This window comes from Neofelis nebulosa, chromosome 8, assembly GCF_028018385.1.
Source record: "Neofelis nebulosa isolate mNeoNeb1 chromosome 8, mNeoNeb1.pri, whole genome shotgun sequence".
Classification (NCBI taxonomy): Eukaryota; Metazoa; Chordata; class Mammalia; order Carnivora; family Felidae; genus Neofelis; species Neofelis nebulosa.
The window spans coordinates 123,449,838-123,738,195 of record NC_080789.1 but is presented as its reverse complement, the minus strand read 5'-3'; the positions used below and the strand labels follow the sequence as shown (position 1 = coordinate 123,738,195).

The 288,358-nt window shown below is 41.2% G+C and overlaps 1 protein-coding gene across 1 annotated transcript; it reads right to left on the bottom strand.

Moving 5' to 3' along the window:
- Nucleotides 1–101,408: 101,408 nt before the first annotated feature.
- On the bottom strand, nt 101,409–212,411 carry NEBL (nebulette). Its single transcript, XM_058681753.1, is given in 29 exon segments — nt 101,409–106,780; nt 108,650–108,756; nt 130,871–131,020; nt 132,238–132,330; nt 135,119–135,290; nt 136,268–136,372; nt 137,654–137,746; nt 139,262–139,354; nt 140,915–141,007; nt 143,361–143,398; nt 143,401–143,452; nt 146,562–146,654; nt 149,028–149,132; nt 152,309–152,419; nt 152,588–152,698; nt 157,488–157,598; nt 159,570–159,680; nt 162,543–162,653; nt 167,427–167,534; nt 169,247–169,351; nt 173,716–173,817; nt 175,403–175,516; nt 186,386–186,487; nt 187,456–187,557; nt 196,758–196,868; nt 203,460–203,570; nt 205,208–205,312; nt 212,029–212,100; nt 212,192–212,411. Coding segments are annotated over 29 exon segments (3,036 nt in total). The 5' UTR covers nt 212,270–212,411; the 3' UTR covers nt 101,409–106,603.
- Between the last annotated feature and the right edge of the window lie 75,947 nt (nt 212,412–288,358).

Here is a 288,358-nt window from a genome sequence, read left to right as displayed (position 1 = left end):
TTCCAATTAGTCCCTGGAACACACTTTGAGAACTACTGCTGTAGAGGCAATGGCTAAGACTTTGGGGGTTCTATGACATCTGCCATCTTGAACGTTCCCTCCAGAGTGGTCATGGTAGTACACCCATACTTGGTAGTAGGAATGAGATTCAAGGAGAGGCGAGTGACCTGTTTACTTTGTATATGCTACCAAAATGGCTAAGATAACTTTGAACTAGTAGACAGATGTTTCTCCAGATTTGAACTCTTCAAGGGGCTTTGCTTGTTTTTCCCCTGTCTGAGCCATTCAAATAGATATTTAACAATTTAGCAGTTTGGAAACACAGTTACAAATGACGTCCTCATGCCCTCAACTCGGTGATAGAAACAAGTAAATTGATTCCCTGGGGGCTGGAAGCCGGGTCTTGGCCACCAGAAGGACATTTAGGTTGCTCCTTCTTCTGCACAGGTGCCCCTGAGCCCACACTAACTCCCAGGTGTAACCGGAACCAGACTTACTATTCCTTTGCTCATGCCCTCTCTGCGAAGCAAATTCCAGTTCATTCTAAAAGCCAACCGAAATTGGTTTTGGCACTCTTTTAGCACTTCTCATCTAATAACTCAGAAATTCTAAGCACTGTTTTTGAGAAAGAACAAACTGAACCATGGGGAGGAACTATCTCTCCCAGGATTCTATGCAATTAATTGGCCCCGACAAGAACAATATGAAGGCCATCTTTGATCATCATCACCCACAAACCGGTTGTCTCCTGTGCCTCTGTATGCAAAGTAGACTACATTCCTGACTCTAATTAGTCGAATGTACTGTCTTGCCTGTTAAAACTAGAAGAGCATTTGTGTATGTTATATGTTTTGTACTTCACTAAAAACAATTCAGAGTTCTATAATGATGAACGTAATTTGTGTTTAACTCTGAAGTGTTCAAGGGCAAATAAGGGCTGTGTCCTGTATTTATTTCTTTGGCGTTTCCTCTGTGGATGTCCATAGCATACTCTATCATTAGTGACTCCGTAGGAGTTAAAGAATTACTCTATGTTTTTTCTCCTCTTCAGAATTAACTATTTAATTTCAGCACGAATTTTTCCATTCATTATCTTAGCCAACAAATATTTATTAGACATCATTCACAGGTAGTAGATGGTGGGGATACCTGGACTCTGTGTATCTTTCTTGCAGTGTTACACCCATGGAGAGATCTAGAAACCTGTGTGATCCTGGTAACACTGATATCTCTCCCAAACTCAAATCTTCAAAGCCTTGTCACCACCATCTCCTAAAAGACCGTCAGGAAGAGCCCTACCTAGTTTAACACACTCACGCTAGCGTCCACTTCTCTCTGTCCAACTCTATCCCCTGCCAGCTGCCACCCCTCTCCATCTCCTGAAACTTTCCCTGGGCCCTCTGTAACTCACAGCAAAATCAGCTAAATCCCCAGCTCTTCTTGGAGCATTCCTTTCAACCTTTGGTCTAAACCCTGGTGCAGTGAAAACCATTGAACAGTGCTCCCTGGAATCCTCTTAAGTGGCTTCTATTTAAGGGACTTCTTTCTATGTCTTCCACACGTACTGAATGTCTCAGCCTGGAGTTGAGGTGCGTGTCCTTCTTGCTCATCGCTGCTGCTTCCAGACATTTGTCCTGTATCCTCTCTACAGCCCCCAAACTCTGGAGCTCATGTCATCAGAGCATCAACAAATATTTCTTGAGCAGGTACCATGCATCAGACACTGTCCTGGGTATTAGGGATTTCGCAGTAAATCAGAGTAAAATAGTTCTGCTATGTGGAGTCTAGTAAAGGGGAAACATACAAAATAAAGTAAGTGAGGGGCACCTGGGTGGCTCAGTCGATCAAGCGTCCGACTTCAGCTCCGGTCATGATCTTGCGGTTCGTGAGTTCGAGCCCCACATCAGGCTCTGTGCTGACAACTCAGAGCCTGGAGCCTGCTTCAGATTCTGGGTCTTCCTCTCTCTCTGCCCTTCCCCCACTCACTCTCTGTCTCTCTCTCTCTCTCTCTCTCTGTCTCAAAAATAAATAAAGTAAGTGAAATATATTTAGATGCTAGATGGTGACAATTCTTACTAAGAGAAATAAAACAGGAAGTAGGAAAATAATTTGTTAGGATGGGTAGGGACGTTGATCTTTATAGGATGATCAGAAATGATCTTACTGAGCAAATGAAATATGAGCAAAGACCTAAATGAGGTGAAGAAAGAAATAATGCTAATATCAGAAAGAAAAAGAAAATCCCAGACATAGGGGATGGAAAGAACAAAGACCTTAAGGGAAGAGTGTGCCCAGCATGTTCTGTGCCCGGCATGTTCAAGAAGCATCAAAGACACCTAGGTAGTTTACCTGCTCGCCCTCTTGTTAGTCATCTGTCACCTCTTGCTCACACCCTTTGTTCCTTAAAAGTTTAGCTCCTTGCTCATTGTTACTGTCTTCAATGCCATTATAACTCTTGGTGATTTCAGTACCCACATGCTCTTTCAATACCCTGGCTCTCAACTCCCCGAACCCCTGTTTTCTTATCCTCAAACCACACTCTCATGGTCATTCCCATGGTCATACCCTAGCTTCTGTCATTCCCAGTAACCCAAGCCTTCCAATACTTCAACTGGAAGCATTGCACTTTCTGATCCCACTTTTGTTCTCGTTTCTTCCCTCTAATTACCCGACGTCAACGATTTTTCGACCCCAACAGGTTATACAATCCAGGGACACTTCCACCTTTTCAATGCATCTCAGTCTCCCCATGTCCTCCTCTTCCTCCTTATCCAGCCTTACCTCCATGCTCCCTTACTATCATCCTTGCATACAGCTCAGCGACTTTGAGCCTCTTTCCCTGCATTTTACTTCCTCAGCCAAACTCCAATCCTGGTTTAAATCTAGTTCTCTTCCCAGTGCATGCGTGCTGTGCCCACCATTGAAGAAACACACTAAATCATGCTGCCTGGTCTCAAGTCAACGTCACAACCACTGGTTTCAAGTTGGTTACAGTGCTGCTAAAAATTCACACGTTCACCTGATCAGTTCTCTGCCATTCTCTTAGCCGTCCATGACACGGCCTCTCATCTCTCCTCAAACCTCCAAATCTCCTCTCCTCCTTAATGTCAGCTGATAACTTGACACCTATCTTGCAGAGCAATAGAATTAATTGGGAGAGAACTTCCGGACTTCCACCACTCCATCCACTAACGCACGACACCTATAACTAGACCAGAATTCTTCCCTCCTGTTATTAACGTTGCTAATGGCCTGAAGTCACTGCCCCAATCCAAGTTAACCTCTTCATTTGAAAGACTGGGTCCCGGGCACAATTGTAGCTGCTGTCCCCCATCTCTTCTGCATCTGTCATTTTTTTCCTCCCTGCGGTATCATCCCCTGCATCGCATGTGCATACTATCACACCTGTATTTTTTAGGAAACAAACCATTCCTTGAACCCCCGTTCACCCTTCAATGATTGCCTCATTTCTGAGCTATACTTTACAGAGAATATCATCTTGGCATTTTCCGTTTTGTACCCTCCTGTTCTCTTTTGATCTTACTGCATCTGATAAGACTTTTGTCCCCATCTCTCCAGTGAAATAATTGTTGGCAAGGTCACCGATAATGACCTCCATACTGCAAAATCCAATGGCCAATCCCTGCCCTTATCTGTCTTGACCCATAGTTACCATTGGATCTATTTTATCATTCTCCCATTCTTGAAATACTTTCTCTGCTCAGCTACTGAAACACCGTTCTCTCTTGCTCTTCCTCCTGTCTCACAGGATGTTTCTAGTCACCTCTTCTGTGTCCCTTTTAACTTCCCAACTGCCAAACACTGGAGTGCTCAGAGCTCATCCCACAAGCACTTCTCTATCCACGCTACTCTCCTTCTAGTGCCACAGCTTCAAATATCATCCAAATCCTGACAGCTTCCCCATGTGTGTCCAACCTTGACCTTCCCCCTACTCAAGGGTCATCTTCTCAGAGAGGCCTTTTGTGACTCTCTGATGTCAACAGCCCCTCCCTCCACTCTGCCACCCACAGCACTTCCCTTACCCAGGGTCTTAGGAAACCTTAAACAACCATAAACGGGGTTTCAGCAAACTTCTTAGAAGCAAACCTTGAGCGAAATACCTGGATGCAAATAGCTTATTTCAGAGGTGATCTCAGAAGCCTAGTAAGGGAGTGAGGAAAAGAGAGAGAGAAGAAAAGAAGGACCACTAGAGAATAGAAGGATCAGGTACCTCTGTGAGCACCTAGAGATCAGTGCCCCTGGGAAATTACGTGGAATACACAGGAGGGGAGTAAGGAAACTGAGAGACATACATCCACACATACACAGACGACCTACTCCTGTCCCGATTGACCGTTGCTCTTTAGCCTTTAACTTTCTGGCATTTGGAGTCAGGCGGCAGGTCCTGGCATCTCAGAAACCTATTATTTATTCTTTTGTTGTCTGTCATCATCCTCTAGCACATAAGTTTCATGAAGGTAGAGTCCTCGTTAGCGTTGTTCATCAATATATCCTTAACCTTTCTGGAACACAGTAGGTATTCAATAAATAAACAAACAATTGGGTATGTCTTCAATATTCTGGACGCGGTATTTCTTTCTTATCAACTTCATTAAGGTGCCATTTATGTATAATCCAGTGCGCAGATTTTAAGCATACACTTTGATATATTTTGACCCTCATCAGCATACAGAACTTTTCCATCTCCCCAAAGTTCCTTCATCTCCCTTTCCAGCCAATATTCCCAAACTGAGGTGACCAAGGATCTGATTTTCCATCAACATAGCTGATGTGTGAGTTCTCTAGAACTTCATATAAACAAAGAACTTAGTATGTACTCTTTTGTATTTGACTTTTTCCCCACTCAGCCTAGTTCTGTTGAGATCCATGCATGTTATTACGTGTATCAATAGTTTATTCCTTTTTACTGCTGAGTAGTATTCATCTGTTACTGGGCACTTGGGTTGTTTCTAGTTAGGGGCTATTAAGAATAAAACCCAGATTTCACCTTTGCTTACATCAATCCTCCTACCATAGAATTTGCCTGATCTTTCTTCTCTCTCTCATGCAGGAATCCAATTACGTGAGTATCGGCCAAAGCTCAGAAAGCCAAAAGCTCTTGTCTTCCTGTTTGTAAAATAGTTTCAAACTATCCACACATTTCAATAAAAATTTTATGCTCACTACCAGAATTAGAGCATGGCTGCATATTCTCTTAGAAGTCTGGGCTACCCCCACACCTCTTAGTGATAGGTGAGTGATGTAATACATGGACAAGGGAAAATGGGTATTCGGTAAGATAAGGAACAGCTCACTAAATATTTTAAATCACCTTCTGGGGTGTCATGTACAGGACAGCCCCAGCTATATCATAATAAAAAATGAGGGGCAAATGTCCATATGCCCTTTGGGGTAGCACAATTCTAAGCATAGTATGTCTTGCCTGGCACCCAAGCTCTGAAGCTCTTCTCTCCCCCTAGCTCTCCACTTGACCTCCATCCGAGGTCCAGCACCCTGGTTCTCATACTGCCACAAATGATAAATTTAATCCCCTAATACAACCCACAGCCAGTCAGCACTAAACCCCCTTGACCTAACATTTTTTTAAGAAAAAAATAAAAAAAGAATAAAGCAGAGATGAATATTCTTGTAAAAATCCTTTCTACGTATGTATTTTCACGTCTCTTTGGAAATCACCTAGGAGGAGAATTGATAGGTCGTGGGGTAGATGTTTATTTAACTTTATAAGAAACAGTCAAGCTGTTTCCAAAGTGGTTGTACCATTTTAGAATCCCCCAGCAATGCATGAGAATTCCAGTTGATTAACATGTTCTCCTACAATTTAACCAGAAGTGGAAACCGATATTTCTTAATGACAGATTAAAATTCAATGTAAGGAAGATGATGTACAATTTATTCCTTGTAGCCTCATGAAACGACTAAGTGTGCTCCAGTAACAACAACCATTTCCTCAAAGAGAAAAATGACATATGGTACTCTTTCAAGAAAAATAAAAGGGAATAAATGCTGCCTTGCATCCTAGTAATTGAAAAATAGCTTCATCGCTGCTGCTGCCACTGGAAATTCCGTATCATCTGTCTAAAGTGGACATGTCTATTGTTATGTATTAAAATAGCATTTACTATAAATGGAGTTGGTTATAGGCAGTAACTGTTTGTAATCAAACTTTCATAAAGATTTTTGGTCAGTGAACTGAAAATAACCACGGATGTACAATGAATGGGCTAGGCTCTAAAGCTTTATGATCCGTCTTGGTCAAAGTTCCCCTTCCTTAGCTTACATTAACATCATGGATTTTAATATAAATGCGGTACTGTTATCAGTCTATCGATAGGCTTTACAAATAGTTCCAAATCCCTTATGGTTGAGAAATAATCTTCCCAGAGAATGTCATCTATAGTAATTTACCTCTTCTACAGCAAAGTATTCCCTCCCCCGAGATGAATAGAGCTACAAAGAACTGGTTTTCTCTGTGTATCAGAACACTAGATTGGAACATAAAGAAATTTTAAAGCGTGGTGAGTCTGAGAGTCTGTTCCTTGCCCTGGAGTGTCCGGGGGCAGTCAATCATGTAGTTCCATTCAGTGAGGAAAAACAGAATGTTTTTATCATTGCTGTAGATAAAGACTTCTTCCTGTGACACCTATGTGTACTTTGTGAGTTATTTTCATAATTACTTTTGTGCATTTGTTTGAAGAAATTTTAGTTTTATTGGGAAATAAATTTTGTGAACTCTAGGAGTATTGATCTTCTAAAACCTGATGGAAGACAAAAGGACCATTCCCAAGATGTCATTAGTTAACATGAAAATCCTGGGCCTGTGGTCAAAAGCAGAGAAAACAAACGGGAAAAAAATAAAATCATTCATCTCAGCTTTTGTTGCTTATATGTTTGTCATCCTTTGTCCTAATTGCCCATCATCCACTTTGCCACTCCAACACAAACACACACACACTCTTTCTCAGCACTCTGACGGGGCAGGTACTAGTTAGTCAGTACTGACACCAGTACTTAGGTGAGGAATCCCTGAATATGGAAAGTTAGACCATTCCCCTTGGTTTCCTTGACCATATGCTTCACTCCCTCCTAAAAGTGATTAGTAACAGAGAGGTGATATGAATATCGATAAGACTTTGGGGCCACAGTCTTTTTAGGAGCAGCAATGGTGGAGCACAACTTTCCATGAGCAATGGGTTTGATTTTTGAGAACATATATATCAAAGAAAAATTTCATTTGTTTGGAAAAATACCTTGATAGAACAACTTCCGGGTGGACAGAAGATTCTACTACGTGGCCTGCAACAGTGGAGTTAAACATGTTTCGCAACATGATGGAACCTGTAGCAAAATCCCACTCTACCATGGGCAATGCACTTGGATATTTTCTCTTTGATTCTATTTCATTTTCTTAAAATGCTTGTTTCGACTTACGGAGTGAATTTCTCAACCCACTACCTGGTCACAACTTGCAGCTTGAAGAGCATCAGTGTGGAAGGAATCAGTAAAACACAGAGTCAGCTCATCTCTGAATTAAAAAATTAGCAGGAATTGAGAGATGAAAGGGAGAAGTGGCGGGGGTGAGGTAAAAGAGAAGGGGCTGAGGAACACAGTGAGATGTTGGAAGTTGGAGAAACTGACCAGAGAGATATTCTTGGTGACAAAATGAATGAAGACTTCTAAGATGGGGCCTAATAATCTATCCTAAAGTGTCGAGAGATAGCAAGATTAAATAAATATAACCACCCTCATTGCTACAAAAAGTCATTCAGATTGTGCTGCATATTATAGTTTTTGATATGTTGTATTTTGGAGAGATGTTGTATTTTGGAGAGAGGTATGGGCATAAGGCTGAACAAAGAGAGTATGCAAAATATGGCAACACCATTCAGAGGCTGAAATAGTTCAAAGAAGTAGACCTCAGACCCAGTAGACACCATGTAAAACAACTTCCTACTTCCTATAACCCTCGTCTGCCAGACAAACATAGAAAAAGCAAAAGATTCAGAGATAGTTCAAGGACACTGGGTGTCTTAGGACTTGTGGGGTGGAGACAAATCGATTTTATTTGAGTCTCAAAGGCTAGAACGAAGGCAGATAGTATCTAGGTTGAACGCCCACAATTTTGTTCAGAGCCAACTCAAGTGATTGACCATAAGTTATCAAGCTGGGTATTTCTGTTTGTAGAAAAACGTTTCATAGGAGGCACACTGTTGAGTTCTGTCACAATGAAAGCATCAAATATGGGGACTTAGGTCATTCTCTTTGTTTCGCATAAACCTGAATACTTGAGAACTTGATGCCTAGTCTGCCCTTATGAAAGCAAATTCTGCAAAGCAGTCTTCGAGATCAAAAAAACAAAACAAAACAAATCAACCTTGTCTTGACTTGTTTTAACATATGTACTTTCTTAGGTGTCAGATGTTGGGCTTTGATATTTGGTTTCTTGATCAAAGAAGAAAGAGTCTGTTATATTCGGTGTTCATTCTTGCCTACTCTGGCCCCTGTGCTAGTTTAACCCATCCAGTCATCAAATTTCTAAATCGGTCTTGACCAAAGTGGGCTGGAAATCATTAGGCTTTGGTCTACCAGCTGGTGTCGTCTGAAACCACTCTCATTGCTACTGAATGAGCTGGGGGGCTGGGGTGAGCACGGGTCACCTGCCTGCCCATTGCACTTTGACCTCCAGGTAACTTCTCTCTTTGTCCAACTCCATCTGACAAGGGTTCTGCCTAAACTATTAGAGCAGCCTATCCCAAACTCCAGTCAGCGTGACTTTGACCCTGGGTTCCTGTAGAGTCATTGAATCGTCTCAAATGTACTCCTTGTGCTATAGGCAAGAATCCTAATAAATTGTATGGATCCCTCCTACGCGGATACACACACACCCAACTGACTGACACTCCTCCCCAGCCCCCCGAGCACCAGCTGCCATATCCCATGTCAGGATCATATCTTTTTAGAGACCAGCATTGGTCCAGATGAAACCTGGACATGTTTCTTTTAACCACTCCCTCTGCCCATTCTAAACAGTCCCTGGGCTGGCCCTGGTGACCTCTCTCAGTTTACCTCACTTCATGTCACCTTCTTCCTCTCACTCACTTTCCAGAATGGGGTTTCACTTAAACTGTCCTGTGCCTGTACTCACCCAGGAGAGACAGTCAACATTAGGCCCCTGAAACCTACCTTTTGAGAAGAAATAACAAATATTAGACCTTTTCTGTTTCTCTCTCAAGATTTAGTAGTATCTTCCTAAAAATATTTTTTAATGTTCATACTTTTCTTTCAGAGCAAGTCAGTTTGCTTACCTGTATCTTCAACAACTTGAAGACTGTCTGTTGGAGAAATCCACATTTCTGACCTCTGGAAAGCCACTTCATGCCTCCCCAAGGACGCCTACCCTTTGTCCATGAAACTCCGCACTCATCAGAAGCTCTTGCTTTTTCCACTTGGCTTTGTGAATGCTCATTCCTCCTGGCCATGGGTGCTCCTCAAAGATATCTTAAGCACTTTGATGTAGATTCTTTGCTCTGAGGAGTGGTTATTTATGTTTATATTCATTCTTATGCTTACATGAAATAACACATACAAACAAGCATAGAATAAGATGGCGAATCCTATCTATGATAGGATTGGTACTCCCCTGGTGGCAGGAGTCACTCACACCTTTCTTTCTTCGTACTCTCTGTATCTTCTTAAAATCCAAGTGGATTTAAATTAGTTTTGGTCTAAAAGAAATTGAGTCTCTCGTTCTCAGAGATTACTAGAATAACACCCTGCAACAGCATATGACAATCATTTCTCAACCATATTGCCAACGCACAGAGGTACAGGCCAACATACTGATAGAGTAAATGCTTCAGAATCACTGATCTTTCTGTATGACTGACATCTGAAGTACCCTCTTTCTTCACAGAAGCTTCTCATCAATTATGTAATGAGACAATAATTCTGTTTTGGTTTAATGTGGGGTTTAGAATTCCAGCTTTTTTTTTTTAAAGTAGGCTTCATGCCCAATGTGGAGCCCAACATGGGGCTTGAACTCACTACTCTGGTGTCAAGACTTAAATTGAGATCGAGAGATGCTCAACCGATGAAGCCACCCAGGCACCCCGAATTCTAGCTTTTTGTAAGTTCAGTAAAGAAAAGGAATAACACTAATATGGCAAAATCTGTTCTCTAAGTCGAAAAGAAAGTTAAACAGCATATGTGATGGTAAACTTACTATTAGTCTCACTTTAATTGTCATCCAGTACAGCATAACGGTTCTCAAATATATACTTTTTGGATCTCCTGCTGTTTGAATTTGCTGAGTCTACTCACTGCACTGGATTTGGATCGGTGGCAGCAATAGAAGTAAGAGCAAAGAGGGGCGCCTGGGCGGTTAAGAGTCCAACTTCAGCTCAGGTCATGATCTCACAGTCTGTGAGTTCGAGTCCCACGTCAGGTTCTGTGCTGACAGCTCAGAGCCTGGAATCTGCTTTGGATTTTGGATTCTGTGTCTCCCTCTCTCTGCCCCTACCCCGCTCATGCTCCATCTCTCTCTCTCTCTATCTCTCTCTCTCTCTCTCTCAAAAATAAATAAATATTTTAAAAAAGAAGAAGTAAGAGCAAAGAATCGTTCAAGAAATGAGAGCTGCAGAATCTTTTTGCTAATGTTGACTGCAATTCATCTATCACAGCTACTTTATGCTCCTAATATGTGCGCAATTAACTTTGCCCCAGGAAAATTAGTCTAAGTAATTTAAAATTTTTTTTTAATTTTTTTTGAGAAACAGGGAGACAGAGCATGAGCAGAGGAAGAGCAGAGAGAGAGGGAGACACAGAATCCAAAGCAGGCTCCAGGCTCTGCTGTCAGCACAGAGCCCAACGTGGGGCTAGAACTCATGAACCGTGACATCGTGACCTGAGCTGAAGTCGGACACTTAGCCGACTGAGCCATTCAGACACCCCCAGTCTAAGTAATTTTAAAAATTATTTCTGAATTTCAAGAATAGGTGACAGATTCTTGTATGAATTTGACTTGACTTTTGGAAATCTTACAGAAGTCTAAATTCATCATGGGTTGAGGATTTGTTTGTTCTCCCCACTTTCTTCTTTAAGGAAATTTTGCAGCTCAGGAAAGCTGGCCCAAAAGAAAAAGAGCAGAAGACATAGCACAAGTAGGAGAACTTGTGCACACATTCACACACACCCACCCACACCCCCCCCCCACACACACACACATACACAGTCCTGTCTCCCCTGTAAAGAAGTCTAGATTGGGATTTCTTCTTTGCTGCTGTTCAAAGGAATGAATGCTCCTTCCTCTATTCAAAGAAAATATTACAAGATGCCGGGGAAAATTACTATACGGAGACATTTTTTTCACATTTCAAATGTTATGGCCAGCTGCTCAGAAAGTTCCCACAAGGTTACATTTACCCTGATGAATTCACGCACCCCAGGGTCCGGTATCTGGCTTGAAGGTTAAAAAACCTGATTTTACTGAACACATTGGAATTAGTTCTGTCACCCCTTAGAGGCAAACTTGCCTTAATCAAGTTCACAGAGACAAAATGCCTATTTATTGTTATATAATGAGAAGCAAGCATATGGGAAGCCAAGTTATTAGGGGGTTTCAAGCAGAACACAGGAGCGAGGTGGTCTTCAAAGGCATCTCCTGGTGAAAGGTGCTTCAACACCCTCTCACCAACTACAGGAACAGCTCTGCCAGTGAAGCCACGATGTCAGTCTATTATCACTGAAATCTCCTCTCTCCTGGATGGTGTTTGGATATCACAGCACTGACGTGAGGTGGAACTCTCTTCTGCCTCAGCTTTCATGATTGACCAACCCTTTTGGTTCATACATTTATGGATAACATCTTGGCTTCCTCCCACTCACAACCACAGCAAAGAAGCCTCTGCTTTTCATGTTCTCACAGCAGCAATTCTGTCAATTAACAAACCCTCTGATAATTAATGAGCACCTATCATGTGCTTGCCGAGGCAGAATGATGTATGCGTGAGAGGGAGTAGATACACTCCAGTCCCCAAATGCTCTTGTCTATGGAGGGCCAACTACCTCGGGTAAATAATTTTTTTAATCCATAAATGGTATAAAACCATAAATGCAATAGGAGTTTCAGATATGGAGGAACCACTCTTGAGTTAAATAAGATGGCTTTGTGAAGGAAGTGTGACAGAGCTAAATTCTGAAGGCTGAGTAGAAAACTTAACAGGAACTGGTTTTCCAGTCTGGAAAGGTAACATAAACAAAGGAAATATTATGGAGGGAAATTGGTCCAACGTCTAGCTAATGAGTCTAGGCACTCAAAATTCCATAAATAAATGTAGTGAAGGGTGCGTGGTCGGACCACCATGAGAAATACGAATTGTTGAGTAGTAAGTACAGCAAAGCATAAACTGTCTTGAAAGTCACAAAGGGTAATAACAGAGACTTGATACCTTATTCGATGAGACAAAAAATACTGGAGATTTACCTAGCATGATCATTTTTTAGGTTCCTTTCTTTTCTTTCACAATCCAAAAGAAAGTGTTTTTATCGTGCCATAATTCATCTGTGAAAGCTCCACTCAAAACACACAGTGCCTAATATAAAATTTCTAGACAATTGCATGAAGTGGCCCAAGTAGATAGTTATATATGGTAACTATTTCCTTACTGGATTCTAACTACAGTTCTTTGGGAATTTGAGAGTTTCCACCAACTTTAAAATCACGATGAGGGAAACCCATTTATTCTCATTTTTTCCCTTTCCTTCTCCCGCCCTTTCTACATCCCTCATTCATCCATCCATTCCACCACGTTGAGCGTTTATTATTTGTCGGGCATCCTCAGCCTGTCTGAAGACCCCAAAAGGAGAGCAGTTTGCCTGGGGCGTGTTGGGTGAGAGGCCAGGGCCGTGGGAACAGATGAGTTGGTGCGGTACTCGATGCCCAGCTCAGGAAGCACTCCACGGGCCAAGTCTGGAGTTTTGTCAAGGAGAAAACAAGAATGTCTGCTTATGTCTCTCCCCACCTCCTTCCACGTGTGTATTCCGCAGTCTGTTAATGAATTTTTTTATGGTGTATAATTCATGGTGCCATCTTCCCGCCTTAGGTGAAAGGAAGGTTTAATAGCAATAAACCCCAAACAAATAAGCATTCTGATTTTAGACAGTGTTACAAATAAGAAGTAGAAATATATCTACAATACAATTCTCAAATGACACTTGTAATCGTGTAAGAAAGAAAAGCAGGATGGGGCGCCTGGGTGGCGCAGTCGGTTAAGCGTCCGACTTCAGCCAGGTCACGATCTCGCGGTCCGTGAGTTTGAGCCCCGCGTCAGGCTCTGGGCTGATGGCTCGGAGCCTGGAGCCTGTTTCCGATTCTGTGTCTCCCTCTCTCTCTGCCCCTCCCCCATTCATGCTCTGTCTCTCTCTATCCAAAAATAAATAAAAAACGTTGAAAAAAAAAATTAAAAAAAAAAAAAGAAAGAAAAGCAGGAGATAATAGCATGCCACACATTTGTCATCAGACCCGAAACCATTATCTTTCATAATGAATCTGCCAGAGAGACCACAATTAAAGTCACAACCTCCATCCACTGGTGATTTAATTAACATAAGAGGGATTTAATCATATGAACCAACGTCGTGTTGAGGAAAGTCTCCCCATACACCTCCTCTAAGATCGAAGTTTCACCACTGTATCCCGTGAGGCACTTGTCTCTGAGCACAGCACCCAAGTCCTGGCCCAGACTCTTTTCCAGACCACAGTCGGGCCCCAAGGAAAGGTCTTCTCCTTCTCCAAACAGCAGGAGATAGTACAATGTGATTATAAGAAAGCCCCACCTTTGCAGCCACTCTGGAAAACGGTACAGAGTTTCCTCAAAAAATTAAAAATCGAACTACCCTACGACCCAGCAATTGCACTACTAGGTATTTATCCAAGGGATACAGGTGTGCTGTTTCGAAGGGACACGTGCACCCCCATATTTATAGCAGCACCATCAACAATAGCCAAAGGATGGAAAGAGCCCAAATGTCCATCGATGGATGAATGGATAAAGAAGATGTGATATATAAATACAATTGAGTATTACTCGGCAATCAAAAGAATGAAATCTTGCCATTTGCAACTACGTGGATGGAACTGGAGGGTATTATGCTAAGTGAAATTATTCAGTCAGAGAAAGACAAATATCATATAACTCTACTCATATGTGGAATTGAAGATACAAAACAGATGAACATAAAGGAAGGGATGTAAAACTAATGTAAAAACAGGGAGGGGGGACAAAACATACGAGACCCTTAAATACGGAGAACAAGCTGGAGGGGTTTGGGGTGGGGGCATTGGCTAAATGAGTGAGGGGCATTGAGGAAGGCACTTGTTAGAATGAGCACTGGGTGTTGTTCTGTGTAGGGGACGAACCACTGGATTCTACTCCTGAAATCATTACTGCACTATATGCTAACTAACTGGATGCAAATTAAAATGAGTGAATGAATGGATGGATGGATGGATGAATAATTGATTGATTAATTTAAAAAAAGAGGGGCGCCTGGGTGGCGCAGTCGGTTGAGCGTCCGACTTCGGCCAGGTCACGATCTCGCGGTCCGTGAGTTCGAGCCCCGCGTCGGGCTCTGGGCCGATGGCTCGGAGCCCGGAGCCTGTTTCCGATTCTGCGTCTCCCTCTCTCTCTGCCCCTCCCCCGTTCATGCTCTGTCTCTCTCTGTCCCAAAAACTAAATAAAAAACGTTGAAAAAAAAAATTAAAAAAAAAAAATTAAAAAAAAAATAAAAAAAGAAAGCTCCACCTTTGAATACACAGACTCATTTACGTGTAGAAGTAGAGAAGGATTATAAAAATCTTCTCTCAAACCCACTCGTAGAAACGGGATTTTCCCCCTTGTCAGTTATGGCAAGTTGAAAAATTCAGCCTGTGGATTCCTTTATCTCCTGAGTCCTTTCCTTAACATGGTCAGTACCACAAGCCTTGTTCATTTTCGAGTCTGATCATCAAGATAGAAGTGACTTAAAAGAAGTAATTGTGCACAGGAGATTTGTTCTTTTCAAGCACTAGAACACACAGCTCCGTTAACATCCTGTATCCCAAATCATAATTATGGCCAAAATAGACACTGATCCAAGCGCAAAATCCTGCTCGCGTGTTGCAATCCTGAATTAGAAGCGTCTGCCCTAATACAATTTTGTTCCCAAATGTTAGCACATAACACAAGTAACACTCCTTTTAAAATTGTTTTGGTGTTGTGCTTCTCTCATTTTTAGCTACCACTCCGAGGTTGGATACCTTTAGACAGTCCCTTAGTTGTACAATGGATGTATCTTAAAGGTCTGTCTTTTGTTCAGAAGCCATGTCTGCCTGGGAGAATGTCAGAAATGCAGAATGTCTAAATAGCACATCTAGGTCACGTCTACATAAAGCAAACAGAGCAAATGATACTTCTGTCCCAGCAATGGCAGGAGCTACATCTTGGTCTGACCTCTGTCTTAAACTGGCTCTCCATCCAGGCATAGAGCAGGAAAAGGACTATTAGGGATTGAATTCTGTCCCCCCAAAATTCTTATGCTCAAGTCCTAACATCCAGTACCTCAGCTGTGACCTTATTTGAAAGTTCATTACATCATTGTGGATGTAATTAGTTAAGATAAACCTATAATGAAGTAGGAAGGACCCCTCTTCCTATAACTGATGCCATTATAAAAGACATGTGCACCATGTGAAGATCAAAATTACGCTACCGCAAGCCAAGAAACTACCAGAAGTGAGGAGGGAAGCCTGGTGACAGACCCTTCCCTTGGGTCTTGAGAGGAAACATGTGATGCTTTGTCACACAGCTCTGGGAAACAAATTCAAGGACCTCACAAGTGCCCCACAGCACTCGCCTTCCTTATGAACAGGCTATATTCATTAAAACGTGACTTTCTTGGAGCCCCTGGGGGACTCAGTCCATTAAGCATCCGACTTTGGGTCAGGTCATGATCTCACAGTTCCTGAGTTTGAGCCCCGCATCGGGCTCTGTGCTGACAGCTCGGAGCCTGGAGCCTGCTTTGGATTCTGTGTTTCCCTCCCTCTCTGCTCCACCCCTGCTCATGCTGTGTCTCTCTGTGTCTCTCAAAAATAAATAAAAGTTAAAAAAATATTTATAAAATATGGCTTTCTTTCAAAACCACACTTTTTTCTTACCCAGCTCAGCAGACCCTTTCTGCCTAGCCCAGGATTTCTCCGTCCTGGGTGAATGTTAGAAACTCCCAGGTGACTCCCAGATTCCACCTCGGCAGAAATCACTGTACATCTTTCCACAGGCCAGAATATTCAGCTACATTCCCGTGAGGGCAGGTTTCAGCTAAGAGCCCACCCAAGCCAAACATTGACACAGACATGCCAGATTTCCCTGTTAAAAAGCACAGTGAAACTAAGGCAACAACTTGGATGAAGCTTCTTCATCTAGAGTAGAATTACCAAATTAATCTAAGTTATATCCACCTTTGGATTCAGGAATGAGCAGAGAATTGGCAGGATGGGACATTTAGAAGATGGTTTACAAGATGAACCAAGATATTTCCTGAAGTTAGCAAGGTGAAGAAAATTTCACATTGGGTGAGAGTTATGGAAAGAAAGAACCATTCTGAGCAGTAGAAGTCCTGGGGTACAGACAGCCTTTGAACCCCCTCCCTCCATAGATTCATGGGCAAAAGTATAAATTATAGGAATAAAATTTAGGGGCGCCTGGGTGGCGCAGTCGGTTAAGCGTCCGACTTCAGCCAGGTCACAATCTCGCGGTCCGTGAGTTCGAGCCCCGCGTCAGGCTCTGGGCTGATGGCTCGGAGCCTGGAGCCTGTTTCCGATTCTGTGTCTCCCTCTCTCTCTGCCCCTCCCCCGTTCATGCTCTGTCTCTCTCTGTCCCAAAAATAAATTTAAAAATGTTGAAAAAAAAAATTAAAAAAAAAAAATTTAAACGTTTGTTCCGTGGAGAGTTTAAGACTCAGCAGTCAAGAATGATAACCCTCACTCCTCCAGAGAAGACCGCCCTCCTGACAACGGATATGGTGAGCATCACTGAACTCATGGGGAACATCACTGAACGCATGGGGAGCATCACTGAATGCATGGGAAGCATCACTGAATGCAGGGGGAGCATCACTGAATGCAGGGGGAGCTGTTTCCTGCACCAGGAATGACCAGCAAATCCTGCAATGAGGGGGCAAATCATTCTGCCACCGGGCAAGAAGAATTGTACTCAGAACATGTAGAAACATTTCCCATGAATTAACTCCTCTGGAGGAATTTAAGGAGGTGCCGTGGGCAGGGTGGATGGAGGGGGACCTAAAGACACGTATTTGTGATTCTTGTCATCCTGATTTCATTCCCAGAGAAAAGTGACCTGAGAAGAAGGGATACAAGTTTCTTCTTCACTGTGGCTGAAATTAAGGTGACGCTTATATGTGAGCACTGTGTCGGTCACAATAAACTCAAGTCAAATTGGGAGTACTCATGAGAGCTCTGATTATCTTGGACACTTTAACTAGTGGGTTCACACCATTATTATTTTAAAAATCAATTTCATGAATGAGTGCCTATTTGCTAACACTCTCACCTTATCAAGGGAAGGAACGATATGAATATACAATTGATATACTTGAAGAGTCCTTAAACCTCGATACACATCACTGCAGAAAAGATTGGCACAGAGGAGGAGAGGTGTTAAATGGAAAGGGAGGGGCAGCTCTGAGAGAAAAGATGATGCAATGCCATGAAGACCAATAGATCCAACACAGCAGGGCCAACGCGGAGCAAAACCAGTAAAAAACAAACAAAACAAAACAAAACAAAACAAAACAAAACAAAACAAAACCCCAGCCATTTAAAACACATCTAAAAGCCATATGATGTATTTCCAACTTCTTTAACAGAGAAAGCAATCTGTCTTTCAAATAAGTGTCCCAGTTACAATTCTGGGGAAATTGAATCTCACAGGAAGTTGCTCAAGATCAAATAAGTTATTGAAAAAAATTATGAAAACACACTAAAACTCTTGAATTCCATCTGGCCCCTCGCTCTCGCCAAAACACTTAGCTTGTGATTTTGACTGCAGCCCATCGAGAACCCAAAAACACTTCGAAAGCATGACAAGAACGTAGAAAAGCCCCCCCCCTCCTTGTGTGTGAAGAAACCTCCTCTCCCTGGCACCAAAGTTGTCGACTTTTTCCTCGTATTTCCCATCATAAATTCTGTCACCGTGTTTTACAGATGCCCTACTTATGAGGCTAAAGGTTGAACTGTTCACTTAAGGTCTTCTGACTGAAAAAATGGGTGTGAATGTCTCCCTTCTGAGCCGCTGGGTTTGGACATAGCTCCCCTGTGAGGTAACATTGGACACCATGTCTGCTGGGCTTCTACAGCTGCCTAAGGGCGTGGGGCCCAGTAAAGGCCCATGGGGGGTTAGGGGAAGGAGGAGACTGCCACTCAAAGCACATTGGGATGCTCGCAGCTGTGTGTGTGGTGTGAGTGGAAAGTGGAAACATTGGACAGGAAAGCATAGACATAACATAGACTTGAAAGATGACTCCACAGAAAAATAGCAGGAACCCGAGGGTTACGTTAGGGTCAAAACTCCACACCAACCAGTCAGAATATCAATCCGTGAGGACTATCGAGAAAGAACATGTTGATAAAATCATCATCATGTTCCGTGTTTCTGAAACTTACAGAAAGAAAGAAAAGCCCTTACGATGGCTTCTTCTCTCTGCCCTCCCGGAAGTTGTTTTTTTTTTTTTTTTTAATTCTTTAAGTTTTTACTTTTTAATGTTTATTTATTTATTTATCTTCCTTTTTTTTTAATATATGAAATTTCTTGTCAAATTGGTTTCCATACAACACCCAGTGCTCATCCCAAAAGATGCCCTCTTCAGTACCCATCACCCACCCTCCCCACTCTCCCCCCCCCCCCATCAACCCTCAGTTTGTTCTCAGTTTTTAAGAGCCTCTTATGCTTTGCCAGCCCGGAAGTTTTGTGTAACATTTTACTTTCTGTAGTTGGTATTCTGAGTATCTTCATAGGCATCGGGGGGGGGGGGGGAATCCAGCTACAAATGCCACCTCCCCATGCCAGCGTATTCTTCTCTGCTGGGATTCTGTCTCATACATTTGGAAGAGAAAACAGCGGCCATTTCTAAGAATGTGGTGTTGCCCACTCGGCGGAAGTGTGGAATGAGGGCAAGTAGGAAGTGTAAAGGATGGTGTAGTGTTACAGGGAAGCATCACACAATGACTGCCTGCACTACACAGAATGTTTTCATCTTGGTCTCCAGGTTCAAGTTACTCTTCCCAACGAAAGAAGAAAAATTAAGAACATGGTCCCCATCACTACCAAGTAAGTTAAGTTCACGATGCCTTTGAGTAAGAGACACAGATAAGCAGAGAGGAGCTGCGATACGATCAATACCATCACATCAGGGACGACACCATCTCTGGGGTGATAAATAACAGCAGTGAATGTTTTTGCAGAATGGTGGATGGAGAGCAAACTACTTGGAAAGCAATGGTAAAATTCTGTATTTACGGTGAACTTCGGCTTCGTGGGGGGGGGGGGGTTGGTTTTGGCAAAAGTATAGACCGCAGCTTCTGAATATCTTTCAAAATCTTCAAAGTACTTATTTTTATATCTATATATGTACAACAGTCAGTTGTGATACAGAATGACCTAAGCAGAGTCTGAAGCAGGACCCTTCAGACCAGAATCAGGAGTATATGGATCACGTAAGACGCAGTACAAGAATTCACCAGCCCTGCTTGGCTGAGGATGCCATCAATTTCTATTGAGGAAGAATGAAAAGTTTAGAAGTTCCTATCAGAACGTTATAGGTATTATGTCGGGTTCACAGCATAATTGTTCTGTAGTTAACTGTGTGGTGAACTATTCTCATTCCATAAATTAATTCTGTTTCAAATAAATTTACTGGAAAAATTCTATGGACCAGAAAGCATGTTAGATGGGCCCTCGGAGATACAAAAAGTGGAGTTCAATCATTCTCAAAAAAATCCTTTTATCTTTTTTTGCAATTCCTAGTTAAACCTCCCTCCAAATATTGCCATGACAAGCCAGGTGGAGTCAAAGGATCAGTCACAATTCCAGTGGCTACAGAGAGTGTGCAAAATGGGTCAGCATCTTCCTGAACAGCTCCGCCTTGAAACTTCCATCCAACTGGGGGCCTGCATGTCCAAAATGCATTCACTTGTTTTTCCTAATTGGATAGCTCCATGAACTACTTTTCTGGTTGTTTTTAGAAATGACTTGGTAACCACACAATCCCCTAAAATGGAATTTTAAAAGTTCAAAGGAAATTTTGAAACCAGGCACCCAAAGTACATTCTGGACCCTTTAAAATTTTAAGGTGGATATTTTTGAACTGTCCTCCTTCATGCATACCCCTCTACTAAAAATGGAGCAGCCAGGGTTGAACTAATGCTTAGGTGACCTAACAACCCGGAAATGTGGGAATTTCTAACACCTTGCTTTCATCTCTGGGCAAAACTATGAGGTTGCATTAGAATGAAAATCAATCTTAAGTAGCTTGGACACTTCCAAGCTGTGAGCATCAACCATATGTGCAAACCTGGGCAAGATTTGTCTCTGTGGGATTTTGTGAGTGGGAAGAGAAAGTAGATGATCAGATGACTGGACAGATGTTCGAAGAGATCCTGGCATGGCAAGACAACGGGCATCCGTTTCAGCTTCCTCAGAGGCAAACTGAGAGAACAAACAAACTCCTGGAGGTAAAGCTAAGAAAGCAAATTACAGGCCAGTTGACAAAGCAACTTGAAGACGCAAGGTTCAATTAATAGCAAACACATTTTCTTAGGAGCAAAAACACTCACCAAGAAAGGAAATAAACCTATTGTGTTGGTACCTAGTAAGCAAGTAATCACCACATAGGGTTTGAACTCAGGACAGTGGCTCCAATCTACGCTTTGTAGCTGATAGGAAAAACAAAAGGTTCAGACTTGCTCTACAATAATTCGAAGTAATCTCTCCTCTGCCTTTGGTCTCAAAGAAAGGCTATGAGTAATGTGTTCCTCGGCTTTCAGTGAATCACAAGTGACTATGTAGGCATTGACATATGAAAAGAAACTAAAGAAGACTGCCTGGAAACCCAAGAAAATAAAGAGAAAAGAGTGAAAGCACATCTTAAAGAACTGTTATATGTAGGGATCTTGTTCACTGAGGTTTCTTACTCTGGGCATTGGAATCATGACTACTAGTCCGAGACCAGTGGAGTTGACAATGGGGTCCAGTTGGATGAAAACATGGCTGCCATGACAACTTACTGTAATATCATCAAACAAATCATCCTAGTACCAACTGGCTAGAATCATTTTACACCCATCTTCTTGGGGTCCACGCTTACAGCTCTTTCAAGCCAATCAGCTTCGAACTTGTCTGAGTTACATAGCGACAGATATTGAGAGATGGGCAGGGTTGCTTAAGTTGACCTCATATCCCCTCATCAGGCAGTGATGAGGATTTGTTAAATAAAATGTATTTTGCCAAACCATGGGGTTGCCTTCTTTACACAAGACGTTTTGCTCTAGGGCCTCCCTTCGCCTGGCCAAACACTTCCCTTTGCTTTGACTTAAAGTATACTTCCAAAATTCTGTTTTACCAAAATAAATACGTGCAGGCCCAGTTGTCAACTAAGAAATACAGGCTGAATTGATTATATTCTCTCGTCTCCCTGCTCCCCAAGGTGGTCACTTATCTGCTTCTCATTTTCCCAGCTAAGCTGTTACAGATTCTTCAATAAGTCAGAGTCTCTGCTGTTTTTAATAGACTTAAGTGTATTTAATATTAACAATTAATAAATAACATGAATATGTATGTTCACTCAAAAAAACTGCACAAGAGTATTTGTAGAAGTTTTATTTATGATTGCCAAAAGCCAACTGTCCTCCACCTGCCGAGCGGGTAAACAAACCGTGGACATACACACTGACACACTATTCAGCCGTACTCTTTTTCTCACTCTTGAACCCTGTCAAAACATGCATAAGCCCAAAATGCAATAGGCTAAGTGAAAGCAAAGCCAGATTCAAAAGGCTGTACTGTGCGATTCAATTTACGCGACTGGAAAACGCAAAATTTGAGGCACAGAAGGCAAAGCAGTGATCGCCAGAGGCTGGGGAAGGATTGACTACAAAGGAACAAAGAAACTCGCAACTATTAGAGATTTCTCGAGAAACGCTTCTTTGATTGCGCTGATTTGCTGGAAAGGTGAGATTAAACTGTATGCAAATTGTGCCCCACTAAAACAATGAAAAAAATTAATTAATCACTGAGCTCCATTTGAAATTAGAAATGTAACATAACGGTTAGAGCATGTGAGAGATGAAGACAAATCTGATTCATTCCAAGTCAGAACTTACCTGTGGTTGATGGCACCTAAGCTTCCAGATTCAAGGGCATAACTAATGATATCAAGAGGCTGTAAGAAAAATTAAGAAAAAAATCAGAAGAATCAAGTGCATACAATTTCTGCCTCCCTGAATGTGTGTGTCCCATCGGTGCCTGCTCATAGCTTGTCATCATAATTTAGGACTCCTTTCCTTGTTGCTGGGCCAGCCTTAGATGATTACTTGAGTCTTGGGCCTGCCACCCTTTTGACAACTGTCTTCCCAATCTCCTTGCACCTTGTCCTACGTGACTCTCGTCAAGAGACTTCAGTCTTTAACAAAGGGGACATTCTCACGTCCCACCCTTGCCACCAGGCTCAGCAGCTGAGTTTAGGAGAGAAATGACTTCATATTATAGTTGCTTCACATCGCAGTATAAAGCACAAAAGGAATGTTTTGATTCTTCCAGGAAACTTAGAATTACAAAGAAATCTATCACTGAGTCAGAAGGAAAACTGGTCATTTATCTAGGTTAACATAACTTATTTTACATCATGTTTCACCTAACATGAAGTTTCTTGCCCAAGACAAGGTTGTGTTAGCCCAAGACCAAATCACAAATTTATAACAAAGTTAAAAAAAGAAAAGGGAAGAAAAGCCAGGTTTTTATGTTGAGTGTATAAGTTCTCAAAAGTTGAAGATGAATTTGTATGATAAAAATCCAGTTTTTCTTTTTATTTCAAAACAGGAGTGGGGCGCCTGGGTGGCTCAGTCGGTTAAGCGCCCTACTCTGGGTTTCAGATCAGGTCGTGATCTCCGGACCCATGAGTTCGAGCGAGCATCCGGCTCTGTGCTGACAGCACAGAGCTTGCTCGGGATGCTGGGTCTCACTCCCTTTCTTCCCCTTGCTGGCTCACACTCTCTCTCTGTCTCTCTGTCTCAAAAATAAATAAATGAACATTACAACAAATTTCAAAGCAGTAGAAACCTGTAGGCAATCCTGCCACATAATTGTTCTCAAGCTTCAGTCATTGGGGCACTACCTTCACAATTTTTGCCACACCTGAGACCACTGTGCGAATGGGTCTTCCAGATTTCTCTTTAGCTGAAATTACATTAAAAGGAAACTGTATATTACCATTTGCGGCGATTTGAATTTAGACTCATTCTGTAACTCATGTAGAGAAATGTTTAAGAACACTTGGAATATAGATGTTTTTAAGAACATGACTTAAAAGATTCATTGAGAACAGGAAAAATAAATGAGTAATTCATTAAAATGAATATACCACTTTTAAGATAAAACCTGAAAAAGTGAAAATCAGCCCTGTTGGGGCTCCTATAGGACTGGAATTTTCCTAGTAGAATATCATCAATATTTCTGACAAAACCTATGCAAAACCACAAAACAGCTGCAAGATGGCCAACAATTCTTTCTTCTAAATGATCAGTGCTTTACAAAAATAAATTCCAAATGGATTAAAGACCTACATGCGAGACCTAAAAATCCTAGAAGGGAACACAGGCAGTAACCTCTTTGACATCAGCCATAGCCACTATTTTCTACATAGGTCTCCTGAGGCAAGGGAGGCAAAAGCAAAAATAAACTATTGGGACTGCATCAAAAGAAAAAGCTTCTGCACAATGAAGGAAATAGTCAACAAAACTAAAAGGCAGCTTATGGGATGGGAGAAGATATTTGCAAATGATAAGAGTTAGCATCCAAATAACCTGATAAAGTGTTAGTCTCCAAAATATATAAAGAACTTAAAAAACTGAACACCCAAGAAACAAATACTCCAATGAAAAATGGGCAGAAGACACGAACAGACATCTCTCCAAAGAAGGCATCCAGACGGCCAGGAGACACATGAAAAGATATTCATCATCACTTACCATCAGGGAAATGCAAATCAAAACTACAATGAGATATCACCTCACACCTGTCTGAATGGCTACAATCAACGTCACAAGAAAAAAAAAACAGGTGTTGGCAAGGATACAGAGAAAAAGAAACATTCATGCACCATTGGTTGGAATGAAAACTGGTGCAGCCACTGTGGAAAACAGTATGGAGTTTCCTCAAAAAGTTAAAAATAGAATTACTCCACGATCCAACAATTGCACTGCTGGGATTTACCCGAAGAATACAAAAGCACTAATTCGAAGAGTTACATGCACCTGATGGTTATAGCAGCATTATCGACAGCAGCCAAATTATGGAAACAGCCCAAGTGTCCATCAACTGCTGAATGGATAAAGAAGATGTGGTTTATATACACAAGGCAATATTACTCAACCATAAAAAAGGATGAAATCTTGCCATATGCAACGTGGATAGAGCCAGAAAGTATCATGCTAAGTGAAATAAGTCAGAGAAAGGCAAATACCATATGATTTTACGCACATATGGGATTTAAGAAACAAAACAAATGAGCAAAGAGGAAAAGAGAGAGAGAGAGAAACCAAGAAAGAGACTCTTAATTATAGAGAACAAACTGATGGTTACCAGAGGGGAGGTGGATGGGGGATGGGTTAAATATGTGACGGGGATTAAGGAATGCACTTGTCGTGATGGGCACGCAGTGATGTATGGGATTGTTGAATCACTTTGCTGTACCCCTGGAACTGATATAACACTCTATGCTAATTAGAATTGAAATAAAAACTTAACAAAAAAAACTTTAAAAAATTTTCAAGAATTGTTTTAAATGACCAGTACTTTCTCACGATTAACACTCCCAGCCCCGCCTTCTTGCTCCCATCCTCTGAGCAAAATTCACTTTGCTAGCAAAGTTGCTCAGTAACAACAATCCCAAACTGAGCTCAGCTACTTCAACCCCTGCGCTAGTCTCCGAGAGCTGCTGTAACAAAGTCCCACAGATTCAGGGCTGAAAGCAACAGACATTTAGAGGCGCCTGGGTGGCTCAGTCAGTTAAGCGTCTGACTCTCGGTTTCGGCTCAGGTCATGATCTCGCAGGTTGTGAGTTCGAGCTTCACCTCAGGCTCCGTGTGCTGACATCTCGGAGTCTGCTTGGCGTTCTCCCTCTGTCTCTGCCCCTCCCCTGCTGGCTCTCTCTCTCTCTCTCTCTGTGTCTCTCTCAAAATAAATAAATAAGCTTAAAATTTTTAAGAAAAAAAAGCACCAGATGTTTATTCTCTTACAGGTCTGGAGGCTACTGGATTTCACCAGAGCTGTGCTCTTGCCTCTTCTAGCTTCTGGTGTTTGCCAGCAACCCTTGGCAATTCCTTGGTCTGTAGATGCTTCACTCTGGTCACATGGCTGTCTTCTGTGTGTCTTCACCTCGTCTCCCATCCACGCATGTCCAAATTTCCCCTTGTTATATGGACACCAGCCATGTTGGATTCGGCTTCACCCTAATGACTTAATTTTAATTTGATTTTCCCCTGCAAAAAAAAAAAAAAAAAAAAAAAAATCGATTTCCAAATATGGTAACATTCTGAAGTCCTGGGGGTTAACATATCAACATATCTTTTGGTGGGACACAGTTCAACCCATAACAGCTCCTTCTTAGAAGCAGTTGGCACAAGCCCAAACTCCATAGTAGTTGACTCCCCACTCCCCCTTACCGGGACGCTTCACAGATCCTCCGTGAATCTCCCTTCTGCAGCAAGCTGACCGATCTCAACTTGGACCTCAGATGTGTTTCAGGAGGCCTTTGACATCCGGACCTCAAAAGTTCTGTCATTGCAGATCCTTTCCCCACCCTGGTAGATGCGACACACTTTACAAGACTCTGCTTTTAACAAGCCCTGTCTAAAACCCAGTACTAAGCAAATGCTTAAAGCTGGGTGGTAGGGGCACATGGGTGGGTAGTCAGTTGAATGGCTGACTTCAGCTAGTCAGTTTGTGGGTTTGAGCCCCACGTCGGGTTCTGAGCTGACAGCTCAGAGCCTGAAGCCTGCTTCAGATTCTGTGTCTCCCTCTCTCTCTGCCCCTCCCCCACTCATTCTCTCTCTCTCTCTCTCTCTCTCTCTCTCTCTGCGCCTCCCCCACTCATTCTCTCTCTCTCTCTCTCTCTCACTCAAAATAAATAAATACTAAAAATTTTTTCTAAAAAAAGCTGGGTGGTAATACACAATGGTTAGAGCTTATAACCAAACTACAAAACCACAGGACCAGCATTCAGTTGGAAGCATCTCAATTTACCAGCTGTAAGTTAGTGATTCTCTAAACCCCTGTCATCTGATCTGCAAAAGTATCATAGCACCTACCTCATTTTGCGATCAGCGTCATATGAAGTAATGCATATAAAGTGCTCACTCAGCACAGCCAGGGCATGTGTTAATTCTTCAATTAGTGTTGGCAATAATGATTGATAGTGATGTCAGATCCATAAAATTTGACAATGACGGAACTAGACTTGTGTCCTTAAAGATCCCGGTCCAGCCTCCACAGCTGCTGGGGGAAAAAGCTTAGCGCTGGATGGGTTAGGTGTCACGCGAGACCACTTTGAAGGGTCTGTGGTGCCCATTGTCAATGGCACTCAAAATCAAAGACCTTTGCCGAGCTCTTCAATCAGACGCAACCTTATAGAGGGGCTCTTTCCTGAAAACAAAGCACAGGCTAAGGAATTGTTTCGCATCGGATCTAGTTTTCTATCAATTCCCTTCAAATGTCAATGTTAAATCCTCAGTGGGAGGATTTAATCATACTGAGGGTGGAAACGGAAAATGTGGCGACAATCCTGCTTGTATTAAGCATAATAAAGTTGTTTTTAGAAATGAATTATACTGAATTACATTAAATACCACTTATTTTTATTCCCCCACCTGGCCAAGTAAATAACCGAAATTAAGTGTTATGACTAACTTTAAAAATCCTAGAACACAGAGTTTTTCTAGCTCTCTAAATTTAAACACCATCCAAAAATCCAAAAGGAAATGGTAGATAAGGAGGAAATTTAAAATTATAAAATATATGTATCTCTTTAAATTTTATTAAGTCTTGATAGTTAAATTAATCTCTTGTAGCGTATAATGTAATTCTTAGTGTTTTCCTTTATTCCTCTGGCCTCAGGAAGTCAGAATTGAGCCCAGCACTAAATTCAATGTGAAGATTCAGCAACATCATTACCTTGGGTTTCTGGTATTATTTCTTATGTATACCTTTCTTGTCTTCTCCCTATTTCCTCCTTCCTCCTGATCACTTTCTTCCCCATGATCTTTACTCTTATACCCTTTCATTTATTCTCATATTTACCATGACTCTACTTAAGGACTAGGGTGTTGGCAAAGGAAAAATGGAAGGCTGCTATGGGCTGAATTGTATCTCCCCGAAATTCATATATTGAAGACTTACTTGTTCCTAGTGCCTCAGCACGTGACTCTATTTGGAGATAGGGCCTTTAAAGATATAATTACAGTAAAACAGGGCCATTCAGCTGGCCCTAATCCAATGTGACTGGTGTTCTTGTGAGAAGAGATCAGGACACAGACCACACAGACCAGGATGGCCATGTGGGAACACAGTGGGAATGACGCCTATCTACAAGCCAAGGAGAGGCCTCAGAAGAAACCAACCCACCCAACCTTGATCTTGGATTTCTAGCCTCCAGGATTGTCATAAAATAAATTCCTATGTTTAAGCCACCCACTCTGTGGTATTTCGTTATGGTAGACCTGGCGGCTCACGGGGAGAAGAGCTCCCGTGCGGCCTGAGGGCGGTGGACATGAGAGAAAACTTCCTAAAAAAAGGGAAACTACCGAACATCCCAGATCAAAGAAACAGCATATGCTAAGACCAAGATGGAGGTAAAAGATGCAGGACATTTGAGAAAGCGCACAAGGTGTGTCATAGCGAAAATGTGGGTCAAAGGTTGGGTGGGGGCGGAAGTGAGGGAACAGATCGGAGAAGTAGAAAGGGCCAGATCGGAAGAGGCCTGGTCTGCCATGCTGAGGTGGTTAGCCTAGTGCTAGAGGGCCGAGGGCAACCACTGAGGAATTTAAGCGAGGGACCGTTGGAAGTTCACTGCAGAAGGGTTATAGGTCATGGATGGAGGTGGTGATCCCGACAACAAAATATCTGGCTATGGGGCCAATAAATCAGTCGAGGGAGGAGTAGGGGGAATCTGAAGTCAGGCACTGACACTATCAATGAATGAGGCTCGTTAATCGGTTGGATATTGTCAGTGAGGAAAAAAAGATTCCTGTGACGGTCTCCAGGGCTATGTTTTGGGTGCCTGGGCACCAGTGACTGAGAACAGGACTAGTTTGAGGGGCAAGTGAGGTGTGCAGTTATATCCAAGCAGGGTAAAGCTTAGGCAGGTCAGAGAAACAAATGCTTGGAGAAATAGGTCTTGAGCTCAGAATGCACCTTGAAAATACAGTGCTGAGTGAAAGAAACCAGACACAAAAGGTCACTCGCTTAGTCTGCTCAGGCTGCTGTCACAAAGTATCATAAAGTAGGTAGTTTATAAACAACAACTATTTATTTCGTGTGGTTCTAAAACCTGGGAAGTCCAAGATCAAGTCACTGGCAGACTCAGTGGCTGGTGAAAGCCCACTTCCTAGATGGCTGTGTTCTAGCTGCGTCCTCGCATGGTAGAAGGGACAGGGGAGCTCCCTGGGGTCCCTCTGGAATGGGACCCCATTCACAAGGGCCCCACCCTTGTGACCTGTTCACCTCCCAAAGGTCCCACCTTCAAATACCATCAGCCTGGGGTTAGGTTTCTACACGTGATTTTTAAAAGGCCACAAACATTCAGACCATAGCAGCCACATATAGTTAGATTCTATTTAGAGGAAGTGTCCAGAACAGACAAATCTACAGAGACAGAAAGTAGAATGTTGGTTGCCAGGAGCTTAGGCAGAAGGGATTGAGGAAAGGCTGCTAATGGGCACCGGTTTCTTTTGGGGGTGATGAAACCATTCTGAAATTAGATAGCGGCGATCACTGCACAGTCTTGTAAATATGCTAACGCCCACTGAATTATACGCTTTGAAAGTGTATCATTTATGTTTGGGAATTTACGTGCGATTTATGATGTGTGGATTATATCTCAATAAAAAAAGAATTTTGGATACAGAAGAAAAATCAGTCGTAATGTAGAAGTGATTGTTGAAGTCACAGACGTGGATGAGTTTCCCTAGGGAGAGTAGGAAAAGTCAAAAAATTATACATTTATAAATTATCCTTTTATTATAAAAAAAACAAACAAACAAACCTTACGTCCTCTTAGGAAGTGGCCAAGAGAGAAACAAACAAATAAGCATGAGAATTTCCTTATCTTTTGGAGGCTCTGACCCTCAAAATATCTGTGACCCGTTCATAATTTATTATACAATCTTGGATGAGCTGTGTGACAGCCACACACAGAAACAAACCTTCAGTGTCCCGCATCTGTTCGGCTGTGACCTTTGTTCCAGGACTTGCTGATATGTGCTATTCAGCTCACAGCACACGCCCATCTGTGAATGGAACCTACTCTATATTCAAATTTCAATGTAATGGTTTATTATTCACTTGACTTTGGTCAGTATCCCCCTTAGGGGCTGTTACCGCTTCAAAAAAGTGATCACTGAGTATTCTTTGTTGTTTTGTACTGACTTCTACCTAAATGTTGGCCGTGGCAGGGAAGACAGTGAATGGTGGCTAATTATACAGATCTTTACACTGCAGAGGTAGATTTTGTAACTTCTCTAAGGCTCTCATTCTATTTAGCAAAGGCTTCTTAAGTGCCATATACCTCAAAGCAGTGGGTTTTGCCCACCAGCCACCTCCTGGACATTTGACAATGTGTGGAGACATTTTTGATTGTCAACACTTCACAGGGAGTAGAAGAGAGATTTCTACTCTATCCAGTGGTAGATGCCAGGGATGACGCTAAACATCCCATAATGCACAGGACAGCACCCTCCCCCCCACACGCACACAACAAAAATTATCCAGCCCAGTAAGTCTCCCTAGTGTTAAGGTTGAGAAACTCTGCTTCAGAGTAATGCTGACATGTAACGACCATAAGATTAACGGGAGACCATCCATCCATCCAGGCTCATTACATGTCAGGATCATAAACGAGTCAATCTGGCATAATGATTTGTTGTAATGAGATCAGGTTGGGGCAGGACTTACGCAAACTCTTAACCAATTGTTTCTAAACTTCTGCAATGGAAAGTCATGACCTTCATTTTAAATAGCCTACATGTCATTACATAACACATGTCTTACACCCTTTGCTGTGTCCTCGCTTTGCTCTGGCTCACACATTATCTCCATCTATATAGCACAGAGTGCAAACCAGTGGGGAAGGTATAACAAACAAGGAAGTATCGCCTTCACCACCGATCTGTGGAGATCTGGAGCTCGGGCAGACCAAATTGCCAGGATCAAACAGAAAGAATGTTGGTTTTCTTTCTATTCATTGAAGTTAGCGAACGAAGAAGCTGGTAAACAGGTTTATGGCCTGGTCAAAGTTTGGCACTTCTTTGAAAGCTTCACCTCATTATGTGGGTTTCATATAAACATGAAATCAGCTTAATTAAGCTTGACCATCAAAGCTATAAAATTTTTTTCCAGCAAGATTTCCCATAAGCCCTAGGGCATGTCTAAGGCTAATTCCACCACTTAATTCCCTTCCCCTTGAACCAGAACCCTGTGACTTTCTACACTTCCCCCTTCCTAATAAAGAAGAGGAAAATGAGCACTGTAGACATTGAGTGAGTGTAGATAGACAGATGACAGAAATGTGCCCTGTTTTATGTTCTACAAAGATAATTCATCACTCAAACCTTCAGCTCCTTTGCCACGGAGTAGTCTACCTGCTGTCCAGTCTCAGGGCCCAAGAGAATTTGAAACTATTTCTCCTCCAATTTTCTGTCAACTGTGATAAGCCCGGTCGTAAATGTTGACCGCTTAAGGAATAATGACAAAGGTTGTTGTTTTTGTTTTTGTTTTTGTTTTTGTTTTTTTCCATGAAGGAGCTGCATTTCTGGGCCTCCCTGCCTCTCTTGAAGCTATTTGAGTCTGCTAGCCTTCAGGTCAAAGTGACAGAACTCCCCGCGATCCAGATTTTTTCCAAAGAAAGAAGAGGTAGGTTTATGGACTTTAGGTTCTAATTTTTTTTTAATATGAAATTTATTGTCAAATTGGTTTCCATACAACACCCAGTGCTCATCCCAACAGGTGCCCTCCTCAACGCCCATCACCCACCCTCCCCTCCCTCCCACCCCCCATCAACCCTCAGTTTGTTCTCAGTTTTTAAGAATCTCTTATGTTTTGGCTCCCTCTAATTTTTAATCAGTCTGTTTTACCTGTTTTCATAGCCCAGGTGACCACTGGCTATTCAACACATTGTGTCCTGAATATGAAAGTGAATAATAGAACAAAGAATAGATGATTCTACTCATGACTGTCCATCAATGCCAAAGTAACTGGAAGCCGACGGCTTACACGCAAAAAAGTGACTTGCTAAATAAGCTTAAAGGTAAATCCCAAATCCCCATCAGTCTATTAAAATGAAACAAATGAATCAGCATTCTTTAGGTAAAGAAAAAATCTAAAATGCTCATCATTTCATTCCTTCATTAATACAAAACAGAAAATATAGGCTCTGTCCATGCGGCGAATAAAGTCTAGTTTGAAAAAAATGCGCATATAAATATGTAATTATAATATAAGGTGGAGAAAGATATGCCCTTTAACCTTCACGGCAGCAACTAGTAAATATGATGTCTAAAGCATAGGACCACCCAGTGGAATAATAAGTGGAAACGGTAAACTGAGGCCATAATCTGAAAGGGTCGTTCTGTCTAAGGACATTACCGACTCCAGGGAAGCATTTGAAAACACATGGTTGTCGGAGTGACAGGAAGACCATGAGTGCTAAACACCCTGCTATGTACAGAGAAACCCTTAACAATGAAGGACCTTCTTGAAATGTCTTTGTGGACCAACTCGGAACATCCTCAGAGGTCTTCAAGTCAGGCCAAGGCACTGGTACATTATTTGGTAGCTAATGGGAGGTGAACGAAGGCTTTATAGCATGCACACGACACTTAAAGAATACGGCTTTTACCTCTCAGACCTTCCCTGAGGTTCTGCTCACGTCCCAGAGGTAATCCAACCACGAATGGCCGTGAGAACAGAATCATTCACTTGTCCTGCTCAAGTGTACATGGAAATCAAAGCATCTCGGCCAACAACGCACTTGGAAAGTTCCACCATTGTACTCACCCTGCCCCCCAGAGTCCTAGTTGAACAAACTGAAACTCCACAGGAACTATTTCCGGACCTCCACAGGCTCTTTGGAAAGATTAGACTTGGTTTTGAAAGGGGGAAAAAAAATTGCTTCACTCTGAGCGGAGAGTGAAATTGAAAGAGATTTTTATTGCTTTTGGAAAAGACTTCAAATGAGCAACTTTTCAAAAAGAATGCATCATTAAACAGATGTTAGAAGTTGAACCCAGTTCCAGAGGTATTACAACACGACGGTTTAATTTTACCATGGGTCCCAAGCAGCTCTGCCAGGGGATTTAGTCATTAGCCTTCAAGTTCAAAACACAATAACATCCCAGGCCTCTGATGGAAGACGAGCAGGGCCTGAGTGGTATCTCTGAAGTAATTATGGACTGCATTTTGGTAGGAGGTACAGTCCTGAGTACCTCCGGTCTGGACACTTAACAGTGGAAACTTCAAAAGTAGTGGCTGTGATCTTCTAACTTATGACTCAGAAAATGAGGCTGAACGTGGGAATCAGGAGGATAATTTAGTAATTTGACCATTTTGGTGGACACGTTGATACCTCTGAGTGGCCCGGATGGCCCATTTGCAAAGATACCGTATGGTAATATAAACCTCACATATCTGCATTCTAAAGATATAAAATATCCTGCCTGGGGAAAAGCAAATGGTAGGCACTATATTCTTGAATTTTACAGCACAGACTAGATTGTGCATTTTACATGTGCTTAAATGATGAGATTCTGTCTGTTTTCAACTCTTTCCTTGGTTCTTTGCATCACCTGCTGCTACATATTTACTTATCTGGGTTTGCAAAAGTACTGATATAAAAATTGTAAATGTCCTTCTATCCCCACCTGAATCCTGATAACAACAGCTGGCCCATCCAGCTGCAAAATATCGTGTGCTAACGACTTGAGTTAGGGTGAACTGGGCGAGGGTTGTAGATATGAATTGCTGTAGTTAAAAGTCAGATTTCCTTTTTTATATCTCTCTTTTTTAAAAGACCTCTACCGCTATTTGCAGATGCTAATAATACCGAATTTGTGGGATTCTCGGCATGATGCTCTAAGTAATCCTTTGTTCATTCAAAATTTCAGAATCGGAGGGTGACAAGGAGAAGAGGGAGTGGAGACTGGTTTTGATTGGATTACTTGATTACATGAAGATTAGAGTGGCCAGAAAATTACATTCACACTTGAGTTTTCAGATACACAAGAATACTTTAGTATAAAGTATGCCCCATGCAATATTTGTGAACATATTACATGAAATATACTTAAACTCAAAAACTATCCATTCTATATCTGAAATTCAAATTGAACTGGGTGCCCTGTATAGTTGTTTGCTAAATCTGACCACCCTTATTAAGATGAGAAATTGATGAGTAGAGACATTAATTCAATTCCCAAATTTCAATGTGTTAAAGGGGGCAGTGATGCTGTTATTCACAGTAACAAAGGCATAACAATTTTAAATTTATATTTAGCTTTGAGGTGAATTGGAGTAGTGATATTTGAACATAGGTATGCTCTGGTTTTCTAGGAATTCCCATCACTCAAAACTGCGAGGGGCCACTGAAGGAGCTGAATGTCATCAATGCCTCCTCCAGCCACGACCCCCTCCCTCATTCCATTATCCCCGTACAGGCTCCTTCTCAAATTAATGGAAAACAGAAACCGAAGCAGGGAGGTGCATCTTTACGAACCTTTCAGAATTTACAACTGAATTAATTTTTTACATTTCTTAGATGTTTATTTATTTATTTTGAGAAGAGTGGGGGGCAGAGAAAGAGGGAGAAAGAATCCCAAGCAGCCTGGGCACTGTCAGCACAGAGCCCAATGCGGGGATCGAACTCACGGAGCTCTGAGAACATGACCTGCGCCGAAATCAAGAGCCGGACACTTAACTGACTGAGCCACCCAGGTGTCCCAAATTTGTACATTTTAGGAGTTTTTCCTTATTGTCTCCACTCAAAATCTTATTATTGTTCCTCTTCAACCAGGACGAGAGCTGTCAGTATGGATTTGGAAAATAAATAGATAGTAGATGATGGCAGATAGATAGATAGATAGATAGATGATATGCTATGGGTCCATTAAAATGTCAATATCTTGTGAAACGAGGTGTAGCCTTGGTCTCCAGTGATATACCAAGTAGCTGTGTGCTGCTAAATAAGAGCATAAAAAGAGTCAAAATTCCTTGACCTACCCAACGTGTCTCCTATCTTATAATGTGCTACAAAGAGAAGCACAAGACAGCATGGGTGAAATTCAGCAAGCCCTGTTTTTAAACTTCCCGCCAGATTCCTGAAGATGAACCTAAATATTGAGACAACACTATCTTCATGAAACAAAGGTCGGTGCCCCTAAAGGAAAACCGCACTGCTGCAAATATTGCCTCTCTGGGCTGGGAAACCTTAACCATGTGAAATGCAAAATGACATAAATTGTTTAGATTCCTATTAGACACCCCAGTCAAATACACACAACAACATCGACCAGACAGTGTAAACAGTGTTAATCAGTCACGTCTCCTCAAGATGATGTGGAGACAAGCTACGACTGCGGCCTTTGAGGAACTCGTATTGCAGCCTGGAGGTGTGCAAATAACTTTCTTCTGGACTCCAAGAGCTTTTGTGGAGTGGGGGAAGGTGCCGGAGAAGCCCCACTTCTGGAAATAATTAAAGTCCAGATATGAGCCTATCGAGTAAATGACATTTACTTGATGAGACTAATATACTGAGAAGATTTGGGAACAAAAACATGACCCCAAAACCTTGATTGCTATATTATTTGGCAGAGATGTGGCCAGGAAAACACTCTGATTTCAAAAATCACACAGAGTAGCTGGGAAAGTGAAATCCTGATTACTCAAATATAGACCTGAGTTCAGTGTAGTTCAAATCCAATGAGCGTTTAATAAGGCCTCCATGAGTGAGTGAGTGTAGCAATTACCACAGAATCTTAGCTAAGCTGTCGCACAAAACATAAGACATTCCTCCTTTCCATTATTCTTTCCTTTCGAAAAACAATAATATTGCCATCTTTGGCCTTTAAGCATAAGTTTAAAATGGATTGGAAAAGACTCCAGTCAGAAAGTGTCAACCCATGAATTCGATTTAGAAGAGCATGCTGATCTTAGCTTTGATCTGGGAAAGAAGGATAAATCAGTCCTCAAAATTAAACCTTGGGATTTATCAGCAGGACAATGTTGCTTATCTTCAATGTCCTCCTCCTAGCATATAGGGCAAAATGGGAAATCTAAGATAAAGGTATTTAAAACTGTGACTCTTGAAATTAAAAAAAAAATTAAGTAGAATCCATGAATATAGAAGAAATTACTGCAATTTACAAATGTTGGTATGTTGGGACTTTGATAAGGTCCCTGCTACCCAGAACAGCTCCCAAGGAGCCTAACAAAGCATATAAAACATATAGATGCCTTTGTACCGAAACAGTAAGAGATCTTATAAACAATTAAGTGTTGGTTATATCCCGTAACACCTCAGCGCCTGATTGACAAGTAATGAAATAAGGTTTTCCGAGGGAACCGTGGAAGGTGCAGGGTGTGTGGACCAGATGAGGCTCTGAGGCACTGGAGAAAGCAAAGGAGGGAACCTCTAAGCGCCAAAAAGAGCCCAGACGTAAGAGGAATGACTTTCAATTGCAATAGAAAGGCCCCAAATAACCGACTTTCTGTTAAATGAATCCTAGGCACCCTGGAGATCTGAGGCATCCTTTGCAAAGCTCAACCCCTGTATAACGTAGCCCCCCACCTGCGGGTCTAAGGAAGGGAAACTGCAGGGGTTGGGGGGGGGGGGGTTGCTCCACAGACAGAGAAAGTGAGTAGCAGTGACCAGATGAGAATGGAGTGGGTAGTAAAATATAATGGTGATTTGGGGGAGAATAGCTACGATTCAGTATGACTGTGCCATTTGTGAGGAATCTGTTTCTCTGACACGTGGGGCAATAACTTCACAATTTCCAACATTATTTTCCTTCTCCAGGGATATTGCTGCGTTGAGAAGTAGGGAGCCATCTAGCCATCCTTATTTACCACTTTAATAAATATTCATGAAGCACTTTACTGTAATCCTTTCAGACTCCCACACTGTGGGAGTGATACAATTAAACTATCCTGCAAGTTCCCTTCCATAGAAAATGCCGTAACGTACATCTGTTTATACCTCATATGGTTTGTAGTTGAATTTCCTTACCCGGGGTATTTATAGCTCGGCTCTAAAAGGAAATGCCACCTCCCACTTGAGATCAGGAGTCAGTACTGAGTGATGATAGAAACTTAACTTCATGCAGAAAACTTACCAATAAGCCACTGCTGTTTACTTTCCCCTTCCTAAGCCTGCTGTCTAGAAGGGAGGATAGCCTAATTGCCTTCTCTCCCGGTGGCTACAGATATGAACTTTTAATCAAATACAAGCCTTTTGAGTCATTTCGCTTCGATCTACCAAGCCATGGAATGACATTAGACTTGCATCTATAAAGGGAACGTGTTTGCAAGACCTTGATATCAAGGAATTTTGTTTCCATCAACAAGACTTTCATCAGCAAGGACTGTGTAACAGCCAAGTGCTCTCACCTACGACTCAGCTGCTTGCTTTTCTGTTTTTTCTCCTGCTGCCTGAATCGCCCTTCCCAGCACTTAGTACTGTTTCTCACATCTACTTTTTCATTCACGTTAGCGCGGGTTTGTTTAGTTGATTCGTTTGGGGGCGGGGAGTCTCTCTCTCTCTCATTCTCCTTTGTAGAATTGCTTTCAGGCACCACATTGACTGCTTTCTGAGTTTATTGATTTGGGGTGTGAATTCATGATTGCCCATTGTAGCTGGCACCTCCTTTTTTGTAGCACAAAAATAGGATTTTCCCTCCATGGCACTCGATATTTTGCCTGCCCCAGCTTCAGCTAATACCATGTCAGTTTCAGTACCGCAGAGAAGGAAATACGAGTAAATGATTTCCACTCTGAACTGGGTGACTTTAAATCGGGACCCTTTACATGTATTTTTATCCTATTGTGATTCTTCAGTAATCAAAGCTTTTCAGGTAGTTGAGCAAAGAAACATCAGTTGCCATTGTTACTTAACTTAATTCTCACCCTGTGAAGCTTCCTTCCCCAAAAAGCCAAAAAATAGATAAGTAAGTAGAAATAAAATTCTTACTTCTAAGCAAAGAGATGAGTGAAATTAAAAAAAAAAAAATGTGGCTTCCTTTCTAGTGTCTTCAATTCTTTTCTAGCACCTTTGCACTTTTCATTATATAGTGACTTCTTATTTTTCCTGTTCTGTCTTCCCTCTCATCCTCCCCAACCTCCAGCTGTCCACTTGGAAAAGTTCAGATAAACGAATTTGCTTTTCTGTAACCCAAGATTAAGGTGTCTTCTTTTTCTTCTGAGGATTTTCTCTTAAGAGGAGATACCTCTTAATGCAAAGGAACGAATCTCTAATGGAAGATTTCAAGTATTCCTGACAGCTGGATAGGAGAGCTGTTGGAGAGCAGATTGAGCTTTTCTAGTGTCTTTCAAATCATGCCAGATTTAATGCCTCGATCTGTACTCTACCTCCATTTGAAAAATATACAATGTAACAATAATTTAATGATAAAATGATGGTAAAATTAGAGATGAGAGTATAAATAAATAAAAATAGAAGGTAAGATAAGTCAAGGCACGCAAAATATTCACACAATGTCAGCTTGAACGATTGCTACACCTAGCCTCCAAGATTACCTCCCAGCATTCTAGAGACAAAAGCAACGTGAAAAATATAACTAGCTACAAATTCACAGGGCTCATAAGATGGAAAACATAGTTCAGAAGAAACTACACTCAGCAGTAACCAACCAGCTTCTGTGTGGGCTTAGTCCTTTATAGAATTTATAAGATGAAATTGTTAAGTCGGCCCAGAGTTGTAGGACAATATCCTTGGTAGCTATTTACGATAGCGTGAAACTGGAAATAACACAAACATCCGTTCAATGAACACACAAATCATGGAATTACATTCAGTGGAATACTAGTCAGCAATAAGATGGAATAGAATACTGGAAAATACAGTTATAAAGGCGAATTTTTAAATCATAACACTAAATAGAAGATAAGCACAAAAGCATACATGCTCCGTGATTCCATTTATATCAAATCCTTGAGCATGCAAACTCATGTATAGTGACAGATGACAGATGAGTGATTGCCCACTGCAGGCAGTCATGAGGACACCTTTGAGGGTGCTAGAAACGTTCTGTATCTTGACCGTGGCAGTGTATACAGACAGGTGTACACATCTAAGACGCATTAAGTTGTACGCTTCAAATGTTTTATTTTTAAAAATTTGTAGCAACTTGGGGCGCCTGGGTGGCTCAGTCAGTTGAGTGTCCGACTTCAGCTCAGGTCACGAGTTCACGGTGTGTGAGTTCAAGCCCCGCATCGGGCTCTGTGCTGACAGCTCAGAGCCTGGAGCCTGCTTCAGATTCTGTGTTCCCCTCTCTCTCTGCCCCTCCCGTGCTCATGCTCTGTCTTTCTCTCTCTGTCTCAAAATAAATAAACTTTTTAAAAAATTTTTTTAAAAATTTGTAGCAACTTTATCTGTAATAGTCAAAAACTTCCATCAGCAAGTAGATGAATAAATGAGATGTGACAGATCCCTACGATGCAATACTTCCACTCCCCGGTAAAAAGGAATGAACTCGTGGCACACCACACACAGCAATGTACATGAATCTCAAGATAATGATGCTGAGTAAAATTCTGAAAAATGACTAGTCTACAGGGACAAGAAGCATAACCATGGATACCAGAGAAGACGGATAGGAGTGGGGAGAGGGAGGGAGTTTGAAAGGGCATGAGAAAACTTTGGGGGATTATGGGTATGTTCCTTGTCTGGAGGGTAGTGATGGTTTCATGGGCACAGACATATACCCAGATGTACCAAATTGTGCCCTTCAAACGTCCACAGTTTATTGTATGTCGACTATACCTCAATAATGCTGTTTAAAAATAAATGCCGAATAAAAGCTCTCAAGCGACTCTCGTCCATGCGTGATTGTCTCCACCATGGGCAGGAAGCTCTAGCAGGGAAGAAGCCCGTGTGGGGGTATGTAGGTGTGCCTCCCAGGGCATGTCCTGGCTCACTGATCGTGCTCAGGACCTGTCAGATTGTACTGTGATAGCTGAGAGTGATGGCTACCGGCTACACGTCTGGTCTGTTATCTGCCGGGCACTCTTGCAGGGGCTTTTCATCCATTGATTCTCATCTCCCAACAGCTCTCTAAGTTGAATCTTATTATCATTCCACTTTGCAGCTGAAGAAACCCGGCCACCCAGCTCCAGAGCCCTAGCTCTCTTCACGATGCCCCCGATCTGCCCCCGATCGTGCCTTTATGTTAATGCTCAAAATAAATGAGAGTTTTCAAGGATCTAAAGGCCAGACTTCAGAGTCTCTGGCTGGGGGGAGGGAGGGTGGAGGGTGCCAGAGAGTTCAGAACCTAAGACAATGAGCCCAAAAGACTAAATGAACGGGGCTGAACTTGGAGTTAGAAAATTCAGTGGAAAGCCCTGACACTGGCATCTCAGAGTTACTGGAAAGACCAAATGAGAAAATGGCTAGAATCGCCATGCCAGCCGGGTGGCATTGTGACTTTACTCCAGGAGAAATCCATCTGGGTTACAAGAAAGTAATTAGGAGAGGAGGTTGGCCTCACATCCACGTGTCACTGCAGCACATTTCCTCCCAAGTGCAAGGGCGAATTTAGATTTCGCACGGCAAGCCGCTGGCACAGTAAACCAAGCGTCACCTCTTGTCACCCTGACACTTGTATTGTTGCCACATGTAGCATCTGGTTCTTTTTTCCAGGAGGCTCGTGGTTTGCTCATTGTGTAGTCGTGAGAATCTCATGCAATGGGTGCCTTGCTTTCATTGATTTCTTTGGCCTCTACTGTTCTGTTTGGTTCTCTTTCAATTTTTTTTTAATGTTTATTTTTGAGAGAGAGAGAGAGAGAGAGAGAGAGACAGTGCGAGCAGGGGAGAGGCAGAAAGAAAGGAAGACCCAGAATCCAAAGCAGGCTCCAGGCTCTGAGCTGTCAGCACAGAGCCCGGCGCGGGGCTCGAACCCACAAACCGTGACATTATGACCTGAGCCGAGGTCCAACGCTTAACCGACTGAGCCACCCAGGCGCCCCATGTCTGGTTCTTTTTTTAATTAAATCTATAGTTGTAAGGACATAGCGTATCATATATTTGCAATTTTTCTAAGCTTTGTCCGAGCATCTCACATGCTGCATACCATTTATTAGATAAGCCAACTGCACAAGAGCTGGATGAGCAAGCCTAGAAGATATTATTATATATATTATATTATATTATATTATATTAATATATTTATTATATTATAGAATCATCACAAAGTCCACTGCCTGCGATGCCACAATCGTTAATGCTAACTGTTCATACAATCAGGTCCATTTAATACATTTCAGGGTGAGTTACTATAAAAGGATACTAATTTGGGGGCCCAAGGATGCTTTAAAAGTTTTTCCATTTAAATTAATGACGATTATAAATTTGACTTGAGCATTTACTTTAGAGGGGTTTTTCAGGAACAAACTAACCCTTGAAAAGTAAGAGAAAGGGTACAAATAAATATAAGCAATTAATATTGCAGCCATTATTCTTTAAACCCACAAGAACCCAAACTGAGTTCTAAGAAACAATAGTGGGCCGTTGTTTGGATGCAAAACACTGGCTGAAAGTAAGTCATATAGTCCTGTATTGTAGGATTTCTCATAAGATGTCATACCCAAGAAGAGAATATAGCATACAGCACGTCCCAAAAATATTCATCTTACACCAACGTTTCCTGGTTAGGAATGGCCAAGTATTTTGAAATTTATTTGATTGATACTGAGAGACATTTAAGAATAAATCAGTACGCAGTAGTGAAAAAAATTCTTTCAAATCTGAAGACCTGAGTTCAAACACCAACTCAGAAATTTATTAAGCAGGTGACTTAACCTCTCTAATCCTTAGTATCTTCATCTATAAATCAGAACAGTAAAAATTTCGATTCCACTGGTGTGTGTATGCAAACACAGAAGGCTATATAAATTAGAGCGAGTTAGCTCGGGAAGTGTTCAGATTTTCCTAGCTCTCCTGCCCCTGCCTTTAACAATCAATTCAGAGTCAGTAATTGCTTCACTAAACTCTGCAATCTATTTTAGATTTCTAAGTCCTTGGACTAATTTAAAAGGTATTTACCATGGCTAAAGTAAATACTAAGAAGGAAAAAATGCCCTCCCCTTGGGAGGTTTCTGCTCAAAGTTGAGTTCACTTAGGCACAAGCCTCAAGAACCCAGAGCCTCAAGAACCCAAAAGCCCCAAGAACTCATGGGAAAGGCCAAGAATCAGATGCAGGTATTCTCTACCTCCCATCTCTCCATAAATCACCCTTCCCTTTAACTCCCGTTCTCTTAGAAATCTTCCCCTTCTTCAAGGAATTTTTTGCCTCCTTTTATGCTTCCATACTAAAGTGTTAGTGGAAAATACAGGCATGTTTGATTTTTAAGTTTGCTTAAGGAGAGATTTATGGAGAAAGCTGGAAATATTTTTTATCCCAATATTTCTTCTTTTTAAAGACTGAGTAGTATTTCATTATATATGTATATATCACATTTTAGTGTGAATCCATCTGGCAAACATTTAGGTTCTTCCACATTTTAGCCATTGTGAATAATCAGATCCTGATTTTAGTGCTTTTGGATATATATACCCAGAAGTGGAATGATACGGGAGTTCTATTGATTTTTTTCTGTTGTTTTTTTTATTTTCTATTTAATGTATTCCTGATCTAATCTTTGTTATTTTCTTACTTCTGCTAACTTTGGTGTTGGTTCATTTTCCTTGTTTTAGCTCCTTCCTTTACTTGAGGTCTTTTTTTTCTTTTTTAGTTTATGTGTTTATTGCTATGAATTTCCCTCTTAGAACCACTTCTGCTGCATCCCATAGTTTTGGTGTGTTGTATTTGGGGGAGAGGGGGGTTTGTCTCCTGGCATTTTCTAATTTCCTCTTTTATTTCTTCTCTGACCTAGTGATGACTCAAGAATGTGTTAATCTCACATTTTTGTAAAGTTTCCGATTTTCTTTCTGCTATTAATTTCCAGTTTCATTCCACTGTGGTCAGAAAAGATGGTTGGTCTAATTTCAGTCTGCTGAAATTTATTGAGTCTTGTTTTGTGATGCAACATGCAATCCATCCTTGAGAAACATTCACATGTTCTTGAGAAGAATATGCATTTTGCTGTTGTTGGGTGGAATCCACTATATGTCTGTTAGTTCCAAGTGGTCTGTAGTTTTGTTCAAGTCCTGTGTTTTCTTACTAGCCTTCTGTCTGAACGTTCTATCCATTGTTAAAAGTGAAGAGTTGAACTCTACTATTATTGTGTTGTTTCCTGCTTCTCCCTTTACTTCTCTTTAATGAATATGCTTTACATATTATATATTTAGCTACTCTGATGTTGGGTGCATATGGATTTATGTTGGTTACATCTTCCTGGTAAATTGACCCTTTTGTCATTATGGAATTTTTTTGTCTCTCTGATAGTTTCTGGAAAGTCTACTTTATTTGATGTAAGCATACCCACCCTTTCGGTTAGCGTTTGCATGGCATATCTGTTTCTATCCCTTCACTTTTATCCTATGTATGTCCTTAAATCTAAAGTGAGTGTCTTGTAGAGGGCATATAGATGGGTGATGTTTTAATCCACTCAGCCATTTTATTTCTTTCGAGTGGATAATTTAATCCATTTATATTTAAAGTATTTATTTATAGAGAGGATTTACTGTTGCTTACTTGTTAGGTGTTTTCTGTTAGTCTTGTAGTTATTTTGTCTGTCCTTTCTTTTCTTGCTATCTTCCTTTATGTTTTGTTTATTTTTGTATTGATATGCTTTGATTTCTTTGTGTGTGTGTGTGTGTGTGTGTGTGTGTGTGTGTACACTCTGTAGGTACTTTGATTTATCTATTGTTGGACCCCTCTAGCGAATTTTTCAGTTCAGTTCTTGCATTATTCAGCTTCTTAATTTCTCTTTGAATTTTTTGTTTTATACTTTCTATCTCTGTTGGAAGGTAGACTCTCCATCCATGCTTTTAACACGATGTGGGATGAGATTGTAGCAGAAGATAGAAGGATAAAACAAAGGTCTCTCAGCTTCTAGCCTAATTTTAAATGTAACTACTAATAGTAAAATTAATAATAATAATTAAGAACCATATCAATGCAGCTATTAATAAGAAAAAACTATGTTTCAAAGAATTTGGACAAAATCTGGGTGGACCCAGGGCAACTGCTATAATCCAGGATTGATTGTGTCAGGCAAGTTAGGACGTATGGCCAACCTGCTAGATAAGCTATTTAATGAACAGTGACATTGTTAAAAATGGACGAGGAGGAGGAAGAGGAGAAGGGGGAAGGGAAGAGGAGTAGGAGATAAAAATGAGTCTATGAGAAAGAAATGCAATATCCCAGGCAACTTGGAAAAGTTGTTGGACATTAAAGATGCTGTTTCTGTTCTGATTTGGCCCATAAGTGTGTCTTTACTTCTTCCTTTCTCTTTCAAAAATGATTTGTGCTTCCTCAGTGCCAAAAGGGATGAACTAGATATTATATAAAATCTCTTCTAGTTCCAGGAAACTGTGATCTCTTTCCTGCTTTTTTTAAGCCTAAACATAAAAAATCAGAAATGTTTCTGCGCTTTACAACAGGTTCAAAACTAATTGGACACTTTTCAACATCATTCTATTTGATGTTAATAGTTCATCACACACAATGCGTGGAAATCTTGCCCAACTCAACAATCTTCATAAGTGACCTAGGTTTTATTTTCAACTGTGAGTTTTAAACATAATCACTCTACGTGTGAAAAGAACTGATATTCCTTTTTTCTTTACCTAACATTTGTCATTCCCAAAGCTATTTCTCATGAAAGCAACTTTCCTGTTTCTAAAAAACAAAAAAAAACCCATAGTAGTCGCCTTCTTTACCCTTTTACTTTCAGCTTACTCAGCATTTACAGTTTGCACTAATTAATTTGTGTGCCTTCCATTAAATGTGCACTGATTGGAGCCACAGTTAAGCGCGGAGAAGCTCTTGAAGCAATTTCACCTGTTTTAGTGTAATGAATCCACCAGGAGTATCAGCCACTTCCTGATCCGTGGACTTCTGGGATGACAACTACCACCCTTGGCTCCATATTTTGAAGACCAGGCACTGAACTTGACCTTGTGGGTAACTCTGACCCCCCAGTGGGACTCTTATCCCAAAAGCATTTGTTCTATCCTTGAGGTTGGACATGTGGTAATGATGCCCCCAAGGAAGGGGGAGTATTAGTTCTTAAACTGTGGGCTCTGAGACTGTAATTACCACTTCAGAGCACAAGTTCAAAAGCATGAGCTGCTATTTCAAGCTCTCACTCTGTTTCTGGGCATCATCTGCTTGACCCAGTCCTACTCCAGAAAGTCATATGCTTTCATTCAGACCCATAGTCGCAAAGGCCTGGGAGATATCAATAAAAGATAAACCAATTCATCTCCCTTGGGCAAGGTTAAGTGCACACTGAAGACGGGTGATGGATTTTGCTTTCAAAGTCAGTCTTAGGCTTCAGTCATGTCCTGGCTGTGGGAATAAAGCAAGAACGTGGAGAACAGTGCCTCCCTAAACAAGTGTTGTGAGTCGTAAGTGGGTTGTGAACAATCTAATGGGTCTTATTTTTTAATGAAATGGAAAAAAATTGAAAATATCAGGGACACCCGGGTGGCTCAGTCAGTTGAGTGTCTCACTCTTGATTTCAGCTCCAGTCACAGTCCCGGAGGATTGAGCCCCGCGTCGGATTCTACGCTGAACATGTAGCCTGCTTAAGACTCTCTCTCTTTCTCTCTCTCTCTCTCTCTCTCTCTCTCTGCCCTTCTGTGCCTCTCCCCACTCATTCTCTCTCTCTCTCTGTCTCTAATTTAAAAATTATATTCTTTTTAAAAAGAAAAAGAAAATATCAGATAAATATGTTTATATTAAGTGTATTATTTCCTGAAATATGTATTTAGGCTATGGGGGTGTGTTGTGGGTTGTAATGTAAAATATATATACTTTTCCTCTGAGTCTGAATCAAAGCAAATTGGAAGGCCACTGCCTTGGGTGACTCAGGATGTCGACTGGGGACAAAGGAAACTTATTAGAAGGCCTGGGTAGGAAACAGGAAGACTTCTGCTGAAACAAGAAATACAACTAAGGGCAGAAAATGTAAATTGTACATGGCAAATTTGGGCTCAACTAGTTAAAGAACAATTCCTTCCCAGCAGTGAAACATCCAGCCTCGTGAGGAAATGGGTTTCTATTTGAGGAGTACCTGTGGAAGCCGCTGATGCCTGCCTTTAGAGAGCCATAGCTCTGGATGATTCTCATCTGATTTTTGAAAGTTCTTTTTCTACAATGATCACAGCCCCCCAAGTCACTGATTTCTGCTATTGAACTCCACGTTTTTAAGCTACTAAGCATGTTTTTAAAAGATTTTTTTTTATAACCTGGCCCTTTTTCTGCACTTTCATATAATGTCCTTATTTTAAAATAGCCCTCTTAGAGTTTGGAAATGAGAAATTTCAAAATGGTAAGCAACTGCTCTAGCTGAAACCTCGTCCAGGTTATGTTCCATTTTATTTCCCTTTCCTTTATGCTCAAAAAAAATAATAATAAAAAAAAACCCACATCATGTATTACAAAATAGGCAAAAACAAATAAAATAATACCAGTTTCAATAACACTTTGAATCAGTAGTTATAAAAATAGCCATATTTTCCACTGAAGGGCACTGCATGTTTTAAAATGTGAAACTCGATAAAAAGTGGTCAGTGTTAGTATACTTGTGTTTCTCAGTCAGGAAGGCATATAAATTCATGACAGGATGTTACGTTGAATAAAGATGCCATAAAATAAAATCATATGAGTCTTTGCTTGGGTTTTGATTTCTAATCTCAAAATTCAACATGCTGACTTTACAGATTCTCAGTATAGGTAGGCCTGGGTCTTACTATCTTGCTCTGAAGGTATGAGCATTTCAGATAGAGAAAATCTTCAATAAATAGGATGAAACACTACCCTGGGTTTTACAAAGATCACTTGGTAAAGACAATTTATGAGCAGAGTTTACCTGAACTTCACCACACGGTTCCACCGTTGAGGACGGTTGTGGAACAGGGTATGGTTTGCCAGAGAGAACAGACTTGGGACACCAGTCTTCTGTCTTCCATCCTCTTTGTTCCATTCTATTTTACTTATGCTAATGGCTCCTAATTGCTAAGAGGCACCAAATAATTAATAATGCACAGAAAACTATACACTACGTCGGCCCTCTCTTTTTCTCTGATGTCTGTCTCTTTGCATCATTCCTCTGATGGCACTCCTCATTTTTGCAGCTTCGTTTTCATATTCTCTAACCTTCCTAGTATCATTTCATAAAAATTCTTTTTTATTTCCTTTAAAGCCGCACACTCTGCTCCTCAGTTCCTGGGTACCTTTTACCCCAGCTGCTCCCTAACTAATGAACCTTCTCAATCCGACTGTTCCCTAATCGCTCAGGCCTCGAAAGGATTTTCGAAAGTTCAGACTGAAGCAATATAGGCCATTCCACTTAACGTTCCTGTCTAAAGAAAGGAAGTCGGCTGTGTTTAACGATGCTGTCTATTGGGACGTTCCCAAGCTTGTGCTGCCCTCATGAATTTCAGCTCTCCTTTCTGGTGCACCAAGCTTCGGTTTCTAAATTCACTTCCAAAAGACTCAGTTTCTAAATTCACTTCCAAAAGAACTTGTACTAAGTATAACGGCCTTATTCTGCCATCACCTGTAAAGAGATGTCTATGGAACAGCTTATGAGCCCTTGAGTTTTTAGGGTTTTTTTTTCCTTCTATTTCTCATAGTCTTAATTAGGTTTTTAAAAATTTGATATCTTAAATCTATTCTTCTTGACCTGAGATGACAAGCTGCCATTCTGTGACTGACCTAAATAACCCTAAGGGGTTCCCTTCCTCTTAGAACAGCTTTCTGTGCCAACAGGAGGGGACCAGAAGTGGAGACAAAATCCCAGTACAGCTGTGCCTCCAACCTGCTGCTGGAAAGAACCAACCACACCCAGAGGCCGCCTCATGCCTGATGAGATTTCTGAGGATGGACCCTGACTCCAGGGTTTTCCAGACAGTTCATGAGGCAGGTTGAACACAGGTTCTGGATTGAGTGCTCATGGATTCGCACCCCAGCTCTACCCTTACTAACTGCACAGTCTTAGGCAAACTATTTAAGCTTTCAGATCCTAGACTGCCTCTCAGGGCTGCAGTGAGGGAGCACAGACACTATGCATGTAACACAGAAAGTATTCGCTATTAGGAGCTTTATCAATAGGACTTCAGCAAAGTGTTCATTGCTTCTCGTTCATTTATTTATTTTTATTTTTTTTTTTTTAATTTTTTTTATTTTTGGGACAGAGAGAGACAGAGCATGAACGGGGGAGGGGCAGAGAGAGAGGGAGACACAGAGTCGGAAACAGGCTCCAGGCTCTGAGCCACCAGCCCAGAGCCCGACGCGGGGCTCGAACTCACGGACCGCGAGATCGTGACCTGGCTGAAGTCGGACGCTTAACCGACTGCGCCACCCAGGCGCCCCTCGTTCATTTATTTAAAGATCTTGGTGTTTTACAGCATGTTGGGGTTAGAATGACTTCCTCTGTGTTTGAGTCACTTCTGTTTGGGACCTTTATGTTCAGATAGTTATCGTGAAACAGACCATGTGGAAGCAAGGAAAACAACCCAAGACTCACAGGTGAAAAAATCATCACGTGTTACCCAGACAGGATGTTTCTCCAGAATGGAGATTTCCTTTCATTTTCCCTTTATTCAATCAGTAGCTTTTGCATACAGAGGCATGCTACACTCTTTGGAAAGTCAAGAGAAGAGATGATCAGGTCTCTGACTCACAGAAGTCGCGAAACAAGACTGGCGCATAGGAGCGGTGTCAGTGTGGCATCTAGACGCCAGCAAATGTGAGTTGGAAATTGGGAGGGCCCACTTTGGTGATCTGACCACAGCACTAACGAATACCAGTAATAATGTATAACGAATAACATCAGGAAGTATGGTATTCAGGGCACCCCATCAGGCACCCCAAGAGAATAATTTTCAGAATGTAAAAATTGTGCCAGCCACCAACACCAATAAGGTCTATAAGAGTCGGCTTCTTGTTTCAATTCTAATTATCAAGTACAACAACATAAAGGAAACAAACACTTTTTAAAAAATACTCTGAATCGTAGGAGAGTTGCACAGAGAGCTCGAGCAAGATGAATGGAATGAGGGTCGCTTCCCCTCTGGGTGTTAGCAATTGCAGTAATTCACACATATTTGAGATCCTGTGATACTGACTTTACATTCCCGTGAAACAATCTTATCAGCAAGCTTCCCTGGCAGCCTTTCTCTCATGCCACCTCTACAAAGGCACTTTCTTCCCCTCGATTCCTGTCATTGTCCCTGTCAACCTCTGATGAGAGACAAGAGCCCAAGCGCAACCTGCAGCCTATCTACCTAGAGCAGAGGACCAACTGGAAGGCTAAGAAAACACCATTTTTTTTCTTCTCAGATAAGTACCGCTCCTTTGTTACTTTATCCTCGTGTCTAAGAACTCCTATGGCTTGGAAGGAAGAAAAAAAAAACCTCTCTTAAGAACGTTTGTATGAAAAGAGGCCAAGAAAATATTACCATTCGCCAACCTGAAGCTATATTTAGTTATTACAGTGCAAAGACAGAGGAAATCTGTGTTGCGTAGAAATTTCATTATCCTACCGGATATTAAAATCTTAATATCAAGGTTGTCAACACTGTGATAACAGATACACCCCTAAAAGTGATTGCTTCTTGGAATGTATCTTAAAGATCATTTATAATTTAGTAATATCTCTACTCCCCTGGCTGTTTATACTGATTAGCGGTCAACTACATTAATCAACTACATACAAAGAAAAACTCAGAGGGAGGGAAACAAAAAATGAAGAGAAACCAGAAGGAACATTTGCAGGACAGTTTGTACCAAGGCAAAAATCGCTTCGCTTTTCTTCAACTTCTGGATTCTCTGTAAAATAATAACGAAAAGGAAGGCACGATTTGAATAGAGGAGAAAAGTAGAGAACATATAGAGAACACGCTGGGAACTTACTGTAACACTGAACTTGACCTCTATGGTCAAAATAGAGGCCATTTTGTTTAAAATGTTTAAAAATAAAATAAATTCAAAGGTTATGATGAGATCTCTGGCCTCTTAATTTTTTTTTTTTTTTTTAATATTTGTTTATTTGGGGGAGAACGCAAGCCAGTGAGGGGTAGAGAGAGGGCGACAGAGGATCCAAAGCAGGCTCTACGCTGATAGGCTGACAGCAGCAAGCCCGATGTGGGGCTTGAACTCACGAACTGTGAGATCATGACCTGAGCTGAAGTTGGACGCTCAACCGACTGAGCCACCCAGGTGCCCCTCTGGCACCTTTGCAGTAAGAAGCTTTTTAGGATAAGACTCAAACTGTAAGGTGAAGCTTTGTTGGAAGATTCCCATATGCATTTCCCATGCTATAAGCAATGAGGCCAATGTTATCGGAGCCCGTGGTTCAGGATTTATCATGGGACGTGATACTCCCAAACTTCCCAGGTTTGGGACATGAACTTGTGAATGTTAACACTCAAGCAAATGACCAAAAAGAAAAACCTAAAAACACTCAGTTTTATTTATGTAAAAAGACCAGGCGTGTCACCTGGAATGTCTGTTTCTGGAATGGCTTCTACCCTGCCCTGTTATGGACACAATGGCTGCCAGATAGTAGCATAGCAAACCCCAGGATACGGCCATATGGATAATTTGGGACATTATAATAGTTAGGTCGCACAGTTGGCAACAGGCCCAGTTTTGATTCCACCTCAGGCCCAGAATGGACCTTTTGAAATCACCAAATCAATGACAAGTGACTGAACTCAAGGACGGTTAGTGTGTGAGCACCACTCGTGTAAGTCTTCCTAACACCAGGTCACAGTTCGTGTTTCTGTCTAGAAACAACTCCTAGAATTTCTAGAGGACCATTTGTGCCCACTTGGGTCATGGGAATATTACTTAAAAAAGCAGCAAGGCACATTTTCCATTCGAAAAATGGACAGTAGTAGGGTCTAGATGGGAAGGACTCATGCAACACTGCAAGAAAGCATACAATTAACTTTTAGTCTAGGGACAGCTCTACGTGCACGTGTTATCAATCCAGCCTGCATGGTGCAGAAGGCAGGGGGTAGAACATTTGCTATTCCTCCTCTTGCTTGGAATCTGCTCATCCTTTAGTGCAATTACCTTTCAAGACCCTGCGCTCAGCAATTTGGACCGGCTGTTTCTCTTTCCTCTGTGTTTGGAAAGTGATGTTGGTAACTTCCCTGAACGAAGGTTAAAAAGAAAGGCTGTTCCCTTAGCAACAACAGCTTCCTTGTTTACATTCTTGTCCTTTTTTAAGATAACACTTCTATGCCGCCCCCCCCCACCCAACAGATACACAATGATGATGCAAGGAAAAATGAACATTCGTAAAATAAAAAGATAAAGACACCAGCAAGGTGTTAAGTAAGAAGCTCTGTCTTTGCCAACACAGAATTTTGACTGAAGCCTTGATGCTGAGAACACAAAGTTAGGAGTTCACATATTATTAAAAAAAGGGGGGGGGGGGTATGATCAATACCAAGCATGCTAAGAGGGTTTGTTTGTTTGTTTTTAAGTCTAGTGATCTTAGCTCTCCTGTCCCCACCTCAAGCCAAGTGAGGAAGGCTTCCAGAAAACCATTTATAGACCATGGGGATGCTTTCTAGGACGAGAACGTCTTTTAACTAGATGCTTGCCAAGCCTCACAAATACAAGGGTCGTTTTCTATTAAGGGGCCTGGAACAGCAGGAAGACAGATATCTTGAAAGAACCTGATATGTGTTTCCTTGAGTTTAGAAACAAAGAGACTGCTGCCTGATGCTTACTTTGAGAAATTCTGCAGATAAGAAACTTGCTGGAGTTTCCTGCTAGCACAGTAAATAGAGAGGATATAGTGAAAGCAAAAAAGTGATAAATTCACTTGTGGAAAAGAGGAGACCCCGCAGAAGTCAGCCTGATTTATCTTGAAAGGGACACTGTCCGAGAGATCTGCCAAGGAATGAGGTGATCCCAATAGAAAGAGGCTGAGAGGGGTGAGTCTCAGGAGAGTAAGTAACAAGATATTAGTCAGCGTATGTCAGGAAATTTCAGGTCACAAGTCCCCAGTGGGAGGATTTCTGAAAAAAAAAAAAATCTGTATTAGTTATTAGCCATCTACTGCTGTGAAAACTAGGATCACAAACTTTTTTTTTTTTTTAATTTTTTTTTTCAACGTTTTTTTAATTTATTTTTTTTGGGACAGAGAGAGACAGAGCATGAACGGAGGAGGGGCAGAGAGAGAGGGAGACACAGAATCGGAAACAGGCTCCAGGCTCCGAGCCATCAGCCCAGAGCCTGACGCGGGGCTCGAACTCACCGACCGCGAGATCGTGACCTGAGCTGAAGTCGGACGCTTAACCGACTGCGCCACCCAGGTGCCCCAAGGATCACAAACTTTTAAAACAACACAGTTACTGTCAGTCAGGAGTCCGGGTATAACTTAGCCGGGTCCTCTGCAAGGCTGCAATTGAGGTGCTCGATGGGATTGTTGTCTCATCCAGGGCTCGACTGGGGAAGGACCATTTCCAATCTCACGTGGTTGTGAGCAGCATCTGGTTTTCTTTGAGCGTCATATTGAGGGCTTTGGTTTCTTTCTGACTGTTAGCTGTAGGAGGGGGTGGGCCTCAGCTCTTTGCCACGTGGTCTTCTCCATAGGCAGCTCATAACGTAGCAACTTGTTTTGAAGCCAGCAGGGGAGACAGCGTCCTCTCACAAGAAAAGGAAAAGCTTGCCATGAGAGGAAGAGCCAGACCTAGGATGTTTGCTAGGACTGAGAGCATTGGAGAACCAACAGAAAGATGCAGACACCAGCCATCCAAGACTTCAGCATCTTTATCTCTCCCATCTTTCAGCCCTTTTATCCAATTCTGGAGGACCCGGGGCCAGCAGAGTAGAGATCAAGAAATGAATGACCCAGGAGTAATAGTTGAAATGTGTAACCACAGACCTTTCCTTACTGTAGGCTTCTAATCCTACAGCCGAATGGAAGCTGAGAAGGAAGGGAAAAGATTCAAGATACACGGGAGGTCCATTTTTTTTCCTAGTATAGCTGAGTAAACTAAAAACTCTGGACATAAGACTTTCATGAGTACATGAAAGTTACTGCAAAAGCGACAAGACCATCAAAGATATCACATCAAAGACTATCATTAAAAAAATTAATTTATTCTATAGCTTTACCTTTATTAAGTCCAGTTTGTTCATTAAAGTATTTTTCACGGACTTATTCAGGAGGTTTCAAGAGTCAAAGAGAAACACGGATGCGCACAGCAGTCATTTAACAAAGAAAAAGAAAAAGGAGGGAGAGAGGTAGCAGAAAGAGAATGAGGAGGGAAAGAAGAGGAAGAGGCTGAGAAGGAGCAAAGGAAGGAAGGAAGGCAAGAGAGTGGGGAAGGAACGGAAGAGGAAAAATGGAAAGGAAAGAGATTTACTCAGAGAAGACTGGTTTTTATGACACATCTAACCCAGATATCAGAGGGATAAATGAAAGACCAGTGAAAAATAGGTTGTTTATCAACTTGTACCAAACAAGTCTAGTCTCTTCATAAAATAGATTACAACTGCCTTCAGGGTTGATATTTCACTAGAAAGTGAAATTAATTACTGGTAGTTCATTGAATTACTCCTTGCTCTCTCTTCTGGATTACATTTGCTCCTAATTTAATATGCTAGTCAGCCAATCAGGTCATGACTGTGAGTAGCACTGTTGGTCTGAAAGATACACTATCATTCTTTTTCAATTTACATGATAAAAAGTATTCAAAATTTTTATTTACATGATTTAGTCTCATGAACCAAGGAGAAAAAGAACCAAAAGTTCTGAAGTCTTACAATGACTTCTGTCCGTCTCTCATCACCCCTATGCCTAGTTCTCAAATGTGATTTTATTTTTACTTCCTAAACTATTTCTTCTGTGGTAAGCTCTGTTTTTCTACATATCATGCTTTATTTTTGCCTCTTAATTTTTAAAATGCCAGGCATTATTAATTTGCCACTGTGATAAAGCTTTCTGTTTTTTCCTCTACTAATATACCATCCCTGACCCATGTTTCTATTGTAATTATATCACTATTTTAATTTAAATAAATCATTATTTGCTATTCATCTATGTTAATACATATGTATGTCATATTTTTCCTACAACACTAATAATTACATTTTCCTTATTGTTTTTAATTTTTCCTAGAGTTTATAGCAGCTTTTCATTTAAAAAAAAATCTTAGTCTAGTTACTCTTCATTTTTTTTTCCAAATAATTTGTCAGGTGCTCTTATAAGCAACACACCCCTTTCTCAACCTTGGCCTTTGTTTTGGAGGAGCTGTCCACTCTCCTGCTCCAAATTGGACTGGTTCTTTCCCAGGCTTGCTGCACCCTGCCATTTTGGGACTTCTCTTTGCTAATCCTCTAGGTTGGATTTATTATTTCCAGAAGCCCTATGCTTCCTCTATTTTGGTCTCCTCTCTTGTATCTTGAAGCACATCTTTAGCTTCCTTTAAAAGATGCATGGCAGGAAGCAATTTCTAACTTTCTGCTCCATCATTTGCAGATGAAAATTTATGGAACAGGGCAAGGAAGGATTTAATTATGCTTAGAGTACCCAAAGAGCTCCATAAAGTTTCTTGATGATGACTGACCTATTAAACCTTGGAAGCACCTTGCCTATGGATTTATTTTTAATATGATAATAAAGGTCCTCATTCATTGAGCCAGGTTTTTTTCCTTATAACCACAAAGCATCCTAACTTCTACATATCTCAGAAAGTGTCAGATGATTCAGGTAAACAAGACTAGAGAGGAACAAATCTGCATGCCAGTGGTTATTAATTTTGCCCTAAATAATAATTTGTACCATAGGGACTACATTGTTGTAAAATAAAATTAATTTAGAAATAAAAGCAAAATAGATATCAACACAGAAAGTAGGCATTTAAAAGTACATTTATAAATAAGTCATTCTTAAAGAGGAAACTTAAAGTGGAAACTGCCATTAATTTAGGAGTAAATGACAATTATATACTATGTGGCCAAAATGGTGGGATTCAGCTAACATGTTCATGTTGAAAAATTCTTAGTACTAAGGTCAGCTAATAAAAAGGAGAAAGAAAGAAGAAAGAAAGAAAGAAAGAAAGAAAAAAGAAAGAAAGAAAGAAAGAAAGAAAGAAAGAAAGAAAGTGTTGACTACAAGAAGCTAGAAAAATAACAAACATGTTTAAGCAAAGAAAGTAGAAGGGGGGCCTGGGTGGCTTATTTGGTTGAGCGTCTGACTTTAGCTCTGGTCATGATCTTGCAGTTCACGAGTTCGAGCCCCATATCGGACTCTGTGCCCAGAGCCTGGAGCCTGGAGCCTGCTTCGAGTTCTGTGTCTCCCTCTCTCTCTCTCCCTCCCCTGCTCGCGCCCTGCCTGTCCATCTGTCTGTCTCTCTCTCTCTCTCTCTCTCTCTCCCAGAAATAAATAAACATTAAAAAAAAATTTTTAAGTAGAAGAAAACAAATATTAAAGACAAGAACAGATTTTAATGAAATAAAAAAAACATAAAACATCAAAATAATTAAAATCTGATTCTTAAAAAAACTAATTAAAAACACACCTCCTGCAAGACTGGTGGGGAAGAAAAAGGGGACAGAAGTAAACATTATTCACAACCAAAATGGGTATCAAGTTGATCAAATAAGAGCTAAAAGTCAAAAGAGGGCACTTTGAAAATTTTACACAAATTAATTATAAAATTTTAATGAGAATAACTTCTTAGAATCTATATATCTTCCAATTCTCAAGAAGAAACAAACAAACAAAAAAAACCCTATAAATACAACAATAACCACTAAAGAAATTTAAGGTTAAATTTAAAGTTAAAAAACGTGACAAAAAAAATCATAAACCAGTCTTACAGTTAAACTCCACTGTGTATAAGGAATAAATAATTCCTATTTTACACAAGCTGTGTCAGAAAAGAAAGCCCTTACCTGGCATCAGTCTTTACTAATAATTTGAAAGAAAGAAGCAATTAAGAAGAGAAGTGTCTTAGACCTCCTGAGAGGTCCTGAGACCCACTTCTCTGGCCCAGAGCAATAACGAGGCGTCTCTAAGGTAAAACCTACACTATTACATGACTCAGCAGGGAGCATTTAGGTCATGAAACATCTCCATTTACACCCCAGAACTATCGAGTTCCACAGTTTATGTACCTTCCTTATGTCTCACAAATCCATAGATGACAGGTTTCTTTACCCATCAACCAGGGACATTTTGTTAAGAGCGCTTTAAAAATAAGGACGCCCCACCTGGCAAATATCATCAGTCCGTCTCCCAGGATATTCAGTTATTAGCATGTTTACAAAGATTTTAAAGGATCCAGCCACCTCCCATCTTCTTTCCCTGGGAGAAAGAGTAACAGTGTGGCTGCACTAACTCCTTTCTCCTCACTGGCCACGCGGACTTTATGAGGCTGATACACCCTGATGATCTAAACAGACAAAGACCAGACACGAAAAGGAAAAATTGAGATCAAACGCATTGGTACAAAAATCCTAAAGAAAATGCTAGGAATACGTCTTCTAAAAAGTAGCTAAATGAATGTGGATTCATCCCAGGAATTCAAGAAAATTCGCTGTTAACCAATCCCACTTTAAAATTAAAGAGAAAAATGTTATCTCAGATTCAGAAAAGGCCGTTAATAAAAGTCAACGCATGTTAAGCATGTGTCCAATAAAATAGTGACAAAATATTTTTTTCCTAACACCTTGTGTTATAAATATTTTAATTCAACATTAATTAAAGTAACTTTTCCGGGTCACGTGGGTGTCACAGTCGCTTAAGCATCCAACTCTTGATCTCGGCTCAGGTCGTGATCTCCGGGTCATGAGGTGGAGATCTGCATCAGGCCTCTGCTCTGACAGTGTGGAGCCTGCTTGGGCTTCTCTCTCTCTTCCTCTCTCTCTGCCCCTTTTCCACTCACGTGCACATCCCTTCTCTCTCCCTCTCTCCCTCTCCCTCTCTCAAAATAAATAAACATGTTTTAAATAAGTTTTTCAATTCCTAAAACCTTTAAGAAAAGAAAACCAAACTGATGACTCTGCAAAAGACATGAACAGTCGATTTATGGAAGAAATTTGAATGACAAAGAAAGTCGAAAGATGCTCAATCTCACTAATAACAAAGGAAATTCAAATTAAAGCTTAAGATTGTTAACTGTAAAAGAGCAATCTGGTCATATTGGCCATTTTTGGAAGAAATGAATATGTGCACACCTTTGCACCAGCAGTGGTCCCTTCTAGAAGCTACTCTGAGCAAATGCTTTTACACCTGCACAGAATATTCATTGCAGCATTGGTGGTAATATTTAAAATTTGGAAAGAGTAGCAGAAAATGAATACTTTGTGGCATATCCAGAATGAACCAATTACATCTACTTTGTCCAAATAGATTTTTTAAATGCAAAGTGAAAAAGGTGAGTAGCAAAAGGTTAGTGGCTGAATAGCACCGTTTATGTAAAAAAATGTGAAAACATGCAGAACACTATTTTCATTGTTTATCAATAGATGCATATTTATTACTGATATAAAAAGATGCATAGTAATGAGCAACACGAAACTCAGGAGAGTTACCTCCAGGACAGAGATGGGGGGAAAAAATGAGATCAGAAGGATCTCTGTATCTCTGTATTCCTAATACGTATTTCTTGAAAATATCTTTAACAAATATACCAGAAGAGTCATAAGTGATAAAGCCGTTTTGTGGTTATACCGGTGGTCCTTTGATGATTCACTATTCTTTCTACTAGTAAAAGACTCACTGGCAGATCTGTGTCTGAACCCAGAGTGTGCTGATTGCTGGGATTTATCGAGGGGCAGGGGGACCGGGAGCCAGGAACCTGTGGTGCTTCCAGATACCAAAATGTGGAGGTCAGGACACTCCTCCAGTCTAAGACTAGATGCCTGGTTGCCAAGAAGCTGCAGACAAACAGGAAAGGAGAACTGGGAATCGAGAACTGGGGATCTGTACTCCCTTGCATCATATCTGGTGTCTCTGAACCTGATGCCTCCGGGATGCTCTGGAACAACACATGGGGGTCTGGCGGTCTCCTTACTGCCCCCACTGCCTGCCGTGAGGGCTCTGACTTTGCTCTGCTGGTTTCTCTCCCCCTTCAGCTTTCCGTCTAAACTGCTCTGACTCAGACCCTCTCCAGTCAGTTCACTCTGTCCCTGTAGGTTTATCCCCCTTTGTCTCTTTAGTATCATTTAAATGGGGTCTTTGGAGAGAGTGAAAAGATAATGTACGTGACTTATCTGACCTCCTTAACCTGAATAGATAATGAAGTGTGTGTGTGTGTGTGTGTGTGTGTGTGAAGAGAAAAAGCTAAAGAGAGAAAGGTTCCTATGGACTGAATGCAACCTTCCCAAAATTTGTATGTCAACACTCCAATCCCCAGTGTGATGATATTTGGAGATGAGGCCTTTGGGAGGCAACTAGGCCATGAGGGGGCCCTTGTTAGAGGAGACACAAAAGAGTTTGCTGCCTCTCTCCGCTCTCTGCCATGTGAGGCTATGAGGGGTCGACAGCCAGGTACAAACCAGAAATCGGGACCTCACCAGACACCAGATCTGCCAGCACCTTGGTCTTGGGCCTCCTGCTTCCAGAACTCTGAGAAATGAATGCCTGGTATGTAAGCTACCCAGCAAATGATATATGGTTATGGCAGCGCAGGCAAACTAAGACGGGCATGATAGAACAATCCATGTACATCTGCTGGGTGACTTGGACATGTTTTCATGATTTAGCATGCAAAAATTTGCATACGAGATCCAATGCTATAAATCAACATGGAAAAATGGAATAAGAAATTGTCTTTGGAAATGTGTGCAGGCAGTTTTCTGCACAATGCCAGTGTTTTTGCTCTTGTGTTTCATAGACCTATATCCCTGCTTAAGGAGCAAAGTGTCCCATGTTGCAATCACCCCAGTTAGTTAAATTTCCAGTCGACCGACCGACCGGCTCTTCGTACATTACCATGTACCACAGACGGAAACCTAATGATTGGTGTAGATTTCATACCGAAATTTCTGTAATGCCAAAAAAATATTTTGGCAGCAAAAAATATATGAAACTCAGAGTTTCTCATTATAAAGATCGCTACAGAAGTGTTTTAATAAATTCAAAAGTAGGGGCGCCTGGGTGGCTCAGTCGGTTGAGTGGCCGACTTCGGCTCAGGTCACGATCTCGCGGCCCGTGAGTTCGAGCCCCGCGTCGGGCTCTGTGCTGACAGCTCAGAGCCTGGAGCCTGTTTCAGATTCTGTGTCTCCCTCTCTCTGACCCTCCCCCATTCATGCTCTGTCTCTGTCTCAAAAATAAATAAACGTTAAAAAAAAATTTAAATAAATTCAAAAGTAGTCCAACAGGACTTTTGAAAATGAACTCATTTACCCTTGAGTTTCTGTCTGACATATAAATATACCTGCCTGGGAAAGAAATATTCAAGAGAAAATATATGAAAGGAAAAAAGGATCATAAGAAGTAAAAATCAGCCTCGGCAGTAGCATAGGCATGATAAATATTTTTTTTTTAATTTTGTGAAATATTGATAGCTGGAGAAAGCATTTTCCATGGACTGCTCTAAACGTAGAAAGCCAAGTCCTCTCGGCCCCATATGAACTTCAGAGAGCTTCTTCACACTATTTGGATGGCTGACCCCTGGTCTGGAAAACTGGCTTCATCTAGTATCAACTGTCACATCGCTCACTGAGAAAACATTTCGGTTTTTAACAGGTTTGGCATCCAAAGTATGAAATGGTTGGTTTTCAGTTATGTCCTTCTCCCCACCGACCTCTCCCATACACACAAATAAGCTGTAAATTATCATAGAAAGAGTTTGTGTGTGTGTGTGTGTGTGTGTGTGCGCGTGTTCAGTGCACCAGGCAGAATGAGCCAAATCTTTCATATGCTGCAATTGTTCAATCATCTGGAAAACAAAAAACAAAAAAAAGTCATTTACATTTCCAGTTTAAATAATGCAAACCCTCTCATCAGAAGATGGCAAATGGTTTATGAACATCGTCTCTGACAAACTCGACCAAATCACTCCCTGCTCGAGAATAAAAATCTATGCTGCACACAGGTCAATAGCTTTTGCAGCATTAGCAAAGAGCAGGCTGAGCTAATTTGCACGCCACACTTTATGTCTCTCCCAGTAGTAACTGGGTAACAGCCACGTGCTGATTATGTGGATTTTGCTGCTTCTTCTCCCCCGCAAATTGCAAAGCAGCACATTGCCAGAGACAGATCTGATTTCACTTACTTAGGCTCAGCATGGTTTCCCCTTCATTCTTTGCTTAGATACCTTCATTTTAATCTCAAGGATTCTTTATGATCTTTCAGCATACATCTATCCATCACTACAGCCGCTCAGATATCACAGGACCTCTGCCCAAGGGTATGCTTTTGAAGAATTAACTTGCTTAATCTTTCAACATTTTCCAAGCCAGTTCTCTCGCATCCTAATGCCAATGAGCACATGCCACATGCAGACTGACGTGAGGTATCCCTTTATTATCAGGTGTGTTCATGGCCCCCAAATACCTCCTGCACCAGGATTTCTGTCATTCATCATAACAGTGACAGAGGTTGAGCCGCCACTGTCTCATTGTCTGTGATCCCCACCTTTACCATCCCACATTCTTCCATACCATTCTTCCCATTCAGGATCAACGCTGAGAACTCAGAAGACTATGAGAATAACACCTCATTATTCTGGAAGGTCTGAAATCTACCCTAAAGGCACATCAGTGTTGGATCTGGCGGGACGCTAGATGCTAAATCCTGTGTGTTACAGTTCTTCACAGAGACAGAACCAAATATATATATATATATATATATATATATATATATAATCTACATTCCATATTATGTAATAAATAAGATGTGTGTGTGTGTGTGTGTGTGTGTGAGAGAGAGAGAGAGAGAGAGAGAGAGAGAGAGAGAGGATTTATTATCAGAAATTGGATCACATGATTATGGAGACTGAGATGTTCCAAGATCCGCAGTCAGCAAGCTGGAGACGTAGGAGAACCAATGGTGTAAATTCTAGTCCAAAAGCCAGCAGGCTCAAGACCCAAGAAGACTTGATGTTTCAGTTCAAGTCTGAAGGCAGACAAAATGCCGATGTCCCAGTGAATACATTCAGACAGGAGGTACTCTCTCTGGCTGGAGGGAGGGTCAGGTCTTTTGTTCTATTCAGGCCTTCAGCTGAATGGTTGAGGGCCACTCACATTAAGGAAGGCAATGTGCTTTACTCAGTCTACCAACTCAAATGTTACTGTAATCCAAAACCACTCACAGACAAGCCCAGAACAACATTTGACCAAACATCGGCACACCCCATGGCACGGTGAACTTGACACATAAACTTAACCATCACAGCTTAGTTTACAGTCTCAGCGGTGAACCAGAATCAGTTGACAGCTTTTAAAGATCTTGATGTCAAATCTGTACCCTAAACCAATTAGATCGGAATCTCTGGAACATGCACCAGACCTAAGAATTTTTAATGAACATCCAGGCAATTACAATGTAAGCCCAAAGTTGAGAAGTACTTCCCAACAGATCACTCTAAATAGAATCTTTTTCACTGTGTAAATATATCATTTGCACCTAAGCAATTCATTTGTGAATTGCTTGTGTAATATATCATTTGCACGCAATTCAGGTGTGAGCCATGTGGGGAATCAGGCTATGTGGCGCTTCTGAGTTTGCTTATAAATTGCAGGTGACAGCAGAGATACCCCTCTTGCAGAGGCACGAGTTCTTGATAGATGGAGTTTCCAAAGACAAGCAAGCATTCCTGGCTCCCGTGGCGGTTGTAGTAGATTTGCATTAATGGCATTTGTGTCTTGCGGTGATGTTGGCATTTATGTCTTGTGGTGATGTTGCGTGGTTGAAAGTTACCTCAATAGACCAAAATTCTTGACTGTTGTTGCTTGGGAAACTTCACCTTCATGTGCTTCTCCAGCCCTCCTAACGATTAGGGGAGCTAATATCTTGAAATAAAGCCCCTTTCTGCAGCCCAGTGCCCTCACCAATCCACCTCTGTGAATTCCAAGCTGGGATAAGCGTCCCTCCTTTGTGTCACTAATAATGCTTCATTTTCCATGTCCCTAATATATCAATCATCAAATGCATCACATTAATAGGATATATCTACATATCTGTTCTTCTCGCTAAGCCAGAAGCTGATCTGTCCACAGAGGGGCCCGTGTCATATTCCTTTTGGTGTCTCCAGTGCCTAGCCAGGTGACTGGTATTCATAATGACCCCTTATGAACTATTTTTCTGAATAGACTGAATATTTTTTCTCTTACGGTGCTTACCACAGTCATCTCCTACAGGGGTCTCTTTTGGCCCACTGCGAGCTCCCAGAGGATTCGTGTGCTTCAGTTCGGCACAGACTAAATTCTTTCACATTTTTCCAAATAACTAAATATATCAGTAAATCAGCAAGCTGCTGTGATAAGTGCAAAGCTCACTAACTTGGAGAGAGAGAAGGTGAATTTGACTCCTACTTATGGACACAATTTAGTCCACAGCCCATGCTCATGGAGTATTAAAATGGCAATATTCCCCAAATGAATCTGCGGATTTAACATAATCCCTATAAAACTACCACGTTTTTCTCCAGAAATCAGACCCACTGATCCTAAAATGCCTATGGAAGTTCAAGAAAACCAGAAGAGTCGAAACAATCTTGAAAAAGAAGCACAAGGTTGGAGGACTCATATTTTTCCTATTTCAAAACTGAGTAAAATCTCCAGCACTCACAACTGTGTGGTATTGGCATAAAGACAGACTATAGACCAAAGGAATAGAACCAAAAGTCCAGAAATAAACCCTTACACATATGGCCAATTGGTTTTGGAGAAGGGTGACAAGACAATGCAACTGGAAAGAGGGGAGTGTTTTCAGCAAATGTCTGAGACAACTGAATATCCATCTGCAAAAGAATGACCTTGGACCCTTACCTTACACCACCTCTATGGATCAGAGACCTAAAATGTTAAATATAAAACCACAAAACCATTAGAAGGAAACAGGTGCAAATCTCTGACCGACACAATCTTTGGATGTGTAAGTCTATGACTTCTTAGACACAACACCAAAAGCACAAATGACATAAGAAAAATCTAGACGAATTGGGCTTCGTCAAAATTAAAACATTGTGTGCTTCAAAGCACGTGATCAAGAAAGTGAAAAAGCAATGCACGATATGCAAGAAAATATGGGAAAATCATATATCTGATAAAGAACTTGTATCCTGAATACATAAACAACTCTTAAAATTCAAAAATTAAAAAGACAAAGAGTTTTTTAATTGGCAAGAGATTTGAATAGATCTTTCTCCAAAGAAGATCTACAAAACCACCAGTAAGGAGGAAGGGAAGATGTGTAAAAATTTGCGGGGAGGTGATAAATATTTTCGTTACCTTGATGAAGGTAATGGTTTCATGTGTGTATATGTTTGTTAGAAAAAAGAACAAACCGTATACTTCCAATATGCGCGGTTCACTGTATTTCAGATACTCTTTAGTAAAACCGCAAAAATATTTAGACCCTGGCATGTTTTGTTTACTAATCTTAGGTCTGTAAGATCTGTATTTTCTACCTTTTTTGTCCCAGAAATACATCTTTAATAACATCTTTATTTCCTTATTTTCTTTTCAAGGCAAAGTAGACTCTGCAAGGCATAAAAATTTCTCGTGCAATCCTCAGGAAAGGGATTAGGAAAAAGGAAAATCAGGGTTTCCTTTCAATAAGTGAGGTGTGGGGCGCTTCGCGAATCACACACTCTGTAAAATGTGAAGACGCAGCCAGACCAGGCCACGAGGCCATGGGGAAAGCATGGAACACAGAGACACGGTTCAGCATACCTCCTTCCTCCTAAAGGAAGATGAAAATGGCACCTTCCCAAGATGGCCTCTTTCATTGTGACTTTGACGCTCTTCACATTGAGAGGCGGGGTCTATATGGTCACCCCTTGAATTTGGGCAGGCTTATTATGAAGGCTGAAGTAACAATGTGACCTCGGAGGCCAGATTTAAATGATACAGCTTCTGCCTGGTTCCCTTGGGGCACTCGCTGCTGGAAACAGGCACTGCGCTGTGAGGAAGTTCAAACAGCCACGTGGAGAATCAATGTTCCATCCAAGAGTCCCAGTGGAGATCCTGGCTGACAGCAACATTAATTGTCAGTCATGTGAGTAAATGAGCCTTCAGATAATTCCAGCTCCCCAGCCATTGAATCTTCCCAACTGAAGTCCCAGATATTATGGAGCAGAGACAACCTGTTCCCATAGGCTCCTTCCAGCTACCAAACCAACAGAATATATTAACATAATAAAATGATTGCTTTCTGTCTCTAAGCTTCCAGGTAATTTGTTACCCAACATAGTAACTGCAATGGGAGGCCAGACAATCATTTTCTTCATTAATTTCTATCCATAGGAATTGATCATTATTGGTGTTATTCTCAAACTGTTAGGATACTTTCACTGGGAGGAAAAATCAAAATGACATCCTCTATAGCATGTTTCTGAAAAGGCTGTGATCGTGAAATTCATTGACAAGATGGTGACTTCAATATATCGATGCTACAGTAATGAATACACATAGAAACCAAGCTGGATGCTTTCAATTACCAGTTCAAGACCACACACTCTTTTAGTGAGGAATCCCTAAAATTAATTAATGAGTAAAGTCATGTCTGTTGACCTGCAGGATATTTTTTATCAGTGTCACTATTTTATTAATTACCATAGAAGTGGAAATAGACCCTCCCCCCAAAATAATAATAAAATTAACATCCTTAGTTTCTGGGAAGTAAACACTGTAAAGCAAACTTAACTTTATTTGCTCTAAAATGTTTTCTCTTTTCGGTCTCATTCCGGCCTCAAAATAAATCCAACTTTACCAGTCTAGGCAGAGCTTGGCTGAGAGTTTGTCGATATCACTTGGGTTTTCCAGGTCAGCACAAAATCACACATTCAGAAAGTGAAGCCACCATTCCCCATCTTGGTTCAAAGTACATTTATTGAGCATCTGCTAAGTAAGAAGACAGCAGCCAGATGGTTCCATTTCCTCTGGCTACGTCCACTTCTCCACACATCTTAATACAGTCAATTATCTGATGGGGATGGGAGCTAAAAGAGAAGTCCACTGAACCGAATGGAATGAAGCAGTTCCTGGCAAATCCTAAGGCACATTCTCCTAGCTGGACACAATCCACCCAGGATAAATGATGCAGCTTTTTAGAATAAACTGGCTCACTCAGTTAAATGAACCTTTGAGCTAATGGCTTCCCTAAGGCTCCCAATTGCTTCCCTGAACTAATGGAACCGATTGGCTATTTTGGTATTCTACAAATCCATTACTCTCCATACCTGTCAACCCATAAGATAAATGGTTTCACTTTAATACATCCAGCTTTCCCCAGCTGACAGAAAGAAGGGCATCACAGCTCTTAAAACCATCTGTGCCAAGAATTGTAAGTGCATTTTTCAATATCATTCTTCCCTGGCAAAAAATAAATAAATAAATAAATAAATAACAATGGGCTAAAAACAGCACTAGATAAGAGAATGGAGATGTGGTTCAAGTCATGTCATTGCCACCAACTAGCTCTCTGACCAGACAGAAGACCTCCTCTTTCTCATTGCTGTGGTGGATCTATGATTCTAAGACACTTAACTGTGCCATTTTGGCTAAATAAATGTGCTATTGCCTAAGCTTTATCAAATATTAGAAATATCAAGTTACATTTGAAATTTTTTGTTGTGAGAGCATGAATCACAGGATTTTAGTTCCAGAGCCAAGTAACAGAATGTCTAGGCTCAACAGATGTGCTTTTAGACTTTCCAGCTCTCAGAGAAGCTTCTTACCTTCGATAAATCACAGGAAGCCACATTGGACAGCCAATTAAAAACCCAGAACTGGTTTTCGCTTTACTGCTATGACTACTGATCCCTAAGGCTCCATAGCTGCTGTGTGTTCTTCATTGCTTGGGTTACATTTCTTGGCCTTTGTGATTTATTTGGTCTAAAAAATAGACTAATAGGTCTGAAAATAAACTAATATTTACCAAGTTAATAATATTGATGGAGCTCCTAATCTGCTTCTGGAGAGGGGAAAAAATGATAGTGCAAGTTTTCAAAATAATCCCGTGGGAAAGAGATCATTTCCCAAGGTCATCAGGTCACAAGTAGCAGAACTGGGACCTGAACCCAGGTCTCTCTGGTCACAGAGTTCATCTTCCACTTTGTGAAGCAAATGACATTGACAAAATACTGGAACAAATGCTGACCTCAATATGGTTTCCTTTCTTCAAAATGTCTCACCAACAGGCTTATGTCTGCATGGATATGTTATACTGATCCCCAGTAAAATGTTATACTGATCCCCAGTAAAATGTTATACTGATCCCCAGTAAAATGTTATACTGATCCCCAGTAAAATGTTATACTGATCCCCAGTAAAATGTTATACTGATCCCCAGTAAAATGCTATACTGATCCCCAGTAAAATGTTATACTGATCCCCAGTAAAATGTTATACTGATCCCCAGTAAAATGTTATACTGATCCCCAGTAAAATGCTATACTGATCCCCAGTAAAATGTTATACTGATCCCCAGTAAAATAATTGCTGTAGAAAAATATAGTCAGCAACTCATGATTCCCATTTTGCTTTTTCATCTTCATGTGCATTTTATCAAATGTATGTTGGGAAATGTTAGAAAAGGTTGGATAAGTATGTTGGATATTAGAAAAAGTCCATATATTAGAAAGGCTTTTTACCGAGTGATGAGGGCACACAGATATTTCTGGACGGGAAAAACTCATGGTCTATGGGGTGCTAATAGAAATATAGATCTTGGCTCTGCAACTGTTCACAATCAAAAGTCTGTAATATAAGATTATTGAAAGTGACACAGGGATACAAAAAGAAGTTCAAGAAGGTTTTGACTAAATGACAACGTAAGTCACTGGAGGATTGGAATGATGTTGTTAGTTTCTTCACGAGGAGATGTTAAAAAGAAAATGTAGTTGAATCCCAGTAGAAAGAAAAGATAGCCCTCTCAAATTAGGTATTTTGAGGAGAGCATAACCAAGGGCTGACTTACAAGGTAAGGGCAGAGGCAGGAACCCACAAGGGACAATGCCCTGAGCCAGGACTAGTTATAGCAGTGTATCACCATCCCTAGACTTGAAAGGGTAGAAGGAAAGAGCAGTGTTTAACAGGCAGACATAAAGGGCCACGGGATAGCAGCTGTGCCCTCCGTCTGCGGACGTGATGTGGCCCACTGTTGGTGACCGCTCTTGGAGGCAGGCATGAGAATAAATACCTCAGCCTCACTCTCCTTCTCCCTCCAATCTCCTGCTGGTGCTCCCCACTGTGCAGACCCCATGAGAAGCCAGGGATCGAAGGGACCAGTCTATATAGTTTGAACAATCTAGCCTTCTAGGACAGAAAGGGAGTAGAAAATGAATCTGGATGGGCCACCAGAAACTATTCAGCATAGTGAGGAAGTAAGACAGCGCCTTAGGGAGCCAAGCTTGGCCCTGAACCCTAGCTTTACAACTGGTTAGAGCCACAAGTTGATTTCTGAAACAATGGGAAAGAATACAGCATGCTGATTGCACTTGAAGCGAATCGTCCTATCTGCATAGCTCATGGAAAAGACTTCATCTTTTTGAGGGAACAATGTAGGGGAAATAATGACCCACTTCTATTTGGAGAAAGAATGATAATATATTTTAAAGCCCTTTATCAAATGGAGAAGAGAATAATTCATCAGAAAGCTATGTTCCCACCATCTACATAAACACAGATAGAAAGTCTGCCAACCAAATTACCAGGGGTGAAAAGAATTTGTGCAATCATTGCATTTTTTTGAAAGCTAAAAATACACTTTCTCCACAACTAAAAATAATAGAGTAAAAACTTAAAGCAGAGAATCAGACTTTAGAGATTGTACCAGCGTCAGATGATGTCAGCTTTAAAGGTTTTATTGTTTCATGGAATTAACTAGAATCAACCAGTTTTTTACGCAGTCTTAGAGCTCTAACATAATGTTTCACTTCATGAAGGGTCTTCTTGTTTGTCATATCTTCTTTACCACATAAGCATACTTGTAGAAATTTTGATGACTTAAGAAACTACTAGAATCCTAGGTTGACACAAATTGAGAAGTGCGATTCCAACAGATAGGCGCACCCCTTCCCACTTGGAAACCACACCTCCTAATCAATGACCAAGACTTTTCCACAAGCGTAATTGCCTAACAAACTGAACTCAACATACTCCAGAAGACCGAGTCAGGAATTCATTTTCTTTCATAGTGGCCTCATTGGTCACACTGCAATGAGGGTAGCCCTATGTGGTCTCCAAGAAGGTAGGTGAAACCATCTCCCTGTAACCTCTAAACAACCCCCAAATTAGGAAACCACCCCCAGTCAAGTGTGAATCAGCTGAGTTTTGTATAAACACTTCAAGAGTGTGTAAACACCCAGAAGAGTTTAACCAATGTCACGGACCAGCTGGGTTCAGTTATGCACAAGCAGGAAGCAACTTTTTCTCCTTTATCCTCTTTAAGCTGCTCGGGTGGCTCTCCCTTTCCCACGCTGAGGTTGGAAACACCCATAACTTTTTTTCTAGGTCTTCTGGGTATTAAGAAATAAATCAATAAATGACCCATAATCAGGTATTAAAATTTTTCATTTTCCATCTCGTCGGTAGCTTCCCCCTTCCCCACAGCTTATACCTCGTCCACATTCAAAACCCTGGAGTAGAATTTTTTTTTTCTCCTCCCTCAATGTCCTCCCCCACTCAGGAGCTACTTGTGGTTGCTCTAGGGCTGGGGTCAGAGAAGTTTAAAAAAAAAAAGGAAAGGGACAAAAGAGTTTAGGGGCTGTGGTGGCCAGGTGTCGTTATACCCTGTATGGAAGGTACTCAAATGACGGTTCTTCTCCCACGTGGCTGGAGGTGGCTGTGGGGCCACCTAAGAGCCACACCACTAAGAGGTGTCTGACCACCTCTTAGTCACCTTATTAGCAAGTTCTGCAGATCAAAGTGCCAACACTGGTCTTCAGTGTGTGTTATTCTCACCTAAAAATCCAAGACCGGAAAAGTCCCATTTAACGTTCTTTTATATCATTAAAGCTGCCTGTGTGCTGGAAGAGAAAACGGAGGCTGTCAGGGGACAGGGTATAATGGCAGTAGCCTTGCCCATGGCATCAGGACACTGGACTCCTTCCGTGGAATTATTACCCCGGCTGCGTTAGCCTGATCAAGTCAATGAACTTGTCTAAGCTTTAGTTACTTTGTCTATATTCTGTACTTGGCTTGGTAACGAGATCTGAAAGTTCTTTCCCATATCTAAAATATTATTTTCCTATGAAATTGCAACTGCAAATATTATATAGCCCCAATGTATCAGAAGTGCTATAATCCACACAGAAGGAGAATTCCATAAGATATCTCTCTGACATGTCGGAACCCACATCTGGGCAGCTGTAGGGCATGAACCCATCAAGCCCAAGAATCTGGAATTTTTGCTGCTTTCTAAAACCCATCGAACCCCATCCTGCCTACCTTCACAAACATTTGTTGTCATCAGTATTTTCCTATGCTTGGTCATATTTACACGGGTTTATACCTCATACTTCTTTTAAAGTATTTTCAAAAGCTATCCAAACCAGATTCGGGAAATAAAAACCTCCTATCTCATGGACGCAAGCTGTCAGAAAATATAAAAATTGGCAATGTGCAGACACCAGGGTGTTCTGACCTGAAACTGTCAGTCAGTTCTTTTCCATCCTGCCTCAATACTCAATTCTACCTTAATCCAATTATGATTCATTAACTATCAAAATAAGAGAAACTGAGAGTTTGTTGAAGGGGATTCTTTTTAATTGCTAATTTAAGGAGCATCGTGAAAAAAGAAAATCACTCAAAAAAGAAAATGAGAAAAGATACGTACTAGCAGCATTAAGATAGTGCCGGGGAAAGACAACCCTTGAGAGACAAGATCCCACTGTTAGGACTTTTGATTAAATCAGACTATAGCCCATGTGGCCAGCTAGATGTGTACCATTCTGGGAGCACACCTATTGTTAAATTTCAATACTCCCTTGTAATGAGATAGATACCAGAAACATACTGGAAAAATTACCTAGCCACATAAGTTCAGGCTACATTATATACAAACTAAAGACAAATGTACCACCATACTGTCAAAAGCAGCATTGTGGGCATAGAAACCACTCCAAACTGGGACGCCTGGGTGGCTCAGTCAGTTAATTGACTCTCGATTTCGGCTCAGGTCACGATCTCATGGTTCATGGGTTCAAGCCCCAAGTCAGGCTCTGTGCTGACAGCAAGGAGCTTGTGGGAGTTTCTCTCTCCTTCTCTCTGCCCCTCCCCTGCTCGTACTCTCTCTCTCTCTAAATAAGTTAATTAATTAACATTAGAAAGAAAAGAAAAGAAAAGAAAAGAAAAGAAAAGAAAAGAAAAGAAAGAAAAAAAGAACCCCAAACCACCAGATTAGGAGTCATGGCTCATCTGTGTGCCTTTGAGTAATTTAACTTGTCTGGGTCACAGACGCCACCTTTTAAAATTCGTCCATCAATTTACCCAGTTTATCCAGTTGTTCAGCACACTTCCCCTTTGAAGTGCATTGGCACCTTTGTCCAAACCCGCTGGCCACATGAGAGTAGGACAATTTCTAGACTCTATTCTGATGCCATTGGCATAATGTCTTTGTTGCCATAATTTTAAAGCCTTGAAATCAAGACTTTAAATCGAGCCCCCCAACTTTGTTAGTTTGCAAAATTGTTTTGATTATCCTAGGTCCTTTGCATTTCCATGTAAATTTTTAGATCAGCTTGTAAGTTTTGACCCCAAAATGCTATATTTTGAAGGGGTTGCATTTATTGATGAAATCAGGGCAAAGGGATGCATTCACAAATATTGTTGCCCAACTGACAAACAGCAATATTTCATGGTTTTCAGTAAGGCAATTTTGCACAGTTTTGTTAAATTTATCTCCAAGAACTTTAAGATTTATGCTCTTGCAAATGATTTTTAAAATCCAATTTTCCAAGGGCTTGTTACCACTTAAAGAAATATATTTGATTTTTGCATATTGACCTTGTATGCTGAGAATTTGTTCATTCTAGTTGTTATTTTACATCTTCCCAAGGGTTTGCTTTTTTGAAGTTTCCCTTTCAAATGTTTTGTGAGTTCCCTTTTCCAGATTGAGAACATTTCCTTCTATTTCTAGTTTGCTGAAAGTTTGTAATTATAAATAGACGTCGAATTTTTCACATGCCTTTTTTAAGTCTATTTAATAATCATATAATTTTTTTTCTTTCTTCCGTTAATTCTCAGTTATAGTGCATATTGGTTTTTTTAGGGCTGCAGGCTAGGTGGCTTAAGCAACTAATGTTTATTTCCTCACAGTTTTGGAGACCCACATCTGGCCCAGATCAAGGTGTCAGCGGGTGTGATTTCCTCTGTGGACCATGAGGGAAGGATCTGTTCCTGGCCTCTCTTCTTGGATTGCACACAGCCGTCTTCTTCCTGAGTCATCACGTTGTCATCTCTCTGTGGATGTCTGTGTCCAAATCTCATCTTATCAGGACAAAGGTAACACTGCATTAGGGTTCCCTTAATGACCTTACTGCAACCTAATTATTTCTTTAAAGACCCTATCTCCAGATACAGTCACCTTCTAAGGTACTGGGTGTTATGACTTCAACATGTGAATTTGGTAAAGGGACACAACTCCGCCCATAAACGTGATGCGTTATCTTTTTATATGTTGCCGAATTCTATTTGCTAACATTTGGTTAAAGGTTTTCTCGTTTACATTCATGAGGAATATCAGTCTGTAATTGTAATTTCTTGATTTCCTCATTAGGTGATCAGTCTTCTTTCAACTCTAACATTCAATAACAACACAATCCTGAGAACGGTGCTCTGAAATGTTCACTTTGCCTGAACTATCGGGAGAGAAGTTCAATAAGCAAAATGGTGGCGCTACGGTTACATAGAGAACTATCGTGTTTCGCTCAGCGAACAGCCATTAATAACCACCGTGTGCTAGGATCTGAGACTCAACAGCAAATAAGATGAATCCTTTGTCCTCAAAGTGCTCACAACCTAAGAGAGAAAACTACAGACTTCAGATGGCATCCAAGCAAAATACTGACGTGGAAGACAGAACTGAGAACCAGTTCAGACTCCAGAAAGAGGAGGATAAAGGTATTCATGGGATTATGGATAAGACAATAGAAATCAAGGAGAAACCTTGAGGCTCCAAAAGTAAGACCCAAAGGAGTGCAACGGACATAATGATGAAAGAAGCGTAGGAACTTCGCAGCCTTGCTCCTTGAGATTGCGCACCTCCGTGTCCAAATGTCACCCATCCAATGTCCCCCACCGCCTACCCTTTATTATGTGCCTGTGGTCTCACTGCTACTAGAAATAAATTCTTTGAGGAAAAAAAATGTTCATCTAATTTATCTGTATGTGTCTCTCAGAATCTAGGCCATAGTGGAATCATAATGTGTTTAGTAAAAGCAAAACTTTTACCTCCTTACCTGCAATCTCTGTACACATTTGTCCTACATTTTGGCATGATCCATCCACTCCTACATTGTGTCAAGTCAATGGTTCTCATTTGCCCCAAGCCCCCTCGTCTCAGTATGGGACAACCTAACCCTGACAGCAAAAATGTAACTGCTCTCACTAGACTGTATGAATCCCTTCTCTTCAGATTTCTAAATCTCCTTTTGACTAGATTGTAAAGCTACATCAAAGACATTTCGCTAAATTGTGAATTGTAGCAACAACGCATTTGCAAAACTGTGTTTTCCATTATTTTTAATACAGCCAATGCTTCCTTGTGACATCTATATGTCGGTAAGTCCACATTTTATAACGGTTGGAAACACATACTCTTTGTTTACCACCTTAACGTACTATATAATCGAATTGGCTGGAGTTAACAGTGTTTCAAAGTACGGTACAGTCCTGACATTTAGTGAGGGAGCAAGATGTCTGGGTAATGCAAACCATGCTCCAGGAAATAGCTACTTAATGCACAGCATCTGTCTGCCAAGTGTCAGATGGCAGGAATGGGTTATAGGGAAAGGAAATCGATTTTCAGATCTCAATGTACCATCCTATGAGATGGGTGTCTGGTTCCTTGTGTCTTCTTTTAAATGCGATGACTTTGAGAACACAGCTGAGGAAAACTCAAAGTAATTCTATTTCGCCACAGAGTCTTAGCCAGGGAACTTAATTTGATATCAAGAATCATTATCCAGAGACTGGATCCCAGGTGATCTTTCTCTGTTCACCGGACTTTTATGTTTTAAGTGACTGGCTTCATCTGCCACAGTGTCTGTCTTGCCTGACCTAGACTCCTGGGCTCTGGAAGAGTGACTGTATCTTCTAAATGTCTATAGACTACAGCCTGGAAGATTCAGGCCTAGGGTGGCCTAATCTGTATCAATGGCTGCAGTGATAGCCACAAAACACATGATTCTCTCTCAGCTTCCTCACTAACCAGCTGTCTCATCTTGAGACACACACTTAAAATCTTTAAGTGTCATAAACCCCACCTAGAGAAGTGTAGAGGTATTTACAGGGTAGCATCTTGCCAGATACATTTGACCAGAGATGTTCTTTTCATGAAATAATGCTTGAGATGATAACAATTCTTTAGGACACTGGTTTGGGAAACACTAACCTATCCATGACACTAACCTATCCATAAACAGTGGGCCCGACTCATTGGTTACCTATATGTCATAATATATAGATTCGTATAACAGGATTGGATCGGAAAGGGCTCAGGAATCCCAACGGGAAGGGCCTGGCTACTGAGTCTTTGGCCTGAAGAGTTTATAGGGAAATCTGTGAATGCCGCCCTTTCCAGATATGTTAGATATGGGGGTTACCATGAGTAAGAGCAAGCAGATGAAAGAACAGAAGGCTTCCGTTAAATTGTATTTGAACGGAAGATCGTACGACCATTGACCTAGAAGATAATAAACTGAGAAAAAGGCCCTGCCACGATTAGGCCATCAAAATTGCTTCCATCCTCCTTGGGCAAGCTCCACAGAGGGCAAAGACAAAGGCTGTACTTCTTTTGGGTGGGGGAATGACATAGTGGATGAAACAACGACTTTAGGCTCAGACACACGTGGGTGAAAACTTGGCCCTGCCACTGGGCTGCCTGGCTGTATGTTGGAGGAGATATGTTTGGGTGCAAGGGCACACCTCAAGGCAGGGATATTACCTAACGCAAGGCCTAGTGGATTTGTACAAGTTAGCCAAGAGAAGAAAGAGGGGACGTTCAAGACAAAAAGAACACTCCGGTTGGAGGCCTGTGGAGAGAGTATGGCATGTCTGAGACCCTGGAAGCAGTTTAGTGCAGCAGGAGGACGGAGCTGAGGGAGGGGAGTGGGGACACACGAGGCTGGAGACGTGAGTAGATGGTGACAGGCCTTAAGATGACTGGGCTTCGTCCCCAGGGCAATAGTCATGGGAGGGAAATGGCATAAGTAAGATGTGGTCAGGGAAAGAAACAACTAGGTTCTCTACGTGGATCGTTAGACACCAGAAAAAGAGAGGGCCAAGTCAAGAAGGGTGCCCAGTTTTCTGGGTTAGGCAGTTGGGTGAATGGAAGCAAAAGCTGGAAGGTAGACCACCAGGCGAAGGAGCAAAGTTGAAATCAAAGTCTAGTATCGCTTATCCAATTCCAAAGCGACAGCTGCTCGTGGCAATGGAAGCAGGAGGAATTGCAAAGAAACAACCCAGCCTTTTCAGCTGCATGAAAACATCAGCAGATCATCAATAGCTAAATAAGAAGACAAATGATCGCCCCAGTGCTGTATTGAGTGTCACTCAAATTAAACAATTTAGATAATGGAGTGAGGATGGAATCCTTCTACAGGATTCCAACCCAGGCCAGCCATCTAGAAAATACTTGTGGCATGATGGAATATTTTAGAAGCCAACTGTCTGCTTTGCTTTCCCAGCACAAGAAATTTGACGAGCCTGGAAAAGTTCAGCTTCACCAGCCAGAGTGTTGCAATAACCACCGGGTGGAAGTCACTGAAGGCAAAAGAAAACTTTCAGGCACTGATTGCTAGGTTGGTAATAAACAGTCCAAGGAAGGACTCTGAGACCTTCAGAATAGAACTGGTAGTGACACGGTTTCTACAGGGTGTTGGTTTTAATAAGAAATCAAGTTTCTTAAAGCCTTTGTTTATTTTTTTTAAAGTAGCTGTTTAAACAGCTTTGAGGTTGAGAGTTTAGAAGGCCCTCCGCCTTCCTGCGCAGAAATCCTGGCTTGTGTGTTTCAGGGAGGCACCATGGGAAGTTAGAAAGAACATAAAGCTGGCACACTTACCCACCTACTCCGCATGACTGTTTTGTGACAAGATAGAATCGGGCTGGATCGATGCGTTGCGGCCTCATTCGGATTCCCTACACAGTTGCTAAAAGGCATGGTTTCTCTCTTTTCCTTCGCCCATAATTCTACCATATGCTTTGGGTTTTGATGTCCTTGAGGTTCAGTTGCATTTCTTGTTTCTCTCACTTAGAGATCTAAGATGCCACCAGGATTTTTAAAATGTGGGCTCCTAGTGCCACATTTGGGTATCAGCCTCGCGCTGGCTCTGGGCGCCTCTCCTTCTCCCAGTGCAGCCAACGACACTGCCTCCAGCGACAGTCACATCAAAGCCGAAGAGAAAGAAGAGGAGTTTTTCCAGAGTCAGAACATCTTCAGGGACGATCCGAGCTGTATTTAGTAAGCATTTATTAGGCATCGAGCCATACTGAAGGAAACATTCCTTATGAATCACATTTAGCAAGTTACTAAAAAACGTACTTACATATTATATTGCTTTTTTTGGAGAAATTAAACGTGACAGCCTAATTGAAATGCAATATTCAATAACAATAATATTTAGAGCTCCATACAGTAACTCTTATCCAGGGATTTTAGAGATTTCTTTCCCTCACCAACCACTCCCCCATGAGACATCTCTGCTACATCTAATAATCAGACTCGCATAAGAGATTCTAACCGTAGGATATGAGGATGTGACGTTATTTCTAATGCCTCAGCAGTAAAGCTCGATGAAGCCATCAACCCTTCAGTAATTCTTGCTCCCTGAAAAACGTGAAGCTGGCAATAAATCTATAGGCAAAGTCCAGATCTGCATTAACAAACGGAAGCAGAGAATTAGAGCGATTATCTAAATAATTTATCATGAGCCCGGGGTGGGTGGCTGAATTGCTTAAATGAATGTTTCAGGGGGAAAATGCATTTTTGGTAAAAGGCCTTTGAAGATGCTCTTGGCCCGTTGCACATAGAATAGGACAATCATTATAATGATGAAGTCTGGGGGTCTACGGAAGGTACCCCCTTCCGGAGCTTTGCTTTGAAACTGCAGAACTATTCAAATATGTGATTTAGAATTTTTGGCATTTGGCTCAACAAGCCAAACCAAAGCCCCAAAACCAAAACTCAGGAGGACCAAGCAATGATTTGGTTGCTTGGGTTTCAGTCCCATCCATCATTCTTCCCTGGGTTCCACAATGCGATGGCTCACAGAAACTTCTGGTGGGAATTTCCTTCCCTGCACTTATCTCTAGGTGAGCCCAAGGTCAACACTGCACAAGAGAGGGAGGGAATTTTGAAGGTTTCCCAAGACGAGATGTTCCTCCATTTTCTTTGGTGCTAACACATCTCAGAAGGAAGGTTTTCATTGATCTGGTTTTGTCTAACGCTGTTCCTATATTCCTGTCACAGAAGAGCCTCGGTGTCATGCCCTGTGGACTGGCCAGGAGGGTACAGGGCAGGGAAACAAGTTCTCCTCCTCAGCAGGGGGCGCTGCAGAGCTTTGCAACAAAAAAATATGGCTCAAGGACCCGCAGCATCAGCACCACCGGGGACCTTGCTAGAAATACTGAGCTTTAGGCCCCATGCAGACCTGCTGATTCAGACTCTGAACCAGTTCCCCCGAGGATTAACGTTTGAAAGCACTGATCTTGGGTTCAGGGGGGCACGGGGAACCATTTGAGCAAACTGGCAAAGGTAGAAGAAAAGGGAGAGGATGAGGACAGAGGACCGCAGGCTGCAGAGCCCAGAGGCCCGAGAAAAAGCAAGAGCGATGCAAACGAATGAGGTTATTGAATTATGGACCAGGGGCCTTTGACTTGCTGAGTTTCCAGCTGAGCGTCAGGTCACAGGTGTTCGTTGTGGCCACAAGTGCTCTGAGGTCCCCGGGAATCATCACCTTAAGAGAAAGCCCTGCAGCCTTGTCGATGGCCTCCTTCCCCAAAGGCAGGGGCTGTACAGCCAGGACGCCAGGCCCTGGAATTCGCCAGGATCTGGGGGAACAAGTCACGGGGTAGATGAAAACGCCCCCAGTTTAAAAATGTCCTCACCTGAGTTGCCCGTGACGGAAACATACATATCGTGTCAGCTCTTGCTCGAACGTGTTACGGCTGCCATTAATTAAATTATTTTATTGAGGCTCCCTGTTTTATTTATTTATTTATTTTCCTTTTAAAGAAGACACTCACTTCAGAATGAATGCACAGATCCCGCATGTAGCTGAAACCAATTTCCTCTCGGTTTGTCCTCAGAAAAGAGAGAAAGCAGCTGGCCGGCTTCTTCCACATGTCCTTAAAGAGCATGACTTAGTCACAGGAATGCCCTCATTTCCAGGCAGAAGAATTCCAGGTCCACCCCCCTTTCTCATCAACATCAACAACGGCCATTTATTGAGCGCCTGCTCCATAGGAAACACCGCGCTGAGGTCTCTGAGTCCCATAGTAGACCCAAGCTCCCACTGGCTTCTAGTCTCACCTCCAAATAATCCTTCATTCAGCTTCTCTTTTCCTCAGTTTGCCCCCTCCCCCCTTAAAAAGGTGACAAGACGACCTGCCCTGGTTGCATGAAATAGTTGTTTTAACGATCAAATGAGAGCACCTGCATGGGCGAGGGACAAGGGAGCATTGTTCCTGGGGAGCTGGTGTTTCTGTCTGGAACTTCTCAGGCCCTCACACGCATTCCTGCGCAGGCACCAGAGGCAGGGCCGGCACCTGGGTCGAAAAGCAGGGGGTCTGACTCGGGAGCCCTTCTGGTGCCTGCTCTTGGCCGCAGGAGCTACTGCAGTCCCCACTGAGGTGACCGTAGTCACCTCAAACACTCCTTCCGGCTGGTCTCCGGGGAGCCAGCCCCCCCCCCCAACGTGGGGCCTTCCCTCCCTAAATGAATTACACCCTTTTGCTCATTATTAAACTTGTCAAACTTTATAGTTAATTCCGATCCCGTCCTTCACACTGTTAGCCACACACACCCCAACTGGAGCTGTCGGCAAGTGGTCCCCAGAGCCGACCCGGGTCACATTGCTCAAACTCTTGTCGGTAACTTCCGTTCGCCACCAAGAACAAGAGTTTAATTCATTTGAACATCAAAAGTCTTGGTGGAGTCTGACTCCACTTTAATATTCCTAACCAATAACTCAAATGCTCTGGGTTAAACTTCTCGATTCCAGACAGCCAAGCTGGTGACACAGACTCAGATTCAATATAATGTTTAGTAAATAGCACCTTCCTCTCCATTGGGCTCTTGGCCAATTATCTCCTCTGTAATATTATTTAGTCCCGACAAGAGCTTTGTAAATAACATTAATATCCCAATTCTGTATTTAAGGAAACAGAGGCTCACAAGCCAAATGGCTTGTCCAGAGTCGTGGAGTTACTTGGAAAAACTGAAGTTCAAATCCACGCCTCCCACTTCCAAGTGCACACATCTGCCCACAGTGCCACGGTTACCGTCAGTAGCAATGTGGAAGAAACATTTGCAGCCCTGTCCATGGAAAGCCTTGCCTTCATTACCTCCAGGAGCTTTGTAAAAGCGTCTTAAGATGCTTCGAGAGGAATGTCGCTTGCTTGATTTAGCTGCGTATCTATTTTCCTGTCACTACTTCCTTCATAAGGGTGCAAAACACAGGAGGTACTGACTGCAAAGCTTTATAGTGTTCGCTTAAAATGACTAAGTGTTATTTCATGTTTGGCAGGGACCAGTACATTTTGTCAGCCTGCAAGAATTTTTGGCCAACAGGTTTCGTCCGGATCCACAGTTGTTAACTATTAGGGATGTCTGAAAAAAACATGCAGGTTGGGCTGGTTGAAATGTGTAACTGATGGCTGGGGTCAACTGAGACTCAGCAAGTCCAGTTCTACAATGCCACTGGTGGCCAAAAGTAAAGGAGCATTTAATTTTCTCTGACCTCTCTGGACACAGATTTCTGGATGTGAATTAAACCCTTCTCTTCTAAAGACGAGCTCTGTGGACCATACCATTCTGTTTAGACTCTCCATCCTGTTGAAGGATTTATCCTTTACGAGAGAAAGCCAAATAGAAACTCCATTCAACTACTGGCGACAAAGACCAGAAATAGCAGTGACCTTCATGTCTATTTTGCATAAAGAAATCTGGAGCCAGACAGTTTAGCGTTTATGTGGCAGTTCTCCCATGTCACTGACGACCCAGGATGCTTCTTTCTTTCTTTTCTTTTCTAATATTTTTTTAACGTGTATTGATTTATTTAGAGAGAGAGAGAGAGACAGCGCAAGTGGGGGAGGGACATAGATAGTGTGTGACAGAGAAGCCCAAGCGGGCTCTGTGCTGCCAGGGCAGAGCCCAACTCGAGGCTCAAACTCGTGAAACCATTGGGTTATGACCTGAGCAGAAACCAAGAGTCAGACGCTTAACGGACTGAGCCATCCAGGCGCCCCTTTCTACCTTTCTGCCAACCTTTGTGTATGGCTTCCATCGTTAATGTGGTTTCTTGCTCCTTCTTGGCTGCTGAGGCTCCAGCTACTTCTTCCACATTCCGAGGAAGCAGGAGGAAGGACGAAGGGCAAAAGACGACCTAATAGCTGTCTGTAGCCTCCTTAAGAAGCCTTCTCAGATGTTCTATACAAAGCTTCCTAGCTTTAAGAGAAGCCAATGTTGTATCTTCTTGATCCCAGCCTGTAAAGGTGGGACTTTCTTATTAAAGAAGAAAGAATGGGGGCGCCTGGGTGGCTCAGTCGGTTGGGCGTCCGACTTCGGCTCAGGTCACGATCTCGCGGTCCGTGAGTTCGAGCCCCGCGTCGGGCTCTGGGCTGACGGCTCGGAGCCTGGAGCCTGTTTCCGATCTGTGTCTCCCTCTCTCTCTGCCCCTCCCCTGTTCATGCTCTGTCTCTCTCTGTCTCAAAAATAAATAAACGTTAAAAAAAATTTTTTTTAAATAAATAAATAAAATAAAGAAGAAAGAATGAATGGATACTGAATAGTGAACTAAGAGTCTCTGCCACTTACCAAGAGATAAAGGGCTCCCTGTCCATCTGGAAGCTTCTTTGTGTAGATGACAATCAAGGAATCATAAGCTTCGAGAAAGATCAACTAGTCCAACATCTTGCATTTAACTGTTGAAGAAATCTAGGGCCAGAAAAGCCACTGGACTTGGCCAAGACAGCAGAGGCAGTGAGGTTTAGAGCCTAGACTAGAAATTCTGGAAACCCTGGCTCAGGAATTCGAACCCAAGGGAGTTTGAACACACCACACTTGCTTACAAAGCTGGGCCTAACAACTCCCTGTCTTGTTTAGGGTGTCTGTGCATAGTATTCTTTTCTTCCTTTCTTATTGAGAAACAAGGCACAGAAGTCCAGCAGATTGAGATCAAGTATTGGCTTTATTACTGATAAGGGTGGTCGGGCATAGAGTTATAGGGCTGTAACTAAAAAAGCTTCCTTTTGCCCTTCTATCTGCCACACTCACCCACCATTTTCATCAGCTTAGGGGGCTCTCACACAACACCGCACAATTTCTCACTGCTCTGCAGGCTGGTAGTCCGAGATCAGGGTGCCAGCACGGTCGGGTTCTTGGTGAGGACTCTCTTCCTGGTTACATCTTTTAGGGCCTTTCTTTGGTGTGATCACGCAGACCGAAATCTCTCATGTTTCTTCCTCTTTTTATAAGGGCATTAATCCCATCATGGAGGCTACCCCCCATGACCTAATTTAACACTAATCATCTCCTAATGGCCACACCTCCAAATTCCATCACAATAGGGACTAAAGCTTCAACATATGAATTTGGGGGGAACACAAACTTTCAGTCCATAGCACCCACCTAGTCATGAGCAGCAGTGACTGTCCCAGGTTTCCGCTGCAAGGCAGCGTCTTGGATGAGGACAGGGTGAGAGTATGGAGGGCATGCCAGAATTCATGCCCCCTGAAAGAAGACTGACTCCAAAAGAAAGGCCGAAGCCAAGCATGTTGTTTCTTCTCCCAGTGAGAGAAATCACTCCTCTTCCCCTGTAGGGGATAAGAGGGGGCAAGGAAAAACTGGAAGTCATCCTCCAGTGGATTCCTCCAAATGGGGTTCCTCCACATGAGGCCAGAGAAAAAGGATGTCACCCTCAACACCTGCACTATCCTGTAAGAATCTACACAGCTACCTGAGTGTGGCCTTGCTGACTTCTTAGGACACTGACTATGAGAGTCCCACTGACAAAGAGCCTAGAAAGAAAGGCACGGGGGCACTTGGGTGGCTCAGTAGGTTAGACTCAAAGTAGACTTTGGCTCAGGTTATGATCTCACAGCTCATGAGTTCGAGCCCCATATTGGGCTCTGTGCTGACAGCTCAGAGCCTAGAACCTGCTTCAGATTCTGTGTCTCCCCTTCTCACTCCCCTCCCCCACTTGTTTTCTCTCTCTCTCTCTCTCTCTCTCTCTCTTTCTCTCTCTCTCAAAAATAAACATTAAAAAATATTTTTAGAAAAAAGGCACAAAAAGGTTAAAGGACTTGTTCCAAGTCACACAGCAATTTGGGGACAAAGCTCTAGCCTGGGCCCACATATCCAGCCCCATTTTCTGGGAACTTTCTCTTTACTTGGCTACCTGTGCATAGAACCTCCTGGTCTGTGAAAACAACTGTAAGCTCACCAGACCATCTGAACAGCTAGTGAGGCTTTTTCTGCACGTAGATCAGTTCCCCCAGCAGTGAGCCAAAGTCTCTGAGGGTGAAGGATATTCAAGCTTTATGAAACTAGCCCATGGGCTAGAGAATTAACTCAACCATTCAAGAAACATTTCCAATCATCTTGCCAGGCTATTGCCGGAATTAAGTGATAGAAGCCACAGTAGCTAAAAGTCTAGCAGGGAAGGCAGACAAGAAGACAGACAAAAGTCTCTAGTGTGACAAGTGTGATGACAGATGTGTGCAAGGGGAAGGGGCAGGCTTTCAGAGCAGAAAGCATGCGGGGCTGGAAGGTCATGACTCCTGATAACTGCGAGTCACTCAGAATGAATCACAAGACATAAGTGAGTGTGTTGAGAGGGATGGAAGGAAAAGAACTTTCCTAGGGACGCAGTGCAGATGGATGTCGTACCTATTTACGCAAACCTTGAAGGGCTCCTCAAGGTGATAAGGTCATCACAGGTGTCCCTGGGGTCATTGGTCACTTGCACACGAATAAACCTAGAAGCCATCCATTTGAAAATAATCCTTGTGAATCTCATTTCAGCAGTTCCAATTCCTGTGGTAAAGCATTACTGCCAACATCAACATACACCCACTGATATGACTGATTCCCCACCAAACAGTTTCCTTTTCTGTGGACATAGATACGCACTTAGGAATGTAGCCTACGTGCTTCCTTCAGATGGATGCCTGTTTGCACGTTCAATGTCTCCACTTAGGCTTTGTCGCTCAAACTCCTTTCTGAAGTGCACCAGGTTTAAGTTGGAAGTGAGTTCAAACACACGTGGCACTCTCAGGAGGAGGCGACGGAGCAGATTGAATCGGAAGCAGTGTTGTTTCATTCTTCGTCTCTGCTTCGGGGTTAAAGACCTCAAAATGACTTTCTAACATTTCAAAAACTCGAAGCCATGAGTCCTTTTGCTTCCAAAACTGTATTTCCCAGGATCCTCATGGAAATCCACATAGCGGTCCTGGTGGGGCACCTTGTCCTCCCTCCACCTCTCCTGAGACACCTTCACAGACTCCAAGACTCCCTGGAAGCCAGAGGAAACCACCATCTATGCATTGGGTGGCCAGCCCTTGGTGTTCCCAGGAGAGAGCAGGGCCCTGTATGCAAGGTGCCTCCTGCACCTTGCTCCCCGCAAGGTCTGTGAGCATGTGGACCAGTGTCCAGCCTCCAAATCCACCTCCAACCAAGCCCTTTGAGTTCCTGGTTGAGTGCACCAGCTCTGGCCCCCAGCAGTGTCTTGGGTAATCTGGTTGTAACCCCAGCAGAATAGATGGAACCACAGGATCCCGCTGGCCAGAGATTCCCAAACCCTAGTCATAAGCACACTTTGTTCAAAAATAGCAAATGCACACCATTAACCATTCCCCCTGTGATGTGGTTTCCAGACCCTCTCGCTTCCTTGAGCATTTTCTCCTGGATGTTTTCCAGTTTGCCAGAGTCTAAGCAAAGCTAAAATTTAAGAATACAATTTAATTCTCTATTAATGAAGGACAGAATTAAAAGGGTTTTTCTTTTCTTCTCTTTTCTTTTTGTTTTGTTTTGTTTTTATTTTTGTTGTTGCTGTTGTTTCTGCGTGGTTTTTTTTGGTTGGTTTTTTTGTTTTGTTTTGTTTTTTTTGGTAGGAGAGGCATGGAAGATGAAACATTTAGGGATGGTGGGGCACCTGGGTGGCTTAGTCGGGTAAGCATCCGACTTGAGCTCAGGTCATGATCTCATTGTTTCTGAATTTAAGCCCCACCTGGGGCTCTGTGCTTACAGTTCAGGGCCTAGAGCCTGTTTCGGATTCTGTGTCTCCCTCTCTTTCTGCCTCTCCCCACTCACACTTTGTCTCTCTCTCTCTCTCTCTCTCTCTCAAAAGTAAATAAACATTTAAAAAAATACATAAAAACACAATGTAGGGATGGCTTACAATGTCCTGGGCATCCCATATATATAACATCTTCTAACCTTTATGTAGCAAGTAAGACAGGGTAGAAGGTCAGTAAGAGGAAAGTCTTTCTCTGTTGATTTCTCTCTCTTGCAGAAAAACCAACAAACAACAAAGGAGACAAGCAATATTCAGACTTGGGGGTCTTGTTGGGCTCCTAGGGATCAAGCACCTTCCAGCTCAGAATTCTGTCATCCCTAGCGGGTTGCCCTTGCTCTGTGGTCAGAGGAAACATTCCTTCCAGATGGAAATATTGAGGAAGAGAAGAAAAAGGAGAAAGGGAAAAGAGAAGGTGCCAGATCTCTCTTAAGGAAGCTTCTTAGACACTGTCACACAATTCTTCTCTTATATCCCATTGGTCAGAATGTTGTCACATGACCACATCTAACTGCAAAGCACCTAGGAGGTTTATTCTTGTGTTTGATGGCCAACATTTATTTTACTCTTTAAGGAAAGGATAATAGATATTTACGGGCAACCAGCAATATCTATCACACCCTACAACAACGCCACGAAGTAGGTATGACTAAACACATTGAATAAATGGGGAAACAGGCTCAAAGGGTTTAAGTAACTTATGTGAGGTTACACATCTAGAATGTGCTGTTGCCACTACTGAAGGTGGAAAGTTTTATAGCAAAGACTGTTTTATTTCCTCTATATGTTCTCATAATAAGAGCAGAATGACCTTTATATCAAAAGTTGTCCAATTTTCGAATAGTTGCATCGTATCTTTGGTTTTCAGTAGGCTGGTGAACAAAAGTATGTCACCTTTCACTCGTATTTCCCTTGCCACTGACACCAGCCGAGTATAAACCACATCACCTGGTTATGACCATTGCCTGCTAATTAGATTCTCGAGTCTTGTGCCTTTCCAATTTGTTCCCCACACAGCAGGAGGAGTAGGCTTTTAAAAACCCAAGTCTAATAATCTTATTTCATGGCTGAAAAATTTTTTAAACTTTTCGCTGCTCTTTGGTATAAAGACCAACACCATCACTGAGGCCCCCAGGCCTCGCATGGTCTGGCCCCATCAACCTTCCCAGCTTCCTAATGAGTCTCTCTCCTTCTCTGTACTTCTTGGACTTCGGTGGACACTCTGGTTCTTCCTACCTTGAGGCCTTAACCATGCTCTTTCCTCTATCCCGAGTCTCCTCCCCTATGCCTTCGTCTCCTTAACATTTTAGATCTCAACTCAACTCAGGAAAGCCCTTCTTGACACCCCAGGCTAGATCTGCTCCTTCTAGTGTGTGCTCTCAAAGCATCTGTGCTTATCTTTCTGGACTCTGAAACAGTTTGTCACTACATGTATTTTTTATGTAATTTATGTATGGTTGTGTATACATATAGTTTATGTTATTTTTTATGATTCTTCTGCTAGTCTGCAAGATCTCTGAAGAAAAGGTTTGTTTTCCTCACCATGGCATCTCTAGCATCTAGGGAAAAATGTTTATGGAAGGAAAAAATGGTTCAATTTATAATTTCCAATTTTAGTAGCTAGTTAATTTTAACTGAAATGGAAATATTACATTACCCATTCATTTGTTCGAAATATTTACTGAGCACCTACTATGCTCTAAGCATTGTTCTAAGCTTTAGAAATAACTTACTGAACAAGACAAAGTATGCTCCCACCTTCACAAAGACTACATTTGTATGGAAAGATAAAAAATGGTTGGATGGATGGATGGATGGATGGATAGATGGATAGATGGGTGAATGGATGGATGGATGGGTGAATTGATGAACAGATAGGAGGAGCGATGGATGAATGGATGGGTGGATAGGAGAGACAGATAAAGGGAAGTAAAAGAAGGAGAAAAGGAGAGAAAAAACACAGGACTTTGTTAACCACTATAAAGAAAAATAAAGCAGAATAAGACAGGGGTGTGGGGGTGCGGGGATAGGATCACATAGAAAGGATGGCCAAGGAAGGCTTCCCCAGGTTGCTATTTGAACAGAACTGAATGATACTAAAAGGAAACCATGTAAATATCTGGTCTCCAGGGAGACCGCAGAGCAAGGAGAAAGGCTCTGAGATGGGAACAGCAAGACCACCGTGGCTGGAACATACAGAATTCAATGCTGAGGTACAGCATTTCAATTCAGTGAGATAAACATGAAATATTCACTTTCCCAACAGCAGAATTCTTTTTCAGGTCTAAGTCCTCTATAAATTTGGTAAATACAGCAAGTACAATATAGAGTGTGGTCACCCATCATTTTAATCTACCTCCATGGTCACTCTTGATTAAAATTTGTGTTCAAATCAGTCAATTTTTCCTAATAATTATTTAGCAAAGAATTAACATCAATTTTATATTGTATCTTCAACAACAAAAAAGATGTAACACTTCCCAATTCATTTTATGAAGCTAGAATTATCCCATTACCACAACCAGAAAAAGACAGCATGACAAAGGAAAACTGTAGAACACTCATGCATGAATAAAAATGCAAAATTTAAAAATATATATATTAGCTAATAAAATTCAGCAATATGTAAGAAAATTTATATTTGACAACTAATTGGGGTTTATGCAAATCTGGCTCAATATGCAAGAATCAATATAAGCCATAATATTAACAGCCTAAAAAAGAAAAATCATATAATCATATCAATAGGTGCAGAAAAAGTATGACAAAATTCAACACGCTTTCATAATGTAAAACACTCAGAAAAATAGGAATAAAGGGGAATGTGTTCAACTTGACAAAAAGTATCTGCAAAAACCCTAAAGCTAACATTATACTTAATGGAGAAAGACCAAATTCTTCCCTATAAGATCAGATTCTTATTCAACATAATAATGGAAGTTCTAGCCAATGCAAGAAGACACGAAAAGGAAACAGGCCAAATGATTTTGAAAAAAATGATATAAAACTATCTCTATTTACAGATGGCATTTAGAAAAAACAAATAGGAGAAAATCTTCAAGATCTAAGAAGTAACTAACTTAAACCTGACATCCAAAGCATGACCCCTCAAATAAAAAATTGATAAATTGAACTTCATCAAAGTTAAAAACTTCTTGTTCTATAAAAGTCCTTACAAGAAAATGTAAAGATAAGCTACTGACTTGTACAAAATATATAAAACTCCCCCAAAAATCAAAACAAAACAAAACAAAACAGAGCTTGGGTTTTCTTTTTAACTCTCAAGACACAACAGTAAAACAACAATCTAGAAAATGGGCAGAATCCTACACAGAAGAATTTCACAGAAGAAAACGAACAATGACAAATAATCGCATGAAACCATGTTCAACATCATTAGTCCTTAGGAAAATGCAAATTTAAACTACAATGGAATAGGGGCTCAGTCGGTTGAGCGACCTACCCTTGATTTCAGCTCAGGTCTGATCCCAGGGTCATGGAATCGAGCCCCACATTGGGCTCTGCACAGAGCATGGAGCCTGCTTCAGATTCTCTCTCTCTCCCTGTCTCTCTCTCTCTGCCCCTCTCTGTCACTAAGTCTCTCTCTAAAATAAAGCTTAAAAAAAAATTAACTACAATAAGATATCATTACACATCTATCGGAATGTCTAAGTTAAAAAAAAATATATATATATATATATATATATATATATTGACAACACCAAATGGTGGTAGGGATGCAAAGAAACAAGATACTGGTGGGAATGTAAAATGGTACCGCTCTTCTGGAAAACAGTTTTGGCAGTCTCGTAAAACCAAGCCCTGCAACTATCCTATCTATGACTCAGCAGTTGCATTCTTGGACATTTATCCCAAAGAAATGAAACCTTACATTTGCACAAAAACCTATATATAATTTTCATAGTAGCTTTATTGATGACAGCCACAGCCTGAAAACAACCCACAGGACTTCAGTGTGTGAATGGTCAAACTGTTGTAAGCCCGTGCCACCGAGTGGTTGTTGGGGGTTACAGATGGAGACAAGAAGGTGTGACTATGAAAGGGCAGCATGAGGAATCCTTGTGGTGCCAGAAATGTTCCATGTCCTGACTTTATCAATGTCAATATCGTAGCTGGGATCTTTTACTATAGTTTTGCAAGATATGCCTGTGGGGGAAAACTGAGTAAGGTGAACATAGAAAATCTCTCTGTGCTATTTCTTGCAAATAAATGTATCTCTCCAATAATCTCAGGTGGCTCAGTCAGTTAAGCGTCTCTTGATCTCAGCTTAGGTCATGATCTCACAGTTCTTGGGTTCCAGCCCTGTGTCAGTTTCTGTGCTAATAGTGCAGAACCTGCTTGGGGTTCTGTCTCTCCCTGCCCCTCCCCTACTTGTTCTCTCTCTCTCTCTCTCTCAAAATAAATAGACATTTAAAAAAGTTTACATCCAAGTCAATAGCTTTTTTCTGTGTTTCATGTTTCCATGTGCATTTCTCCATTCTAATATGCTTAGCAATCCTTCCTTATTCCAACATTATCAAATATGCATCTATATTTTCTTCCTTTTAGTAGTTAAAACTTTTAAACTTTATTCTGATGTTTACTTGGTATATAAATACTTAAAAATAAAAACCTCAAGGGATGGCTGGGTGTCTTAGTCGGTTAAACATCCGACTTTGGCTCAGGTCATGATCTCAAGGTTCATGAGTTCGAGCCCCGCGTCGGGCTCTGTGCTGACAGCTCAGAGCCTGGAGTCTGCTTCAGATTCTGTGTCTCCCTCTCTCTCTCTGCCCTTCCCCACTTGCACTCTGTCTATCTCTCAAAAATAAATAAACATTAAAAAAAAAAAAGCTCGATCTTTATTTTTTCAAAGGAATTTTGTTAATTAACCCCTCGATTTTCCACAGGTTGTAACGTTTCCTTGATCATGCACAAACTTCCAGAATACACTAGGAACAGTTTTCTTCACCATTCTTACTGTTTATTTTTCTTGGATGCACACAGAATCTTTTTGTTGAGTCCCAAAATAGAAATTCTTCATGATTTTGCTAGGATCTATTAAACTTATAATTAATTATGAAGGAATTAACATATTTGCAATGTTCAATTTTCCCAGTCAGGAATGGGGTTCACCATTTATTCATACTCTTTTCTATCGCTCAGCCAAGTTCTATAATTTCCTTCTTATAAGTCCATTTATTTGTTGCTAGAATTATTCCTAGGTTTTGTTGCTCATGACTAGAATCTGTTCCCATACAGAGGAGGTACATGTTTGCTTTCCTAGCTTTATAGAATCTATGTTTCTACAGCAGAGACTAAACAGAGGAGAAAAAAAATGGGTCTTTCTACCTACCTTTAGGCAATTAGTTATAGATTACTAATTGTCATTTTCATCGGTCTTGAATTTAGTACAAATCCTTCCTGATATTATCACTAATGCGGAAGGCAGTCCTCATTTCTGTTTTCTTCTTTCTTATGTCTACATGGATACTCTAAACACGGAATTTCGAAACAGGTCCCAGCCATCCAAAGTACTTTCCTACTAGGTGTATTTTGCCATATTATTTGCGGTGATATCTTAATAGATTTTGCCAAATGTTGTCCCAAAACCACAGAACCCGAGAGCTATGTTATTCCCTGATCTCATAGCTCAGTAAAATGCTTTCACTAAAGGAGATGAGATTCGTTTGGCATGATTTGTCCCTGGTGACTCCCTGTCTTCTAGCCATCAACACATTCCTTTCAAAGTGCTCATAAGAAGACAGCTGCTTATTAGACCAAACGTTGACCAAAGTTATTAGTCTGTAGTTTCTGGAGTCCACCCCTTTTCAAAACTTGTGACATTTACTTGTCATCAGTTTCCTGACTCCTCTCTTGTTGTCCATGATTTTTCTAAAGATTACCAGAGGTGACTCCCTGATTACGTATTTGAATTCCTCCAGCACCCTGGGAGGAGGCTTGGCTGTACCTGAAGACATGAGCTCATGGCATGAATTACGGCTTGCTCTCCATGTCTAGTCATTTTGAGCTGCACTTCCTTTATATATAGATTGTTCTACTCTGTTAGAATTCTGTGACTCAACAGAACCAGCAGCTGTGGGGATGTCCCCGTCCTTACCAGGAACACAGCTTCAACCAGCACAGAAAGCAAAGGGCCTCCTGACTTGCGATCAGCAACAACATCCAGATTCACGGTGGCATGGTTTACTCTCTGATCCGGGTGTTTTCCTGGTTTCTCAATTTCAGGGCCACGTCACCTGCCTGTTTTCTCTCATGCACCTACTCATTCTGAATACCCAGCTCGAACTTCTGGAATTCAGTCTTGTCCCTAATGCTTGAATCAGAACGGGCATTGAGACTTTAGGACGTACACCTGCCGTGTTGTTTCTGGTTGTACAGCCCTACAGCCAGGTCTCGAGCCTTTACGCCAGGCCACCTTCTGGCCTGCCCTGCTCTTGCTGCTCGTATTGGTTCCACTGTGCTTTGTCATCATGAAGTCACACACGCTGGGTGCCTGTGTCTCAGGCAGCCTCTCCCAGACTCCGCTGATATCACCATGAACTTGTCAAACCAGCATGCACTGCAGCACAAACCACTGACCCCATGGCCACAGCTCCTGCTCTCTGAGGACAGACTGTGTCCCAAGACCGACATGCTTAAACCGCATCCCATCCCACCCCACACCCTCCCTGAGCAATTCAGTTCTTGTCAGAGGACCCTCTGTGGCTTCTTTGCACCCACCGTGAACTGGATCTTGCCATATGCCGACAACTGATGAACGTTTATTGAAATGATTTAAATAATAATGATATATCTACACTCACTTTAGTGACGGCTCTGCAAGCTTTGTAGCTACCCATTTTCACAAAGCAGATGTGCCCTCCCAAAACCAAAGTCATCTTTGCCAAAGCCCAGACAATCCATTACAGCTCCAGTCCACACCTGACGTGAGACAGAGCTCTCTCTGTCCCCATGCAACTGCCCAAGACCCTTAAGCTACATGTGATTCAGACCCGGAACATTAGGCATCCCTCGGACCCCCTCGGCTCTGGGTTCCTTATTCTAGCGCCCAGCTTGACTCCCAGGATGGAACCCACTCATAGAACTCACACCACTTCTCTGGCAGGAGACCCGAGGTATCGCGCAGAATATTTACTGCTAGGGGTCCAAAGGATGGCAACCAAAGGTGCCAGAAGTAAACCGTCTTCCAGGATCTGTGTGAAAACATAGCAGCTGAGACATTTCTGTCCCACTCCACAGGATTGATAAGCTCTGGTGCATGGGACACAGGTTTCATTCCAACACATGTGCTTCCGTGGGGACCAGAATATCCCTAATTAATGAGCAACTCCACCCAGTCTTTTACGTCACTGTAGGATCACCAGAAAGTTCTGTGTAAACGTGGGAACTATGGTTAATCAGTAGGATGTTAATTAAATGACCACTTGTCAACTTTTATTTTCCAATAAGGACTTAAGTGGTATAAAAAATCAACTTGTTTCTAAATAAAATAATTTTATTATATCTTGATAATAAGGAGTTTAATGAGAGACAATTGCCTATCACACTGATTATTCGTATATTCAATTTTAGCCTAATCCATTGTAGCAAAAGCTATTCAGAAACAGTGCACAGCTGCCCTCTTGTGGCGCTTTCATGTAATTAAATCTATTAGTGTTTAACTACCAGCGATTCAATCAGTTATGCATTTTTAAAGGTCACCATATATCACTACTCTTCTTCTGAAATTACTATTGGGAATGGTCATTTACAAAACACCGTATGTCAAAACATGTCAGCTCTATCGGTTTAATTAGAACATATTTGTGTAAATATCTAAATATTTTAAAAGTAATGTGATTTACTCTAAGTCCTCTATTAACCTACATACCCAGAAAGTCTTTTTTTTTTTTTCAAGTTTATATAGTTATTTTGAGACAAAGAAGAGAGAGGGTGAGTGGGGGAGGGACAGAGAGAGAGAGAGGGAGAGAGAATCCCACAACATGAGGCTTGAACTCACAAACTGTGAGATCGTGACCTGAGCCGAAACCAAGAGATGCTTAACCACCCGGGTGGTTAAGCCACCCAGGTATCCCATACCCAGAAGTCTTAACATCATCCCCTTATACTCAATTAGCGCTCAATTAATATTTAATCTGTTCTTACCGAGCATGTGGATTTGCACTAATCCTTCACTACCAGCTGCTCAATGGCCCCATAGTGAGTTCTCTTTTATAACAATTGATAAGGGTGCCCTTCACAGGAGGCCATTTGAGGTCTCTCTTGCCATTTAGTAAGCACCTACCATGAGAACATGCTTAAAAGGGAAAACTTATCTCCCATGAACAAAGAAACTCAGGAAGGCTTAGGAAATGCGAGGAAGGCTCCAGGAAGCCAAAGGTGGGCCCATTCTGCACCCTATAAGTCTGCCCACCAAGACGGCTACTCTTCTTTGGTATCCCTCCACCAGAATAAGCCATCTCCACAAGTTCATGGTCAGCCAGCAGTTTGGCATCCTGGAAACAATCTGATTAAGGTGAGAGGAAAGCTTAGACAAGGAAAACAAGTTTATCATCAGTGTTGACACAAACGAATGCTCTGTGTCCTTATTACGTTGTTGTATTTTCTTATGTGCTATATGGTTCTAGCTCTGTAGAAAATTTTCCTGTCTCAGGAAAGGGTGGATTAAAAAAAAAAATTGAAAGCAAGACATATTGTTTGGGGGCAATTAGGGACTGTATTTCTGCACTGCTCAACACTGACTTGGTGACTAACACAATAATCAGGTAGAGAGAGGATCCAATAATGAATGATGCGAGGGGACCATCCCGTTGTGCAATCTCAGTCCCCCGCCTCCTGGTAGATAGGGCTTCTAGAATAACTTACAACAACGCGATGGGAATAAAAATATGTGGGGGAGAAAAGATAAGCTTCAGTGCAACATCCTGTGACCATAACCAGGTATGCATGGAGGTGACAAGGGTGGGTCTTAGAAGACTGTCAAGGTGGGGAAAAGGTGAGGGATGTAGGGCAGGGAGATTGTACCTCTATATTGCTTTAATATAGTAATCAGACTCCTCCAGTACAGCGGGTGGTGGGTTCCAGAGTGGCTGTAAAAGGAAACTGATCCAGCTACATTGAGGCGAACCTGATAGAGGAGAGAGGTCTGCAGGTGGGCGGTCTAGAAAACCATCCCTCTGTAGAGTGTAATTAAATAGCAGTGATTCAGGGTGTGTAGCAGTAGATTGTCTCAAGATCACTGCCAAGGGTTGGATCAGAAGAGAGACCCAGGGCACAGCCTCACTGCCGAACCTAGCTTCCTGAGGCAGTGCGGCACAACAGAACCGCAAGAGCAGGAATGATAACTCTTAGGCTCCTGTCCTCGCTCTGCAACTGACTCGCTGTGTGACTTTTGGCCAATCACCTCACCTTCGTGGTTCCTGGTTTCTTCATCTTTCAGATGCCTTCTGTGGGCACTCAGACAGTCCCTCCTTTATTAAAGCTATCTAAACTCAACTCCTGGGGCACCTGGGTGCCTCCGTCAGTTAAGCTATCCAACTCTTAATATCAGCTCAAATCACGATCTCACAGTGCGTGAGTTCAAGCCCCGTGTCGAGCTCCTCAAACAGCGTGGAGCCTGCTTAAGATTCCTTCTCTCTCTGTCTCTCTCAAAATAAATACATTTTTAAAAATAAAGATAAAAAAATAAACTCAACTCTTTCCAAATACAAATAAAAAAGTAAACTCAGCTCCTTCCAAGCTACACCTCATTGTGTCTGGCTTCCCACAAGTAAATATTTTTTCATTCATGCCGGGCTACCCGGGGTCCCCCCCATATTCATACGTCATAGTCCTAATTCCCGGTACCTCAGAATGTGACTGTATTTGGAGATAGGAAAGAAGTAGTTAGGTTAAGTGAGGTGATAAGGACGGGCCTTAATCCAGTAAGGCTGGTATCCTTACAAGAAGAGGAAATTTGGACACAGATCGGGCACAGAGAGGAGACCATGTGAAGGCACAAGGGGAAGAGGGTCATCCGTAAGCTAAGAAGAGAAGATTCCGAAGAAACCGGTCCTGCTCACATCTGGATCTTGGACTTCTAGGCTCCAGAACTATAAGAAAATTAATGCCTATCATGTAAGCCACCAGGGGCCACCTAGCAAAGTGAGATAGTTCCGCAGTCTGTTTCCTTTCTATTTGTACTTCCCTTGACTTAGCCAGTCTTAAAAACTTATGGACACAGTCTCCACTTCACCCTTCTCCCGTTCTCGCCTGGAAAACTCCCTCTCCCCCCACCCCTTCTCTTCTCTCTGCCTCTCTCTCTGGTCTGTGTACTGTCTGTGAGGTTTTAACACACACAATTGTATATGTAAAAATGATGGCATTAACATGCACCAGACGTAAAGCAGTTTCTGCAAAAGGGGTGCTCGCAAAAATGAAAACAAACAATGGCGTCCTGGGTCAGAAAGGGTTCAATGAAACAGACAAACTGTTGCTAGGAATGTAAATTACTAGCAACTTTCTGGAGAGTAACATCAAAAGTTAAAGAAAAAGACCCAAAAACAAAACATAACCAAAAGCTGAATATCCCCGGCAATGAAATAGAAGACCAGGAAGTTAGGGGAGAAATGAACTGCAAATGGCTGGTGAGCATGTGAAGAAAAATGTTCAACCTCACTCACAATTACAGAAGTGAAAAGGTATAAAAGACACAATCCACGCACGGTAGGTATCTAAATTGGTAAACCTTGCTGAGTGACCAATAAACAACATTTATTAAAAGCCTTAAAACTATAGGTCCCTTTTGTCCCCGCCATTCCGTTTTGAGCAATTTAACTGAAGAAAGTAATAATGGAAATCACAACATGAAAATGGGGAAACAACCTAAATGTCCAGTAAGGTTAAACAAATAACAATTCATCGATATGATAGTTTCAAAAACGTACTTAAGGATAAAAAATTTTCATTATACAATATTGCATAAAATCATCTGTAAGACATTGTCAAAAATAGATGCATACGTATAAAAAAGTCTTCTGCAAAGATGCATGTGAACACCAATAATTTTGGATAGTGAGTTTGTAAGTCACTTTTTCTTCTCTGTACTCTTCTGAATGGTTTCCAGTTGACATGGGTCACTTTTTTAAGTAGAGAACAAATACATTCTTTTAGAAACAGGAGACAGAGGGATGGGGTAGAAAAGGGAAAGAAAAGAAAGGGGAAAACAGGAACACACACAACTGGGAAGGGGGTGCTTTGTCACAGTGAGCCCCAAGCCCATCTTACTGGTGCAGGTCTGAACCCCGCGGCCATTGCAAGGTGGGGGGCAGGGGGCGCGCATTAGGTATTAAAAAAATGTTTGTTGGGGCACCTGCGCGGCTCAGTGGGTTAAGTGTCAGACTTCGGTTCGGGTCATGATCTCGTGGTTCGCGAGTTCAAGCCCCACATCGGATTCTCAACACTTGAGTTGAAGCCCCACATCGGGCTTTCAGCTCTCAGCAAATATCTCCTGCCTCCCTCCCTCTCTCTCAGTCCCTCCCCTGCTTGCTCACACATGCTCTCTTTCTCCCTCCCTCCCAAAAATAAACATTAAAAAAAAACAAAAAACCTTTTTAAATGTTTGTTGAAATGGCATTTAAAAACCAACTGAGTGGGAATCCTCAGATGGTCTAACCACCCCACAGTACAAGAGGCTCGCGTGTGGACCCAATGGCAGCTGAATGGACCCTCCTTCTCGGGAGAAGGAAAGGCGGGCCTTGGAACAGGAGCACGTATCAGTCAGAAGACCCTGGTCCCCTTTGATCTTCCTTCACAGCTGCAGAGTCTTTAAGGATATGACCGTCCACACACCATCGTCACTTCCGCTACTCCAAGCGTCCTTGCCTGGTCGGGGTGATCAGAGTCGGCCACTGCCAGGGATCACGCTCCTCGGGGCTCGCAGCCGGGCCACAGAGCCCTTCCTGGGACATTAAAGGACCAAGAGGGGGCAAGCGAAGATATGTGCTAATTCTCTTGCTCCCCGTTTTAAGCAGATGGGAGAGTACCTCAAGAAAAGCAGTGTGACAGGAGGGACCCAGGGACAGACGACAGAGGAGCTGTGTATTTATCCACCCTTCAAACCACGTGCCATTTGGTTTCAACAGTCACCAATTTTCTCAGGCCCTGCTCTTCTGGTCTTTCAAAGGAGACAACCATGCCATGCCTTTCTGAAGGTGGGGCGGGGTGGGGAGGGGGTCAGACTAAACACCTCTGCTCCCCTGAAAGTCCCCGAGTCTCAGGGGAACACGCGTGGAAGGTCAGGACCCGTCCAGTTCAGGAACGCGACAGTACCCGAACTCAACAGGACGCAGAACCTATTTGCTCCCCTCAGGTGAACACAACTTTCTCAGATTAAAAAAAAAAAAAAAAAAAAAAAAATCCATAAAAAAGCTGGGCCATCACACCATCCTACGTTCCAAGAACACACCCCAACCGGTACTCACATGAGGCCAATTTTCAGCATTTTCCAGATGCGTTCTGAATCTCGCTTTCCAAAATAAAGGGAAAGCCACACAACTGCACGCAGCATTATTTTGTGGACTTCACATGCCGAGGCGAGAAAGGATAAACAGGGACATTTTACTTCCTGTCACTGACATAATTTTGAAAGATGAGAACTCCATCCACCCAGTCCATCATAATCTAGATCTGTACATAAATATAATTAAATTGAATCTGTCAACTCCCCAAGGGTTATATATCACGAAACTACCATTTTCGGGCCTCAGTCATGATCACGTAATGTATATCAAGACCAGAAGTCCATTTCCAAGTTCTGAAAATGTTTCAGTGTGTTTCAAACATGAAACCTTTCCATGAAACTAAGAGGCTGGCACGTGATTATTGTTCTCCTACCATAAACATATTTTTTTTTTTATTTGCCTGCTTTGAAAATAAAATCATTATTGGAGCCCATCGTCTTCCCCCACGTTCCAAGACATCAATCACAGAAAACGAAAACATCTCCCTGGGCCTGTCCCTTGTTCTTCCAGGGGGAGGGTGGCCGCAGGCAGACAGGAGCCACATTGCCTGGCCCACTGGGGGCTGGTGCTCAGACACAGCTGAGAGCAGACTTCGCGGCTGGGTCACACAAAATAAGTTAATCCCATTGGGTTTTCAGGCACCTCTTCTCCCAACCCCACTAAAATGAACGTAAACCAGTGGGAATATGGTTTTAGACAAAAGAAACCATGTGTCATCACAATACAAATATAACGCTGTAGTTGGCTCATATCAGAATTTCCTTCTTGGAAAAAAAAAAAAAAAAGTAACGTAGCAAAAAGATACAGAGGTCCAGAAATCACTTGGTGGCACTGATTTGAAAGTCAAAACATTTCTTAAGGTGCCCTGGGTGGCTCAGTCGCTCAAGCGTCCAACTCTTGATTTCTGAACAGGTCATGATTTCACGGTTCGTGAGATCGAGCCCCAGGTCTGACCCTGTGGTAACAGTGCAGAGTCCCCCTGGGACTCTGTTCCTCTCCCTCTCTCTCTGCTCCCCCGCTCCTCACGCTGTCTCACGCTCTCTCAAAATAAATAAACTTAAAAAAAAACTCAAAAAATTTCCTTCAAAAAGAAAGATGTATATGAAGCCAGGAGATACTTGTGTATATCAAGGAATGCTCCCACAACAAGCTTTTTTATTAGGCATGGATTAAGGGAACCAAATACACCCAAACTATCATCATTCGTTAATTTAAATGGGGCAAAGATACCCAAGATAAAGTGCACACATACCGTCTGACTTTTAAAGGACGCAAAGGTTCAATATTCTTGCTAGAATTCCATATGCACAGCTATGATTTACCTCAGAGCAAGGACTTATTATAAAAAATTACCAACAACTTCCTTGCATTGCGAATAATTTTTCCCTATGTTGCCTGGTTAATGTAGCAAATCTAACTCATATCACATATTAGATGGAAATGACAACTCCCAAATCTGTGAAATCTAAAACAGGAGAGAATAAATGGCATTTTAATCAATGGTTCTGCTGCAGACTGTATGAAAATAAACTCCAGTAAACACATGCTTTTCAAAAAACATTCAGAGAGGAAGACACAGGAAAGCCTATGTAATAACCAGTTGTCCAAAAAGGAAGTGAAGTATTCCACATCTGTACAACTTTGCGTATATAATTAACTCTTTGCAACCTGCTCAATTTGTTTTTAATGTAAAAAAAAAAAAAATCTTAATTTTTTTTTTTTTAAGTTTATTTATTTTGAGACAGAGACAGCATGAGTGGGGACGGGGCAAAGAGAGAGAGAGGGAGAGAGAGAGAATCCCAAGCAGGCTCTGCACTGTCAGCACAGAGCCTGATGTGGGGCTCAAACCCACGAAACCGTGAGATCGTGACCTGAGCCAAAACCAAGAGTTGGCTGCTTAACCGACTGAGCCACTCAGGCGCCCCTAAAAAAATCTTAATCAGAATAATAGAAGGGCAGTACCTTGTATTCATGCATGGTGCATGCCCTGATTTTTGTCCACAAAGAATTTCACTTTATTAAAATTACAAAGCTGCCATTGCTACTTAAATTAAAAATTGGCCGGAGACTGGAGCATTTCTCTTGCAAGCTGCCCGCGATAAAATATCCCCCCACGTCTAATGCTTGGATGGACAGAGACCATTGCCAGCATAGCTTCTAGCACTCAGTTCCCACAGCAGCTGCTCAGGAAAGCCCCCCACCCCCTCCCCATGGGTCCACAGCTCACCCCTGCCCAGCTGCCAGAACTCGGGGCACACTAGGCTTCCCTTTCACAGCATCTCTTACAGTGCAATCAGGCAATCATCTATGTATACGCAAGTATATACAAGTGTATAAATGTGTATCCTTGGTCGTTTAATGCCAGCCTCCCCTACCAGTTCATAAGCTATAGGAGGAAAGTTCTGTGTTCTGTTCCTTAGAGCACATAAACACTAAATCGATAGAGGCTAAATGTATAAATCACAGTTACTGCTTCGTCCACCTTAAACAGCTGTCACTGAGGAAAACCAGAAGTAGGTACTTCTATTAGGTGAACGTGATAAACTCTACACTCCCAAAACCCACCTCGAATTGGGTATTTATGAAAGCTCTGCAGAAAATAACTACGCTCTCATCCCTGGAGCACCAGTGCCAATGTCTCTCTCTAAGGTGGCCCCATTTACTCCCTTCTTCTTTGCCAAACACAGAAATCAGTGAGAACATTCCTCTTAAACCTCCAAGCCCTTCTTTGCACATATACACTGGCTGCAGTTAAATGCATTTGATATCAACTATGGACACCCTTCCTAGGGCCCCGGGAAACAACTTCTAACTAAAGTGATTTTCAATAGGAAAAATAGAGTATAACATATCACAAAAGAAAACAAAAGAAAATTACTTAAGACAACCTGGGAACGTTCGAACTGCAATAACGTAATTGGCATTCCAGTCACTTCTATCATTCAGTGTTTCGTGGTGGGGGACATCGTGCATATCTTTCCATCGTTCATGAAATTTGTTCCTTGTCCAGGTAAGAGGAGGTGGCCTCACGGTGGCAGCAGGACCGAGCCTCGGGCATGTGACACGAAGTGTCACCCTCTGCAGCAAGGTTTGGGGCTCCTGAATGGTGGGCACCACCTATTAACAAGAATCAAGTTTCTTCCCGTCTCCTTATGGCTCTATCATATGCCATATGTCACTACTGACCTTTACTTTTTCCTCTGTCTACTCTCAATACATTTCCCCCACTTCGTGACTTTACTTACTCATGACTCCTGCTTACTCAAAGCGTAGGCTTACTCCTGACTTCCTTCTTTGCGCCTTTTAACTTTTCGTAATACAACCAGTTAACCAACTTGCTCTATGTCGTGAACTCACTCGGTCTTGTCAGAGAGATGTGGACAGGATCAGTCACCACCATCCCTGTTGGACCAAGTTCTTGTGCAGTCCCCATTCAGGGCTCCCAGGCAGTCTATGAGTTGGTCACCTAGACCCAATCAGCTGTGATCAGGGTGGTGAGATGACACGGGATAACAAAAATTAATTTGGGCCACCGTGGTCTTGGATAGCGGCCCTCTGGAAAACCTGGGCTAAGAACCAGAAACTAATTCATTTAAAGAACAATCTAATAACTAGATTTGGGCCGCAGGAAAATTCCTTACTCTCTCAAGTGCATTTCTCTGTTTCAGTCTACTATTCTCTTTCATGTTTGTTACTTATTAAAAAAAAAAAAAAATAGAAAAGTGTTAAAGATCAAATGCCATGGTATAAATACAAAATCAGTAACGAGGTCCTTTGTTCTCATATTGACTTTGTACCTTTTAACTGTGTTTTCTCATTCTGTTTTTCATAATTCTGCTGCTCCCAAATACCAATATAATAGACAAAGCCCTGAGAATTTTGCTTAGAACTGCAGAAAATAGCTCACACTTGGCCCATATCCAGTTTTCTGCCACCACAAAACTCCCCCCTGTGTAGGACAGGAAGATTACAATAAAGAAAAGAACAAAACTTTCCTTCTATCTACTTTTTAATTTATTATGTCCGAGTATTTTTGTAAAAAAAATTATTTTGGTCGCCTTCTCGTGGTCACGTAGACCTCAATTACCTAGAAAACTGATGTCACGATGTTTAAGTTAATAAAATGATAAGCATGATATATCCTAAATCCAAATTAGTTTAGTTCGGGGAAAAAAAAAAAATCCTGCTAAGTTATTCATTACTCTGTGGCTTGGGTTATAAGGAGTAAATTTATTATCACAGAGGGAAAAAAAATCTTAGAGGGAGAAAAAGTAAATTCGTCAAATGAATAAATAATCTGTTCTGTAATTTGAAATATCATCAGCACATTGGATGATTAATATCGTCCAAATATTCGTCTGATACTTTTGGAATATGAAAAACAAAAGCTCAAGGTCAGGAAGACCTGTTTATTCTGTGAGTCAGTGTTCTAAATGTGTCATCCATACTGTTTATCAGTTTACAATTAGGAGGGTTTATGCACCATGAAAGAGGAACTTTTACAAAACAATATAGTAAAGCTAAGATCCTAGTCCCGGTAGATTCCTAGGAGGGTACAAACAGGGACTAACTCACTTTTTCCAACTAAGGGAAGTTTAGGGGAAAAAAAGCAATTATGTGCTATGATAAATGAGCCGTTCTTAGCTGAAAAATCAGAGCAACTCCCTGTTTCATGTACTCGATTTGTGCATTTTCTGTGCTTTGCTCCGAGCTGTTCCTTTCATCTTGCTAACACAAGAAAATTAAAATTCTACCATTGAGAACATATGAGGAATTTAATCTTGAGAGAAGTGAACTACAATGCTGTCCTATTGTAGTGCTTTGATACAAACTCAGATACTGAGCTGGAAAAAGCGTAAGATTATTAGCATTTAAAAGTGTGTTTATTTGGGGGAGGAAGGCACGTTTTGAATGACTCTCTAATGGAAGTGCTCTGAAGCCAGCAGATAACTACGGTGTGATTTAATGTAAGTTGTCACGGTAAACCTAATTCCCCGGGTAGCAGCAACGACCCAAGCACCAAGAGACCAAGGTGAGAACCAAGAAGCGGAACCATTTTGTTATATCCTGCATTTATTTAAGCAAACCGGATGTGTAGAGATAGGAAATGAAAGCGTTGTCACGTCTTACAAATACAGGAAGAAGACACAGAATAATAATACCCTGAAGAGAGTGCATCCGAACACAGTTGTATCACAGAACATCTGCAGTGACCACATTGAAGCCATGGCCGACACATCCACCTGTCATTCTTGTTCTGACATCGTTCAAGGAGATCTAAGAGATCAATCGGCGATTTGCTTTTTCAACAAATACCACTACTCATGATTATAGTAGCCTTGAAGGGTTTGTGAGTGACTATACTAAACACACATGATGCTCGGCTTAAGGTGTTATTTCAGTGCCGTTGCACATTATCCCGGGGGAAATAATGTCTTAGTACACAATTACTGTGACATCCACTAAAATGTGAACTAGTTTGCATAGGTTAGTCCTTTGGGCAGCACGATGTTGCTCTAGTCCACCAAGGCTTAAAGATTCACAGTGTAGAGGAAAAAAACATGAATTAAAGCATTTCTACTAAAATATATTTTAATAGCTGGTGTTAATTTGCATAACAAAAGCCAAATTATGCTCATAACATCGTATCATTCTATAAGCCCCTTCATTTCAAAAAAACATCGTTTCCACCCAAACCGTCTGCTCTCAAAGTTAGCATAACCTTGCAAATGAGTCATCAACCACAACTGCACATTTTTGGAGCAAACAGAATCCACACTGCACACTGGTTTAGTTCTCTATTCCCATCACAGGTCAAAGGCCAACATGTCCACACCACGCCTGCCACAGGTCTGGTGCTGCCTCTAAAGGCTCCACCATTCATTGTATGGACACTGAAGAAATGGGACTGTGATGCGGTTTTCTCTTTACCTTCAAAGCAAATCATTCTTTACAGCAACTGGATTACAAAGAAGCGTGTACTATGCGAACCGGACACCGTGTAGCAAACACAAAAAGCATCTGAATTCCATGGCTGTACTGAAGTGATATGGACAGCTGGGGAGAAGTCTGCCCTGGGGATCCTTCCAGGCTTGTGGACTCCAGCGGTCTAGACATCGTGAAATGACGGCCACACAAGCATCATACAGTGTCCTGATTTTTTTTTTTTTTTTTTTTTTTTTTTTTTTTTAATGAACAGTTGACAGTCAGCTGCCTGGAAAGGATCCGAAGGGCCATGGAATACTTCAGAAAGAGACTTCCGTTTTAGCATTCTTAACTGAGTTCGCGTTGTTCCTCGCTTAACTGAAGCTTTCTCGCCTCGGAGTCACGTTACCCAGAACATGCACGCTCTAGCCACTTTTAGATTATCAGAAGCAAATAGCTAAGGTATAATGACATTTATGAAGTGAATCTCATCTTCTGCAATGAATTCAGCCTCATAACATAATGCTTCTATCTTACAATAGGTATTTTAAGTCTCAGGCCTGAAGTTAATGTTTATGCATCCTGACTATGTATAGAAATCCACAAAGAACCTTTCAGAAATAGATGGGGAAAGTCAGTGTTTTCTAAAGTTCTAAACCTTTACAGGTAAAATACAATCGGTTACCACCTTCCGGATCTGTCAGGAGCGTCTCACTCCCCCACCACAAAAATACCAGTCGTGTATAATAAAATATTACTATAGAATAGATAAAAGTTTGCTTGCTTGCTTGGTTTTCTTTCCAAGACCATCATGGATTAACAAGGGCAATCAAAAAGGCACCTTTTTAAAATATATCTATATTATAATTTTGGTATAAACTCCATCCACTTTATATAGGGGATGTGTTATTAAAGGATCACACACGTTTTCTTTATCTTTTCATTAAAAACATGTCGCTGCACGTGGACGCACCTGAAAAAGAGATGTATGTACCTCCTGAACTTCACTGTTCGAGAAAAGCCTGTTTCCCGCCCTCCCGCAGCGTCGTCAAGCCCGACGGGGAGATGACGGGGGAGAAAGACCGCGGGCGGCCTGCCAACACCACATCTCCATCATCTTCGAGCAAAGAACCAAGCTCTTTGGCAAGAGAGGGGCCAGTCCAACCTCCTCCACGTTCACAACAAGGTGCCCGGAGAAATTGTGCTGGCAAATTCCTGTGTGGTCTCTGGAGGTGGGGGAAGCCTGAGGAACAGGCAGGGACCACGCGGGGATCTGACAACCAGATACAAATTTTAAACTGGGCTACGCTGCGGATGTGTAAACGAGGACAAGAGGGTGTGAAGAAATTTGTTTTGCCACAGGTGAGAAATAGAAATCCTCCCTAGAGAACGAGAATTAGTAAAAACGCTTGCTACAAAAACTCACAACACAGGTCCTCTATCCTGTTGGCTCTGCTTTTCTCAAGAGAGACAGGATCCGCATGGAGTTGTGTTTTGGGAACCTTATACGCACGTGTCAACCTGCTTCTTTGTGCTTTTTATCAGGCTTGAGAATGCATCAGATTCAGAAAATCAAGTGCATGCTCCCTGTGCTTGAACATTTCCCAGTCTCCTTTAACTTGATTTGTAAAAGACGGATTTTTTTTCCAACCCTTCTTTCGCCGCCAGCGTTATGTATGAGATACGGGTCGCCAAATTGAAGGGGGGAGGCGCGTGCAAAGTGGAACACCTGTTCGAGAATGTAGTTTTGAAAAATGATCCTGTAAAAATAGCACTTTGGTATTATACATGTATGTTTCCTGTATTTCTGCCGAGATGCTCAATATCCTGACAAGTTTTAGTAACAGTGACATTATCAAGTTCTGGTGTCGGGAGCACGTGACATCTCGGTCTCCCTCAGTCTTTATGGTAGAGTAACTGCTCTCTAGTTAAATTCTGAGCAGGCCTTGACTCCCAGAGGCTGGGAGCAGAAACATCCCGCTGTGCAAACATTATGGGAAGCTTCCAATCTTAGGAGAATTATTCCCCTAATAATTATTGACTTCTACATTCCATGAATCTGATTTTGAAATTAGTGGATGAGAATGACCGTGGAGCATCAAACTGCTGCCTTACGGTATTTTCTCAAAATTATAAGCATCATGTCAAGTCTGCTGCTGTTCAAATGTGCTATTTCTCAAAAACTGTACCCGTCCCACACTTAGTCTGCAGATGTCATCAACGACTTCACAAAAAGTGGACTGTCTGGGGGAAATATAAGTAAATCGAGCAAGTTCATTGCCCTAGGTTTTAATGCACAGAAATTTTTGTAAGAATGTTTCAATTTCAGCTTGTGTTTGTCGGTTTGCCTACGAGACTATCAAAACACGAATGGGGTCGATTTAATCATGACTGACCATTTCACTGGTAGAAAAAAATCAGTCCAGTTGGTTATGTAGTAATCTGTGAAACCCCCTCAAAAAGACTCTCTAGTTTTTTTACCCAAATTCCTGTCTTTTCTTTTTCTGTGAATGTCTTACAGATGTAGCTCGAGTGTTACAAAGCTTTATTTGCTCTTTTAGCCGGATCGAATGAAACTATCGATTTTCAAAAGTATGCGCTAACTTTTCAAAAAGTATAAATGAGTTAGCATTTGGTTTTGGACTCCTAAACACTTCAAAAAAAAAGGTACTTTATAGGATGTTTTGTTAATTTCTTTGCATATACTATAGAAGGGAGATATCCCCAAGATCCATACATTTTACCATATTTCTGTGACTTGGCTTTTCCAGCTTCATCACTGTAGAGTGAGTCTGTAGAGTCAGACCTCCAAAAACACTACCCTCCTGCACGTCTGAACCCATCAGAAAGACACAGAGTCGCTGATGGACGTGCATTTCTCCAGTGATCTAGACTGTGGACCACAGGCGAACCTTCATGAGCCACCAGCAAGGGCTGTAGCATGGCTGTGAGTCCAGAAAGAGCCTGCAAGGTCTCTCATTTCAAATTCGAGACAGGACAACAGTTGCTTTTTTCAGTGGACAACGTATTGGGCCTATACCTAAAATCTCGGTTGGCAATTTCACCTTACCCCCTGAATGTGGTTTAGAAAAGAAAAACCAGAAGAAAGTGGAAGGGAAGTCTTTCCAAGTCTAAGCGGTTTCGGTGGCTAGATTTCCATTCCCAGATCTGAATGCCGTTTTCCAAAACGGGAAACCGGCTCATCTCGGTGTGGAGGGGGGGACTTTTTGCTCACGTGTCGCCTCTAGTACACTGCGTCGTCACTGGCTCCTAGTCCGTTTTCTTTCCTTTTCAATCAATGGCGGCATTAAGTTAATGAAAGTTGCTCAGTAAACACCTAAACCACTTATGTGCTAGAGTAGACGTCTATTTCCTAAAGGTGTAAATCCTTCGAAACTAGAGTGCAGGACAGCGAGAGGATCTCAAGCAACTTTTCCAAAGATGTTTTTCTGATGAGCTGGCCGCTAAAGGGAGGGGCTGTGAGGTTATCAGCCACGGTTTTTGTTTTCATAACAGGGACGGGCAGTGCGGCTGCCTATGTTACAGAGCTTGAACCTACGTGACATGCAGCAGGGTAAAAGCTACTAGGGAAAGAACAGCGATGACTTTAAACTTTGCCCTTTGCGGAGTAGCTGTGACATCATTTGGTCCTGACATTCTGTGCAGTCAAGCGTAGACTTGGGCCCACAGGATGTAAGCGGAGAGAAGGGTATCCCTTGATACAAATGAGAAATAAATAGACCCAAGTCAGCCTAGGGAACAAGGAAATGTCTGTTCGGTAGAAGTTTCTAGGTCCCTAAGGCCACCAGTCAGTATAATGGTAACCAAACTGTCATTCTGCCACTGCTTATGTTTATTAGGCAATTTTCACTTGAATTGGAAATTCCCCAATGACTCCAAAGCTAACTGTTTTGAAACCATTGGCCGTGTTACTGAATTAAGAGAATCGGCTTCTGGTGGTTCCAAAGTGACAGCTAAGAAGTTTCAGAGACTTGTTACATTTAAGGGACACTCAACATCTCTATTAAAGTCTACAAAAATACATTTCCCAGCGGTGTTCGAAAGCCAGTCAAAGGAAACCATTAACACAGTTAGCAGCACCAGGGTCTCCAGACCTAAAGATTTTGTTTACAGCAACTCCTGAAAATGCTTTTGTTTTCAGCCCAGAAGTCATTCCCTCTTCCTGGTACCTGCGTGTCTAATTGTCAAAGTAGAGAGAGATTATTGTAAAATAACTGCCAAGTTGTCTTAAAAGTATCTTCTAGCCTTTAAAAAGATTAGGTCTAGTATACATTAGAATAAAGCTCAAAGACAAGGGGAGATAATTAATTAACAAACTCGATGTAATTCGCCGGGAGCATCCCCGTTTTCCCAGTTCTCTGCACCGTGCCGTACATCCAGCCGTCGTCGATGGGCTGCACGTTGACGATGTAGTCGCCGTCCCTGAAGGAGACTTCGTCCTCATCCTGGGCGCTGTAATCGTACATGGCTCGGTAGGTCCTCTGAGAAAGGAAAGAGCGGGTCACGTGACGGATACGAACTAGTTACGGCCACAAATGCCAATCACAGCAAGCCAGCCCCCGCGCGGTAAGGTAACTACTAGGAATGTTCCCCAGTATAGGACTTATTTCTGGAGATCTGCACACCTGAGCCTAGCATCTGTCCCAGTTGTGTCCGGCTCCAGTTTACCAGTCTAGCAGAAAGGGTAATGTTTGGGGGCCCAGAATGGGGACAGAGAAAGGCCCTAGTTACAATCACCAGCCCATCAACAAAGTAAGCTTTGAAGCAGTAAAGCCACCTTCCCCAGCTACAGATAACCCCAGAGACCTCAGGTCATGGAGATTCTCCCCTCTTCCACATTCTTCAGAGAAAAGCTCTCCTAGTGGAGACACAGCCACGTCGCTGTTGCTGTCCCCCATCCCCGCCAGGGAGAGGAAATGAATTTTTCTTAAACAGATGCAAAGGATTTTTGCTTCCTCTTAAAAACACGTAACACAAATAAAAGAAAAACACATAATATACTTACTTTGTAGGTTTCTGAATCCCGGTGACAGAAATTTAGTACACAAGTGTTCTGAATCTTGAGGTACGCATAACATAATAGGGAAAATTTTCACTTTCTAACTTTAAACTATATTACAAAGCTATAGTAATCAAAACACTGTGGTACTGACATAAACACATAGATCGATGGAACAGAACAGGGACCCCAGCAATAAACCCATGCATATATGGTCAATTAATTTATGATGAAGGGGCCAAGAATACATAGCGGGAAAGGACAGCCTCTTCAGTAAATGGTGCTGGGAAAAGTGGACAACAACATGTGAAAGAATGAAACTGGGCCACTCTCTTACACCATCCACAAAAATTAACCCAAAATACGTTAAAGACTTGAATGTTTGACTTAAAAGCATAAAACTCTTAGGGAAAAAAAAGAAAAAAAAAAAAAACATAGGCAGGAAGCTTCTTGACATTGGTCTTGGAAATGATTATCTGGAATTGATACCAAAAGCAAAAATAACCGTGTGGGACCACATCAAACTAAAACGTTCCTGTGCAGCAAAGAAAACCACCAACAAAACAAAAAGGAACGTACCAACTGGGAGAAGATCTCTGCACATCACACGTCTGCCGTGTGGTTCGTACCCAGAGTATAAATTTAGTTTCACCACATTTGTTTTCATTACAGACCAAGAATTTAGTTAATGTGAACGCTGGAAAATCTCAAAATTCAGTGAATTCAGGGACTGAGGAAACTGGCTGAGACACAAAGAAGGTCAGAGCTGGTAAAGCTGAATTCCAACTGCTTAGAAGGACCGCTTGTTGCTGAGGGCTAAGGTTAAGCTACTGTGTCCGGAGGGTGGAGAGAATTTAGCACAAGATGCCCATGTGACTAGATGACCTTGAACAGTGCTTCCAAACTTCACATTTAGTGGAGGAATCAGGAAGTACTTCAAGATTTCCAGTGGGAGGTTTCGAAGACATACGCTGGCCATGTCATTTGGGCTGTAGTGGCCATTTGGATTGCCGGCCATTTGGATTAATGTGACCCGATATTTGTGCTTTCTCGACCTGAAGGAAGATCACAGTTGGCTAATGCCCATCATGAGGTCACAATCAGGATATCGTTCTGGTAGAGTCTTTCTATGTTTTACTGGTTACATGTTTTCACGTCATGCTTTCCTTTCTCAGTGGTTTACCTCTGTAAGTCTTTTGCTTTCTTCAAAAGGGTACAAACAGCAAGGTCAGCATTTACCCTTTATGTGAAAATGGAAAATATTCCATGCAAATCAATTCCATATGTCTTTCTATTTTGGAGACAAAACGGGAAGAGCAGGGAAGAACAAACACTTCAAACTGATACTTACTAGATTTGGTGAGTGCTGCATTGACCTCACGGATGACAGGCTGGTCTGGTGCATGTACCCATAGCCTTGAGAATGGCTTTGCTGATAGGCTCCAGGAAGGACAGGTGCTGCACATTAAACACACACACAGATGCCTCAACGCGAGTCTCAAAATACCCCTCCCAAGTCCTCAAGTGATGTCATGCTCTGCTAGAATCCTCTGAAACAAAATGCCATGTCCAGTGTCTTGTGCAGTTGGGGTAGTGATGTTAATAGTGATCTCTAGATTAGCACACATTTCGGCCACTAAGCACAGACAGAGGGAATCAGTTTAACAGGCGGTGAAAATATGTTCTAGAAATATTTGTGTTACTCGACTGCAGATGCTCCGTGCAAACAACACGACTACAAAACAAAAATTTCCCATAACCTTTTAACAAAATCTCATTTTTACTGAGCTATGTAATCCCCTTAGACAGTTTCTAAAATAAAAAAAAAAGAAGAAGAAGAAATGTCGGGGGCGCCTGGGTGGCTCAGTTAAGCGTCCGACTTCAGCTCAGGTCATGATCTCGCGGTTCGTGAGTTCAAGCCCCGCATCGGGCTCACTGCTGTCAGTGCAGAGCCCGCTTGGATCTTCTGTCCCCCTCTCTCTGTGCCCCTCTCCCACGCTCTCTGTCTTTCAAAAAAAAAATAAATAAATACACTTAGAAATTTTTTTTAAATAAGAAATTTTTAAAAATTTAATCGGATTGGCAAACAAATGATAGAGTATAAATGTTTTCACAGAAATAACGAATGCTCTCAATATTTCAAGACATACAGCTGAATACAACTTTACAAAGATGATAACTATAGCATATGGTTAGCTTAGCAGTTAATAATGAGTCTATTCCCCTAAAAGAAGACTTTATTTAGAATATATAAATTCTCCATTTTATTTTACCTGTAAGTCAAGACTAAATAAGTCGGCCGAGTATGTTACCAAAGCCTAACAAATCAAAGCATGTAAAGAATTTCATAAACATCCTTCTATGTCAAAAAAAAAAAAAAAAAAAGCAAAAGAAAAGAAAATAGTAACATAACATTCACTCACTGTGTGCTATTCTTATCACTAATTGGGACATTCAAAAGACATCATTCCTGTTTTGAAGAACACTGAATTCTAGAGAAACCAACAGAGAAACTAGATACAAACCCCACAAACTCAGTAGGTGGATGCTTGCGTGTGTGTTTCTAAGTATATTTAATTATTTGTAATTAGAAGCATGGGGCTGGCTATGAATCAGAGTATTTTGGTAGCACGCCCTTCGTTGTATCTTGAATAATCATATGATACATTAGTAAGACTTATACACGTGCTATAAAAATCCATAATAGGTTGCCATTTTTGCTCAACTGGGTTGAGTATGTAAAGTAATTACCCTAGGCTGATTGATTTAGGACAGTTTTTATAATAAAAGAATAAAGCAGATATAATTCTTGGATACTATAAATAATTAATATTTTATAAGTGGCATGTGCTATCTAACGATATATGAGAACGTCAAACTTTAAAGAAGTTGAATCATCAGAAAATTACAAATCATTAATGTGTTCTCCAGATAACAGTGATATTAGGTTGACTGGAAATTTTTAAAAAGTTCTTGAATTAATTCATATTACAGTGTGGCTACAGATCGTGTTTATTTATTGTCTCGATGTTCAAAGAGACAAAGAGAAGCTGCCAAGAGAAGCTGCCAAGACCTTTACTTGGATTGTAGAACATTCTAAAGTTATTAAAGCATTAAATATCAAATACTTGAGAACATCGCACTTCTTAACATTATCAGCTCAACTTAAATATTTAATGTCAAGAGGAAGTCAGGCATATCGTCAAAATTCACTCATGAAGAAAAAATAATGAAATCCCTAAAAATATCTAAGTCCACTTAATCAGCTGAGGAGAAGAGCCTTTTCTGTGTGTTGGATGCCCTGCCCATTCATTTCTTCACTCCCTCGATACTCAGCAAATATTGACTGAGTGAGTTCATGTGTGCCCAGGGCTTACTACATTGCCTGTCACTTAGTAAGCCTCCATAAATTTTAACAACTATCACCATCCACTACGTTCAAGGCATGCCAGGCATGAAAGGACAGGAGTGACAAAAACAATTGCTCTCCCCAAGCAATAGTGACCCTGGACATCTGTCCTTTGCCGAGCTGAAGACATGGCTCAGAATACTTAGGGCATTTCCAGTTAAATATGTAAGTCAAGGGCACCAATTGTACCCCCAGACTGGCAGCCGTGACTGGTTTTTAGCCATTGAAACAAATCAGTGCTGAGGCACCTGGGTGGTTCAGTCGGTTGGGCGTCCCACTTCGGCTCAGGTCATGATCTCACGGTTTATGAGTTTGAGCCCCGCATCTGGCTCTGTGCTGACAGCTCGGAGCCCGAAGCCTGCTTCCAATCCTGTGTCTCATTTTCTCTCTGCCCCTCCCCCACTTGTGCTCTGTCTGTCTCTCAAAAATAAATAAATGTAAAAATAAAAAAAATTTTAAACAAGTCAGTGCTTTATAACTTATTATTTTAATCTATTGGTAAATTCTAAAAGTTAAATGTAAAACTCCTATAAACTTGCTTAAAATTAAAAAAAAAAAAAACTTTTATCCTTTGTTACACTATCAAACTGACCTTCACCTTCTGATGTGCAGAGTTAAGCAAAACCATCTTAAAATATTTTGAGGGAAAACTACTAGGAAAAGACAATGATGAAAAATATTTTTAAACATGCTATCTCGTATGCTGTAATGTGTTTATGTTTATATAATTTTATGTCATAATCCCAGGACTGACAATTCAAGAGTGTTGTTGCACAGTGTTCTCTAATTTTGGCTTTTAAAAACCAAGTGTATTCATGCCTGTTCGACTGCTCAAACCTGACCTTCAAAGAGAACCTGTAGCCACTGTCAAATATAGCAAGAGAAGAAAGTGATGTATTTGCCCTAAATCTGTGTGGGTTGGAGAGAACAGGGGAGAGTTTAGAAGGAGGAACCTTGGGGTAAACATAATCTATCTTGTTCTTACGGTTTCTCCTCATGCCTTTATCGATTCCATTTCCCTCTCCAGTTGCATTACTTAATGCACGTTCCTCAAGGGCTATCAAACCTTGTTATCTGCCTTATACCTGATACAATAAAAGAGTTTTTAGGAAGCTCCTATTAGAGCTATGAAAAACATAACTGAGAGCCCAGAGGAATCAACTTACTAAAAGCACATGCCAATCTAAAAAGAGGCACAGACATTGCTTTTTTTTTTATTGTTTTGGTACGTGATTTCTTTTGTATGTAGTGTAGGTAAAATAAGCAATAAGAGATTTAAAACAATGGCTTTGGAAATTGGGTTTATTGAGAATTTGGGTGAAAGATAGCTAGTCTGTGTGTGTGTAACATTCTTCCATGAAAATACGGAACTCCAAAGGTTTTGCAAAAGCAAGACATTAGGCTAATTTCGCCACAAACCTGGCCTTTTTATCAGAGAAAAACATATAGTGCCCTCTTCCTTCAACCAGGGGTCAGATTCCACCGGCACTGATACAGATGGATAATGGCGAAGGTACCATGACAGTCTTCCAATTCAAGAGTCTTGAAGTTGAAGAGTTTTTTATTACAATGGCATAAGAGTCATAAAACAATAGTTTCATTATCCTAAGGCAACAGCAAACACACAAATGTGACTCAATCTTCATTTCACACTGGTAAGATTTATTGACCAGAGAGGTCTGGAAGCTGACTCAAGCTTTAAGGATTTCAGGCTCTATTTGGAATGTCTCATAGTATTTAGAAAACCAAAATCTCTCCTCTCGTGCACCGTAAAGTTCTTCCACCAACAGCCAATACTAATATTTTCTATTTAACGTTTCTCCTTATCACGGAAGGAGATAAAGCCAAGATCAAGAAGCACGCAGACACAAAGATCATAAAACAGAGGGTGAGAATGGAAGAGGAAACATGTTTTGGAAGCTTCGCAAATCTGAAGCTGCAAAAATTAGGAAATGCGCGTAAACATGCGCAGTAGAGTAAATGAACCAAGGGTATGCACCCATAATAAAAGGGGAAGAATATTCAAAAGGAGGCCAGCCCACTGTGGGGGAGAGGTTCAGAAAGCCTCACCATGACAATAGCATAATAGTAGATGGCCAAATGCCACACACAAAAATAAGAACGGTGCCTTAGCCCATTAGGGTTGGTATACAAAAAAATACCATAGACTGGATGGCTTAAACAACAAACGTTATTTCTCACTGTTCTGGAGACTAGGAAGTCCAAGATCAAGACACCGGCAGACTCAGGGGCGCCTGGGTGGCTCAGTCGGTTAAGCGTCCGACTTCGGCTCAGGTCATGATCTCGCAGTTTGTGATTTCGAGCCCCGCCTAGGGCGCTGTGCTGACAGCTCGGAGCCTGGAGCCTGCTTCCGATTCTGTGTCTCTCCCCATCTCTCGGCCCCTCCCCTGCTCATGTTCTGTATCTCTCTGTCTCTCAATAATAAATAAAAACATTTTTAAAACAATTAAAAAAAAAGACACTGGCAGATTCAGAGTCTGATGAGGATCCATTTCCTGGTTCATAGATAAACTACTTCCTTCAGCTGAGCCCTCGAATGGCAGAGGGGCTGAGGGAGCCCTCTGGGCCACTAAATCCACCCTCAGGACCTAGTCACCTCTTAAAGGCCATACCTCCTACTACCATCATTTTGAGGATTAGGATTTTGACATGTGAATTGGGGAGGGACACAAGCGTTTAGTCTGTAACAGCTGGCTAACCGTAAACATAACATAAGCAAAGAAAATAATTTGGGAGTGTTTCTCATAGGCTTACTTTAAAAAAAAAAATTCAGAATAAGGAGAAAATCACCCTTCAGAAGGTTTGCAATCAAGAATAGAGGATACAATCACATTACTGTCCTATTTTCTTAACAGCTGACTACAGTTTTATCACCTACTATGTGTCAAAGAACTTAGAGAATCGTGGGATGTTTTTGTTTTCAGAATAAAGAATCTCGATTTGGGCAACCACAGGGGAGTTGCAAAAATGAATGATGACCGTAAATGGGAAAGTATGAAGATACTGCTGGCCTTGAAGTAAGTATTAAATAAGGAGCCAGAACCTCATCAGATCTCATCTTGGCCATGAGCAAGGTGGCTGAGCTGACTGGTAATAAAATAGGCCCATGATGTAGACCTTTTTGCTCAAGTAGCTTTTACGGGTGCCATCAAGGGTTCCAATTCAGAGCCTCACTTCTTCCTGGCATCTGATTCTCTCCACAAGCCCCAAGTGAACACTAAATCCACAACATTTATGCTGAATCCAGTGGCAACATGCTTTTTTTTTAATCTGATAGAATTCTAAGCACTCTAGAAAATTCTTTCCCATCCCTGCAGAAGACAGAAACAAGCCAGATTGCCTCCAGGTTTTTGTTTGTTGGTTTTTAATTATAAGCTGTAAATAGACAAGTACCTAAGAAACCGGCTTACTGCATAATAAGCTATGAATCAACAGACTTTAACATAAAAGTGAGATAACCTACAATTGAGTTAAAATCACCAAGTTTTAAAGACAAGCATAATCATCACTGGGATACAAAACAAGTGCTCAAACTTTGGAAATCATATGTAAAAATAAAAGCAATCATTACTATTCCCTATGCTAAATTTCCAGCTCTGGCCAGGCCAGAACCTTGTGGGAAGGAAAAGGGAACAGAGACAGACAGGGAATCAGTTACTCTGTGGGTGGGTTTCCATTCGGGCCTCACACTGAATTCACCTGGGATCTTTTAAAACCATGTTATGTCCAGGTCCCCCAGACCAGTTAAATCAGAATCTGTGGGGTGGGAGTGAAGGGACTAAATGTCGCTGTCTTATTTTTTCAAGGATTCCAAGTGATTTACATGGGCAGCCACAGTGAAGAACCACCGAGCTATCTATCAGCTTTCTCCCCAACCCGACACAAATTTGGAGGCTCACGTGACCCTATTTACGTGATTCCTAAATTCGCCCTCTCCCCCTGAAACCAACTGAATATTTGTGGTGGCTGCTTCCAAGATTCATATGCTGAAATCCAAACCCCCAAGGTGATGGTATTGGGAGGTGGGGACTTTGGGAGGTGATCTGGGACAGGAGAGCAGAGCCTCTAGAATAGGATCCGTGCCCTCAAGAGAGGCCAGAGAGTAGCCAGCTCTCTTTCCATCAGGTGAGGGTACCAGAAGATACCAGTCTGCAACCTGGGAAAAGGGCCCTCGCCGAACTCAACTGTGCTGGCTGCCTGATCTCAGAGGCCCAGCCTCCAGAAGCGGGGGAGACGGATTTCTGTTGTTTGTAAGCTATCTGGTCTGTGGTATTCTGTGACAGCAGGGGAAACAGGCTAAAGAAAATACACGTCTCCCCCTCCGTGACTTGTTTGTATTTGTGGAGGCGAATGTTTAGCCCCAGACACGAGAAGCAACCAGAGACCGTCAGAAGAAATCTTAGCGAGAGGAAGCTCCCTGCAGAAGAATCCAAGAGTCCAGCTGTTCCGGTAAGGCGAGCACCAGGAGGCACCACCTAGGGAGGGCGAACCAATGGAAGCTGACCCCGCTTCGGCGAGGCTGACCAGAACAGGACCTCAGAGAGAAAGGGGGCTGTGCAGCCAAAAAATGTCTTTACAGATTCAAAAATCATCCCCCAAGCCAGTGCTAGGTTCCTACAATTTTCTCCTTCTCGACTCCGATATCATCTTTGTTTTCTTTTCTATTCTCGGATAAATGTTATTACTCTAAGGTGTTGCAAACCCCCTTTAAGACAATTCAATACATGGGAACATATTTAATCATCTAGGTATGCGTCCCTGTGACACCTCATGGGGGAAAGATGTAACATAGGACTCTGCCTTCCAAGGAACATACGCTATGAATACAATAAAATTTGATTGGATGAAGTGCTTATATGCTAGAGGACTAATTCAGTTTGCTCAGGACTTGCCCAGTTGTAGCAGAGGAAGTCCTGCTCCCCACGAACCCCCTTGGTCTCAGTCCAGTTGGGGTCCCCCTACTACAACGTGCCCTGTGCTCAGTGGGTCACACACATCAGCTGGTGAAATCGCCATTCCCTTACAGGTGGCAAAATACCCACATTTTCCAGATGAAGAATCTGAAGGTTAGAGAGGTGCAGTAACTTGGTAAAAAAAAAAATATCAGGGCCACGTGGAGCTGGTATTTAAATACCAACAGTCTGACCCTAGAACCCTACAGTCTATACTCTATCGTCTGACTGTACCACAGCAAAATGATATGGACGAAATGACAAGACAGTGTGAGATCAATGTGCAAATAAGCATTGTGAAATCAGAAGTGTGAAAGAGGGCGCTGTGGTCTGGAGAGCACAGGAGCTTCCAGCATGGAGGGCTTTGTGTGGAGTTGGAAGACTCCTCAGTGGACCACTCACTCCTGCGGTGGGGCAGACTGCAGAGAGGGAAAGGCGAAAGAAAAAGAAGTTTCGTGCGTGGGGAGATGTGGAAGTCGGCTTCGTCGGGTTCACAGAGGTCACTGTCACTAGCACAGACTCTTTCCATGGTAGATTCAGGGTAGAAACTCCACAGGAAGTTTAGGTGACTGTGGTTGATGATGGGATGCTAGTTACATCGCTGGACGAAATTACGGTGAGAATGAGTCATTCACTTTTGGAAAATCCAGCTCAAATCATAGAAAACAGCATTACTTCTGAAGCAATGGCTTTCAGATTTCTTTTAAGGCTCATTTTGGCATCTGATAAGTCTCTGGAGTGTGTGTGTGTGTGTTAGAGAGAGAGAGAGAGAGAGATTTGTTTCTTCTTCCCTTTGCCAATAGTATCCTATTTTACTCAGGACAATTGTCACTCAGTCACCTTATCCTGTATGAATAATTTCAAGTCTGGGTTTAAGCCACACGCCCTAATAGGACTTCAGCCACTCTCCCACTGAGCAAGGAAGACCCCCATCATGATGCCACCTGACAATTTTCAAAATCCTTCTGGAGGACACTGCCTGCAAGGACACTGTTACTCCCCCAAGTCAGCATCAGAATGGCGACAAGCACTACAGTCATGCTAAGAATTCAGTTGCAAATATAATAAGTCCAGAAGACTGCTTAGCCATTTCTTCTCTAAATTTAAATAATAGATTTACAATGTTGCTCTAGCCAAATATAATTCGGATATTTAAAGATTCTTACTTACCTATTAATCGCAAAAGGAAACATCCAGATTATGTACTTTCTAGCGCTATGCATATATGCATTACATCTTACCACTTCTTTTCTAGATTTGGCTTAGTTGCCCCAAAATAAGAATTTCTAATATATTGTTTTAAGGCTCTGCAGTTCGTAAATATTGAAAAAAGGGGCACTTGGGTGGCTCAGTTCGTTAAGCATCCAACTTCAGCTCAGGGCGTGATCTCAGGGCTCCTGAGTTTGAGCCCCGCATCGGGCTCTGTGCTGACAGCTCAGAGCCTGGAGCCTGTTTCGGATTCGGTGTCTCCCTCTCTCTCTGCCCCTCCTCCACTCATCCCCCCCCTCTTTCTCTTCCTCCCAAAATAAATAAACATTAAAAAGAATCACTAAATATTGAAAAAAAAGAATCACAAAATAAGCTATTTTTTACATTATCAGCCAGGTACACTTAGTCTCACAAGCCAGGAAAAGCAGTAGGTTACGATTTCAAAGCTAACTGGTTTTTGTCACGAAAAAATAAGTCTGTGAATCTTCTCTGGCAGAATGGAACCAGGACACAATGTGTTTTGAACAGAACTAGAGAGATTTAGAGTTAGGAATATCTGCTATTTTGCTTCAGAATAATCTAACCAGTTTACTGGTACATTTACATTTGAATATCAACTTGTGTGTTTCTTCTCCGATTTGTTTCTCGGTTTTAGCTATCTAATCCAGGAGAGACTCCCCAACTTGTAACTGTAACACAAACCACACATAGAAGCAGCATTGTCACTGAGGGAAAAGGAAATGATTTTCGCCCCAAATTACAAAGTCTTTAAAAATGTTCTCGTGGCACAAAATCAATAAGGTATGTATCTGTGTCTATGCACACACATGCATGCCATCTCTCAAAACAAAACAAAAAAGAAAATAAAGGAATTCACAGTATGGAAATATATAGATAGATAGATAGATAGATATAGATATAGATAGATAGATATAGATATATATAGATATACATATAGATGTATATAGATATATAGATATAGATATATAGATAATGTAGAGATAGGTAGATAGATAGATAGATGTCTATATCTATAACTTTCTGACAAGAAATACATAATTTGGGGCAGTTCTTTGATAAGATGAAAGCAATAAAGAACTTAAGGATAGCAGGGATACAGGGATGCTGTTTCCATTTGGGTAAACCACAGCACTGAATCTAGTGTTCGACACAAGTTATGCCATGACTGAAAGGTCAGTTCATAGCAAATCCCGATTTTCCTCAATGAATACTACCATCCATATTGCGTTAGTCAGTCTCATCCAGAAGGATTCATTATTCAACAATGAAAGAAATTCTCATTATGCCATTGTAGAGGATAGTCTATAAATACCTGTTAGAGAAATAGACATAACCTATTTTTAAAGACTTTAAAACAGACTACGCATTTGGTTTATTCTTGCGCTAATCAATTCAGATACTGACCCTTGGGAAAAGCATCAGTCCACAAGTAGTTCCCAAATACAGTTTTATATTAGACACCCTTAGTGACAAGGCACACTAAATATCATATATAGACACATCTCAGGCTTGGGAACACTTCTGAATGAGCAAGTATATATTTTTTCAACCAACAGACATATACGAAACTGAACCAATGTGTCCCTGGCATGATTTGAAGACAGGGAAACGTGGGCAAATGAGCATAATGGATTGTCTGGGCCTTGCGGAGCCCAAGGTTCAGTTTAAGGTAAGTGGCTGGGGCTGAAGAAATAGGCAGGTACCAAGAGTCACAGTCAAGTAGGGAGACGGGGAACAGGCCCCTGGAATCAAAGGCATGCAATTTTAAAAGATATTTTGACAGGATCTAGGTAAGAATCTGACAGACTAGTAAACAAGTTCAGTACACAAGGGTCAGATATATGCTGTAAGATAAAGATCCAAAGCCAGAATGTCTGAAAAAATGTGGAACGGGCAGATCAGGAACATTTTTGGAATAAGAATAGGCAAGGAGTAGGGAATCTGGCCACAAGAGAGGAAACACACAACGGTGAGCTTGGGCAACAGGAGCTAATGACCAAACAAAAGGCAGAGACTCAACACAACGTCATCCGGCTGCATCAGCCCGTGGAAATTTTAAGTAGTTCCTGTAAAAAGTCAGGATCCAATCCCCATGACCTACTAGCCTGGGGCGGGAGGATGTGGGGCACCTGGATGAAATAGGAAGTCGGGGCAGGAAAGGAAATGCATGACTGCAAAGGTAACATTGTGACTGTTTTATCTCTAAGACAGATATGCAAATATGTGTATCTACTCAGTCCGCCATCCAACTTGGATGTTAAATTTGATCCCTAAAACCCAAAACTACTCCTTCCATTTTCACTGCTGATGTTCAACATGAAAAACTCATTCTGTCCTTTCCACGTACATCACTTCACAATTTACAAAGCTCTTCCAAAGTTTTCGCATTTGACACATATGCTATGGCCACATTTATCTCCTTCCCGATGATCAAACCTTCTCTTTCTCCCCAATCAACTAGGCTTCGCAGGAAATATATTTCTAATGTTTTATTGTTTGCTACTTTCAGCGTCAGATGTTTCTCCTTCACACACATATGGAACCCTTTGATTTAATTTTGGCAAATCAATGAGAGACACATGTGCATCTTGGAACAAGTGCGATTCATTAGGACTTGATCCTTTTCCCAGCTTCACACTCAGAAGAGGAAACTTGTGACGCTGCCTTCATTCCCCGTCTACTGATATCAGGAATAGGAGTTTTTCTCTAAGGACTTCAAATTCAATCAGAATCCGGAACCTTTTTCTCCAGGAACAAACGAAAAGTTTCTACCAGTTTACAATATGTGCTTTTTTGCAGGCTAGAGGCACCAGCTAGATGGCTACATGTGATCAGGTAATAGCTGACAATAGGATTTTACATTATAAAGGACTCATTTATTTTCCTATAGATTAGTTTCATCACAGAAATTTATCTCAGAAATTGACCACAGAAGTATCTCAGCTATCAACTCTTTAAATCTTCCTGCACTTAAACGAAGACAGGAAAACCTCACTTTTTGACGGATACCGCGCACTTCTCAAATTCAGATTGGAAGCAGCTCTCACATACAGGGAAATCATGCGACTGAAATTTTCTTGTTGAAGGCATTTTCCTTACGGAAGTCGGGCTAAGAAGGAGTTGGACTTTTTCAGGGGGCTAGAGCTGCCCATCGGTAGTCAGAAACCAAAAGTAGTGGCTTCCCTAGAAATACTGGCACGTTTATTTTAAACAAAGACAAAAATACGAAGAGTTCAAAATCAAGAGTGTACTTCCTACTAAGTAGTTCTGGCTTTCTCATTTTAAGACTATGCTCACCATTAAAAACAAATGTTGTATTTGGGTAGAATACCACTCATAAAGCATAAAACGTAAATCCTCCATGCACAAAGAGGATCAACAGAAAAATTAATGCAGAGACCGAGCAAAGGATTGTGACATGGACACTGCTCCTATTAAAGGAGATTTTGAAACATCGCCGGTTGGATGCATATCCATCACTTTCAAAATATACTAATAGTTTAGTATTGTGCCTGCATTTACTATTGCTGTTCTCAACTTAGTGGTAAATTTAACTTTTAATGATGGCTGTTCTCCTTCGGAACTCTGGGTGCATTCTGGGGTCTTTGCTGTGTCTAGGACAGGGGGGACTTGTGCTTGCACTCTGTCTCCTCTCGTTCACCCTTTATTCATCGAGCATTCACGGCCCTGCGCTGTGTACGAGAAGCAAAGCTACATGGCACCTCTGCCACCAGGGAGTTCACGATCAAACAATAAACTAGAATACACTGAGACGGAAGCGATACGAGGTATGAATTTCAGAATTCCACTTTAGTAAGTCCTTACTAAGGACAGTTGTCACAAGTGAAATAAAACATTGAAATGAGAGGTCTTTATGTGAGAACAGAAGTGTTAATGTAGGAAAAATTTACTGATTTCTTGGTTATGAAAGGTCACCAGCTGACTCAGGCTTTGTAATAAACAGAGGTTACCGGGGCACCTGGGTGGCTCAGTCGGTTAAGCGGCCGACTTCGGCTCAGGTCACGATCTCGCGGTCCGTGAGTTCGAGCCCCGCGTCGGGCTCTGTGCTGACAGCTCAGAGCCTGGAGCCTGTTTCAGATTCTGTGTCTCCCTCTCTCTGACCTTCCCCCGTTCATGCTCTGTCTCTCTCTGTCTCAAAAATAAATAAAATGTTAAAAAAAAATTGAAAAAAAAAAATTGAAAAAAATAGAATAAAAAATAAACAGAGGTTACCATGTTATGGTCCAGCGAAACATCTTATGTTACTGCTTAAAAAAAATAAAGAAGTAAAAGTAAAAAGGTTATTATTGCACTGTTACCCTCAGCCACATTAGCTCTAATTAGATTTAATAAATTAAAGACTGATACCAAGTTTTAGTGATTTAGCACATGTAACAAAGCTGTCTCTTTGTATTTCAGATCAAACTTTAATTTGAAGGTATTTATGTGTCAACAATATTAAGTGTCTGTTTTGTTGGTACTTTTCTAGATGTAGTTACAGAATAGAGAACAAAGCAGGCAGAACGATTCTGTTCTAATAGAGTTTATACTCTGGGGGAGACATAATTAGTTAATACATAATGCAATACAGTATCAGATGATAAAAAGGATGATAGCTATGTACCCAGAAACAGAATTGCTAGATCATATTGAAATTCTCTTTTTAATTTTTTGAGGAACCTCCACGCTGTCTTCCACGGTGGCTGTACCATTCTACATCCCCACCAACAAAGTTTACGGGTTCCAATTTCTCCACATCCTCGCCAACATTTATCTTTTTTTGTTTGTTTGAGTTTTTTGTCTGTCTGTCTGTTTGTTTGTTTTTGGACAATAGCCATCCTAACAGATATGACATCATGTCACACTGTGGTTTTGATCTGCATGTACCTGATCTGGAAGAGATATCTGTGGCTCCTGGCTCACTGCAGCACTATTCACAATAGCCAAGAAATGAATATAGCCCAAATGACCATTGACAGATGAATGGATGAAGGAAATGATATATACATATGATGGAATATCACTCAGTCTTGAAAAAGAAAGAAATCCTACCATTTGTGACAACATGGATGAACCTAGAGAACATTATACTGAGTGAAACAAGCCAATGATAGGACAAATACCACATGATTCTACTTATACGAGGTATCCAAAATAGTCAAATTCATAAAGCAGAAAACAGAATGACAGTTGCCAAGGGCAGAGGGAGAGGAAAATGGGAAATTGTTGCTCACTGAGTATAAAGCTTCCGAGATCTGCTGTACAACATAGTACCTCTAGTTAACAATACTGTATGTTGTATGGAAACCAATTTGGCAATAAATTATATAAAAAAAGATAAAATGTAATATACAAATTGTCTAATATACAAATGCATGAATATAAAGTTAGGTAAATAGTAAAAGAATTTTAAAAAAATACTGTATTGTGTGCTGGAAAAGACGTTAAGAGGATAGTTCTCATGTTAAGTGTTCTTATCAATCATACACACACACACACCAAACACACACACACGCACACACACACACACACACACACACAAGAACACAAGGAAATTTTTAGAGATGGTGGATATGTTTAGTATCTTGATTGTGGTGATGGTATGGGTATGTGCATATGTCCAAACTCATTAAAATTTTGATATTAAATACGTGCAAATTTTCTTTATCAATAAAGCTTAAAAGAAGAGTTACAGAGAAAAATAAAGCAGGGTAAAGGGATAGAGAGTTATGGGTGTACGTAGATTGAGAGTTTTCCAGGTAGAGTGGTCAAGGAAAGCGTTTCTGATGAGCTGACATTTAATCAGAGACCTGAACCAAGGGAGGCAAGCCACAAAGCACCTCAAAACATTTGGGAGTGCTCCAGGCAAAGGGACCAGTGATTGCAAAGAGCCCACGGTGAGAGGACACCTAACGCCGGGAGGTCTGTGTGGCTGGAGCAGACAGTCTGGCAGAAAAGGAAACTGGAGACATGACCAAGTTAAGTACCAGACCGTGCAACACCTTGTAGTCTATGGATCTTGGTTTTTAGTTGAAGTGTGATCGGAGCTATTGGAGAATTTTGGGCAAGCATGTATGTGATCTGATGCAGGGTTTTAAAGGATCATTGGTCACTGGGCAGAGGTCAGCTCGGAGAGAGGCAAAAATGAAATTATGAAGATCAGGAGCCTATTTCAGAGATCTCCAGGAGCCGGGATGGGATTTGCTCAGGGTGTACCGCGACTAGCAAGGAGGGGATAGATTTGGGACAGATCTGTAGTGAACAGAGTCAACAGTCAATACGCATTCAACGTATTGAATACGAAGTGGGAGAGGAAGAAAGGTAATGAGGACATCACGGGTTTTGTTGGTCTAGTGTTGTGAATGATTGCGTCACCAGCTGAGATGGTGAACAAAGACAAGAACAGATGTTTGTTTGTTTGTGTGGGAAGATAGGAAATTAGACACTGGTTCCACACGTAGGATTTGATACGCCTATGAAGCAGCCAGCAGTAGGCTATTTTGTCTGGAGTCTGGAAGTCGTGAGAGTAGGAAGATGCTATGATTTTGGAGTTTCTGCTCTTCTACATCGATGCTGAATATCAACAATAAGAGACACTGTGACATCTGAAATAAAAATCCACACTGCTGTCTCTACACCATGAGCCCCTCTAGAAGACTGTGAAGAAGGCCTTCTGGTCATGGGATGCCCAAGAAGTCGGTTCTCTTGGTAGGATCTAAATCATCCAATGCAGACTGGATCCGTAGACAAGCTCCTAGAGGGGATTAAACTTCCAAGCCACAGATTCAATTACCTACCAGTCTAGTGAACGGGTCCTCTACAGAGCCTCCAACTCTCCTGCTGGATAGAGCCCAAGGAGAAGGCCCACAAATAATATTCACTTGCACCCTGTCCCTGAGGAGGCTGTGGCTTGGCACTCCCCACACTCTGGTCTGGTCTTCAACCCATTTCCTAGACACATGGCCCCTGGGCTTAAGACATGCCAGAGCACCCCAGAAACTCCATATGCTCATAAGCTACTTTTCGGCCCCAAACACTCCTTTCCCGTGTCCCCACCTGGCTGATTCCACCTCTCTGTGTCAGTCCATCACAACGCCTTCCTGGATACAATGGCTTCATGCATCTGGCTCTCTCGTCCGAATGTGAGTTATTCGAGGGTAACAACTAGACCTTTAATTTTTCGGTTTCTAGCGTCTCCCACACGTAGGAGATAAATGTTTTGTGGATAAACAGATGTAGTTACGGGTGCCTTGAAAACACGCACAGGTTTAGGACAATCGGCTCCCTAATTGGTGCACTGCCCTCTTGGTACACCTACAGACAATCTACTGAGAGTTCCAGAATGTGCCGAAGCATCTCTCGCAAGAGGGCGTAGGACACGGGCTAGAATGCTATAATAAGCACAGCCCAGACAGGGCGGCCACAGAACTCAGAAGCTTGTTTTCCACCAGTGAAGGCAGGACAAGGTCATCCCAACAAGACTCCTTCACAACAGAACTGAAAAAGTTCACAAGGCTGGAAAACCAAAAATGTCCATTTTAAAAAGTACATCTGTCTTTCTTTCCCTGTCGCACCCCCATACCCTTGTACGCTCTCAAGGGAAACAGAAACACATAAAATACCTGAAGCAAAATGAAACACGAGTGCAAACTGAGAAGGGTAGACACTGGGCAAGACCGCAAACACACAGCAACACCAGCAACACAGAACACTGCGAGTTAGGGGAAACCAAAGAAATACAAAGTAGTACCAGGAGGCAAATACACGTTGCAGACAAGTGTGTGGAAGACAAACACAGAGATCAAAGAAAACCTTGCAGTGAACCGAGCAGGAGACATCAGGAGTATTTCCAACTCAATGAACTGCGTGTCGAATGAAAACAAGGTAACCTAATCTGATACCAAAAGGCAATAAAGGTAATTTCAAATGATACTATTCAAGAATCAAAACAAAATCAGATCAAGTTTAAATAAAAAGCCTCCTTTATTGAATCAAAGTAACACAGGAGAGATGTAGCATGAAAATGCTTTGGTAACTTAATACCTTGGGAAGTAGATGGAAAAGTAAGAAAGCTCAAAATAATCGCATAAGAAAATTCAGCAATCAAAGCTAGATGGGAAAATATCATGAGAAACACATAAAGAAAACAATGATAAAAACTTAAAGGAGAAGGCTTCTATGCTAATGCTTATGAAAACCAAATGCGAATGACGAAAACAAGGTACTTTTGCCTCAAGGAAATGAGCCGATTGCTTAATCCTTTATCCTAACAATCAGAATTTCCTCTGACTCATAAGAAGAACCCTAAAATGATGACTCTCCTAACTGCCCAGCTACTTAAGTCACAAAGTAGAACAGATCAATTTTAGAACATAAACGTATTCTCATACATACAAAAGAAGGGGGGAGGGGGGAGTTTATTTAAATTTATGGCAAGTAGCTTAAGAAGTGTAAAATATCTTTGAGAGCTTCTTGTTCTATGTCCCTCTTGTTACACAAGTGGACTCTGTGCCTAATCAAGTTAGATGATCTCCAGAGACCTCAGTTCAAGGAGGAGACAGCCAGGGTGAAGTCCAAAGCCTCGTCCTGTGGCACACAGCTGTGTCCACTGAAGTGCAGCACGGTCACACACACACCCTCGACAGCAGGGAGATAACCCAATCTCCAAGGACATCTCGCTGGGACTTAGCACATTTTATCCTATAAAATCCTAATCTGTATCCAAAAAAAAAAAAAAAAAAAAAAAAAAAAAAAATCGAATATGGAAGAAAAGCTGGCGTTTCCAAATACTTACGTTGTCTTTTTTTCTTCATCTTACCATTAACAAGTACGGTTTTAAAATTCTATTCCGTTTCTAGAATGGTACTTAAACCAATACATATGATTAACTAAAGACACCAAAGGTTTTCATCAAACAGCCGTCAAGACCATAAAAGTTGCTTCCTTCTACAGAGTCAATCGGCACCTCCTTCCCAGGGCCCAGCATAGTACACATTTCAAAGGGGACCCTAAATTTCAAAGAAACTGAGAAGTCATGGGTACTGCTTCTTCCCTTCACCATCAGGAGAAAAAAAACAAAACAAAACAAAACACTGGGAATGTTTCTATTTTAGGTTATTTTTCAGCTATGCTTTAATGTCCTTGAAACATATCAAAACATCATCCAAACAAAAATGGGAGAATTTCCTTGAAAGCCTTCCACAACAGCCTTTTATTTAAAAAAAAATAATAATTATAGTGTATATATTTATGCACGCAGTTCTAGTTTTTAAGATCTTAGTTTCTTGTATTCCCGAAACTAGTACCACATTACATGTCAATCATATGTCAATTAAAAAAAAAAAGTAATAAGAAACAGGAAAAAAAAATATTAATTTGGCCATTTCATTCATTCTCCCAATACTTGCTGAGTGTTTATTCTTTTTTTTTTTTTTTTTTAATTTATTTTTGGGACAGAGAGAGACAGAGCATGAACGGGGGAGGGGCAGAGAGAGAGGGAGACACAGAATCGGAAACAGGCTCCAGGCTCCGAGCCATCAGCCCAGAGCCTGACGCGGGGCTCGAACTCACGGACCGCGAGATCGTGACCTGGCTGAAGTCGGACGCTTAACTGACTGCGCCACCCAGGCGCCCCAACTGAGTGTTTATTCTTAACGGCTGGTGACAGAGTCGTGAACAAAAGAGCCAATATCTCTCTTGCAGGGCTTCTATTCTAGCGAGGCAGAGACAGACAAGCAAATAAATATCTCGGATGGTACCAAGTGCTAGTGAAGGAGGAAAAAAAGGGACAGACAGGAAAGGTGCTACTTTGTCTCTGGGAGTCAGGGAGGGTGTCTCCAACTAAAGTGACTTCTGAGCAGAATTATGGAGAAAAACGGGATTCGGCCAAAGCAAATATGGCGATGAGAGGGAATGTTCCAGGCAGGGAAGCAGTTACGTACAAGGCGGCAGTACAGGGCGGGAGCTTGCTTGGAAGGTTTGAGGGAAGCAGGGACCACAGGAGTGTTCCGAGAATGGAAAGAAATGAGCTTGGGGAAGCAGCCAGGGCCCAGAGCAGGCAACGGTGAGGATTTGGGTTATATCCAGAATGAAATGGTAGCAGAAGAATGACGTGATTGGACTTTCGGAAAGATCCCTTCTGGCTACCAGGTGGAGGAAAGAGCAGGACAGAGGGCTGGCGGCGTGAGAGGCAAGAGCAGGAACAGGAAAGTGGTCAGGAAGCTACCGTGATGGTCCGAGGCAAGGAGGGCCCCACCGGAAACGCGGAGTGAGGGCAGAGGGGGGCCCAAGCAGTCAGATTCTGCGTGTGTTTTTCCCGGTGGAGCTGATAAGGTTTGCTAATGGGTTGGAGGGAGGTGTGAGTGAACAACAAGGGTCAAGGATGACTCCAGAGGCTTTGACCTCAGTACCTGGATGGGTGCAGTTGCCATTTAGCAAACTGAAAACCTGGGAAAGAGCAGACTGTTGTGGGGGGAAGGTGGGGGGCGGGGATATTGTTTTGAACATATTGGGTTTGGTATATCACTAATCATCTGAATACAGACACAAGGTGCCAACAGCTGGAATGCGTCTTGCCTCCCTTAAAATAAATGGAGTTGGGAGCATATTCCTATGTATTCTAAAATCTTTTCAAATTAACACAGACATCTGGTGTTACACATACTCGTATGTACGTTAGAACGCTTACTGGCACATCTTTCCTTCTGCTTCGTACTTCAGTATCCATTTTCCAAACTAGGAAACGTCACTAAAAGCAGAGCACCTTGACCCCATAACGGGGGGCTGAGAATGACAAGGCATTTTCAAAGGCATTTTACAAGACATTATTTAAGCTACTGAGATACACCTCCCTGTCAGAAATCCAGCCCCCAATCCCCACCGCCACCTAACATGGCGTTTTAAAAAATGTAATTAGGCCCTCTCAATCAAGTGTTAATCTTACATTCTGGCATAAACACAAGGATATGTATGTATACTGTCTTTCAATGGAGACATTTTCTCATTCAGTTTGGCATAGAATGGGGTCCTTTTGCTAGAAGTAATCAGAAAAGAGAAGGTATGGCTTGGGAAGAGAAAGAAGAGAGAAGCCAACAACAGCGGGTTTTCACAGTGCAGTCCTGGGGACAGAGAACGGAGAGTCAGCAGGTGCAGAGGGACTGGAGACGTTTGGGGGAGGGGGTCTGAATTCTTCTCTACGCAGGCTCATCCCAGTCCTCACCACTGACACCTTCCACATCTACCTCCAGCGTAGCCTTCCTCCTGGACTCTGATTGCCTACTCGACACCTCCATTCGAACATCTCACCCACACACCATCTCAGTGCTCCGTTCTCTCTCGCAAAGACATTTTTCTCCCAAAGCCTCCTTGCCCAGTTAACATCATTTAGCATTTGCGTTTCGGCTCAAATCCTCCTTCTCTGGGAAGGCTCCCCTGACATCAAGGCCAGATCAAATCCCCCGGTTGTACATCTTGTGGCCCCCACGCTCTCCCCCTCAAAGCCCCTTCTCTGTTCTTAATTATACATTACGTGGGTCAGTATCTGTTTCATGTCAGAGTCCCCCGCCAGACTCCGAGTCCCTTAGAGCAGATGCACATCTCTCTTGCTCACTGCACTATGCATCACCAGATCTGAGCTCTTGGCTGGTGTAAAAGAGCACTCAATAAACATTTGGTGAATAAATGAATGAATGCTGTCTTGGGTGCACAGACGTGAAGTCGAAGGGTCACTGCTGAAGCAGAGTCTCTAAGGTACATCGCATCGACTCTAAAACACTGGACTGAGTCAAGTTGACTACGATGGCTCCGAGTTTATTCTTGTATTTGCTTTGCATTTTGCTCGTCTCATCAAACATCGGCATTATTCTGTACCTCCAGAACCACAGAGGACACCAAAGGGAGAAATCAATAACCCCAAGTCCAAAACCAAAAAACTCAAGAACTTACTGAACCCTTTGTTAGAGAACCAGCCACAGAAGAGGGAGCTCCCCCATGACTGCTGTGTCTACAAGACGGCAAAAGTACCTGACAAACATTTCATTAGAATCATAGAGAAAAGAGATCTTTAAAAACGTCCTAGTAAGGTGGGATCTTAAAAACCAAACCAAAACAAACAAACAAACGAAAGGCAAACTCATAGAAACAGCACAAAAGTGGACGCCCGGGGGCTGGACTGTGGGGAAAACAGGGAGAGGTTGGAAAGGGGGTACAAACTTGGAGCTATATGAAGAACAAGCTCCGAGAATCTAACGTATAACGTGGTGACGACAGTTGACAACACTGTATTGTATCGTTGAAATTTGCTAGAAAAGTAGAACTTTAACGTTCTCACACACACACACACAAGATAACTATGTGGCGTGACGGATGTGCTAAGTAACCAGCTGGGGGGTGGGGGGGGAGTCCATTTCACAAATGTACTCACATATCAGACCATCCCAACGGACACTTCGGATACCTTACAATTTCACATGTCAATTGTACCTCAGTAAAACTGAAACAACAAAGAAAACAAAACTTTCTGCCCAGCTAAGGCCAGTCTAAATATGCAGTTTAAGATGTATAGGATGTAATTGACTCTAACCTCATAAGTGCTTTATTTGAATGGATGAAAAAAACAAAACAAAACACCAATCATACAATTGCAAGGGCTTTCACGGTTTTATCAGGTCTTTGGTCACTTTACTTTGTCCGCAACCGCCCCTCACCCCCATGTTAAGTTGCTCAACATCAAAATTTCCTGCCATTGGGATGTCAGCGATAGGACCTCTGTGGTTGAAGAGGAAATTCAGGGTTCTTTTTATTCTTATGTGCTTCAGACCCCTCACCTCCTTCCCCACGGCACTAAAATGGAGCTGCTCCATGGTCTTAACTCTTAGTAAGACCTTTGTCAGCAGGATTAGTTGAACATCCAAAATAATTTCAACTAAAAGGTCTAGATGTAATCTGCCAGTTTGGATATAGAAAACAGGAGAAAGGATGACTACATAAAACATAGGGAAGATTATTAACAATGCACAGTATTTTCCAGTTTTGTTTTGTTTTTAAATCTCATATCTCAAGTATCACAGCCAATTTCTTTTTTTTTTAATTCTTTTTATGTTAATTTATTTTTGAGAGAGAGAGATAGAGAGACAGAGTGTGAGCAGGCGAGGGGCAGAGAGAGAGGGAGACACAGAATCTGAAACAGGCTCCAGGCTCTGAGCTGTCAGCACAGAGCCCGACGCGGGGCTCGAACCCACGAACTGTGAGATCATGACCTGAGCTGAAGCCGGACACTCAACCGACTGAGCCACCCAGGCGCCCCTACAGCCGATTTCTTTTAGGCAAGATCTAACTCTGTCTGCAAATGTATATCAACGTTAGAACGCACACAAGGGGCGCCTGGGTGGCTCAGTCGGTTAAGTGTCCCACTTTGACTCAGGTGTCATGGTTCCTGAGTCAGAGCCGCACATTTCGGCTCCTCTCTCTCTGCCCTTCCCCCACTTGCACGCACTCGCTCTCTCTGTCTCAAAATAAATAAGTAAACTTGAAAAAAAGTAATAATAAAATAATAATAAATGCACACAAATTCACAGCAACCCCTTCTAGCTCTTCCAATATAACTGTAAGATTGATTTCCCTTAATGGAAATCAAACACAAACTCCACAGAACCCAACTGTCCACTTTGGCTGTGTACCTCCATCACAATCATGCAACAAACTCACACAGCAGGTCCCAAGACCCTTTTGTCATTAAAAATCCATTGGTGGTGAAAATAGTGAAGAAAGACAGGAAAAAACAAACGTGCGGGAATGCAAATTAGTAGTAGAAAAGAAAAAGACTCCACTTTCTGAACAGAATTTAAAATTTCCAAACACCCCCAGGCTACATGTTTGTGCAAAGGTGAAGAATGTTAGGCACACTTACGACAGGTTTGCAAAACTGTATTATTGTTCTCTGAGACTGATTCAAATTTACTACCTCCTTCATCCGACGGCCTGGTTACCTCACTGCAGCATGAAAAGCTGGGGTAAATCTCGGATATTTCTGACTTGTCGTCTCCCAGACCTGTGCCAAAAGTACTGCTCGAATGAGAGCGAGAACGATGTCTCCTATAGTGACTCGCCTTTTCTACAGCGGAAGGAAAATATTCGTATTTGTGATTAAGCGACTGGAAGAACCACAACAAAAAAATTACTGAAAAGTGTAACAAGGACACAAAGCAGGTCTCGTATAAATAAAAATCCCAAAGCTCAGGCATTACAAGTTCTAGCCACCTGTTACCAAACTTCCACATATGCTGTGTCAAGTGCATCAAGGTTGAACAATCAACTTATGCTCATTTTAAGTGTAGATTTTAAAGGAGAAATGGGGGTGGGGTGGAGAATTAACAAGAACTAAGGAAACACTAGCAAACTAAAATGTTTCTATCAAACATAGCATCTGGTTATACATAATTGTTTTCAAGAATCGCCAAGCGTAAGTATTTGTTGCCTTTTCTTTATCTTCAGAAAATTTAATGAGAGCTTGGCTGCTTATGTAGATCAAACTGAGGACAAAAGTATTAGAGTCCCTATTTTCCCTTGGGCTTTCCATTTTATTAATGTCAGTAATTAAATGTAGAATATAGATCAGGGGGTAGAGACAGACCCAAAGGATATAATACATCTATTTATATGGTTTGAAATAACTGCATAACTGTCAAGGCTTCTGTGTGTTCAACACTGTCTGAAAGTCTGAAATGTCAAAGCATGCTATCCCTGTACCCAAATATCCAAGCCATTCAGTTTTTGCTTTTAATTAGAAACACGCGGTCTAAATTAAAAGTCGAGTGAACTTGCGACATACACCATAAATTCTGCATTATATGAAAACTCAGAGATAAATTTTAAGGGTACCAAAAAGTCTATTTTATTTTAACACATTCATGATGCTATATAGGACACCTCCCCCACCTTTTATATAAAGGAGAAACAAATCTCCTTTATATCTTAGCAGTTTAACGCAATCCAAATAATTGCATTTGAAAGCCCAGAAAACCTATCAAATCACATTCACTAATGAAAAGCAGAAACAAGGAAGCTCTGGACACCTTTCTAGGTGAACCTGGGACAAACTAATCTAGGTCCGATATATTAAAAAGCTGTTTTGCGAGGTTTGTTTTCATGCATGATGAATGGCATTTTAAAGCAGCATGGCATTTTTTTTTTTTTTTTTTGGTTTTTCAAATCCTCAACTTTAAAAATTCACAATTTACAGTTGGCACCAGGTGCCTCTAAGGCTCAGATGAGCTGCACTTTGAGGACAAAACCACGTAAATGAGGAGGAACTCAAAATGTAAGCAGTACCAGAGAGCATATGGAGACTTCTAGACTGAATATTGTCTTCCAGGGGATCAATGTCGAAGATGGAGCCAGGATCTGTGCGCCAAACTTTGAGGTCTTTTACCAAAAGGAAGAAATCAACAAATCAAGAATGAATTTTAAAAAGCCAGCACCGGAGTCAAGCACAAGTCTGGAAAAAGATGTACATAAGAAGCAAACACGTAGAAGCAAACCCACGGTCCTGCAGACATCAGAGAACGAAGGGACAGTCGCACCCACATGGATTTGGTAGGAAAATCTTGTGAGCAAATTTAAGTTGCCTGGTTTATTTTTCATTGTCCTTCTGTCTGCAGCCTGTGACTCATCACCCAACACACATGCATACCAGACACCCCCTGCATCCCTGAACCCCCAACACTCGTGCTCAAAGAAGTAAAATGTTTGACATAAACTGCTGATTAAGGACATGTGAGTAATTCCCAGGGAGTGACTGAGAGGTTTTTGTCCGAGAAAACCAAAGAAAGAACAAAAACTTCTTCCTGAGGGCACCTGGGTGGCTCAGTAGAAGCATCCAACTCTTGATTTCGGCTCAGGTCATCTCACGGTTCGTGAGTTCAAGCCCCACGGTGGGCTCCCCACTGACAGTGTGGAGCCTGCTTGGGATTCTCTCTCTCTCTCAAAACATAAATAAGTAAACTTTAAAAATAACTCACTTCAGTTACTCCCTGCCTGGTTCAAAAGTTCGTTTGTGGAATGTACTTCATTTTGGGGCTTCGTAGGGAAGTCCTCCGTGGAAAACAGTCTCCCCCCGCCAAAAGAAGAAATGCACCAACCTCTGGATTACCCAGTAAGGGAATAATTTAGAGACATATATGTTGCATTTAGAAAAAAACAGTAATTTCTAGGGGCACCTGGGTGGCTCAGTCGGTTAAGCGTCCAACTTCAGTTCAGGTCATGATCTCGCGGTTCATGAGCTGGAGCCCCACGTGGGGCTGTCTGCTGTTAGCCCAGAGCCTACTTCGGATCCTCTGTCCCACCCCCCTCTCAAAAATAAATATTTTAAAAATAACAATAATTCCTATCTCAAAGGTAATGAGTAATGAGTTCTGAGAGCTCAAAGTCTAGACAATATCACAGGAGCAAGGCTTCCACCATCATTCCTGGCCCCTGCTCTAGAGTAGGACCCTGGTGTAAACGTGCAGACTGTCAGCATTTCCACCCTCAAGGAATGAATCAGACCCCTCTGCACTCACTCTCCCTTATGAGATGTTAATGCAAAGCAATGAAACTAATTCCATGATGGGGCAGCGGGGTGGCTCAGTCTGTTAAAGCATCCGACTTCAGCTCAGGTCATGATCTCACGCTTCGTGAGTTCAAGCCCCGCGTCGGGCTCTGTGCTGACAGTTCAGAGCCCGGAGCCTGCTTCAGATTCTGTGTCTCCCTCTCTCTCTGCCCTCCCCGACTTGTTCTCTCTCTCTCTCTCTCTCTCTCTCTCTCTCCCAAAAATAAAAATTTTTTTAAATTAAAAAAAAAAAAGAAAGGAATTCCATGTTACTTTCAACAAAAACATCTCAACCCATCCACCCAACTTAATATGATTCTTTTAAACAATCAACTTCGTAAGGTGTGCACAGTTATCTGGAAGGTGTGCCAATATATTTGGAATCGCTCTTGGAAAAGACTTGCAGATTCACTTAATAATCACTCAACAAACTTATGCCCTGACTTCAGTACCGTTGTTTTATATTAAGACATTACCCTGTCAGATACGCACCTCCGTCCCTCAGCTCACCTCTAAATGGCCTTTCACTAGTTCCAAAAGGCAAGCTCTTACTTGTGAAGATGAAGCTAACTTAACATGGAGATTGCTGGTGAGCACGTTGCATGGTTCCCAAAAATATTATCTGAGCTTTAGAACTGGGCTAGCTACAAAAATTCAGACGCTAACTGCTCTGAAGAAGAACAATCATTTGGAAGTATGGGTCGTTTGTGCGTACCAAAAACTCAGTAACTGTCCTTTCTAGCCCTGCCTTAGATTCCGGTGTGATCACTGTTGTCTCAGCCACCATTCAAAACTTCGTTCCGAACATGCGCCCAGACGAACTAGGAGGAATAGTGAGAAGTTTCCTTCCTCTCAGATTTGTGGCACTTGCAGACAGCTCTCGGTTATCCCCACTCGGGATAATATCAAAAAAAATAGGGGCGCCTGGGTGGCTCAGTCGGTTAAGCGGCCGACTTCGGCTCAGGTCACGATCTCGCGGTCCGTGAGTTCGAGCCCCGCGTCGGGCTCTGTGCTGACGGCTCAGAGCCTGGAGCCTGTTTCCGATTCTGTGTCTCCCTCTCTCTGACCCTCCCCCGTTCATGCTCTGTCTCTCTCTGTCTCAAAAATAAATAAATGTTAAAAAAAAAAATTAAAAAAAAATATATAAGCTCTTCATATTGTGGAATACCATCAGAATCTCTCTGGCACTATTTGTGGTAAAAGGTCCTACATGGGATCAGTTCTATTATTTCTGTCCCCCATGGAGACAATGTCTGCACTACAAGGCATTGCTCAAGTACGTTAGCTAAAGGAAAACAAAACAATTGTCCGGCCTTTGTTATCACTCCTGGCTGGTATCTGGGCCGCTCCTTGGCTTAAGAAGTAAGAACGCTCTTAAGACCGGCAAGTTATTGAAGACAGAGAAGGTCCAATAATCCAAAAGATGTGCGATGAGAGCTGACAAGGACCATGAATCCCATTCAACATGGCACAAACAGTTAACACTTAGCCTGTCACCCCTTTTCAGTTGGGCACCACATCCAACATTTGAGGACGAGTCCAGTGAATAAGGAGGCTGATTCTACAGCGGGGGCAAGGACAACCTTTTTGACCGTGCACACCTGCTGAGAACCGTCAGCTTACCAACAATGATTCCAGGTCTCCGGTCCATCTCCACCATGTGAGGATGGACGCCCTTGTAGGCCGCATCGCTGACAACCTGGGTGTTCTTCCTCACTCGCTCTGTCACGGGGTCATCTACAACAGGAGTAAAGCCTCTGCCCTTCGTCTTCTCGAAATCTTCATGATATTTTACCTGAAAAAAAGGAAAAACAACATAAACTCCAACTGAAATGTCCTGATTGTTAACAGAGCTCACACAATTTCGACATAACGGCAACTGTTACAGAATCAACTACATCTAGACTATTTTCCACGTAGATGTGTCTTTTCCAATTACTCCGAAAATAGTGTCTGAAATGTCAGCTTCCTAGCATCAGAAATCAAGTGCTGAGATTTTCACAACGGTTTTCCTCATTATGGTTAGAAGCTCTTTTAAATTATATATAAACCGGTATATCAGTGAGAAGGTTTAAAAGATATATATTGTTTAATCCTGGCGATTTCCTAAAATGTACTAACTTAGGTACAAATTAAATTGCTATTTTTTAATTTTTAATAGGTTTTAAAATGATACTCTATTTCCACACATTGACATGATTTTGTGTGTGTGTATGTATATATATATATACATACACACACACAGTTCAAACACACATTTTTTTCATGTTCTGATATTGGATTACAGTGGTAGTTATTCAGTTCTATAAATCTTACTATATACCACTGAATTGCACACTTTAAATGAAGAAACCTTATGGCCGATAAACTATATCTCAGGCAACTGCTTTAAAAAAAAAATACATAACTTTCACATTCTTTGCAACATGTAAACATACCAAACTCTGTCTTCAAATTAACTGAAAAGAAGTCCAAGCAAATGTCTTTCACAAAATGCATTTAGAGTAGTCATGTTAGAAATAAAAACACACCCCAAATATCACTGAGAAAAATTACTTTATTAGACTAAATATTTCCATTACATTTCAGTGTGGTTAGCGGTCACCCCCCCCCCCCCCCCCCGCCGCCAAAGGAGGGTCCCATCTGCGTTTTGCTTTGCATTCATGCTGGTTAGTTATCCAGATTAATGGTGAACAACGCCTTCTGTACACCGGGTGGGGCCGTTCCTTAGTATGTTTTAGTCATGAGAAGAAGGAGCTGGTTGTACCCTACCATGGAAATATGATTTTGTGCTTCTTTGACATATCTCAGACCAGGCGTATCTAAAATCAGACTTGGTCTACCTTTCATCTGTTTATGGTCCTGGGTATATTTTACCTGCAAAGGACACAGTAGAACGTACTTAAACAACACGACAATTGTAAGAGAAAACATTACGCCACGTTTTCAAACGTTCCAAATGAGTGACACATCTACAACATATTCAAAATGATTCCCCAAGTAAGTTGTTCAGTGAATTACATGTCATTCTAGGGTAACAATCTAAAATTTTGCTCTCAAAGTTCACTTTTAAAAACTAAAGCAAAAACCACCTAAATCTCTCGATTAACCGAAAACCAACGTGTGAGTGAGCGATATCCACTAACAGTGTAGTCGGGAACAGTGGTTACCATACTTAAACAGGAAAAATCCACACTAAAGGAAACCTAAATTTATTTTTCTGTTTCTAATATTTCCCCGTTTTCCACCATAACACTGTTGAAGAATATATACCTACCAAGTCCAAGCATCCCTCTATTTCCTTTTATTTTTTTTTCCCATTGTGGAGAATAAGAAACTGTGAGTATCAGATCTAATTTCCTTCTAAGCGGCCACAGCTTAAAGGTAATTTATGTCAAATACGGTCAGCATCTCTGGACAGAAATGCCACTGGCGAACTGTAAACCGTAAACCCTAAATGCTGATTCCCAGGCATGAGCTATCTTCTTGATAACGGACCAGCAGAACTCTGCTATCTATGAAGCTGGTTATGCATGATATGAGGAAAGCAATGATTGAGGACCTGAGGACATATGTGCAATTCGGAACTGAAGCCCTGATATTTACTAAAAGAAAGCATACAATCCAAATAAGACACTGATGTGCACCATGGGCCTTTAATGAATAACTGAATGCTATACGCAATGCATTTAAAGATTTTTTTCCCTCTAGGTCCCTACTCTGGAGGAATGAGTCATTTCTGATTTTGTTTTGCAAAGAACATCTAACAATTCACATTCAATGGGATACATCTGCACAATGACAATTATTTAACTTACGCATCAAAGACTTCACCACTTTCAAAGACACTGGCTAAAATAACATGAATCATTGTTTAAAGGAGCATAATATAGTTTAAAACTAAACTTTGAATGTAACCATTGGTCACATCTGGAAATACCGAGGAAGGGCTTGCATGATGACGTCGAGTTGCGCAACGGCAGCTTTTGGAAATCATCTGAAATTACACGTGGACCTACTGCATGTATCACAAATGTTTCTTGAGAGTACGTTTTATTTTCACGGGGGAAAAAAAAAAACAACAACAAGAAAAGGACTGCAAGTAAATAATAAAGGATGCATCCTTTGTAACGGACCAAAATGAAAAAAGCAACTTGCCGAACTAAGATTTTCTTGATTCTTCTTCACTCTTTCCATTTCAGGAGTTACACTTAAAGCCGTGGCTCTTCCCAGCTGACCTTTATAATAAACCTATCATTGCGGGGAATAAAAAATAAAGAGCACGGTGAATCAATTCACCTACATAAGAGTCTCACAGTAGCTATTTTAAAGAGCTAGCCGAGAAAAGGGCACAACGGAAAAAAGAGGGTGGTATCGGAGGGCTAGCCATATTTAAAAGGCTTGCATCTGAAATCAATTTCAATTCATCCCGTTGCGTCTATGGCTGGGAATGACGTCACTGTGAATACACTCAAATACATGGGCATACTGTCAGGAAAGCGGACGTAAGCCCTGCATCACAAAGGAACATGGTGAGAAATGTCTTTCATGGATATCGCTTAAAGGCACTCGTACCCATATACTGTTGTAGTCTGTTAGTAATTAACTGCAGCAGGGTTTTCAAAAAGACCCCTAAATAGGCGACTGTGGTCATCCAAAAACTGGTCGCTGCACTTCCCACGACCCCACTCTTCCTTCTCAATAACGAAGTTCCTTTCTGAGAGTAATGGAGTTATATCAACCTTGCCCCTAGATATATCGGGCAGAGATGGGCACCTACTTCTCCAAAACACAGTTGTTAGGAAAATGGCCAAACAACGGCCTGCCTTTGTTTTATGATCTGCCCCCAAAGACTTTAAAGGTTTGAAGAATAAAATATTTCTTTGAACCTAATAGATTTCTAGATTTCCTCTTCCAGAGAACCCAATCTAAATTTTTTTTACTGTTTTTTTTTAATCTTTGAGAGAGAGACACACAATGTGAGCAGGGGAGGGGCAGAGAGAGAGGGAGACCACAGAATCCGAAGCAGGCTCCAGGCTCTGAGCTGTCAGCACAGAGCCTGACGCGGGGCTCAGACTCAAGAACCCGCGAGATCATAACCTGAGCCAAAGTCAGACACTTAACCGACTGAGCTACCCAGGCACCCACAGAGAACCCAATCTGTATGTTAATGACTTCAAAAAAAGATGCTCTCCTTGAACTACACCTATGGATTACAAAAACAGAAAGGGGTTAAGAACAGGCCAGGAGTTGGTGCTTGAGGAAAAACGAACAGCCCCCTTTACAAGTGCCCTGAAAAATGGGCCTGTCCCGTGTGACCTGTGCAGGCTTGCATACTTTATAACTTTAACCCCCAAGTCATCATCCAAAAATAAAGTGACGAGAGCTGGGAGTGGGCGACAGGGCTGCACAGGCTAACAAACAAGAACACATACAGGCAAGAAAGGCAGTGGGAAAGCTTATTCGAAGGGCCAAGACGCTAGGAGCCATCGCCACATCCCTTTGCGGAACTACAGCAACTGTAAGCGTGCAGACAAGAGGGAGCCACGATAATCGGTCGCCAAAAATCATAATTGGCGGTCACTGGGAACTCTGGAGCCCGGAATGCCTGGCTGTACCCACACCTAACACTCCGCACCATTTCAAGTTAGACAGGCAGTCAACTGAGAGCACAGTATCAACTTGAGAACTTTATAAACACAACTCTTCACTGACATGTTGAGAATACGTTTGCTGTCATAAGGAAAAAAGTTACTAAGGTCACACATTGCTGAGGTTCTTCTGGTTTTCTTTAGCTCTCTTCAGCTCTGGTGGATCAGAAATTGAAGTTGCTTGTTTAACCCCTCCTTTGTATTTTACCTGCGGAGGATAAATGAGAATTTTAGTAGATAGCAGGATGGTCAACACACACACACACACACACACCCCACAGAGCATGAGCCTCAAAATTAACCCCATCTTTCCACACTTGTCCCCACAGTAGACATGCAGAAACCGGTCAGTTCATAGCCACACCTGGATCCTTATTCTTCTGATGTGGCAAGCACAAAATGGCGTTGTGCTTCTTTAAAATGATGTTTCAAGGGGTGCCTGGGGGGCTCAGTCGGTTGAGCGTCCGACTTCGGCTCAGGTCACGATAATGTGATTCGTGGGCTCGAGCCCCACATCGGGCTCGCTGCTGTCAGCCTGTCAGCGCAGAGCCCGCTCAGGAACCTCTGTCCGCCTCTCTCTGCCCCTCCCCCGCTTGCACTGTCCCCCAAATAAATACATTTTTTAAATAAATAAATAAATAAATAAATAAATAAATAAATAAATGATGGTTTCAATAAATATTTTGCTGTTCGATGCCAAAGCAAACTGCAAATCCCACCACTAAAAGCAATGGGAATATAGGGGAGAAACACAGGAATGAACCATTCCAAGAGAACCACAGCGAAGCTGCTGGCCCAGCCTGGGGAAGACCATTTACTCTCATTCTGACCTGGGGCTTCCACCTTCAAAAGAAGCTAAAGATCTCTCCCTCCTACTGCCTTCCAGGGATATTATAAGGATCAGGTGGTGTTCAGCCTGATTTTCTCCTCTACCTGTAAGAACTCACACTCACATTGTAAAGTCTTTCAAAACTACCTGTTTTGGAGGAAGAACGCTATTGTTTATACTGGTAAAAGTTCCACAAAAGGGTCCAAAAAATGGGAAAAATAGCTAGCAGGGGGCACCTGCGGTCCCCAGGGGCATCCAGGGGTCAAATCCCAGCTCGGCCCTTCAAACTGTGGGTCCCTGGCATGTCCTCTGACCTCTCCAAGACTCAGCTTCCCACACCTACAAACCAGAGAAATAAACTGCGCCAGCCTCTCGGGTTCACAGAAAGCGTTCAGCACACATGCCATATTGGAAGTATCTCACGATTATTAACTCTCATTCCTTTATTAGCGATAAAGCATTGATGATTGACTAATGTTTCTCATTTTATTTACAAGGTTCCCTGCCTTGACGTTATGTCTTAGCAGCCCAGTCAAGCCGGGTCTTCTCCTGCTCTATTCTAACAGCTAAATTCTTCTTCTCAGGTTGACAACACACCCACTGCTCTCCAGGTCCTTCCCCGAAAGGAGAGATTTGCCCACGAACCTACGAGGCCCGTGGAGACAGGAACTAGGTCTCACCCATCTTTGTGTACCAGTAACCAGGATCACGCCTGGCGCGCTGGGGTGCTTAACGAAGACTTCTTGACTAAACGAACACGGCTAAATCATAGCCAGACAATCCCAAACTTCCCGGATTGCACCGGAGAACCAAGGTTCCTGCCCTTGAGCATGGGACTGCAGAAAAGAGCATCCGATCCGTAGAGGGCTCGAGCTTTTCCGGAGAGCACTGTGAAGAATAAAAGTGCATGACGCTTGCTAACACAGAGGAAACACTTGCCGCACTCAGCTGCTCCTGGTTTCTCCTCACCCTCTCCATCTCTGGCGTGACGCTCACGGGCGTGGCTTTGTGGCACGGCTCTTTGTACCGGAGCTGAGAGACAGACAAGGTGCGAGACAGGGCGGGGTTATGTGAAGCAAAGGTGCACCCACAGTCTGCAACAGATTAAAGGAAGCGTCCTTAGGAGGTCGCGGGGAACTGCGCATCGCTAGCAGACTTCACCATCGCCACGAGCCCAGGCTGCAAGCTCGTTCTCGCCCGAATGTTTCTGAACTCCACCTTTGGCTGTTATTCTTTGCGTCGCATCATTTGTCGGGGGCCCCTCCGAGTGTGATCGGTACCGGGAATAATAAGTGATCCCTTCCGTGAGTTCCTTTCTTCAGAGCACAAAGGCAACATTAGCAAACTACCATTTCGTATTTAAAAATAAAACTCCTACATTCCTCTCATCGGCAAGGAGGATGGCACCATGCCTGCCCCTTCGTGACAGGCTGTCACTGCGGAAACACACCCCGAACCTCAAAGTTTCCTTATCTACAAAGTGCCCACGTGGGAAGGCCTGTGCTCTGACTCGCATTTAGGGAAATTTTCCTGACCTGCCGTGTTGAGGTGCTCTTTCTTAGCTGGAGGACCAGGCCCCGACATTTGTGGTCAGTTTTCCGGCAATTCTGCAACACCCCGGGAAATAAATGAGCCTCCAGCACAAAGAAACAGAATGGTAGGTCCATCAAATGAATTTTTGACAGGCAAAAGTTAAACTGGAGGTTAAAATCCTATTATAAGCAACTCCACAGGGACGGTCTTAATGATCTTCCGGAGTTTAAATTTAGTGTAAGGGAATTTTTTTTTTTTTTTTTTTTTTTTTTTTTTTAAGACATCACAAGACCTTCAGGGCCTGCAGATAAAATGGACCCGGGATGCACACCCTTAACCGTGAGTGTGCCAGTGAAGAGAAGCTTGACAAGCCTGGAAAATAAATGACAAAGGGTCAGGCCCCTTCGTGTGGCAGCTTTCCTCAGCGGGCGGCTTTCTTTGTGCCGTGATATGTAGTTGAGAGTTTAGGCAGATTCTGTGCCTGTGTCTGTGCCTGCGTTGAAGTGAGAAAAGATCCAGTGTAATCTCTACGGATGGCAGGATATAAGGAAAGATTACTCTGAGTAGAGCTCGGAGGGGAAAAGTCTGCTGAACGGCATTACTGATGTGGAGAAACTATCGTAACCAATTTCTGGTGGATGTAAGTTTGGGGAAATCAAACTGATAATGGCGACTGTTCGTGTCTTGTTTTCATCCATTCACAAATATGCTAAGTGCTCTCCAGGTAATACCTCCCTTAATGGTATGGCTCCTGTGTCACAGATAAGGAAATTGAGGCTGGGAGAGGTTGGTGGCTTATTAAGGTTACACAGCAGGTAAGGTCTGGAGCTGGGATCAAGCCAGGAGACCAGGGTCCACATTCTTCCCGTTATTCCGTATTGTCCAAATTTCTATCATGTGCCTTATGTCGGGCCAGCTATCAACGGTGCTGTGATTTGCAGTATTCGTCTTCCATTAAATTAGGTCACTATTATCTTCAAATAAAGTTATTTTATGGGAGTGTTATGTGTCTCTGATAAATTGAACACGACTATCCTTTCGTTTCGAAAAAGAGATACATTAAAACAATACAATCCCTAAATCATGGCCTGCTCATGGGCCAGGCACCTATCATTTATATACCAACCATACTTTAGGAAACACTGGGGTTCCCGACGTGACTCCTTAGAGCCCGAATTACAATTTCTCTCTCACCGTCATCTTCTGCCGTCTTTCATCGCGTGCACCCATCACCTAAACCTTCCTCTCCTTGGACAGAACTTGGACTCTGAACAGGTTCAGTTTGCTCTGCCAGGCAGGCACTTCTTCACGACATCCACCCCCCCCCAACTGTGATTATTCTTCAAGATCCAACTCAAATGGTACTCTTCCTCCGAGGGCTTTCCTCTCTCTCTCAAGGACATACCCTTCCTTCTCTGCGTTTCCACAACACTTTGCAAAGGGAATACTTGCTTATCATTAAACGACACACTGCGCGTAAAGTACTCCAAAAGCCTCGTAAACAGTCAATAACTATTAATTATTGTTACAGCACTTAATGCATAATGGGTATTTATGCCTCAGTCTGTTTCTCCTAGAGGCCTTGAGAATCCTCACTCATCTTTGAATTTCCCAAGAACAAGAACAGAGCAGGCATTCAGTTAACATGTTCTCGGATAAATAAATGCACGCACGAAGTGTTGTGCTAGCCCAACAGAAAGAAGGGCGAAATCCTATCTCCACCTTCCAGGAACGGGCCCTCCAGCAACAGAATGCATCATCACGGGACTTCACCTGTGTAAGTGCTGGGCCCCCCATTGTCTACTGCCATCCAATAAAATAGAAAACAGTACTTAAAGAAACATGATCACACATTGCTGATGTTCTCCTGGTTTTCTTTGGCTCTCTTAACTCTGGAGGATCGGAGATGGCTGTTGCCTGCTTTATCTCTCCTTTGTATTTCCCCTGAATAATGTATTGGAACAACAGTGTGGGTTTTATTCAACACAAGGCTTGCGAGGTAAGAATTCTGCATTTGTAACCATTACATAGTTGAACTTTTTTCACCGCCAACGTTAATTTTCCTTCCATGGGAACACAAATTTTTATTTCAGCTGGTGATGCTTTTAGGATTCCTTTATCCTAAAGTGTAAATAAACTCATATTTATTCACCTCGCCATACTACAGGAGTTTATTTAATTACAATAAGCAAATGCCGCTTACGAGGATAAGTTTTATCATTAGGCAGATACAAACACACACACTCACACACACACACACACACACACACACACACAAATAAAAACCCTTGGGAATTATCTTAAGTAATATAATAACTTATCATTTTTCTATCTGAAAAGCAGTTTCTACTCATTAATGTATGAATTACAATTTATCATGCATTTAAAGTCCAAAGTCAAACCGAGTTAGGGGCAGAGTCTTCGGGAAGACTGCTTATCTGAGTGAGAGCACACAAATAATCCAGGATAAGGAAAAAAATTAAGTGGCCACAATAAAAGAAGAGAAAGAGGAAGGTGGAGGGAAATGTACTAAAAGCAGAGGCCATGACCTCTGTTCACTATGGAAGGGCCAGTGGCAAAAAGTCAGGAAGTGTCTTGTACCCACATAATCACATTATACAAAGCCAGCCTGTATGTAGTCTGGCACCCATTCTATTCAAAAGCCTTTCCTTCAAATCCATTTAGAGGAAGATCAACCAGACAAAAATGATAATGCCAGCACACTGCTAGGCATGGGACAAGAAACAGCTCTTTAAATTTATGAAAAGATTAGTAATGCCATCCTATCTGGTGGTATTTTAATATGTCTAAAATTCACGGAAGATTAGATTCAAGAAAAAGGACACACATAAATATTTATTTGTATGCAAACACAGGCTGGACTTAAGAGGCACATGCTGAAATTTAGCAAAGACTTAAATCTACACAAGACAGGGTTTAGAAATCACTTGGTAATGTTTAAATGATGAAGGCTGAAATCCACACTGACAGTCGCAAAGAAATGGTAACCTAAATATCTAAGATATCATCCATGTCCTAGTAGCCGTAGGTTGAATATGGGTAACAATAACAATGTTAGCTCAGATGTGAAACAGTTAAATTGAGAATACACCAAGAAAGACACCCTCTAAATAAGATTCAAAAACACTCCTTAACAGAGAAAGCTAATAGCTAAAAGGCTTGTACGGTGGAGGTGGAAAATGTCGAGATCTTTAAATGTTAGAGAATCATATCTTCGTTTGACAGATCTAGCTAATCTTGAAAGGGCAACTTTCCATTTGAATACTAAGCAGGAGTTTATGGCCCAACCTTATAGAGATACAGAACTACACATTTATTGTTTGCTGGAAAAGGCAGTGGGACGCTGGAAAAAGAAATGATAAACCGCACTACTCTGTGCGATTTTCCTCGGGTGAGAAGCTAAACATGATTAAAGATGAACATTTTTGTTTTTCAGACGACTCTAAACTAATCAAAAAGGCAGTCATTTTACTGCAGGCAATGGAATCGTCTACCACAGAACATTTATAACACTGTATCTCAGTACACTGATGGGTGCATTTCAAATATTATCATTTGAAAGTGAAGGAAACAAACATTTCCTCCTTCTCTGCCAAACAAACTTCTCCAGCTGGACCCCAGCATGGCCTGACACAGGCTCTCGCCATGGTGGACGGGAACACCCTCATTGTAAGGTCTTCTCTGTAAGCCTCCTTCAGGAGCTAGCTTCATTCAGACTACAGAAATTTTACTGCACTAGTATTCTGCAGATTTTTTTGAAATATGATTTAATACAGCATTACCTTGCCTTTTCTATTTTTTCTCTGCAAAAGCCAACGCATACTCATACTCTAGAATGCCACATACTGTCCTGACTGATACGTAAGTCTAACCAGACCAGTTCTGCTTCAATTAGTTAACGAAAGGCTCTGTGTCTAAGAGTGAAGGTGAAGAGAAAGGTCACGAAAGGGATTTCAGGGGTGCCTGCGTGGCTCAGTTCATTGAGCACCTGACTCTTTATTTTTATTTTTATTTTTATTTTATTTTGAGAGAGAGAGTGCAAGCAAGGGAGAGGGGCAGAGGAAGAGAGAGAGAGAGAGAGAGAGAGAGAGAGAGAGAGAGAGAGAATCTCAAGCAGTCTCCATGCCCAGCACGAATCCCAACATGGGGCTTGATCCCAAGGTCCTGGGATCATGACCTGAGCCAAAATCAAGAGTCAGACACCCAAAGGACTGAGCCACCCAGGAGCCCTGAGCATTTGACTGAGATGCTCTGAAAATGAGCACTCTCTCTCTATCTCTGAAAAAAAAAAAGAAAAGAAAAGAAAAGAAAAGAAAAGAAAAGAAAAGAAAAGGAAAGAAGGGGATTTCAGGAAAGAACCTTATGACTTCCTCAACAAGAAACTAAATATCCATGTAAGAATTGTTGTTGGTAAAGATAGCAATTATTCATTGTAAATTGTCAAGCACTGAATGGAGAAGTTTTTTACCCATCACAGGACTTGCTCCTTGCCTCCTCTACCCTTCCCCCCAAGCTCAAAGGTAACTGGAGGGTAAATTATTTTACAAATCATGGTGAAGGTGCCTGTTTTTGTTTTGCTGGGGGCTGGAGAAAGAAAAAGGCAAACGGGGCCTTTGAAACCTTCTCTTAAGCCACCAAATCAATGTGCTAAGGGCCTTTAATCATTCTACAGGGTAAAATTTCTTTCCTCCAAGTTGTGGAGAGGTACTGAAATTTATCTTTTCTCTGAAAAATTTAATACAGTTAAAATTCTGTTCAAAAGATGAAATCTAATCCCAGATTTCATTACTGGACTATTAAAGTGATCTATCTCTTGTGCACTATGATATATCAAGATGAAACACTGCTTTAGGTTCAAGGGGAACAAGGCTACAGTTTTCCTTCTGAAACTGAGACCTTTGATATTTGATGAAACAGCATTTTAACAAAGCGAAGAATAAAAGAAAAGCAGCCAGTTTAGCAAAGAACTGAAAACATTTATCTAGCTGATGTTTGCTTTTGGAAAGGATAATTAATGCTATGGAGAACTTACTGAACTAATATTCTGCTGATTTTTCTTCACTCGTTCAGTCTCTGGAGTATCTTTTATGGCCGTGCCAGCTCCTACTTCTTTCTTATAAAATACCTTAATTATAAGAGAAGGAAAGAATAACTATAAGCGTATTAGAATTCAAGTCCTAGATTAGATTCTTGTAAAAGAAAGACAACGTCTCAGGTTCTCAAGTAACGTGAATACAGCCTCTATTTACAAGTACCAAGGTCATATCAATCAATTAAATAACCCATTATCACAATAAATGCCCAATTCTGGTTTCATATTGCATAGTATTCCCCAAGTAACCCTCTCATACTTGGTTCTAGAGCATGCATGCTACCCTAGGTGGCCGCAGATTATTTGGTCTAAGGATATAAGTTGGCAAACTAGAGTTCCCGGCTTTAAATATGAATGTATGTCACATGTGTGTTTGAGGAAAATCAAAGTGCATTATTATAAAAGCTTACTAAGCAGTCTCATTTAATTCAAAAACAGCATGAAATTTTAAGCAAGTGCTACTCTCCAAACACAAAGATGCCTTCATTCTCTTCAAAGAAAATACTGGTTCTATCACCAACATCAAAGTTTACTCGTTCTATTTCCCTTGTCTTCCACTTATTCATTAACCTTCCCACATGTCTCTCCACTCCTACCAACAGCCACCCCTTTCAAAGACAAAGCAAACTGGGGTGCCTGGGTGGCTCAATCGGATAAGTGTCTGACTTCAGCTCAGGTCATGATCTTGTGGGTTCGTGAGTTCGAGCCCTGCGTTGGGCTCTGTGCTGACAGCTCAGAACCTGGAACCTACTTCGGATTCTGTGTCTCCCTCTCTTTCTCTGCCCGCCCCCCGCCCCCACTCGTATTCTGCCTTCCTCTGTCTCATAAATAAATAAATATTTTAAAAGACAAAGCAAAACAACAACAACAAAAAAAATGTTTACAGAATAATAGAATAATTGTAAGAAAAGCATGTGAGGACAGAACCACTCCCTCTGTTGAGACTAGGTGATCCAGGAGGCCCTGGTGAGGGTAGGAGAGTAGGCCCCAGAGATGTTTTCCTCCACAAGATAAAAATCTAGAATACCATGGAATCACAGGAGATAAGGGTGGAAACAGCTTTTTTCCCAGATCTTCCCTTCCAGCCAGACTTTTCCATTTATTAGCACACCTGCTTTGAAAGCCCCAGAAGCGTCTGTCTAGCACACCTTGAGGTTTGGAGCTTGCCAATTTATTTCAAAGTAGAAAACATTCCAAAAGCCCTCAGACTTAACACAATTACAGTTTGACGAGACATCTGCTTAACTCCTAAAGGACTAATGAGCTAGTTCTACATAAAAATATTGGCTGTTTGGTCAATTTTTGTAATTTTATAATTCAAATTTATATATCCATTAAATGTAGACCCAGTCCCTTAATTCCTATCCCTGAAAATAAAAAATATGAAAGTTTAAGAATTGGTTACAAACTAGTAAATCCCTAAATACCTTATCATTTTAAATCAGTGACCTGCAAGAAAATCACTTCATATGGTTATTCTCCTCTTTGAAGTAGAATCTGTGTAGAAGATTAAGACCTCTTTCCTAAGTAAAATTTTAAATTTCAGTTAAAAAGAACTCTTGCTTATACCAAAGAAGAAGATTTGAATTTGTAATTCCAAAACAATCATGATAAATTATACCTTGTAAGAACATTTGGTACTATTAAAGAACAAACAAGAGGCCCAAAATGGAGTCACTTATGTTAAACCCCATCAAGACTTAATACCTAACCTAATTGCAGTTTCAGCCTCTCCCAAGAGCAGAATTTTAAACCAATCAGCCTGGAATTTCCTGATCAGCGCAAGAGAGGTAATCTGCATGATAGACCCCCACCCTTTTCCTAGGGAAGGTGACCTTGTCTGAAGCAATCCTGTCTTTTCTCTTGCTAATAACTTCCTTGTCCTGCAGCTTTGGCCTATAAAGGCCTTACATTTTGTACCTCTCTACCGATCATCCTCTATTTATTTGTTAGATGCGATGCCTCCTGATTCCTGAATCATTGAATAAAACCAATTAGATCTCTAAATTTACTTGGTTGAATTTTAGTTCTTTAAAAAATGTTTTATTTTAACGTTTACTTATTATTGAGAGACAGAGCGTGAGCATGGGAGGGGCAAAGAGAGAGGGAGACACAGACTCCGAAGCAGGCTCCAGGCTCTGAGCTGTTAGCACAGAGCCCGATGCGGGGCTCGAACTCACAAACTGCGAGATCATGATCTGAGCAGAAGTCAGATGCTTAACCGACTGAGCCACCCAGGCGCCCCGAATTTTGGTTGTTTAAAAGTACTCTTATTATGTTAAAGAAGTAAAGATAATATGTTTGACAGAAAATTCAAACAATGCCACAATCAGACAATGAGGAACAAAGGCCCTCCTAACGGAAACAAAATTTCAAAGTGGCAACTGTCAGGGAATTACTACTCACCGCACTAATGTTTTGTTGAGTTGTCTTGATTCTCTGCATTTCAGGACTATCTGCCACTGAAGAATAGTTAGAAAGCATCTTCTCTGCTTCGTCTTTATACTTTTTCTAGAAATAGAAACAGCTAACATGAATCTGAAACTGTGTGTGCGTTTGTGTGTGTCCACAGGCATGAGAGATAGAAAGAAAATGATGCCTCTTCCATATATGTTGATTCAAAGCAGTTGTTGAGGTGACAGCAAAAATCAAGGGAGTAAGCAAACAGAGTAAGAAAACAGAGTAGAAAAGCGGCCTCCCCTCTTCTCAGGCGATGGTCCCCACCCTAGTCCATTCAAAGGCCTCTGGAGGGCTTGGCCTCTATGTCACTCCTAAGTTTAGAACCTTGTGATATTGTGATTTATAATAAGATATATCTATGGTCTTTGTCCCTATTTCTTGCACAGAACTCCTAAAACCCTCAGAATTTCTTGTGGTGAGAGTGATGAAGGTATCTCTTGCTATGTTAACGAAATGGTATTTGGACACACTGAAGTATGAGACTGGTTGCCAAGGAAACCAAACTTGTGATTAGAGGGTTGGACCTTTCAGTCCCAACCCCCAACCTCTGGGGATGGGAGAGGGGCTGGAGGCTGAATCGTCACCAATTGCCAATGAGTTCATCAGTCATGCCCTATGTAATGGAGCCTCCATAAAAACCCAGAAGGAGAGGGTTCAGAGAGATTCCAGGTTGGTGAACATTTGGAGATTTGGGGGAAATGGTGAATGAACCTGGAGGGGGCTCGAAAGTTCTGCGACCTTTCCCCGCGCCCTCTTCCATCTGGCTGTTCTGAGTTATAACTTTTTATAATGACCGACTGATCTAGTCAGTAAAATGTTTCTGAGTTCTGTGAGCTGCCCTAGCAAATGAATCAGACCCAAGGAGGGGGGGTCCCAGGAACCTCTGGTCTATAGCCTGTTGGTCAAAAGCACAGGTGACAGACAGCTTGCAACTGGTATCTGAAGAGGGGAGGGGGACAGTCCCGTAGGACTGAACCCTCAACCTATGGAACTTGGTGCTGTCTTCCAGTAGATGGTGTCAGAGGTGAGCTGAATTCTCCCATACCCGACTGGTGTCCGAGAACTGGCTGTCGGGGTGGGGAAGCCTCCACATACATGCATTGGAATTGGTGACGAGAACACAGAAGAAACCTACTCTTTGATGAGCAGCCCGGTCCCTGTTCAAAGGAGCCCCTAGAGCTCCTGCAAGTAAGCTGGCTCTCTCCACCCGCCATTTCTCACGCTTCTGGATTTAAGCTTTTTGCTTCCTACTTCAGAAAAAGAGACATTTGTATAATGGAAAGGTACTAGGATTTCTGTAGTTGACATAAAAATCTCAATTCTTCTGTCTAGTAAATGTATTACTACTGAGAGCTCCAATACCTTCTCTGAGTACCAGCATTTTTACATTGTAGGTTTGGTTCGAGACCCGCATTAACACACCGAATCAACCCCACAAGCAGATACTATCACTGTCTCCCCTTACAGATGGGGAAACTGAGACACGAGCTAAGGAGTGTCAGAGCAAGGATTTGAACCCAGGCACTCTGGGTCTAGAGCCAGCAAAATTAGCCATGATGGCGGGGCGCCTGGGTGGCGCAGTCGGTTAAGCGTCCGACTTCAGCCGGGTCACGATCTCGCGGTCCGTGGGTTCGAGCCCCGCGTCGGGCTCTGGGCTGACGGCTCGGAGCCTGGAGCCTGTTTCCGCTTCTGTGCCTCCCTCTCTCTCTGCCCCTCCCCCGTTCATGCTCTGTCTCTCTCTGTCCCAAAAATAAATTAAAAAAAAAAAAAAAAAACGTTGAAAAAAATTTAGCCATGATGGCATGCTGCGGCTTGTGAAGAAAGGTAATTATTATTGAGACTCAGCACAGCATCATTACAACTGTATCCTAAATAATTAAAACTCCTTGAAGTTAGATGTATCCTTCTGTCACACATACACAAAAGCAATGCTATCAAGTTAAAGCAGGAATTCTGATGGTTCAGGTGTCACTTCCTATGGAAAGCCTTTACGCCCGATGCCTTACTTCCTGGTGGCACACATCACGCTTTGTAATATTTGCATGATTATTGATTATTAGATTAGTCTGCAGTTCCCCAAGGGCAAAACCAGGTCTAGTTTTGCATGTAAATGAAAGTATTTTCTGAATGAATGAATGAATGAGATTGGCATTCTAGACACAGTAAATTTCCTCCACTGATTCCAATGGCCATTTGCCTATTTTACGTATTTACTTCTAAGTTTAGTCAGCCGATATAGCCAACTTCTACAAGTTCATGTGCCAGCATGAGACATTGAGGACAGATGAACACGCACTTCAGGACCATCCAACAGCTGTATCATCTGAGGAGGCCGCGAAGCACACAAGTCCTCTGGCATTTGACGGCCATCAGGACACCCCCTTTTGCACCAGCAGGTGTTTGGACCCACTGCTTACGTTTTAACTGGAATGTTAACAAATTTGGTCAGATTTTGTTGAAAAGTATCTTCTTCATAAATCCCGTTAATCAAATGTAATTCCTTGGTCAGTTTTCTATAACCATTTTAATTTTTCATTCCCCTTTTATTATTTTTTTTTCCCATTGGGATGCACTCTTTTCCTTGTACATTGGATAGCAAAGACAATATTCACTAATGAATTTTTTTGCCCGGATCAGATTTTATCAAGAACTTCTTCTTCCATTGCATATAGTCTTTTGTGGTCATATTCATATCCAGCTTTCCTATGAGAGTTTTTGTTTTTTTTTTTTTTCTAAAGGGTTTTCTAGAGGACACGTGACAGGTAGGTACACTTGGTAAATTAAATCTTACCAAGAAAACAGTTCTTCTCTTAATTTTTAGTTAATATTCTATTTCACCTTCCACCTTGTGTGGTTTTATTCACTCTTAGTTGGAGCTGATTGTTTTAAGGATAATATGCATTATGAAACGGTTAAGAGACAAACTCATTTTGTAATCACTTTCTGTAATGGGAGCACTGGATCCAAGTGTGCAGAGTCAAAAAATAAAAATAAAAAGATCAAAATGTCGTTGGACTCAAACAGGGGAGCCCGGACACTCAGTAACATCCATTGAATTGAATTTACAGCACTTGTCCCTTTTGTTAGTGAGATTAATCAAGTTTGGCCAATAGCTCCTTTATAATCGAGTGCACTGACTTTGAATACAATGCCCTCAAAAGATATCAATCTTAGAGACACATGAAGCATATGGTGATTGAATATCAGAAGAACGCATTCCTACCAACCTGGCTATAGATCTCCGATGCCCTCTTGGCTCGAAGCATGTCCGGGATGTCCATGCTTATTTGCATCCCTTTCCCTTTAATTTCATTTTCCAAGTCTTTCTTATATTCTTTCTAAAAGAACAGAAAATAATCTTCAGAGCTTTGCTTAACCTTCCATTGTAATGCAGATATTTGCGTGTTTGACTGTCAAAGCCACACGTGTGAAGACGCCATTTACGCTTTTTCTATACACAACTCCCTGTGTCTGATGTCAACCTTGTATCCCCATCTGTTTCTTACCTGGCTGGCCATTTCGGATGCCTTCTTAGCTCTCTGGATATCAGGAGTGTCTGTGCCCACCTGCATGCCCTTCCCTTTTATTTCAGTCTCCAGATCTCTCTTATAGTCTTTCTGGAGAAAATAAAACACGCAGTGAGGGCTCCACGTGAATTTGAAAAACCGTTGAAAACTGTGATGTCATTTTGGCATCAGGATCATGGCTTTTGACTCTTACTTCTTTTATTTCTACAAAACTAGGAAGAGTTTTAACTTGTGGGAGGAACATGGCTTGGAGTGACTTATTCACAAGTAATCAGAAGGCTGTTTTCTACTAACCTGAATTAGGAGAGAGAACACAGCCAAGGGGAAAGTTTTTATATTTCAATGTGATCAAATTGATCAATTATTGGTTAATATATAATTCATTTGATGAATATCAATAAAACATGATTGTAACACTGTCACTTTTTGCTCTGTAGCGAATCATTGTTGGTTGCTTTTCTGGAATCCAGTCCCTCTTTCCCCCACTGCCCCCCCCATTAGCTCCCTGACTGGCCAACAGGCAACTCACTGCTCCCCCAATGCAGTTGGGTGAGACTGGCCTAAGTGTGAGGGTCCTCTTGGGCTTACATAAATCATTAGACCCCATCCCTGGTGCTTCGTGACTGCTCCAGGGATAAGGGTGATTCTTTTACTACACAAGATATCAAGAAGTTTGTCTTCTTCTTCTAGACATGGGTGGAGAAGAAGGGGACCCCAGGAGCCACGAAAAGCCTCTTTGCAAACAGAAGAAAGCCCGCCTGAGACCCGAAAATAGAAACTAAAACCGAATCACATGGTCTGGGCTCCAGATCAAGCCGTGCCTAGGGCTTCCTCTACTGTTTGGTTCTAAGAACAATAAATTATCTGAGAAGCTTAAACTGAATTATGTGTTACTCACAAAACAGTCATAATTACACAGACACAACATGGCTCAGAGACTTGTCACATTTGAAAACTCATCATAAAAAATAGAGCAAGATGTGCACAAGTTGTACACTTTTCTGTACGTATGTATTCTTCAATGAAAAATTTTGTTCAAAGAAAACGATTGAATGTATCTAATTAAATTTCTTCTGAAACAGTTATTTCCTATTATGTTAACATACTGTAGATATGCCATAATCGAGATTTGTACATTCCCTGTATAGAGTAAATGTTGGCTTATTTGTCATATCCTAAATTTTAAAAGGTATAAACAAAGATCTCAATCGCAGAGAAATATTATATTTTGCCCTATCTTCTATTCAAAACTTGGCCTATTTTCACTGACTCAGAGCCTCAACTTCACTTTTCTGAATACACTTTAAGTAATAGTATTTAACTTGCAAGATCACAAAAGTCATTTTCAGTATGTCTATAAAAAGCCCTCCATTTTCAGTAAGCCTCTTTAAGGCCCTGAAACAAAGCACTTCATTTGAAGGATAATGTATGTAGAAAGTGAGGCACCGGGGTGCCTGGGAGGCTCACTTGGTTGAGTTTCCATCTCTTGGTTTCAGCTCAGGTCATGCACGATCTGACGGTTTCGTGAATTCGAGCCCCACATTAGGCTCTGCATTAAAAGTACAGAGCTTGGTTAGGATTCTCTCTCTCTCTCTCTCTCTGCCCCTTTCCACTCACGATCTCTTTCTCTCTCTCTCAAAATTAATAAATACACATTTACATTTCTTTAAAAAAGAAACTGAGGCACTGATCATACACAGCCACCACGGTCCCAGGGTAGAAGTATGTCACTTAATTTTGCAATATGAATGTTCAAATCTAAAAGCGTTCTAAAGCACATAGACTACATAGGACACTAGTTACATCATTTATGTATTAATGCACAGTAAAACACTCTAAAACTTAGGAGGCTTAAAACAACATAACAGCACCTTTATTCCAAAAGGCAAGCCCCCGTGCACAAGAGCTTTTAGAGGCTCTGTCTGAGTCATGTGTGCTAATGTCCTCTTGGCTAAAGGAAGTCCTATGGTCAATTCCATAGGTATTGGAGGGTTTAACTATTGGGAGTCATTCATGTAGCAATATATACCTCATTCATTTCTTTGAAAAATTAAACCTTGAACTACAGAAAAGTCCCAAAGTTTGGCTGAAATGAATGTGAAAGCCTGTCAATTGGGTAAAATGGGACATGGCTATGATTACACGCAAATGAGATCTTTGGATTGCAAAGATAATAACATCACCACAACCCTGATGTATGGGCAGTCATAGGACAGCTGACCCCCCCAGGCCTTTTTCCCCCCTCTTCTCAATAACTAGCATCCAGCCCTAAGGTACACAGAGAAATTGAAAGCAGCGTATAGTTGAGTAAAACAAATCTATACCATTAGAAGGAAAGACATGACATTCTAACATGTCATCAAAGGAGTATGTCTTAGAAACCTGTCTTAGGTAAAAATGTAAAATCACAAATTTATGTTCTTTCCACATTGTTTTCTCTAGGGCAAGGATGCTTTCTTTTGGTTTCAATTCTCAGGCCCATGAGGATGATTTTGAATCCTCTTCTCCAGCCTCGAATCCCTCACTCCCAACCCCCTTACCCCAATCCAGTACCTTGAATTGGATATTGCCCTCTCCTAATAAAGAGACAAATTTCAGAGAATTGTAAGTAGTGATTTGGTAGTTTCTTGGTAGTTAATTACGTGGCCCAAGGAAGCCACCACTAAAAAGTACAATTAAATCTACGAAATGAGTAACAAGACAGAGCTTGGACTAGGGCAGAGCAAAGTGGATGGATTTAGAAAACATGTTGGGGGTGGAGTCAATAAAGTTGCCGACAAAAGGAATCTCAGTGGCTTCTGAGACCTCACTGATGCCATTTGCTGAGAAGGGAGTGGAAAAGGAAAGCAGATCTGGGGGAAAATTAAGGGTTCTGGTTTTGGCACGTAATATCGAGAGCATGTTGGTACACTTTACGTGTCGTTTACATGTGGCAATGCCTGTGACACATCGAAAGGTAAATGGTTGCATATTCACATCCATGTTATGAAACACTTAATCCTCCTGTAAGAATGAGGTAGAACTATATGAAGTAACACGGAAAAGGGTCCATAATACGAAGCGAGAAAAACACAGCACAGATCAAAACACATGGTATTTACGGATTTTTCAGTCCATGTGTGCCTCATGTATGTTTATTTTATTACACATAAAAATAGATCTGGAAGGTTCTACAGCAAATTTGCAACAATGGCAATCTCTCAGGAGAAGAATGGAAGGAGAGGTCTAGTGAAAGATTTTCAAGCGCCTGTTCGGCATGCAGTCCCCCAACTCCACCATTTCTAAATGAAACCCCTGTTGGTCAAACATCTTACGGCATCCCCAGATGCTTTGTCTAAACCAGTTAGAATCATCCCATCCTCCTGGCCAGTCCCTAACCCTGGGCATGCAGCACCTGGCAGTTAATCAGGTAGGAGCCTCCTACCCTCCAGATTTCCCGAGAGGAGTCAATCCTGAGCCAGCTCTTCCTGAGGTCACTGCCAGGGTCACATTACAGCTCTCAGGGTAGTTCCACTGAACCCGCCCCGCCTCCCACCCCCCTGCTCAGCCTTGAGGTAAGTGAGCAGCATGCCTTAACCTGCACCCCAATATTCTCTTTACAGATGCTTCTCACAAAATCACCTCTTTCCAAATACTCTCTGCTCCAGTGACTGACTTATTTATTTATTGTGCGAGTCGGGGAGAGAGAGAGAGAGAGAGAGAGAGAGAGAGAGAGAGAGAGAAAATCGCATAGAGCCCAACACAGGGCTCGATCTCACAGCCCTGGGATCATGACCTCTGCCAAAACCAAGAGTTGAACACTCAGTTAACTGAGCCACCCAGGCACCCCCTCCAGTGACACCCTTATAGTCTCAAAATTGCTGGAAAAGTTAGAGAGGGAGGGAGCCAAACCATAGGAGAATCTTGAACACTGAGAACAATCTGAGGGTTGATGGGGGGTGGGAGGGAGGGGAGGGTGGGTGATGGGCATTAAGGAGGGCACCTGTTGGGATGAGCACTGGGTGCTGTATGGAAACCAATTTGACAATGAATTTCATATTTAAAAAATAAATAGTTAAGAAAAAAAATAAAATTCCACCCTAAAATAAAAAAATAAAATTAAAAAAAATTGCTGGAGGAGTTCAAGAGGTATGGAACTGATTCTGAGGTATTTCCTTCCAAAAAATACACATATGGGCTGACTCCTACACTGTGTTATCTGTTATCTATCATATCATAGCATCTAAGCCAAAACTTCTAAATTAAAATCCTGTCGTTACATGTATTACATGAAGAGGAAAATATTAAATGAATGAACATGGTCATTCATGATATAGAATACTTTAATACAAAATACTTTCATACAAAATGCTAACCCTGCAAGAATTTCAGGCACGGTGATGAGGTCAACAGGGATTATTTCAAGAATGTGCAACCAAATCATGCAGAAATGGTTATCGCTTTCATGTTGGAGTCTCAATATGTGATTTTTCAAGTTCTGTTCAGAGAGTGGGAAACACAGATATACCAGGCAGCACGTGACCTATCCTTTAAAATAAAACATAGTATGAAAACATTTATTGTAGCCTAGACGAATGTGAAATTTTTTGTATTACAAGAATAAGGTAAGAAGGTGTGTGTGTGTGTGTGTGTGTGTGTGTGTGTGTGTTCTATTAACATGACTTCCCCCCAAGTTTTCTTTGATATATTTAAAGGAAATGAGTAAAGCAGAAACTGTAAATTTTCAAACAAGCATGATGATTTGGAATGGTTTCCATTCCAAACTTCTACACTAGTCACAAAGCTTTGGGAAATTCCATGTGTTAATCAGGTTGTTAATACGATTTGTTCAATTCCAAAATCCAGGTTTTAAGGCATCTGCACCATTCGCTCCACTAACCTGACTAGCTATCTCTGAAGCTTTCTTGGCATGTTGTATTTCAAGGGTGTCAGTGCCAATGTGCATCCCTCTCCCTTTAATTTTTGACTCCAGGTCTTTCTTGTATTCTTTCTGCAAAAAAAAAAAAAAAAAAGAAAAGAAAAAAAAGGCTACATTTCATAATATTCATACACTCTGGGGATAAACATACTATCTATAATCAATGATACCAAAAGATGGCTGAATATATAAGAAGAAAACACAGCTTACTTCGTACTATGAATGATCACCTAGAACTCAATTTTCTGATCTGCTTAAAACTGTATCACTATTCTCACTGAAGAAGAGTATAGGACGCTCTGAAGGTTTTTATCATACATGGTGAGAATTTTCACTGACAACGGTCTGAAGGGCTGGAGGATAGACAGGTAGGTTTAAGAGAGTTGATGCTAGAGAAAGAAGGCTGGCTTTGAGGCCAGAGCTCTCAACTGCGGTGTGACACAAGGAATGTTTAATATTTCTGGTTTACTCATCTGCAAAATGGGCGTAATAATTCCTGCATACAGGATCCATGTGAGGATCAGAGAGCATATAGCATAGTGTCCAGGGCAGAATAAGTGTTCAATAACTGATAGCTTCTTTTGGTCTTTTACTCCTATTTTCATGTGCTAAGGCTCATTTATTGCTGTTCCTTCTGCCATCATGCCATTCAACTGTATGTGGATGGACTCTGCCATTGAGAGTCAAACGATTTTTCCAAGCATTACGGACAAGTGATTACAAGCTCTACATCGGAATGTGGACTGCACATGTCACCATAACAGAAAAATCTGTACAGAATTACTAATTTCAGAATGTGTGATGACAGTATTAGCCAAAGACATCATAGTGGCTTTTCATGCTTTCTTTAGTTTATTTAAAGAACATGAATATGGCCAACGATGAGTATACATTTTTTTAAAAACACACAACAATCTTGAATCTTTTATATTAAAATATGATACGCCTAAACTACCAAAGAAGTTAACCAAACAAATGAGTGACCATGAGAACCATACCAGATCATCCGCACATTACACTCCTCTGGCTCCAGATACAATGATTAGGACAATGGGTGTGGGCACAGGATACAAGTGGATCCAATGAGATTCAATCCTAGGACCTTCACTGTCACTATAAGAAACAGATGCTCACTTCCCACTGAGATTACTGGCACAGATGTGAGTCACCCTACTGTGAGGAGGGGCCATCACTTGGAGGCAGCCTCCCGAGGTTGAAGCAACAGAGAAGATAACAGAACTGAGAGATGAGGGAAGAGAGACATCATTTGAATTCCAACCTGAAGGAGACTTGACCTTGAACTTCGCTATTCATAAGCCAAAACATTCCCTTGGTTGCTTAACCGGGTTTGAGTTGGGCTCCTATCATTTGCAGCCTGACAAATGGGGTCACCCTCATCACCACCATCACAGGTTACCAACATCCGGGGACACAACTTTAAATTTCTCACTGCTCAATTCAATTAGACTCTCCTCCGTGCACAGTGTCATTACCCGACACCAAAGTAACATACCACGAGGATGCAAGAAAGCACTGAGTGCTTCAGGAGCATTCCATTCCTTCCTACAAATTCCATGCCAAGTGAGCAACGGATTTCATTTCCCAAAGAGGTTGCTGTGGGCTCACCCAGCAGCGGGGGTAAGGGCTGGGGGGCTCCGCTGGGCTGGGAGCAGGAGAGCTCGTGAACTGTACTGCAATTCTTGATGGAACACAACGCCCGTCCCCAACCTTCTGCCTTTCACTTACTTAAAAGATCAAGTTAAATCTCATAAAAGTAGTCGGGCTTCCTATTTAGTCTGGTTTATGTATATCTCTCTACAGTGGGGAAACGGTCATGGTTCTCATGCCACGTGGAAAGGAGATGGTGAACATACTTTTTTTTTTTTAATTCATCAACTGGGAAATGACAACTAGGACATAGCTACTCGTATTCATCTCATACACAGAAGTTGTGGACTGTCTATAATCTTGGAGAAAGATTTACAGACAAGGAAATCAGCTGAGAAATCCATACATTCTCAGCTGGTGAATAAATATACTCACCTCACTTGCCATTTCAGATGCGCGTTTTGCTCGCTGAATATCAAGAACGTCTGAGTTAAGTTCCATTCCTTTCCCTCTTATTTCATTTTCCAAATCTTTTTTATATTCCTTCTATGAGACAAGAACATTACAGTTCAACACTTCCCGGGACACTCTTTAACTGATAAACCGTTTCTCATGTTTTCTAGAGATCACAGAAAGGAGAAAATATTTCTAGAGGGAATGAATCAGACTCTTGAGTATTTATGCTCCTTATTTCCCACAGAGACTTCATTTTCTCTTTTAGTCATGTTTAGGGTGGCTTCCAGTATTATCAGTAATTTCCCTTTCATCCTTTCTTCCAATATATTTTGGTACCATATTGGTGCCATATTTTAAAAAGATGTCTCCCTTTTAAGTGGTGAGGAAGGTCTTAGGAATGGATGCTTCTTATTAATTATTTGAAGTATTTCTTTGAAAGCTGTCTATAAAATATGAACCACCAAGAGATCACAGTTGAAAAAGAATTGAAAATTACAAAATCAAAAGGACTGATGTAGTCAAAGTTTAAAAAAAAAAACCCACTTTATTCAGATTCATAAAACCAAATAATTTCCTACAGATTGATAATACAGAGTTTGAGTGTCATCTATTTTAACATTATATTTTAAGTAGATCCAAATGTCTTTACTAATATTTATATATAACTCGGGGTTTTTTTTCTGCTAATGAATTTCTTTTTTTTCCTACTGAATGCATTATGAAGACAATATATATCTTGATCCAATTCAACTAAGTCGCACTTATGACTAACTTGGCAGATAAAAGATGAGGCTTCCTCTAATAATAAGAAGTCATGTTCCAGTTAATTCTAGGGTTTATTTGATGTTATTTTCTCCTTGTCCAGCATAATTAAATTAGCTAGTCCTCTGCTTAACTAATAGCCTACAAGACATTGTAATGACCCGAATGTAATTTCGGAAAGAGCTCTGGAGTCCAATGATCTGGATGAAAGTCAGAGTGCTTCACTTATTTGGTCATGTGACCTCCAAAAGACTTTAAGTAACTGAGCCTTGATTCCACACACACAGGCAAAATGAAAATAAAGATACTTTTTCCACCAATGTCTAAGGGCAATTGGGAGAATGAAATGAAGTATGAAACAATATTTTGAACATTCTGAATGGCAGTATAAATGTAAAAACCATAATAAAGTAAAAACTGCAAAGACAATTTAAAGCTAAGTGCTTATACTTAGAAAAGTTACAATTTCATTAAGCTACTGAGAGTCCTTTTAAAAGAACTGAATTAGATTTTTTAATCATCGTCTTCTGGGCCATTTCCTATCCTGATGCATACGTTCTGAATCAATAAATCTAAAATAAGATTCATTCAAAAAGAGAAATGGAAGAGAAAGTCAATGACATGTACATTAAAGTCATTTATGGACCTTAAAACAGACCTTACACTGTCATTTGTATATAAATGCGAAAAAGATTTCCCTTTCAAAATTTCATATAAATAGTGCATATTTTTTAAATGGAAGACAATAATAGTAGGAAGTTGCCATTTGATTAGCCTTCAACTTCAAAAAATTTTATAGAACTGGCAGTGAGAAAAGGTAGGATAGCACAAGCACTCTTCCATAAATTATACACCTAGTTCAGTCCCACATACATCGCAACAGTGAAGCACATTAAATTTCTAAAAGCAGTTCAATGGTAAAGGCCAACTGGCAGTCAGTTATTAAGGAAGTTCATGTAGGTAATTGTACTTGAATTTATTTCACTGGTTTAAGATATTTCTTTCAGGAATAGTTTCTTCAGTTCAAAATTCAGGGTGAAATGGAGTTTTCTAATACTTCCCCTTAATGTGAAAAGAATCTATTAAAAAAAATTTTTTGGAAGAGAGGGAGAGAGACAGAGCACAAGCGGGGGAGGGGCAGAGAGAGAGAGGGGGACACAGAATCGGAAGCAGACTCCATCCAGGCTCTGAGCCGTCAGCACAGAGCCAGATGGGGGCTCGAACCCAAAGATGGTGAGATCATGACCTGGCTGAGCCGAAGTCGGATGCTTAACCAATTGAGCCACCCAGGCGCCCCTAAGGAGAATCTATTTAAACGGGGAGTTGGAAGAGCTCCAAGTTACTTTTCAGGCATTAATAAACAAAAACAAAAATAATTTTTTTTAACATTTATTTATTTTTGAGACAGAGAGAGACAGAGCATGAACGGGGGAGGGGCAGAGAGAGAGGGAGACACAGAATCGGAAGCAGGCTCCAGGCTCCGAGCCATCAGCCCAGAGCCTGACGCGGGGCTCGAACTCACGGACCGCAAGATCGTGACCTGAGCCGAAGTCGGACGCTCAACCGACTAAGCCACCCAGGTGCCCCCAAAAATAAATTTTTAAACGGACGGACTAGGAGCATGATATTTTTAATTGTTAGGTTCGAAGACCTTAATGTTCAACAAACGTAATTCATTAATTGTGAGCCAAAATGCACCAAGTTAGGGGATGGGGAGAATCCTGCTGAGAGTAAAATGAAAAATCAACACGAGTTCCTATGGTCTATATGCTACATATTTGTCCCCCTGAGAACACAATCCCCTCATAAATAATGTGCCGTTTATTCAAACCTTCACCTTGGAGCATCTCATTTCTGCTATCAGATGTCATGAGAATTGCTACAGGGGTGATGCAGAAAAAAAACCAACTGTTTATAGATCTTCCGAGACATAACCAAACACAAAATCAGAATATTTTTCAAGTTTTTTCCAGGAAATCTGGGTGAGTTTTCCCCCCAACTTTAAGTGGAAATATTAACACACGCTTTCCTGTTTTTAATGAAAATGAAAAACTCTATTAACAAAGGTTAAAGTGAGAGTGGGGGAACGGATTAACATCTTAAACAGCAGAGAACTGTTGGGTAAATACTTCCTGGGTTCTTTCTTTAGCTTTCTTTCACAATATTTAATAGTAAATCGCAAGATCATACCTCTTTCAGAAGGTTGGTGATGTACTTAACATGTAAAAATTCTGGAGTCTTGTCTAAATCGAGTGATGACCTTCCTTTAATCTCCTTCTCAAAATCCTCTCTGTAAACTTTCTGTTAAATAAAACCACGTAATTTTAAATTTAGAAAATACTAGTGACTGTTGAGAAGATATTAGTACCAGAGTTCCCAGAACAAAATTGATGTTTTCCTTATATAATTCTGCCCCCTCAGAGTCATCAGAGCCACAAGAACACGATTCCACCTTTACCGTAAATTTTAGAATTTACCAACCAAAAGCAGAACCGTTAAGTACCAACTGCCTCTGGGAGAGCGCTCCAAGTGAGGCTACTTAACGTCTTACTAGCGTGTCATTGTTTGACGTCAGCTGGATTGGAGAGGAAAGCCAGTAAAGTTGGCTATTTGCGAATCACGTGACTGGCTCGTGCTAAAGGGAGTGGATCATCCACGGGGGGCGGGGGGGGGTGGAAATCTGGTTTCAAGGAAGGCCATTTAAAGCACAATAGCATTAATGTTGAGGTTCTTCTCACCCCTTTCAGTGTTATCCTTTTGTGAATTCAGCAAAGACCATCTCTAAAATGTAACGGAGGCTGGTGCACATTTTCCTTTAATGATTTTGGCATTGAGACTATTTCTCTAGCATCTATGGGGTTTGATATGGATTAAATTACACCGTGAGGAGTCTTCTCTCCAACCTGACAAATTGTTCTCCAGGTTCACAACAAGGAATGAAAAGGGGAATGCGCACAGTGCTGTGGAGGGCGGGCATCCATACCCCCACTTGCCCCTTCGACATTCTCTGCCATCCTTTGGCTAAGATTCCCTCAACTCCAACATTTGAACGATGCGTTTGAAAACCAACGGCAACTCATGCTTTAGGACTATAAAACCAATCTCTCCCGATAACAAAACTGTCCATCCATGTCCATCCATGTCCATACTTACGGACAAACAAAAGCCCGTATTTTACCAGCTAAGTATTTTATTCAAATTGCATCACAAAGATGATAAGGGTAAATTTCTGCATGAGATTGTTACTAATGCAAAATGAAAAGCCATTTCCAGGTTCATAATATACTTGTTGCAGAGATAGGTAATTGTATTAAGGAGTTCTCCCAAGCCACGAGGGAGGGTAAGAGAAGCATGTCGTTGCCTCACCTGTATTTGTGTCACGAACAGCAGGTTCAACAAATGACCTATGTAGAACCACACACACACACACACACACACACATACACACACAGCAAAGGCCACAATAGATGTCCTGGAAATACTAAATTTAACAAAGTGATTAAGAAGTTGCATTGAGAACATTCTGAATTAAAGGAACTATAGATATTATTAAAGAACAATGAGAAATTGTCCCCTTCTTAATGTGGAACTAACCAAAATTATACGGTTATAAAGCTGAATCCAGGGCATTTCCAGACTAAAAATGTCTCTTTAAAAAAAAGTAAAAATATAAATATGGGTATGTTTATTTACTTCAGATAATTGACTTCAAAAATCCTTTCTTCTATGAAAAAAATATTTTACTGAAATAAGTCATTGAGGATGGTTGATTATGACCAGAACTGGCCAACACATGACTGGGGGGGGGGGGGGGGGGGGGGGGAAACCTTTAGTATGCTTTTTGTCAAGAGAGCTATATTTATGCAACAGAAGACAAAGAACTTTCCAAAGCCAGATTTAGAGGTTTCTTCTAGAAAGCCGACTGATTAAACCTATACCTAGAATAGAAGAAAGTGAGAGAAGCCTAATTATAGGCTGTCACAGAAACATTAGTGACTATTCCTGAGATCATAAACACTTGGCTTTACCCATAGGAGGTTCAGGAAGCTCGTTGACAAGCTTACCTCTTAAGGATAAAAACCATCCCTAAGCCAGATGGTTCTCTGTGTCCACTTTGTTGGATATCTTTCACATCGACTGATCTAAAATTTTCAGATATTTTATGTTTCTAGCCTTTAGAGTATAAATTTGGTCTCAAGATATTTTCTATTGGGAGATTTCTCTCTCTCTCTGTCTCCTCAAACCCTGCTGAGCAGAAACATAATTGCTGAGCCTAAAAATCCAATAGCCAATGGCTATAATTAAAGGGAAAACATGTCTCAGCCTCTGCAAAAGATAATTCCCCCCCTAGCGACAATATCAGAAATCAGAACAGTGAAAATTGAAAGCCAATATTAACAAAAGGCCCACTCAGCCCCCAATGTAAGCAAACTCCACAGCATATAATAAATGTATTACTACAGTTAAACCTTAAAGCTGTTTGCACCTGATGTCAAAACAGCCAACCAAAAGGAATCGATTAGTTCATTTGACAGATTTTTATTTTCAGTTGGCAACATTTTATTTTCCTTTTGTACTAGGTAGCCACGGCAATGGTAAAGGCAAAGGCAGCAGACTTCTAGAAACAATAGCACTTTTCCAGTGCAGAAGGTGCCTTTGAAATTCCTGTCATCGGCATAGTGAAATCTGTTCTTAGGGAATCTTTCCCTTTTGAGGGTCCATCCCCAACAGAAAAAAAATCAACTGAGCATTTCATGCAAAGAAAAACAAGTTGGCCTACTTTGCCCATTGACTCTCTAAGAAGAAGATTCTCTTTATGTTTTGGGGGATGGTTGTTTGTTTTTTTAATCCATCTGGTTTTTATGACTTTAAGTTAGGGGACTATTTGTTTTCTTCCATGAGTCCGTGTTTCTCAAAGGGTGGTCGCTGGACCACCTACATCAGAAGCTCCCGGTATATTGTTAAAATCCAGTTCCCAGGCTCCACAGCAAGACCCACGGAAGCACATCCTGAGGCAGCAGCGAGGGATGTGTCTTCCCAATATGCTTCCCTGAGACACAGAGTTCAAACACCACAGCCATGGGCAGGAAGAAGGGCCGGGAAAATGGGGTCTTCAGAAGAAAAAGTACAGAGAGGATCAAAGAGAAGGAAAACAGGAACATGTCCCTTTGTGAATAAAGCAAGGCAAAGTAGCACAAACAGTTAAATAATAGCAGCCCGGGGCTGATGGGAAGAACACAGAAAACCCAGTTTGAAGGTGCTGGTCTTTTCCTTAAAGGAGGAGGCAGGACTATGAGTGAGAGATGGGGGGAGAAGGAGCCGAGCCGGGCGAGAACTATAAACTCTACGGGCCCCGGAGGCTCAACCCGGAGGTTGCCTTCCAACTCCTCACTTGGCATCATCACAGCACTTGACATACTATTCTTGAAATGCAGAGAAGGTGGTAGGACTGAATGTTCGCGTCACTCCAAAATGCATATGTTGAAACCCACCCCCAGTGTGATGGATGCATTAGGATCCATCCTTTGGATGGACTTTCCTTTGGAAAGTCATCAGGATCGATGAGGGGAGGAGGAGGAGGCCTTCGTGATGGGGTTAGCGCCCTCCTACAAGTCACGAGAGAGCTTGCTTCCCCTGTCTACTTTCGGCTACACGAGGACACAGAAAGAAGGCAGCAATCTGCCCCCCACAAAAGGATCTCGCTGGAAACACGACCTCCCGGCACATTGATCTCAGACCTCCAGCCTCCAGAAGCATAAGAAATACATTTCTGTTGTTTAAGCCCCTCAGGCTGTGGTACTTGGTTAACAGCAGTCCAAACTGACAAAGACAAAGATAGGCCGGTAAGAGCTATCCCCCTAAACCTAAGTTGTGGTAGGGCTTCTCGACTATGACCAAATTTACCTGTTCCGCCAGGTCAGTTAAAACCAACAGCTAATTTAGTCGAAAGATTCGCCTGACTATTCTTGATCAGACTCCTCTCTATTGGCTTAAGCAGTTACAAGATATGAAAAATACACGCGATTATCTTCTCCTTTCTTGCTTGAAGAAGAAATCAGACAACTTGGACAATTCAACAAGCCACAGTAATGTCTGAGTGCCCTTTCCTTGAGAAGAGGAATTATGACATTTCAACCAACAGCACATAAACTGTTTTCAAAATTCTTGTGAGAGTTCTATTGTCCAGAAGTTATCTTTTCTCCCTGTTTCGGTGTTGTTACTGGAGAACAGAAAAGATGGTGCCCATGGAGCACACATAGCTGGAACACCCCAGAACACTGGGCTGTAGTCAGCTGACAGTACTGTCCACTATTTCTGTCCCTCTGAAGTAATAACTTGGTGTACCCATAGAATCTGGATGTTGGCTGCAGAGAAAACCTTCTGTGCCTGGTATCTGGTCCCCTGGTATCTGGTCCCCCAAAATGTAGGGACAAAACATGAACAAAAGAAATCTCACTGGGAGAGAGCAAAATCATTTGGGAAATATCTGGACACGATTCAGCATCATTTTAAGTAGAGAACAAAGTACATACATACAAAAAAACTCTTAGCTTCTCTCTTCTCTTGATATTTTAAAACATCCATGTCACTGTTTATTTGGGGGAGGGAGGAATCAACTAAATAAGCTAACAGAGACACGAGAATCTTTCATGACTTTCCCAGGCCCTAAAACATTGGCATTTCCTGGATATGTAATTTCAGATAAGACAATTAATTTCAGTGGATAATCATCAATCTAGGGGATTAGTTGACATATATAAAGGTTTGATCATATTGCTTAGCACAGAGTAAGTATCTAATAAATGTTCTATTGTCGCTGAAAAATAAAAGGCAAATAAAGCAACCAGCCCTTCGTTTTCTTTTCCTTTTTTTTTTTTTTTTTTCCTCCTCATCAGACTTTTTACCTGGACACAAACTGAAAATGTCAACTTTGTAATCACAGGATGTGATCAGTTGGGAGAGCATGTGACTATCGATCTCAGGGTCATGACTTCAAGGCCCACGTTGGGCATAGAGAACACTTAAAAATAAAGAAACGAAAAAAATAGTTGATAGCAAATCAAAGGGACTCACCTCACTATGCATCTTTTGAGCCTCCTTTGAAGCTTGATACAATGGCGTCTCAACAAATTCAAGCATTGATTTCCCCTTATTTTTCTCATACTCTTCTTTATACTTAACCTTCATTGAAAAAAAAGTATAAAGAGCACATAAAGTTCATTAGCCCTTCCACAAATAGAGCGAAGTAAAATCAATATGTCCAAAATTAATCATCCTAGTTTCTAAAATCACATTATTCTGGCCACTTTGGGTTGGTCAGTGGGTCCCCTGTGGTTAATGACGTACAAAAAAAGTAAACAGGTAATATATAAAAATATTTAAGAAGTAAAAATAACTTAGAACTACTAAATAACATAGTTCTGGGACTTGGATGAAGTATTTAAATTACTGAGATATACAGATATATCTCATATATAAGGGGTTAATATGGATACGATCATTTTATACACATAGAGACAGAGATGCAGAGATCCCTGCGATGGCTTCAAAAGTCTATGAGTAAATCATGAACAAGGAGGAAAACATAGTGCGATTTTGTCTTTCTGTCAAAGGGAAGGCAGTGTTCTCTGGGGGCACTGAATTTTTCCATAGACGTTGAGTAAAACACACACACAGAGCTTTTATGAGATTGCTTTCAGTTTCACCCTGCATTATTTAATAATATCATGTCATGAATTATTTATTTCAATTACAACCAATCTCCATCTTATTTTAGTTTATAAAATGATCGATAAGTTCCATCTCCTAATAACAGAAACCAGAATTATATGTAGCTGTCAGAATGATTGGCCTTTTCTTAGCAGTGTCCCTTTTTAAATTAAATTCCCAGAAAAGTTTTGATCATGATTTATTTCCTTCAGAAATGTATTTTCATTAAAATCCTTAGGTGTAAATAATTTTTTTTAATGAAATTGCTCCTTAAGTTATATAATAACAGCAGTTTTAATGGCATTTCAATACAAAGGCAGCTTTTCAATACTTAGAACTTTGTGGTAGTGGGAAATCTAACAGATTTTTTTGAATTCCTATTTGTCGGAGAGCTAGCTAGAGTGATCAATGAGAGTGTTTGAAGTGTAGTAACATACTATGGTAGGATAAAACTTTGTGGGAAAAATTAAATGAAAATAAGAATACAAAGAGAAAAAAAAAATGTTTCCAAAGCTTAAAGGAGAGCTGATCTGTATATTTTTATTTTTTTTAACTTTTTGTTTGTACATTTTTTAAATAAAAGAAGGTGGGTATCAAATCATTAAGGAATGTGTATGTTCCACAGAGTACGTTTAATAGACTGATGTAAAATTATATCTTAATAGATGCTAGAATGACATCTTTTGTAACTACTCAGAATAAAAGAAATATGCGGATACCAACTTTAAAGTGTGCATGGAAAAAGAAATTTTAAAATTTCTTTCAGGGAATACACAGAATCTTATCGTTGAAAGAAACATTAACGTAAGATCATTTTTAATCACACTGGTAATTGAGCTGAGAAATTATAATAAACTTTGCGCCCGGAAAATGAATTCTGCAGCTGAAAACGACAAATCGGTACACTATAAAAACTGAAATCGTCAGGAGATTTGATCAATTTAAGTAACTGATACAGAAGTTTAAAATTGTGTGAAGGATCTTTCTTTACGAAATGCTTTGCCCCCGAAACATGGTTCCAGCTTTCCCAACCCAGTGAGACTGAATAGTGTTTGAGATCTTCCAAAGCAACGTTCACTTCCTCAGGATGCAGGTCCTTTTCGGCTGTTGCCCCGGCTCAGGGGAGGCCTGTGGCGGTGGGTAGGTAAAGGGTCCAGAAGGCGGTGGGGGGAGGGGTTGCGCACCTGACTCTGGAGCTTGGCGTTGCCTTTATGGTGCAAGTGTTCAGCGGCGTCCGCATCAAAATGGTACATTCCTTTGTTTTCCTCAAAAAGCTTTCTATACTCTCGCTAAAACAGAGAACGTGAAAATAAAATCAGGATAAAAGAGACTGATTAAAGCAACTAATCCTTAGGAATGCAAACTAAAAAATACAAGGCAACAAGAGCGGCAAACCCATCGTGCTGGCTGCTCTTGTGGACTTCCCACACTAAGGGAAACCACAAGGCCGGGCAGACCAGCTCTAGGTGGTCAAGGCAAGACACCCATGAGAAGCAGGGGACAACCAGCTGTCAGCACAATGTGAAAGACACTGGGGAGTGGCAACGTTAAAGCCAGTGACGGGACTCCTGTGACCAAGCAAGGTGGGCAAAATAAAGGCAATCTGTCCAGCCCGTATCCTCAAACAGAAATGTGTTTGATAGCATCTACGAGAAGAGAAGGAAAGAAGAACCAACAGAGGAAAGGAAAGTGGGGGGCAGGAAAAGAAAAAAGTTGTACAGGAGGGCTCGGCCACGAGAATGACTGGCAAGGATCATAAGGAAAATGAGAGAGTGAGAACTAATTCAAATAATTTTCCTAAAAGGAGGGTAGGTGGTACCTGTGAGAAAAACAGAGGAGCCTGGGTAGAGCCGGTTGAATTTTTAACGTGAAGAAATTGGATTAAGACACAGACAAAAAGGTGAATTTGGAAGAGACGCCAAATTTGGCAACCGTGGGACTCCAAATACAACAGCGTGCAATAAGACAGAAATTGCTTCGTGACTTCTCTCATTAAAGATCAGTTATTTCACCCTACTTGGAAAAGCCTTCTAGAGATAAACAGTAACGCTCAAAGACTCAAGGCTACAGAGACTTAAGGCAAAGCTGGCTGTCCCTTAAGCAGTGAGGATTTCAGGGGAAATGGCAATTTTGTGCAGGATGTAGGGAGAGGTAAGCTTGCATTCAAAAGAGAGCGGGAAAGAGCTGGCCAGAACAGAAGTGACTTTCAGGTCTTGGCAGATGCTCCAGGGATCTGAGAGTGAAACAGGAAGAGGCCCAGAGCCAGGGATGGGAAGGCTGGAAGGATGCACGAGAAGGGATGTTCCACGGGGACGCGGCGATGGGTCCCCGAAGTGCTCCCAGGCGATTAGAGCACTACGTCATGGGTTCCCCCAACACTCTAACCAGAATAAAGTGAGGGAGTAAACTGCCCCGAGGAAGCTCAAGAAAATGTTCCCATCCTACGTCTCCACTGAAGAGCATAGCTCTAAATTTTGGCTCCTTTGCTAATTGAAAAAAAGTAAATAGACAATTTCGAAGGACAACAGCATACTCAGAGACTTTACAATTTACTTAAAAGTTATTTTATAATACATGATTAAAATCAGCATCAACTATATGTCACACTCTAGAACGTACTCCATCCATACCAGGTTTAAAATCCAGAACTAGTAAAGCCGAAGGATACTCTGTCTGCAATAGTGGATAGAGACTGAGGAAACGTTAATAAATACTGTCCCCGGTGATCTGTTTCAGGGACGCGGAATTTCAGAAACTCCGATTTAAAAAACAAACAAACAAACAAACAAACAAACTAAAAACCAAACAAAACCTATTTGAACTAAGGTCTGCAAAACCATTTTCAAGACTTGCTGTGCCTTATACAATAGTCTCTGTTGCCTCCTAGTGGGAACGACAGGGTAACACGTGTTATAGATTTTTCACTTATGCAGTTATAGGAGAGCCCGAGCCCTATTTTCCAGGAGGAAATGTTCCTTCGAAGCTTTAATTAGAATGGCCGTTCAAACTCATAAGGACAAATTTTACTCTACACACTATGTGTTTTACAAAATTTGTGATCTATACCAAAGACATTTAGAGGTCTTTAAAAAACAGTGATTTATAACAAGCTGACAACTAATTTTGGCAGAATGTCTGTTTATTAAGCACTTTCTTATTCAATCTTTTGATAAAATTAAGTTGCCTTTATAAATCAGCAAAATTCCCATTCTCTTTACATTAAAATTTAAAAGAGGGCAATTCTAACGTACAATAAATTTTAGCCAATGCATTATCATACAACTTTAATAAACAGACACCTCAGAGTAACGCATTTGAGTCTTAAACTCTTTTTCTCCCATGAAGTAAGTATTCAACCACAATTTTTCTATGGGGGAAAAAAACACCTATAATCTAGGCAAAGGCACCACCTGAATGAAGATTTAGACTTTAAAAATGGTATATACAATAAATGTAATATATGACTTTGCTGGGTTTCTCTGCTGAGGAGGTGATAGAAACAATTTATAGTAAGCTATGATTTCTTAATTTTGCCATTCTTATAAAATAAAGGTCAATATTCTTGAAAAGAAACATTGCCTAGGAGTGGTATGTATTCTTCCAGCTACCGAATTTTTTAATTACTACCATGATATTTCTATTGTCTTATCTACACAGGAATCCTCACTTCCTGGGGAAATTTAACCCAAACAGTCAAAGGCAAAAGGTGCTGCAATGATCAAAACAGGATGGCAAAGACTGAACGTGAAGAAAGCAGCCAGCTCAGGGGCGCCTGGGTGGCGCAGTCGGTTAAGCGTCCGACTTCAGCCAGGTCACGATCTCGCGGTCCGTGACTTCGAGCCCCGCGTCAGGCTCTGGGCTGATGGCTCGGAGCCTGGAGCCTGTTTCCGATTCTGTGTCTCCCTCTCTCTCTGCCCCTCCCCCGTTCATGCTCTGTCTCTCTCTGTCCCAAAAATAAAGAAAAAAAAAAAAAAAAAAAAAAAAAAAAAAAGAAAGCAGCCAGCTCAGAGAAGAGCAACGTATCAACTTTTAGAAACATCCCCGTGAGGCATGGAGGAAAATGTGAATCTCAAAGAGCCACTAAAGGAGCACAGGAATGTGTGCACAGGGGGACGAATGAGCACTGAAACGACAGGAAGCATGAACAAAATGTCCTTGACCTGAGTCTCATTCTACACCTGACAGTCCTCTATGGTTCTCTGCCCAATAGACAGCAAGGACAGACTGCTTTTCTCCTGAGGACCAATGATAAAGTCAATTAATTAATTTAAAAATCTCTGCAAGTACGAATTCTTTACATGCATAATATATTTCAAGAAGGAGGTCAGGGATAGTGGTGGAGAAAAGACAACTGCAAAATAGCGAATAGAACTTTCAATACTTCGAGGCCAAGCGCAGACATTTCTAAACCTGATCTGAAGCCAGATCTCATTCTTTAAAAATGTTTTTGTGTTTATTTATTTATTTTTGGAGAGAGTGAGAGAGAGAGGGAGGGAGGGAGAGAAAGCCAGGGAGGAGGAGAGAGAGGTGGGGAGAGAGAATCCTGAGCAGGCTCTGCACTGTCAGTGCAGAGCCTGATGTGGGGCTCAGAGTCACGAACCGTGAGATCGTGAGCTGAGCTGAAACCAAGAGTCAGACGCTCAACTGGCTGAGCCACCCAGGCGCCCCTTTATCTCATTCTTTAATAGTTTGCGAACCAGGTCTGGACTACAAGTTTTGTTGTTGTTGTTGTTGTTGTTGTTGTTTTCATTCCTGAACTGTGAGCATATCTCCTGAAGACAACTATTTTCACATTCCTTGCCCAACATATTTTCCATCTAATCTTACCTGGCCCAAAGCAGACATCCAACACATCTGGATAATTTTGAGTGCCCGGATGAGCACGTAATTATTAGAGCTGGCATAGAAATGACTTGAGGTCAAATTACAGTTCATCATCACCAGGGGCTATTCTGAGATGTAGGCAATGGGGCACAGGTGAGCTGGGGTCCTCAGCTATGAGAACCGGTGAAGTCGGGGTCCACACGCTTTAAGTGTTTGAAACAGCAACCAGGAGGTGAGTTCTGCCAGAATCACTACTTGGCAGTGTGCACAAATATTTTCACTAGGGCATGAAAAAAACCGCTCTCGCCCCCTAGCTGCTTTGAAGAAAACGTGGAAGCCTCCACAAGACCAAAAGTAGAGTGCCAACGTAATGTCGGATTTATTTCCAGAGAAAACACAAATTAGCCTAAGATGATCTTGTATGTTACCGAGGCCCATTTAAATACCAGACATGCTGCTCTGGCCCCCCAAAAATACAAGATCCCTGCTTTAAGCCTGACCTTCAAGTGGCTTGTCTAATGGGGAAGAAGAAAGAGAAAGAAGAACGACAGAAAGAAGTCTCATGCAAGCACTTAGAAGTGTAGTTGTTCAACAGGAAAGGTTGCATTCGGGAGACATTAAAGAGCTAGCGAGAACCCCCTGTGTAAAGCGACAGCTTTCTTGGGCTTCGGGCAAGCAGACCGCTACTTTTGAAGGAGTTAGTAATTCAGGGAGAGGTGGAGCCCAGGCACGCCTGACGAAGCAGGGACGCTCGTGAACAGGCTCAAAGCCGTCCTGGCTCTCTGGGGCCACAGGGCATCCCCGGCTGCCATCAAACAAACCCACTTACTCGGCTGAGCATTTTGCTGGCTTTCAAAGCATGGTCTAAGAACAAGTTTGGGAGATCCGAGACTGGATCATGCATATTTTGAATGTCTTTCTTGTACTTCACCTATGAAAATAACAGGGAACAACATACCGTCCAGGAGAAGAAAATATTATGCTTTTGCATTATCGCCATTATTATTTTCAATACCTCGAAAAACACCACGTAGTGGTAAATTAACAGGCGAGTTTACAGGCAGCCACAAGATGGTGCTCATTTACTACAGAATGACTTAAAAAAGTTACTGCTAGGGTCTTGAAAACATTTTGGTAATTGCTTTTATTGTTTACATATTTAGAAAGGGTGACAGTCACAGAATCAGGTAATTTTAATAGACATTCTGTTTTCAAAAGGAACAGTAACTTTATTCTTTAGAAATTACCACATTTTAATTATGCTCTGGAGCAATTTAAGGGTTTTTGGTGTTTTTTCATCCTATTGCAATACAGACCTTCTTTTATTTCCAACTATTCTAATATACAATATTAGTAACAGTAATACTAAAATACTAATAACAGAAAATATTTGAGCATTTACTTTGTGCCAAACATTTTATACGTAATATTTAATTTCCACAACGCGTGTGGGTAGATACTTTAAGTATCTCCATTTTACAGAGGGGTAAACTAAGGCACAGAAAGATGAAGGTATAGAATTAAGAGGCAGAACAGGATTCAAATTCAAGCAATCCAATTCTAAACCCTGTGCTTTCAAGCACTATGCTCTAGGTTCCTTTACGTATATTCCAACCCTATCTGCTTTCCATTTTTACACGCACACAAGATAAGAAACAAATAAGACAAAGAATCCATTCTGATATTCCAGTGATCCTAACAGACCCATTTCAAGTGTTGGTACGAAACACAGGTGAGTGAAGGGGCACAAATAACAATACCTACTAAACATCAAGGGAAATAAGCTATGCTGAGTCCCAAGGGCAGGGCAAGAGTTGAAAAGTTTCAGTGATCTGACAAAGCAACAGTTCAACAATTCCTCATCTTAATACTTGCAAAGGTATTATGCATCCTTCAACCACAGCAAAGTGATCCATTCTTTTCCATGTTTCCGTGTTTACGCTCTGCTTGATTCTAATAAAAATGTAAGGCATCTTTTCATGTCAGCTGAAACTTGATTATTTTTAAAAACGTAAAATGAAACCAAACCTGTGAAGAGGTATTTCACAGCGTTTGCATAAGGGATAGGAAAGACACTGTTTAAGACGTTATCAGTGCAATTTCTGAAAATTTCTTTCTTATAAACTACCATATGCCAGGTTATACGTTACAGGAGCCCAATTTCCTGGGCACAATTACATGAGTTAACTGTTGTCATAACCACTAATTTAACATACTACACACCACTTATTTTGCAAAACTCTGTAATCTGGTTCTACTCTTGATCAGATAGAATAGTTTTATTAGCAATACTATTCCTAACTTATTAACTAATCAGTAATCAGTAACCATTAGTGGTAACTTACAATAATACATTTTCCTCGAGAAAGCTCTCAGGAAAGTATGCTTTGGTGTTTGCAACTAAAATACTTGGGAACTGCATTATCTCGATTCAGTATTAGCAATTAGTAATTACAATACAGTTGATTCTAAAGATACTGAAAATAATTGCCTATGAATCACACGTCATAACTTACATCGCTCACCAGTGCAGTGACAAGCTGACTTTGCCTAAAAGAAGCGTTTTCAAGAGGATTGTAACGATGTTTCTTATCCTTCATTTCACTATCAAATTTTTCTTTGTATTTAATCTGCCATAAAAGAAGAAAACAGGATAAATTAAACAGCACATTTATCTTTAAGCTTTCAAAATGAAACATTTGATTTGTAATTAGATCGGACCTAAGCTACCTTAAAAACAAATGGTAACAAAGTTTAAATTCCTGGTATTTTTCCTCCTATAAAGCTTAATTAGGCATAAAAAATTTTTTTATGGAAAAACAACCTCTACTTGAACATTGATCATAAATGCAATTAGGCATGAACTCAAATCCTATTAACAAGAATTATACACTAAAATCTCAGGATTTTTAAATGTCAGGTTTCCATTTCTGCATTCTTATTGCCTATGATCAATTAGAAATTGAGACCACAGATGAATGAAAGTCTATAACATTTAGAAAATGGATCCTGAGACCCAGAATTTGAATATGAATTTTCCTGAGGGAATTATTCCAAATACGGGACATGGTTTAGGTTATGGTTTTTCTCATCATTTCCCAGTTGCTCAAAAATTCATTTTTAGGGATTAAATTTTCTGAAATGTCCTGGGTCTATTTAATGTCAATTTTTTATTCCTCTGCTTTAGCTCCACAGTTATATTCAGCAGCAAAGTATCTCTAATACTTACTCTGTATTATTTTTGTCCTTTTTAAAGTAGTCTATCAATTTCTCTATAGATAGAGAAATATGTGAAGGTAGGCTATGATAACTACCTGAAATGTAGATACAAGTCCTTTACTAAAAACAAAACCCAAAAAACTAGTTATTGGAATCTCACACCCGCTTTGATTCCTGTATCCAGGAAAAGGAGGCATAGACCTCAAAAGCAGAAGCTCGCTCTTTTGTTCTCTTACAATAACTTTACAATATTACAGTTCTCACGGTATTGTGTTCTTACAACATTGTCCTAATGCATCTTCATTCATACATCTTTAAGCCCTACCTCGAAAAGATTGTTTCTAATTTTTCAAAGTTTATTTATTTATTTTGAGAGACAGAGCGTGCACGCACAAGCCGGGGAGGGGCGGAGAGAGAGGGTGACAGAGAATCCCAGGCAGGCTGTGCGCCGTCAGTACCGAGCCCCATGAGGGACTCGATCTCAGGAACTGTGAGATCATGACCTGAGCTGAAATCAAGAGTCAGATGCTCAACCCACTGAGCCACCCACCCACTGAGCCACCCAGGGGCCCCTCGAAGTAATTTTTATCAAGAAGCAATTTGGGTCTGGCTGCCACTATCTGTTTTAATTGAGTGTACATTGGGTGATGTCTTCCTCAAGGACACATGTCTGGTACCTATGGGAGACCACTAGTGAAAATCTTGGTGAGAATACATTTGGAAAAGATTCCAGGATGGCTTACAGGAAATATTTTCTGCTGTGCCTCCATTTGCTAGTAATAACTTTCTGATAGTCACATTGCCTTACAAATTCAGGCGAAACCTCATTTATTCTAATTAATTAGACTAGTTAATAAACTTTACAAAACAAGAAAAACTCCGATTTTATACGAAATATATATATTTATGTCTTGAAATCAGGCACAATATCACCAACGAAATAAATTTAGATCTCATTTGCTATTTTCCACAGTCATGGGCACCACAGCAAAAGTTTCCCCTCCCTGGTCCTCCTCTAAATTCCACTCCCGTCGCAGGGCACTTGTCCATCCCTCTTCCAGGGCACTTGTCACCATATTTTAATCTGTGCTTTTGTCTCTCTAGGTTTTTAGTGCCTAAAGGACATTTGCTTGACAATGAGAGGAGACTCTCTTAACTGTCTTCCACCTGAATGGCACTCCTGACTCAGCCAGATTCACCAACACTCTCCCCTGACTGAACAAGACATTCTAACTGATGGCCTCAGTGCCCTGAACGTTCCGGTAGCTGTTTACCCCACCAACCAATCCACCTATGCAGTCCTGGCTTGCACCACGTTTTCCTTCAATGATTCAAATTCTCCAGCCCCGGGCACATAAGCATCTTAGTTATGTATTAGCTAAGTGGCAAAATTAGGTTATATCCTCTCTGAGAAGAGAGAGCCTGTCCTACCGTCTGCCCACAGCATGGAGCGGGTGAAACTTGGAAATGAACCTGAAGCCAATGGCATTCTCGCCTGCCATTCGTTTTCCCAGGCGAAGGTATGGTTCCGAAAAGCAATAATCGATCCACATTGCGATGACTCCTTTTTCCTCTCACTACATCGAGCCTGTGTTGAGTTCCTGCCATGAGGTAGGATGAGTTCCCACCCGAGGCTGGGGGTGGGATCAAGACACGCTCTGTCAAGACGGGGGTCGGTAATCTTTCCAGCAGCAGATCTGACTGAATCAGTCGCTTAAAAGTGGTTTAAGCGCCCCAGCACTTCCACTCCCATTAGCTACGTTATAAACTTGCCAAGAGTCCAGCTGAGTTCGTCCCTAACCCCATTTACGCTGGCTGTACTTAATGTAATCACGTGATTGAATTTAATACTGCAAACACTGATATAATATATATTAATATACATATGCATGTATGTATGCATATGGGTGTTTATACTCCTGTGCTCACGAAGTCCCTGTCCCTGAGGGAGGCCCCGGGGACATGCAGTAAAAAATGAACTTGATTCCATCCAGGCATCACTGCTGATGATTAGGCGCAAAGACAAATTCCAGGAGGGTGAGCTAGCTGCAGCAGCACAGGGCAATGAGGCCACGGAGCCACATTTTGTGGCAGGCCCTCTTCAAGTCTGAGGAACCAAGGGTATTTGAGTTAAGTCGCGAAGAGAGTGTACTTAGTGAGGGAAAGCGGGGAGAGGGGTGGGGGGGAGGGGCATGCTGATAGAATGCACCCAGAGGGAACAGCAGGTGGAAGGCGAGAGAGGGGCACACAGCATGATCAAGGAATTTAAGAACACAAGGGTGGCCGGAGGATGGAGATTACACTAGAGACCGGAAAGCAGGAATGGCCAGCCCCTACGGAGCTCTGTAGCTGTCATGGATCTTGGGCTTCATCCTAAGGCCGGTATGAAGTCATTCTAAGCACGTTTGCGACTTGAGCAGGTTTGTCACTGGAAGGATTTCGGACGCCAGTCTGGACAGAGCGTGTCTTGATCCCACCCCCAACCTCGGGTGGGACCTCATCCTATCTCATGGCAGGAACTCAACACAGGCTCGATGTAGTGAGGAGAGGAAAAAGGAGTCATCGCAATGTGGATCGATTATTGCTTTTCAGAAATATACCTTCGCCTGGGAAGAACAAACGCCAGAGTCGATGGCAGGTGAGAATGCGTCACGTTCATTTCCAAGTTTCACTCCCTCCATGTGGCCTCCGTCCCTCATGTACCTGTGCTGGCATGCGGAGAGCAGGATGGCTTCTCTGTGCTCAGAGATGATGTAACCGACGCTTGCCACTTAGCTAATACTAGATTAGACTATTTTCTAATTTTGGACATATTTAAATTATCTGGGTGTGTCTATTCTCCCATTAGACAGTGAGCCAGGAACAAAGTTTTATTCATTTTTTTATCCCTAGGGCCTGGTATAATGGATTGGAATGGATTTGGTACTTCCTATATGTTTATTAAAGAAATATATAAATTAATGATGAAAATGATATGGGGCGCCTGGGTGGCGCAGTCGGTTAAGCGTCCGACTTCAGCCAGGTCACGATCTCGCGGTCCGTGAGTTCGAGCCCCGCGTCGGGCTCTGAGCTGATGGCTCGGAGCCTGGAGCCTGTTTCCGATTCTGTGTCTCCCTCTCTCTCTGCCCCTCCCCTGTTCATGCTCTGTCTCTCTCTGTCCCAAAAATAAATTAAAAACGTTGAAAAAAAAATTTAAAAAAAAAAAAAAAAAAAAGAAAATGATAAGCAAAAACTCTCTTTTATGACTCACACAATGAGTCAAACCTTGAGACGTGTCGGAGATTACAGGATCTCTAATATTTCTCTAACTCTCCAAGTACACACACACATGCACACACACACACATATGCACACACACACGTGTGCATGCATACCACAGTCACTGTTAAATCGATTGGAACTAGAGCCCATGAAGAAGATAAAGAATGTGAAAGGAATGCAAAACAATAGATATAAAAACATTATACTGAATCTGTATTTTACTGTATAGTTCCTGCTGGATTTGCATTCGTTCATTCAGTCATAAAGTTAGTATCGATGAGTGGTTAGTATACATGGGTAGTTAGTCTCCATGGTTTCTGTGGATAATGATGAAAAGAAGTTACATTTAGGCTAATACCTGTAGGATGCGCAGAAATCATTCAGATGAACATTAGGAACTTTTTTTTTCTGAAAGCCCTCTCTGATGTCCCAGACTGCTGGTGTATTTTTGAAACATCCCGCCTTTACCCAGTCACAGAGATCACACCGTGGTGTCATGATCTGCCACACTGCCGCACTGTGGATCTTTCCCATTAGGCTGTAAGCTCAGTGATGGCAGGGGCTGTATCTGTCCTGTTCACCTTTGAAAATCTACCCCCAAGCACAGTGTCCAGCATGTAATATCTATTTCATTTGAACAAATACATGGATGGAGAAGGGATTCTTTCACTGAAAGGCAGGAGCAGGTACCTTCCACGGTGTCCTCAAATTTTGATATAGCCTTGCGATAGATTTTGATGAGAACTTTATTTTTTTTTCATTCATCCAGCATACTTTACTTAGAACCCTGATTTTTAAGTTTCAATATCCACCTCAATACCTTAAGACCATTCTTTTCAAAATGGAAAAATACCGGGGCGCCTGGGTGGCGCAGTCGGTTAAGCGTCCGACTTCAGCCAGGTCACGATCTCGCGGTCCGTGAGTTTGAGCCCCGCGTCAGGCTCTGGGCTGATGGCTCGGAGCCTGGAGCCTGTTTCCGATTCTGTGTCTCCCTCTCTCTGCACCTCCCCTGTTCATGCTCTGTCTCTCTCTGTCCCAAAAATAAATAAAAAACGTTGAAAAAAAATTTAAAAAAAAAAAAAAAAAAAAAACCAATTCCCATCTAAGTAAAGGATTCTACTTTCAAAATATGCATGGGAAACTGCATGCCTCACATGTAATGAGCGTTAGTCACAGCTTAGGTCCTAATAAGGGTGAACTAGGGGCATAAATTACACATCTTAGGAATAATTGGGTACATAAAATAAGCTATTCAGAACTAAATGCCATTCTAATGCAATATTCTCCTGAAAGTATTTAATAGAAGTCTAATATCTTAAAAATATAACAAAGTGTAATAAAGTACTCTCGTGACATTACTAATTAAGCACAGAGTAATGCAAATGATCCCAAAATTTGTGATCATACTTCGCACAAAATCATGGTTATGTTTGCGTGGAGGTTTGAAATCCATTCACACTCTTAATTCACTATCCAAATATAGAAATATATTACAAATTGTCTCAATACCAAATTGTCTCCCTTCGACTTACTAGTCTAACCTGCACACAACTCCTTTCGGGAGGACTTTATTTTTAAAGATTTCTACCACTGCTACGCATTGGGTTATACACCCTAAGACTTGAATTTTATTTTATTTTATTTTATTATTTTTTTTTTTTTAAGACTTGAATTTTAAAATTCTGTCTAACCTTTCCAGGTTATTTCTGTAGTGTGAGATCAGTAATTTAAAATATATCTGTTACTCCTATCCTTGTAATAAGTGTAGTAAGAGGCAAAGTGTTGTGAAATGTATCTCTAAGCTTCAGTACTCCATGTGATCTGATTCAAAGATGCCTAAGGAACAAAGACACGAGAGTTTCCCTCATTAGTTAACCACAAAGCAAAATAACTTCATTACATAAAAAAAAAAAACATGCTTATCAGACACTGACACCCAACTACTTCTTATCTCTTGGTATAAAGGGTTGCATGTAAATGAAGTGAGAAAAGAGCCAAATGGTTTAAATGGGTCCCTTGGTCACCTTCTGACTGGTTCACTCACTCACTACACATACACATTCAATATCCTACCCTATTTTCAACCCACACGTCACACATCTGAGTGTCTGTCTCTTCATGCACACTCACATCTCCTGACGTGATGCTTTCCCTTGACTAACTGGGGACTCAACCATGGAACAAAATATCTCCCTCCAGTTTCAAGACCACTTGAGAAAGGGAGAAATAGGTGTTGGGTTGGGTGAGTTTGCTCCTTATGTATGTTACCCCCTATACCTGAGTCAATTACTTTGCAAACAAATAAAAAGTTACTTATGCCCATGACTGGTTTTATTTACATTATAAATACCAACGTATCTAATGATTCTGATGTTTACCAACTTTTCCTTTTAATATAGAAAAGGTATATAGGATCATACTCCTAAAAGTTTATGAGGAATGTTAAGACTTAGCAAGATTTTCAGAGACCCACACTTGGAGAAAACACTGGAATTGTTAAACTACAATAATATAACTTAAATCATTCCTCATAACTGCATCTAGACAAAGCAGTGTTGCAATGGCCTGAAGGCTGACTTCTAAAGCAGTAGTTCAAAGCTTCACCACGAGGGGTGCTGGACTTCAGCCCCACCTGTGACTCCAGACAAAGGAAGAAAAAAGCAGAAGCAGACTCCAAAAGAAAGCTTTTCATCATCGCCACAGAAACAAATGTTAGGGGAAAAATGGAAAATTTGATAAGTATACCTTCATTATCAGTGAAAATGAAGCATAAACAAATAACACAATGCCATATACCTATAGGCACCAATTCTCTCCAAGTTTGGATGAAATTAAACTAAAAGCTATCAAGGAAGATAGTATATCCAGATTCTTATGTAGAACTTGCCATAAAATCAATAGTATTTTCAGGTCTGAATTTTACACAAAGTCATATCCCTGTCCTTATTTTCGTAACAAAATAACATCTTACTTTGTACCAACTGTGAATGATCTAGAGAAATTTGTTTAATCAGTCTATGTATATTTATTGAAGTCCAATCTGTGCTATTCTGTAATGATGAATTAAACACATGTCAACCCTGTCCCCATAAAGCCTGCTATGTGGTAGTAAAGGAGATATTTCACACACACACACACACACACACACACACACACACACACACATTTTTGACTAATACAGACTGTGTTAAGAACTATAAAGAACCAGAACTGAGAATGAAGGGGAGGGAGCAATACAATTTAAATTGGCAAGTCAAGGATGCGACACTGAAGCCAAAATTTGGGGGTAAAGAAGTTGGTTGGGAGAGTGTTTGCCAGGAAGACAGAATGGGAGATTCTCCAAACCAATTAACATCCCCATTCAATTTGAGGACAATATTTATAATTAAATTTTAATGGCAATCTAAAATGTACTTTTTATGTTTCAAACCCATTCTTGTCAATACATCCCATGCAATTTTAGAACAAACACTAGTTATTATAAATACAAAAGTTTTCCTTGATGTTATAAAACTAACAGAATTGCATTCACCATGTAGACAAATTTCCAGTAATAAAGACGATATATGAATATATTAACAAATCAGCTGCTCTTAAAAGGATTTTGTCTCCCCCCCCCCCAAAATAAATAAATACACTTAAAAAAATCTTTTAGAAAAAGGGGGCGTTTGGGTAGCTCAGTCGGTTAAGCGTCTGACTTCAGCTCAGGTCATGATTTCACAGTTTGTGAGTTCGAGCCCCACACTGGGCTCTCTGCTGGAGCCCACTTCAGATCCTCTGTCCCTCTCTCTCTCTCTGCCCCCTCTCCACTCATTTTCTCTCTCTCTTTCTCTCTCAAAATAAACTTTAAAAAAAAAATCTTAAAAAAGAAAAGAAGTTTGTAAGATGATGGCTTCAACAGTTACCCCACTAACATTTGAGATACCCGGAAATACACGAATCTCATTATCTTGGCACGCGACGTGTCACTTTAATTTTTTTGTAACTCATTTTCTCCTGATTACTTGACCATCATTTTATGTGCCTACTAAATTTTAAAAAAGGAAACTTTCACAAGTATGGCAGCAAAGCTGTTGTACAAGTTAACAAAGGGTTTTGGGTTTCCATCACCTTTCCCAGGCTCAACCCCTCAGAGGTCAATTTACTGGTTACTTGGAAGAACTCTGCCCCTGCTCTCTCGTTCTCACCCCTTCATCAGGCAGGTCTTTCCACTATACGCTGCGAGCATTACCTCCTCTCCGCCTCCTCTCTCAGTGCTCCTGGTGCTATCTGCTCTCCCCCTCCTGCACCTGTCCCCGGGGTCCTCTGCTTCCTGCCTTCCTAAGTCACTTCCTTTCTAGGCATTTCTTTGCCTTTGAGTGCTCCTGTATCTACAATCCGTCATTAGGTGAGGAGCAAGACAATACATGATGGTCGAATTGTCAGTGAAAATAAGAAACCACACTTTCTGCCCTCGACTCTAGTTCACACCCCTGAAAATACACACACGGAACGTGTCGCCTTCATTCCAGAAGTCCTCTATATTCATCTGCCCAGTTTTCCTTTTTCTCTCATGAGTTTATGAGAGCAGCAAGAATGTCACGGGGAAAATAAAGATGTAACTTGCAAATTACGATCTGCTTAGGTATCTGGTTGTACAGTTGCTAAAGGAGTTGAATTTTTTTTGTTTTAACCTGCCTAAAAACCCAGGGAGGATCACATGGTAGGATTTCTGGTGACTTAATCTGAAATATCAAAATAGGAGCGAATGGTTAGCTCAATCAGTTGGGTGCCTGACTCTTGATTTTGGCTCAGGTCATGATCCCAGAGTCATGGGATCAAGCCCTTTATTGGGCTCTGTGCTAGGTATGGAGCCTGCTTAAGATTCTCTCTCCCTTGGGGCGCCTGGGTGGCGCAGTCGGTTAAGCGTCCGACTTCAGCCAGGTCACGATCTCGCGGTCCGTGAGTTCGAGCCCCGCGTCAGGCTCTGGGCTGATGGCTCGGAGCCTGGAGCCTGTTTCCGATTCTGTGTCTTCCTCTCTCTCTGCCCCTCCCCCGTTCATGCTCTGTCTCTCTCTGTCCCAAAAATAAATTAAAAATGTTGAAAAAAAAAATTTAAAAAAAAAAAAAAAAAAAAAAGATTCTCTCTCCCTCTCTCTCTGCCCATCTCACCTGTTCACGCTCGCTCACTCTCACTCCCCAAAATAAAATTTAAAAATTTTAAATAAATTTTAAAAAAATAAATAAAAATTAAAATTAGAAAAAGCCTTTCGCAGACACTTCCTTCTCTATAGACCATCTAACCTGTTGAATTTTTTTTACGTTTATTTATTTTGAGAGAGAGAGTGTGTGAGGGGGGCAGAGAGAGAGAGAGAGGGAGAGAGAGAGAAAAATCCCAAGCAGGCTCTGCGCTGACAGCTCTGACTCAGGGCTCAAACCCACAAACCATGAGATCGTGACCTGAGCCGAAGTTGGATGCTTCACCAACTGAGCCACCCAGGTGCCCCGATTTAATTTAGTTTCTAAAATCAATTCTGCCCACAACATGCGGCTCGAACTCATGACCCTGAGATCAAGAGTCACATGCTCCACCAAGTGAGTCAGCCAGGGGCCCCTTGCATGGAGTTTTTAACATTAATTTTGGAGGAATTAACATTCTTACAATATTGAGTACTGAGACACCTGAGCTAGAGCACAATAGGTCTTCTCATTGGTGCAAATGTCATCGTGTTCTTCTATCTGGTTTCACAGTTTTCCTCATTTACACCTCTCCATTTTGAAATGTAGTCCAACTTTGCAACTTGAGGAACGGGTGGTGTCAAAGTTGAAAACACCGTAAATGTATAAAAATCGCTTTTGATATTACTATTGTTGACCTGGCAAATATTATCATTTTCCATCGAGAGAGTTTTAATTCTATAGTCAAATACGCCTAACTTTCCTTATATAGCTTCTGGATCTCTGGTCTTATCTAAGAACAACTCTGTTATCCCTATGTGCTATGTATATTCTCCTGGGTTTTCTTTTAAGATTTAAAAAATTATTTTATTGTTTACATTCACATCTCTAATCCATCTGGAATTCATTTTGTATGTAGTTTAAGATTCAGGTCCAATTTTATTTTTACTCTGATGGATGGACATTTATGTCAGCGCCATTTATTAACTAATACAACTTCTTCCCACTGCCTTGAACCAACACTTTCATTGTATATTAAATTCTTATACATATTGGAGTCTATTTCAGGATTCCCTATGCTAGCCTACTGATCATTTTATCTCTTACTGTACTAATCCCATATTGATTTAATTTCAGTGGTTTTATATTATGTTATGGTAACTCACAACTAAAGTTCTTCACTGGTCTTCATTTTCATACTTTTAAAGGCTATTCTCAGGCATTTCCTTTCCATTCAAACTCTAAGATCGTTTATCCATACTTAAAAAAAGTTCTACTGGCTTGTCATTGAAATTGCATGACATTTATATATTCATTTGGGGAGAACTGCAATTTTTACCTGCCGAGACTTTCAGCCTAAAACATGACCTGCCTTTATACTTTTGCAGATCTTATTTGATGGTCTTCAGTAAGACTTCAAAGTTTCCTTCATTTGTCTCACCTCTTTCTTATCTTGTGATTAAACAAGAGCATTCGGAAATTGATATTTTATTACCAAGTTACAAAGTGTGTGTATGTGTGTATAGATAGATAGCAATCTAATTATTGATCTAATCTAATTGGTATCAGGATTGCTGAATTCTCGAAATCCTAGGAAATGTGACAACACAGCCCACCTCATTAAAAAGGGTTAGAATTTGAGCCTGGAGAAAAGAAACCTTTGTCTCATGCTTAAAATTGGACTTATTTTTATGCCTTAGTGAAATTTATAATTATTGCAATCCTATCTGAAATAGTTTCAGAAACATTATCTTTGCATAGTCTTGCAATTAAAGATATTATCTAAGATGAAATATTCTCCTGTGCCACTAGAAACAAAATCTCTCAATCAAATCATTGTGGAGTCATCACTCGAGTCTTACTTGACTAGAAAGTTTAGAAGCTTCCACAGCATGTTCGAAATCTGGTCTTCCAATTACAGCAGGCTCTTTATTCATTACTCCTTGCCCTTTCTTGTACTCTGCCTAAAATGAATAAATAGGAGAATGTTAACTATTTCTACTTTCCAATGAAGCATTACATTAACATTAGCTGAAATAAAATATAATAGATGGTCAGTCCACAAAAAAACATCCGTTACAATCCACCAAATGATAAAATGCTGACTGCTAGGGCAGAAATTGACTTCGTGTGGTTATATAAATAAACTCAACCCTTTTGTAGTAAAATAATTACCAAGTTTGAATCTTTGTACCCTGTCACCATTGTCATCATTGTGTTTCTGTATAAACACTGAAAAAAAATATTAGAAGAAATTTCTGGATAATTGAGTTCCCAAATTCTGCAGGCAGACAGCCTGTATGGCTCGCTTGATCTCAGGAATTTAGCCCTGTTTGGTTAACATGAAGTTAAATTTCGTAAATAGTTATTGACTTTTAAGGTGAGTATAGTCTACATTATTCAAATATTTGGTTTGTGTTAGGTCATCATTTTTAACCAAGGTGCAAAGGTATGTTTAAGTTAAATGGTATTAACCAAGCAGGATATCTTGGAGAAGACAAGAAAACAGCCACGATGTGTAGAAAATGTACAAGGGTAAATGGTGGCTAAAAAGAATCTGCACAATTAACAGGGACGCGATGGGAATAAGGCCAAGTGATATTCTTCGGGACAAGGTAAGGTGAGAGATAATATCAGACCAGATGACTGACAAAGTTGACTTTCAGGCTGAGACATCTGAATGCGAGCACAGCACTTACTCCTCTGAAAGTATGGCAGCATTAGCCATAGTGAAGGCAACTTTGAGCAGTTTCTGCATATACCTGAATAACCTACATAGTCAAGTGGATGATTCAGATTAAAAAAAAATTGAGACGTCATGAATTCAGATTGATTTCACCAATTCAATTGACCATTCAACTACCAAAGCCACAGGTTGTCTCCTGCAAAAAATAAGAAATCATTTCTGCTCAAGATAAGAAAGAGAGATTACGTTGCTTATGATCTTGGAGATCTGTGTTGCCATCTTGATGTCTGGTCTGTTGAGATCCGCACTGTACGTGTGGGTGTCCTGTACATCTTTTCTATAAGAAATCTGATCCAAGAGGCAGTTTTGATTGAAAGAAAGAAAAAGAAATTAGTAAATTTATATAACTACCAGACTTAATGTCTATAAAATCATTTATCTGTGCTAAATCATCTTAGAGAACCCACCGACCATGAGCTGTTTTTTAAAGTTTTTTTAAGCACAACCTTTATTTGAATAGATACATTCTTTTTTCTACCATACCTAAGTCTCACTAGCATTACTGCATATGAACTGGATTCATTCAACATAAAGAAATGTGAGCCCAAGACTTTGGCACAAAACCAATCTTACAAGATTTTACAGAGACCGCTCTGATAAGCATGTCAACGTGGGTATGTGTGTATGTGCATATTCACATACAGAATATTCTCATCAAGGGCCTTAACTTGCCCATCACACAGTCTTGACCCCCAGTGGATGCAGGATAAGCCCAGTACATGAAAAGTAGAAAATCATTTCCTGGGGTAAGGGTGTGTGAAGCTGTTCCTCTCCGGCTTTCTCTTCTTTTTCTGACTGGACTCTTAAAATGCCCATGTGTGGGAAGACTAGTCTTGTTTACTGACAGTTTTATTTTCTAGCAACTACCATCACAATGAGTCCAAAAAATAAAAGCAATTACATTAAGGAACATTCATTCTCTGAATGCACATGAGATGCAACCAAACTGAAGCACGGAAAATAGAAAAATATATGTAAATTTAAAGAGAAAAATATATGTAAATTTTATCAAACCTACTTTAGGTGATGGTGGTTATTCAGATTTGAATTCGACTGACAAACAGGAAGTGAGACCAGACCAAAACTAGTATAATGCTCCCTGCCCCAGTCAACACCTCACCAATCTGTCCACTTCTCTGTTTCTCGAGGTTGGTCATAAGTTAAAGGAATATTTATCTATTTTCCAGATGTAATTCTACCTGGCAATGTCACCAGGGGCTGATTGATTTGTCCATTACATTAGTTCTATTAAAGTTCTAACGCAGGGGCGCCTGGGTGGCGCAGTCGGTTAAGCGTCCGACTTCAGCCAGGTCACGATCTCGCGGTCCGTGAGTTTGAGCCCCGCGTCAGGCTCTGGGCTGATGGCTCGGAGCCTGGAGCCTGTTTCCGATTCTGTGTCTCCCTCTCTCTCTGCCCCTCCCCCGTTCATGTTGTGTCTCTCTCTGTCCCAAAAATAAATAAAAAACGTTGAAAAAAAAATTTTTTTTAAATAAAAAATAAAAAAAAAAATAAAGTTCTAACGCAAAGAGTGCAGCAATGGTCGTTTTTAAGACCCACCTTCATTTTTTCAAGGTGTAGAAAGGTAAGACACAGAAACTTACAACTGAACATCTACACAAAATGCACAATTATTTATATTGGTACAATACAAATATTTCTAATGCTGCCTGTGAATTTTCTATAGTAGGATCATCTAAGGTACTTATTCAAAAACTAGATTCCTGGGGCGCCTGGGTGGCTCAGTCGGTTAAGCATCCGACTTCAGCTCAGGTCACGATCTCACAGTCTGTGAGTTCGAGCCCCACGTCGGGCTTTTGGCTGATAGCTCAGAGCCTGGAGCCTGCTTCCGATTCTGTGTCTCCCTCTCTCTCTGCCCCTCCCCTGTTCATGCTCTGTCTCTCTCTGTCTCAAAAATAAACGTTAAAAAAAAAAAAAAAAAAAAACTAGATTCCTGAGGTCCATCCCCAACCCTACGTAACAGAATTCCAGTAAATCGGGCTCAAGAATCCGTATTCTAATGAATTCCCTGTTGATCTATATAAGCCAGTGTTCTAGATAATATCGATGTATCTTGTTATTTTCCTTTCAGTCTTGTAGAGTTAAAAACCATTTGTACTTTCTTACTTCCTTCAAAAATAATTATCAGGTACAAGAAATGAAAATGCATTAATACTTTGATAGGCTCCCTACGCATTATATTATTTCATTTCGGTGAAATGTTTACATACATTTCTATTTATTCTTTTAAGGGCTTGCTTTTGCCTCACCACCAAGACTGTTTTTTTAAACTGTGTTTATAATCATGAGTCTGTCTAACAAGTAAACACAGCTTCGATAGAATTCGCGTAATTTCAGCAAAAGCATCTGTTTTCTTCACTATTTCTGTTTTCACAGGCTTTACCTTAGCAAGTAATTCAGGTAGGTTTTGTGCACATGGGTAGCAAAAGAAACATGAAAACGGGCTGGAAACTGAGTTATATTGTTGGGCGAATTTTAAATCCTTCGGGATTTAAAATTAAGCCAATTTCATTGGCTTCAAATAGCAACACGCTCCCGCTCCAACGATGGCCAATCAACCTCAGCCGGCGCTCAGTTAAACACAAGCTGTGTAAACAAAAACCGACTCTCAGGTGAAAACAAACCGAAATTACTACCCACCTACAAGACTAACTGTTTCTAAGTTACTGCATTCATACAAAAACCACAGGGGGGGAATGTCTTTTTGTTTAGAAAAGAATGAGGATAAAAACGGAAACCCTTACTTTCTGAAAAGAGCTGCAACCTTCCAGAAATCTAAGCTTTGCATGGGTTATGTAATTATATGCTGCTCAGCCTAATGACTGCGTGAAGAGAGGTGAGGGGCACAAAGGCAGCAGGAGCAGGACTCTGAATAGGGCCCCATCATCCATGTAAATTGCAAATTAGAGGCCAGCATATGTGACTCAAAACAAATATGAAGATTGACAAGAGCTGCAGATTCAAACAAGCGGACGGCACAGAGCCACACAGGAGAGCAGCACGGGAGCCGGGTCGCTAGTCAGATCTTCCAGAATATCACTGCGTGGGGACATCCCACGGGAACGGGGCTTCATGTGGGGAGGCGCAGGGCCACCAGCTCCTGGGCTGCACCATGAGCAACGATGTCTGAACTTGGTGGTGTGCCGGCTGCCCGGCTTTGAGGGGGGCTCGCCTGCCATTTCTCAAGTGTCCCCAACGTGTCTTAGCTCCGTTCTGCAGTCTGTCCAAACCCGGGAAGAGGAAAAACGGTACGCGGCCGAAGAGAGGTTTGGCAGTGGAAGGTCAAAGAATATATATGGTTTTTTCCCCCTATTTCCGGAATGACTTCAAACCCCCAAGTGCTAACTGTATTGGAACAGTGGACCGACCGGTCTCCGTTCTTCAGGCTGTCTTCTCATGAATCTTGAATCTTAGAAACTTCTCGTGTTCTACAGAACGCTGTTGAAGAAGGAGAAAACAGGAGGCTCCTGAAAATCGTCAAGCCCAGGATGCGTGCAAGCTCGAGGGCCAGGAACTGATTTTACCTTGTTTTGTGTAATGCGTTGCTCCCTACTGCGTCCTCAGAGCATAGGAGAGGAGGAAAAAAGCCGGAGGAGGGACGAAAAAGGAGAAGAGAGATACTTCAGTCTCTTCCCAGGAGAAAGTGTGTTTCCCCACTTCTTTAAATCTCTTATTATACCTTTCAATGAAGTTTGATTGTTTCCTTCTATAGGTCCCACCTAAGGCAATAAAGGAATTCTCATACGATGACCATTTTCTTATATGCTGATCCTGTATCCAAGATAAACTCCTTACCTTTTTAATAATATCTGTAGAGAATGATTACGGTTTCTTCTTCAGGAACACCTAGAATTATTACTATACCTGCTTGATCTCTTCCTCTTATCTCCCCCCCCCCCCACACTAAATTTATTTCCCTGCCCTTTCCCACGTCTCTGGGTCATTTTCCGTTGTAATGGACATTTATCCTTTTCTTCTAATCTGCCTGGGATTTTTCCTTTGGAAACCGCCTCTCCGTCACTCCACGTGAATTGGTGGGGCTGTCCAATGCAGCCTACCTTCTCGATGACAGAAACAGCCACATGACAGTCTGTCCAATCAGATACCCCATCCCCTTGGAAACCATGATCGATAAGAGGGCAGACACATAACCCAGGGGGGGCCAGAGGCACCGATGGATCCGAGGCTGAGGGAGAAAGACCTACTGTCTTTCTCTCTGGGATCAGCTGCTGAGGGGACGATTTGATTTTGGAACCACCAGCTGTCATCTTGAGACCACCTAGACAGAGTCCGTCCGAAAGCAAAGCCACGAGACGGGTCGAGAGGAAGAGTCCCGGTGACACTGTGATCTCTGGATCCAGTTACACTTGAAGGCAGCTTGAATGTCTAATTATGTAAACCCATAAATTCTCATGTTTTACTTAGCTAACGTGAGGCGGAGTTCTGGTGCTAACTCTAGAAACTCCCGACGAATGCCATCTCCACTTCATGTTTTTCTGCAGTGTCCAATGTGTTCTTCGTTGCCTCCAATAGAGATATTAATCCCATCAGAATTTCTTTTTGAACTTCTTAGCTCACCACGTTCACTTGAGTAGACTTAAATAAATCAAATCCAACTGGCCCAGAACCATTCATTCCCTTTGCTACTCTGCTGAAGGGTAACATGATTCTTGGTGAGAAGAGACTAGATAGGACGGACATCTTTTAAGTCTGCAGAACGGAAGTGAGTCGTGTGGCCTGTACTTAGTGATAATCTCAAAGCGCTGGTGAAGTCATTCTCAAGAAATACTTTTATTGTCATCGGAAACTCTCACATGAGAACAGCTCCCAGGTATCATCAGATAGGCGCATGGACTGGAAATCCCATCGTAGGCTTATTTCCGTCTGGGCACGCTGTACGTAAAAAAACTAGTAAAATATTACATTGTACATATGTTTTTTTGAGAGAATGTAAACCTTTTATTTACAAGTAAATGCAGGATCTGATATTCATCAGAAGGCACAAAAGTTTTCCATTTCCTAAAAGATGGAGTAGAATATGGGGCTTTATCTTTGTCGTTTTTATGCCTGTCTTGTTTACAAAAATCATTTTAGAGTTGACAGACATTTTCTTACTCATGACTTCATTTTACCACCACCGTAATCTTGTAAAGAAGGCAGAATGGGTATTACTAACTACTCTTGGAGATGAACAAAATACTAATGTGTCTATTTTAATACTAAGTCCTGAAGTGCTGTTATTGTAAGTCACACCAGGAAATCACAGGGAACCACGAATGTTTTTCCAGTATCATTTTACTGATTTATCTCTAAGCTTTTTCACTTTCTGATGGAAAAGAAAAGAAATTGTATCTCCTGATAAGTTTTTATTGCCATCAAGGAAGTATATACATCATGCTCAAAAAGGACATTAAGTCTCTTGTTTCCCTGCTGAATACTTCCTTCTAATACACATTGAATTGATTACCAATATGGTGTTTTGGAAAAGTTTATCACTCCAATTTCACCCCAAGTCTATACAGACCACATTACTTGCAAAACTGAAGATGGCAATTCGAACTTTGTTTGACTTCCTTCAGACCTATTGGGTTTCACGTCTCTGCTAAGATTGATGAGAACTAATCATGTTACTGGGGTTTTCATTTTGAGCCCATCTTTAGGGGAAAGTAACAGGATAGATTACCTCCAGTTCCTCTAAATTACATTAGAAGAATTTGGCAGGGGTATATCCCTTAAGATACGAAAGGATTTAGATTGGCTGTTTTTAATAATTTCTTGATTTTAGTATCAACAAGATAGGTAGTTATATGGGTTCGGAAATATTTTGAACATGCCCTTCTGAACTACACGCTTCTTAAAATAAATTGCATATTGAGTTGGCTCTTTTCTAAATCTAAGCTCTTTTAATTATTTCAAATTGACTATGAAATCATCCTAACCTCTCAGATCACCCTTTAAAATTGGAGGAGGACCAAAGAGGACTCATATTTTATGGAACAGCTCTTCTGCAAAGCCCTTCACATGTACCATCTCATTTAATACTCGTGAGAGCCCAGTGAGGTAGATTATTACTGCCCCATTTTACAGATGGGAATGCTGAGATTTGGAGATATTAAGTAACCTGTCCAAGGTCATCCAGGCAACATGTGGTCTGACTCTGAATTCCTTTTCTGTTATGTGCTACCGTGGGGGGTATTCAGACAAATGATTTCCCCCCTGTTCCGTGCTCACTGAATTTGGGGGTGACAGAAGAGACTAGCACCCCTAGAATAGCCTTCCTCTTGAAACTCTCAGTTACGCAGAGGTGAGGATTCAGATGGCCCTCACCGAAGCCCTCTCCTCTCAAGGCCGGAGGGAGAGAGAGGTTCTAAAAGAAAGATCACACCCTTAAGGCCACTGGTGGATGTTCTAATAAAAGTCTGAGCCGAAAGAAGGCAGAAATTACAAGGCTTAAAGCACAGCTGTCCTGGTTTCCTGGTTCTCTTAACAGAGAGTGGAAACTCACTTGCTTTGGGGAGAAACATATAAAGGCAAGCCAGGAGGCCTCTTTGCATTATTTCTAGGTAAATCAGATGTACATGTGCCACACATTTTAGTTTACATTAAATCGCATCACTTCGGGGCACAACGTAAAGCGGCACTCCACCTTACGAAAGGGTCATTCTGTTAGTTAGTTCTGGGCAGATGAGGGTGACCGGACTGAAGCTTTATGGGAGACAGGGTGTCGTCTACCGTGGAGATGCGGTCGCCTCACCTACGAGCCAAGAGAAGTTCCTGCTTTCTTGGGGCGTTCCAGACCTAGGTTTAAATCTCATATTGTAGGGACAACAAATGTATTATTCTGAGTGCCTTGACTCTAGGGGAATATCAACTACTTCACAGGTAGAATACAAATATCATTCTCACTTTAAATCTGAGCAAATAGTCTTAAACACTTTCTAAATCCTATTATATGTACAAACTTTGCATGTAAAGGTTGAGCCGAGAAGGCAGAGGAGTGTAAGTAAATACACCCTTCTCCCATAAGTACACAGTATTGAATGGAAGAGAAAAGGCCTTTATACTCTATTCCCTCAATCCCTCAATCAAAGACCTTTTAAAAGAAAAGGCACAGTTAAAATAATAACCCCAGTTCTATGATAAGGAACTTCCGTATTTGAATTTCATTGAATTATAGAGTTGGAAAAGGCTTCCCGAGGGTCCGTGTAATGTGGTCCGGCCCCTCCCGGACCACCGCCGCCACCTTCTTTCCTGCAGTGCCTTGAATCTGTTCATCTAAATTCTGATGATAACCTATCTGGTCCCACATTTAAAAAAAATTTCACGTAAAATCTTGACCAGTAACCAGTGACTTTTAAGAGGGAGGTAGCAGGGCGTAATGGAGAGTGTGGACTTGGGAGTTTGACTCTCTGGTCTCGTTTTCTTCATCTACAAACTGGGATGCAGTGCAGGGACTTTGCAAGAACTGGAAATGATCGGGGTCTTGGCACAGTTCCTGCCGTGCAGCAGGGCTCGCTAAGTGGTAGTTATTATGATTATGATCCTCATTCTGTAAGCAAACCGTTCTTACAAAGCATCCCCTTAAAATGGCCTTGCTGGTAATTACAGACACGTAGCTTCCTCATCTCTTATCAAGGTTAAACCATCTTAGAAAATTGTCTTGTTATTGGCATATGTTTACACATTTGAACTAAAATGTAAAACCTTGCTCAGTTTTTACTTAAGCACTGACCTATTACAATTTAATATCAGATCATTGTTGCCAACCTGCAGAGAGACACTGAACAGCCGGGGCTCTGGGGACAGAGTCAGCAAAGCACCATTCAATAAAGGAACGCAGTGGTGGGACAGAGCCCATGTGAGATGCCCAAGATGTATCAGGTACTTTGAGTTTCTTGACCCAGCTAAGGCAGACACCTTTATCATAACTGATTCTAACCCATAAAGACCCAAACACACAGTTCCTGCATTCTTTCTAGACAGCAAAGAAATGGGGAGAGAAGGGGGAGAGAAGTAGGCTTCCACTGAAATCTCAGGAAGAAACTATTCTTCTAGGCCACCAGGAGAGTGGTGGTCATTGAACAAACACATGAAGGTTTTCATGTGCCTGCTAACTTACAACTGTATAATCTGCTAACTTATAAAAGAATTCATTCTCAGGGTGCCTGGGTGGCTCAGTCAGTTGAGCATCCAGCTTCGTCTCAAGGTTCACGAGTTGGAGCCCCGCATGGGGTCACTGCTGTTAGCACAGAGCCCGCTTTGGATCTTCTGTCCCCTTCTCTCTCTGCCCCTCTCCCACTCACGCTCGCTCGCTCTCTCTCTCTCTCTGTCTCTCTCTGTCTCTCTCAAAAATAAATAAACATTTTAAAAAACAATTCATTTTCATTTTCTATGGGCTTGTTTAACTGCTTTCATGTTCTCCATGGGTCTTGAGTTTGACAATTTGCTCTTCATATACATTCCAAAAGAAACAGGAGTGGGGTACAGTCTCACTAGCATTTGTGACTCTTCCCTGGATCAGTGATTTATGGGGCCCTTTCTCCAAGTTCTTCTGTAATTCTAGACTGGAAACTATGGGAGCTTCACCATCAAGTCAAGGGCACTCTGGGAAGTGCTAATAACCCAACAGGTCCAAAGCACAGTTTTTAATATCTGTAAGTGCCTGACATTTTAAAGGCATTCCACAAGGTTTTTATGCTTTTGACAGAATAATTCAGATGGACTTCTGACTGAACACTGAGAGATAAGAAAGAAAGAAAGAAAGAAAGAAAGAAAGAAAGAAAGAAAGAAAGGAGAGAAGAAAGAAAGAAAAAGAAAAGAGAAAAAGAGAAAAAGAAATAAAGAAGGAAAGAAGAAAGAGAAAAAGAAAGAAAGAAGGAAAGAAGAAGAAAGAAAGAAAGAAGGGAGGAAGGAAAGAAGAAAGAAAGAAAGAAAGAAAGAAAGAAAGAAAGAAAGAAAGAAAGAAAGAAAGAAAGGAGGAAGGAGAGAAGAAAGAAAGAAAGAAAGAAAAAGAAAAGAGAGAAAGAGAAAAAGAAATAAAGAAGGAAAGAAGAAAGAGAAAAAGAAAGAAGGAAAGAAGAAAGAAAGAAAGAAAGAAAGAAAGAAAGAAAGAAAGAAAGAAAGAAAGGAGGGAGGAAGGAAAGAAGAAAGAAAGAAAGAAAGAAAGAAAGAAAGAAAGAAAGAAAGAAAGAGAGAAGAAAGAAAGAAAAAGAAAAGAGAGAAAGAGAAAAAGAAAGAAAGAAGGAAAGAAGAAAGAGAAAAAAAGAAAGAAGGAAAGAAGAAGAAAGAAAGAAAGAAAGAAAGAAAGAAAGAAAGAAAGAAAGAAAGAAAGAAAGAAAGAAAGAAAAAAAAATTTTTACAGTCCTTTTTGAATAGGAGAGCTGTAATAATTAAATTTTGACAACATATCCATTAGCCCTCATATGGTGAACTACAATTCTCCAGAAAATCATGAGGGACGGCTTCCTTACATTACTCTGGTGTTTATTGACCTCCATGGCATGTTTGATCTCGGGTGGCTCCTTCATATGAGCATAATCTGAGAATCCTCTGGCAGCATCATGTTTCTGCTTATAGGCAACCTTAAAAAACACACATCAGTTAGTTTCATTCAGGGGTATGTTAAATTCTTACCTGTTAAAGTTCAGTGTTTTCGCTAGAAGTTTGTGTTTTTGAATACCATCATGATGGACATAGTCGCCTAAGCTTCTATAATGAGAGAGTATACACAGTGCTTTAATGTTAGTGCTTCAGGTTAGACTTGTAATTCTAACTCTTCACTGTTGATTTCAAAACTCCGTACGCTGAAACTCCCACCCATATGCAGCTCGCTTGAATCTCAGCTACAGTTTTGGGAAACCTTCCAAATCTATGAGCCTTTGGGGGTCATAAATGTCCAAGGTTTAAATCTTGGGAAAGCAACTGACACGGTGGGGGGAAATGATCAGACATTTATAGGAGAATTTTTTCATCTTTTAATTAGTTGTTATGACTTTCCGTAGGCACAGTTATATTATAACATAAACCTCATGAAACGCCCTAACCTTTGGGAGAAAATATAACATGCGGGCAGATTTCTGAGATAATGTCCTCTGGGAGAGAAACGAGCATCATGCCAACACTATCCATTGCTATCACTCCAATCTGTTCCCTCCTGGGATGGAGAGAAGGCGTGAGAAAGATTGCTTCAAAAATGGAAGTAACCAAACTCAACAACAGAGTTAGAAAAAAGAAGATCCAGAAGGCAACAAACAAACCCCTTCCCCCTAGTCTATTCTATAATCCTATGTCTCTCCCTAGCAATTTTCAATTACTCTCATTTTTTGTAGAATTACTGATTTTCGGTCTTCCCTCACTAGAACATAACTGCTTAGCTCACTGAATGCTCAGAACCCAAAATAGTGCTGGCATAAAGTAAGGAAGAATGACTATTTGCTCAATGAATGAACGAACGAAAATAAAACAGGAATGAATGAATGATTTTAAAATTAGTTTTAAATATATATTAAAAGTTCTATAATAAGAAAATATTTATAGAGTTAGAATAACTTGAAACAAGAGAATAAAGACAATTTAAAGAGAAAAACTAGAAGAGTATTCATCAAGAACAAAACAAGATCTAATTTTTAATGAAAAGGAATACAGCTAAACTTGAGGAAAACTTTTTACTAATACAAGCTCCTTGACAGCGATGTCTATATCTTCTTAGATATCTTTTAATATCCTGTGTCTATCATAGTGAATGATGGAGTATAGAAATCAATAAATGCTTGGCGAATGCATGAATAAATGAGTTTATTAAATATTCTCAACTTTTAAAAAAAAAATGGGGTGCCTGGTTGACTCAGTCAGTTATGTGTCCAAATCTTGATTTCGGCTCAGGTCATGATCTCACAGTTCGTGGGATCAAGCCCGGCGTTGGGCTCTATGCTGACAGTATGCAGCCTTCCTGAGATTCTCTCTCTCTCTCTCTTTCTCTCTCTCTCCACCCCTCTCCCACTTGCTCCCGAGCTCTCTCTCTCTCTCTCAAAGTAAATAAACTTTAAATACAAAATAAATAAATAAAAATTGAGGCACCTGGGTGGTTCAGTCGATTGAGCATCCAACTTCCACTCAGGTCATGATCTCACGTCTCATGGGTTTGAGCCCCGCATCGGGCTCTGTGTTGACAGCTCAGAGCCTGGAGCCTGCTTGGGATTCTGTGTCTCCCTCTCTCTGCCCCTTCCCTACTCATGTGTGCGTGTGCTCTCTCTCTCTCTCTCTCTCAAAAATTAATAAACGTTAAAAAAATTTAATAAAGATAAATATTCTCATGAACTCAAACTCCTCATGGGTCTTAATAAACACTATTAACCACTTGTTTATCTTAGATATAATATACTTGTCTGGAGAATTAAAGTGATAATTGTAAAACTAATTTTTAAAAATAAAATCATTGAAATTTACCATAAAAAGAGAAAGCCACCTGTTGCAACCATTAATATTTAAATCCCCTCTCTGGCTCCCTTACCAAGTTCTTCTTGAAAACTTCTACATGAAAGAGAACTCACCCTGGGGCATCACAATCTCTAAATCGTGAAAGCTGGGATACCAATTTCCTCCTTTAATGAAACCCCCATCTGTCTTCCCCTGGAAGCCATGCAGGAGTCTAGCTCAGGACAGAACTTCAAATGTAGGTGCACAGCTATCAATGACTTCCATTCCTCCAGACCATCTGCACAGAGTAAGGCCCTGAGGCCCTATACCCCTAAATGCCCTCGTCTGCACAATTTACAATTAGGCCATCTCTTTCTTAACATGCTCAGAATGTTCCAGATATGGTCTGACCTCTCCTAATTAGAACTGTCCAAGCCAGGTTATGACCTCTTCCGTGCTATACGCTATTACTCATGTACCCATAGATGACAATGTTTTCCTTTCGACGGCGATGTTGAGATTTCTGTCAACTAATGCCCTTAAGTCTTGTTCGGTTCTGCCCCGCTCTGTTCTCACATCCAATCTTGCATGTCTAGTTGATTATCAGGACTTACACACAGCACCCCATGTTATTCCAGGGATGATTCATCTTGTTAGTATCTGTCCATTGACTTAATCCATCAGGATATCTAATTCTCATGAACATTATCTTTACATTTCACCAATTAGTTATGTTAAACAGGAAACCCATTAAGAACCACCATTTAAGTCGACAAAGACCATTATGTCAGTTTCATTACATTCTATATTATAACTTTGGGGGAAAGGAGGAAGAGTTTAATGGGTGGCCAGGTCTATTAAGCCAAGAAGAAACTTTTATCAGATTTGTTTCTTCTTCTTAAATAAAAGGAGACAGCATGTACTATTTCCTTTTTTCTGGGTGCCTGGTTTAATTTGTATTACTTGTGACTTTATAAACATAACCAATGCAGCTGATCATTTAGTGGGTTATCATAGAAATGGCGAGTCATCAAGCACAATTTTAAAAAGAACCCTTTCTTTAAAAGGCTGTGTAATTTTCTCCCTGCAGCATTAAAAGTCATTTCATTTATAGCTGCCACTAAGCACCAGTTTAGAATTAAGATTACATCAAATTGGAGGCAGCCGAACTTTAATTTATCATATTAATTTTCATACTTAGAGTAGCTAATGGAAAATTATGTCAAGCCAATCAATTTTCCGATAAATTTGATTTCATAGGATTTGTCATTATGGTGTGGCATCTCCCTAAATTAACACTGTTTTCTTCATACCTTGAGAATTAAAGTCACTTTGGTACTGGACACCTAACTAATGGAGGACAACTTGCAATAGTCTTTTTTTTTTAATGTTTATTTATTTATTGAGAGAGAGAGAGAGAGAGAGAGAGAGAGAGAGAGAGAGCCAGGGAGGGGGCAGAGAGACAGGGGGAGAGAGAGAGATTTCCAAGCAGGCTCTGCTCTGTTAGCCAAGAGCCCGATGCAGGGCTTGATCCCACAAACCGTGAGATCGTGACCTGAGCCAAAACCAAGAGTTGGGTGCTTAGCTGACTGAGCCACCCAGGTGCCCCACCTTGCAATAGTCTTATACACGTATATATAAATATGTTTATAAAAGTAGTGTATACGTTTATTCTATACATTTGATAAGATAGTATATATTTATGTCACATATATGCATGAGATCTGTATACATTTCTAACTTCCAGTAGATTTTAGAACTACTGTCTGGGTAAATGGCACTTCTAACCCCATAGCATAGACACCTCAGAGGCTCCTGAGGCGGGACCCTGTAGCCACTACAGATAAAATGTAGGCTGTCAAACATCTCCTGAGTTCAGACACCTGAGTAGCCTGTATTACTTCTGTGATAAGAGATTATTGAGCCCCTGCGTGAAAAAGCCCTGGTGAGAAGGATCTCACCATTCCATGGCATGGTCCATGCATTTCCAGAAACTTTCTTTGTGGTCTTCATTCATAAAATTTGTAAGGGGTGGGTGGGGAGGATATCTAATAAAATGGCATCCAAAACCCTCTACATCTTTCTCTCTTTTTTTAAAAGATATTTCTTCCTCTTAGTCGTTTTCTATAAGGAGCATTAATCTAGCTAATCTCACCTTATTCCAGTTTGAATGAAAGCATCCGACAATGTCTGCAAATTGATTTTAAGATAATATTTTGATCCAGTGTCCTAAGTTTAAGGAGACTTTTCATTAGAACCCAGAACACCATGAACTTCCAGAATCTGTCTAATACTCTAATTTAGCCTACCACAAATCTGATACTATCTGGACACAGTAAAGGCTTAGTTGTTTAATTTTTTCAGACACTGTCAAATAGTTTTACTTTCTTGCCAGTCTTATTACCCGGTAAGCTCTGAGAACTTTAATGTTAACAACAATAAAACTGATTTACACAAATCTCAAGAAATGTGATTACATCACACTGAAAGGTTATTACATTACATTATTCCATTGAAATAGATGCTTTATCCAGAATGCAGGTTTTTTCTTCCTCACAAGTTCAGTGATTAATTATAATAGTGGGCAGTGCTGGGGGCACATACATGTCTTTCCCAGGGTGCACACTCTCTATAACATGTGCTATGCATATAACACATGTTAACGATGTAAGTGACAACTTATTCTGGGGGGAAAAAAAGATTCTACAATATACACTATGGATTATCTTTCACGTTAAGCTCTATGTTGCATGTGTTTATGTACTATAGCTCTGTTTCTGCCATAACAAGGTGAGAAAAGTTGTACATTTTCATAGCAGTGAGGATGTAAATATCTGACAATGTTACCTTCCCAAGTATAAAACTAAGAATAGAATATTCCTGGGGCGCTCAGTCGGTTAAGCATCCGACTTCGGCTCAGGTCATGATCTCGTGGTTCGTGTGCCCGAGCCCCGCGTTGGGCTCTGTGCTGACAGCTCAGAGCCTGGAGCCTGCTTCAGATTCTGTGTCTTCCTCTCTCTGCCCCTCCCCACTTGCACCCTGCCTTTCTCTCTCAAAAATAAACATAATTTTTTTAGAAAAAGAATATTCTTCCTCTCTTGTATAACTGTTGTTTGTCCCATATCAAGTGTTGTACTGATTTGCTTTACAGAGTAGTCTGTATTATCAGTAAGTGGGTAGGTGATCAGATGTTGGCAAGGAAAAAAAGGGGGCACATTAGTCATGGTCAGCCATGCCAAACCCTGATATCATATATTTTTAGCCTCGTGTTGTGCAGCTGAGGTTCGCTAACTGCTAAGCTGAGTACACAGCAGACATTTAAATTTGTAATAATCAGGTACTTAGAAATGTTCTGCAAAAGATAACGATGTTCAGCCGTTTTCAAGAGCACTTTATTTTCAGACTATTTTTAAATTATCCTCTACTTTAAAAAGATTCCGAAGGAAGAAGTAAACTTTTTGAATACGAAAAACAGTGGTAAAAAGAGGTGATAACAGTGTGTGGTTAACAACCCAGACCCTGGATCCACATTCATGTGCTGGCTTTGCCATTTATTGGCTGTGTGAGCTCAGGTAAGTTCCTTAGCTCCTCTGTTTCAGGTTCCACATCTCCGAAGTGAGACTATCTCACAGAGTATAGTTATGGGGATTATGTGATGCAAATATCTGCAGAGAACGGCCCCGGACACACAGGAAGCACATCTATGTGTTCACTATTATTTTTAACCTAAAATGTAGCATAAAGTTTACGTATGAACTATGTAAAAGGAAACATTTCCTTACCAAAGGAATCAACAAGTTCAACAAAATCCATTTTACAAGTATTTACTGAATATCCCCCTGTCTGCCAAGGAATATTCTAAGGTCGGGGGTAGAACAGAGAACAAGACATGTGAGGTCCCCGCTCTCATGTCACTTAGGGAACCAGTAACAGATTAATGAAGTTAAAACATTAAAAAAACAAACAAACAAACCGTGCTATGAAGAAAACGAAACGGTAAGTGGGTGAGAGAGAGGTGGAATACTCTATTTTGAAGTTCTATTTTAAGAAATACAACAAATGAAATGCATTACGTATTCCTTATGTCTCGATGTACAAAAGGGGGGAATTACTCTTCTGGATTCAAAAGGGGCTTATAGGATGACAGTCCTTAATTTCCCCTGCACCGTGCAACCACTGAAATGGCCACTTCCAGCTGAGGTACTCTACATGGAAACCATAATCCACGGACAAGGAAATTTAGGAACCACTTGCCTAACTGAGGAAGCACAGGCCTGTGGATTCTGAATTTAACCATTAACCCTTTAATATTTGCTGTAAGATGTCAACCTAAGTAAGCTGTCCTAATTAGATTACACTTTTCTCTATTAAGAGTTGTGACTGGGATTAGGAGAAACAGCATCGGGTGATGACAGATTTGCCTGTCCTTTTCATGTTCTGTAACTCCACCAGTGACTGGTGACAGCACATCAATGAGCAGCTTCTAATTTTCATTCAGTATGTGAGACCCAAGATAAACAACCTTTTTGCTAAATATATTTAAGTATACATTTTAAATATTTTAAATATTAATATATTTTAAGATACTAATTATATTAAGTTAAACTCATATATGTCTATGATTAATATATATAATTATATATAATAAATAATATATAATTATAAACATAATAAATATAATATATAATATATACAATTTTATATATATATATATATATATATATATATAAAATTATAACAATTTAGGAAAACCACACCTCACTCTGAAGCTGGGTAACTTCTCTTGCAAAGACACTATCAATTGTGGCTGGCATCTGCCTATACAGAGAATTGGAAAGATTCTTCTTAATGGCGCCTTTGTATTTTGCCTACAGAGGGGGAAAAAGGGAAAAAAAATAAGTATTACTTTTTTTTTCACTGTGAATATTGAAAGAGAATAAAAGGCAACTTTCTTCAGGAACAGAATTAATTTAAAAACCCGAAGACCATTTGAACCTTAGATACTAGGCTGAAGAACATATTCCGAAGAGAGATAAATCCAATGTATCGCGGACAAAGCTTTAAATGAGACGCTCAAGGAAATAATGACTATTTTTCTATTTAAACCCGTGCACATTTCTAAAAGTAAATCTGTTTGTATATATTGAGAGTTTCAAATGTTTGATCAGCAAAGAAAAACATGAGAAAAATGAGACAAGTGAGCTATTCCAGAAAACACAAGTTGTTAGAGTGTACTGTCTAGAACCCAAATGCACAGTGTTCCTTTATTCAAATGTTTTTAACCTCCTTCTACCACGACTGCAGGAGGGATTGGGGTGGGGGGGCGGTGAGGGTGCTGTTTCTGTGCCTTCCCACCTCCAATCTGCACACGACTAATGAATGTGATCCCAAACATTCATTACTCATAAAAAGAAAGACTCATTTCATTCACCGTCTCCCTCAGGAAGATTAGGTTCAAAGTAACACAACAGATTGTCCACTTCCTTTTTTTTTTCCTTTTTTCCTTGCTCTGCAGTTAACTCCTTCAGGAAAAAGAATCCATCAGGAATTAAAGACATCAAGAGAGTCTCTGCACCAGAGAAATAACAGCTAACGCCAACAAACCAAACCACGTTTCTCCACACTCTATAGCTCCCACTCGGGGCTAGATTTGAGCGTGGGTTTATCAAGCGTAGACAAGGTGTAAACCTCGTGTTCTCACGACTCTTTGGAGTTGGGTGTTTAATAAAAGAAAATTTGCCAGTTCCCAAAATGTTTTCACGTGAGGGAAAATAATCCCAAGAACATCATGTTGATCTTTTTCCAACATAGTTGACGAAACACTAGAGGTCAGTCAATTACAATACGATTTCACTCATCCTCGTTTCACATTTATCTTTTCTAAGTGATCTAGTCACAGACTACAGAAATGCCTTCTCACAGATATCATTGTTAATAGTGTGCTTTATAATGCAGAATAAACTGTAGCTTGAAATGCTCTCAGAAAGAGACTATATGATTTTTCAGCTGGAAAATGAATGGAGTGCATTTCTCACTCTGTGATTTCGTAAGTGTCTCTGTTGAACTGATCCTACTCAAAAATGGTTGAAATTGATTTAAAATTACTTACCAAGGACACTACATTGTATAGAATCAGCTGGTAAATTTTACTGATTTTCAAAATGATATTCAACAATTTATATCTAATACACCTCTCCGGAAATAAAATAATGGAACTTCTAAAACAATTTTTCCAGGACTTTCTACCTATTGAATAAAATCTTTCTTTTCAAGAGTAATCCTACATACATATGAAAGAGCTGGACTCAAAATAGAGACATATATAATAAAATATGTCAACCTTAGAGTTAATTGACATTGTGTGTAGAATGACATGATTATATAGATATTGCCAACATTCAGTGGTGCTCTCAAAACTATTATTCTCTAATTTTAACGCATAGACTTTTATCTACACAAACAGAAAATGAAAATGCAAGCCATTCTGAAAGTTTGGGTGCCTTACCTCAGAAATAAAAGCACCAATATTTTTTACATGGTTTAGCATGGGCGTGTCAGGCACAAATGTACACTTGTCCTTAAACTTTTTATATTCTTCTTTATAATGAATCTAAAAGAGAGAATAACTGACATAAGACAAGAAAGAGGAAAAACCATTTGAATGGTCCTTTTTTGAACAGGAGAATGAGAATTACTTGAGAAAGCCCGTTTTCTGAAGGAAATACTCAAATGAGGAATAATGCTCGACACCAGCCAAATCACATACACAAGTATCTAACACAGACCTGCAAGGGTGATGAGACACAGGACGGAAAGACTGTTGCTTAAGTAAGTAAGCATCCCGTTATCATCAAGGGTCACGTTGGTGGACTCCCGTTGACCGTGGGTCCTGTCTGCCGGGCTTGCTCAGCCTATTACCACACACTCCTCTTTCATTCGACAGGTGTCCTAGTTTATCGTTACTTTCAAGCCCCTGACGACACAGTTAAGCCTACAATCAAACAGAAACTTAGCTGCCTACCTCTAGGCTTAGAACAAGTAGCCATCGGGAGGGATGTAACCAATTAACAAGGAGCGGCAGAAACCAAAGAAGTGGAGGTTCCCGTTAGCATCATTCCGTGCTGGATTAGAGGAAGGGGCTCAAACTGTGGCCACGATGAGCTTCCTTTACTGATTAATTCTGCTCAAATCAAACTTACCGAATTTATGAGCACCCACAGGCCTCCCCAGCTGCCTCCCCTCCCCCGACAGGAGCAGCCGGTGCCCTGAAAGCTTGCCACCTGGTGGAGGAGACCACTCCAGAATGCCACGGGCAGGCAGGTGCCTGAGACAAAGGCCAGAGAGGCTGAGCTGAGCACGCGCATCTGTTCTCTCACCCCCCCCACCTCCCGCAGTAAAATGAGTCAGTCCTTTCCCCTTAAGGAGGGGCCAGAATTGTCACTCTGCGGGTAGACCCTGCATGAACACATGAGCTGAAAAGAAGTCAGGATCTGTGGACAAGGCCCTGTCCGCCCTGCCACACCAGTTGCCACCCGATCTGAAAACTGGCGAGGCAAAATTTATGACTAGTTGAGAGGATGAAGGTAATTTGCTACAGGTTGCATCACCCTATAATAAAGTCATGTTTGGCTACCCAACACTGTAAACGCTTTGGCTGAAAAACATGTCCCAGTTCGGATCACACATTACATGGTCTCCCTAATTAGAAGCTAAAAGTGAAGTTCAGTTGAATACCTACCTGGTTCCTCAAGGACACGACTAACACTGCTCTTGCACATTAGCATTACCTAGAGATATTACCACGTGTCAACCTGATGTGAGGGACGTAATTTGACCTGGGGTACGACCAGATATGAACATACTAAGTAAAGTTATTTCAAAATACCGTGTCTCACGGCTGCGACCCAGGTATCAGACGCCTACCGCATTAAACATTTGCTTTGTTCCTGAAATCAACATTGGAACATATTTATCTTATCTGAGCACTAAATTACCTTTTTTCTTCTAAGAGATTAGCCATAATTTTAGGTCTCTGCAAATCACCCTCCTCAGCCACCAGTAATTAAACCGTTAATGGCAGTATGATAAATAGTAGGCTATTTTGATCATAAGGAGAAAAAAAAAAAAAAGTAGCCCCGTTATATAATTAAGTGTGAGAGAAAAGAACCTATCATTAGGCTTAAGTTTGGCTCATTATTTTTATCTTTTGCCACCACATTCTTCACTGCAGTGGTATGCACTATGGCTACGGGCCTCCCGATAAGCTCTGACCTGAGCAGAATGTTCAGGACAAGCACACAGGATAAGGGTGAAGTGCTTCCTTCCTTCGCTGTGCAGGCAAATGGTTCAGTCTTAAGTGGGATCCCCGTTCCTTTCTTTGGTCTTTATTGAAAAGATACACACACACACACACACACACACACACACATGGACACGTATGATTTGCTTATGGACACTCATATTGTACTTGTAGTGAATTTTACAACATGAGTGACAAGAAGCAAATGACTTAAAGTTTTATCTAAAGAATGTCACGTATTGTTAGCCTTCCTATACCGGGATCGTAGAAAAAGCTAGAAGAAAGGGAACTACACCTATAAGGGACACAAAATCCTAGGGGAAATAAAACACTGAGTCGACAGCTACTTCCTAATATGGCCATGGCCCCATTTATTGGCTAGATTGCCTATGCGACCCCTTTCTTTCCCAATAACAGAACTCAAATGTATTTATGAGAGTAGCCAGGCCCCTGTCTGAGTGTCAGAGGACGAATTGCTCTAAACCAGCCATGTTTTGCTCCCTCCCCTTGGCAAGTGAGCGGCCTCCCCTGCTGCCCAGCTCTGGCCAGGGGACATTTGTAGAAGTCTTCCCAGCAGTGTCCTTGGTGTCTCTGGAATAAAGGGGAGAGACCTCCTGGCACAATCCCTTGACATTTTGCTCGTCTACCTTCTTCCTTCCCCCGTCACAGGGATGCAACAGCAGTGGTGTCATCAGAAGGTCATCAAACTAATGATGACAAAGCAGAGGGAAAGGAACCTGAGAGACTGACAACATCCACTGTACCAAGACTGGACCCTTACCTCCAGGTGTCATTATGTGAAAATAAAAAACCGCACCTATTTGTTAAGCCTCTGTGCTAGGGTTTGCCTATTACTCGTGGCCATCTTGCACTCATAACCGAGATCCTGTGCAAGTTACTTTCCGGTTTTTTAAATTCATTTTAGAAAGAGAGAGTGAGCAGTGGGCAAAAGCAGAGGGAGAGAGAGAGAGAATGCTAAGCAGGTTCCATGTTCAGTGATGAGCCTGATGCAGGGCTCAATCCCACAGCCCTGGGACCATGACCTGAGCCACAGTCAAGAGTCGGATGCTCAACCGACTGAAGCACTCAGGCGCCCCCATCCAAGTTCCTTTCTAATTGAGGGGGGGAAAGGTGGGAAAAGTTGATGACTTAATAATCAATAAGATACCCCAAGTATTTAGCTTCTGCTCTGACCATGCCCAGGAATCCTGCCATGTCTCAACTACAGTTAGAGTTAAATCTGTTCATTTAGCCCAGTCTCTTGGCATGAGGTTAGCTAATGGCTGAACGTGGATGACAAATGTAGAAATGTCTGAGGATATTTCCTTGTTAAGGCGCTCAACCAAAAGTACAGACAAAGTCTTTTCTCAAATGGAACCATATTGGCTAAATGCAGCAAACCCTGGAAGAAAGAACTGTGGCCCCATCACTGTGAGGTGGGGGGGTGGGGGACACTCATAAGCAAATCTGCTGTCCCAGACTCTCTTCACACAGTCGGGGCTCCCTCTGGAGGGGTAGCCACGGAATCTAATGTTTTCAGCGCTGGAAGGATTTACCCACAACAAACAATGCCCAGTTGCCTGGAAAATGTTCTTTCTGCTGCCATGCAAGTGAACACCCTCGGAAGGTTTGAACCAAAACACTGAGTCACAGGCTTTGTGCAGTTGTGGCTGCGCTCGCTCAGCAGAAACTCTTGCTGCCTAATTTGCAAGAAACGTACCAAAACATCCCCTTTAACCTAGTATTTTTTTATGACCACCTCACAAAAGGCCACTAGATCAATGATTCTGATGGCTCAATAGCCAGGTTTGACAGGTTTGACGTAGTCAAAGAATTCATTGGATAGTTGACTAACAGGCCTAGAGAGAGAGAATGAGAGAGGGAATATCTGGAGAAATAAAAAGCATTCCATAGTTAACAGAAAAATAAAAGAGGTGGCCTCAGAGGACCAGGTGTCTTTAAGATTGGGAAGTGAGTTCCATAGAGGGAAACTGTACAATATGAGCAGGGCAAGTGAAAGGCAGAAACTAGGTGGAACCAAAAACCAAACTGAAAAACGGCCTCACATTTTATTCACACAGTGAATGAAGTGGCTGTTTCATAATATACCTTACTTTTTAACCAAACTTCTAAAAACTAGAACTTTTACTTGGTCCAGAAAGTGTACATTAAAATTTGTCTTTAAAAATGATTGTCCGAACTCCTCTTTTCATTTTTGTTTTAGAAGCAAAAGAAGTAGGAGCACCCGGGTGGCTCAGTCAGTTAAGCGTCAGACTTCGGCTCAGGTCGTGATCTCGCAGTTCGTGAGTTGGAGCCCCGCACCGGGCTCTGTGCTGACAGCTTGGAGCCTAGAGCCTACTTTGGATTCTGTGTCTCCCTCTCTCTCTGCCCCTCTCCACCTCTCAAAAGTAAAAATAAATAGAAAAAAAAAAAAAAAAGAAGTAACTGTCCAAATGATTCCTTGGTAAATATATAAATTCCAAAAATTAAGCCAGTACCTTAAGACACACAGAATTCTATTTTGAAACAAAATATGAACATGTACACAGATATAAATTAGGCCACAGTCTATGATCTAAATATGTAAGTAATAAAGATATTCTGCTATGCCGCACAGATCTATAATATACAAAACTTACTGCCACGTGTTTGATTTCTCCTGCATGGAAGTGAAATAACATGGCTTTGGCTTTTGCAAAATGATAAAAGCCATGCCCCTCACCATCAGGTCGGTTTAAAAGTCACTGAAAAATGGGGCACCTGGGTGGCTCAGTCAGTGAGGCGTCTGACTCTTGGTTTCGGCTCAGGTCATGATCTTGTGGTTTCGTGAGTTCGAGCCTTATGTGGGGCTCTGTGCTGACAGTGAGGAGGCTGCTTGGGATGCCCCTCCCCGACTCGCACTGTCTCTGTCTTTCTCAAATAAATGAACTTTAAAAAAATAAATAGGGATAAATAAAATAAAATTAAATTAAATTAAATTAAATCATAAATAAATAAATAAATAAATAAATAAATAAATAAATAGGGGCGCCTGGGTGGCTTAGTTGGTTAAGCGTCCAACTTCAGTCAGGTCATGATCTCACAGTCTGTGAGTTCGAGCCCCACTTCGGGCTCTGTGCTGACAGCTCAGAGCCAGGAGCCCGCTTCGGATTCCGTGTCTCCCTCTCTCCCTGCTCCTGCCCCACTCATGCTCTGCTTCTCTCTCCTTCAAAAATAAATAACATTAAAAAAAAATTTTTTTAACAGAAATAAATAAATAAATAGTCACTGAGAAATTATCTCATCCAAAATAACTCCAATAAAATCACCTGCTAACTGAAGTTGCCACTTCCGTGCCAACGGTTTATATAATTTAGCTCATCCACAATTCTGTTTTAATAAAAAACATAACAATGCTGGAAGATGTACTGTTTCCAGAGTTCTGGAACTTAGGGTTTTCAATGGTAGCATTACTATCAGCAATAATAGAGTAATAAATAAGAGTAAAACTAAGATAAACTTTGCATGGAAATCCACAGTGAGAGAAAGCATAGCAGAGTAGCTAAGGCCCAAAGGGCTTTGTGTTTACTCCTTGTCCCCGCTGCTTAACTGTGTGACCCAGCAAGACATGAACCTCTCTGAGCCTTCGTTTCTTCACCTCGAAAGTGAGAAAAACGATGGAATCTACGTCAGACGCTGCTGTGCCTGTCACTCAGTAAATCTTAACTAGGCTGATGGATTCGTTGTTGTCATCATTTTATCATTCTTACGGTTTTACGAGGAACTTTCACACGCGGTAGCTTAGGACTATTAAGTAATAGCACAAAGAAATACTCCATTTAAAATCCAATTACATTACACGTCAAATATATGGAAGTCGTATGATTCCCACCATCCTCTGGCTCTTTCTGACCAACCACAGGGAGTCAGAGTTATATCTAAAATGGGACAGAATGGATACAGACATAAATTTACAGACTCAGGAGTTAATAACAGCTAACATCTCTTGAGTGCATACAATGTTCCAGACAGTTCACATTTCAGACGCGTTACCATGACCTAATCTTACCGTAATAGATGGTGTCCTTGAGGAACTGAGCCCAGTCAGCCCAGACCCTGCCGGCATACTACCCCACTTCCCTGGATTGACCGCCTTTGAAAACAAACATTTGCAAATATTCTGATCACTTTGCTCATTCACTACCACGGAAATGGCGAGTATTGGGCTCGCTTCTCTACAGCCCCAGGCACCTGTTCACCTCTGTACTGGCAAATAGTTGACAATCGTTTTAATGAGGATCTAAATGCTCTTCCCTGGTGAGCAACCCTTTTTCCTTGGGCTTCTAGAATTCTAGCTTCCATATTTACTGGTTTACCAATACATAATTACGTATGTGTTAAATAATTCTACAATCCTAAGATTCCCTGGAGATATAATAGAAGCTGATCTCAGTTAATGAAAAGAATCACAAGAAAAATGCTTCTTTTTTTACTCATACCATCAACATCTAGTTCAGAGTTCTTAACATGCCGCTCGGTGATCCATAAATCCAAAATTGTAAACGCACACTATGTATATACAAGTATATATATGGTTTGTTTTCCTGGTTTGGAAATAGTTTAGAAAACTATTGCATTTCTCAAAGTCCTCAAAAAATCCCCCAAATGTTTTCTAAACCTCCATTCATTTAGACAGAGATCCTCCCGAAACAAATTACACCACCGTACAAACTAAGAAGGCTTTGGGGTTCGCACAAGGAAAGTGCTCTGAAATTCAATGCTTTATGATTTCATGCCAGAGTGACAACGAAATTCATAAGGGACAGCATTCTGGATTAGGAACACGGACACCTGCTCCCTACAGAAATTCTCTGAATAGGTGACCTTGAAGGAATCAGTGAAAACTTCTGGACTTAGTTTCTATGATCTGAAAAACAATTGTGTTTTAACAGAGGATTTCAATGTTCGTCCCCAACTCGATGATTCTGTGACATAATAGTGCCATACACACAGTGCAAAGGAAGACAAAAATTACTTAAGCCACTTACGTCACTAATGAGTTTGGTGCATTTTCTGGCCAATTCCATGCTGAGGTCTTCAATCACAGGCTTAAAGAATACCTGTCCAGAAAAACAAGGAAAGGAGACATTTTTCCTAACCATCAACTTTGAGAAACAAATACCCTTCCTCGGCAGATACCTTCCTACTCACCGTGTCTTCATTTTCTTCTTCCCCTGTTTTTTCCTCTTCAGCTTCATCGTTTACATCCTCAAATACAGGGACCCCCATTTTTACTTTTTACATCTAGAGGTGCTTTGTTTTGTTTTGTTTTTCTAATTCACTAGGACAGCCCCTTTTTCTGTACTTCAGCACCCTTGAGACCTTGGAGTCTCTGGTGTTCGGGCAGAAATGTCCTTGCCCAGGCCTTGTCCCAATTTAGCTTACACTTCACTCTCCTTATCACAACCGCATGTGAGTGGATAGAACAGGATTGCGGAGGCCGGCCAGGGCCAGCCTCTCAAGTGGAAATACCACTTTAACAGGCAAAATTCGGCTTCGTAACCTTTTAAAGTCAACATTCTTTAAACTTGGAAAGGAATCCGAAAGAGACCATTTATTTCTATTTCGCCAATTTAATGCATTCATACAATAGTTTGAAAGAGACTTAACGATCTTTTTCTGGGAACACGACTCAGCTATAACACTCCAGATAGCACAGTCAAAAGCCTGTTATCTCGAAGATTTCTCGACTCCATCTAAATAAAGCTTTCACTGGAATATCAGACATAGCTCTCGTTTGGTATAGTGAATCTGGATCATTCAAACTCATTTCATTAACCTAAGTTACTTTTTTATGAGACAAACACATACTTCTCACATTCTAAAAAGTACTAGCTTTAAATTAGCTGATTAAAGGCTAGTAATTTATTATGAAAAGCCCTTTGAACCACTTCAAAGAATCTATTCTGAGTTAATTATGACCGTTAATCTTATATTGCTATTGTATTATTTTAATTGTAAACATCATTAAACATGAGAAGTCGCAGTTAACATGGGTTGATATATCATTTAAGAATTCTAGAAACATCATTGTTTCAAAAACATAATAATCGTGCTCCTCCAATTCGGCCCATTGTGTCAATTTTTACAAATTCACCAGTTTTTATATTATAAAATATTCACTTTTTATATATTCCTCAATGTGTACTACATTCTTGGAAAAGTTTGGAAAAAATAAATTATAATGGTATTTATAATGTGGTGTCATCAATTATATAATTAAAAATATATTTCTCAAAAAAATTCTTTATTGTCAATTTAGGCGATCCTAAGGCTTTATACAACTCATAATTTATCATTTTGATTATTCAAATTACAGGGTAAATTAAGTTTCACAAAACCATAACATAACAGTGTTGGACATAAAAAAAAAAAATCTCACGGTGTATAATGAAATCAATTATAAAATACAACTTTACTCAAAATATTTTATTCTAAGTAGCCAAGTATAATGCTATTTTCTCTTGATATCATATCTAGTTTTCAATTTTCTTCAAGAAATTGCTTTGGCTTTACCTAAACTAAAAATTCTGGCATGAAATATATCCTAAACAGTCATCATGTATAGATTATTCCTCGAATTGTCTTCCACGAGGCTAAAGTTCCACAGAATACTCTGGAGAAAAAAGGGGTTTTCTTACACAAATGTGCTTGGAAAAACCTGTATTCTAATTTCTACCCCTATCACTTGGAGATCCACATGGCATAATGACAAATCAGAAACTCCCAAGAAGACCCACAACGAAAAACACTATTTAGCTCTCCTTAATCCAGCATTTCTGAAACATGAAATCCTATTCATCTAATCTAATCTAATCTAATCTAATCTAATCTACCTACTTACCTACCTACTTATTTTTTAATGATGCCCAAGCTCCAGAAAACTAACATTCTTCTGTGAAGTATTACTTAGGGAAACATTATCCTACTCTGAAAAAACAAAAATGTTGTATTCTAGAATAGTTGTTTGTCTTTTCACAAATTGGTATTTTTATTTATTTTTAGGAAAGAAACAGAAAGCAAGTGGGGGGGGGGGGGTGGCAAGAGAGAAGGAGACAGAATCCCAAGCAGGCTCCAAGCTGTCAGCACAGAGTCTGATGCGGGGATCGAACTCACAAACTGTGAGATCATGACCCGAGCTGAAATCAAGAGTCGGACGCTTAACTGAGCCACCAGGCGTACCCTGAAATGATTTTTGATACAGGCTAAGTTAATGGCATCACATATCCTGCTTACTAGCAAAATGCCAAAAAGAAGTCCCCCAGGACCGATGAATTTGGAAACCTTTACTTTTAAAATAACAACTCTGTTATTTTAAACATGGCTGTGTAGAGAATTCGACAAGGAAATTCTCTGTGTGTTAGATTTGTTCCGTAAAGGAGCAGAATGTGTGAACTCTGTTTCTCTCAAGTCTTCTGCCAAAAGACTGTTCTAATATTCCATAGAAGATCTATTACATTATCTTTATTTGGAAAAGGGGAAGAGCCATTTCTATGAGCTTTGCTAACAAACTTCTAGAAGTGTAGGGAGAACATCCTGCCAGAACTACTTAAGATGACTTGTGTTGTTCACAGTGACATCCATTCCCCACGCAAATTACCTTCAGTGGACTTCAGCGGCTGCTATTTTCTCATTTCCCATCGTGTAATAAGTTCTTATTGACTCTCCACTGTGCTGGAAGAAAATAATTTGTTGAGATTACGCACAGAAGTTTTGAAAGCAAAACCAAACACCATATGCAATGTAAACACAAATTTTCCATTTGAGATTTTAGAGTCAGAATTTTAAAGCCACAGGGATCCTGAAGAAATCAATGTTACTAAAAGCTCGCTCTTTTATTTTTTTATTTTTTTTTTCTTAATGTTTTTATTTATTTTTGAGACAGAGAGAGACAGAGCATGAGCAGGGAAGGGGCAGAGAGAGAAGGAGACACAGAATCCGAAGCAGGCTCCAGGCTCTGAGCCATCAGCACAGAGCTCCATATGGGGCTCGAACTCACAGACTGAGATCATGACCTGAGCCGAAGTCGGATGCTCAACCGACTGAGCCACCCAGGCGCCCCAAAAAGCTCGCTCTTTTACAGAGGACAAAATGAAGATCAAGAGAAATTAATCATCTGTCTCATTCACAGAGGTATTCAATGGAACACCGGGACCAGAACTCACTGGAGCTTTGTTCTTTCATTCAACTAAGGGCTGCCATGCCAGGCACTGTGCTTGGTGCTAGGGATGCAATGATGAGTAAAGCATTCTCTGTGCTAAGATAAGCCAGGAAATTAAAAAAAAAAAAACTATTATTTATAACATGCTAGATGACCTCCCTCCTCAATGGATTCTTTGGCATGCAACATATGTTATTCCTGTTGATTGCATGTATCTTTTTTTCCCCCTTTCACCTGTAACTATAATATAAAATTCATGTAGTTTTCTTTAAAACATTTTAAGCACCTGGGTGGCTCAACAAGTCAAGCAACCGACTTCGGCTCAGGTCATGATCTCGCAGTTCATGAGACAGAGCCCTGCGTCAGGCTCTGTGCTGACAGCTCAGAGCCTGGAGCCTGCTTCAGATTCTGTGTCTCCCTCTCTGCCCCTTCCCCAATCACGCGCTGCTCTGTCTCTCTGCCCCACCCCCCCAACCTGCTCACGCTCCATGTCTCTCCCCACCTCTCTCTCTCTCTCTCTCTAAGAGTAAACATTAAAAAATTTTTTTTAATAATTTTTTTTTTTTTAAATAAAGCCTTGCACTTTATCACAGCAAAGCTCTGTTGTCAATAGCTCCCAAATGTGACTTGGGGAATAAGAAGGAAGTTCTTCATAGATAGCTATCATGTTTCAAAATTCCCTATTGTCCTCTTTTTCTTTTTTTTAAACCAAGTTAAATGTTGTGTTTTAATATATGTTTTCACCTTGGGACACGCCAATAAGGGAGTGTCTGAAAAACCGCTAATCCCTTTTACTTATCGTGTACTTCATTTACATTGCCTACTTTTTACGTTAGGGCTCTCTCCATGCCCTGATACAGAATGACAGCAATGTGGGGATCACACTGTTTCTGGCAAGGCCCTCTGCTTCCCCAGGTCTGCCTCTCCCACACCCTCTAAGGCAAATTTTTTAATCCCTCTCCACCCTAATTCTCCATAGTTAACTCGAAAAACCAAATTGCCAGAAGTTAACAAAAGCAAAGCAGTTTAAAAATAGCAAAGCCCCTTAGAAACACAAGATTTGTCAACTATCCAACAAAGGCACACAGCTGCAGGAAAAGCACTCGGTACGAAAGGGTCTTCTCATTTGAAAGGGTAAGACTCTATCACATCAATATGTTTTTAAAGGCCAGACGGGCATCGTCCATCCTCACAGTCTAAAGATAGGAGCTAACTTGCATGGTACAATACAGAAGTCCTGAATCTGCTTAGAGTTTGATGCTTTTGTGCAAGCAAATGTGTTTCCATGGCAACTTCCAAGTCCCAGGGGTGATTCAGGTCTCTGGGGACAGAGCCCCTGACCAAGGAGACTCTTGTGTTTCATCACCGGCCATGCAGTGCTTTGACTGCTATCGGTATCCTGGTCACATGCAATAAGGATCTCCCAGAATGTGACAAACGTTTCATACTTAGTTCACTTTTTCCTCTTTTCTCTATAGTGATAGGACACGTGCTTTTCGCCAACACGGTGATGAGTGGGGCTTGCAAATGAAAATCCGTAATAATTAAAATGGAGGTGCAGTTCTGAGTGGAGGAAAACTTACAGAGATCAACTGAGTTTTTCCACTTTAAGAATTAATTCAACATGTCTTATTACAAAATATTCTCCCTGATTGGTTAGGTCAGAGAGGAATTGGTTCATCTGACTTGTCTGCCTGTGTTCGCAGTCCATTTAGATACTCATTTTCGGTTGCCTGGGTTTTCTGTTTTGTTTCGTTTTGTTTTGTTTTTATGACTATCCCCCCAGAAGGTTCTTGCTTCTCAGCGGAATCCCTGGTCACTTCGCATTTGCCTCGCATATTTCCTCATTGTTTGGCATCTGTCCAGAAGAGAACTTTACTAAAAGATGAGGGTCTGAAATCGTCTCTTCACACAAGAAACGTAAACTCTCTGGGCACCAAGGTGGCTCAGTCAGGTAAGCGTCTGACTTCAGCTCAGGTCATGATCTCACAGCTCAAGAGTTCAAGTCCCAAGTCGAGTCTGTGCTGACAGTTCAGAGCCCGGAGCTTCCTTCAGATTCTGTGCCTACCTCTCTCTCTGCCCCTCCCCCACTCGTTCTGTCTCTCTCTGTCTCTCTCAAAAGTAAATAAAAACATTTAAAAAAATTTTTTAAAGAAATGTAAACTCTCTTGGGCAATTTGTCTTCTTTACAAAAAGAGAAGAGCTCTGTTTAATATTAGCCCACTCTATTTTTACAATTTACATTCATTAAGACCATCTTCTCCTTTTTAATGGCCATTTCATTACTGTTTGTTAATTAGAAATCAAAAGAACACAAAGCAACCTGAATAATTGTCACCATTACTAATTACGCCATTAAAATAAGATTTAATAGAGTCGGCTTTTTTGGATTCATATTCCTGCTTTCACAAATAGAGAGGCTACTCACAAATGAGACCTATGTATCCACACTGGTATTGGAGGAGGAGGAAAACAGGAAGCTGCAAACCATTTTTGCACAATGTCCCGGCTGGGTGTAGTTGGAATGCCAAAAGTCAAAAGTTATCTATTCCTTTAAATGTATTGACTGGGAACGGGGCGGGGCTATTCTCATTCAGAGTCGACTTTAACACAGGCATCCCGTGAACTGAAGGACTTTGGTTTAATTCACTGCTTCCTTGAGACATTAGTTCAGTATGAACCACAGTAAAGTTAGCTAATCATGCGCTCACTTGCACAAGCCTTCCCGCTGAGAGAAGCTCGAGGTGTGAGTGGCCCCTGTGTGGCTTGTGACCAGAACCAAAGAGTCCCACATAAATACCTTGCCTGTCCCCAAAAGTATCTCTTTCCTAGAATTTGGTGTGAGCTGTGTCAGGAAAAATTGTGAAAGACTTGGGAAGTGGCACACACTCACACAAATTACCTCCTGTGTTATCTAGTGTTACCTTCTGGCTAATTTGGCCTTTCTCTGTCTTTGAACTGCTTTACAGCAGCATAAAATGTTAAAAACCGATAACAATGCTAATGATGCTTTATCCATGCAAATGCAAATTAAGTGTGTCCTGGGGAAAAGCAATTGATTATCGCCTTGTCAATAGGGCCTTTTTGCATTTATTTGTAAATTCATTTCAGCATCCCCGTATTACTCATATTTGTGCATTCTTCAAATGTACCTTTGACCCAGTCTTAACCTCTTACTGGTGCCCTCATTAATCAATGAGTTAAAATCTCTTAAATGTGTTCATCTTACCTTTCATGAGAATCACGATTTCGCCATTAAAAAAAATATATATATCCTTTAACAGATGCAAATGATTTAATCATCCTCGTCGCTTTCTTTTAACATTTGCAAAACTAGAAAGGGAGAAGGTATACTGCTGATTGGCTAAAGCCCTCCTCTCAATTGTCAAATATAGCTGTAACAATTTTGGGTGTTTATTGAAATTAGCTTTTTGTCTTGTTTTGTTTTGAGGTCTGATCTCGCTCGACTATTGGCAAATGCCACATGTGTACTTGTATACATGTACATTCACACACCACACACACACACACACACACACACACACACACACCATGCATATGCACTAGAGTAGAGTTAATTCACCACAGCTGCTAGTTCCCTCTTGAAAAGCATACAAGGCTTCAATAAATGCAAAGTCTTAATTATTTCTCACATCTGGAAAAACTTGAATATGAGAGTGGATTTATTGAAGAAGCTCTTTGCTTGGCTGTCAACACCATATCAAGAGCCAGAGAGAGAGTGTGGGGTTGGATCACTGTTGGCAATTCTTTAACTCTTCGGAGATAGATGTTCTACCAATTAATTTATAACATGTCCGAAGCAGGAACACGACTTATGAAAACACAGTAAAGTAAATGATTTCCTAGTCGTTTATGGAGAAAAACTGTTTTTGTCATGTTTTCAGGGGGGAAATCATGCATTACATGTGGAAATAATAAGGAAATCCTTAAATCCTAGGAATAAAGGGGAAGGCTTTGGGGTTGTAGATTAAAAAACAGCCAACAGAACAATAATTTACATAAACACACGCAAAACTAGACAATTTGGCCCTTTTGGAGATAGTGGAATAATGTTCCTAAAAGGGGAGTTACATGAGATCATAACAAGGAGATTTAGTAGAAACCAAGGAATGGACAGATCCCTCCTTAGGGAGGATATTTAAGCCAGAATTAGGCAAAGTGATGGGGTTTAGGGAATGTATCCAAAGAGCATTTGCAAAGACCCAGAGACAAGAGTTGAAGGAACCAAAAGTTCAACGTCACTGGAGAATACAGTGGGAAGAGCTGAGGGTAGCAGAACAGGAGACCTCAGGGGAGAGACTGACAAGAGTACGTGGGCGGAAATCACTTAGCTTAACACAAGAAGCTTAAACCAGTTTGAAGCATGAACCCTTTACAAAGAACACAGTTCCTGGTCAATTAACAGCAGAAACAGCACCTTCACACCCACTCTAGTCCCTTCATATGCCTCAAATTTAATTTCTACCCCTTCATTTTACCGTGAGTCAATTGAAATATTCTGTGTATCTAGAATTTACGAAAATTCATAGTGAAGAAATCTCTCCCAGGTTTACTAGTTTAACAAAGAAAAATATTAAGGGAAATATATTTGTGTTATATACACCCCCAATTAAATGGAATTTATGTTAAAGGTGTTTATAATACAAATTTCATACTTCCACATTTCTTTTTTTCATGTTTATTTAATTTTTTTGAGAGAGAGAGACCATGAGGAGGGGAGGGGCAGAGAGAGAGGGAGGGTGAGAGACAACCCAAGCAGTCTCCCTGCTCAGCACAGAGCCTGACATGGGACTCAGTCTCACGAACCGTGAGATCATGGCCTGAGACAAAATCAAGAGTCAGACGTTTAACCGACTCAGCCACCCAGGCGCTCCATATTTTCACATCTCCACAATTTCAAGTTTATTATTGGAATGCACCTCTTTTTCTTCCTTTTTCCTAAATAAGTCATATCAATGTTTCTACTTAAACCTTAAGTATCCAATTACTGTACCTACCTTCACTAAGGCTTTGTTTTATCCTGAAATCGTGATTTCATCCGAGTTTTAAGCCAGGGAAAACAACACAAGTGATTCTCACAAGTTCAGAACTTGTGAAGCATTAATTCCTGCATCTTATTCCAACTGTTTCCACGGAGTTTCTTCATGTATAATGCAAAATACAACATAATATCAAAGTAGAATCATAATTAAAGTAAATGTATAATTAAAACAGCTATATAGTGATGTTTGGAAACAATTGGTACCCTTTGAAGAGCAAGAACTAGTTTAACATTATTTGGGGTGATTTCTTATACTTTCTCTTATTATTTAATATGTGCGTGTGTGTGTGTGTGTCTTCATTCATTTACTTCACACATAATTTTGTGTGCATTCTGCAGGCCAGGCACTATTTTAATCTCTTCAAATAATCAATGAACAAAACCAATAAAAATCCCTACCCATCTCTCCTATTTCAATCATATATTCCTTCATCAAATATTTGAATATCTACTTTGTGCCATGCTCCGTAGTAAGCATTGCGTCCCGAGGTTATTCCAAGTACTGAATGTACATATGACAGTCAATATTCACTGGTATGTTCAGTTAAAAATATGAATTTTCTTAGACTACGAAAAATGCGTTGGGCTTATAAAACCTACATTTTCAACAAAGCAGCATGTTTTAGAGAATTTTTATCAATGTGCAAATAATTTATAGATATCAATTTTCTATCCTATTTTTTTTAATGTTTATTTATTTTTGAAGAGAGAGAGAGAGAGAGACAGACCACGAATGGGGGAAGGACAGAGAGAGAGGGAGACACAGAATCCAAAGCAGGCTCCAGGCTCTGAGCTGTCAGCATAGAGCCAGACGTGGGACTCAAACTCACGAATCGCGCGAGATCGTGACCTGAGCCAAAGTCGGATGTTTAACCAACTGAGTCACCCAGGAGCCCCAATTTTCTATCCTATTTTATACACTGTATCTGTAGATGATTTTCTCCATCCTTTTTTTTCCCTCAAATCGTGTGTGGGAAATTTTCCTTCCGAACCCCAATACGCTTGGCATACTTTTGATTTGCCCCGAAAGTGGCATCCTTTGGGCAATGTCTACCTATGATGTTTTAACTATATCAGAAATTATTCGCTGGAGCAGCTCCGTCTAGGAGACCTATAATGTGAGCTCCATATGCAATTTTAAGTATTTTGGTTGCCACATTAAAAAAGAAACATAAGTTACTTTTAATGATACATGTGATTTCGCTCAATATACCTGGATTATATTCATTTCAGCATGTAATCAACATAAAAAGTACTGGGGTATTTTACATTTTTTTATACGAAGTCTTTGAAATCCAGTGTATTTTCATCATATTTGCAGTTCATCCCAATTCAGATGAGCTGTACTGGAGAGTGACCTACCATTGCACATTACAGCTGTACAATAATGTTATAAAAATTGTAAACCATTTGCTATGTTTTACATTTTAATTGTATATACCTTAAATGTGAAAAAAAATACATTTAACATTAAACTTCTTAAGAGGAGGGTTTCAGAATCCTAATAAGCAATAAAAACTGCAATCTAATTTCGTTTCCAGACCTACTTAAGTCAGAGTCCTCTGTATGGGGATGTATTGTATTAAAGGTTTCAACGGTTCTTCTAAATAATGAATTAACTCTTTAAATGATGTTTTAATTAACTTCACCGAAGGTGTATTTTCAAAATGCTATCTTGTTTCATTAATGAGAATGACATATTTAAGGTCCCAGCAGTTTTCAGGATAAATAGTCACTCTTTAATTATCTCTCTAATAAATAGATAATTATATGAGTGAATAATAGATATTGACTCTTTCTTTCTCTACTTAAATACAAAAAAAAAAAAAAAAAAAGTCCAGATAGTGAAATATCTTCCACTGGTCCTCCCATTTTTAACTCCTAGAACCTAATTTAAAATATACCAGCAACTGTTTACCAGCTTGGCTTAGTTACCTAAGCCATTGTTATAAAGCAATGTTACAATGATCCTTTGCTAAAGAGGCCTGATGGATCATTTAAAGAACCGAAGTGTCTCACTGAAATGAGATTTTTTTCTATTAAAAACTTTAAATTTTCAAATTCTCAACAGAAAAGCCCTTGAGCAGCGAGAGGAAACACAGTATCTCTCACCTCTGTTCTACAAAGGACCCATGGAACCAGCAAAATGGATATTTTGTAACTGCTAGGATCTTCGATAATATCCAAATGCAATGAAGTGCTTTGAATCAAAAATGCTGTTGCATAAAGTGATATCCAAGGACTTAAATTTTACTTGTGTCATCCCTCAGTCAAGAACTCTTAGAAGTCAAGAACTCTTAGGAACTCCGCCTGCTGGGTACTGGGAGAGGGCACAAAAGCACTGTGTGTGTCACAGGATGCCAAGCACCGTGACTGTGGGCTTCACCTATAAAATCCCACTTAATTCTCACACCATCCATTTCACAGATGAGCCACTGGGACCCGGAGAGATAATTTGCCCAAGTTCTCACACTGAGAGATATCAACCCAGGTCCGTATCGCTTCAATCTGTGTAAAATCTGTGGAAACAGGGAACGGGAGAACATTCAATGACTTATTTCTTTCTGTGAGTGATATTATTATTATTTTCTATCCTCTTTTCCAATTTCCAACTTCAAAGTAATTGTCATTGCTGACAGTGTCATGCCTGACAGGAAGAGTACTTGTGGTGTGGGGACAACTGGGTTCCTGTGGCAAAAATGAGACTTCCCAGGCGTCGGAAGCAATGGTAAAGCACATAATAATGAAAGCGTTAGGAGCACTCTTGACCTGGCAAGAACCTAATTGGAGAAGCTTTCCTGATTGTTATTCAATAATGATACATTTATAAGCAGTAGTAAGCTGGAAAAATATTTAACAACCATCTCTCCCAGGGGGAGGAAGGAAGGAAGGAAGGAAGGAAGGAAGGAAGGAAGGAAGGAAGGAAGGAAGGAAGGACATGGAAGGAACACAACTGACTCAGATGAGCTGACATGAGCCAGAAACACGAAGCACTGTGAGTAACAACAATGAAAAGCCTGCATCTCACAGTGAGTGGACCAAAGGTTGCCAGTAGACCTGAGAGACTAATCTTCCAAACTTTAAAACAGGCATTTCAAGATACACAGTTATGCCCCAGTGCTATTCTGTCCCATATCTGTATGCTGATGAAGTCGTGCTAAGAAATAACATTTCAAATTTATCAGAGCAGCCGTTTTTCTCTACTGATGGCCATATACTAAGATCATAAAGTCTGTGTTTGTGTTACTCTTAAAGATAATTCAAATGCATATCAGATACTGTACACACAAACAAAGGAAATGGGATGAAAAGTAATGTAAGAGGCAGATTTTACTGTATTTAAATAGAGTCTCCCCTCTCGACATAACTGCCTCGATACCCAAAAAGACTTGACGAGTTTTCCTTTAATGCAATTCAATGCATAGCAGTTTAAACGGTATGGAGTTTCCTCAAAAAAATAAAGATAGAAACACCATATGACCCAGCAGTTCCACTTCTGGGTACTTATCTGAAAAAACAAAACCAAACACCAACTCAGAAAGATATCTGCACCCTCATGTTCGTTGCAGCATTAATTGCAATGGTCAAGATATGGAAACTACCTAAGTGTCTATTGACAGATGAGTGGATAAAGAACATATGGTGTGTGTATATATATATATGTGTGTATATATATATATGTGTGTATATATATGTGTATATATAGATGTGTATATATATGTGTATATATATGTGTGTATATATATGTGTATATATATGTGTGTATATATATGTGTATATATAGATGTGTATATATATGTGTGTATATATATGTGTATATATATGTGTGTATATATATGTGTATATATAGATGTGTATATATATATATATACACACATATATATGTATATATATACACATATATATGTGTATATATATATACACACACATACATATATATATATTATATATATATAATATATATATACTCACACTGGAACATTCTTCAGCCATAAAAGGAAGGAATTCTTGCCATCTGAGACAACATGGATGGATCTTGATGGCATTAAGCTAAATGAAATAAATACCAGAGAAAGACAAATACCATATGATCTCATTTATATGTGGAATCTAACAAAAACAAACAAAACAAAACAAAACAAAACAAAACAAAAAACCCACATACACACCAAGCTCCCAGACACAGAGAACAGATTATTAGTGATTGCCAGAAGCAGGTGGAGGGGGGGAGGGGGGAGGCGTTGGTGAAATGGGTAAAAGGGATCAAAAGGTATACATTTTCAGATACAAAATAATAGGGATATAATATACAGCATGGTAACTGTAGTTGAGAATACTGTATTGCATTTGAAATTTGCTAAAAGAGTCATTCTTAAAAGTTTTCATCATAAAAAAAAAACACTTTTTGTAACTCTGTATAGTGATGGATATTAACTAGATTTATTGTGGTGATCATTTCAGTGCACGCAAATATTGAATCATCTCGTTCGACACCTGAAACTAAGACAATGCTATATGTCAATGATACCTCAATAAGAATTTTAAAAAAAACACTAAAAATTCAGGATATTGTAAGTATTCATTGAAAACAGTGTGACAGCAGTGACATTTTTGTAGCATGCATTCCCTGATTTAGACAAAACTGATAATTTGCAAAAAACCTGAATTCTCTGGATTTATACTAGAATATTAGGAAAAATTCATCTCAAATATAAGGACAATAATAATTGTACTAAAGAAATACTGGCCTGAAATGTACTCTGAGCTAAAAATTACAATTTCACTTAACAATACTGTTTATTTGTGAAGTGCATGTGTTCTAGCCACTTCTTGTAAATCTAACCATCTTTAAAACACAGAGTAGCTACTTTCAAGGTTTTCTAGGACAAAACTGTCCAATAAAACTGACCTCTTTAAAGAGCAATCCCACTATGAGGGTCTTTCTTGTGTCAAAATTTTTACTTAAGGATAAAGTTTGCTGTAAAGGAGGTCTTTTGGCTGACATACATTAATGAAGTAGCAAAGACACCTTTTTTCAGACCACTATTATAACCCTATGAAAGAATTTTCCTACAGAAATATCACTACACGTGCATCTGATCAAAGCTGTGCTTAGTTCCTTATTTTAAGATTTAAAATCACTATATATAGGCGCCTGGGGGGCTCAGTCAGTTAAGTGTCCGACTCTTGGTTTCGACTCAGGTCATGATCTCATGGTTCGTGAGTTCGAGCCCCACGTCAGGCTCTGTGTTGGCAGCTCAGAGCCTTCTTGGGATTCTCTCTCTCTCCTCTCTCTGCCCCTCCTCTGACTATTCTTTCTCTCTCTCAAAAAATAAATAAACTTAAAAAAAAAAAAGATTTAAAATCACAATATAATTCTTTTGATAATTCTTTTTTCTGTTAATGTCTATTTTTGAGAGAGACAGAGCAGAAGCGGGGGAAGGGCAGAAAGAGAAGGAGACACAGAATCCGAAGCAGGCTCCAGGCTCTGAGCTGTCAGCCCAGAGCTGGACGCAGGGCTCGAACTTGTGAACTGTAAGATCATGACCTGAGCAGAAGTCGGACCCTTAACTGAATGAAGCACCCAGGTGCCCCGCCCCCTGATTTGATAATTATTTATGATATTTACTTTCTCTTATACAAATAATCATGAGGGAAGTCTCAGATTTAAACTTAATCAGAATAAATAGCTAAATTGTATTATCCTACATTAAAATATCATATGCATGGGTTTTAAAAAACTTATAATAGGTTTAGATTTGCTTAACAAACCTTACAAGATTTTGTTTTAAAGATATCATCTGATTATCAATTAAGTGTGGCTCAATTCAAAATACAAAGGTTTCTCTAAAGGGGTAAATCATCTATATGATAAAATCTAATCTTCTGGGGTAGTTGCAGAAGACTTTATTACAAAGAAAACTACACACAATTTTATGCTTTAACTAGTGCTTTATTTAATTTACCTTTTCTATTATACTCTAAGTTCAGTGTTGTATTAATTTCTTTTTTTTTTTACTTTTCTAAAACAGCAATAGCAAATGTCCTGTTTAAACAAACTATCTTTGTTTAAATATTCAAAGGTTTAAATATCTATGATATAAGGACTAACTAATTCTCAAAACATCATCAAAAATGTATCTTTTAAAGTACATTACAGGCTTTTGTGACGTTTGTATTTCAGGGACAGGACTGGCGACTGTATTTGGAGTCATGGCTTGGCAAAGATTACAACCGACTCAGGACCTATGTTACGGTGAGGCTTCTACTCAAATCCTTTACATTATGCTAAAAAAAAAAAAAAAATGCCTGAAATTATATTCCACAGTGAATTGACAGCAGAACTTTATGCTGTTTTCTACCCTGGCAAAAACAGTACGACTGACCAGGCAAAAATGACTAAGCACAGAAGAGACGCTAAGCCCACCAGATCCTCACGGAATGAACCTGAGTCGCTGAGCCATTGTTGGCAAAACACATCTGGCGTGCAGAGGGTAAAAAGCATCAGCCCTGCCCCGAGGAGTCTACTATCTGAGTTCGAAACCCCACTCTGCTATTGGCTTGCCCTGCGGCGTCATTTGAAGTTTTTGGTCCTTTATTTTCTTACCTGTTCAAAATCAGGTCAGCCTTTCTAGGTTCTGAGACTGTATGATTACCAACTTTATCTCCTAATCGCTGGGGCACAGAGTTCGAAGATAAAAACATCATCGATCAACAAATTCTTTTACCAAATCACTTTTGGTTTTGGGAAAAGTGGAACTGTATTGAATAGTAGACACTGTGGTAAGTAGCCTTTACGTGTCTTATCTCATGGCATGTTCCTAAACTCTTTAGAAAGCAAATCCTGTCGGGATCCCCACACTGAAGCTCAAAAAGGTAGAGTAATTTGCTTTAAAGTAACATCAACAGGACTGGAGTCAAGATCTTCTGTAGGTGTATGCATCTTCTCCCCATATAAACCCATGGCGAGTATTCAACACTGTGATGTTATACAGCTGGACTCTACTTTTAAAGAGTCCCCTTGTGTTTTGACTACAGGTCAGAAACCCAGCAGGTATGACTGAATGGCTAATAAAGCATGAGATATTTATAAAACCGATTCCCATACACATCAGTATGTCGTGAACTGTTATAAAGACGAGGCCTTTAAACAACTACAAAGACATTTTCATAGTCTATTCTAAAAACGAGAGTATTAACTCAAGGTACCTATATAGATGACACTATAAGTGGGTTCCACATGCACATAAAATAGGGATGTATTCCCAAGGCATGGGAAATCATCGGTGATGTAGCTATGCTGAATATCTTCGTGGGTATGTGTTCCAAAGTCGATATAAACATAATCAGTGGGAAATTAAATTCCAGTAGAGCCAAGAGCATGGCTTTGAAAAGCTTTTAAGCATTTATCTCCACAATGATCTCATGGGGAGTTCAAGCTTGCTTTGCAAGCAATGACAGTGTCCAAAGCTCTAAAAAGCAGATATTTACCATACCATTCAATCTGTTGCAAGAGTTTCTTGGCAGTTTGACTCAATATGAGAAAATAAAGTTTTCATGTCATCACAAAGGGGAAAAGATTGTTATCTTAAGCATGTGTCCCTAAGTTCCTTGTCCCTCAATTTAATTACACATTCTCTTTCAAGGTTATAATAACTTTTATTATTCTTCACCCTAATAGTAGTTTAGTTCTGTAAATATGAATGCGAACTAGAAAAAATAAAAATCACTATTTAAAAATAAACGACATGACCAACACAACTTTATCTTATATTAGTTCTGCTTTATGTTTTCAGTTGTATTACCATCTCCTAAAGGAATGCTTGGAGGCTGCGGCTTATAAGGAGAGTAAATCAATGGCACTGATACGTTTGAAGTGCAAACATAGATTGGCCATGTATATACTATTTTAAAATAATTCAGTATTTGGATCAAAATATCAATATTTGAACTACTACATACAAATCATTACGTTAGGTATTGCAAGAAATATAACACTGAATAAAATCTAGCCTTTCACAGCCATGAAGCAATTAAAGAGGATACTAAAGCCGTCAGAGAATTGCAGAGGGCTGTAACCATTCAGAAGATGGAAGAAATCAGAAATATCAAGGAGACTCTAATCGAGGAACACTGCCTTTGATCTGCACATTAGGAAGACCAGTCCACTTGTCGCAAGTGAGAAAAGGGAAGAGGGAAGACAGAGCACAAGCAAAGACAGCAGAATAGCCATACGTGAGCCCCCGTGAGAAGTTGAGTGTGCAGAGACGAAGTGTAGGAGTAAGGAATACATGCAAGGCAGAACAGGACAGCTGCAAATGTCAAGCCAACAATTTTATGTATAATTCAATCAGAAATGTTGCATCTTGAAGTTTTAAGCAGAGGAGTGACATAAAAATCCAATATAAAAAGGTTAATCTAGTTCCGATGGGCTGACATGAAAGGAAAGAGAATATCAGAAGATTTCTGCAAAAGAGCCCATGGAAAAAATAAAGATGGATACCAGGGTCATGAAGTTGCCAAAAGTAAAGATTTGAGAGATGCTATAACGATGGAAGCAGAAGGACGCCTGAGTGGCTCATGGGTTGGGCATCCAACTCTTGGTTTCGGCCGAGGTCGTGATCCCAGAGTCATGGGATCGAGCCCTGTGTGGGACTCTGCACTGAGCGTGGAGTCTGCTTAAGATTCTCTCTCTCCCCCCACCTCTGCCCTCTTCTCCCCCGACTCTCTTTCTCTATCTCAAAAGAAAAAAAAAAAAAAAAAAAGATGTAGGCAGAGCAACAGACAAGACGTGAAGAATGAAAGGCTTTTTTAAGGTGTTGAGCTGTTTGCCTAGAAAGGGAAGTGCGTTTAGCCACGCGCGTTGAACCTAAGGTGGAGCTGTTCAGGTGAAGTATAGCCATCAGTTAGGAATGTGAGGTGGTCAGATTAGGGCACTGGCTCAGCTCTGAGACAGGAGTCCGAGTTCAGACAGGCATGCGCAAATAGCGGAGAAAGCAAAGAAGACAGTTTTACAAAGGCATCTCCTAAAGAACAGCAAATCGTCCTCCACAGGCACTGCTGATTGTTAACGCTGTAACATAGGAAAAGGTCCACTCCCCAAACAAGGTCTCCTGTGGGACAAAGAAATATTCTCTCTATTCTGTTTTCTTAACAATTCTCAAAAACTAGACTACTTTGTTTTAATGGAATGCTTCATTAAGAGTATTTATTGGAAAAAAAAGTATTTATTGGGACACTCTTATAGGAGTTAGGAACTTATAGAAGTTAGGAACTTATAGGAGTTAGGACACTCTTACAGGAGTTAGGAGTTAGGAAATTTATTATCTTCCCAAAGGTGCTTTTAAAACCATTTACATATTCTTGTCTGGTTATAAAAAATGATAAATGTTCATGGTTTACTGGAAATAGCAAAAAGCATAAACACCAAATGTTTGAAATATTGCATCGGGAACTGTTGTCGAATTTTATCAAATGCTTGTTCAGCATTAGGTGGCTTTCCTTATTTGACTTTTTGATTAATATCAATAGTATATTAACTTTATAATATTACTAGATTTCTTAATATCTAACCATCCTTGCATTCGTGAGTAAAATACTACTTGCTCTTGGCATATTACTCTTTAAATGAATATGATTTCATAGCATTTTATTATATAACAATATGTATGTAATAATGAACATTTATGTTAATGACCAGAGCCACTGATGTTCATGAACTTGAGTTTTCTTTCAAGGCTATTACCTTTTTTGGGTTCTATGCCAGTTTATGTACATTTGGAATGGCTGTTCCCTGAAAATAGGACAGACTCAACAATAAAGCTGTATCATACATGCCAATAAACCTTCCTGCAGGAACCATGCTCGGGTCCCTGACTCTTGTAAGCGGACTGTGAACCACATGACCTGACTATCCAGCCATGGCTCATTAGATCAGGAGCAGCCATTGCACTTGGGGAAAGGAAGTGCACTGGCCATCCACTGACTAATAAGAATGTGTTTCATGAGTTTGAACGAGAAGACATTTCGTTGTAGAAAATCAGAGGGTGGTGACCGCTGGGGTTATAAGGCCAGGTACACTCAGGCAGATGGCTGTTTTGCAATCAGATGTTGAGAAGGAGGCTAAGAAATCCCATATTGAAAAGCAGGGACAAAGAACTACACAGACCCTAAAAGAGATGGTTAAGGAGATTTGCTTTCTAATGGCTTCACAATTCCCGTGGCGTCCAATACTCCTGTTGGAACTGTTTGCTATGATATTATCCCATATCTTGCCTATATATCCCTTTTTTCTTAAGCCATTCCTTGGAACCAAACACCCCTAAGACAATATTAGGGACAGGAGCCTTTTAGAAAGCTAATTATTTCATAATTTTTTGCAGTGTTTTCCTTGGTTATTGCTTTGCTCAGCTTTTCTAATTCCTCTGGCATCAATTTTGGAAGTCCCTATATTTCTTTTAAAAATCCATTTCATTTGTATTTTCAAGACTTATTAACATAATGTGCTCTTGTGGGTTTTGAATTTAATAATAATCTAATCCGATTCTGAGCCAGAAGAGATAACCACACATCCAGAAAGATGTTCAAAACTTGAAAGAAATGCATGAGAGGGTAAAAATAATGGAAGTGGGGATTTCAAATTATCAAGACAACTTTAATAACAGATTTAATATGCACTGATGATTCTAGCTCTCGAGATTTCCTTTTTATACATATATATATTTTTATGTTTATTTATTTTTGAGAGAGAGGGAGAGACAGAGTGTGAGCCAGGAAGGGGCAGAGAGAGAGGGAGACACAGAATCCGAAGCAGGCTCCAGGCTCCGAGCTGTCAGCACAGAGCCTGACGCAGGGCTTGAACTCACAGACCGTGAGATCATGACCTGGGCTAAAGTTGAACGCTTAACCGACTGAGCCACCCAGACGCCCCACCTTTTTATAAATTTTCTTAATAAAAGTTCTTTAGAGTACACAGCAGGCATCTAATAAATGAACCGATCACTATAATAATACTTCACTAAAAATACTTTTTAGACAGTTACATATATAAAGCACCAGGCTTTGAAAATTTTAAAGTTAATGTTTTAAATCAGATCTGCAAGCTAACAGAACATATTCATATCCGGATAGTAAATGAACATTCTATTAAAAACACAATAATGAAAACTCATTTCCAAATGTTATCATAACCTTATCACTTAGTTATACAGCATAGTAATACATAAAAGACTGTCTTTCTATGATAAATCCTTATTAACTAAGTCATCCCTTATTTCAGAAACAGCTAGCCTTTTATTTCCTGAGAAGTGAAACATAATGAATCATAAGGTAATTAACCAGTCATCTAGTTTGACAAGATGTTTGATGAGTACAGATTACTAAATGTCAGAATTCTAAAACTACAGGCAAGAACTATTGCTTCCCAATTTCTTGGTCTACACAATCCTGAAACATAACCATATGAAACAGCTACAAAGGAGGGGTAGAAATAGAAGGAAAATCAATTTTAAATATAAAAAATTTAAAATGTAGAAATATCTAGAGTCTGATTATGAAATCTTTCTCAGGCAGTTCTGAAGAAAACAATCTAACTTCTAAATGCTCCCTGAAAGCCTCTAACCTTGTTTAGGGATGAAATGCATCCCTAGCTGAAGCTCTGTAAGATGACAAACAGTTTTATACTCCACCACTAGAGTGACAGATAGATATAGGATATTTGAAACAGGACATAGGCATCTCGCACCGCACTGACCTGCAGAAAAAATTACTAGAATATCATCTATTTTTTTTTTTTGTCTTAACATTCAAGAGAGAAAATTTACTAGTTTCTGGATCTACAGCAGCACATACATGTAATTTATAAGTAAATATAAAATGTACTGGGGAATCAGCTCAGACTTTTACCTGCTGACAGGAATGGCATGGTGAAAAAGACAAGCTCGGTGCACTAAATTATAAACCTGATGACACGAGCAATCCTGCTTTGGCCTAATAATCCCGTGTGCGCCTAGTACAGAGCTGATAAGAGCATCAATTTTTACAAAGTTAAAACTCAGCTTGTGAATCCAAAGTCTGCCATTATGTTGCCTCCCAGAACACACACAATTGCACTTAGAATACTGCCAGCAAGAGGGGTGCTTGGATGGCTCCGTCGGTTAATCGTCTGACTCTTGATTTCTGCTCAGGTCATGATCTCACGGTTCGGGGGATCAAAGCCTGCATCGGGCTCTGTGCTGACACTATCCTCTATAATGGTCACTAATGTAACGTCACACTGGCCTGACACACTTAATTCATTTGTCTCTTCAAAATGTCCTCTCCACTACTTCTCCGAGGGAATAAGTGTAAAATGGCAGTAAAGTTTCCATCTCTCTTACTGATACATCCGTTGATGTCACAACCCAAGTCAATAGTGGGATGTGCACCACGGAGCTGGTTTGCAGTCTGAGGCAATTCGGGAAATGGCTGTTTTATTGACTTCTCCCATCCAAGTACTAACCGGGCCCGACCCCGCTTAGCTTCTGAGATCAGATGAGATCGCGCGCGTTAAGGGTAGTATGGCCGTAGACTATTTTATTTACTTCCGAATGCACACCAAGCTCCAAACTATTGACAACTTGGGCCACGCATCGCTATGTATCACACATCTCTAACTTGTAATTTGGAACAATTTGGATCTTGGAGAGGCTGGAAAAAATCAAGGTAGCTATGCCAATTTTGATATAAACCAACTTACAGGGAGGATGTTAAGCCAACATAGGAAAGTCAACTCCCTCTGAACAGCATATAAAACGCCTGAGCAGCAAACATGTCCACAAAATGAATGTGTTTTTCTGTCTCACACTAACCTTCTCTATAATTATTCTATTTTATTTTGGGGGCATCTGGGTGGCTCAGTCGGTTAAGCGTCCGACTTCGGCTCAGGTCATGATCTCACAGCTCGTGAGTTCGAGCCCTGCGTCGGGCTCTGTACTGACAGCTCAGAGCCTGGAGCCTGCTTCAGGTTCTGTGTCTCCCTCTCTCTCTGACCCTCCCCCCACTTCTGCTCTCCCTCCCTCTCTCTCTCTCCCCCCCAATTAAAAAAAAAAAAAAAAAACAATTATTCCATTTTATTTTTCAAGATACTTCTTTGTGTATATGCCAAGATCTTATGATTAATATCTGAAGGGGAAAAAAAAACCCAAGAAAAGTATTTTTAACTCCTTCCTGTTACAACCTGGCATAAACAATTTATGTTAACAGGCAGGTGATACTATAAATGGAAGTTAATATGATCACTGAGGAAACAAAGACAAACATTTCTGCTAACGTATTAATAAAACTATAGGATCCAAAACAATCTACACAGGACACAATGAGTACAGTGGTTAAAACCTAACTACTAGAGTTAAATACTGAGTTAGAATACAAGCTCCGTCATTTAGCAGCTCTGTGTGGTTGGTCAAATGATTTCACTTCTCAGAGCCAAGCGTTCCTCATCAGTAATATTGAAATAACAAAGATTGCAGCCCTAGTTGGGTTTTGTGACAATTAAATAAGGTCACGTATCTAGAGCACTTTAATCAGCACACTTCAGTAAGCGCTTAATAAATCCTTCGTATTATTTTCATTCTCTCAAAATTGTTTCCCCTTCACATGATCAAATTAAAGCACAAGACTATGCACTAAAAAATTCTGGAACAGGGGCGCCTGGGTGGCTCGGTGGTTAAGCATCCAACTTGGGCTCAGGTCATGACCTTGCAGTTCATGAGTTCGAGCCCCGCGTCAGGCTCTGTGCCGACAGCTTAGAGCTTGGAGCTGCTTTGGATTCTGTGTCTCCCTGTCTCTCTGCCCCTCCCCCGCTTGTTCTGTCTCTCTCTTTCTCTCAAAAATAAATAAACATTAAAAAAATTAATAAACATTAGTAACTTTTGATAAAAAATTCTGGAAAAAAATTGAACAAAATATTAAAGTATTACTGGGGATCAGTATGAGGGTTCTTCAAAGGTTCTAAAATGAATATATTATCACTAAAAATAAACCAGATCATGAATTATTTTAAATATCCAAAACTAAGAAAATATTTTATGGCAAGAGAAGGCATCCAACGGGGATCTAGTTTCTTGCTAAGAGAGGAGTCACCCATATTTTCTGAGAAAATCATATTTTTATGAGAAAAACCATGCAATGTGTTAGGCGAGCATATGGATTCCGGTCCCACTGCTGACCCTCTGGGTGATGTTGGGTGAGGCCGTACTATCTTTGTAAGCCCTGCCTCCCTTAAAATAATAAATGTAGCCCATGCATGGGTTACCTTTAAAAATGCTTCCATTTCACACTTTGTGTGTTTTTATAAACACAGGAATCCTGTCACCATGACTTTTGCTTTAAAAGGATTTTTTAACACCTATTATAAAGGCTCTATTATTAGAACTGTGTGCTACTAGAACATTCACACATAGAATGGGATTAATAGTCCAGAGACAGACCCACATGCATAGGATAAAAGGCATTCCAGTCAGTGGGGAAAAGGAAGATGCCTTAAGAAATAATGTTAGAACGACATGGGAAACAATTATCATTGGAACCACTCCCCAAACCCCACACCAAGATAAATTCTAAATGAGACCTAAATGTAAAATACAAAGCCATGGAAGATCACGGGGAGGGATTACTCTATAACCAGGGACTGGGAAGCCATTCCTAACCAAAATCCAGAACCAATGGGGAAAAGAATGACTATGTGAAAACAAAAACGAAAACAAAAACTTGACTACATAAAAATAAAAATAAATAATAATCTAAAATTTACACATAAAAATAAAACACTGTAGGCAAAATATAGTTAGTGGAGGTGGGGGCGGGTAATTGCAAACAGATCGTGAAGGAGTAACAGCCCCAGTAAAAGGAACTTTTAAAAATTCAGACGGAAAGACCAACAACCCAATATGGACAGAAGCTAAACACACAGTCTACAGGAAAAGAAATGCAAATGGTCCTCGGGGTTAGAAAAGATGCTCAACTTTCCTAAATGATAAGAGAAATACAAATTAAAACATGAGATCTCACTTTTTACCTTTTAAATTAGCAAAATTTCCAAAAGTATACAACATACTCTGATGATAAGACTGTGGAAAAATTGGCCCTCTTGTATATTACTGTTGGGAGCAAAAAACTATTCAACTCCAATGGTGGTAAACTTGGCAATATCTAGAAAAATTACAGATGCATTTACTCTTTGACCCATCAGTCCCTCTTATAAAAATCAACTCCCAAAAGTACTGGTAAAAAAAAAAAAAATGAGATGATGCATTTATAAGACTATTCATTACAGGACCAATAATGGCAAGAGACTGTAAATAACCCAAATGTCCATCAACTAGGGACTGGTTAAATAAACTATAGCACAGCCACAAAAAGGAGCTTTCTAATCCATAAGGCAGATCACCACAGACTGCTATGGAGTGCTCCCCAGGATACAGCAATAAAGGAAAAAAGCCCAGTACAGGAAAGTATGTACTGAATGTTACCATTTGGGTGAGAAAGAGGATATGCTATATAAACACAGCTACTTACATATTTTTTAAAACATAAGGAATAAACCAAAACTAATAAAAAAAAAAGGTGGGGGGGGCCTCATGGCTTAGTCAGTTAAGCATCTGACTGTTGATTTCTGCTCAGGTCATGATCTCACAGTTCATGAATTTGAGCCCCGCATCAGGCTCTACGCTGACAGTGCGGAGCCTGCTTGGGATTCTCTGTCTCTCTGTGTCTCTCTCAAATAAATAAATTAATAAAAAGGAGAAAATGGAACAATGTTTATGAAAGAAATGGAATGTTTATGAACAAGAAGGAAGAAATGGAGCTATATCTCTTCCAATATACTTCATTTCATATTTTGATTTTGGAAAATCATGTAAATATTTTATATAGCTAATATGTATAAATAATTCAAAGAGACAAATATAAAGCAACCTCTAAAATCTAAAATCAGATTGAAATAATTGGACCTAATGATACATTGGTTTAAGTAGCATAGCCACACAGAAAAGAATTCTTTTTAGTATTTTGCCATGTTGCATTCACTATATTTGGTACCAACAAGGCTGTTACTTTGTAAGTAACATATTTTTGTTTCTAAAAAAGTGTGTTTTACTAACTCTGTCCACTAAAGATGTCTAGAAATAATGACAACCCAGTAAAAACCGGTAATCAAAATATTAGAAAAACGATTTTCTTTTTTTTTTTTTTTTAATTTTTTTAACACCTATTCATTTTTGAAAGGCAGAGAGAGACAGAGCGTGAACGGGGGAGGGGCAGAGAGAGAGGGAGACACAGAAACAGAAGCAGGCTCCAGGCTCCGAGCTGTCAGCACAGAGCCCGACGCGGGGCTCGAACTCACGGACCGCGAGATCATGACCTGAGCCGAAGTCAGCCACTTAACCGACTGAGCCACCCAGGCACCCCAGAAAAATGATTTTCAATCTATCTTCATGAACAATCTGAGATAATCACTGAGAAACTGAATTTGTGCCCTTTTTTTTTTTTTTTTTTAGGAAACAAATGTCAAGATTTTATCCAACAGTATTTTATACTGTTAAAAGAAAATACAGTAGTGCTGATCCATGGCAAAGTTTTCAGGTCTAAGGTGAAATTAGAAAAATATACCAATCTTGAGAAAGAACAAAGTGTGAGGTATCACAGTCCCAGATTTTAAACTATACTACACAACTGTTGTAATCAGAACAGTATGGTATTGGCACAAAAACACACACAAAGATCAATAAAACAGAATAGACAGCCCAGAAATAAATCTGTGCTTATTCTGTCAATTAATCTATGACAAAGGAGGCAAGAATATACAGTTGGAAGACAGTCTCTTCAACAGGTTTCCTGGGAAAACCAAACACCTACGTGCAAAAGAATGAAATTGGACCACTTTCTTACACTACATACACAAAAAGAAACTCAAAATGGATTACAACTCTAAATGTGAGACCTGAGACAATAAAACTCCTTAAAGGCAATAGGCGGTAATCTCGTGGACATCAGCCTTAGCAACACTTTTCTAGATGTCTCCTCAGGCAAGGAAAACAAAAGTAAAAATAAACTAATGGGAATACACAAAAATAAAAAGCTTTTGCACAGTGAAGGAAACCATCAACAAAACAAAAAAGCAACCTACTGAATGGGAGAAGATATTTACAAATTATATATCCAATAAGGAGTTAATATCCAAAACACATAAAGAACTAGTACAACTCAACACTAAAGAAGCAAATAATCCAATTAAAAAATGGGCAGAGGACCTGAATAGCTATTTTTCCGAAGAAATCCAGATGGCCATGAAAAGATGTTCAACATCACTCATCATCAGGGAAACACAAATCAGAATCACAATGAGATATCACCTTATACCTGTCAGAATGGCTAATATCAAAAAGACAAAAAATAACAAGTGTTAGCAAGATTATGGAGAAAAGGGAACCCTTGTGCTCTATTGGTAGGAAAGTAAATTTGTACAACCACTGCGAAAACAGAATGGAAGTTCTTCAAAAAATTAGAAATGGGGCACCTGGGTGGCTCAGTTGGTTGAGCATCCAAGTCTTTTTTTTTTTTAATTATTTTTTTTAATTTTTTTCAACGTTTATTTATTTTTCAGACAGAGAGAGACAGAGCATGAACGGGGGAGGGGCAGAGAGAGAGGGAGACACAGAATCAGAAGCAGGCTCCAGGCTCTGAGCCATCAGCCCAGAGCCCGACGCGGGGCTCAAACTCACGGACCGCGAGATCGTGACCTGAGCTGAAGTCGGACGCTTAACCGACTGAGCCACCCAGGCGCCCCTGAGCATCCAAGTCTTGATTTTAGCTCAGGTCATGATCCTAGGGTGGTGGGATCAAACCCCATGTCGGGCTCCACACTGAGTGGGGAGCCTGCTTAAGATTCTCTCGCTCTCTCTCTCTCTCTGCCTCTCCCTCTGTCCCTCTCCCAGCTCATACTCTTTCTGTCTCTCTCAAAATTTAAAAACATAATAAAAAATTAAATTAAAAATAGAAATACCATACAAGCCTGTAATTCCACTACTGGGTATTTACCCAAAGAAAATGAAAACACTTACTCAAAAAGATGCATGCACCCCTATGTTCATTGCACCATTACTTACAATAGCCAAGATACAGAAGCAACCTAAGTGCCTACTGATAGGTGGATGGATAAAGAAGATGTGGTGTGTATATATATGGTTATAATTATACATTTTATATATGATTTACACATATGATTATATATATATAATGGAATATTACTTGGCCATAAAAAATAATACGATCTTGCCATCTGCAGCAACATGGATGGACTTAGACAGTATTATGCTAAGTGAAATAAGTCAAACAGAGAAAGACAAATACCATATGCTTTCATTTATATGTGGACTCTAAAAAACAAAACAAACAGACTCTTAAATATAGAGAACAAACAGGTGGTTGCCAGAGGGGAAGGTGTGAGAAGGACGGGGGAAATGGAGGAAGGGGAGTAGAAGGTACAGGCTTCCAGTTATGGAATGAATAAGTCATGGGGATGGTAAGTACAGTGTAGGGAATATACTCAATGGTATTTTAATACTGCTGTGCGGTGACAATGGTAGCTACACTGTGGGGAGCATAGTGCAACACCCCATAGAGTTGTCGAATCACTATGTTGTGCAGCTGAAATTAATGGGATGTTGTGCATCAACCATACTTCAATTTTATAGGACAAAAGACAAACTCTCTCTCTCTCCCTCTCTCTCTCTCTCTCTCTCTCTCTCTCTCTCTCTCACACGCACACACACACACACACACACACACACACACACACCTGGTTAGTGTCTATCTGCCTCCAACTCAGCTCCTCCCTCCCTCTTCTGCCCCAGTCTGTCCCAGAGAGGGAGCTCTGAGCACTGCATCTCCATGGCTTCCTTGCAGGCTCTCTTCTAATGGAGTCTGGCCAGGAACAGGAGATCAGAAGGTAAAAGAGAGAAGGAGTATATTTCTTCCCTTCACCCATCCTCCTGTGGTGCCCTCCTCTGGTAGGAGCTTCATCCTCACAACTATAAAACCCTGATTCCAAGTTCTCCATGGGCTCCTCCCCACCCCCGCCCCAGAGCGGGATCATGACCCCCAGAATCTCTGGGCGCCTCACTATCTCTTGCCTTTTCCCTTAACCACCCCCAAACCTCAGTAAAGTCTCTTCATTTGCTGTCACATGGCTTTACTCTGTTTTCTGCTGAACCCTGACCAATACAGGAACAGACACACACTACTGTACTTACATATCCACAAATATACGTACATACACACGCTCTCCTATATTTGTATATGCACACACAAACCCACACATGTATGCATAGAAATACATACATATGAACGTTATGTGTGTGTCCAGGTGTGAGGTTGGCAATAACTTTTACTACCATTTTACATGAAAATGCCCTTTTTTGGAAGGGGAAATAGAGTTAGGTAATGGCCCTAAATAGGCTCCCTAATTTTTTTTTTAATGTCTGGTTCCCAATCAATTTTCTTTATACTCATAAGGTAGAGCAAAACTCATAGACACATAGAAGCACGAGGGTCAAGAGAAAAGAGCATGAATCTGGAGAGCTGACAGGTTAAGAGCGTCCCCGCCCTGACGTGGGGCCAATAACTGGACATCTGCGTGCCTTGCTCACTCCTCTGTACCACAGGGACCCAAAGAAGGGCCCCACCTACCTCGTGGGATTCTTGCGAGATTCCAAATGCACCAGGTGCTCCAGAAACATTAAAAGCACGAGAAATATATCATTTGTTCTATTTCGCCAGAATGCATACAGTGCTACATCAGTAAATTCAGAGTGTCGCTTTACACCCCTCCCTCCCCCACCAAAAAGCAAACTGATTATCCATTTAAGAGTGCTCAAGACTGAAACGGACCTTGACAGAAATATCTAGCCTATTCCTTCTAATCAGCAGGACTGCATCGAAACCATTCTGGACAGATGGGTATTTAGTTCTATTTTTAAAGACCTCCAGGGAAGGAGATTCTACAAACTGCTTTGGCAGCTGACACACCAATGCATTGGAGGATAACTTATAAATATAAGAACAGTTAAAGAGGGTCTCCAGAACGCAGCCCAGCATGTGTGTGCTCACGGAGCACTGACACGCAGCTAAGAATCATCGTGAGCATTCCAGCCACCTCTCTGAGTGCTGTTCCTCTTGCTTTTAATTATAAATGGTCCTTCAGAAAGTGAGTAAACCCAGGGGAAGGGGGGGAAAGGAGACTTTGTATTAATAAGAAAGATTCTGAATAATATAAAATACACTGATCGGACCTAGTGCAGAGACACAGAAGGCTTCATTCAGAAGTAAGGGTTGGGGGGAGGAGAGCATTTTTCCTCCTGACACGTGGGAGATGTTCAATAAACACGTGTTAGGCGAAAGCATCTGAGAGGCCTAATCAGCCCCTTACCCATTTAATGAGGAAGAGATTTCCCGATGGGCCATGTGGAAGTCAGCTGATGTCACGTAGAAGCCAGTCCGGTCTGTCCTACCACCCCTTTCACCCGGGTCCTGGCTCCAAGAACCTACTATTTCCCGATTCAGGTAGACTTCTGAACTTAGGCACCGGAACTCCTCCTATCCAAAAGTCCAGCAGGAATGACGGAAGGGGCCAATGGAAGATGAAATCCAGCCTACACTTCCTTCGCCGGCCCTTTTCTAATTAGGTGCCCCGGGGAGCCACCTTTTCTAACTGTGCACAAAAGCGCAGTGTAAAGCTTCCGGAGAGTCTTGCTTTGACCCCACCCCTGGGTCTCCAAGATTTGAAGACTTTTCTCTCAATTCAACAATTCTTGGAGACTGAAGAGCAAATTCAAAATCACTCCATATGAGCGACCATCAGCTAGGGTGACTTTTGCCCCCAGGGGACATTTGGCAACGTCTACAGATATTTTTGAGTGTTCCCATTGGGGGTTTCGTAATGGTATTTAGTGGGGAGGGGCCAGGGATGCTGCTATGCCTCCTATAAGGCACGAGACGCTACCCAACAACAAAGAATGCTCAAGATCATGAAGTCCACAGTGCCGATGCGGAGAATCCCTGTACTACACGCAAGGCCTTTCCACGATGTGTCTGGGGCCAAGAAAGTTTTATCTGTAATAGTTTACGGTGGGCGTAAGCCAGTCTGCTCAGACACCCACACCTTAAGTTATGATCCAACAAACATTCACTGAACGCCTCGAGGTGTCTACTAGGCATGCAAACAAGTAAAAGGCACTACTTCCCTCAGAAAAATTATAAGCTAGCTGGAAAAGAAAAGTGCGGAACAGTATGTTGGAACAAACAAAAGCCCAGAGGTAGGCAAGCACACAACTGCGTAGAGCGTTTCTGTCATTTCCGAGATGAGTGAGAATAGACAGGCAGAACCTCCTAGAATAAATCTGAAGTCCTTTTTTTTTTTTTAAACTAGGAAGATAATAGACATAAAATTGAGAGAGGATGGGCGGAGATAATTTAGTTTAGTAGTTTCGTATGCTCTCTGGAACACTGTAGAGTTTTCCCTACAGAAAGAGATTATAAATAGTAGTTCAGTTCCAGGTCAGCCCAGAGAAGCTTATTTAACCATAATCCAGCTGAGGTAATAAAACAAGGAGTCTGGCATACAAGAGCCCTGAGCTTTGTGACTCAGAAGAAAGAAGGACAAAGAGATTACTGCCTCCTCCTGGCTTCCCCCACGCCCCTCCTCCCTTCCTTCCCGGAACCACACACCAATTTTCCTAAGGGCAAGAATAATCCTGGAAGTGATTTCTTTTTTTTTTTTTTTTTAACTTAAAAGTAATATACGTAAAAAAATCAAACTGTACCCCCAAAATTGCAAATAAACAAATCCTACCTCAGACCCGGATCCCCAGGCTCCCTTCCCAGAGGCAGCCAAGCGACTGTTTATTGTATTTCATCCAGAAATACTCTCTGCATATACTCATGCAAACAAATGCATGCATATATGCATATTAACATTTCAAAAATCACATACAGAAGTGGGAGCATACTCTACAGTCTGTTTTGTACTTTCTTTTTAACCATAAATCTACCTTGTTTCTTTAGTGGATGCAGAATATTCCGTTACATGGATGCACCACTTGTATTGATAGAGGATGACTCCTAGGAACATTTTGAAAAAGCAGAAGTTTCTCTCTCCCCTCTTACAATTCAGTGCCCACAAACCCCAATATTCCCCTGTCCTCAGGGCAGAGCTGCCCCAACACCTTCACTTTCTCCTACTGACCAGTTCGGCCCTAGCCGTTTCCCGAAATGTCCACTCTCCAAAAGGGCTTCTTCTCTCCACCAAACACAGTTAGCTGCTCTCACAGTGGCTGACCTTGCTGACCCTACTTTGAAGAAAGCAATCTGATTCACCCTGGTTATTATATGAATTACTGACAAATCCTTCACCTTCACTCTTAGAAAAGGAGATGCTTGTAAATGAAGTTGAACCTAATTATTGGAATTCCAGAGAGAACAACAAAATTGAAAAAAACACAATCAAGTGCACAGCATTTTGAGTTGGGGGTTACCATACGGACTACTGATTCATGTCAGAGAATCTAGGCAGAGAGCTTCCTCTAACTGATGACACTTTGGGCAGTTTCTACTTTTCCTCTAGCTAAAAATCCATTCATTCTTGGGGCGCCTGGGTGGCTCAGTCGGTTAAGCATCCGACTTCGGCTCAGGTCATGACCTCGCAGTTCATGAGTTCGAGCCCCGCGTCGGGCTCTGTGCTGACAGCTCGGAGCCTGGAGCCTGCTTCTGGTTCTGTGTCTCCTCTCTCTCTGCCCCACCCCCATTTGTGGTGTCTCTCTCTCTCTCTCAAAAATAAACGTTAAATTTTTAAAAACCCACTCATTCTTCAAAAGTTCTGAGATTTTTCACAATACTCTGATTTGACAGGGAGCCTGCAAGGATGACAGATGCCTGTGGACGTGGGTCATTAGTTCCTGTGTAACACAGGGACCCGCTATCCTGACACTGGCCACCAGTAAAATGAGAAAGAACAGAAAAGAACATTTTAACTAAACTCTCCATTATACCTCTTATGAAATCCTATATAAAAACACCAATATCTCCTCATCAGATGCACAAAAAAATTGCCTGAGTAGCTACTGGTATCTTGTTGCTATGCTGTAGACAGAAATAAGTATTCCCTTTCCACCAGGGGCAGGATGGTTGCAGGCTCAGTTCTGAAATTGTATCCTGTTTGGACAGAGACCCGAGGTAAATGCTAAAGTCACGTAACACGGAGCTGTAGGCATGGTTTATAGTAATGGATTCTTCTGCTATCCTTACGAAACTTGACTAATTTTTCAAAGACGACTTAAACAAACTTGCGATTTGATTAAATGAAATGCTGCTTCCTTTACCACCCCTTTTTACTTTTTCGTTTCTTTTCTTTTTAATTTCCTATTGCAAGCTTTGGCTCATAAACAACGAGCCAAGGGCCCTGCCTGTGCAAACGCCTGTATGGAAATTATCCACGGTTTGTCCCGAGGTTGTTGAGTATTAGATGTCATATTCTAGGGATTTCCAGCCAATTCTATTCCCCAGGGACATATTACTGTAGGACTTAGGCTCCAAGAAAGAAATCTGTCCCTCATTAGCTGAAAGTGGCCAGGGAGAGATTTTTGTTGGAATCTACGTGAGCCAAGCAGGCACGTGGGTATAGTGTGCAATCTTGCATTCGGCAAGGGCCCGCAGCATCGCTGCTGATCGTCCATCCACCTGAAGAGTCATGCTGAATAAGCGTTGCTAACAGTATTCAGGAGGGAGAGAGAAAAGACGCGCACGAAGAGAGAAACACAACCCAGGACCATCCCTGTCAATAGCACAAGCTCTCCACTGAGACCTCAGGACTCAAAGATGAGAGGCAAAGGCCCCTCTCCTGAAAGACGTCCCAGATGAGTTGGAGCAAGAAGAAAAGCTAGAGATGCTGAAGGTCTGAACACGCAGTAGCAGTGGGTGGGAAGAAGGGATGTGAGGCTGGAGGGGCTTGAAATGTCACTTGATGGCTGCGTGCAGGGGCCGGTGGAGGTGAGGGCGTCTGGGTGGCTCAGCCAGCTGGGTGCTGACTTCGGCTCAGGTCATGATCTCGCAGTTCGTGGGTTCGAGCCCCGCGTCGGGCTCCGTGCTGACAGCGCAGAGCCTGGAGCCTGCTTCGGATTCTGTGTCTCCTTCTCTCTCTGCCCCTACCCCGCTCATGCTCTGTCTCTCTCCGTCTCTCAAAAATAAATGTTAAAAAAAAAAAAAAATCTAAAAGCAAATAAATAAACATTAAAAAAAACGTTTTGGGAAAAAAAGATGGAGAGGATAGAGGTTTCTGACCAGCCACCAGATATGCGGCAAACATAGCAAATAAGATAGGGAATAAAGAAGAATGAGGGGAACGGATAATGAGGTCTGTCTGGGATTTACTGACCTTCAGATGTCCACGGAACACTGTGGCAGATCACAGACTTTGGCTTCACCGTGTAAAATGTACAGTAACTCTAAATTATTCCTATAAAAAAATAAATCTTTTCTTCACGAGGATCCTTAGTGAAAGCTGGCCAGTGGCAAGACAAAAGGAGCGTATCATCAAATACGGAATAACGGGGGCGCCTGGGTGGCGCAGTCGGTTAAGCGGCCGACTTCAGCCAGGTCACGATCTCGCGGTCTGTGAGTTCGAGCCCCGCGTCAGGCTCTGGGCTGATGGCTCGGAGCCTGGAGCCTGTTTCCGATTCTGTCTCCCTCTCTCTCTGCCCCTCCCCCGTTCATGCTCTGTCTCTGTCTGTCCCAAAAATAAATAAAAAACATTAAAAAAAAAATTAAAAAAAAAAAAAAAATACGGAATAACGGACTCAGATAGGGGGTCCGGCGCCCGGAGCCAACCGTGCTCGTCAGTAGCAGTAAATAAGAAACATGAAGGAGCTGACGGTTAGTCTTTGAAATCAAGGAGAGAGAGGCCTAACTATAAACTGTGTATCCTCGGTTAAATCAAAGCCAAGTCAGTAACAGTACATGAAAACCATATCCCGAGAGTCATAATTTCAATTGCTTGAGTTAAAAACCAAATTCTGTCCTTTAAGTGTCTATGTAAATATCCTCTGCTAGTGTAAACACAGAATAACTCGAGAGAAAGAATGCACAGAATGACTCCCAGGTGGCAAACGGCCCAGGGCACAGCCTGTAAATGGCCAGAGAGCCAGGGTTCAAATCCCCGTTCCGCGGCCCCAAGACCTTAAGCAAGTAGCATCAACCCCGACAGGTCATGTTTCCTAAACCGTCACCGCGCCTCGTGGTGAGATATGAACGACTCCTACACAGGCACGACCAACTGTATACCTAAAACATGAGCCTTTCTTAAAGGCACAGCCCATAAAACAGCACCATCCAATAGAAATATGATGTAAGCTATCTATTAACTAACTTTTCTAGGAGCTGCTTTTTAAAAAGAAAAGTTTTTTAAATCCAGTGAAATTAATTTAACAATATCGTTCGACTCAACATATCCAAATTATTGCCATGTCAACACGAGGTCAATATAAAACTATCCATGAGGGAATTTACATATTTTTCAGCTAAGTCTTTGAAACCAGGGTACAATTTACACTCAGAGCGCATCTCAATCCAGACGCTAAATTGTAAGGAAGAAACTTGGCGTAGATTCAGATTTCTATACTGATCCAGACATAGCAAAAGTTTTCTAATAACTGAATCCAGCATCAGTTTTTAAGTTAAATTAAATAAAATTAAATGTCCAATGCTTCCGTTGCACCAGCCACATTTCAAGCACTCAGGAGCCACACGTGGCTTGGCATCTAGGTAAAAGAATATCCCAGGCCCGTTCTGAGCCCGGCTATGCCACTGCTTTTGCAAACACCCACAAGAGGACTCAGACATGTCCAAGATGGGGGGCTGAGCTGAGATGGGGTTGTATGGGGCCAGCTCCGAAGCATTCAGAGGAACGCAGTGAAAGGTGCAGTGAGCCCACAAGCACAGATCCAGGAAAAGCAGAAACCCCCCATTGTGAGCCCCCACCCTCCACCACTAACCACAAGCCCGCCTGTACCTCAACACTCACCTTCTGCTTTCCTCCCCTACTACAGTGGAGGAAGCGTTCTTGGATCCTATCAAAAGCCGACCTCTCCACTTGTGTTTTGAATTCCATCACTCCATCTCTCTCTCTCTCTCTCTCTCCCTCCCTCCCTTCCTCTCTCTCACTCAGGTGTCACTGGCTTCTCCTCCTCCCCTGGTCAATCCCATCAATACTAATTCAAATAGGCTTTACTAGCTCTCATAGGAAAAACCAAACAACAAAAAAGATAAATGTAACAAAAGTACTTTGACCTGAAATTTACCTCCACCTTCAGTCTCTGCTGCCCTTCACAGCAAAACTTCTTGAATAAGTTGCCTCTGTTTGCTATCTCCAAACCATCACCTGGCAACTCCAGCCTGACCTTCCTCCCCGCCACACCACTGAAACTACTCTTGCCAAGGACAGCAACCCCCTCGATGGTGCCAGGTTTAATGAGCATTGCAGTCTCCTCCCTTTATGTGACCCCTCAGCAGCATTTGCCAGTGGACCGCTGTCCTTTTTAACAAATGCTTTGTCCCTTGGTTTCTGTTCCCCAATTTACCTTAATTCTCTGTCATCTCACTAGACCCATCTTGTCTCCTTCCTCCCCTTCTACTGGGCCTCCAAAAGGTGGAGAGTTTAGGGCTTCTCATCTCTACACTTTCTCTCTAGGTGACCTCAGCCAATCCCAGGGTTTGAAATACTATTTAGGTGCTGACGACCTGCTCCAGTTTAGACCTCCTTCCCTGCTCCCTCCCATGAGTTCCATGTTATAGAGACAAGACCTTGCTGGTCCCTTCCATGTGGATGTTCATATCCAACCAAGAGAAATTTCTATCTTCCACTTGTTCCTTCCCTGACTTCCTCATCTAAGTTAAGTGGCCACACTGTTCACCCATTTGCTAGAACCAAAAGTCTGGAGATGCCTCTATCTTCTCTGTTCCCTATTCTCCACATTTCATTCTTTAGCAAGAAGCTGAAGGAGCCCCGGTTCCAAAATAAAACTTGAAATTGTTCTCTTTTCTCCGTTTCTATTACCACCAGGTTTATCCCAACGAGCATGCCTTACGCGTCCTCCATAATCGTTCCCTGTGTTCATTCTTGGCCCCGTGCAATTCATTCTTTTTTCCCACAAATCAGCCAAGCAATCTTTTTGAAAATGTAAACCAAACTGTGTCACATCCCTGCTTTAAAACCTTCAATGGCTTCCATTATACTTACACTAAAATCCCAGCTCTTAGCATGGCCCTGCCTTCTTTGTCTTCCTCCATCCTGTACCCCTTCCTCCTTTGCTCACTCTAGCTTTATCTGCGTGCCCACAGCATACAAAACTCCCTCCCGCTGGAAAATTTCCATACTTGGTGCCCCTTCTGCTTTGAGCCTAGATGGATGGCCCCTGCATAGAGGTGAACCAAGTAAATACCAAGAAGAAAGACAAAATCCTCCTTCCAAATGGTTCTGAGCCTCCTCCAATTCACAGAGGCATATGTGATCCAGGCCCCAGTCTCTATACCATAGGACTTGCCTAGAATGATATAACTGGAACACATCCAAAGCAAACAATACTCTATACCCATTAGAGATCCAGAACATTTGAACCAGCCACCTCTGTCAGGTGGACAGTGATAGGCTTGCCCTCCACATATAACACACAGAAACAAAATTCTGCGTCTTCGCTTCAGTTAATCATGGAAAACAAGTACTCATGGGGCTTTGAGAACAGACAGTATAACTGAGCAAGCAGTTCCTTTCAAATTCACACCTAAGACATTCATAATTTTCTCAACCTTTCCTTTTCCATAAGGAAAAAAAAACAAAAAACAAAACTCACTCCCTGCCACTTCAGCTTAAGACCAGCCAACCAAAATTTTCACTAGGAAGAAGTTACTGGAGCATGACAAAGGTACACCATGATTTTCAATCCCTTCCAAACAGCTGGTACATTGTAAATTCCTCAGCAGAGGATGCAAAGAGAAAGAGAAAGAGAGAGAAGGGTGGGGGGGGGGGGGGGTTGGAGGGAGGAAGGGAAGGAGAGGGGAAAAGGAGGGGTGGGGGGAGGAGGGGATGGGAAGGAAGGAAGGAAGGAAGGGAAGGAGGGAGGAGGGAGGGACACTTTGCAAGTTGAACCTAATAATAGACCAAGCAGAATCAGAAGCATGACAAGATCAAGGAGAGATTTTCCTCTAGACTAACAAAGATATGGGGTGGATGTCAGTAGATCACCAAGCAGCGAGGAATGTCAACCCCCATGCTCCAAAGCATGTCCTGGGAAAGTCCTGACCTCCTAGGGGAGGCTCCATAGCTTGCCTAGGAGGCTGGACCCAGAAACTGGGGTTTCCAGCCTGGGAAAGATTCCAGAAACCAGAATCCCCTGAGATGTCACAGACAAGCGTATCAACAGTGACCATGAAGGACTTGAAATAAGAACTTTCCCTCCCCCCACCCCAACTGTCATCTTTTACCTTCTTAGATGCATCCTAAGATCAGCCAAGGAAGTCCCATGCTGACTGAGCTGATTATTTCTAGCGGTCAAATTCAAGCTAAAATAAGTAAAGAAATAATAAAGAAATAAAATATTTCTTTTCTGTGTGACTCATTTTTTTTTATTTTATTTTTTAAATTCACATCCAAATTAGTATATAGTGCAACAATGATTTCAAGAGTAGATTCCTTAAGCCCCTTACCCATTTAGCCCATCCCCCCCCCACAACCCCTCCAGTAGAGGGGTTTGTTCTCCATATTTAAGAGTCTCTTATGTTTTGTTCCCCTCCCTGTTTTTATATTATTTTTGCTTCCCTTCCCTTATGTTCATCTGTTCTGTGTCTTAAAGTCTTCATATGAGTGAAGTCATATGATTTTTGTCTTTCTCTGACTAATTTCACTTAGCATAATACCCTCCCTCCAGTTCCATCCACGTAGTTGCAAATGGCAAGATTTCATTCTTTTTGATTGTCGAGTAATACTCCATTGTGTATAGATATATATGTGTGTGTGTGTGTGTGTGTGTGTATTTACACACACACAATGGTATATATATATACATATATATATATACCACATCTTCTTTATCCATTCATCCATTGATGGACATTTGGGTTCTTTCCATACTTTGGCTATTGTTGATAGTGCTGCTATAAACATGGGGGTGCATGTGTCCCTTTGAAACAGCACACCTGTATCCCGTGGATAAATGCCTAGTAGTGCAATTGCTGGGTCGTAAGGTAATTCTATTTTTAGTTTTTTGAGGAACCACCATACTGTTTTCCAGAGCGGCTGCACCAGTTTGCATTCCTACCAGCAGGACAAAAGAGATCCTCTTTCTCCGTATCCTCACCAAATCTGTTGTTGCCTGAGTTGTTCATGTTAGCCATTCTGACAGGTGTCAGGTGGTATCTCATTGTGGTTTCGATTTGTATTTCCCTGATGACGAGTGATGTGGAGCATTTTTTCATGTGTCGGTTGGCCATCTGGATGTCTTCTTTGGAGAAGTGTCTATTCATGTCTTTTGCCCATTTCTTCACTGGGTTACTTGTTTTTGGGGTGTTGAGTTTGATAAGTTCTTTATATATTTTGGATACTAACCCTTTACCTGATATGTCGTTTGCAAATATCTTCTCCCATTCCGTTGGTTGCCTTTTAGTTTTGCTGAGTGTTTCCTTTGCTGTGCAGAAGCTTTTTATTTTGATAGTTCATTTTGCTTTTGTTTCTCTTGCTTCTGGAGATGTGTTGAGTAAGAAGTTGCTGCGGCCAAGATCAAAGAGGTTTTTGCCTGCTTTCTCCTGGAGGATTTTGATGGCTTCCTGTCTTACATTGAGGTCTTTCATCCATTTTGAGTTTATTTTTGTGTATGGTGTAAGAAAGAGGCCCAGGTTCATTCTTCTGCATGTCGCTGTCTAGTTTTCCCAGCATCACTTGCTGAAGAGACCATTCTTATTCCATTGGATATTCTTTCTTGCTTTGTCAAAGATTAGTTGGCCATACAAGAAATAAAATATTTCTGACCAAAATTATTTCCTTACTAACCACACGTTCTTTGTGTTGGCAATGTGTTAGAATAAATGCTCTTTGTGACAACTGCCATATATTCTAAAATACTATTTTCTAAAAATTGCATTGCTGATTAAAGACACTTCAACAGTTGTCACTTACATCTATTAAATACACTTAAATAAAACAATTCTATTTGTCAATATTAGTGCCTGTGCTATTTCTCTGCATGCTTTTTCTAGTCAAAGAAATTCTGTCAAAAGGACAAAAGTTGAAAACTGTAACCTCTGGGGCGCCTGGGTGGCGCAGTCGGTTAAGCGTCCGACTTCAGCCAGGTCACGATCTCGCGGTCCGTGAGTTCGAGCCCCGCGTCAGGCTCTGGGCTGACGGCTCAGAGCCTGGAGCCTGTTTCCGATTCTGTGTCTCCCTCTCTCTCTGCCCCTCCCCCGTTCATGCTCTGTCTCTCTCTGTCCCAAAAATAAAAAAAAAAAAGAAAAAAAAAAAAAAAAGAAAACTGTAACCTCAGCAATCACTAACTTTGGGGACTTATCCCCTGGTACAAATGTTCATGCATATGCATATTTTTATCACACACTCAGACAGATGCCCTTGCATTGATTTGAATACTTGCATAAATATTAATGTGTACAAATGCTTGCATGCAGAAAGCCCACTTATGAAATATCCAATTGCATAAATTAGGAACATTAGATACTAACTGCATTAACACTTCATAAAATACATGCACAAGTTTGCATGACAAAAAAAAAAAAAAAGGCACAATCCTTCAGAAGAGGTTAGATTCCCTCAGTTGTGTTTGCCATTCCGTAGCCACAAACTGGGAATTTCCACAAACTATTTGAAGCCTTTAGATTATTCATAATATTTATTTACATTTAGATGCATCTCTCCTGGGCTGAAATGAATGAAGTTCTCTTCTAGAGTAAATTTATGAATTGTTACATATGACCCCAAAAGGAAATGTCAGTTTTTTTAAGTCACTCAGTGGCCTCAGAAACTAGCTTGTTCACAAAGACTATGACTCAAACACATTTTTCACAATATAACATCCTCTAAACTTAGCTGTATACCATTGTATTATGTCTGATTCTTTTGCAGTCACAGCACATAAATGCAAACTCTTGGGGTTTTTAAAATTTTTTTAATGTTTATTTATTTTTTGAGAGAGAAATACAGAGTGTGAGCGGGGGACGGGCAGAGAGAAAGGGAGACACAGGATCTGAAGCAGGCTCCAGGCTCTGAGCTGTCAGCACAGAGACCAATGGGGACTCAAACCCATGAACTGTGAGATCATGACCCAGCCAAAGTCAGATGCTTAACTGATTGAGTCACCCAGGTGCCCCACTTTTGGGTTTTTTTTTTTAAGTTTATTTATTTTGAGCGAAAGGGAGAGAGAGAGAGAGAGAGAGAGAGAGAATCCCAAGCAGGCTCTGTGCTATTAATGCAGAGCCCAACTCGGGGCTCAATCTCACAACTGTGAGATCATGTCCATGAGATCATGACCTGAGCCGAAACCAAGAGCTGAACACTTAACTGGCTGAGCCACCCAGGCACCCCAGCAAACTTTTCAAAAATTATAAACGAAAATACACAGAGGGCAGACTGATGGTTACCAGAGGCAGCCTAGAGGATAAGCAAAATGGGTGAAGGAGGTCAAAAGGTACAGACTTCCAGTTCTAAAATAAATAAGTCCCGGGTAGGTAATGTATGGCATAATATCTACAGTTAACAATACCAATCTGTATATTTCAAAGTTGCTAAGAGAGTGGATCTTAAGAGTTCTTATTAGAGGAAAAAGAAATTGTAACTATGTGCAGTGATGGATGGTAAATAGATCTACTATGTCATAATGTATACAAATAGCAAATCATTATGCTGCACACCTAGTATGTTATATATCAGTTATATCTCCATTAAAAAAAAAAAAAAGGAAAGAAAGAAAATACAATAAAGCTCCGTGGTTTAGTAAAGTTGGACACAACACCATTGTCAATTGGCAGGTGGCTCCTGTCCTCCACCCAGCTCCCACTTCCAAATGGGGACAGGCTAAGGTTCTTCTCTGGGGGAGACATGTATCGAGGAGATGATTTTCTTGTGACCATCTGTGTCTTCTCAGCTCAGTCTATGGCCAGCTGATGAGTTTCCATTTTTTTTACTTTTGTACTTTTTGTGACAGTATAAATTCACTTAAAAAATATTTTTTCATTAACTTTGAAATCAAAAGAAATCAAGTCTGCATTTCACACTTGAACTTTTGCCACCCTTTCATCACATTATGACAAGGTCTCGCTGCCCACTTTATTTTTTTTTATTTGATTAATGCTTACTTATTTTTGAGTCGGGGGCGGGGGGCGCAAAGAAAGAGGGAGACACAGAACCCAAAGCAGGCTCCAGGCTCTGAGCTGTCAGCACAGAGCCCGACGCGGGGCTCGAACCCACAAACTGCGAGATCATGACCTAGCTGAAGTTGGACGCTCAGTTGACTGGGCCACCCAGGCGTCCCTCACCGCTCATTTTCGATCGGACGTCAGTCTCCTCTCTAGCTAAGGCAGACTTGACAGGTCTACGGTCACGACAAAGAAGACAGAAAAGGGGTTTTCAGCCCAAAGTATCACTTCTACTACACAGAGGGCCTCCTTCTTCCCGAAACTCAAATTCTGCTCGTCTGAGAACACACGAGCAATTTAAAGGCTGACCGGACACACAAAGCATGGCACTGCAGTAGCCTCCCCCACTTACCCACTGTTTTCCTTCCAGCAGTTCAGTTACTCACCGTCACTGATGGTCTGGGAGCAGATGGTCCTTCCTCCTGACTTATCATCAGAAGGTCAGTGGCTGCCTAACATTGTGTCGTGGTGTCTACGTCATTCACCTCACTTTACCCTCTCACACCATCACTCGGTCATCTTCACGCCATCCCGGGAAGGTGGGGGAGTACAGTACCATAAGGGATTTTGAGAGAAGGAGAGGAAGACCACACTTACATGACTTGTCTCGCCGTCCATTATTATCACGGTTCTCTTTTGTTATTATTTGCTGTCGTCCACCTCTTACTGTGCCTAATTTATGCATTAAACTTTATCACGGGTGCGTCTACATGGGAGAAAACATAGTATGTGTAGGGTTCGGTGTTGTCTGGGGGTTCAGGCATCTACTGGGGGTCTTGAAATACATCCCCCACAGATAAGGGGGCACTACTGTATTTCTGCCTAGTCTAGGAGGACCGACTACTGATAAAAGGTATGCGACGGGGACTGACTGTGGCCACCAATACCCACTTTTTGTCTTCCTTCTTGGTCCCCTGAAGTCAGGCAAGTCACAGGACTGAATTCCGGCCTGGGCAATACGGATGGTTGTGCTGTACACAACTTCCAGATGCAGCCCCTGTGATCTCCCAATTAATCTATTGCTGAAGTCAGACCACACAACTTACCGGATATTCTCTTAACAGACAGATCTTTGAGACATTGCAACGCCATCTCTGCCAGGGGGCAAAGAGAGCTGAGAGGGTGGCAAAATAGGGCGGGGCCTCATGAAGAGTTTTGAGGGGAAGTGAACCTGGGAATAAACTTCCAGTCTGTGCAATGGTGAGGCAAAATGCCACACGATTCTATTTGTTCACGAAAACATTTATTGGATGCTATTACACGCCAGGCATTACGTCTGGTGCTGAGGTTAAAAATATTACTGGCCACATTCCCTGAGCTCAAGGAACCACAGTCTACCTGGCTGGGGAGAAAGGAAATTAAATCAGTCCTTTGGCAAAGTGTGGTAGGTGCCATAAAAGTCGCCCTGAGGAAGCATCCATAATCCTCTCTCAGATGTGGATTATGTGTAACACACAAATTGGTTATCCGTAACAAAGGTTGCAAAGTAAATTCACTTCTGGATGAAAAACAACAGAAATTCTGGATCTTCCAAGAGGGGGCGAAACATGACGGATGGCAACTGTGAGCGTACAAGTAATACTGATATTAACTAACGCTGTAGATGATTATCGGCTTCTCTTTTATCAAAGCCAGTAAGCCCTGCACGGAAGGACACCGATAACAGAACTGGGGAACCCCCAGCGAGCAAACCCACCCCAGTGATGTGCCTTAAAATATCTATATCGCCTGGAAATTGCCACGGACACTGACAGATCTCCTCCCTCAGATCAAAAACTGAATCTGGAATCTGTGCCCTTTAATGAAGCAGCAACAGAATTTAAATGTTAGTTTCTACCCTTTTAAGTGAAAACACAGAATTCCAGCAGACATATAGGCTTCCCCCATCATCCATCCATCTCCCACATCCTATTTAAAAGCTGACATTTAAGTAACCTTGATGTTTATCATAATGTTTGTGAGGAAGCAAAACATCATTAAGGATGTGTCTGAAGATCACAGGGTCCCGCGCTTAGGTTGGGGAACAATTCATTTGCAAACTTATAATAATATGTGCTGTGCCAAGTTGCATTAACGAGAATTTTTTTTTTCACCTTGAATACATGAGAATCACTATGATGATTCTTATCATCATATGATAAGAATGAGTATGCTTATTCTCATTAAAAGGATCAACTTCTGTGCTCATCAGTGAAAATTCTATAATGGACATCAGCTCCCAGGAAAATTTTGCAACCTCTTTAATGATGATTTTTTTTTCATTTTTTTAAGTTTATTTATTTATTTTGAGAGAGAGAGAGAGGCAGAGAGAGCGGGAGAGACAGAATCCCAACCAGGCTCTGCGCTGTCAGCACAGAGCCCGACACAGGGCTGGAACTCATGAACCGTGAGATCATGACCTGAGCCAAAATCAAGAGTCGGACGCTCAACCAATGGAGCCACCCAGGCACGCCCCAATGATGATGTTTTATACAAAACTGTGACTGATAGTGATCAAAATAATGTTACTATGGGAAAGTCCAAATAAAATAAAATAGATTGTTAGAAATGGCCATCAGTTGGAAGACTGGAAATCCTCTTTCTATTTCTACAGACACTAAACCATGTGACTCTTCAAACATTTTCACGCCACGACCTTGTTTCCATTTCTTTTTTTTTTTTTTTTTAATTTATTTTTGGGACAGAGAGAGACAGAGCATGAACGGGGGAGGGGCAGAGAGAGAGGGAGACACAGAATCGGAAACGGGCTCCAGGCTCCGAGCCATCAGCCCAGAGCCTGACGCGGGGCTCGAACTCACGGACCGCGAGATCATGACCTGGCTGAAGTCGGACGCTTAACCGACTGCGCCACCCAGGCGCCCCCCTTGTTTCCATTTCCAATCTATTTCATGACAATAACAAAACTATCACTTATTGAGCACTAAGTCAAGTGTTTGAACTACAAATAAAAGCTAATATTCAATTCTTATAATAATCCTACGAGTTGTGGATTTTTTTATTTCCATTTTACAGATGTGGAAATTTAGATGTAGGGAAATGGATGAGGCAGAAACCCCTTAGTATTCTGTTTCCTAGAGCAACAGTGGTAACAAAAGGAGGTGCTGTCCTTCGAACCCAGGCCTTGTCTGCCTCTAAAATCAGCATCTAGGACCCACAGGTCTGCTGAGGACAGAGCCTAGGAAATGGCAGGTAGTGATAATGAAACTGTGCAGAGTCCCAGCTCAGATCTACTTGTCACGATGGTTCACGTCTTTTCTGTCCTGAGTCACGGAGTTAACCGCGTCTCTTCCCTACTTCACTGTACAGTTAGATCTGGCCTAAGAGCAAGAATTAAGTGAGGGCTTAAATCTGATTGACAGCTTCTCCTCCAGTCTACAAACATTTCAAAGAGCAGAAAGCCAGCTGCCTCTCCCTTGGCAAGTTCCCACTGAATCCAAATAAATAATGCAGTGTTTTCTGTGTTTTAATTTTCTTCAGGATTTACTGTTCATTGTGGTTTAATTTCTGCCTGTTCTAATTATTGCACATGCTGTCCTTCAAAATGACCTCGTAATCCTGTGTGTTCAGACTTCAACATTCTCCCACCTTATGAATAAGGTTAGTTTGACTCTTTTTCGGGGCCACAAATATCAGTTCATCTCAAATAATTCTTTTCAAAAGAACAACACCTTAAGGTAGAAGGAAACTGGACCTTCCATAAAACATGGCACTTTTTGCCTGGTATTAATCCCTATTTCAAAATATAACATTTTGGGAGCCTCACTTGGCTTTCGCTGTGTGGTCTGGAGGGATTGAAGAGGACCTGCCCAGTGCAGAGCAGCCCGTGATGGTGCCCGCTCTCCCCTCCCCTGCATCAGGGCACACACGATTCCCAGAGTCTACAAAGCGAGACGACACTGCTTTCCCCGTGTGTCTCAATCACATTCTCCTAAAATTATAAGAGGCCAAAAAGGGACGCCAATCACCCCTCCGTGTACTTATATCCATAGACAGAGCTTGACTTCATATTTTTACTTAACGGTGGCTTTCTACTGCGTCACACAAAGGGCTTTTCCATCAGGCTGTCCTTCATCCTCTCAATTTAAAATAAGCATCAAATATTATCATTCCCATTGGAGACATAGGCGAAAAGAGGCATAACGATTGAGATATAATGCTCTGCTAAAATAGATCATTTTAGGGGCGCCTGGGTGGCTCAGGCAGTTGAGCGCTCGACTTCGGCTCATGTCACGATCTCACGGTTCATGGGTACGAGCCCCACATTGGTCTCTGTGATGACAGCTCAGAGCCTGGAGCCTGCTTCGGATTCTGTATCTCCCTCTCTCTCTGCCCCTCCCCTGCTCCAACTCTGTCTCTCTCTGTCTCTCAAAAATGAATACACATTTAAAAAAATTTTAAGTAGGTCATTTTAAAAGTTGAAAGAGCCTTAAGGCTTTATCCTGTAATCCACATATCGTAGGAAGCTATTTCTTGTTTCTTACTCGTGTGTCTTGTTACAACCCAAAACTAATTTCCTTTGCTTGTAACTAGGATCCAGTCCTCAACTCCTTGTAAACAAAAAACTAAGTCATTTAAAACCATTCAACTACTAGGATTTTGTTCCTGTGCACCCTGACTTTAGGACTCAAAGGTAGTCAAAGGTGAACGGTCTCAAACAGGCATCCTCATGGACTTCTGAAAATATTGCTTCCAGACAGCATCCTGAGGATAAAACGGACTCTGGAGGTCACCCCCGCGACCATCTGTGCCCTATATAATGACCTATGCGGATCAGGGTCCGTCATCTCTGGCCTGTTCAACGAGTTCCATTAGCTACAGTCTAGTTTGTCATCTGACTTTTGGAGACACCATCATAAAGCAACAAAGGTTTAGGCTTCACCTTTATCGAAACACAATAAGAAGCTGACCAGAACACCCCCCACTGCCCCGCTGCAGACAGTTTAGTTAACTGGGATTTTTCTCTCCATATTTGTATGGAACTAATGTAGCATTTGCACGTGATGCTGAAGGCATACATATTTATACGGCTTTGCACTTTCAGACCTGCCAACCTGACATTGTGTCTGAGACTAGCCATCCCAGGCTTGTGTCACAGTTGGGGCGTGAACACACAACTGCCCTATTTACATACCATACGACACCTGTGCTCAGCATTCGTCATTCGGTTCTAAATCCACGCGATAAAACTGCTTACATTCTTGTTTTTATTGGCATAGCTTAAAAATAGAGATACCGGAACGCATTATTTTCTTCTTCTTCTGTTCTCCAAGAGCCGACCCCTACAAGTACTGGTATCATAATCATCCCAAGGCCCAACAGCCAGACATAAGGGGCTCCAAGATCCCATGGAGACAATTACAATGAAATCCCACCCAGAGAAGGGCCAGGCTGACAACAAGCCTACATCAGCCACTCCCAACATTCACACAGTGACCCAAAAATCCAGTGACATTCCCTTACTTACAAAATCTTTTCAGAGTGCCTGGGTGGCTCAGTCAGTTGAACATCCAACTCAATTTTGGCTCAGGTCATGATCCAATATTTCAATGGGAGGCTGTACTCATGGTTGATAAAGCTCTGTTCCCAGGGTTAAAAAATCTGAAACTTCTAAATTTGGTCCTAATAGCAGGATGCGATCTCCAAAATGCCATTTAAGGATAAATCAACTTCTGCATTAACAGTAACAAAGAAATTCCTATCTTGACATTTACTCTACAGCACAAGGCTCCAGATATCGCATAGAAGGGATGATCCCAAAATTCTGATGTAAAGGGAGAATCCTGTATTTGAGAGTCAGAAAAAATCTGCACTCAAATCCTGGCTCTTTCTTTTATCTTTCTTTTAAATGTTTATTTTTGAGAGAGACAGAGCACAAGCACAGGAGGGGCAGAGAGAGAGGGAGACACAGAATCCAAAGCAGGCTCCGTGTCGGCTAGAACCCGACTCGGGACTCGAACCCACAAACCATGAGATCATGACCTGAGCTGAAGTCAGATGCTTAACCAGCTGAGCCACCCAGGCACCCCACTGACTGTGTGTGCTTTTAGTGGTCCAAGAAGCCAATCAGATTTTCTCCAAAATCCGTACGTTGTTTCCATACATGGGAACTGGGTTTTCATATCATCTTTCCATCATTTCACAATGAAAATCTGTGTTTCAAAATGCTGTAGCCCTTTTGTTGGTAGCTACTCAGGGGGATGAGGTATAAACCCAAGGAAACACAGGGACCTTCAAAATTTTCTAAAGTTTTCTATTTTTTTTTTTAATGTTTTTATTTATTTTTGAGACAGAGAGAGACAGAGCATGAGCAGGGGAGGGGCCGAGAGAGGGGGAGACACAGAATGTGAAGCAGGTTCCAGGCTCCGAGCTGTCAGCACAGAGCCTGACGCGGGGCTCAAACTCATGGACCGCGAGATCATGACCTGAGCTGAAGTCGGATGCTTAACTGACTGAGCCACCCAGGCGCCCCGAAAGTTTTCTATCTCTTAAGCTGGGTGGTAGGTACACGGGTACCTGCTTTATTACTATCCTTTACACTCTACGTAAGTTTCTGTGGACTGTTTTGTATGTGTGATACATTTCACAATTTAAAAGAAAGAGTCTTAATACTGAAAAATCCCAAGCATGGAAATCCCACTGGCATTTTCTAAGGATAATGCATCACTATTTTGTCCACCTGAACAGATGAATTTTTTTAAGCCACTGATAATATTTACAGCTTAATACCTAAAAGTTACTTTTTAAAATGTACCTTGAAAGTCTAATTCTGAAAGACTGCAAATTTCAATGCCACCAACGTGACTCAAAGCGTCAAGCGTCCAAAAAAGAAAGGCAAACCAGATTAACGGATGGAAGACCTCAGTTCTGGCTGACCCCAGTTTTTTACAAGCTAACTTCCAAAGTATTCAGAAATTAAGGTCGGGTAGTACTTAGCCTAACACCCTCATATGGGATAAGTACAAAACAGTGGCTGTTTTATGAAGGCACGCTAAAAGCTGCCAAACCGGACACGGCTCCCTTCTTGTCCTGTCCTCCCTCAGGACGTTTTCTATGCCCCGCGTTTGGTGCATTTATGCCCACCAAAAAACAATTTAACTGAGGCGCCTGGGTGGCTCAGTCAGTTAAGCATCCGACTCTTGATTTCAGCTCAGGTCACGATCTCAGGGTTCGCAAGTTCAAGCCCCGCATCGGGGTCCGTGCTGACAGCGTGGAGCCTGCTTGGGGTTCTCTGTCTCCCTCGCTCTCCGCCCCTCCCCCACCCATGCGTGGGCGTGCGCTCACGCTCTCTTGCTCTCTCTCTCTCTCTCTCTCTCTCTCTCAAAAGCAAATAAACATTTTAAAAAATCATGACTGAACTAATCATTTCACATTTAGAATACTGATAGTGATAATCACAGTAATAACCTACGGAGCGATCTGCAAAGGTCAGTACAGTGCCGATAAGGTGAACAGTATTACAACTGTGTCATGCTCTGCCCTCAACAAATCAGTCACAGACGTCGGTACTGGGAAATCACACGCGCGTGCACACGAGGTGTCAGGAGACAAACGGGGGATAGTGGAGGCAGCAGCACTGAACCGCCTCATAGGCAGTTGAGCACAGGCTTCGTACACAAGCGAGGGAAGGGCCCCCCCCAAAATGGAAGAGAGTTCCACCGACTTATCCAGAAGCCTGCGATCAGAAAGTCGAACAACTATTCATTTTCAGCCTACCCGTGCGTAGGCCTAGATCTTAGCAGTATTGGTGTTGATTTTTTTATTATTATTATTTGTTTCATTTGAGGGGGAGCCCCACAATCTCTGTGGAATTCAGAACCTTCAAAGGTTATACTCTAACCCTAGAAGCAGAAATAACAATAGAATGGAGTTTGGAGGTGATGGAAATAAATTTGGCCCTTACGCCTACCTCTTAAATATTTCCCCATTTTTTGACCGATAATGTAAACCCCGTGATCAAAATGCAGTATGCCAATCCGCTGACTCCAAATAACCCAGTGGTGTGGTTCGCTTCGTTATAGAAATAATGTGAAATTCACTGCACAATTCCCGAGAAAATGGCTTTCCTCCTTCAGTAAATAATGGCTTACCCTTCACAGTACTTAATCATTTTAACATGCCAAATGTCTTTTCTGGCAAAACAGAAACGTGCAATAAAGTTATGAAAACGTTTACAGTCGATGCCCAGGCGTGGGCAGGAGGAAGTTTTGGGGAAAATGAGGGAAATAAATGGTTAACTGCCAGCACACACACACTCATGCTAGAGGACACAAAGAGGTTCCCAGCAGTTGATAAATTCATTTAGGGAAACTCACTTTATTTTTCCAACAGAGCTCTCACCAGCTAATCTGTATTACAACCTGCGGGAGTCTTAATATTCTCAGCAGGATCAAGATTCAGGCCACACTGATTCAGCTATTTAATCTTGCAAGAGAACAATATTTGGCAGGAAAAGACCCCACAGCACTGAGGGGACGTCCCAGAGGTTCGTCGTCGGCACAGATTGGGCCAGCAACTCCGAAGGTGGAAACCAAACAGCGCTAACCAATGTTTATCATCAGCTTTGCGGAGCTCCCTACTCAGACACGCCAGTACACGCGACCTATGTACGCAAAACATACGCATCACGTGTGTGTAGGGCTCTTTTCGGGTACGTGTACATTTTTAAGATGCAATATGTTTTGTCAATATTTTGGACCGAGTCCTGAGAAGTTTTTGATTCGAAACTATCCCTACAGAGGGTGAGGGTACAAAAGAGATGAAGAAAAATGGTCATCGCTTTACTTTCAAAACTTTTCAGCCTCTTGAGTACTGAAAACCAAGATGGAGAGAACATGTGTCTGAGTTTTTAAGTGTATGCAAATATTTACATACTAATCTTCTTAGCCACTGTGACATTAATAAGCTGATCGAGGGATACCTGGGTGGCTCAGTCGGTTGAGCATCCGACTTCGGCTCAGGTCATGATCTCGCGGTCTGTGGGTTCGAGCCCCGTGTCGGGCTCTGTGCTGACAGCTCAGAGCCTGGAGCCTGCTTCAGATTCTGTGTCTCCCTCTCTCTCTGCCCCTCCCCTGCTCGCATTCTGTCTCTCTTTCTCTCTCTCTTTCAAAAATAAACATTAAAAAAATTTTTTTAAGTAAGCTAATCGATACTCTGCTATAAATGTTCATTCTTTTTTTACATTTCGTGTGTAATCTATGGCTTGATTAATTTTGCGTGATATTTTCTGGACACCCCCACTGACAGGCAAACAGGGAATACAGAAAACAGATGGAAGGAGAGGGGCAAACTTTAACGCAAAGTTGATGGCATCTACTGTACAAACAATACGAATCACGATTCAAAAAAGAATGATTTAGTAAAATTCTTCAAAGACTATTTTCAAGTAACGTTGGCAAGCTTTCAATTCCTTTACCTCCCAAACCTGGCTGGCTACCCCTCTGATAACAGCACAGGGTTTCCCTCTATCGAGCATTTATCATCCTGGGCAGCCATGGTCTGCTTGCCCGTTAGAGGGTGAACACCCAGCTCCATGAGGTCAGGGGTCAAATTTATTTCATTTCTCATTATATCCCCCGCCTCCTGGCAAAGTGCCTGGCGCATGGTAAACACTCAACAATGTCTGTTGAGTCAGTTAATGTGTTCAAAGTGATTTCTTTTGGAGATTTTTTTTTGGCCTTGTAGATACCAAAAATAAGCATATTTGAAAATATGTTGCCAATCTTTCACCAATCTTGCCTCAGTCTGCATTTCAGTAATGGTGTCTCTCTCTCTCCCCACACTCTGACAAGTAGGCGCTAGGTGCTCCCAACCTTATCGTATTCCTTCCTTCCTTCCTTCCTTCCTTCCTCGCCTTACAGCTTTTAAGACTGCCCTGCGGCGGTGAAAACCTTGGCCAGCCACTGAAGGCACCCTCACAAGAGTATAAACGCATACACAGAGTGGTTTCTCACTTTCTCCGCCATCTACGGGGCCCGGTGAACGTGAGGTCCACAGCAAATGTTTAAAGAACAAACACATATGCAGCATAACCGTGAAAGCAACTTCCCCCTTGTCTTATTCATCACAGTTGAAACACCGTGTTCTAGAAGATTCCAGCATGAGCAAGAAATGCTGCTTGCCCTCAACGGGTTCATCACAATTACACAACAAAAGCGAACATTGAAATCACTCTGGGAAAATTCAATTCTCGCTCTCGACAATAACAAGTGTTAAGACCAGAATGATTTCTTTAAAGGTTTTTTTCCTTTCATTCTTTTTTCTGCATCTAAACTCTATTTCATACTTTCCGAAACAGACAAACTCTGCCATTTTCATCATCGTTCACAGAAAGCCATGACACAAAAGCTTAATTCAAACGAATCAAAAGTTGACTTGGTTATAGTTAATATAGCCACAAGAGGAAAAATCCATCGCAAATATAAGCAAACAAAAAAATAAGTGATCATCGCTTCTTGCTTCTCGTCCTTGGAACCAAGCCTAAGGGTACTGCACAAAAGCAACCGGCCCTTCAAAGAGAAGTGTAGACATATCCTTTTACAAACAGCATTGCATGCAATTCTGTACCCAAGACAGAAAGGCTACAGAGCAGGCCTGACGACCGTGAAAGAAAAGGAACCTACGGTAGAAAGTACGAGCAAAAAATAAAGAAAAGCAATTTCCATGACATAATTCTTCTAGGAAAATGAAATGCAAATTAGAGAACATATCTATCTGCATATGCTTACAAAAAGGAAGACATTCTTGCCTCTAACTTCCAGTGGTGCAATTTCCCTTAATTGTATAAACTTGGCTTGGGTTACCACTGGCTTCTAATTAAATCTCTTTATAATGTCTCCTTTGATTCATGACCTCTTAATAAGTTGCGACTATTACACTTATTAGCTGGAAGAACAACCGGTTTCAAACCTACCTGCAAAAATCCACCAAAGTTATAATGATGTGGCATAATTATTAATGACGGTCGCATCTGGCGACTCCACAAATATATAGGCAAGACTGCCGGATCTTCTTTAACGTTCAGTATGTGCTCGCAGTAGGTATGTCCCAAAGGGTATAATCAAATCTGGAAGAAAATTCAGATACTTTGTAAGTTTTTAATCTGTATCGTGTGTTGGAAATTGCAACATTTTTTTAAAAGCTCATCTTTATTCGGCTTTCCCCGTGGCACAGAAATATTTCTTTTCTATTGTCACACCTCTGCCCTCCTTTCCCTCACGTCTGTCCAGGCCAGACTGCCAGCACAGGACATGTGAGATCTACACTCTGAGCTCCATCATTCCACTGAGACCTGGAAAACGTAATTACTACTATATGCTATCTTTGTTTCTATAAATGACTGTGGCTCAAAACCACAAATAAAGAGGCTTGCAAGGGCCAATTAAGGATCGGAAATAGGACCCAGAAGGAAATTCTTTTTTGTTGTTGTTATTAAAATTGTTCAGTTTGAAAACAGAAAAAAAAAATTTAAAAACCGGATGTAGAAGTTTTCCCGAGATGACACAAGGTATTGTAATCCACCTCTGCTAAAGAAGCTGACTTATGATAGGAGCTTATGCTTACAAAATGTATATTACTTAGTTATCTCAAAAGTCCCTATGACGTATGCAGATCACTTCTCATTTGTCCCTGTTATGGACTGAATTGTGTCCCCTCCCCCAAAACTCGTATCTTGAAACCCTAAGGCCCAGTGTGACTGTCTTCGGAGATGGAAATTTTAAGAAGGTAATTCAGGTTAAATGAGGTCAAAGGCTGGGGCCCTGATCCAATTCAACTGGTGTCCTTCCAAGAAGAGGAAGAGACACCAGAGACCTCTTTCTCTTATACACATACATGTAGGAAAAGGCCATATGAGGACACAGTAAGAAAGTGTGCTCTCCCAGCCAAGACAAGAGCTGTCACCAGAAGTCAATCCTGCTGGCCCTTGATCCTGGACTTCCTGCCTCTGGAACTGTGAGAAAATAAATTTCTGTGATTTAAGCCACGCAGCCTGTGATATTTTGTTATGGCAGCCTGGACAGTCTAATGCAAGTCCCATTTATCAGATATTTAGACACGATAAGATAAGATGAGATAACATAAGATAAGATAAGATAGGATAAGATAAAAGTAAATTGCCTGACATTTTAAAACAGGGGTGGTCATTGGATTTCTAATACACTGATATTCTGAATTCTTTTTTTTTTCAATGTTTATTTTTAAGACAGAGAGAGAGAGAGAGAGAGAGAGAGAGAGAATGAGTGGGGGAGGTATAGACAGAGAGGGAGACATAGAACCCAAAGCAGCTCCAGGCTCTGAGCTGTCAGCACAGAGCCCAATGTGGGGCTCGAACTCATCAACCGCTAGATCATGACCTGAGCCGAAGTCAGACGTTTAACTGACTGAGCCACCCAGGCGCCCCTAATACAGTGAAATTCTTAAATGCCACATTAGAAAGCAAATGTTCCTGCTTTACTGAGAAAATACTGCTATAAACTTTCGATGAAAACTATAGAAATCACTGAGTGTTTAAGTAAAAATAGGAGAAAGTGAAAAAAATGGGTGTTCTGAAGCAACACAAAACAAACAACAAATTTGAAGCAACTTTCAAAGCTAAGAACTCTCTGGGGGGCACCTGGATGGCACAGTCGGTCAGGCATCCGACTCTTGATTTCGGCCCAGGTCATCATCTCACAGTTTGTGAGTTCCAGCCCCTTGTCAGGCTCTGTGCTGACACCGTGGAGCCCGCTTGGGATTCTCTCTCCCTCTCTCTCTGCTCCTCCCCTGCTCGCGCACCCTCTCAAGATAAATAAATAAACTCTGAAGAAAAAAAAAAAAGCTACGAACTCCCTTGCATAGAGAGGTTTCAAGAGAAAGAACGTGCAAATTGGTCAATATTTTAAATATTATCACTTCATTCGTGTACTCAACATACATTTCCTGAGCACCTGCTACGTTGTCAAGCACTATTCCAGGCATTAGCAATTTTGTGTTGAAAGGATGTGCTGGTTCCCCACCCTACTGTGGTGCATATCCTAGGAAAGATTTGATTTGCTTAGACTGAGAAGTGGATGGTAAGGCAGACTCTTCTGAAAAAGAAAAAAAACAAAAACAAAAAAAAAAACTTGAGGAAATAATACCCTTAAAAGAATTCAGTCATGGGACACCCGGGTGGCTCAGTTAGTTAAATGTCTAACTTTGGCTCAGGTAATGATCTCACAGCTCCCCCCATCAGGCTCTGCGCTGACAGCATGGAACCTGCTTCAGACTCTCTGTCTCCCTCTCTCTCTCTGCCCCTCCCTCATGCACACCCTCTCTCTCTCAAAAATAAATAAACGTTAAAAAAAAAAAAATTCGGTCATTTCCTAAGTGAGTATTTATTAGGCAACTTCATCGTGCTACAGAATGACAGAATGAAGGAAAGATCTGGGAGTTTTAAGGAAGGAAATTGATGTGTATCTGCACAGACCTTAAAAGAGATGCTTTGATTAAGATAGATCTAGAGCTATCAGAACGGCTTGTAATAATCTCCGCTGTACGATAAAATTCACACAAGACTGGAGGGGATTCGCTGGTCAAAGTATCAAAATGGGTGTGTTTACAGAAACAGTCCTGGTTAGGCCATCGGGGAGCCGACAGCCTCGGGCATAGCGAGAAGCCCTGAGAAGAAGGTACGCTGGGCCAAGAAGTTAATGCATCCACTTATCAAACGTGGCTCCGTGTTCGGCCCTGGGGTGGCAGAGAAGAAGCCTGAACCTTCATAGAGTTCAGTTCAGGAGGAAGATAACTCAGCGTGCAGTTCCAGAACGAGACTGCCAGGATGCCAAGAGAAAGAGGAAGGCCAGGGAAGAAGAGGTAGGCTCTGGGCGTAGAAGGGATATGGAAAGGGTACAAAGAACCTTCCAGATGGAAGTGGGAAGTGCATAGGGCTGAGGGTTCAAGAGGGACCCCCAGGCTGGAGATCTCATCTGGCAATAAACCAGAGACAGTCTCATATTCCCTGCTACAGTATTCGCATTTCATCCCAAAGGCAATAGGGAGCAAGAGATAGATTTTAAGGTAGAAAGTGACGTGATCAGATGTGCATTTTAGGAACTTGCAAGAAACCACAAAGAGAGCAGCTCGGGAGGGAGAAGAGGCAGTCCTGTGGCAGGCAGGAGCAGTTTAGAGACTTCTTCCCACAACCAAGCGAGGGCAGGGTGGGCCAAGGATGTGACCAGAAAGGTGAAGTACAAAGCACCATGATATGCATTCTTAGAGAGGCAAAAAATAAATTGAAGAAGACGTGGATGGTCTTCATCTTCCTGAAGCTAGAGAAGTAAAACACATAACCAGTGAAAATGCTCCTTCAGACCAAACTGTGGAACGTGATGTGTGAAATGAGCGGTGCGGCTAATGGTGCCATCGAGCAAAGCACTGTCGTGATTGGGAGAGGAGAAAGATCGCGGTAGCTGGGGTCTGAGTGTGGGTCCAGGATCATTTACAGACACCGTGAAATTGTGCCAAACGAGAGGAGTGACTCATGCAAAAGCCCAGGACAGACTAACTTAGTCGGGCCTAAAAGAAACGGAAGAACCGTGTTGACAGGCAGTGAAAGATACGGGGAAAAGTAATTTAGGAGCCGATCGTGGAGGGCCCTGAGAGTCAGAATGAAAGAGCTTCGGAGATTAGACTTTGTCCTACGCAGAGTGGAGCTCCCAGGGAAGTTCTTAGTGAATCATAATTAGGGTCTTGATGAAAGAGATATTTTAGAAAGACTCATCTGGTGCCAGTGTTCAAGATACAATGGAAAAGCTGCAGAAGGAGCCTGGAAGGAGAGAAGGCCAATTAGGAGGTCCCGCAATAACTCAGGCAGGCTAAGGGGCCTGAACACAGGGGAAGAGAAAAGAAAAGAATGAGGGAAAGGAATTTCACTAAAGAAGGATCTTCAGAAATTGTTTGCGGGATCGTTAATCTCTGTTTCCAAAAAAAAAAAAAAAAAAAAAAAAGTCATATGTGTTAATTCTTTTACTCTGGGGGCCCTCCCCCACCTCCCGTTTAGACAATGCCATTTTACAGCCACAACCCTTGTACTTGCCATGCACAAGTAATTACTGGTCTGGGATGTATTTGTTTCTTTAAGTGGCTGTGGCTAAAAAACGGAGGATAAAAAGAAGAGATCAACCTTTGAAGTTCTGCCCTAGGTGGAAAAATAAAGCAAAACCAGGTGTAAGGGAAACCACGGATTTGGACACGAGAAAGGACCGAGAGGTGATTTTCCGTACATTTTTGTCATGAAAGTCTAAGTGTTCCTTATAGAAATACTTTCCCTGAGGAGAGGTTGTGCAGAGAATCTAATTAGACTGGGTATGTCAAAGTGTTTCGAAACAAATAAAGCATTCATACATGTGTTCGGTATTATAAGGAAAATACATGTTAATGCCCTATCACCTTCTCTGACATATTGGATCTTTGCTTTAAAGATAATGCTACTTACCCACTATTACTCAGGAATACATGGGAGTTACCAGTTGAGACAAGTTGGAGGTAAGGTACAGCCCATTACAGTGACATATAAATTCACTCTGTGAAAATACTAGCCTCCAAGGGCTTAAATCTAAGCTACTGACCTAATAACGATCTCTGTTATTTCATCTACGTTAATCAACCTGGTTATGAGTTGTATCAAAAAAACCGTACGATTCTCCTCTCCAACTACTTAATGTATTAGACTTTACCACTCAAAATCAGAAGCTTTCAGATAAATGTTCCATGGCATATAAAACAGTTATGCTTCTTGTGTAAGGAACAAAATTAACAAATACTCTCTGTCAACACTGAATGTCTTTCTGATTTTTACCTTCCTCGCCTTTAAAAAAAGAAACTTTTTTATGTTTGCTGAATGTAAAAAGAAAGAGAAATCCTTCTGTATCAGTTGTTCGGGTTCATAGAAGACCTAATTGCCTCTTACACTGTAATTTCGCCACCAGTTTACAATTAGCATGCATTTCTCATGCATGAGTTGACCCAATTACATAACAAATTTTGCCTTTGGGGATTTCTCTTGACTGCTTGTCTTCTGTCCACCATACAACTCAATTTCACACCGTCAGCAGCCTGAACATGGCCACAGTCAGTCTCTGTCAAAATGATTTATTTAAATTACAAACAGAGACCAGATCCCTAGATAATCATCCCTACCCTCCTGCTCACCCTTATACTCAACCTAACTTTGAATCAAATATTTTAATAGCTCATAGACACTGCTATTCAATTATTAGGCCATGTTTGCCTCCAATAATCTAATATTTTTGAAGCTAACTCACAAAATCTCAGGGAACTAAATCATCAGCATCCATGTGAGCTTATTAATGGACACATAATTTATTTTGCATTCTAAGAAGTCAATGAAAAATTATGTAGCTGTATCAAAAAAGCTAAAAATAATTACATTTCAATATCAAATTAGAGAAGAGACTCTTTGCTCTGTAACGTTTTTTTTTAAAAAAAGGCTTCTATCTTAGCTTTTCTTGTGAAGCAAGTGAACATTTTATGAATGGCTACGCTACGTTGAAAATGGTAGTAAGAAGGGGTATTTGGGAAACAGGAAAGATAACCAAACCGATAGATTCTGACGGGGGAAGGGAAGGAATATAGAGCGGGTGAAAATATTATTGCCTGTGTTGTCTATGGGCCAGTGATCTAAGAAAAGGGTGTTTTAAAGATGCCCACTGAAGCCAACACACGCAGGCCCACTGCATGCACACACACACACACACACACACACACACACACACACAAATTATTTCCTCTGTGAGTCAAGGACAGACACAAATCTTGACAAATCACCTAATGGCAGACTTACCAGTCAGTCCGCAAAATACAGGATCCTGTCATCTGGTTTTGGTGGGGGGGTTCCCCTTCCCCCCCCATATATTTCTCCATTACCTAAAGTAAATTGGAAAATAAACATCTAGATTTTATCCATAGCACAAAGATTTTAAAAGTCTCTTGGGGTTGGACTTTACCCTTTCGTTTCACAATTTATCTATAGACTGTCTCAGCTAATTAAAAGCACAGCTTAAATGAGTGCGTAAGCAGGCAGAATGAAACACATCAATAATCTTCTCAAGGCCCGACCTAGTCCCTTAGATGTCGGCAGTGATTCTCTGCCCAACTGAAGGTATCCTGAATGCACTGCTTATAAACCTGAAGGTGGTAACCACCAGGGTCAGAAACCACCTTTCCAATTACCCACACGAGCTGGAGGTCTGAGGACAACAGGAAAAACGGTTTTTGAAAATGGCCAAAGGCACAGTATTCTTTGATACAAGACTGTACGTTGTCTTTTAAGAACATTTCCCTAAAATATCAAGAAGTAAAGAAAATGTGGAGCTCTACCAGGTCATGTCTGCCCTTTCTGAATTTCTACCCCGGACTTTGGTGGGTCGTGGGAGGACACAATCAGGCATTTTCTGGAATTTTCTGGGATTTTGTTGTTGTTGTTGTTTCAGAAACCATTCTGTTTCTTTCCAACCATTCAGTAAATTCGGAAACCTGGCCTCTTTTCTTATTCTTTCTGCAGCTATACTAAGTTGGTAATATAAGAGAGGAATTTTAAATTGCAGCATTTCATAAATCTCCCAGATTCAATATGCTGTCATTACAGACCCACCCCCCCAAAAAAAAGAAGTCAAGGCTAAACCCACGTTCACCCCTTTCATTACACACAATTTCAAATTTATGGGTTGTGTTCTATCCCACATCTCAGTAACAGATGCAGACTGAGTGGGTATTTCCAAATGATTTCAAATCCTGCACAAATGAATCAGAGTGGCTGAGAAAGTTTCATAACACCAATGCAGACACAAGCAATCAAAAATGCCCGTTCATCCACAACACATTGCCCAAAACACCTAAGAGGTGTCATTAAATTCAGTTTTATGTCTTTCTACTTTCTTTAGTCTGAAAGGGATTAAAGGCAGCTTAGAAAGATCCATACAGTATTCAAAGATAAAAATAAGGCAAACAAGTAAGTAAAAGTAAACACAAATAAGAAAATGAAGCAAACGGAAAAATAAAGATTACAAAGACCTCGACTTAATAACCCACCTACATCAGCCTGTATTAAACTTGTAGCTTGAATGTCATATGGCTTATAATTTTCAGAATGAGTCTGCTCATCCGAGCACCCCAGCAGGCAAATTCTGGTGGAGACCAGTCTGGACATTTTCTCACCCCCTTCCCTCTCCAAACAGACACAGTCCAGGCCACTGTCAAAAATATCTGTCTGGATTTGGCGCACATGTTTCGGTATTTGGGTTTATCTGAAAGTAATGTGGAAAATTGGGCTAACCAAAGTGCCACCTTCCATATTAGCCCAAGTTTCTTAGAGAAAAAAAAAAAAAAAAAAAAAAAAAAAAGATCTTTGAGTAATGTGGAAAACCCTGTGAGGTCACGGAAAAAGTTCATAAAGTTGCAGCCTTGTTAATGAATAAAAAATTCACGAGACCTCAGAATATTTAACAGTTTCCTTTCTTCAGGAATAAATCCCTAATGGTAATATTATGATATCTATATTCTTTACTGCTATTCAAACATGACTATGCCTCACCATGGCTTAAGAACCAGAACTCCTTGGAACACTGGTAAGGGGCTAACATAAGACAATCGCAAATAAAATAAAATAAAATAAAATAAAATAAAATAAAATAAAATAAAATAAATTTAGGTGTCGTCTCAATTATATGCTTTAAAAAATCAGTGTTGTCTACATCACAGGCTTAATCCAAATGGTATTTGTATATACTGCCATGTATATGATACATACAGATTCATACGTACCTATACGTACCTGTGTTATAAGGGGTTTTTGCGTAATTAAGAATGGATCTGCAAACAGCTCCACGTGTTGAATAAAATGTATATTCCTGCTAATGATAAAGGTTGGTGAAATGATCAGTTCTTTTCTTATTAAATACGAATATTGACTTAATTGAATATAAATTAAAGGGCTTACCTTTCGACTGACTGCAATCCTTACGGTAGCTGTCCCATGGATGTCTTAGAGTAGAAATGTTTAGTTCTTTTTGAAATATATTTCTGTGACAGTTTGTGACTTACGATATAACTTTGTTTTGTGTGGCATTATTTTGGGTTTTGTTTTGTTTTGTTTCTCAAGTTCCCCAAAAATAATCCAAAGAAAGAAACGTTATTCTGTGTAACTGCCAGTGCCGTATCCCTAACTCACATTTTGAAAAACAAAAATCACTTTTTAATTTAAAGAAAGAATGAAGAGGAAGAAAGATGAGGGCCGTAACACATGACTGGTGGGTTGTCGGGACGGGGGAGAAAAACGAGGGGACAAAAGACGTGAATCTTTAAAATGCATCCCTTTTACCTTCAAAGGAAAAAAAAAAAGTTCTTACAAACCTAAAATGTCCATTTAAAGAGCAAATAATGAATAAACCTTAGGGAATATGGCAAAACAAAGTGTTCCCTCCACCTCCTGTTATTCCCTAAAGAAGTTTTTTCAAAACATCACATCGTTGTGGGTTTTTTTTCACAAATAAAATTCTTTCTCAAATTGTATACTACAATTTTATCTCCAAATTGTTATATATAATGATGACGGCCAAATCTCAGCGAGTTTAAACCATTTGCTAATTAAACACTTCCTGGAAATTAAGGCTCCATTGTTTATAACATCTATAAACATCGTTTATAACACACAAAGTTCGGTGAAGTAATACACAAGATACACTTCTCATGAAACACAGCATGAGTCTTGCAGAGTTGTGCATACTTCTGTATCATGTACATAGTTGTCAATTTTCATACGTATGTCCTCTTGGATACCTAACACTGAACTGATTTTTTTTTTCTGAAAAAAAAAAATACATTTTGACAAACTTCGTATAAAACTTTGGAAGAAACATAATCACAGGAGTGAATTATGAAAATGAAGATAAGCTATTTATCCGCCTTCACGTAGTACGGAATTAACACTTTTGGTCCCTAATGTGCTGGGAACTGATGCTCTCCTCAATTTTCCTTGTCAGGAAAAATATATTACTTAACGAGATACAGCTTTCAAATCCACAGCAACGTCATACGTAAGTGTTTGTTTCAGAAAATCGATGGAATACATCATTTCAACAAATTTCTAGTTTAAAATGTGAAAGCTTACATACACACAATTAGCAAAATAAGATTATTCAAGATACTTAGCCTTATGTGTATATATTTTTTGTCTGATTAGCCACAGCCAAAACCAAAACTGTCAGGTGTATAATTTTACCTATAAAAGTCCTGTTTTGGAAAAACGTAAAAGCGGAGAACCATTAAAAATGGCGTAAGATGCTAAATTATAACAACTCTTTTAATAGCGATGACTATATTTCTAAATACACAATTCTTGTCATCAAGTTGATCTCTCTAGTAAACGCATTTTGCAAGTTGCTGTAATGAAATAAGTTAAATATGTATTCAGAAATATAGTCGTTGCTATTAAAGTGTGAGGCTCTAGGTAACCGTGATGAAATCAAACGGAAGGAGTTCCCCAGTTGAGCCTGGCATATCTTATGAGCACCTTGAGAACCGCTTGCCCACGGTAGCGACAAGGACACCTCCAAGTCCCAACCTCATTCTCTCATCCAGACACGCGAGTTAGGGCGATCGAGGCACCGAACAGTCACCTACGTTACTGATTTGCTCCTGAGTCCTCTTCAGCCTCTGGAGTTCAGGAGTGTCCGTGACGATGCTGAACCCCCTCCCTTTGCTTTCTTCAAAATCTCTTTTGTACTTGACCTAACAGAAGGGAGGGGAATGAAAGAAAGGAAACGAAAGGTCAACAGAGGAACCACAGATCCCACTCAGGGAAGGCCAGGGCCCGAGAAGCTGCTACAATCGGAAGCAGTGCCTCCGGACGGCAGGTGGCAGAGGGAGAGGGCCGCAAAGCGTGGCCCAGCTGCCTGGTCTGTATCCTATCAATTGCGCCGACTGCGTGACCCTAGGCAAGTCACTAAACCACTCTGAGCTCCGGTGGTCTCATTCTCTTTTGTAAGGCAAAGCATATGGATACGATTATACAACGCGATATTACCAAATGTCAAGTATATAAATGCTATGGAAATATTTATAAAACAGGCCACACCTAGAGATTAAAAGGCTCCAAGCACATGCCCCCAGCATACTCTGCTGAGGTACCTACAATTTTTTTTTTCGGTATTTAAATACACTTCTTTTCTAATTACAATGCAGCGAGGCTGAATTTTACAGTTTCCTCGAGGGACCGGAATAGCTAATGCTTAATCTTACTAGAGCCCCATCTCCTATTATTAGCATAATGACGACAACTGTCACACCCGTTAAATATTCATTCTGCTTGTTAGTGACCGAAATGGTTCTATCACTTTATTCTTATTTCTCTAAAATCTAAACATCAAGTAATATGGAAACGCATTTTTGATGTCCCATACAACCCCCGTTTTACATTCATCATCACCGGGCTTAAATCAACACTTCAATTAATAGCTAACGTTGAGGGTGCTACTAAAAACATGATTCTGTAAGGGCAACTTTCTGTAGAAATTTGAAAAGTTCTCTTAGTTGAGTATAGAATGACTGTTTTTGTTGAGTCATGTCTGCGTTTAAATATTCAGTTCTCTCAGGCATTACTGTCCTTGAGGCTACCGAAAAATTTCCTTTTCCCAGAAAAGCTTGAAAAAAAAAAAAACTTCCCAAATGTCAACAAATAGAAAGATTTAGACACTCTCATCACCCGTAGCTTAAGAAGATCTAATTTTCTCTCCGTATTTTCATCTAAATTTGTGAAAGTACTACAACCCTTACTCTTACTATTTCCATAAATAAAAGGTCAAATACGCCACATGGTTTTTCTTTCATGGAAAATGCTGAATGGGATTAGCCTTCTCACCCTCAAACCCCCAGCACGTGAGAAGATACATAGTCCCGTACGTTCTCGTTGTTGTATGTCTACGCAGGGAAGCCATTCAGCTTTGCTTGAAGGGAACACAGCGCACAGAGTCATAAAATAATAAAAGTAGGAAAGATGACAAGGTTATAACAGTGACAGCCATGAAGAAGTGAGAAGAAAAATCCGTAAGCCAGATTCGGACACCCCTAACACGAGTTTCAGGGAAGGCACATATTCTTTTTGGGATTAGTTTAAGGGGTTTTTTTGTTTTTTTTTTTAATGGTGATTTCCAAAGAAAGAACTGAAAAGACAACTCACTAAATTCTAGATTCATAGAGTTGATCACAATTGAGCAGTCCTTCCCACATCCACAAGACACACAAGAATCACCTGACTCGGGCTTGTCTCATTAAGGGACTAGCTTTGAGAAGCACACGATCACCTCCGTAACTGGTCTGCAGGGTTTTAGAAGATGTTTAATCCTTCTTCGCGGTATGATCCACAACCAGCCTCATATACTGTCAGTCCCAACACACATGCCACCCACCCAGGACACCTTTACCGCATACAGGGACCCCGGCAGCCACAGTCACCTCTTCTCTTGTCTCCCATTCACTTACGTCCTCTCTCTCTCCCCTTAGGTCTAATTTTCAATGTTCTAACTCATGATCTGCCAGCCACGCATAGTCTGATTCTGAGAGACAAGTGTGGATTTAAAAAGAGATCAGAGGACAGAGGGAGGAGGATTCTTCGCTTCTATCTCACGTGTCCCCTTTGCCCTCACAACATGACCCCATCCTGCCAACGAGAATGCTGCACCCTTGAGCCCGGAGCTTGACCCGTACTGGACCCATAATCCAGCACACGCCCGTGAGTCCCAGATCTGGGGCCCTGGGAGGAACCCTTGAGGAAGGGGTGCTGTTTCTCCATGGTCTAGTTCAGTAGGCTGTAAAAACTGAAGCTGCCCATCATGACCCGGCCACCCCCCAGTAGTGACGAAGCCAATACAGAGGCAAGCAGAGCAAGAGACCTAGAGGAAGTCTTGGTCAGCCACCAGGTTTATCCGTTAAGTGAGCTGATCTGTCTCTTCTTTTACAATCAAAAGAATTCTGATTGACACAACCCACTCTCACCCTGCCTAAAACGGATACGCACGTACAACAAGGTTCCCAGTAAATATGAATATGTGAGTTTCTCCTCTGTGACCTCTATGCTCTGGTCCTTCCTATTTGCGATGCCAGGTTTCATCATTTACAAAAACAATGGGTTCGATCTCGGAAAAGCGTTGCTTTAGCGGCCAAGAGCCTGGAACGCTCATCCATCCCTGCACTTCTCAACCACCTCGCACGTCTTCTAGCTTCTCTGAGTCAGTCTCCTCATCTCTGATTAGAGATTCTAGCAATTTCTTAACTAAAAGATCTGTAGAGACAGAGATAGAACACAGAAAGAACTTTGGGAAGAATAAGGTCCTGTGCAAATTCTCAGCATGGCCATCATTATATTGGTTTTGCTTGACGTGAAAGGATGACACGGTATTTGTCATGAAACATTAAAAAGAACAGCTGTACAGGAATAAGCCAACGAACAAAATATATTAAGAATTAGCCATTAGTCTACATTTACAAATGTTACTCAAGTCATTCTAGAACAGGAACTGATTTTTGTGTGTGTGTGTGGGGGGGGGGGATCTGAGCCAATGATCAGACCCCTACGTAGCACCTTAGCTATGTCTCTTGGTGATCACACAGGTGGAAATGAGTTCCGAACCCATCTGTGCAGGTGCTGGGTGACAATCTGTCTGTGCCAACAGTCAACACCACATGCTGTGCAAATCTTGTAAGAACCGTATGAAGAGTATTCTTGTAAGACTACCGGGGGTTCTCTGTCACTGACAGAATGTTCCCTCTTCCTCCCTACCCTGAGCCCACGGGAAGCATAATCCATGTATTCATCAAAGCTCAGTGCCAGTGATGCTCCCCTGTGGGCAGGACGGGCCTCCCCCCAGTCTGGGGCCCCACAGCTCTACACCTGCCTATTAGAGCAGTTCTCACCCTAAACTACACTTAAGGTGGGGTCATAGTGCCCCACCCTAGAGCACAGGAACATAGTGGCCAGGGCAAAGTCTTACAGATCTTCCTAATCCCAGAAACTAGCAGAGCACTTGGCCCATTAAGATTAAGAAAAAGAAGGAAGAGAGAAGAGAAAGAGAAAGAAGAGGGATGAAGACAGAGGGGCCCAGCACAGGCCCATGAGTCCCGGATCCGGGACCCTGGGAGGAACCCTTGGGAAAGGGTGCTCTTTCTCCACGGTCTAGATCAGTAGGCTGTAAAAACTGGAGCTGCCCATCATGACCCGGCCACCCCCCAGTAGTGACAAAGCCTCTCTACCTGCCCCTGAAGAGGCATTCTCAAAGTCAAAGGTAAGAAACATACACAACAGGGAACTTGATTTGACATATTTTTCTTCAGAAGAAACTTAAAATTGTATTTCAAGGGGTGTCTGGGCAGCTCAGCTTGTTAAGTATCTGGCTCAAGATCTCAAGGTTTGGGGGCGCCTGGGTGGCTCAGTCGGTTGAGCGTCCGACTTCAGCTCAGGTCATGATCTCGCGGTTTGTGAGTTCGAGCCCCGCGTCGGGCTCTGTGCCGACGGCTCGGAGCCTGGAGCCTGCTTCCGATTCTGTGTCTCCTTCTCTCTCTGACGCTCCCCCACTCGCACTCTGTCTCTCTCTCAAAAATAAATAAACATTAAAAAAAAATTTCTTTTTTAAAATCTCAAGGTTCGTGGGATCAAGCCCTCCATCAGGCTCTGTGCCGACAGTGGGGATCCTGCTTAGGATTCTCTCTCTCTCTCTGCCCCTCCCCCTCTCAAAAAAATAAACTTAAAAAAATGCATTTCAAACACTGAAGGCAACATAATATTGCCATGCTATGTTTACATGTATGTGCACATATACACATAAGCACACACGTGATAATCTTCCTGTACTACAGATTAGAACCCTAAATTAAGACTCAAAAGACCTGAATTTAAACCTTAATTCTGTCCTGTGATCTTAGTTTGTTCAATTTTTCTAACACTCCTGATCTTCAGCTATAAAACGGAAAAAGAAAAAAAAAAAAAGCAATATGCTACACAATGTCTGGAGGGTTAAAGTTAACATACGAAAGCATCAAGCAAGGACAGGCCATCAGTAGGTCTCCAGGAAACACTACTTTTGTCCTTGCCACTAAATTTCAAAAATGACCTTTGTGGCTTACGTATGATTATTTCTGCCAGCGTGTACATGCTCAGCGACATTCTGTTTGGAGACATCAGCAAGTACCCCTCCCAAGTTCACACAGAGGAAGAGCCTGGAAACCAGGGTGGTTCTGGCCCAGCTTAAGAAGAAGGCTCAGAATGACTGAAAAGGAAGACTTATTAAAAGCAAAATGGTGGGGCGCCTGGGTGGCACAGGGGGTTAAGTGTCCGACTTTGGCTCACGTCATGATCTTATGGCTCATGAGTTTGAGCCCCGCATCGGGCTCTGTGCTGACAGCTCGGAGCCTGGAGCCTGCTTCGGATTCTGTGTCTCCCTCTCTCTCTCTGTCCCTCCCATGTTCATAGTCTCTCTCTCTCTCTTTCTCTCAAAAATAAATAAAACATTTAAAAATAAAAAAGCAAAATGGTGAACGGAGATGTAAGTTGAATTATTTGCTAATTCTGAGATACAAATTCTCTCCCCCGAATGCTGCAAGGGCCATAATTATTAATATTATAACCGTACAAGTAACTGTATAAGTAACCACACAACCGAAAAGCCAGAGACTCATTTCCGATGAAAGAAGCCAAGTGCAGCCACGGTCTGGTAAATTGTCAGACAACGAACTAAAAGGAAAACACGTCAGAGGCGGCAGTGAAGTCAAGGATGAGCACATCCCACATCCCAGCGGCCCCACCCCCAGCTGTTCTCATCTCCATAGAAACCCTTGCCCGGAGCACTTAGGGACAGAGACCAGCATGTTCATAATAACTGTATTATCAAAAAAATTGGAAACAACCTAAATATCTATGCACAGGCGAATGAATAAATTATATTCACATAATATAATTAAAATTATAACTTATATAATCTAAGTTATATTCATATAACACAATATTATCCAGGAGTGAAAATAAATGAACTACAGCTACATGGAACCATACGCATGAACCTCAGAAACGTTTTGTTGAAGGGAAAAGAGGCAAAGAACATGTACATATGTGCTAAATAAAGGGAGGAAAGGGGACTTGCTAAGGGCACCATCCAGAGTTGTTGTGAGATCTGCTCATGGAAGGATGTCCGGAGAGCTTCTCTGGTCTTGACGTTCACGTGCTCAAACTGGAAGGTAGATCTACATGCGATCCTTTGTTATCATGCCTTGAAACTTACCTGGATACTCCGTATATTCTTTTGTATTGGTCAAATCTTTTACTATAAAACATTTTCTTTTTTTTTAAGAGTTTTTTTTTTTAATATTTATTTATTTCTGAGAGACAGAGAGAGACAGAGCACGAGCCGGGGAGGGGCAGAGAGAGAGGGAGACACAGAATCCAAAGTGGGCCCCAAGCTCTGAGCTGTCAGCATAGAGTCCTATATGGGGCTCGAACCCACGAACCACGAGATCATGACCTGAACCAAAGGCGATGCCTAACGGACTGAGCCACCCAGGAACCCCTAAAACATTTTCAAAGAAAGCAGGGACAGAGTTTTAAAACCCCTGATGGGGAAGCTGAGGTGCCCAAACTTGGGCTTTCCATAAATGGCGAGTGACCTGGCCAGTGGGCATCGATACGCAGAAAGTGAAGTTTGTCGCTCGTTTCTTCACCTTAATGAAGCTGCTTCACTGTATTGGCAAAGAGAGAGCAGAAGCAAAAAGGCAGGAAAAATAGATATCGAGAGAGGGAGAAAGGATGTTGCAAAAGGGATTGCAAACATGGATTAATGAGGAATCCTAGCAGGATAAGGGAATACCGGGCCTATCACAATAGACCAGACGGCTAAGAAGAATCCAGGGGTGAAGGGTAAGCAAAAAGAGAACATTATTCAGCCTTAAAGCAGCTTACCTTGTCAGAATATGTTTAACGGAAACCTAAAATCTAAAGGCATATTTATTACTGTTTCATGTTATCCTGCCCTTTATTTCACACATTTAAAAGTGTCCAGGGGGCGCCTGGGTGGCTCAGTCAGTTAAGCGTCCACTTCGGCTCAGGTCATGTTCTCACGGTCCGTGAGTTCGAGCCCCGCGTCGGGCTCTGTGCTGACAGTTCAGAGCCTGGAGCCTGTTTCAGATTCTGTGTCTCCCTCTCTCTCTGACCCTCCCCCGTTCATGCTCTGTCTCTCTCTGTCTCAAAAATAAAGAAACATTAAAAAAAAAAATTTAAAAGTGTCCATCTGATAGAGTGAAACCAGTGACCAATTTGACTGCCTCTTATGACATGATGGATCCTTTTCATTTCTTCAAGATTGGGGGGGAGATTGTGAGAGTAGCAAGATTTTTCATTACATGCAAAATTCCTAGTTTGGTCTGAAAAATTTAGCACTCAATTTATGTAGCATCGTGTATAGCATAGATTGCAAAGTGCTAGAGAACATGGGCCATATGCTGCTTTCTTGTGCAACGTATTTTGCTTGGCGCTAAGTATATATTCAAAGCTCAATAACTATTTTGTGATTGATTGCCATCTCGTTTTGTATTTTTTACATCTAAATCCAGAAAATTGGCTAATGTCACAATGCTAGACGGGAATTGACCACAAAGGAAAATCTGATTAAGGGCTTTTTTTTATGACAGAGTTAATTTTAACAAATGTGAAGTCACATGAGCTCAAAAGAGAATTTTTTTAATAAATTAATCTCATAATTTGTACATTTATGGTTAATTAAATAAAATTAAATTTTTAATTACCTTTTCAAACATGATTAAAAAGCATTAAAATAATTTTCGCAGGTTTCTCAGCCTCAAATTAGCCTTCTACTGTATTCACAGAGGTACTTCCTGATATTTACAGATCTGTCAGTATTTTATGTGTATTCACAGTCCAGCTTCATCAGCGTTGGAGTTCCTTCACTTAAGACACATTGAAATCTAAATTTTATTCTAAGCAAATGTTCAGAATACATAAAGCACATCTTAATTAATTTCTCAATAAGCTAAGATAGTTAAAAATATGGGGCGCCTGGGTGGCTCGGTCGATTAAGCGTCCGACTTCGGCTCAGGTCATGATCTTGCGGTTCATGAGTTCGAGCCCTGCGTCGGGCTCTGTGCCGAGAGCTTGGAGCCTGCTTTGGATTCTGTCTCCCTCCCTCTCTGCCCCTCTCCATCTCGTACTCTCTCCCCCTCTCTCTCAAAAACAAAAACAAAAACATAAAAAACATAACCCCTACGACCCTAAAGGGTAGCTTATGGATTAACAGCTCAGGCTCAGGATTTTGACAAACTCCTCTTAAAGCCTGGTTCCGCCTCTTAATAGCTATGTGACCTTAAGCTAGTTACTTAATCTCTCTGAGCCTCAGTTTCCTCATGTACAAAATAAGTATAACAGTAATACGGCATCAATAGCACCTTTGTGAGAATTAATGAGATGATGATAATAGAAGCTGACATCTATGAGCTCTCAGGGTCCCAGGCATTGTACTGAGGGCTTTCTGGATCAAGTGAGCAGTCAGGCTGGGAAGGCCAAGCCACGATGTGTAAGGAGTGCTCAGCACTCAATTTCCACAGGCATGTGCTGACGTACTAAAAGTAGCCAAATGGCTAGAGAACACATCTCAGCACGGGGGCCAGGCTCCATACCCCCTGCATTAGGGAGCCCCTTCAGTCTTTTGGGGATCAAAATAGAATATAAATAAGCAAACAATTAAAATGTGCTTTGGGGCGCCTGGGTGGCTCAGTTGGTTGGGCGGCCGACTTCGGCTCGGGTCATGATTTTGTGGTCCGTGAGTTCAAGCCCCGCGTCGGGCTCTGTGCTGACAGCTCAGGGCCTGGAGCCTGCTTCGGATTCTGTGTCTTCCTCTCTGCCTCTCCTCTGCTCATTCTCTCTCAAAAATGAGTACGTTTTTAAAAAATTAAAAAAATATATTAACCCATCAGTCATTATTACAATTCTATGAGGCTTGATATATACTATTTTATAGCTCTAGTGTCTATGCTCTCCTGTTTCTCCTCCCCAATATCAATCACAGCCCATTTGCCAATGAAAACTGACCTATATGTGCATACCAAAGGGTATAATCTGTTGCGTTCATTCTACCATTAACACATCTGTAGCTCTCTTCCCTGATGACTGTATCAAACCAAGATTTCATTCATTCTTCCAGTGCCAACTCTTCGACTCTTAACTGGGTCATGGCCACCACTGTCTATATGAGAGATCTGAACTGAGTAAGTAAACAGAGCATAAAAGTTATGGCAAGTTCAATTCATAATACGTGAGATAAAATGATTGGAATTAGAGGGTTTATAATTACATGAAAAAATATCAAATGGGCTTTTAATATAGTTTTCTTTTTTTTTTAATTTTTTTTTTTAACGTTTATTTTTGAGACAGGGAGAGACAGAACATGAACGGGGTAGGGTCAGAGAGAGGGAGACACAGAATCTGAAACAGGCTCCGGGCTCTGAGCTGTCAGCACAGAGCCCGACGCGGGGCTTGAACTCACAGACTGCGAGATCATGACCTGAGCCGAAGTCGGCCGTTTAACCGACTGAGCCACCCAGGCGCCCCATATAGTTTTCCAATGAACATGCGAATTCCATGTATCCAAACCTCTATTTTCAGCTAAGATCACTCTCTTGAGTCCCAGAGCCATATATATCCAAATTGCTGACTACAGGCATGGACACATAGATATCCCTGACACTTCAACTTCACCACTATTACAGAAATCACCATTTCCTTCTGCTTTTTGTATCCCTTCTCCATTAAGGAATGGCAACCAGAAGACTGTGACTCACCTTGAACTCCTCTCCCTCCGGACCTGCCCCTGCCCCTCCTACGAAGTCACAAATCCTACAGATCTGTCATGCAGCATGAGTGCTAAAGCAAAAATGGGCACATGGTCTTCCTGATCCTGTTTTAATCCCCTCCAGTCTGCTCTCCACACTGCTGTGAAAATCATCTCTCTAAAACCCCAAATTGGGGTGTCTGATGGCTCAGTCAGTTAAGCTTCCGACTACGGCTCAGGTCATGATCTCGCGGTCTGTGAGTTCGAGCCCCACCTCGGGCTCTGTGCTGACAGCTCAGAGCCTGGAGCCTGCTTCAGATTCTGTGTCTCCCTCTCTCTCTGCCCCTCCCCCATTCACGCTCTGTCTCTCTCTGTCTTTCAAAAATGAATAAATGTTAAAAAAAAATTTTTTTAATAAAAAAATAAAATGTGTTTTGCCTATATCATCGTCAGATAAATGCTAGCAAGGACACATTTTAATGCCCATTTTCATCGATGAAGAAAGGAAATGTGAGACGACAGAGACAATAGGAGACCCAAGTCTCTCTCCAGCACCTCCCCAGACATTATCCTTCGATTCAGCTGACAGTGAGAAAACGCAAAGTGACAAACATCAAACTGAGCACACATAAGATACAAAAATGTCCTGTAAATAAGGACACAGAGGAGTGTGGAACCAACCAAATATTTCTTAGCAGAGGATGCCAGAAGATTTGTATAAAAGAATTTTAGAGACGTCTTTATCTGCAATGGAACTTCCAGCGCCATAAAAGGGACAAAAATTATCATACTTTTCATTCAAAATGTGTCTTGGGATATCTCTTTTGAAAGAGACAACTGTGTAAATTTCCTATGGGTGAGGGTCAGGCTGGGGGTGGGGGAGGAACGCTGTCACCCAAACTGTAGTATTCGTGGAAATATTGATTCAAACCAGAAAATCATATCCACGTTAATGAAGAAAGTTAGAGCCTGAAATATAACACGTAATGCATATTTTCACCAGGAATTTTACAGGAGGAAAATGTAACTAATCTACCAAGTTCTGCCTATGAGTTATACGTTACTCTGGGGAATAAATTAAGTATGTGGTGATGATTAACTTTTTCAGGAAACTAAAGTATCATCCAATTAACTATTCGGGTACTAAAGGAGCAAAAAACAATTAATATTCTAATACCTGATGCACTACTGAAGAATGATTGGCTCACAGAGCCTGACTACTGCTGATTTACGTTGCCATGTTACTTTTTAAATAACATTTAATAATTCAGACAATTGATGGATTTTGATTTCTGGACACGTGTTCTCTTAACTCTTAATCCTTTAGAGACAGGCAGCCTCATCCCATTACATGATTATGATTTTTACATATAAACAGCCTAATTCACACACAGATTAGAATATTATTGAAATTATTTTGAACCAGAAGATATCACGCAAGGTTAAATTAAGGAAAGAAAGGACAGTAAGCTACAAGAAGGAACAGTCCTGCGTGCACACTTTGAATTATAGAGTATTGGGAAATGGGTAATTCCCAGTTAGGAAGAAAACCCAATTAGGAAATTAGTAATTCAGAAAAGAAAGCTACATCTAAACTACAGTGAAGAAAAGAAATAAGGATAAAGTCAAGAATCAAGCAAATGTAAGCAGCTGAACAAACAGAGAACAGTCGTGAAAGTGAAAATAACCTGTCCTTAATCTCAAAGAGTCACAGCTGATGGAAGTGACAGATGATTCCTCCCTTTTCTTACATATGCCTGCTCCCTAACAGATTGATAATGTCATTAAAATGGGTCCTAACGACCCTCCTACACCTGCAATGGCATTATCCTTCGGGCAACACCGACTGCTTTCCTGTAAGAAAACATGCTCCTTTCACTTCCACAACTGAAAGAAAGGAAAATAAAAACTGTAACACAGCAAATACAAACAAACAAAAAGAATGCAGAGGAAGAATAAATCTAAATGCATTATACTTAACGTGCACACAAATGACGTTGAGAATAGCTTCCATGACAGATACCTTTCGCCAGCCAGAAAAACACATGGATCTTGGCAAGATATTTTAATTAAAAAAAAAAAATTACAAGATGAAATTCTTAGCACAGAATTTTCTTTAAAACATAAATTGCCTAGAAATTTTGACAAGTTATTAACCTATCTATGCTACGACCAGAAACTTAGTAGTAATTCAGGTCTTCCATAGGGAAGAAATGATTAGAAATAAATACATGCACAGTTGTTGAAGAACGAAGTAAAGAATTATGGTTTCTTAGGCATCTTAGGAGTGAGAGTTTCACATGGATTACAGGTGTCAGTTTTGAGAAATGCAGTTTGCTTGCCTCTCTGTAATACCAGCTATGACTTATCAAAGAGCTACAATTGGGGTGTCTGGGTGGCTCAGTCGGTTGAGCGTCCCGCTTCGGCTCAGGTCACGGTCTTTCGGTTCATGGGTTTGAGGCCCACATTGGGCTGACAGCTCAGAGCCTGGAATCTGCTTCGGATTCTGTGTCTCCCTTGCTCTTTTCCCCTCCCCCCCCCCAGAAATAAACATTAAAAAAATAATAAATAAAAAGCTACGAGGTATGAGACGTTGTATCATCCATTTGACAGACTCTCTCGCTGAATCTTCAAAATCACTCTGCAAAAGCGGTATCTATTTTCCCATTCTTTACACATAGGAAATATAGTAGAAACCCATTATGTGTCCACCTCGGACCTCCTTCCTTCTTAGTAAGGGTCTCATGCCTCAATCCATCCATTTGTGTCTCCTCAAGAGGCAATTCCATAACCACCGTGGACCGGCCCAAAGGTAGTCAATTGGCCTAAACTCATCCAAGTCAGGATGTTTGGGGGATTTGGGAACCAGAACCCACAGCACACAGTGAGTTTCAGCCTCTAGCAACTACAACTCTAAGATACTTAAAACTTCGGAACCATCTACAGCCACGTTTGCCACCACCAGAATCCACAGGAACAGGTGAAGCTTAACCTGCCACAAAGAGAGTCTCGACCTGGTGGCATCTGATTTCTGATTCCTACCATTCCTGAAGCCCATACAGGCACGTTCCTGCCCTTGAACTTTTGTAGCCTAATATCCCCAAAAGAAACGATCACCTTGTTCAAAGGTTAGGTTTTCTGTCCCTTGTAGCCAAGAATCCTAACTAATGTAGGAAACTGTGACGTAGTGATTAAGGCACAAGTCTAGCACGAGCATCTGGTGAGTGGTAGAGTCTGGATTCAAACCCGGATCTGCTTCCGGAAAGCCCTTGCTCCTTCTACCACATCATGTTACAAGATGGCAATTCAAACATTTTGTAAACTTCAATCTTTCACTAAGATCGAAACGCACATTTGATGAAAATACACCATTATTTCTTTCGAAAGACTAGATTTTAAGCAACAGTGTAAATCAGATCTTAAATACTTTTTTAAAGTTAATTTATTTATTTTGAGGCCAGGGAAGGGCAGAGGGAGGGAGAGAGAGAATCCTAAGCAGGCTCCACACTGTCAGCGGGGAGCCCAACGCGGGACTTGATCCGAAGAACCGTGAGATCACAACCTGAGCCGAAACCAAGAGTTGGACGATTAACTGACTGAGCCACCCAGGTGTCCCAAATAATTTTTAAATTGTCTTACATGTTGCATGTATTAGCCAGTATTGTATCTTTAATGGTTGTACACACTACCAATTAGATACTTAGTAGGTAAGTGGGTAAATAACTAAGATAACTGTGATGCTTCAAAATGAAACTTTAAAATGACCACTGTCTTAGGGAACCTGGGTGGCTCAGTCAGTTAAGCATATGACTTCCACTCAGGTCATGATTTTGTAGGTTTGTGAGTTCGAGCCCTGCATCAGGCTCTGAGCTGACAGCTCGGAGCTTGGAGCCTGCTTCGAATTCTGTGTCTCCCTCTCCCTCTGCTCCTCCCCCTCCCGCACTCTGTCTCTCCCCAAAATAAACATCCAAAAAAATTTTTTTTAATGATCACTGTCTTACAGTCCTAACTTAGAAAATTTTGTAGATTATTCAATATGTTTACTTTTAAATTAACTCTTATTTAACATGAAAAATCAGACACTAAAGTGACTCAAGAAAATCCAGAGTTTAACATTATAATTAGAAAAACTACTGCATAAGTCTGCACATCGATTATTATCTTGGCTGTATTTTTATGAAGTTTCAAGTTTCACGTTGCAGCGTCATTTCATGGTGCTACGGATGCAATTACGTTGCTCCCTTGCTGACCTGAGAGACTCCCCTTGGGTCGGAAACACTAACAGGGTCCCAGTGAGTCCGTTCCCCAAAAGAACAAAAGGTTTTTCTTTTCCCTCCGGAATAAGCACCTCAAGAAGCAATATCCTTTTTTTCTTTTCAATGCGGAAATAGAAATACCTGGCTTTTATAGTTACAAAGAGTAAAAAGAAGAAGGAAAAAAAAAACGGGACTCTAAGAGTAATAGAAGTGGGAAAGGAGACCCAGGGTGAAGCGACATGGACAAGTGTCTCTTAATAATTCCGATTCTGGAATGCCATTCTGCCTGAGCCTACGAACGTCTCACTTAAACATTTCACGGTGCGTGAGAGTACAGCTATTTGAGAAACGGAGATAGGCTGCCATTGCCAAAGAGCCAGGTGGTTCCACTGTTTGGAAACCATCTGGTCTGAGTTTTCTCTTTGTCAGCACCATTAATACTCCAGGAGCAGGAGCTATTATAGTGATTGTGTGTGGCTCACTTCTTTAAATAAACTCAAACACAACTACCCTGCATATAAATTCATTATTTCTTTGAATTGTGCTTGCAGAGTATAATGAAACCCCTGTCAAGATGAGTTACACTGAATACCCACATTGATTCCATAAATTTCACAAAACCAAGCGGCAAAATACTAGAAGCCTGCCCACGACTTCAGCAGGGACTCTTGGTCATGTTAACCTTCACTGGGGTATCTACTGGCCAGCTTCCCAGGAGCAAAATGGGAAATGTTCTGCTGAGGTAGATGCCACAGCAGAGCCCTCTCTCGATATATGGAGAGAGAAAGAGAGAGAGAGAGAGAGAGAGAGAGAGATCTACAGATATCTATATCTGTGTCTATATCTACCTGTATATATCTGACTGTAGAGAGATTTAGATATTGGGAAAGCTCAAAGGTACATATTATTTAATCAATCAAGAAAAAAAAACTGAAGGGGTCTAAGAAATTTAAATCTATAAATCATTGTTCCAACTGCTCATCCAACAGACAACATGGCAAGCCAGTGAGCGATACTCACGGCCTCACTGCCTGGACTGCAGAACACAGGACAATACCATGGCTGCAAAGCACTGGGCCTTTACCTCCACTTAGGAGAAAGATGCTTGAGGCTTACTAAAAACTCTAGGCTCTCTCAAAATTAAACTATTGGGTCTGTGTCAACATAAAAAGCTGTTGCACAACCTAGGAAACCATCAACAAAACAAAAAGACAACCCACCAAATGGGAGAAGATATCTGCAAATGACCTGAGAAGGGGCTAATATCCAAAATATATACAGAACTTAGAATACTCAGCACCAAAAAAAAAAAAAAAAAAAAAAAAAAAAAAAATCTGATTAAAATATGGGCAGAGGACCTGAATAGATGTTTTTCTAAAGAAGACATCCAGATGGCCAACAGACCCATGGAAAGATACTCAACCTCACTCAGCATCAGGGAAATGCAAATCAAAACCACAATGAGATGGCACCTCATACCTGTCAGAA